At 46.3% G+C, this 227,853-nt stretch overlaps 1 protein-coding gene and 1 long non-coding RNA gene across 3 annotated transcripts; one reads left to right on the top strand and one right to left on the bottom strand.

Moving 5' to 3' along the window:
* Positions 1-17,644: 17,644 nt before the first annotated feature.
* Positions 17,645-41,062, bottom strand: LOC127483694 (uncharacterized). Its single transcript, XR_007910193.2, has 3 exons — positions 40,265-41,062; positions 22,205-22,401; positions 17,645-19,379 (listed from the first exon to the last, which is right to left on the bottom strand). It is a non-coding gene; the product is annotated as an uncharacterized lncRNA (long non-coding RNA).
* CYP19A1 (cytochrome P450 family 19 subfamily A member 1) lies at positions 40,116-136,885 on the top strand. Of its 2 annotated transcripts, XM_051821734.2 has the most exons (10): positions 40,116-100,517; positions 101,591-101,773; positions 107,398-107,548; positions 119,466-119,620; positions 123,160-123,336; positions 124,412-124,526; positions 128,438-128,552; positions 129,338-129,500; positions 134,085-134,326; positions 135,702-136,885. In XM_051821734.2, the coding sequence occupies exons 2-10, from the start codon at positions 101,629-101,631 to the stop codon at positions 135,948-135,950; spliced, it is 1,512 nt and encodes a 503-aa protein (XP_051677694.1). In that variant the 5' UTR covers positions 40,116-100,517; positions 101,591-101,628; the 3' UTR covers positions 135,951-136,885.
* Positions 136,886-227,853: the final 90,968 nt, after the last annotated feature.

Raw genomic sequence — 227,853 nt, 5'->3', positions numbered from 1 at the left:
CCAGTGCTGTTGGGTATGGACCGTATGAACTTGCAGACAGGACGGTGCACCTTGTGCTGCCGAACAACTTAGCTCTTTCTCGTTTCTGTTCTGCAGGTCAGGTTGTAGTATGCTTATGGCTGGGACTGGACCCACCTTCACTGCGTCCTTCACAACAGGGACTTGTACTATGAAAGAATATTTGATTAACTGATTAATTAATCACATTCCTTAATGCTTTTTAAGGGACAGGACTTTTAAATGCATGGTCAGCTGGGATTCTTGTCTGAACAGAATGGCTTTGATATGGGTTATGCGGGGCCCTGCAATCTGTGGATTCCTAAGCCTCTCGAAACTTCTTGAGAGACAAACGTCTGCATAGTCTGTCCTGCCTGGTACTTCTCAGGATGGGTGGTACTTTCTACTTGTTATTAAAGAAAAAAGTTAGCAATCAGTCTGGGCTGTTTTGTTGACATAGGGGGCTTCAAATAAAGTAGGGACACAGGGAGATATCTGAATTCTCTTTTCTGAAGACCAAAGCAGCAGGAACATTGTGTGCCATCTTTACAATGAGAAATAGGTTTTTTCCATTAAAAGACAGATGCTTCATTTCCAAAGGTTCAATAGGATGGCCCTTAAGAAATGGTTCCAGCTAGGTAACTTCAGGGCTCTGGAGAATCAAATCCAATTCAAGAATATACTCCAACTCCAGCTCACAGCATTCCCTCCTGATTGTCAAGTGAGTAATTCTCATTTACTCTAAGGCCTGGCACTTGGGCCTTTGGCACTCCTTGATGAGGGTGGCAGCTATGCTGTGACTTCTGATGGGGCTTTGCTGCCTGCCCACCTCACCCTTCCCCCCTGCTGCTGATTACAGAGAAAGTCTGTCTCAGAGTGGCCACCTTGTTTATTTCCCACTCAAGCTGTTTTTGGCTTTAACTCCCCATTCTCATACCTTAACCCCAAGAAATGCCAAGCCACTTAACCACAGCCAGCAATTCTTTTTCTTTCATTTGCTTATTCATTGATCCATTTAGTCAATAAATGCTAACTGGGCACCTACTATCTGCCAGGGACTGTGCAGGATACAGGAATAGAATGGAGAAGAAAGAACAGCATTCCTGCCTCCCTGGAGCCCACCATCGAAGTAGAGACACAGAGAATGACCGCGTCATCACAGACATGCAGGTATAATTCTGAACCAGACTGTGAGATGAATGCTGTAAAAGAAGTGAACATAATTCTCTGAGATCTTGTCACTGAGGAGCCTGTCCTGCACTCGGTGCAGGGGGCGGGGGTTGGCAAAGGCTGCCTGAGCTGGAATCTGAAGAGGAGGAGCTGTTAACTAGGTAGAGGGGGTGTGGAGAGGGTTGCAGGCCTGGGGAACAGCATGTTCGTGGTCCAAGGCAGGAGGTGCCGTGGCTTATTTGAGTATCCATGTGAAGGGGGGCAATGTGGCTGCAGTTCGGAGACACTGGGAGCGAGAAGGGAGTGAACACAGGCTGATGCCAGGGGCCAGGCTTGGAAAGCCTGGAGTTATTAGTGTAAAAGCAATAGAAAGCTACTGAGTTTTAAGTGTGTGTGTGTTGGGTGGGGGTGGTAAGAGGGAGGATTGGGTAGAGGGATGAGGATTGGGTAAAGGGATGACAGATCTTCATTTTAGCAGATTATCTTTTATTGCCAGAATTAGAGGTGTCTTCAGTCAATCTCTGACCTCCGTTAGGATCCATCTCCTTTCCAAATGAAATAAGAAGGCGTTGAGTTCTAGAAAGACGCTTCTCTTTATTTCATCTGCACATATAAAGACAGCTGAAGACCAGAACTTTGAGCAAACATTTAGATTATTAGCTAACCTTGATGCCAGCGGGGGGAGGAGGGATTGTCTGACACCCAGCATGATTTTGCATTTTCTTACAAGTCAGCCTTTAGTATTTCAATGTGACAGCACCAATCAGGTTATCTCTAGGGCTGGGAGTAAGAACAGATGCTATTGCTTTCCCTGTGAGATTATGGCCCTACTTGGGCAGGTAACGACAGAGTCCCACCTGCCAGAGTTCCAGGCCCGTCGATCCATTAGGTGTGGAGCTGTCCATATTGGTAGTAGAGGGGCTGTGTCAGGTCCCCCGTACCAGCTCTGACTCCTTTCTTCACAGCAGACAGTGTTTCCACGCCAGCCCACTCTTCTAGTGCATTGGAGCCTTATCGCAGTGTGGGTTGTGTGCAAGCAGATGATGAGATGGATCTTGTGGTGTGAGATGTTTATTAGGGATCAGCAACCATGAAGTTGAAAGGGTGAAAGGCAGCAGGACTGGGCAGGGAGAAATCCAACTCAATGCAGTGCTGAAAAGCCTTGGCCAGCTCACGTGGGAGCTCCGACTTAGAGTTGCCCATCAGAGTGTCCCAGGTCAGGCCACAGTGGCTGGGCCTTTACCCTTAGCTCACTTGGTGACAGGAAAGATGTGAGCTGCTCCCAGGAGGCTGTGACCATAGGCCAGATAAGACATACACAAACCTCCATCCCTGCCACCAATCCCTCCACGAAGGGTGAACCAGGCCACATCTTCCTGTGCATAGCAACCATCTGATTAGCCTGTCAGTTCCCACATCAGCAGACTTTCAGCTGTAGCCATGTCCGACTGTGGAAGTCGTTTTCTTCTTTATCAGGAATGATGGCCTTTCCATGAATAAAAAAAAATATTGTCTTCAGAAACAATAAGAATACCAAGGGAAGCTCTAAGAGTGGGTCCTGTGAGATCACGCGACTCACTCCTGAATTTGAAACTGCTAAGCCCACGGAAGTAAGCTAATACCGCAAAGCCCCACTTATGAAACGTGAGCTGTTGTTTTTGAACAGATAAAACAAAACCTTCCGTGTGCAGACCACTTCGGTTTTCAAAGTACTTTCTCGTGTCATTGGAGTCCCATAATAAGCCTGTGAAGTGGGCGGGGCAGCTGCAGAACCATTCCCCAGATGAGGAAGCCAGGCCTCGGGAGGCTCAGGTGACTTGCCCAAGGTCAGACTGGAAGCTCCGTCAGCGTTCAGCCATGCCCTACCGACCCAAAGTGGGAGACTTCTTGGCCCCAGTCTTAGGCCAGCTGGGAATGCTCAAGCTGATGGGTGGGAAGCAGGCAAAGGAGTTGAACCACGGAAGTGGACGAGGCTCAGAGCAGCTCCTGGCGCCAAGGCTCAGAACAAAGGCACGGCAAGCACTGGCTGCTACTGTGCGTAAGCCAGGCCCCCTCGCCCTGGCACTCTGTGGAGGCGTTGAGGGAGCAATGGTATGAGCGCAGGGTTTCTTTGAGAGCAGGCAGGGGAACCGTCATCTCAGCCGAAGACCTTTACTTCCCTGCATTCAGAAACCGGAGTGGAAAGCCGGGTTGCACAGATGAGACGGGTCTCGCCTCTCCAGGGCAGGGTGGGAGGGACCAAGAGTCCCACCAATATCAAACCTGTACCCATCTGTGGAGCCAGACTCAGGCCAGGAACTGGAGGAGTGGCCCCGGCTGGGGGAAGCCCAGGAAGGCTGAGGGCCTGGAACTGAGATGACTTCTTCTTAATATTTATTTTAAAGGCAGAATTATAAGGAGGGATGGTGGGGTGGGGAAGGGGGTGGAGAGAGATCCTCCATCTGCTGGTTCAACTCCCCAAATGGCCACAACAGAGCCAGGAACCCAGAACTCCATCTGGGTTTCCCACATGAGTGGCAGAAGTCCGAGTACCTGTGCCATCTTCCTCTGCTTTGCCAGGTAGATTAACAAGGAGCTAGATTGGAAGTGGAGCAGCAGGGACTCGAACCAGTGCCCCCATATGGGATGCTAGAGTGGCAGGCAGCAGCTTAAGCCCCTGAGCCACAACACCTGCCCTTGAGGTGATTTCTTGAATGGGACCCATGCTACCTTCATTTTCTTCTTGCTCTTTTTGAAACTGGCCTTGTGATTTTAGAATTGAGTAGCATTCCAGGCCAAAATTGTTCAGAATGAAGTTCTTCCCTGATGCCGACTACTTTTTAAAGCTGTGTAAATACATATCTGGTCTCCAAACTGCCCCCAATTCTGCCATCATTAGAGGATACCAGTGTCTGGGCACCAGCAGGTACCTTGGCAGAGACCCAGCTGGATGAGAGGGAGGGAGCTGTACAGATGTGCTGTATCTAGCTCTACTCCTTAAGCTGGAAGAGGGAAGAGAACAGGGAAATGAGTCTTCCCCCTGCTGACATGATAGAACCATTGGTGGGTCTGTGTCCTCTTAAGGTAGCCCAACCACTGGCACTGAGTCCAGAAGGGAAACCAACCAAACAAACAAAAAACCAAAACCGTGACCATCATACCAAGAGAACCCAGCAATGTTTCTTAGCACAGAGCTAAGCCCCTGGACAACAGTGACAAGTTAACAATGAAAACTTCAGGACACAACGATTCTGGTAGATCACCACCAGATTCTCTGGATCCAAAAGACAAAACCTTCAGTCAGAGTTGGAAAGTGTTAGAAAAAGGGATGATAGCAAACCTGAAGCAAATGTCCTAAGCTAAAGAAAGGGCTTGACTCTGTAGATTGGGAGGCTTCATCAAGTTGTGAGCGGGACGAATGATCTGTAAGGTGGGCAGTTCCTGAAGTCTAAGGATCCACACCTTACAATCTTGCAGCAAAGAAGACCAAGTTCCTTATAGAGGAAGAAAGAGCATGAGAGGATCAACTTTTTCTTCTGTAACCACCCGACACAGAGAAGACTGAGGCGAGTTCAGTGGTGATTACCGAGAGGAAAACATTACACACCAAGAATCCTACAGCAAGACCTCAGCCCTGGCAGGGTAAAGCAAACAAGTCTGAGGTTATCCAAGGATTTCAAGGACATGTCACCCACATCTCCCATCAGACAAAAAAGATGTTTAGACCAAATCTACCCGAACAATCAATGAATCAGCTTACAGGCCTCAGGAGAGAGGATAGGAAGGGGAAATGAAAGAGTGATGTGCGCAGATCCTTACAATACAGCATGAGCTAAGTTCAGTCAGATGATAACTGTAATATAAGGGCTGAAAATAGAAGAGACTTATTTCAAGAGAAAGGAATCGCAAGTACCAAAGGAGAAAGAGGGGAAGCAGAAGTTTTCCACGGGCCTCCTGTTGGTGTGTGAGTGGGAAGTGAAAGCATTCTAAAGGGTTCATTCTGCCAGAGAGGAGTGGAGGAACAGCAGGGGAATGGAAATTTGGGGAAACAGTCGGACTCTTCAAATAATACAAGAATAGAATGAATCTGATTGGGCCGGCACTGTGGCTTAGCAGGTAAAGCCGCCGCCTGCAGTGCCGGCATCCCATATGGGCGCCGGTTCGAGTCCCAGCTGCTCCTCTTCCTGTCTAGCTCTCTGCTGTGGCCTGGGCCTGGGAGACCTGGAAGAAGCTCCTGGCTCCTGGCTTCAGATCGGTGCAGCTCCGGCTGTTGCAGACATCTGGGGAGTGAATCAGCAGATGGAAAACCTTTCTTTCTCTCTCTCTCTCTCTCTCTCTCTGCCTTTGCCTCTGCCTCTCTGTAACTCTGCCTTTCAAATACATAAGTAAATCTTTAGAATGAGTCTGACTACATGTGACAAAAAGAAGACACAGCTGGCAGAATGGAAAAACCGAGTAGAGCTTCCAAATTAGCAAGAGAAACACAAGAATGCGAATATGAGCTAATTAATACCAAGGATCTAGGATGGCAATTGAGTAGTAAACATAAGTAAATTACAAGAAATCAAGCCAACTGCATTATTTGCTATATTAAATGTGGACAGAATTATTCCTTTTTTAAAAAACCAGCAAAATTAGATATAAGAAAAAACACATTTAACAAAAATGATTGTAAAAAGTTGAAAAGGGGGCAAGTGTTTGCATAACAGGCAAGATGCTGCTTGGGAAACCCACGTCCGTATAGGAATGCCTGGGTTAAAGTCCTGCCTCTGCTCTAGATTCCAGCTTCCTGCTAATGTGCCCCTTGGGAAGCAGCAGGTAATAGCTCAAGTACTTGGGTCCCTGCCACTCATTCTGTGGGAGACTCAGATGGAGTTCTTGGCACCAAGCTTCAGCCTAGCCCCAACTACTGCAGGCATTTGGGGAGCGAACCAGTAGATGGACAATTTCTCTCTACCTCTCCCCTACCTTCCACACCCCTCCTCCCCTGCCAAATAAATAAATAAATAAATAAAATGTTTAAAATGTTGAGATAGGCATGGGAATGGTGGCACAGCAGGTTAAGCCACCACTTGGGATGCCTGCATCTCATGTAAGAGTGGTTGGTTGGATTCCTGGCTACTCTGCTTCCAATCCAGCTTCCTGCTAATGTACCTGAGAGGCAACAGTTGATGATCCAAGTATTTGGGTTCCTGCCACCACATGGGAGACTCAGATTTCCTGGCTCCTGGTTTTGGCCTGGCCTAGTCCTGGCTGTTTTGGGCATTTGGGGAATGAACCAGTGAATGGAAGATACTCTGTCTCTTTTTCTTTTCTTCTTCTTCTTCTTTTTTAAAGATTTATTTATTTATTTGAAAGTCAGAGTTCAGAGTTACACAGAGAGAGAAGGAGGTCCTCCATCTGCCGGTTCACTCCCCAGATGGCTGCATCAGGTGGAGCTTCGCCGATCCGAAGCCAGGAGCCAGGAGCCTCTTCCAGGTCTCCCATGTGGGTGCAGGGGCCCAAGGACTTGGGCCATCTTCTACTGTTTTCCCAGGACATAGCAGAGAGCTGGATCAGAAGTGGATCAGGTATGTCTCGAACCGGCAACTGTATGATGCTGGCACTGCAGGTGAGGGCTTAACCTGCTATGCTACAACGCCAGCCCCTCTCTCTGTTTCTACCTGTCTCTCTGCCTTTTAAATAAATAAATCTTTAAAAAAAACAGTTTAAATAAAAATAAAATAGCACCAGGTCATGCAATATAAGTAACAAAACAGGAAACAGTTCTATATTATTACTCAGCAAAATGAAATCTCAAGTTGAAAGCACTAATAAGAGAGAATTGCAATGTAATGATAAGGTAATCATTTACAAAGAAATCCTAAACTAGTATGTGCTAAAAATCAAATGTGAAAAAAAATCACACAATCCAACACCACCTATTCTCAGTGTCAGCCAGCCCTCTTGGTGTTGCTGTACTTTTCTTGTCTCCACTTCCTCGCCCCTCATCATTCCTTAGATCATAACCATGTAGCCTCTCTTCCCACCTAGTGTTCAACCTATCCTGCCAAGTGTACTGTTGACTGTTCTGCCAAGTATGGTGAACACTTTTCAGTCTGAAAGTCAGTTGCATGTGAACTTTCTGCAACCTTTGACTCAGCAACACTTCCTCCCCGGCTTCTCCAAGATGACTTTTCCTTGGTCTTCCTCCCCCTTTCTGCCAGTTCCTCCTCAGCCTCCATGGTCTGTCCAGCCGCTGTCCCCTTCAACTGCTAGTGTTCGCCAGGGTTCTCCCTTTCCTCCTTTCTCTGTCGATGCCTCTCCTCTTGGTGATTCCCAAAGTTTCTGACCACCACCTAAAACCCCAAACCCTCTCTCTGCTGCCCAGGCCTCTCTTCTGAGCTCTGGGCTCACTCACAAGGACAACTACCAAATGGCATAGCTCTACTTAGAGGCCCAAAGGGACCTCAAAGTCAACGTGTCCAAATCTTCCTGAAGTCTCCTGTTCCTATATTTCACCACACCCACACCAAACAAACCTCATCCAGATGATGGGAGAAAGTACAACCATTTTCTTTTTCATTGTTCCTTGCCCTGTAGGACATATGTTGCTCCCTCTTTTTCTATCCCAGGTGGAGTTGAAGGGGTTCTCTACACCTGCACACCTAAATTATTGACCTTGACCTTGCGGATGTGCCTGTTGCATTTCTTGGAGGGGCACTACTGGACTCCTTCCTCTGAAGGCCCCTGTTCCACAAGAGGCCTCAAGCCTGCATGTGCAGACACTGAAAACAGGTAGAAGTCTGAGGCTCAGTCAACTCACAGATGGTGCCTTGTTGGTGCTCCCCCTCCCTTCCTGTTTGCCATTGCCTGGTTCCTGCTGAGTTTGGGATGGAATCCTGGGTGACAAAGCTGAAGCCTTCTGATTGAGAGGTCCAGGTTAGGGTGAACTAAAACTGTAACAGCTGAGAGCCCAGAACCCCAGAGTCAGGGAACAGAAGGCAAGAAGCAGGCCAGGGCCAGGACAGGATCCAGACTTGTGTGGGAGTATCTTAGCTGGGGGTTTTTCAGAGAAGCAGAACCAATAGGATATATAGAGAAAGAGATTTATTATAAGGCATTGGCTGACACGATTATGTAAGCTGAAAATAAGTACTAAGACCTGCAGTCTGAGTCAGCAAGCTGGAAGACCCAGGAGAAGCAATGGTGTGGGTCTAGTCTGAAGCCCAGTGGACTCAAGATGCAGGAAAAGCCATTCTACAGGATTTCAAAAGCTTTTTTGCACCAAAATGACCTTACCCTTTAATTCTATTTTCCAAGAACTTTTTGAAGTCCTCCAATAGGACTTCATTAAATCTTCTAGTGTGGTTGTGCACCAGGTATTTCAGGTCTCCAACTACTTTTATATTAACTTGCTCTTCTTCATTTCTTGATTATAACACAGTGAATACATGATATATTTTCAGTATTACGGATTGGGGTGGAAATTTTGTGTGTGGGTAGATTATGTTATCCATAGGTTTCATTCCAGTATGACAGAGGGAGAGCTACAGGTTATTTGCTACAAGAAGGAGCTCTGGATTGGATGTGGCCGAGAGCCACTATGGTGGTGAAACCAGCCCTCTGAGGAAAGGCTGGTCTGTCTTCCAGACTAAAGCCTTGTCCCAGGGCATCTGTGTGCAGTGAGGACACCCGGTCCCCTGTGACCTTCTCCTGCACTGTGGGGAGCCATTAGGAACTAACACGTGCCCAAGCAACGGGGGCTAATTTTTCCTGCTCCTCTGCGTCACTGGGATAGTTGTCTATTCAACCCCGGGATGGAAGGCGCTCGAGGCTCCACGCCAGGTCTTCCCGGGATCTGGCAGGCTCTGTCTGCCCTCCTTGAAGTCCTCCTGATCAGATAAGCTCTGTCTGGAGGAAGCACTGACCCTCATCTTCTGTCCTGTCTGCCTGCAGTCACTCCATCTTAACTTGTTTTCCTGAATTCTTTTCTCCTTAAATGGACTATACATGCCTCACTGTGTTCTCTGCACCACGGTATTCACTAAGAATGTCAAATGAATGGGTGAACGAATGCATGACTGAGGATGGATGAGTGAACATGTTCGTGCTCTAGGAAAATATTTGCTGGCTCCATTAAGTTACTCTCTGGGCCAGTAGAAATCAAATAGCAGGGACTACTTTGTGCTTTCTCCCCAGCCAGCTTACAAGCTGAGCTCCCAGTGGTGCCGTGGGCATTAATCAGGGTTTAATTAGCCCTGGCACTTGATTCTGAAGAAAGTGGGGAACAGCAATGAGCACAGGCAGGAGAGATCTGGGCTGTCACCAGCCTGACATATGGTGCCATGTGTCACCCACTGGCTGCCGTTTGGGGCTGGACTGAGTCCCTAGGAAGCTTCTAAATGTTAGAAGTGTTGATTCTTTTGGGATGTTAGGTCATTAAGACTTTTTATTGACTTCCTAAGGCCAAAGTCAATAAATAGCTAATAAAGGGCCACTTTTAGATGATTTGAGGTGTATGAAAAGTAGGTGGGGATGTCGTACACATGGGGAAAACAGTTCTGGATTTGGATTCAAAAGGCTGGTTTTGACCCCCTGACTTTTCCACCAACTAGCTATACGGCCACGGACAAGTCAGTTCACATTTTCCAGTTTAAAGATCTTTAATTCAAGAAAAAGCAGTAAGCAGCTATTTAAAGGAATTATATGGCTGGGTTCTTGGTAGACAGGCCAGGAAGCTAACACACTTAAGCTTTCAGGCTCCTTAAGCACCAGCCCCTCCCAAGGCTCCGTGCCTCGTTCTGTCAGGTGGTATCACTAGCCTAATGCTGGGTCTTGTATTAAGGTGTTTTTCAGGTTCAAAATCCTGCTTCTTGCCGACAGGCTTCAGGAAGGGCATTTTCTATTACACCAGTCTGTCGTATGAGAGCACTTCAAAAAGCTCACAAAAGAACAGAATTAAAAGGTAAGTTTATTTTGGTGCAAAAAATTCTGAATCCTACATATATAAGGGATCTTCAAAAAGGTGATGGAAAATGAATATTATGAAAGAATTATACATAGATTACTAATTATTTTTTGCACCAAAGTAAGCTTACCTTTTAATTTCATTTTCTATGAATCTTTCAAGGTACTCTCATGTTTCCTAATGTGATTTTTGACTTTTCAGGACACCACTGGGTCATGTGTACACTGTTCCTTTCTTTAGGTACTTCACATGATTTGAAAAATTCTGATTAAAAAAGAAAACCCGGAGTAAAAGTCCAGACATCCAGGATTTTTCAGTATAATAGTTGAACTGGAGCTGCATTCTCCCTTTTACTGCACTTGAAAATTCTACCAACAAGAATCCTTGTACTGTATGGTCCATGTTGTGTTATTAGTTTTACTCCAGTTTCATTTCTTGCCCCAGATTTTCAGACATTTGACTATAATGGTGCAGATGTGTTTCTCTGCCTTCATTTTCCTAGAAGAGCTTTGCCTCTCACCACTTGGAATGGAAGTCAGGCCTTGGGAGGTGCAGAGGTAAACTAGGCATTGAGCTACAGTGATTGGTAGAAGACCTAACTCAGTAGCAATCTACCCAACAGGTATGAGGCACAGTCCCTACTGTCGTCCTCTGCTAGCCCAAAAGGACAGAGTAGAGAAAGCAGAGGTTGGAAGAGGCAAATATTTTTAGAGGGCAATTCCAATGGAATCTTTCTTCCCAGCTTTCTCAGTCCTTTGCATGTTGCACAGGACCTCTGGCCTCAGCTTGCATTTCAAAATCACTTAAAAGGGCCATGCCTTGGAGCAACTTGGTTTGGATACCTAGGCTAATCAAAGTGGGAAATGTTATCTGTGCTGGGGGTTCAGTTAATTGCTTTGTTTTCCTATAACTGGCATTTTCTTCACTTTTGTGGGGAAGGAGAAAAAGTGTTTCTCTATTCTCCTTTGTCATTTTCACCAAAAACGAGCTCTTCATCCCTACTTCTGTGTCAAACACAAACCTGAGAGTTTTCTTGTTCTGTCTCTGACTTTTGTTTTCCCAATACATAACATTCCCACCTCAGAATTATAACCCACATGGCCACCCAGGTCTGACAGTAAAAATTTGGGATCAGTGGACAGCTTAAAAAGGATTTCCTTGCATTTAACATTTACTCTACTTTTCTGAAATTTGCATTTTTAATTTATGCTTTTATTCACTTAAATTTTTTTTGACAGGCAGAGTTAGGCAGTGAGAGAAGACAGAAAGGTCTCCCTTCCATTGGTTCACCCCCCAAATGGCCGCTATGGCCGGCATGCCGAGCCAATCTGAAGCCAGGAGCCAGGTGCCTCCCCCTGGTCTCCCACGCGGGTGCAGGGCCCAAGGACCTGGGCCATCCTCCACTGCCTTCCCGGGCCACAGCAGAGAGCTGGACTGGAAGAGGAGCAACCGGGACAGAATCCGGCGCCCCGACCGGGACTAGAACCCGGGATGTCGGCGCTGCAGGTGGAGGATTAGCTGAGTGAGCCGTGTTGCCGGCCTGTTCACTTAATTTTCATAATTGAACTTAAATAGAGGCTTGGTTTTAAACCAGTTACCAAGTTGCCTTTTATATTTTGGCTCATAAATTTGTTTTAGCTCATATTATTATTATTATTATTTTTTTTTTTTTGACAGGCAGAGTGGACAGTGAGAGAGAGAGACAGAGAGAGAAAGGTCTTCCTTTGCCGTTGGTTCACCCTTCAATGGCCGCCGCTGCAGCCGGCGCACCGCGCTGATCCGATGGCAGGAGCCAGGCTCCAGGTGCTTTTCCTGGTCTCCCATGGGGTGCAGGGCCCAAGCACCTGGGCCATCCTCCACTGCACTCCCTGGCCATAGCAGAGAGCTGGCCTGGAAGAGGGGCAACCGGGACAGAATCCGGCACCCCAACCGGGACTAGAACCCGGTGTGCCGGCGCCGCAAGGTGGAGGATTAGCCTATTGATTAGCTCATATTATTTTATCATTATTTCATTCTCAACCATCCAAGAGCTAGATTAAAAGAACTGGATCAGAGCGCAACTTTGTCACACAGGCTCATCAAACCGGAGCCTGAGAAACGTATTGGTCCCTCTTCTAATAGCCCATGAATTGGCTTTGTTTTCTCTGCTTTCCATGTTAGCATCTTTAGAAAAATTCCCAAACTAATTTAGGAACAAAATGTTACCTATGAGCCAAGTGCTAACCAGGTATCTTGAATAATTCACAGGAAGTTATGGCTATATAACTGACTAATCTTTGTCTACACTTAAAGAAACAAGCAGGTCCACTCTGGGGATTGGATGGCTGTCTACTGACTGGCCTTCAGTGTGTGGGAGTAACCCCCTGCCATGTGCTTTTTGCGTTTAAAGCAGGACCATGTCTGTCCTTACACTTCCCAGTCTCCTGGGATGTTCAGCGATGCTATGTCTTGTCAGAGGGACACATTTCTGTGTAGGTTCAAAAGGTGGTGGAGCACGGCAGTGCAGTGGTTAAGCTGCCTTTAGGAGGTCTGCATTCCGTATCACAGTGCCAGTTCTGCTTCTGATCCAGCTTCCTGTTAATGCACCCTGCAGACCAGCAGATGGCTGAGGTTCATGGGCCCCTGCCATCCATGTGGAAAATGTGGATGGAGTTCTAGGCTCCCAGCTTCAGCCTGGCCCAACTCTGGCTGTTGTGGGCGTTCAGGGAGTGAATCAGCGGATGGAACATACTTATATGTGTGTGTTTCTCTGTTGCTTTGCCTCTCAGGTATATGAAGTTAAATATTTCAAAAAGAGGGATGGGGCGGGCATTTGGCAAGGTGGTTAACGTGCTGCTCGGGATGCCCGCATCCAATATTGGAGTGCCTGGGCGTGTGTCACGACTCTGCTCCTGATTCCAGCTTCCTGCTAATTCCTGATTCCAGCCTTCCTGGGAGGCTCACGTAATTGGGTCCCTGGCACCCACTTGGGAGACACAGACTAAATTCCAGGCTCCTGGCTGCAGCCTGGCCCTGCCCAGCCCCAGCTGTTGTGGGCATTTAGGGAGTAAGCCAGCAGACGGGCAATCTCTAATTTCTAAGAGGCAGATCCCAATGTCTCCTGGTTTTTGTCCATGACACAGAAAAGCTCCCTCCTTCCTTCTGTCCTGGCAATTTATTGTCGTCGTGTCAGAAGATCTGCAGCAAAGTCCAGCCTGTAGCTTTTGGAAACTTGGAGTGTTTTTTGGGAGAAAAATCCACACATATCAAACCACATTTGGAATCCCTGTGGTGAGTTTGTGGTGGGGAGGGAGGAAGCGGGGGAGGGCTGGAAGGGAAAGCGCTGCAGCCTGTTTCTTTGGAAACCTCTCTCCTCCTTGGAGCAGAGTTTGTCCAAGTTGGATTGGAGATGGGGATGAAATGGGTGCGATGTATACAGACACCCTGGAGGAGGAGGCAGACGCTGGGATGGGGATTTGGGTGGTGAAATCTGCGCTGAACTTTAGAGTTTGCAAGTGCTTTCTTGTTTTTTTTTTTTTTTTTTATCTTTTATTTAATGAATATAGATTTCCAAAGTACGACTCATGTGTTACAATGGCTTCCCCCCCCATACCGTCCCTCCCACCCACAACCCTCCCCTTTCCCACTCCCTCTCCCCTTCCATTCACGTCAAGATTCATTTTCGATTATCTTAATATACAGAAGATCAGCTTAGTATACCTTAAGTAAGTATTTCAACAGTTTGCTCCCACACAGAAACATAAAGTGAAAAATAATAGATGATTTTTTTTAAATGATGATGAAATCAGATCAGACCTATTGTCATGTTTAATCCCAGTGAGAGTCAAGTTGGGAATTGATAATTTCTTTTTCTTTTTTTTTTTTTCTTTTTTTTTTTTTTACAGAAGATCAGTTTAGTGTACATTAAGTAAAGATTTCAATCGTTTGCACCCCCATAGAAACACAAAGTGAAATATACTGTTTGAGTACTCGTTATAGCATTAAGCCTCAGTGTACAGCACGTTAAGGACAGAGATCCTACATGAGGAGTAAGTGCACAGTGACTCCTCTTGTTGACTTTACAAATTGACACTCCTGTTTATGGCATCAGTAATCTCCCTATGCACCAGTTATGAGTTTCCAAGGCTATGGAAGCCCCTTGAGTTCTCCGACTCTTATCTTGTTTAGACACGGTCATAGTCAAAGTGGAGGTTCTCTCCTCCCTTCAGAGAAAGGCACCTCCCTCTTTGAAGACCTGTTCTTTCCACTGGGATCTCACTCACAGAGATCTTTTTGCCAGAGTGTCTTGGCTTTCCATGCCTGAAATACTCTCATTGGCTTTTCAGCCAGATCCGAGTGCCTTTAGGGCTGATTCTGAGGCCAGAGTGCTATTTAGGACATCCGCCATTCTATGAGTCTGCTGAGTATCTCACTTCCCATGTTGGATCACTCTCCCCTTTATTTATTCTATTGGTTGGTGTTAGCAGATACTAGACTTGTTTATGTGCTCCCTTTGACTCTTAGTCCTTTCATTATGATCAATTGTGAACTGAAATTGATCACTTGGAATAGTGAGATGGCATGGGCACATGCCACCTTGATGGGATTGAATTGGAATCCCCTGGTATGTTTCCAACTCTACCAATTGGGGCAAGTCAGCCCGAGCATGCCCCAAATTATACATCTCTTCCCTCTCTTATTCCCACTCTTATGTTTAACAGGGATCACATTTCAGTTAATTTTCAACACTTAAGAATAACTGTGTGATAATTACAGAATTAAACCAGTCATATTAAGTAGAACAGACAAAAAAAAAATACTATGAGGGATAATGTATTAAGTTGTCCATTAGCAGTCAGGGCTATGCTGATCAAGTCACCATTTCTCATAGTGTCCATTTCACTTCAGGAGGTTTCCTTTTTGGTGTTCAGTCAGTTGTCACCAATCAGGGAGAACATATGGTATTTGTCCCTTTGGGACTGGCTTACTTCACTCAGCATGATGTGTTCCAGATTCCTCCATTTTGTTGCAAGTGCTTTCTTGTTATCTTGACTACAAATGGCCATTTGTAGTCAGAGAAATGGATTTCCCCCTAGGAGCCTGCATTGTGGCACAAAAGGTTAAGCCTTTGCCTGCCAAACTGGTACCTCATATGAGCACTGGTTGGAGTCCTTGCTGTTCCACTTCCAACCCAGTTCCCTGCTAACGGACCTGGGAAGGCAGGGGAAGATGGCCTAAGTGCTTGGGCCCCTGCTACCCATGTGGGTGACTCAGATGGAGTTCTGGGCGCCTGACTTCAGCCTGGCCCACCCTCTGCTATTGTGTCCATTTGAGGAGTGAACCAGCAGACGGAAGATATCTCTATCTCTGTCTCTCTCTCTTTAAAGATTTATTTTTGTTTATTTGAAAGACAGAGTTATAGAGAGAGGTAGAGATAGAGAGAGAGAGGTCTTCCATCCGCTGGTTCACTCCCCAGATGGTGGCAAAGGCCAGAACTGTGCTGATCTGAAGCCAGGAGCCAGGAGCTTCTTCTGGATCTCCCACACAGGTGCAGGGACCCAAGGACTTGGGCCGACTTCTGCTGCTCTCCCAGGCCATAGCAGAGAGCTGGGTCGGAAGTGGAACAGCCAGGACTTGAACTGGCTCCCATATGGGATGCTGCCGCTGTAGACAGTGACTGCAGACAGTGGCTTTACCCACTACATTACAGCACCAGCCCCAATAAATCAATTAAAAAAAAAAAAGAAAAAGAGATGGATTTCCCAAGACCACACAATTGAATAAAGAAAAAACTAGAACCACACCCAAACTAAAAACTTGCGGATTGGAAAGCTCCTGTGCCACAAAACATATTTCCCTCAGTTCATCTGGGAGGACTCAGGTTCTACTATTCAAAATTCATTTCTTTGGAAACTTGGATTTTTTCCCTCCTATGGGACATCTGATTTGAATTCTTTGGGAAGCTTTATGTCGGAGCGTGGCTGCCCTTCCACCTGGGTGGAGCCTCCTCCACAGTAGCTTCTCAACAGGTGGAGAATGAGGGGACTGAGGGAGGGCCGTGGGCAACTGCTTGCCACCCCAGGGATGGTGATGACATTTTATAGGGGCTTAGGAGGCCATTTAGGCATAGTGGTCCTGGAAGCCACTGGAAGGGACATCAGGAATAGGGTGGAAGTTCAATTTCCTTCTTGCTAGTGGGCCAACGAAGGCCTGTCCAGGGCCCTTACAGCTCCAGCATTCATTTGGTTCAAGGAGAAAACACTAAATTCCTTGGAGTCGTTACTTAGGCTTGAAAGTTTGGAACGTCTGTGTGAGCAGCAGTTCAGGAACAATTTAGTCAGAAGTGGTGTTTCCTGTACACCTACCTCTAAGTTTAGGGGCTGCACTGTTTCCTAGTGGGATGGATCGCTGGTCCTGGACTCACAGCACTAGAAGGAACTCCACAGCAAGAGAGACACTTAGAGGGCCTGCATTCAGGGGGTGAGACCCAGAGGTAAGGGACTTGCCCATGGCCACAGTGGAGTTAGTTTGGCCCAAGGTGCTGCGGTCAAATGCCCTTGTAAAACTCTAATGGAGGAGATTGGAGAGGGAGGGTTGGAAACCATTTTAAGCATTGGATTATGCCAAGTATTTTTCCAGAATTAAAAAAATGTGACAACTAAAGGGGGCCTGGGATGTATTTTTAAGCCATTTGGGGGTGTACTGACATTTGAGTATTTCCAGTTTGCTCTTATTGTTTGGATGATTAACAGTACAACAGGAGCAGCAGCAGCAAACTCTTACATAAAATTTATCTCTAAATGCCAAATCAGTTCCTTTCTCTAAATATAGTATTCAAAGGGAGGCATTTGCATAAAGTAGTTCTCTATTAACTGTCCCTTTGTGCTTGCAAATCAGGTAAGGGCTGCAGGGTTAGAGAAAAGCCTTGCTCTCTGCCTGTTCTCTGCTTGGGCTCTCTCAGTTGGAGACCTGGGAAGAGTAGCAGCCCCACTCAGTGATCAGGGTCCTTCCTGTGAAGAGGATGGGGGTCTCCAAACTCACGACGCCTCCTTTCCCTCCTCCCCCTAACCAAAGAGGGCAGGAAGGGACAAACAGGTTGCTACTCAGCCTACTTCAAGTCCAGGAAACACCCTGCTGTCTGCAGAGCCCAGCTCTGGCCCGTGGCTCAGGTGGGGAAAGGCACACCAGACAGACACGTGGGGAAGGAACTGTGGCTCTGTTTTCCTTTTATCTTGCAGAAGAGGAAGAGTACTCCCTGACTTAAGCTGTTGCTATCAGGAGTTTTATTCATTGTGTTCCTACTCTATATAGTTTCTCTCAATTTAGTTCATAGGACTTTGATGGGTTTCTCTTCCTCCCAAGGAGTTCTGCTGATTCCTCCTCTTTCCATGAGGGCCTAGGCCATCCCTCAACCCAGGACATAGTACCACCTGCCTGGATGTCCTCTCGTGGCGCTACTCGTCACGGGGCAGCAGGTCTGATAGAGCTCCTCAGGGCCAGCCTGGGGAGCTCGGGGGCCGAGCGGGATGATGAGTGTTGGCGGCAAAGGAACCACACCAGAGCCGGGAGATCAGTCACCGCCAAGGGCGCAGCCGGGTCCTCGACTTTATTGGGAGGGGGAAAAGCTTTTATAGACACAGAAAGGGGGCTGTCCAGGGCACAAGGGAACTGAGCCAACCAGCAGAAAGGTAAGGCAGGACACGAGCCGGGCACGCCCTCAAGGGCCTATCACAGCCGAGGACAGATACTGTTCACGAATACGGAAGTCTCCTGTCAGGCTAGGTACCTCCCCGGGAGGCCATCTTGGATTGTTGGGAACGCTGAGTCACTGGGATGCGGAAGTGCGGCTAACTCCAGCAAAGGCTTCGTGGCCTTGTTGAGCGAAGGCTTAGCAACTTTGTTTCCTTTTTGATTGGAGCCCCCACCCCCCACCCCGCCCCGCATCGTGGGCCTTTGGGGCAGTGACCAGGTCCCCAGTGCTGTCATTCTGCTGTGTTCACATCTGCCCAACTCAGTGGATACTCACTGAAGAGCAGGCCTGGTCTGTGCCTGGAGAAGGCAACAGTGGAAAAGTCGGGCATCTGATCTTGTGGAGCTGGTAGGCCAGCATGGGAGATGGATGGGATCATTAAAAAGAATCACCCACAAGACAGGGAGAGATGTCATTGTGTTAGGTCTTTTCTGATAGACCCAAGAAATCATCTACTGGCTTGCTAAGATTTGAATATTTATCCCCCTGACCTCAGGAGTTTAGTCCTCAGAGTCTTATGTTAATGGTACTAAGGGTGAAAACTCAATTCAATGATGTTGACTAGAGGTGGGCATATAGGAAGTGATGAGATCTGATTAGGTCATGAGTGGAGACTCCAGGTTTGAATCCTGTGGCTTTATAAGGATAAATATCGGCAAACCTGTGCTCCCAGTCTCTTGCCATGTGTTGCTCTGTGCCCCCTGGGGACCCTGCCAGTGGGAAGGCCATCATCCAAAGTCAAACCAATGGGGACCTTGATCTTTGACTGTGAGTCTCCAGAATGGTGAGACAAAATAAACCTCTTTTCTTTATAAAGTTTGGATGTCTTGGGTATTTTGTTGTAGCAAAGAAAAGCTAATACACTGCTTGATGCACAGAACAAATGATGTTCAAAGAGGGCTGATGAAATGCTTGGAAACGTTGAGGGGGACCAACTGGTTTCAAAAAAGAAGATGAGGAAGGAGTTCCTGCACAAGATGGCAGCTGGGTAGGGGATTGTGGAGCGAATAAGAGCCTGACAAATCAAGATAGGGCATTCCAGGCAGAGAGAGACAGGGGCACACAGGCTGGGAAGAGAAAGGCACAGGTGAGCTCTTGGAACAGTCGGCAGTCATGGGGGTGACGGTGGGGGACATGGGATAAAGGATGGAGACGTCAGTGGCCTACACAGGACATCTGAGAAACTCCCTCGGGCCTTGGCACTCACTTGGCACCTGACCACGTGCTGTCTTGTGCTTGACTGTTGCTTTCCTGTGTCTGTGAGTTCTTGCCTCCGTAAGCTGAAGCACCTCTCAGGGCAGTGCTACTGACCCTTATCTGCTCTCCTCAGTACTTGCTCAACCTAGAGCTGTGTAGCCAGTGCTCCCTAGGTGCTTGGAAAACATACTAGGGGGAGCTGGGCTGCTGGGTGAAGAGGTGGGACTCACAGCTCATGGAGGTTGGGCTGGCTGTCCTCGGTCTCCCTCTGCCCAGCATGTGGCTCTTGACAACTGGTCTGCTCCAGACTTCAGGTCGAGGACTCCATATGATGCCTGCAGTGTGCAGATGATGTACCTGTGACCAGGGAAGGAAGTCACATATTGTACCTTAGCACAGAGGGAAAAGGGCATCAAGTGGGACCCTGGGGTTATAGAAATATAAACAAGCAGTATTATACACTAATACAAATTCTAACATAATTATTCCATCAGCCATGGCTCATAAACTTCCAAAGTCCTCATTATTTCCTAAGTAACTAGAAAAATGCTGAGCACTTCAGGCTTCAGAAAGCAGAGTTACCCTCTCTCTGACTTCTCCCTGCCCGTCTTTCACCTGTTCCCTTTTCTCCCCAAGGCAGGTCAGGGAAACTGGAGTCTTCTTCCCTAATGTGGGTCCTAGAAACTAAAAACATATTCTAATATTTCTTTCCCTTCCTTTTTTGGAGCTAGATGTAAAAGAATCCTCTACCCCACTTTGATAGTAGATCTTAAGACCCTCATATCCTAAAGGGTCCTGCCCCATACCCTGGGGGCGGGAATGTTTTGCAGAGGGACCAAGAAGAATCTGAACAGACAGGCCTTGCTGGGATTTCTTACTCCATCTATTATCATTAACTGCATTCTTTTTGTCCAATCATATTGCTGCATGGTTGTCCCTACTTCAGCCATGCCTTCATAAAAGCCCAAAAGGACAGGGGCTGGAGACCTTCTGGACAACTGAGCACACACAGGCTTACAGGAAGGTGAACAAGAACCAGTGCGGTGCAGCCCAAATCCACGGGGTAGACGCTCCTGCACTCAGGATCCTTCCAGGCCTTGCTCTAGGTATCTTTTTATCTGCCTGTGTATTTGTTGCCTTTCAAATATCCTTTATAATAAGCTAGTAAACGTGACTATATTGCTTGTCTGAGTTCTGTGGGCCACTCTAGCAGATTAATTGAATCTGAGGAGGGAACGCCAGTTTGCAGCTGGTCAACCAGAAGTGACAGAGGTCAGGGCTTGCAACCTGTGGCATATGATGCTACCTACAGATAGACAGTGGCACTCAGCTGGTACCTGCTACAGCTGAGTTCACTGCTTGCTTGCTGGTGAGGAGACATCCTGAGACATTCTGAGGTCCCACAAGTGAGCTGTGCTGTGTATGGAGGAGGAGAAACTGAACCTGACTTTGTTTTTCCTACTCAGGACCTCAGGCGCCCAAGTACTTACTCAGGTGCATGTCTGCATCTCTAGTAGGGGAGATCTGCTCCTTCCTAGAGCTGTGAACGCTGGGAGTTTATGCATGTGAAAAGATAGCGGCTAACGTTTGACTGTTGCTTCCTGGCCTGCATCCTTTCACCTCATATGAACCTCAAAGTAGGGCAGATGCTGTTCTAATTTCAATTTTGCAGATGGAGAAAAAACCTGAGGTTCATAGAGTACAAATGACCTAATGGAGATCCCATGGTTATTCCGAGGTGGAACTGGGTGCGGAGCCCCTCCTGACTTCTGCCACTGTCCTTTGCTATCTATGTAAAAGAGGAACTTGCTGATGGACAGTGAAATACCGAGTTCCAAAGGCCTTTCATATCCACCAACTGCTGCTTCTGCTGACAGGGATGATAAACACAAAGTGCTGCTATTTACGAAACATGTACGTCACGGTTTTCTTGAGATTGCTGTAGCTAACGAAGAGGCAGGTCTTTGTAGTCATGTGGCTCCAACTACTGCACGGACTGTTACTATGGGTTCTGAAGATTGTATCAGAATTGTTTTGAGCAATGTCTACGAGGCGCGATGACAAGCGCTGGCCAGGTACTCTGATGATATCACAGTGCCTGACCGTGTTTGTGAGAGTTGCGTGTGCCTCTGTGTCTGACAAAATCTGCCTATATCTTCACAGCTATGTCATGAATGAATTTAAATCACTCTTTCATGTCTGATCGTCAAGTGGTGCAGGTGAGGATGGGAAGGTTGATCACAGTGTTTATGAGGAAACGGACGGGTGGTTGTCACTTGATGCCTACTAAAATGTGCTGGAGCTTAGGCTAAGCCTGATGCATTGAATGATAGTACACTGAGACGAGTGCATTCCAGAGTCTTCCTGATTAGAGGAGAGAGTGAAGGGGTGAGAGGAAAGGAATGGTAAAATGTGGCCAATGGTAAGGCAGGCTGTGCAAGACAGAAATGGCATGGATTGGTGACAACCCAGGGCAAAGCCTGGCAAAGTGCTTAGCCTCCCATAACTGGGGACAATGAAAGTAAGAGGGCCAGGGGCCACCTGTCACCCTTTCCTCTGCAGGTTACATCTCAGGGTGTTCCCTGTGGACGTTCCAGAAGAAAGGGGTATGGTCATCTTGGGGGAATGTGTGGTTTATGTTAGACTACTGGAAATACCACATTACTGGAAAGATGCACATTGGGTGGCTGACAAAATAAAATTAAACTTTTCAAATGTTGGCAATGATAGAATATTCAGTTCCAATGACCATGTTTTCTGAAAGATTGTGGCTTTGAATCATAACAAATGCATTCGAACCATGATAGCCACAGACAGGACACAAAGAACAACGTGTCCCTGATCCCATGGAATAGCCCTCTGCAATCTGTGAACTCTAGAACTCGACTGGGAGGACGCTGACAACCCTGTCCATGGCTGGCCAAGAGTAGGAGCCACTGAGGCTGTGGAGATTGGGTGTCCAAGGGCCTGCCCCCACTCCAGGAGATGTCTGAGCCATCTGGGGTCATGGGCAGGGTGTGAGCATTGCGACTCAGAGATGGGACTCTGACTCCTGGCTGCAGGGGGCATGTGCAGATCTGGAACCTGGCTCTCATCAGCCCATCAAACCAGGTAAGTTTTTGGAAGCTGGAGTTTATAAAAATAGTGGGAAGTAAGGCATTGTAATTGTTGAGCTCAAATACCTTCTTGGTTAGTGGCCACTTGAGCAGGAACAGGAGACTGCTCTGTCTTTCCGGGGTTAGGGAGACATCGGAATGTGGTTCCAGGGCCTTGTCTTTGGAGTTGAACAAATGTGGCTTTGTACCTCCACTCTGCCATTAACTGGGTGACTTTGGGCAGACAGTTTCATTTTGTGGAGCCTCCGTGTCTTCATCTTCGCCTGCAAAAACAGAGGCAGCATCACTTTCTTTCAGGCTGTGGAGGACAGTAAATCAGACGAGGCGAACAAAGCACCCGGCACTGTGTCTGATGCGTGGTGAAAGGTGGTTTTTAAATGCATTAATTGGCATTTCTAATACAATGACCAGGAAGAGGGGGAGAATGGATACTGGCATCCCCATATGTGGTAATGTGGCTAGTAACAACGTTTCCGTCAATGATGGACAGCAGCTAGGATGATGGGCTCATAGCATCACATCAACTAGGGGCCAGTGTTGAGGCACGGCGGGTTATTCTGCCTCTTGTGGTGCTGGCATCCCATACGGGAGTGCTGGTTCAAGTCCTGGATACCCTGTTTCTGACTCAGCTTCCTGCTAATGCACCTGAGAAGGCCAAGCACTTGGGCCCCTGCCACCCATGTAGGCGACCACGATAGAGTTCCTGGCTCCTTGCATCAGCTGGCCCAGACCTGGCTGTTGCAGCCATTTGGGAAGTGAACCAGTAGATAGAGAAGATTCTCTCTCTCTCTCTCTCTCTCTCTCTCTCTCTCCCTCTCTCTCTCTCTCTCTCCCTTTCTCACTCCCTATCTCTATCTCTTTCCCTGTCTCTCTCTATCTCTGCCTTTTAAACAGATAAATATTTTTAAAAGATTATATTGTCTAGTCATATCATAGCCAGCCATCATTAAAACATTTATTTATTCATTTGAGAGACAGAGAGCAACACACACACACAAACACATACACACACACACAGGGAGGGATAGAAAGAGAGACAGACAGACAGACAGAATGTGCTCCCATCCCACCAGAAGGTTGACACTGGGGACCAGGAACTAAAGGCAGGTCTCTCACGTGGGTGGCAGGAAGCTGGAGATGGGAGCCAGAGGTGGGCACTGAACCCAAGCACCCTGATCCGGAACAGGGACATCCTAAGCATGGCTTGACCTCTAGGCCAACGTCCTCCTCCACAGCCCTCATGGTCTGTGTAAATACCCCCATAAAGTCACAAAAAGAAATTGCCCTGGGCTGGCGCCGCGGCTCACTAGGCTAATCTTCCGCCTAGCGGCTCCGGCACACCGGGTTCTAGTCCTGGTTGGGGCGCCGGATTCTGTCCCGGTTGCCCCTCTTCCAGGCCAGCTCTCTGCTGTGGCCAGGGAGTGCAGTGGAGGATGGCCCAGGTGCTTGGGCCCTGCACCCCATGGGAGACCAGGAAAAAGCACCTGGCTCCTGGCTCCTGCCATTGGATCAGCGCGGTGTTCCGGCCGCAGCGTGCCGGCCGTGGCGGCCATTGGAGGGTGAACCAACGGCAAAGGAAGACCTTTCTCTCTGTCTCTCTCTCTCACTGGCCACTCTGCCTGTCTAAAAAAAAAAAAAAAAAAATTGCCCCCTGAAACTTTTCTCAGAACATGACCATACTTGTCTCTGCCACACTGTTATGGAAAGAATGAAGATGATGAAAACTCACTACAGAGCTTGAAGCTATGTATGACACACAAGACTATTACTACAAAGCACTTAACTCATGAAATGATATGTGTGTCTTGATTTGGGGGCTGGAAAGAGCCTAATCCTGCTTCCCCTCTGGATGGGAACATGGTGATATATTTTGTCATAGGACAGTAACTCAGGCTTGTAAGTGAAAATGAGTTACTGGTCCTTCCGTTTTCCACACTTTGAAAATGAGGAAAGATCAGAGAGCGACTAAATGATTTGTCTGGGGCCATGCAGCTAAATAGTGAAGGAGCCGTGAGGAACCAGCGCAGGAACTTGGGTTTCTAGGCTCCCCCAAGGATCTTCCCAGCTATTCCATGAAGAGTGGCTCATTCAGGCTCTGCCAGGAATCACCTAACCCTGGCTGAAGACCCTACAAAACCAACACCCCATAGGTAGCTCTAGATCACCACGTTGCCAGCTGCATTCCCAGCACACAGGTCAAAAACTTTCACTCGGAACAGATGGAAAACATCAAGAAACAGAGGAGCATGCTATTAACATAATAAATAATAATGAGGTCTTTTTGCTAAGAGCAAATAATCACTTCCTTTAACCCTACAATGCACAGGGCCCTGTGGATTAGGAACTGAAAGGAGGTACAAGAAGCATTAGAAATGGTTACTACACAGGAGGATTCCGATGGACAGATTCATTGCTTTTTGTTTATTCTTGAACATCCTCTGAAGGTAGACACTGGGCCTAACCCTGAAGATATAATAGTAAATTGTCCAAATAAGGTTCTCAAATTTCTTGTGATTTGCTGAAAGACAGAGGCAAGGGCACAGGCAGCTACAAAGCAGAATAAAAACTGCAGTGATGGGGAGGAGACAGGGCACTCTAGGTTTGGCACCCAGACTGGGGTAGGGGGGTATCAAATCAAGGCTTAGCAGGATAACACTGGAGATTTGCAGACTGAGTGTGTGGGGCCAAGCACACACTGCATGAATGGCATGGTGGGTGGGAAGGAAGGAAAAGTATTCCGGCTGGAGTCTGTGCTTGTGGCATGTGTGAGGAGCCCGAGACCGAGATGTTTCAGGCCTTGGTGATGGGGGTGGACAAGAGGATGAGGAATGTTGAGAAATGGGACCAGGAGACAGAGGACTCTGAAAGGCCCGCTGGACAGTTCATGTTTTACCTGAAGATCAATGGGATAAAGGGCTCGAAGCAATTTTTGTGTTAGAGTCTTAGAAAGGGTTCTCTGGTTAGAGTAGAAAATGGATTCAGAGCAGGTAGAACCAGATGCAGGGAGGCCAGTTAGAAGGAGGCTCGGGCAGTGATGGGGGCTTGAACCAGGAAATAGCCCTGGAAGGTGGAGCAAAGTTGGTGGATTTGATGGATCTTTGAGAAGTACAAGCAACAGGATCCAGGGACTGGCTGGAAATAAGAAATGAGAAAGAGGGAGGAAACCAACACTCAAGAAGAAAAAAAAATTAAAAGTAGCAGAGGTAGATGTTAACAAAGCAGTAGCAGGCGTTTTGCAGGACAAAGTTGGCAGTATGACCACGTGTTTTAAGGAAGGGAAAACAGCTGTGAGATTTTAAAGGGCTTCCAAAAAGAACTTCCTAATTAGAGCTGGGCACTATGTGGGGGTAGGATTTTGATGGATGGAAGGGACATTCGAGGCTGACCAATGAGGCAAGTTAGAACAAATGGGATTTGCTAAGCAGAGTGTTTGGTCATGGCTTTTTTGGGAAAACTCCAAATAACTGGTACTCTGTTGGGTACTAGCTCCCTTGTTGAAAGGAGAGCCCAGGAAGATGGTGCACCCAGAAGGGCATAGAGATCTTTTTGTATACCAAGGCCACCTGTGTAGGAAGCTCCAGGGGTTTTTGTATGACTTAGACAGCCTAGCATGACTGAAGCCCCACAGACACGGCTTCTACCATGAAAAAGACAAAATGTCCTTGCCCAGGAGTAATGAGTTCATGCTCACAGGTCTCCTGCTGTAAATGGTCCCCCTCCCCCACCCCCGCCCCTACCCAGTGCTGCATGCTTCTGTCCCGTGGTATGGCTTCACTATTCCTCACTCCCCGCAGAGCATGAAGGGAGGGTGTATGAATCCAAGGCTCTGGAAGACATGGCTGTGTAACTGGGTATGTGAAGCAGCGGCTCTGGCCCTGAGGGGCGAGTCTCTTGCCAGACGCCATGTCCTGCCTGGACACCCTGTCCTATACCTCTGGATACTGGTCCTCGTCTAGCGAGATCCACACCCAGCCTCCTCCGGCCCAGGCTCTAGGCTCTGATCTAGAGTTCTGCCACCTTCCCAGGTACTCCTTGCTAGGGATCTGCTGATGACCTCTAAGGTGAGTGTAATTATATAGGTGTACCCCTGGTACCCAGGGCCATGCTGGACTCTGTGGCATTATTGCCAGTTCTCATAACCCTCTTGCAAAAGCCCATGGTATTATCTTCATTTTACTGATGAAGAAACTAAAATATGAAATGACTTTGTCCAAGAATGCTTGGCCTATCTGTGCACTCTTCTATCCATCCTGTATGTGAGTAAAAACTAATATTGACCAAGGCAGGTGTTGTTAGGCATTTCACATTTGTTATATTTCACCCTTGTGTGGCTCTACCAGGATGAGTATTGCAGTTCCCTTTTTATAAAAGAGAAAATCAAGATTTGGAGAGGCTAAGTAATTATTCCAAGTTCACAGAGTCAGGCAATGGCAGAGGTGGTATCCAAACCCACATCTGCCTGACGCCAAAGCCTGCTCTCTCCATCTCTCCGGGTTCCTAACCGGGGTGAGAACTGAACTACTTTCCTCTGAAGCAAAGTTCCAAGTACCAAGTAAGAAAGCACAGTGATTCCAGGCTATAGCCACAGTGAGGCCACGCGTCCCAGTCTTTCCCAAGCCTACTCCTGTATGATCATGTTACGGTCTTTATAGCTGGGGAAACTGTAGTTCACATATGAACAAGGGTTCCGCATGCCACCATGCTCTCTCTCTCTTATTTTCTCAGTCTCCTCTGTATACTGTATGCCACATGAACATGGTTCTTGGGGTCTGGGCCAGTGACCCCACTTGCAGTGGTGCCTACATGCTGCTCCCCCACTCCCAGCCTCCTATTTGAAGGCCAGGACTACTCAGCTTTAGCTCAGGTTGAGTCATGCTGGGTGAAACAAAGAAGGGAAGGTCTGTTCCCTAGTGAATGAGAAGAACCCACCCACCTTTTGACTTTTCCTGTTCTGAAATGATGACAGTATCAAGTGACTCAAGAGTTCTCATACTCAGACTCGACTTTGCATTTGTCTTGAAAATAGGAAGACACCATGTGACCAAACGAGGTGAAAGTGGCTCAGGGAGGGGTGTAGAGTGACCTCGGGTGCATCAGGGCAGAGTGTGCGCGGATGGGCGGGAACAACAGCTCCTTGGTAGAGTCCTCTCTGCCAAGTGGAAGAAGACATTGGGGCCAATCAGTGGCAAACCTAAAGAAGCACCACTAATTCCCAAGCCCACCTGACTTAAAGCTGCAGTTGATTCTCATGTAGCTGGAGAGCTGCAGTAGATTCTCATAGGGGTTTTCAACAGAGCCATCAAATATGGTGGTGGTGGTCTTGGTGGAGGTAGTGGGGTGTTGCGAATGAGAACATCAAGTGGCTGCTCCAGGCCAAGCAGTCTGGCTGGGGGACAGATCAGGGAATGAGAGAAGGAGTCTCAACACTGTGTTCCTCTCTAGAGGAATGAGAGGATCTGAATCCACTACAGTCTGTTCTTCAAACATGACATAATTGGCCCCTTGCCCAGGGCTGCAGCTCAGCTTGGCTCCTGCACTGATTCTGGATCTGGGTGGTGACAACGGAGAACAAAGTTGGAAGCTAGAAGAGTTGACGCTAAAAGAGTCTGGAGTAAAACCCTTAACCTTGGATTATGTCCTCTGAGGAAACAGACGATTGCTACCACCAGCCTCAGGGGATGGTGATTAGGAGGATGAAATAACGTGCAGAACTGAAGATGCTATACAGATGGTAGTGACCAATGTGCTCACAGACATGGGTGACTTAACACAGTCTCACAGACCTGATGTCCAACTCAGAATCCAAGGCAATGGGACCATTATATTCCATTCTCTAGCATATAAAATACACGACATTGGCTATGTATTTATTGCCACTGGAAAGTTGGCTACAGAGCTTTCTGTCCTTTCCAATGAGTTTCAGCCTTCCCGTAGTGCCTGTGGGGCTCTGTGGGAGCCCACTGGAAAAAGCTGACTTCCATCCTGGTTGCTATGAAACTCCACTTTTGGTTCTGTTCTGTGACCATTCTCACATTATGAAAATTAGAAAGACATTTGGCAGAAACGTGCTAAGTGCCTCATTTTGTCGAATGAGGTTTTGATATTATTTTTGAGCAAAAAATGTCCAGATAGTTGCTGATAAAGGGTGGATATGTTAGAGCTGAAGGGGAGTTAGAGGATTCCTAGTTCAACCCCGAGAATTTTCAGATGAGGAACTGAGGCCCAGGAAGGGGAATGAGTTTTCTCTAGATCTCACACTTGGGTCATTCAGCCAGGATTAATCCCCAAGAGTCTGACTGCTCTTCATGTGCTCCTGCCCTTACCCCAAGGTCAAAAACATGGGTGCTTTGAGGGTCCAGGCAGGTAAGCAGGGCACTGGTGAGAGAGGGCTCCGGCATTGACTCTGGATCTTGGTGGTGGCAAAGGAGAACAAAATTGGAAGCTAGAGGAGTTGGTGCTTTCTCCAGTTGGCACTGGTGACTAAGAAGGTAGGAAGTGGTAGGATGTTACTTCCTATTTAAGTTTATCTTTCATGGGACTCCCTAGTGACTTGAATCTGTAAATTTATGTCTCTCATTAAATTGGGGAAGTTTTCAGCCATTGTGTTTTCCTATATCAATTTCTTTCAAGGATTCCAATGACATGTTAGACCATTTGATCCCCAAAGCCCTATAATTATTTTTAAACTTTACTTTCTGTTCTTCAGGTTGAACAATTTCAGTTCATCTACCTTCCAGTACACTGACTCTTTCTCATGCATTGTTATTGAGTTCAACCAATGAGTCTTTAAATTTCAGATATTGTCTTTCTCAGTTCTAAAATTGCCATTTTTTTTTTGGGGGGAGTTGGTTTCTTTACTGGGAACATCTCCTTTCCATTTACTTCAACAGTATTCACTTCTGTCATGAAGGACACTTATAATAATTGCCTTAGGGTATTTTTCCTCAATATTCCCACATTGTTTTGTCTACTCCCTCAGGAATTAGCATGTTTTCCTGATTCTTATAATGTTGGGTGATTTTAGATTGTATTCTAGACATTGTGTATAAATGAAACTCTGGGCTCTGTTAAGATACTTGCTTTGTTGTAGCATACATTCAAACAAATTAAGTCCAGACTTCAAGCTGTGTCTCACCTTCTACAGACAGTGGTTCCAATGCAATTTCAGTTTTCAAAGCCATTTCTATGCTGTTTGGATATGTTGCATATGGGTGCAGCTTGGAAGTATGCACACCACTTGCATGTTAGTTCACACACAGAATCCCACTCTTTCCTCTATGAGATTTTCCTCACATTCTTCAGCTTCCCAGAGTCACTTTCCCTGGTCCTCAGTCCAGAAAAAAATGGGTCTTTCACAGAGTTAGAGCCACTGATGATATCATAAAATCTCATGTCACTTGGCCTGCCCTCAGGGAAAAGTGGCAGGACTCCCCCATACTCTTTACGTAACAGGGGCCCCTTTCCCAGATTCTTTAACCAGAGGGACAGGTTTTCTCCCAGGGATTTTTTTAGTGCCCAAAATGCTGCTGTGGTGGTGGCAATATAGTTTTAGGCTGTATCTGGCCTTGGAGCTTGAGCTGAGAAAACAATGAGGAAAGAAGTCAAAGATTTTTCCCACATTATCTGGCTTGCAGGGACCCTTTTTCTAGGTCATCTGGCCACAAAGATGGGCTGTTTCTGGGGGTTGTTGCTGTCCATGACTGCCACACAGTTTCATGATTCAGCTACTATGGGGTCAAAGCCAGGAGAAAAACAGTTCCAGGAAATTCACTACTGCCCTATTGGTCATTCTTCTAATTTTGATTTCTCTCTTCAATCTAGCTGTTAGGTTAATTGCATTTTCTATTTTTTTCAGAGTGCTACTTGTAATCAGTAAGAGAGACAGAAGCAATGCATACCCTGTATTTGAATGGAAAGGGCTGGCTACACACTTGAAATCCATCTCTTGTGGTTTGTACTCCCCACCACTAGCACTTCTGCTCGATGAGGCCGACTGAGAGGATCTGTGTTTGGGAATCCTATGCCCTGGCCTGGTGGTGTCAGGTCCCAGGAATCTATGTTTCCAAGTTTTCTACATTATTCGGATACATATTTGAAAGAAATGATTAAATATCTTCAGTGTTACCTCAACAAAAATGTAATGGGTGCCTGCCATGTGCTATGTACTATAGATAGAAAAAAATGGTTAAAATGTGCTCCCCACATGGCTTAGTCCATTTTCTGTTTTTATAACTGAATGCTACAGAGTGGGTAATTTAAATACTAGAAGTTTATTTATCTTAATGTTGTGGAGGGTAGGGAGTTCAAGAGCATACTGTTAAGTATCTGGTGAGAGCCTTCCTGTTACATAATATGGCAAAAGGTATCACATGGCTAGCTTGACATAGCAAATGAGCCCCAGAGAGCTCACATTTCTAATGAAGCCAATCCTGCAATGACCCAGTTGTCCACGAATGGATTAACCCATTGATGATAGAGCAGAGACTTCATAACCCAATCACCTCCCAAAGGTGCTACCTCTCAAATACCATTAGAATTTGACTTTGTGGATTTTTTTAACTTTTGGAGAACTTTTAGGAGACATACATGAATGACTGTACCTTCTTCTAAGAGCTCATGACAGGAATTTGGATCAAAAATTCAGGATCCAAGCTAGAGAGTTTTCCCCCATGCTGTCCTGTGGCCCCAGAACCACAACTCATGGTCAGAGAACATTTCTAAGCCTGATTCTGGAGCTTTGCCTGTTAGAAGCATCTTTGATTGCCTCTCTCCTTTGAGGTGCACCAACATCAAAGTATTTCCGCACAACAGTAAATAAAATGCTACTTTTAGTTTTTATGAAATCTACAGAAAGTCTAGATGGCAACTTCTAACCATCTTCTGGCCTAGTAAACATAGTCTTAGAAAACACAGGCTGGTATGAGCCTCTAGAACTCAATAGGGAATTGAAGACATTGGGCAGTGTCCAGATTAGACCTTGAAGTGGGAAACAGGTTGAATCTAATATTAAAAAAAAAAAAAGAGTGGGGGAGGCTGAGGCTATCTGCCAAGAAGATAATCTTTCATAAAGCAGAGGAACTATCTCCCTGACTCAGTAGTTCAGGTTGCCATAATAAACTGTCATAGATGGGATAGGTTAATCAACAAACTTCTATTGTCATAGTTCTGGAGGTTGAAAGTCCAAGATTAGGGTGTCAGGAGGGACAGGTTCTGGTGAGGGCCCTCTTTCAGGTTGCACTTCTTATTGTTGACTTTTTTAAGCCGGTGCCGCGGCTCACTAGGCTAATCCTCCACCTTGCGGTGCCAGCACACCGGGTTCTAGTCCCGGTCGGGGTGCTGGATTCTGTCCTGGTTGCCCCTTTTCCAGGCCAGCTCTCTGCTGTGGCCAGGGAGTGCAGTAGAGGATGGCCCAAGTGCTTGGGCCCTGCACCCCATGGGAGACCAGGAGAAGCACCTGGCTCCTGCCTTTGGATAAGCACAGTGCGCCGGCTGCGGCGGCCATTGGAGGGTGAACCAACGGCAAAAGGAAAACCTTTCTCTCTGTCTCTCTTTCTCACTGTCCACTCTGCCTGTCAAAAAAAAATTTTTTTTCTTTTTTTAATTTATTTGAGGGGTAGAGTTATAGACAGTGTGAGAGAGAGAGAGAGAGAGAGAGAGAAAGGTCTTCCTTCTGTTGATTCACTCCCCAAATGGCAGCCAAGGCCGGCGCTGCGCCGATCCGAAGCCAGGAGCCAGGTGCTTCCTCCTGGTCTCCCATGTGGGTGCAGGGGCCCAAGCACTTGGACCTTCCTCCACTGCCCTCCTGGACCACAGCAGAGAGCTGGACTGGAAGAGGAGCAACTGGGACTAGAACCCGGTGCCCATATGGGATGCCAGGGCCACACACAGAGGATTAACCAAGTGAGCCATGGCGCTGGCCCCTGTTGTTGACTTCTTACTATTATCCTCACATGGCAGAAAGAGAACTGAAGTGCTCTCTGGAGTCACTTCTTCTAAGGGTACTAATCTCAGTTATGAGGACTCTACCCTCATGGCCTAATTACCTTCCAAAGATCCCAACTCCTAAAACCACCACATTGAGGGTTAGAGTTCAACATAGGAATTTGGGTGCGAGGGACGCAACATTCCCCAGCCCATCTCTGCTGCCTTTTCTCTCTGAAAGCACTTGCCCTCCCTTTCTGTACTGAAGTAATACCTAGAACATTGAATCTGCATGGAGGGAGAAGGCAGGAGGAAAGAACAGGGTTCCAGTTGTTTAGCTGGCACAGGTTGGCGTCATGTGTCCACGAGGGTGCTCTGTGCATCATCGATGATCATGCTCATGAAGATCTAGCAAGCCTGTGCAGTAAGTGTTAGGTTTCCTAGAGGGCAAACCAGGATACCAAGACTCAGAGGTGATGTGATCTTTCTCTCAGGGTAAAAACTACAAAATTTAGACTGCATTCCAAGGGGGGAATGAGTGCGCATTGTTTTCTCCCCCTGCATCAGCCTCTAAGACTTTGGGGTTTGAATGTGTTCCCTTCTCATATCACTAGAGTCACAACAGTCTCCAATATGTGAGTTAAAATGGGGAGAAGTTTGGGAGGAAAAAAAGACCCTACCACTGACAGTGGGGTCCAGAGGTTCACAAGATAGGAAGAAGTCCACTCACTAAGAAGCCAGGTCCCAGCTTCTCTGGTTCTACATCTCCTTGGAGTATAATTCAAGCAAGTGCTTAACCCCTCCTCTTTAATAAATAGAAAATAAACTGATCATGGGACCTAGGAGAGAAAAAGTGAGGGAAGGCAGGGATCTTTCCTCTGGTCAGCAGGGGGATTTGGGGATGCAGACTGATTGCTTTGTGGGGACCAGAGGCAGCCTTAGGGTAGCAAGGTCATCTCCCCTAGTTCCCTGCCTGTCCTCACAGGAGAGCTGGGGTGTTGATGTGGAAGCCTCCTCTCCTTCCTGAGTGGTCAGTGAGGGGCAGCTTCTCCCCCCCACCCCCGGAAGGACTGGGAGAATCTGTTTGTTGCATTCCCAAGCAGCCAAAGCTTCTCTGCCAGTCTCCCAACTGCCTTTTAAGCGCTTTTCCTCCTACCTTCCACCTCCCCTCTTTCTAAATTAATAGCAGGGAGAAAGGAAATGAACCTTGACTGAGCCTTGACCATGCCAACACTTGAAATATTCACGAGTGTCTAGCAGAGGTCCTGGTCCACTCCAGGGGCTCAGTGAGAGCTACCCTTACCATTTCCATCTCCTTCATACCCCTCATTGCCAGGTACCAAGCAGTGGGCAATCACTCAGCTGCCTAATTGCTGTGGAGAGGAGACAATAATGCTTTCAAAACGATGGGGTGAAAATGTGTTAGCATGAAATTATTCACACACATTCCTCAGGGTTCTGCTCTTTTGAGGTACCATTTCCATAAGGAGGAATATAAGACATTGACAACTTGCCTGGGCCCCAAGCAAGAAGGTATGTGGAAGTCTGTGGAGACTCAGAACTCAAGCAGCATCTTTGGTCACCAATTTGCATCCAAAGAGTGTCTTTAAAAGTTGGTCCACACTTGCCCCACAGCAGTTTTTTCACACTACTCCAATGTTCTGTTCCAGATGTGACTCATTTCTTAATCTCTGAAATTCTCAACTAGTCATGAACCAGTTATGGTTAGAACTTCAGAGTAAACTCACTGCCAGGAAGAAGAGGACAGATGCCTGAGACCACTTGTCCCCCATCCAGTAGGCAGGGCCCAGCCAAAACCTTTGAATCACTGTGATGCCAGTGGGTTTCCTGGGACAGACCACCTCCTTTTTATTTATTTATTTATTTAGACAGGCAGAGTAAGACAGTGAGTGAGAGAGAGAGAGAGAGAGAGACAGAGAGAAAGGTCTTCCTTTTCCTTTGGTTCACCCCGCAAGTGGCCGCTGTGGCCGGCATGTCGTGGCTGGCGCGCTGTGCTGCTCCAAAGCCAGGAGCCAGGTGCTTCCGCCTGGTCTCCCATGCGGGTGCAGGAGCCCAAGCACTTGAGCCATCCTCCAGTGCCTTCCTGGGCCACAGCAGAGAGCTGGACTGGAAGAGCAACCGGGACAGAACCGGCATCCCAGCCGGGACTAGAACCCGGAGTACTGGCGCCACAGGTGGAGGATTAGCCTAGTGAGCCATGGCGTTGGCCCAGCACCACCTCCTTTGGATATTCTGTGATTGCATTTTGAATGCCAGCTTATCCTCTCCTTTTCTACTGCTACTGCCTTGGCTGGGTCCTCTTCACTTCTGCTATAAACTCTCATCTGGCTCCCTGTCACCAACTCAAACCAAATACTACCTGATCTTTGTGAAGTGTTGACCTTGGTTGGATCCAAAGCCTTTAGAGTCTTTCCATTTTGTACAGGAAAGTCCCAGAGTCCACAATCAAAACCTTTCACCGTTGGTGGCTTTGTCCAAACATCTCCTTGACTTCCTGTTCTCAATCTTGCCTCTGACCCAAGCAGTTTATTTACTGCTACAAATGTGCTGACACCTCTCCAACCCCTGTAACTTAACCCTTTGCCCTTTTAGCCCTCTCCTTCCCATTCCTCATCACTAACAGAAGATAACCTTTCCTCAAAAACGGGCTCAAATCTATCACCCAGGTTCTAGGAATTTCCACTCGTGATTGTCTGGACTCCTTGTGCCACATGCAATCATCTTGGATTCTTAATTTTCCTTATATGCCCGTGATATGTGTCTACACACAGACATGACAGCCACAACAGGCCATATTTTCCTCACAGAATAGGTGTTTAGTATCCTACTGTTCAGTCTACTAAAGCTTTGCAATTTCATAATTTTGCAACCATAAATGTTTTAGTATTTCCAGTGGCAAAAGACCAAGACAAAGATTAAGCCACTGCTTGTGATGCACGTGTTCCCATATTGGAGTGCCAGTCTGAGGCCTGACTGTTTCACTTTCAATCCAGCTCCCTGCTAATGCACCTGGGAAGGCTGTGGCTGATGCCCTGCCACCCATGTAGGAGACTTGGATGTAGTTTTAAGCTCCCGGCTCAGGCTTGGCCCAGTTCTGGCCATTGTAGTCATTTGGGGGAGTGAACCAGTAGATGGAAGATTCTCTCTCTCTCTCTCTCTCTCTCTCTTTCTCTCTCTCTCCCTCTGTTACTCTGCCTTTCAAATAAATAAATTTTTTTAAAAGGAGAAAAGCCACCTTAGGAGATCATGTTTTTAAAAGAGCACATTTTTAAATGAAAGCTATTTGTCCCTCCAGTGCATATTATATAACCCTTAACTTTTTCAGTGTTTAAAAAACTAGTCCCTCTGAACCCCTTTTAAATGATTCAACCATTGACATGATTCATCAGTGACTGCTGAGACCTTTCCATGGCTGGTGCCATGGCTCACTTGGCTAATCCTCCGCCTGCGGTGCCGGCACACCGGGTTCTAGTCCCGGTCGGGGCGCCGGATTCTGTCCCAGTTGCTCCTCTTCCAGTCCAGCTCTCTGCTGTGGCCCAGGAAGGCAGTGGAGGATGGCCCAAGTGCTTGGGTCCCTGCACCCACATGGGAGACCAGGAGGAAGCACCTGGCTCCTGGCTTTGGATCGGCGCAGCATGCTGGCCATAGCGGCCATTTTGGGGGTAAACCAACGGAAAAGGAAGACCTTTCTCTCTCTCTCTCTCTCACTGTCTATAATTCTACCTGTCAAATAAAAAAAAAACTGCTGAGACCTTTCCAAAAATATAAAAATGAATATATAAACAAAGAAGAAAAGAAGGAGGGTAGCAGGGCAGAGAGACAGATGGACAGACAGATCAAATACTGGCTCTTTTTTTTTGGGGGGGGGGATAAGCTAACATCTTTTATATGTTTAACATTTTGAAAGAAATGGCAACGCATGGGGAGCTGTTTCTGTGCCTTTGGGAGCAAGCACCAAGGTGAAAGTTAAGTTCTAGCAAACAACAAAGTTCTGAAATTCCGAGTTTCACGGGAAGAAATGAAGCACCTGCCTTTGGGCACGCTGTGGGCCTCTGAGAGTGCGAATTTCCTCCCCGTACACGTGCCACTCTGCACCAGCCTCCTGATGGGCGGAAGTCATGGAGCTGCAGCCAGACCCACTCAGCTGGGCATTCTTGGGAAGGGAAGACTTTGGGTCTAGTTCCTATGGACTCAAGTAGTCCTCCTGAGGGGGCACTCTGGCTTTTTATTCCAACACTTCTCATGGGATGACCTCAGCTCACCAGGATGCTTTCTTGCTTCCTAGATTCTCCTAGGGCTCTAGATCTTATGTCCTCCTCAGTCTTCAACATCTATTTATCTCTTTACCTGCTGTATTAGTTTTCTACTCTATATAACTAGCACAGAGTTAATAAACTTAAAACAACAAAAAATGATTCCTCACATGGACCAGGAGTACAGGAAGAGGTTAGCTGGATTCTTTGATCAGGGTCTCACAAGGCTGAAACCAAGGTGCTGGTGGGGGCTGTGAGGCTTGGGGTTCTCTTTCAAGTTCATTGCTTATTGGCAGAATTCAGGCTCTGTCCTGGAGCTGACCAGCTGTCTGACCCGTGGCTTTCTCTACATCACAGCAGGTTTGCTTTGTTGAGGCCATCTGTGACATGTTTCAAATCACACCGATTTCCAGGAAGGTCTGGGCCTTCTTAAGAGGGTCACCTGCTTGGGTTGGACTCACCCAAGAAAACCTCCCTTTTGATGAACTCAAAAGTCAGCTGATTAGGGGCCTTGGCTACAGTTCCAAAATCCCTTTTACCATGTGAGGTGACATCACTGTGGGAATGAAATTGCATCACCTTCCTAAGTCCTGCCCACTGCTGAGGGCGAATGTGTCAAGGACAGGCATCCTAGGGGCCACCTTAGGATCCCGCCTGTCACATCTACCTGACTCCTGTCTGAGGTCAACTGGACTCAGCCTTCTGTTCACATCTGGGCAGAATGAATCCCATCTCTGAGCCCTTCTTTCCAGGTAGATCCCCTTGCTTTCCCTTCTGGCCTCCTACCCGATCCTCTCTAACTACCTCATTCCCACCCCAGCCTCAGAGTAGCTGAAAAATCAACACAGTGTCCCCTCCTCTGTGACCCTCTTCCTTCCGTATTCCCTAGCCCTTCTCCCAAGCAGAATTCACAGCTCTCTGTGCTCCCCAGTCTCCAGCCATGCCTCGCGTTCCAGCAGTGATCTGCTGACCAGGGTGTTCGTGTGGCTGCCTCTCCCCGTAGCTCCTAAGATTTCTTCAAGGCCAGGCCTCTGTCACAACCATTTTGGTCATTTCAGAGCCAAACCACAGTAAAGGGCATGTCCTGGTTGGATCAATGAATGGAGGCCTGGCAGCAGTCCAGCAGGGAGAGCGTGGGGATGCCAGAGAGTCATTGGCTGCCCTGGGTATGCAGGGGTGAGGGTGAGTAAGGGAGCTGAGTGAGCAGCACTTTGCGCTTTGTGAGTTGAGCTGATACCTTCTGCATTTGGCTTTGAGATGACCATGACCTTCTGACAATGTTCTCCACTCTTGCCTGGTGAGTTTCTCCCAGGCGTAGGACACAGGCCATGTCCTCACAACTCTGTGCGCAGGCATTGTCCACATTTCTCTGTAATGCACTGGGCAGGCAATGTCCCTTGAGTGATACCCTATGTCCCGAGGAGGAGAGGCAGTCACTTGGGGCAACAGACAATCCACTGTGGGGTACAGTGCCAAAGCTTCCCTTTGTTGAGTTTCTGCTCACATGGCTTTCCAAAAAAATGGCTAATATTTGAGCAGAAAGAAATGCTAATTGTGCTGCTTAGGTCATGGCATGTTGTGTACAGGTGTCACATTATTATACTGTATCCCTTAAATAAATACAAACATTATGTTGGACTAAAAAATTTTAAGCATCAGAAAACAAAAATTGAAAACTTTGAGTATTATGCTGAGGGTCTTCTCTTGAGAGACATCAAGGTGAAGTCACTGCATATTTCCTGGCCTAGGAGGATTCCTAGAACACAACTTAGGCTGATAAATCCAAGAACCTCCAGTTCACTTTTCTTCCATTAAAACAAAGAAAAAAACTTAACTGTGGAAGCAATATTTGGAAAATGTATAAAACATAAAGGAAATCAACATTCCCCCATAATCTCACTACCTCCCGAAAAACTACTCTTTTTATTTTTTTATTTTTTTTGACAGGCAGAGTGGACAGTGAGAGAGAGAGACAGAGAGAAAGGTCTTCCTTTGCCGTTGGTTCACCCTCCAATGGTTGCCGCGGCCAGCGCGCTGCGGCCGGCGCCCCGCGCTGATCTGAAGCCAGGAGCCAGGTGCTTCTCCTGGTCTCCCACGCAGGTGCAGGGCCCAAGCACTTGGGCCATCCTTCACTGCACTCCCTGGCCATAGCAGAGAGCTGGACTGGAAGAGGGGCAACCGGGACAGAATCCGGCGCCCCGACCGGGACTAGAACCTGGTGTGCCGGCGCCGCAAGGCAGAGGATTAGCCTAGTGAGCTGTGGCGCCAGCCAAAAAACTACTCTTAACATGACTTGGGAGTGGGCTTTGGTTGGAAAAAAAAATGAGGACAGAGTTTTACTCCTCCTCAGCAAACGTTAGCTTAGTGCTACTGGGTGGAGGAGAAGCTCAAGTCATGCAAAGGTGATTTTCTTCGGTAAGATGTACTGCCTGGCTGTTGATGGGAGCTGAATGGGCCAAGAGTGATGTCTGAACCATGGCCCCCAAAGGGTACACGCCAAGTGGGAAGTGCAACATTTAAGCACTCCTTAGGATACCTCCCAACTCAGAAAACAAGGAAAAAAATGTTAACTTTTGAACCAGGAACTGGATAAACACAAGGTCGATACTGACGTTAACAACGTTGCCCTTAGAGCACATGAAGGTTTCTAGTGACATTCCCCTTCTTCATCCTAGGTTTTGCTTCCTGGGATTTTCTTTCAGGATTTCTTGCTGTACATGGGTAACAAGAAAGGGCTGCAGGACAGTGCCGTGGCTCACTAGGCTAATCCTCCGCCTGTGGCGCCGACATCCCATATGGGTGCCAGGTTCTAGTCCCGGTTGCTCCTCTTTCAGTCCAGCTCTCTGCTGTGGCCCGGGAGTGCAGTGGAGGATGGCCCAGGTCCTTGGGCCCTGCACCCGCATGGGAGACCAGGAGGAAGCACCTGGCTTCTGGCTTTGGATTGGCGTAGCTGTAGCCATAGCAGTCATTTGGGGGGGTGAACCAATGGAAGGAAGACCTTTCTCTCTGTCTCTCTCTCTCACTGTCTAACTCTGCCTGGCAAAAAACAAACAAACAAACAACAAAACCACAAAAAACAAGAAAGGGCTGCAGCCACCACTGCCACTACCATCATGACCCCTGCCTCTCCCACTCAAACAGCCCACTGCATCGCACAAACTTGGCTTTTCCATTGCTCTTGCTACTTTGGATAATCCATTCCCTCCCTGTGGCCCCTTCTCATCCTCAGCCCGGGGTCTTCAGGTTCCTAGAAGACACTTCCTCTTACCTATGAACTCCTGTAGCTGAAGCTCAAAGTTGAATTCAAAGATCATATCTCCCTTCAGCTTTTAAAAATATTACTTTATTTGAAAGACAAAGTTACAGAGAGAGAAAGGAAGAGACAGACACGAGCAAGAGTCAGAGATATACACACACACACACACACACACACACAGAGGATAGAGAGAGAGAGAGAAACAGAGACAGAGAGAGTCCGTCCTTTGGTTCACTACCCAAATGACTGCAATGTCTAGAGCTGGGTAGGTCTGAAGCTGGGTGCTTCTTCCCAGTCTCCCATGGGCCATCTTCTGATGCTTTCCCAGGCACATCAGCAGGGAGCTGAATGGGAAGTGGAGAAGCTGAGACTTGAACTGGCACCCATATGGGACGCCGCGCTGCAGGTGGAAGCTTTACTGGCTATGCCAGAGCTCCGCCCCTCCCTTCAGCCTGGCTCCTCTCTCCCCTCCCACCACCTTGAGCCTTCTAATGAGCTTCGTTATGGGTCTCTTCTACAAGGATCGTGTCTGCAGCACTAGCCACTGCCTGTACCCATACAACCTTGTCATTTTCACTTCCCTGTCTTTGTTCAGACTGTTTTCACCACCAGGAAAGCAGAGGTCAAAACCCAGATTAACACTGCCTTTCCCAAGCTCTACCTAACCAAACTCACCTACACCTCTGACTTGGCATCACCAAGCACTCATGTGTTGAGGGTGGGCTATGGATGTTTCCACATGTTTATGTGGATTATGTTCTTGGCTTTCTAGTAATGGCAATAAGAATAATAATTAATACTTGTGTAAGGGCTACTCTGTGCCAGCCAAAGGGCCAAAGGGGAAGAAAGTTAGCTCAGATACTAAGGGGCACTGCAAGGGTGTCAAGAATCCACACTTTCACCCTCCAGATTCCCCTTTGCCCACCCTGTCCTAACAACAGGAGTGCCTGCCACCCTCTTCTTCTTCCAACATTCCCCCAGGCCCACCTCCTGCCCATCTCTACCATTCAATGCAGAGACCCCTGGGAACAGCAACATTCTAAGCTGTTAACAGTTGACTCCTTCCCAGAGGACTCGGTCCCTGGGTGACAGTTGGCTGAAGACAGGGCAAGAGAGAGGCACTTCAAGAGTGGGTTGGGGGTGAGAGGAGAGGGAAGGGGAATGACCAGCCTTAATGGGAGCTTGACACTTGATGCGAGCTCCTTTCAGCCTACTGGCAGGGTACCTTGGGGCAGAGCTAGAGCCTTCTGTTCCCCAGCTATTTCTGCACGTCTCCCGGAGGGTCTACCAGGCCCAGCCCTGCAGGGGACCCAGAGATGAATCAGACATGGATCCTGCCCTCGAGGAGCCTACTGCCTTGTGGTACAAAGTGCCAAATCCATAGCAAAGGCAATTCCAAGGGTCACAGGACTTCAGAAGAGAAAATGATGTAGGCTGGACATCAAAGAAGGCTAGCCACAGGGGGTTGCATTTGAGCTGGACCTTGGAAGATGATGTGAACTTTCCACAGGCAGAGATCTAATATAGTGCTGGTTATGGTGGCATGTGCCTTCAGTCTGAAGCTGTGACTGTGGGGGCTGGAGTGGATGGGAGGTGGGAGGTGGACAGAGCTGGCCAAGGAGACACTAGGCACCTTCTCTAGTGAGAGGACACTAAGTATTGTCGTTTTTGGTCACTGTTTATAGGATAAATTTGAGAACTCACAGTAGATTTGAAAAGAGCCCTCTGAGTCTATGAATTGAAGGAGGTCACGTCTTTGGGTCTAGGAAAGATCTCTTCATCAGTGAATCCCCTCAAGAGAATAATGCCCCTGCATGGTATAATGGGAGAAAGGACCCCAAAGAAAGATATGCTTAGAGCCACTGACTTGAATTTGCAGCAGTCTCAATGTTTAGTTCAAGTCTGCCAGGAAAATCAGTATGGACATACATTCTCAGGAGTATGAGGGCCGATAGATGTGAGAAAGAGGACTGATGGCAACACTGGAGGAGGAGAACCCAGAAAATGGTCAAGAGGGGGAAGCTACTTAATAAACAGGGAAGTGTAAGAAATCTACATGTCTTCTACCATTTTGTGGATATCATTAAAATTTTTTCTCTAGCAGGGAAATAATTACTGAAGCTTTAACTTCTAAAAAAAAAGTCTGTGCAACTTTCCAGAATATTTTTTGTCTAATCTTTGGCCATCACACCCCTTGGACTTTTGTTTTAAAATCTCAGCATAACCAGGGTTTTGCCAGGATTCTAGTCATTCCCAGTGAGCTGAATTTGACCAGCAAGAACCCTGGCCTTGTAAAGATGAAGCAACACAATGATACTTCGTGGAAAGGAGGCTGACAGATAAACCAGGCACAGTCAAAAGATAAAAGAGTGGAAGACTCAGTCCCTCATGGATGGTCAAAGGGAAAGGAAGACCAGGTGTTGGCTCAATAGGCAGGGCTGTGGCCCCCGATCTGAGGCTCCCAGACGGAAGGAGCATTCTTTCTCTGCTTGATAGTTTCGACCACCTGGTTTGGTGGAAGGAGCTGGGACCTTGAAGGTGTAGAGTCCCTACATCCAAGAGAAGGCCAAGTCTGTCTCTGGTCAATATAAGATCAGAAAAGCTCAATTTGACTTCATGAGGAAAGGAAACTTTGTGCCACTCCAGGTTCATGTTCACTGCCTGCCCTTGAGTGAGGCAGGAAGAATACTAGATGAGTGTGAATAATCTCAGGGCATCAGAGAGAGGAGGCAAAGTGTAAGTGGCAACCTCGCCAAAGTTGTCTGAGAAACTGCCTCTTTGGGGTCTCCCCCCAGAGGAACTCCTTCAACCTCTACACAGTCTTTGCAGCTCCGTCAGCCTGCAGCAGGTTGCCTCGGAAAGCCTGACTTTATTTTGCCCATTCCAAGCCCAAGCCAAGTACCTCTCGGCCGCCGATGTGGCAGCTCCCTTTGGTTCTGACTTTTCTTCTGACAGCGCCGTGACACTGAACCGGTTGCACTGTCTTCCCAGGGGAGGCGCTTTCCCCTCCTAGCTTTCTGTTCACTTCTCGTCACCTCTTCCTCTTCCTGCTGTTTCTCTGATTGCACTTTGCTGGCCTTCAATCATTGGTATCCAGTTCACACCCTACTGTTACTTTGTCTTGGAGGGTGATTATTTTCTTAGGGAAACGTCCTTGTTACTATATTTTTTTTAAACAAAAACATTGCAGGAACAGAAAGGACTAGAAGATGAATATAATTTGGGGGAAGAGTTGTGGCTCATCAGAGAGAGAAAGGTAGGGACCTGGGAGTGGGGAACTGAATTGGTAGTGGCATTGCTTGGACTCTAAAAGCTTGTGGAACAGGTTACAGGGTTCTGGGCCAGGCAGGTGTAATGGCAACAGGCCCTTGGGGTCTTGCTGAAACTCTCTGCCCTGACAATTGCCAGGGGAGCAAAGGGTCAGTTTCACTCCACGCTCCCACAGGGGACTCTCGCCACCGTCTATCATACCCCACCATCTGCCTCAGAGATGATCTTTGAAAACAACGGAACGGCACCAGGGTGATTTCCAGGATGTCCAAACTCTCGATGAGAAGTTTAACAGGCTGCTTATAGCTCCCTGGTTAGCTGTAGTTGTGAGGTGTAAGTATAGAGCACCCAGGAACTTAAATAGAAAAATTCTGGAAGGCTCCAAAGCCCAGATGAGCAGTGCGCTGAACTGAGATCATGGAGTTGCTTTCTCTTTTAAGGGGTTACTTCCCCCTCCATAAAATAAACTTGTATTTAGAATACGGTCCAAAGAGGAGCTTTAGTCCATCTGGTCTCAATACTTCCTTGCTTGGGACTTGTAGGTATACCGGCAGACAATCCGAAGCAGCGTATTTGTGCTGCCTTGGTTCTGACTTATTGGTTGCTGTTCTGTTCTCTCTGTTGCTCAGATTAGCTCTGCATCCCCCTGCCTTCACACAGATGCAACGTCCTAAGTGAAAATGCCCCCATCTTTATCCCTGCCCAGTGAAATGCCACTTCTCCCCTGGGCCCAGCTCAAATGTCACCTCCTCTGTCGAACCTTCCATGATTATCCTGTGGTAGTCAACATTTCCTCCTCTGGGCTCAACAGCCATTCTCCTGGGTGCACCCCTACACTCCAAAAGCAAGACAGCATGTTAGTGAAGGTCTGATCCCCTCCCACCTCACCCCTGACCCCCCGCTGCTGGGCTGTGAACTACAAGCGAATGGAAGATCAGCCACCATTGAGGCAAGAGGCCAGAAAGGTGGCACTTGTTGGTTCAGCCATTACATTTCCTAGAAAGCGACTTTTTGTCGAGATTGCTCTTTGTGTGTGGGGAAACACACAAAAGGGCTCCTCATGGCCTTGGCCTTGCCAAGGCACAAGGAGGCAGACGTAGAATTTCAGCAGCTGGCAAAGCAGCCCTGACCACACGGTCCATCTTTTCCATCCTCCAGCTGACCTGGTCAAAGGCCATTTTGGAAATGGCTCTGTCCTAAGAGCTGTGGAGGCAGGAGTAGGAGAGGAAATACAAATGTCAAAATTCTTGGATGATCCTGGGTAGCAACTGGCCAGCTGGGGCATGAGAATGGGTGACACAGCCTTTCACCTTTGGGGTCAGTGACTTGCCTGGCTGCTGGGCAAAGAAGGCCAAAACATCTGTCAGCTGGGCCGTGGTTCTTATGAATGAGTTGCCTTTATCTTGTTGGGGGTGGGGACAAGTGTGTGTGCTTATTTGCTCAACAGAAAATCATGCACATCAGGGACCAGAAGGAAACCCTGGTGGTAGCAAGCCCAGCTGCTCTTAAAACAGAAGACACTATCAGCAATGTACGTGTGGCCTTAGAGGGAGGGATTCCCACCCGGGCTGGAGGGTCCCCCACCTCTGAAGTCCTTCTGAGGCAGAAGATTGAAAGAGCAAGAAAATGCCCTGGCTGGCTCTGCAAATCTGCATGGAAAGGCAGATGGGGGGATCTGGCACCAGCTAGCTCCTTTTGCAACTTGCCACTAGCCACGTGGACAAAAGCACCTAGCGGCCAGCTCAGACCTCGTTTCCTAACTTGTGCAAGATCAGTGATCCCACTCCACCAGGGGTGGTTCTCTGCCCCAGACCCAGCTCCTCTTTTCTCACTCCCCCTCCCCACTCCGCTGGCTCCTTCTCAGCAACAGCCATAAACTGGGACAGGCAATCCTTAGTGGTTGACCATTTTTTGAGTCAACCAGCCATCAATGTGAGGAGCTCCTGAGGAAGTCAGGGATTCAGAGTTTAAGAAGTACAGGATATACACGGGTTGGTAGGAATGGTGTGACACAAAGGAATGTGCTGGGCCACTGTGGATTAAAGGAATCCCTTAAATTGAGTCGTAGACATGGCAGAGCTTGAAGAATCCTTTGAAACCATCTTTTCCCCTCCCTACCCAACTGTTTCTTTTTTACAAGTGAGAAAGCAAAGTGCGTGCTGGTTTAGGGATGAGTCGGTGTTGGGAGCTAGGCCAGGGCTAGAAGCCAAGTCAGTTTTCCTGATGCTTATGTGAACGCTCTTTCTACGAAGATCAATAGAATATATTTCTGGATTCTTGTTAGTGTCAATAAACTTTTAAAAACAAGAGGCTTACAACATACCTCAGACAATAAATATCTTATCTGGATAAGCATACATCATCACTACCCTGCCCCCCGCCGCCTATTGTCTGTAGCTTTATTGCAGCACTCATCCAAACTATGTTTTCTATTTGTGACCCAGGAAATCCCTGGTATCTTCCCAAAAAACACAATGGGACACACGTTATACTTCTAAGTATAGAAGCCCTGGATAGTCTGTGTGCAAACCGCTATTTTCATAGTTGTTTTAATAGGACTCTCTGATCCAAAGGCTTGCAATTTTATAGAAGCTATGGTTTTTCAATTCCTGTAAAGCCAGGGTGGCCCTGTGATCCACAAAATCCAAAGGTAATGGCTCTCAAGTCTAGGCCTGTTTCTTGGTTTCTAGGCCACATCAAGACGGTGGGGCTGGTCTATGCAGGAGAGACTTGGAAGTGTCGTCCACCATCTCAGCCTCAAAGGCCTGGGCCCTGAGCACCGTGGCATGGCATTGACACTCAGTTAGGAGTCGTCCCCGCCTCTGAGGAAAGCCGTCCCAGGTGTGGGAGACGTAAATCTGCAGCTACGTTTCGCAGGAGCCCCGCCCCTCCCACCTGCTGTGGGCCAAACCCTGAGGGGGCTGAGCGCCTTCGCAGGAGACTTCAGTCCTCAAGAGAGGACTTCTGCACCTGCCCTAGCCTTGCTTTTAACCTTCATCACCAAAGGCATAGGTGGTGGGTGAGATGTTAATGTAACTCACCAAACTAGTCAATATAAAAGTTAAAAACTTTAACTTATTAAATTTCATTTTTTGGTAGCGTGGACATCATAAAACTATTCTACAAACTCTAAAAACAAGGTAACAAGCCAAAAATATGGTCACTTACATGACATCTGGGCTTTAGAGCTCAGTTTATAGTCAGTGGAGAGACAGCTGTAATAATACCAGCTGGGGTACAAGTCCCAACAAAGAAGGGTCATTTGGTTCTCACCCAACCCCGAACAGTGGCTGCCTCCCACCCCCTGGAGCCTCCCTGCCTCAGAGTGCAGTTCTCCCTTTCACCTCCTGCTTTGTGTTGGAATCCGATTCTTACTTTAGGTTGATAAGGTTCTCTCCCCGCCTCTGATTCATGCTGCAAGGTCCAGCTCAAATGTCTACTTTGCGAAGTTTTCCTGGGTCCTTGACTATTCAAACAAGTGGCCCAAATCCTTCCCTCTTCTAACACCCTGTGGCACTGTCTGTATGGCCTCTCCATCACTATCCCAAGCCCACCACGAGCCCTAGAGGTGTTTTGACATTTCCTGAGCTTTTCAGCCTCAAAAAGTACTATGAGAAGTTGGGTCAAATCAGAGAGCTGGAACTCACACCAGGGGAGTTGGCATAGAGATAAGGCGCCACTTGTGGGGGTAGGGATTGAGCAGGGAGGTGAGGGAAGGGGTAGAGCCGTGGGGGCAGGAAAGCCCTGTGGAAATTGCAGAGGCTGAGGTATCCTGTGAGAGCCGGGGGGGGGGGGCTTGTGACCCCCTGGTGATCAGAAGAGACGCCCCACGTGGACGAGCAGCAGCTCTGAGTCGCACAATCAGGAAGGCATTGAATATTTGAGGCAAACAGCCACCGTAACAGAGGAGACAATGTTCTCAACCCTATGGGGCTCTGGGCCCCTCTAGGAGACCCAGCATGCTGGGCCCAGACCCACATAATTTGACTTGAGGCTTACCTCTTAAGGAAGAGGAACTGGACATAATCCTGAGCTAAAGACATGTTGAGATCTGGGAAAGAGGGCTGGTTGGGGTGTTGGAAGACAGATTTCTCTCTGTTGGTTCTGCAGCCAGTTGGTTGCCTGGCCAAGGGCAAACCTGCTCCCTTTGAAAGGGCCTCAGGTGAGATAATGTAGATTGGATGGATTCTCAAGTTCCTTCCAGGTCTAAAGGTCTTGTTTCCCAGGGCTGCATGAACTCAGTTCCCACCACAAGCCTGTTCCTTGGTGTGTCGGGAGAGAAGTGTGCATAAAAGTCATCTCCGGGTCCTTTTGGAAATAGTTGATTCAAAACTACTGGCTTCCCACTCATACCCAAGCTGTGCTTCCCAGAAAACGATCCACAGTCCAGCTGATACACTGGCATGAGGTTGTAAATCCTGAACAGGGGACCACACGAGAAATGTCTTGTGTTGAGTGTTCAAAAAGACCTCACTGTAAAGCAATGCTTTTTAAAGCTGTATTTGGGGGGGGGGGTATAAACCCGAGTTTCAGAACAGTAGTTCCCCAACAATTTGCTACAAACAGGAATATGAAAAATAAATGGTGGTGGTGGTGGTGGAGGTCAGAGAGGGCACCCATCAGGAACACTTTTTTTTTTTAATGTCACTAAAGACATTGAGAGAAAAACCCAAACTCTGATCTATCATCACCATTTTATGTTCAGTAAAGAACATTTTAATACCAAAAAAGGGAGGAGAGTATAGCTACACTAAGCTCAATGACTGTGCTTGATACTGGCTTTAGCTCCATGAAGAAGGCATTTCTTGGTCCCTATTTTAGGGACAAGTTTTATCACAGACACTGGTCTGTGGATTGACACTGGGATCACCAGTTTAGGGGTGACACCGTCATCTGGTCAAGGCCCGTGGACCTGTATACCTGCCCGTCTGTTGTTTTTAGAGACTTGTTCACCCTGTAAAGAGCTGGTTGCAAAGGCCCCCATCTCCGTCACACCCTCATGTGCCATCTGGACTTGAGAGAGGGACATTCACGCTGGACCGTGAGATCTATAGCCCTCCTTATCTATGTCTTGCCAGCCTCGGGGAGGAATATGCTTTTCCTCTGCTCCTCGGATTCTTTCTTTCAAGGCCTCTTCTACCATAACCCCTTCCCAGAAGCTTGCTGCCAAAATAAACCCTGAGCATCCACTCCTCATCCGCAGGTGCAGTCTGGCCCAGACACCTACCTACTCTCTCCTTCTGCAGCTGACTCTAGTAGAAGTGTGTGGGCTTAGCCACAGGCCCCAAGCCCCTCTTGCTGCCTTGCTTCACAACTCTCTGGGGACAAACTGAAAAATCAGCCAGAAACTTCCTGAAATCCAGGAGCCTTTCTTTGGTCATCATCATCCTCCTCCTTAACCTGTCTGTGGTCTTTAAAACAACTACACTCCCTCCTTGAAACATTCTTTCACCTGCCTTCCTTGGTCTGGCCACTTTTGACTGTGTCACTCCTCTCTTTTCTGACTCTTATCTCCACTCCCCAAACTCCTCTGCTGCCAGAGCTTTGCAATGGAGAGTGTGGGCAGCTCTCCCAAAGCTAGCTAGACCTGGACAAGATAGAGCTGGCCTGACGTGAACTTGGCTTTATCTTCCCAGGAGATGGGAAGATGTTGAGACTGTGCATCATCGATGTCTGGCGGGGTGAAGGAAGCATCAGTCTTTCTGAGTTTGCATTTGGTTTTCCCATTATTGTTTTTTTCGATTCCGAAGTCTCTAACCTATTTTATACACCCAACACCAGTGCCTCCAGAGAGCATCTTAGGTGTCAAGTACTCCGCTGCATGCTTTTGATGACTGGGATATTAATAAAGCCTGGTCTCTGCCTTCACAGGATCTACAAGCTATGGGTGGAACAGCTGTTTCTCTGCCTTTGACGTGAGACAGGAACTCCATAGAGGGGGTTGATGGGCCCAGGGGGTGTAATGGATCCCAAGGAAACAGAACAAACAACTGGAGTGAGATTGGAGGCACTTCTCTGTGGGATTTCTTTGTTGATTTTTTTTTTTTGCCTTTTTTTTTTTTTTTTTTTTTTTTTTTTTTTTGCTAATCTACTTGTCCTTCTGAATCAGCCTGGCATTATCAACAAAGAATAGTGTGTGATCCGTCTCAGAGTGAAAAGCATTCAGCCGTGCCTCACAAAAAATTCTATTGTAAAATGTGTGTCCTACCTCAAAATTAAATTTTTTTTTTTAAAAAAGAGTGGTTGTTCATTCACTCCAAGCCCACTCGGCCGCTGAGGAATTTTGAGTATTCAGCTACAGATCTTTGTGATGAACAAGCAGTCCAATTATTCTAGTTTCATTACACAATGTATCAGACATTCTTTGGCATCAAGGAATTAAAGCACATTTTCTCTGGCAAATGGCAACAAGATTTGATTTGAAGACATATCCTACACAAGTGATTCTTGACTAAATGGAGTTCTATTTTAAAAATGAGAGTTTTTACATGATTTAACTCTTGTTGTCTGGTCTCAGCTGGCTCATTCCAGTGGGTCGGTGGCTCGGACTTGCTAGTCGAGTGTTTATAGCCATTTATGCGAGTCCCGGAGTTGATGATGATATTCTGTACTAGGCATTGAACTCCAAAGACTTGTTCCCTTAACTCAGCAGACTGCCTTGGTCTCTTCCCAGTTTTATCCATTGCTCCCTCTGGAGACTGACCTCTGTTGCCCAGGACTATTATGGCCAAGGAAGTACTCAGTCTGAGCTCTGCAGGGCATGCCCTTGGGTGTCAAGTGGAAAACCAGAGTTGCTGGTGTTCGGGGACCAGGCGGGCGTGTGTCCTTTAAAGGGCCTCTGGCAGAGAAAATGGCTCCTCTTGAGAAGCCTGCTTTTGGCCTGTACAGAAAGACCCTGTCCTTTCTCTCCCTGCGAAGGTATAGGCAGGCAGGGCCCAGGTGCTCAACGCTCCTTGGTGCGGCTTAGGAAAAGGTGTCCCACTTGGACAGGCACAAAGCATGGCATGAAGTCAGGAGCAGGACTTCAGCTCCTTTTGCCTGCATGCAAAAGTGAAGGATCTTTCTTTCCCAATTCAGAAGAAATGGGCAGAAGCCAAGTGACAGGCTGAATCTGGGAAAGATAGGACTTGCCACTTGATGAAAATGTTCACAGCGGCTGTCAGTTCTTTGCACCTACAAAGTGTGAGGTGGAAGGCTAGAGCAGATAATCCCCAAGAGTCCAGCACTACCTTGGAGATGGCCAATGATGGTAGCAAAGTTGCTACCAGCGAGCAGTTGGGGTTGAAACAAAGGCATTACAAAACTGTTGCCAGTAAAGTGTGGTCTGTCCTGGAACAGATATTTTATTTAGGATGATTTCTCCCTTGGAACCCCACAGGGATCAAGGGCTGAGTGACTCTATCTGCCCAGTTCATTTGTTAGACTTGGTCCAAAGGGGAGTTCCTCCACTCCTTGCCCATATTCTCTTCAGTCTCTCCCCTCTTTTATTGTCAATTTTCTTGAAAGAAGAGTCTCAATAGCTTCTCTGCCCACCATCTGAATAAACAGGACTGATGAGAGACCCCAGTGTGTTTCTAATTGCTGAAACTGCTGGCCTCACTTCATTTTTTCCCACCTATTTGTCAGCGTGAAGTGTTCTAAGCTCCTGCCCTCCTGGAATCCAGCTAAATGACCCTTCTCCTGGCTTTCCTTGTACTCGGTGGCTTCTTTTCTGTTTGCTTGTTATCTCCTAAGAGGGCAGCATCCCTGTGGCTCAAGTTGGAACTTTCCCCTGTCTCCATCTTTCACGTTGGAGACTGTGCTCACTCCCTGGGATTCCATAGTTAAAGGCTCTACAGGAGGGGCCGGCACCATGACTCACTTGGTTAATCCTCTGCCTGCGGTGCCGGCATCCCACATGGGTGCCGAGTTCTTGTCCCAGTTGCTCCTCTTCCAGTCTGGCTCTCTGCTGTGGCCCGGGAGGGCAGTGGAGGGTGGCCCAGGTGCTTGGGCCCCTACACCTGCATGGGAGATCAGGAGGAAGTACCTGGCTCCTGGATTTGGATCGGCACAGTGCCGGCCGTGGCAGCCATTTGGGGAGTGAACCAAGGGAGGGAAGACCTTTCTCTCTGTCTCTCTCAATCTGTAACTCTACCTCTCAAAAAAAAAAAAAAAAAAAAAAAAAAAAGGCTCTGCAGGTGACTCCCAGATTCCCACCCCAGACCTCTGCTCACGGTTCTAACTGCTGGCTCACAGGACCAGCTGCCTATCCTGCCCAGCCCCTCAACCTGTTCAAACTGCCACCCCCTTCCACCCTTCTGTTTCCTTCTCCTTCTGGCTTCTTTAGAGAACCACTTTAAAAGACTGTGGGCTCACACACCTAGGTTGGAATCCTGGTTCTACACTTTTCTGTGTTGCCTTAGAGGCCAAGCCCTTTAGTCTTATGTTCATCAGTGCTCATGACACAGGAGGCAGAGAGGGTGTAGGCCTCTGTCTTCCTCACTTCCTATTAGCATGAACATTTCTCTTCTAAAACAGGCTTGGAATCGCCTAGTTGTTTAATCATATACTTCCCTTCCTTTCTGCATCTCCAAATCTTTGTCAGTTGTTCAGAAATATCTCTCACATTGGTCTCTCCATCTTGAGAGTGATCTATTTGTGTTCATGCAACCAGTCTCTCCGCCCATGGTCTCTGTCAGCCACCATGACCTGAAGCGCAGGTATGATCATATTAATTCCCTGCTCTAAAACCCTCAGGGCTCCCACCCTCAATCCCAACCTCTGACTTTCAAGGCTTTTAAACATCTGCCTCAAACCTGGTTTTCTGACAAGCAAACTGGCTCAATCACAGTGATGCAGAACTGGGGAGGGGGCTGGTTGGGGCAGCCAGGGCAGTCAGCACCCACCCACAGGCACCCACTCTGGCGTTTGGAGGTAGTGCTATTGGGTCTCAGGGATGCTCAAAGTGAAGAGAGGGCTTCTCCTACACTTAGGCACCGGGCAAGGGGCATGGCAAGTCCTGGGCAGTGGGTCAAAGCCTGTGCCCCAGGTCAGCAACTTGGAAATCAAGGCAGCACTAAAGGACAAGTTTGAAATCCTGAAAGTTTCTGGAAAATGGAGGCAAACGTCCAACCCTCTGTGTAGAGCAACATGAGGGGCGGCGGGAGGAAAGAAGACAACACAGCCATCCTGGGCTTATGGAGGAGGCCTAATTCTGGATTCTGAGGGCAGACTCTCAGCTGCTGCTCTCCCTGTTCCCTGGCTTCCAGCAGGGATCTTGAAAACAGTGCTTGCTAATATGGGTTGACACACCTCACTAGACTCACCTCTTTCCATTTCCAGTTTGCCAGATCTTATGAAAGCTCTATCATTTGGCCAACTGGAACTTTCACAGCCAAGACAGAAGACGGTGCAATGATGTTCTGGTTGTAAATTTCCATCTTAGGCATCAGGCACAATGCTTAGCCAGTGTGCAGAAAACCCTGCTCACTCTTCCGGAAATTTAGGGACTCTTAACCATTGTCATTGGGCCAGGAGGTATCCTTTTCCCACTCTAAATAGAACTGAAACTCCCTCCACTTGAGAAACACGTTGTGAACGGCACACTGTGTCCTGAGAATTTAACTTCCTTTTACCTCCCAGTCCCCTGTCTGCTCCTGGAAGCTTCTATGCAAGCATTCATGTATCCCATTTTGAATTTATTCTTTTTACTAATAACTAACATTTACTGAGTGCTTACTATGTGCCAGGCACTATGCCAAGGCAAACATTTCCTCATTCCTTAGTGGCTCCTGTGAAAGTGTCTAGGAACTCAGAGTAAAGAGAAACTTTGAGAAATTAGAAGAGCGTGGGCTTATGGAGGCAGGGATTGGCCAGGGAGGACCTCATTCAAATGACGGCTTTGCCACTCAACTCCCATTGCAGGCCTTCTGTCTATCGTCCATTCACTCAACAGTGGGTCTGCAGCTCCGCGGTAGGCAGGGGGATCTCACCAGCCTCAGCTGAGTCTTGTATCTTGAGTGTTGTGTGGGACTCAGGGGAGCTGGGAGACAGCCTTTCCCCAAGCTCCTCTCTATCCTTAGCCCCCTCCCGTGCTTGTGCCCTTTAGGGTTAACTGCTAAAAATGCCTTCCATGGTGGGGGGAGGGGGCTCTCCTTCCTTGATTCACTCCAAAAAGGCAGAAAATGCAGATAATTCGAGTGTTGTGCAGGTTAAGAGGATTGCCTCCCATTTACAAGAAGAGATGAATGACTCAGGAAAACTTTTCAGCAAGAAGTGGGGCAAGGATATTCAGGAAACCTGGCTGGCGAAAGGAGTAAAGGAAGGGATGAGCCCTGTCGACACATCCCTGTCATCGAGCATGGCAGAAGGTCCCAAGGGGACCTGTCCCCCCAAGTCTGAGACAGGACAATGGTTTGCAGCCTCATGTGGGAAGGAACCAGGAATGAGGGCAAGCAGAGCCAAGTTCATGTCCCTAGTTGAAGACATTTGACTCTTGGGATGTGACGCCTTGGGGCAAGAGGCAGGTTCACTGGCCCAGGCAGAGCTGCTTCATGCCCAGAACTGTCCCAGGAACCTGTATAAAGTAGCCTGGCCAGGTACTCATCCAGGGGTTCTTTTTTCTCAAATTTATGATTTGAAAAGGAATTATTTTTGAAATGTTGGAATTTTGGGTGAAGTCTAAGGAGACATTTGAGTTGTAAATTGACTTCAGGGAAAAGAATGGAAGAAGCACAGCAAAGACTGCCCCAAACAATCAGAACATCTGTTTGTTGGGGAACCTGTACCATCTCTCCTGCTGCAGAGAAAGTAACTGACCACAACTTCCAGTTCTATACCAGTAACTCCATTTAGAATCATCCTCTACCCACCTCCTAGTCCAAACACACACATATACACTTATTCACCTTCCTTTTGCTTAGTGCAAGAAGGAAGTTGAAATGCAGGTGTGTGGGGGTAAGGTTGGTGGCAGAGGGCATCACCATATTGCAGATTTCCTTTGCCTCGTTAAAGGCTGTCAAGGAAGGTTGGGGGATGATAAGCCTTCTCACCCGCAATGGGCCAGATGCTAAGTGCAGCGCCTACCCGTCCTCTCGGAAAATAGAGGACCAGCTGAGAGGACAAAGGCTTCAGAAGTTCTCCACCACTGATTGAAACAAATGGTCAATACCAGGAAATCAGGAGAAGGGAGTGGGAGGGAGAGGGGTATGGGGGCTTGGCCTGATGAGAGGAGCAAAGCAGAGCCCAGAGCCAGGGCAAAAAGGCAGCTGTACTGACTGAGGTGTGTGTGCAAGTGACAGGCCAGCGGTTCAGACCAGGGCTTCTGCTTCGAGAAGAAGAGTGGGGAGGGAGGGTGAATGGAGACGAAGAGCAAAGGAGGGAGCTAAGAGGACAGGAGAACGCTTTTCTCTGTAGTGGCCACAGGAGCTCTGCCAACGGGTATGGAGGGCAGAGACGGAGAGCTTATCTTTCTAGATTGCTCTTCTGGAACAAGGAGAAACTGGATTAGATGAAGCTGGGTGCCTGAGGGAAGCCTTAGGAGCAGGTCTCCAGGTTTCCAGCTCTGGGACATCAAGCACTGCGTTAAGACTGCTGGGAGTGGGCAGTGAGTCAGGGCCATTCTTTGCACAAGGGCAGAGCTGAGGCTGCTTGAATCCCAGTTTCCATCTGAAGTCAGAATGGGTCTAGGGGCGTAGCAGGATGGTATGTGCAGATAACTCTGCTGTCAGGACCTCAGCGGGCCAGGGAGGGGAGTGGCTGGGGACAGGATGCAAAGGGTAAACAGTTTCACTCATTCAGAAATGCCTGAACAACCGCTGAGCACCACGGGCATGGGCAGCCAAGGAGAGGAAGATGGGTAAGACATGGTCCTTACTCTTGAGAGGCTCATGATTTTTTAGGGGAGATAGACTGGGGAAAATACACATTTCTCTGAAGCATAGTCATCTTCATGGAGCTTTTATCTCAGCCTAAGGAAGCTGCTTTCTGTTACTTACATTTCACTACAGTAATCCTCTTTAGCTCATACACCAAGTTCAGTCATCAGGGGCATTGAACTTTTTAACATTCCACCTTCAATTCACCTCCATGATGCACACAGGGTTGAGGCTCCAAGGCGGCCTGGAGCTGCTCTGGGCGGCACGGCAAGGAGGGGATGTTCATGCTTCATTTCATAGACTTAAGCCCTGAATCTTTGAAGAAAATCGGAAGTCAGCTGAACAGTCACTTCGGGGGGTTTTAACTGAGCAACTGGAGTTGTGGGGGAGGAGGGCAAGGTGGACGAGATTTAAGAGTAGGGTAGAGGCTGGCCAGGGCGGGGTTAGGGGAAAGGTCTGTGGGCCCAGGAGCTGGGGAGAAGCTGGACAGCCTAGATGAGGACAAGTCATCTTCTGCAGAGCAGAAGTACTAATGTCTGAGCTGCAGCTCCCTGAGGATTCCAGAGAGGCCTGTGGCAGCCTAGAGGAAGCCACACTTGGAGAACCCAAGACAGTGGGTATGGAGAAGCCCCAGATTGGAGCGGGCCTGGTTTCCTGGCCCCTTCCAAACAGCCCTGCCCTAATCTGCCAGAGGAGCACATGCCTGCACCCAGGTGCAGGTTGCCTTAGCAGTGCCTCTTGGAAACCATCATGCGGACCCTGTGCAGAAGCCAAGAGGCCTTCTGCTCTCTTGACTATAGCACCTCAGAGCCTTCTGTCCTCAGAAGGAGCCTTCTGTCCTCAGAAGATGCCTTTTCCATTATTTTGATCAGGGTCGGAAGGACAGGACAGGTAAGGAAGGAAAGACTGACATTTTCTAGCTCACTTCCACAGGTACATTTTTGGTTTGGAGTCCATCCCTCTGCACGGTGGGGGGCACTAGCCTAAGTTATGGATGGCTGGGACATATGGAGACAAGTTCCACTCCTGCTGATCCTGTCCTCTACTGATGCCCCCCCCCCCAAGGATGGAAATGTTATGTTATAGGATGAATCTAAGCTCTTTCTGCCAAAATCAGCCTTAGCCGGAAGGGAGCGAGCTGCACCTTCTGTCCCAAGAGGCCTTCTCTAGGTGTACTCTGAATCAGCCATGGCTTACCTCTCGCAAGGTGTCCTGGGTACGGAGACCAATGCAATGTTTCTCTCACGTGTGGATCCCTCCCTGCCCCTTCTTCCTTTCTCTCTCAGGGGTCTTTGTGCATCTTCTACCGGTTGCCTGCTGCGTGCTTACAAGTCAGCAAGTCTGCAGGATGGAAACAGTCGGGAAACCCTAAATGGGGTTGGAGTGGATTGGAATGAAGTAGAGTGGAGGAGGGAGGTGGGTGGAGTAGCTTCTAGGAAGCTTAGAGTAGCTTCTTCGTCCCTCCTCATGGTGGGAGGGTCTTTACTCTTCTTGGGAAGGATTCTCTTTTTACCAGCCAAGAAGAATGTCTGAGCTTGTGGACATGCCTGGTAGTCTGGGCACTCTTGGCTTTGAAATGCTAAGTGGAATAAAAAGCACTTGGTACCCTGCTGGCTGAAGATTGTGGTTCAGAGAAGAATCAACCTTCAAAGGGAAAAAGATAAAACAAAATCCCAAATCCCCAAACACAAGTAACTGGACAGAGCAGTTCAGGGCTTATTGGCTTTTATTTTTGTCCAGATCATTTACAGATGTGATCTATGGAGGCAGGAGTGTGGGGTGGGGGAAGCATGTGGGTGAAGGGTGAGGTGGGAGTGTTTATCTGCAGATGACAAATGGCTGGGTGGGATGTACAGGTAGAAGAGGGAGACAGGAGGAGATGGATTGCAGAAAGTCAGGCCAGAGGGAAGAACGGAAGCTAGTTTGATTTACAAGTGAGCACTGTTGGCCCACGCTGCAGCTCACTAGGCTAATCTTCCACCTGTGGCGCCGGCACCCTGGGTTCTAGTCCCGGTCGGGGTGCTGGATTCTGTCCCAGTCGCTCCTCATCCTGTCCAGCTCTCTGCTGTGGCCCGGGAGTGCAGTGGAGGATGGCCCAGGTCCTTGGGCCCTGCACCCCATGGGTGACCAGGAGAAGCACTTGGCTCCTGGCTTCAGATCAGTGCCGTGCGCTGGCCACAGTGGCCATTGGGGGAGTGAACCAACGGAAAAGGAAGACCTCTATCTCTGTCTGTCTCTCTCTCTCACTGTCCACTCTGCCTGTCAAAGAAAACAGGTGAGCACTGTGCCCATCTTAATTGTTGCACATTGCTTGTGGAATTGACTTGGTGGGGATATTAAGCATGCATCCTGCGCGGGACACGTTATCTTGTAAATTCAAGAGAGGACAACTGGCTTCTAGTTTTTTCCACACGCCCCCACCACATCATATTCTTTCCAGTTTCCCACCTTCTCCCCTAGCCTGTCTTACTGTCACTACTCAGGTGTAATTCACACCTGAGAATTGTCAGGCAGTAACTACAGATAAATGACCACCGTGAAGAGGGGCAACACAGCCAAGTAACCTAGGAGAAGAACACCATGGTTCTTTCTCTGAGACAAGTGATGAAACTGGACTGTCCCAGGCTGCTTATTAGGCTCTCGTACACGGGCTGCAGCCCCAACGCTTCCTGCCTGTATGTTTGGGAAGTAGGGGCACGCGTGCTCGTTCTGGAGCCCAGGAGTGGCCTGCGTGCACTTTGCTGGAGGCCTTCCTGGAAGAGGGTGCTGCTGCTCCTCCAGCGACAGGCTGGCTGGGTGTGATCAGAGCTTTGGGGATATGGTGGGAGTGGAAGGCATATTTCCTGTGGCAAGGGAGGAGAGGGAGAGGGAAGGTAGAGGAAGAGTGGGGCTGTTATAGGCAAATTCTCCTGGAGAGCGAGGCAAGGCCCATTATTGGGTGAGAAGGCAGATCCCCCAAAAACAGCCCTTCCCCCAAAGGTGCTACAGTCTTGCCCTGCTCTTGAGGTAATAATCCCTGTGGCTGTGTGTGTGGAGCTATGTTTGCCCAACACAGCTGAGAGGCAATCTGGATTCAGGGAGCAAGGTGGACAGAGGGCTGTGGTAACTGATGCCAAAAAGTGACTGTGAAATACGGCGTCCTGAGGGTTCCATCTACTACAAGGATGAGGTGAGGCTGGGAGAAGGTGAGATCTGATAATGCAACCGGAGCCACGTGTCTTGAGATGTGGTCCTCAGGGACCCTGGGCCATGGCCTCAGGTCTTGGCATGCCAGAGAGCCCAGAGAGGCAACCAGCACAGGGCGGAGCTTGGTTGCAGCACCTCTGGCCAGCACAAGTGCCTGTCCCCTGGGAGAGCAGACTCCCTTGCCCTGTCCCGCACCCATCCCAGAGTTGCCTTGGAGTTCAACGTGCGGCAGCCATGCTTTGCTAGGCGTGTCCTGCTCCTTTCAGCCCAGATCCTACCCCTACAGTGGCTGCTGGCCTGGACCGGTAACTGCCTGTCACTTCTCCGGCCAGGCCTTCCTCTTCTGCCTCCTGAGGTGGGTGCTTCAGCCTCTCAAAGTAGTTTCTGCCTGGCACAAGGCACCTGGCAAGAAGAAATGGCCTAGGGGTGAGCAGCTTGTGTGGGAGCCCCTGAGCTTCTCTCAGCTTCTCTGGAAACCCCCCCCCCCCCAACAAAGGGCGCCAAACCCTTGCAACAGCTTTTGTTTTTGCATACTGATAGGGGCTGGTTTCTCTACAGGCCACTCTGTAGGCCTCTTCTGGGGAAACAGGAAGGGTGTGGTCCCTACGCTGGAAAATTTCAGGACAGGACTGGAGCCTGTCTACCTTCTAGCTAATGAAAGGGCTCTGTGCGCCTTCCCAGAAATGGTGTTTGCTGGGTTTTCAGCCAGGAAGAGCCTAAGCTTTGGGAGAATTATGGGAAGGTGGGCAGCAGGCAAGAGATGGCAGGCACCAGGATCTCTAGATACTCAGCTGGGAATGGCATCAGGAGACACTGGTTTCCCACTAATAGGAACCTGTCTGTGGCAGCCGCTTTCACCAAGGGGGTTTGGGGGCTCGATCTCTCGCCATGGCACCCATTATTCTGGCTTCCCACAGAACACAGAGCAGCTCCCCTATTCCCAAAATGGAAATGGAGCTCATGTGAGCTGGGCAACTTCCAACAGGGAGGGACTGGCTCTGTAGTCCAGGCACCTGTGCACAGGTGTCTGCTGCACTGGGGGCCCAGAGCGACACCGGATTATACTCTTTGAACAAGCAGTTCCACCTGTGCCCAGATTTTCTTTCAAGCCTTCCAGTTGGGACATTTGCAAGAAGAGCTCTCATGGAGCCAAGCCTACTTCTTTCAGCCACACTGAGCGCTGACAGTGCAGGATGGGTCTTTCACTGTCCAGTGCGTCTCCCCCACCTCCACCCAGGCTGATGAGAGTGTGCTCCTGGGTCTAGCGCCCTGTCTCATGCCTTCAGCTAGTGTTTCCTAGGCACTGACTGTGTGGCCAGGAGTGTTCTTTCTCTTGCCTTTTGCTACCCCTAACACCTGCGAGCTCTGATGCCTTCCCTTTCTGCTTCTATCTCTCTCCCCAAATATAAGCCATTGAAAAGAACTTTGGGGGATTAGAAGGAAGACGGAGACTGGAGGGTGACTGTCTGTTTAGCTGGCGTACCTGATTCCGCAATCCGCAAATTATCCGATTCTATCTGCAGTTTTGTGGGAGGTGAGGGGAAACCAGGGTTTCATGTCCTCACAATGAATCTCTCCTGAGCATCTGCCCCATGGCCTTGGAGGAGAATTTTTTCCCTCTTTTGTTTTACTGATATATACTTAGATCACCAGATAAATCCAAACCTGCAGTTTTTCACCCACTGTGGACAGAGTACTGGGGAGCTGCTCCACTAGCAGAGGCCAGAGCCATAGCATGAACTGAGAACTGACTCTCGATGTCCCCTCCCCAGCCCTCAGCCTCACCTCCTCCCTCACAGCAGGTCCATTACAAGGTGCTTTTGCCAGCCACGTCTGAAGCACGAAGGCTTCTATCATGCCCAGCCCTTGGGAGGCTAGAAAAGGAGAAAAAAATCTCGAAGACCCTCTGTACTGTGTTACCTCCTGATTCCAGTGCTGAGTCTCTGATTTGCTTGCTTGCTTCTCACCTAACATAGGGTCAAGGAGACCTTGAGGAAAGGAGGCAGAAAAAGCAGAGCTGCAGTTAAAACAGCCAAGGGCTGGCTCTGGCTTTCTTTTGCCCCCTGCATGCCTCCCATCCTGCCTGTTTGGAAGCTTGGAATGAAACCATCCCTTTGAATATTAAAGAACTTGGACCCTTTTCCTAAAATGGAAGCATCCCCAGGAAGGGGTGTATGTAGGGTTATTTTGAGGAGAGGGTCTCAATGGGCACTGTCACACAACAAAGGGGTGGGGGTGGGGAGAGAAACACCCCAAAAGCTGAACCCCCTCCCAACTTAACGAACTGTATTTATTCCTGTCTTCTGGCTACTGCTGTATCTGAATACAGCAGAGAAGACAAAAGACAGTCACCCAAGTAACTGCCCGGTCCCCGTGCTCTCCCGGTCACAGCATGGACACACCTGCACCTGGAGCACTGACAAACACCTTCCCACGCACAGACATCTGGCAATGATCACTTCACACTTGCAACTTACATTTTCCTAAGTGTAGCCTTTTCCTTTGGCAAAGTAGCTCCACACTTCTCCAAAGCACACTCAAGTTTGCCTGGGACAGGTACCCGGGTGTGTCAATCTGCATTTGCAGCCTACGTCTGGGACCAAAGTTTCCGAGAGCTTTGCACAATGTGACTCCACCGAAGGGAGCCTGTGCCTTACTCTCTGTCCACGGGAGCGTACGCACAGATCTTTTCTCCTCCCCATGGTCCGTTTTCTCTTTTGTGACTAGTAATTGGCTTCTCTTGGTACGCTCCGATCTATTACAAAAACCAAAGATGCACAGGGCTAGCTGAAATGACAAAACTGGGTTATAATTTATGTTGGCCCCTGACATATATATTTTTTTTAATGATGTGGTCTCTAAGCAACTGATCTCTTAGCAACAAGAAGCACCTTTATAAAAGATGGCACACAAAGAGTGATTGCCAGAAAAGCCACCGGTTCTTAAACAGCCGCGCGCATCATTAGCAAAACTCACCATCTATCTTCAAGAGTCCAAAAACTAGAAGTGACCAGCAGACTCAGGTAACCTTGATATTTGCACATTTTCCTGGAAAATAAAATTTAAAAATAAAACTCATGCAACTATTGAAAAAAACAAAATTCTTTGAAACATGTTTCAATTTTTCATTTTTCTTGCTAAGCTGTCTTGGCTAACTTTTAATAATAGGATGTATTCTTGTAAATAACTGCCTCTCGACTTTAAGAATCAAGTTGGACATGAACTTTGTTATCAGAAGACAGTTCACTCAAAATATTTCATAGACGTGAGAATGAAAGTGGCGGTGGGCAGGTTGGAGGGGGGAATCCTTTGCAGAGTTGATTTCTGTAGATTTGCATTTAAAGGGGGAAAAAAGCCACAAATAGCAGTACGCAGGATGTCACTCCAAGTTAGGGAGATAAGTTTATTTTTTTCCTAGTGTATTTTTAAACTGCTAAAATTTAAGAGAGTAGCAAAATTAATTTTACTGCCAAACTTCAGCTCTTTAATCCAGTGTCAATTCCAGGAGCAAGTGTGGGTCTTGTGTGGCAAATATTCAAGGACTAGTTTTTCTTTCATAGCACAAAAGCAAGCATTTTCCTCTTTGTTTCGAGTGTCTTATGAAAAGACTGTGACAACAGGAGATTTTGTAACCATCTGCACCTTGCTTGGTTTTCTCAGGGATCTAGAAATCATACTTAAATGCCTTTCTAGAAAATTGGAATTGGAGATGAGAAATGATTATTTCACCTGTACTCATTCAATTAACATTATGTAATTATAAACCCACTTGGGGTGCTCGAAAGTGCGTAAAAAAGGAGATCAGGATTTTATAAGGGTGAAGCAAAACTCTTCCTAATTAAGCTTGCAAACAATGTTGTAGAGAGAGACCACAGATTTAAGAGCGCTGACTTTAGAAAGTTGGGATCATGCCTTTTTTTTTTTTTTTTTTTTTTTTTTTTTTTTTTTGTAAACACTGCTAGTGCTACTTTTCTTTAAATTGAACCCTAATGGACGTTTTCTCAGGAACAGTAACTTTATCTTAACACAAAGCTTGGCAATGGATCGGGGCACCGAAATAAGGACCGCCCCAGAAAATTTGGGATTTAGAATTGCTCTGCGAATACATATACCCAATTACCCAATATATACTAAAACAGCACAACGTTGCTACATTTGATTGGAAAAGCTGCACATGACTTGTATTTCTGTTTACTATTACCAAGTTCAGGCAGGAAAAATAGTTACCTTCTTGGGATGGCTTTGCTTGGAAGTTAGAAACTTGGATATTTTATGTTGAATTGCAGGGAGTTTTCTTAAAAAGCAATGTACTGTGAAAGCACGGAGAAGCAAACAGTTTTATCCTGCAGAACTAAAGATTGTATGCGCTTATCCTGGAGTGTGGTGATGATTGTGGCAACATGTTTGTGGCTTCAAAGTTAGCTGTAAAATTCGTATTGGCTGTGTCTGGATGTATTTCCAGTTTTAACTACAACATAGTATCCTAAATATAAAAGAGAATCAAGATGAAAGCAAAGATATTTCTAGTACAGTGGCAGCTAAGTTTTACAATGGTTAAGATTTTTCAAACCCATGTTTTCTGAGTTCGTATGTAAGGAAACAGAGGGACGCTGTAGAGTTTGTCATTTTGGCTGTCTTACCCAGCTATTTGATCAAGAAAAACAATTGCAGGGCTTGGGACATGCTAGGAAATACTCTGAAATAACAGACTGACCATGTGGACTAAGCCAACTCATTTGGCAGTGTTGGAGTAATTACTTCTGAGATATGCACATTCTCTCTCTCTCTCTCTCTCTCTCTCTCTCTCTCTCTCACACACACACACACACACACACAAGAATGGGCTCAACATAAATCAGGAAATCAAAATGAGACTCTCCAGCAACGAGATCGTCCTAGGAAAAATGACAGTTTCAATTTCACAAGGACTTCCACACTACTCTTCATTTAGTGCCTAAAAACCCTAGACAAACTTGATGGTTCATTTCTGGCAGACCTGAGGCTGGGTTCCAGCGATGGATGGAACAGAGGGCAAAGCCCCTGTCAGACAGTCCTGCAATGGGAGAGACTTATCCTGTAAAAGGTGTCTCTTTACTCTGGACACCTTAATACCTGAATTGAGACGATCAGGCAGGAACTGGTCAATTACCACAGGAATGGACTTTTCATGTGAAAAATTGAACCCTCCTAAATGAGCCCTATTTGAAACAATTTAGTCTTTCTCTGGTGAGAGGGAAGTAGGAGAAAAAGCTGGAGCACCCATTCAGGGCAAGGCACTTTACAGTACAGGGCAATTTACAGTACGGGGCAATTTATAACATGCCACTTTGGTCAATGCTCATGACAACTGTGCAAATGGACCAGGCTCTCCTTTTTACACACGTGCAGCCGAGGTTCAGCCATTTGCCGAGATGGTACCTAAACGCTGAGTACTGGAGTTGGTTTTTGAACCCAGGACACCAACTCCCATGCCTGTGCCTTTTCCTTCCCATGATGGCACAAGCAGCTATTTTGAATGGATGATACAAAATTTGAGTCTTTGGGCATCGTTTCACAGAAGAGACTCCTTAATGCCTGGTTCCATCGGTTGAGTGAAGTGACTTGGATCCCACCTTTTCAATGGCTGCAATAGGCTATGAACTGGAGGTGGGCACTCAGGTTGGTTGTGACAACAGCAACCACAGAGTGCGTGGCCGTTCTTTGCCATGATGCACATCTCAAGTGAGGTAGGGGAGCACTCTTCAAGGGACCCCTCCTGCGCAGAGTCTGAGCCAGGACTCCCTGGAGGGCATCCCTAGACTGCACAGGCAGAGAGGAAGCTAAGCCAAGATCTTGCATAAGCCAAGTAAAAGGCCATCCAGTAAAGATGTGGAGAAGAGGATCCAGTTGTGTCTGGAGCAGGGGTGGGAGTGGGGGTTGGGGGTACAGGTGTGAAATGACAGAGAAAGCTCTTGGCTTCATAGTTGCAGGGTTTTGATGTTTTGTCCTCTTCGGTGCATGAGGTTGTCCCTTCTTCAAATATTCCTGGCTAATGGTTCAGTCTTAGTTCATTGAGTAAAATTTCGCTGAAACAGTATTTGGAAGGAGATTTGTAGAAGAGTGAGGGCCAGTGTGGCTCTGACCAGTATGCATCCCTATTTCTTTTGACCCTTACATCAGCTCAGAGACCTGAGGGTCTTGCTTCAAGCCAGACAGTTCATGTATGTGTGGGACCTGGACTCAAGTCTTAGGACTGGAACCCTGTGGCTCTTTCCTGCAACCAGGAAATACCGATGGTATTTGTATGCAGGTACAGAGTCTGAGGTGGGATGTGCTCTAGAAAGCTTTGGGGCTGGAGGTGGCCCGACTTGAACAGAGGCAGCTCTTTGCCTTCCACCTTTGAGCCCATCCCCAGAGGAGGGACCAACACACCCAAAAGGTGTAAGAGGCAACCTCCTGTTTCGTTTTCCAATTCTTGCTGAGATTTGCTTGTGGGTAATTCCTGCAATAGTCTGAAAAGAATATCTACTAATAGGTTTACTAATAGGTTTCACTTTTATACAAGTATTAAAAATAATTCTTATGCAAAAGTATCCAAGTAGTATGTTGCTCCTACTTCCCTGGGGTTCTTGTCACCAATCTGGCATGCTCACCCTCTGACTTCCTGCCTGCTGGGTGGTGCTCGAATATAAGTGGTCAGCACATGGACAACCATACACCTACCATGCACAGCACATGCCAAATCTCCCTCTCTACACAGGGCATATCAAGTCTCCTTTCCTATAGCAACTCTGGGCAGAAAAAGAGGACCTCATAACTCATCTCATTAAAAAGTCCCTTTTAACCTGAGAACTGACTTGGAGGTTGCTGGATGTGGACATCTCATTTTGGAGGTGAGAGGACTGACTTTAAGTGATTTTCCCCAGGTCTGACAGTAACTAAAGCTGAGGACAGAGCTTAATTCTATTCAGTCCAGTGCTCTTGCCTCTGTATTATAACAGTTGCTATTCCTAAGAAGAAGGGGAAGGTCCAGACTTTTACTCCCCATTTGACAGATAGAAAAGCTGGGTACATAGTTCATTTGAGGGACAATTGCCACTCCAAACATGTGGAAATTACGAAGCCTACAAAAGTGATTCAACAGCTCCCTGGGGTGGCTAATTTTCATTCTCTCTGAACACAAATATTTGGAGTTCAGTGTTCAAGTGAACATAGAGTATCCAAAGGCTGTTCAGCCTGTAGATCCACAGTGTCTCTCCCATATATGAAAAGTAAGGAAAGGAAGAGGAAAATGGTCCCTACCATCATAATGCCATTTACAAAATATCTTTATGAAATAACTGAAAAAGACAAGTCCGTGTATACTGGCATTTCTTAACTGTCACAGCCAAACACCACACCAAGAATAACAGAGAGCATTGTAAGCAGATGTCCTTGTGGATTTTCCTCCTGTTGAATCAAGTTTTTATTTCCCCTACCAATTATTACAACTCCCATACTTGAGTTTGGGACTACCCCAGAAGAGGTACTAGCAAAAATACCCTGGTGAGGAGGAACCATTCTGGGGACACCACCATTCTGATGGCAATTCTAAAAATTTAACAAGAAGCTGTGAAATGCGTGTGTATTAAATTCTTCATGCCAGGTCCTGTGCTAGGAACTTTACATAGGTGTTTCTCATTTAATGCTCATAACTCTTGATGTCTGTATCCTGAACACCATTTTCCAGATGGGAAAGCTCACAGTCTTTCACACCTAAAGAGCTTGTTGAAGAAGGCAACACCATAAAGTGGTATGTGTTTATTGAGAACATACTATTGCACTCAAGTGATGTACCTGGACTGGAGGCTGGTGATATAAAGTTAAATAAGACATGGTCCTTGTCTTGAAGAAGCTCACAGCCTAATGATATTTGTTCCCAGTGAATTTGGGGACCTTCTGAGCTTCAGCGCTTCATTCCAATAGCAAATAAGATATTTACTAAGTAAATCCCAAGATATTTACTTTAGCACATATATCTTGAAAAAGAAATATTACCATAGAAAAATATAGATCCAGGGTTTAAAATGAGGGGAAGAGATAGATTGACAGAAAGTTGGAAATCATAGGAGGTAGAGTAAAATTGGCTAAAGCATGCAGGAAATACGAGTCAGATCACACAAAAGGGGTATCAAGGGATTCTTCTCTTGGCTAAAGGAGTTCCTTTTGGGGAATAATATTAACATTGAAGTTGGTGAAGCTACAGATACTGTTAAAAAAAAAAAAACTAAAGATCAGACAGAGGAATCTGGGGTTGGCAAAGGCAGAATAGGGAGCCCAACACAAAATCCTCTGCTGTAACAGGCTCCTGGTTTCTTAATATCGTCTATAACCCAGAGTGCTAGAGCAACAGACTTCTGCCCATGTAACATTGGCCCTGACGGGGTGGAGAACACAGTCTTTTGAAATCCTTGAACTAATGCAGAGAGAAGCCAGAGAAAACAGGACCCAACTCAAGATTAGCTCAGAGAAAACAAGGGACTAGGCTTGGTGACTAGATGTGATAAGAGAAGGAGGGAAGAAGACAAGAAGGATGGTGGCATCTTTGGAAATAAAGAGAAAATTGGGGATTCACTATCTGACTGAATAGGAATATGGTGAGTTTGTCAAGAGGGTTTAGATTTTGAGAATGTGCCCATGCAAGTGGCTACATTCCTTGGACATGTGAAATGTGCCCCCTCCCCCCCAAACTATAAATCAAGACTTGCCTGTGCTCTTCTGAGGTTGGAGGAAGGAGTGAGCACTCGGGAAAACACCACTTAGACACTTACCTACCAGATTTCCCCAGACATTGTCATGACTCTATTAGCGACAGCAAGCCTATCCTGGAAAGCCCAGGGAGCCTAGTGAGCAGACATTTAGGCTACTGGCACGTTTGGTGGGACGGGTCTGGCTCCTATAGCATCTCTAACAATACGTGCAGAATAGAATGAACTGGCTTCCTATTTCAGACAGGGGGAACCTGAGGCATTGAGTGGCAGATACACACACACACACACAAATCAGGCCAGAGGATGGTTTACAAAATGAACAGAGACTTTAGGAGAGATCTGGATCAAACTGGGTCACACAGTTTCAGCAGATATTCTCTGCAAAAGCACCAGAGAAGTAAAAAACAAAAAAAACAAACAACAACAACAAAAAACCTTAGATTTTAAAATGGTTCATCAGACAAAGTGAGAGAGAGCTCACTGACACCACCAAGAAAGCAGTTTGGGTGCAGAGAAGGCAGGGAAACCAGCGTGGGCAGCAGGCACTGTTGGGGTGGAATAGCAGAGCCTTGTCAGGCTTCAAGGAACTGCAGGACCATGTGTTAGATGAATGTGAGAGGATGCGGGCCCCAGCAGAGACCTGCCTTAGACTCAGTCTGCCTTTGTGACCTGGGATTGTTACCTGAGGTGGAAGGAAAGAGCATGAACTCTGGAGTCAGAGAGATGGATTTCAGTCCTTCCTCAGAAAGACACCAACTATGAGGCCACATCACGGAGGTGCAATCCCTATTTCTTCATCTTTAAAGTGGAGTTATTTCTGTTTATCCCACAAGGATTTTTTTTGTTGTTGTTCTTTTAAGGACTATGATGAGATGAAATGTCTATAAAATACGTGGGCGGGGGCAGGTGCTCAGTCAATACCAGCTTCCCTAGAAGAGTGGTTGGTTAATCTGTGTTACTTGGAGTCTTGGGAGCTCTTCAGAAGCTTCTAGAGGCTCTTACTGAAGATGAGAGAGTTCCAGGAGGGAAGATGGTCCCTGACAGGAGGAGCTTCAGCTCCCCACACCCCATGCTTACCCCAGCACTAGGATCTCATGAAAATTTTTTGTTTAGTAGGGATGGGAAAAGGAGCTACTAAAACTACTGAGGGTAGTAATGAATTTAGCAAGGCTTCAGGATATAAGGTCAATATATAAAACTCAATTGCAGCCTTGTACAGCAGCAGTAATCATTTGGAAATTAAAACTTTTTAAGGAATTCCAATATAGTAGTACCAGAATGCAAAACACTTAGGGATAAATCCAACAAAAAAACGTGTAAGATCTACACATGGAAAATTACAAAACATTGCTGAGAGAAATTGAAGATCTAAACAAATAGTGAAATACATTGATGTGGTTAATGTAGCGATTCTGCCTAAAGTGATCTGTGAGCCAGTGAACTCCACTTAAGAGTCCAGCAGGCTTTCTTGGGGCAGCTCTCATAAGTTGGTTCTCTCAAAGTTTACAAGGAAATGCAAAAGGCCTGGAATAAGTCTAGTAGGGACTTCTCAGGATTATGTGGCAAGGCTGGAGTGGATATACAAGAGATTTGTAGGGGAATGACTGGGAAGGATAAAAATTGAGGGAATAGAAGTAGGCAAGGAACTTTCAGACCCCACTGCTGATCAGAAACCTGTAAAAGAAGGGGAAGAAAGATTCACATGGAAAGGGATTTACACGACAGTGCAGTGCTACAAAAGTTTCACCCAGCAATGGGGAATCCTCCAGCAGAGTGCCTGTTGGAATTGTCCTGGCCTGGCTGGAATAGGCTACCACCAGTACCCTCCCCATACTTAGTCACTGGTTAGGAGCTACCTAGAGAATTGTGGCCTTTCTGTAAACCTTGGGGGGAAATCCACAGGGCGGGGGATTCACATATGCTCCAAACAATAATTTCTTCTGAAGCAGATTTGAGTACCACATCTCCATGGTCACCACACAAAGTAGTTTTTAAACAGAACAAAGTTAGAGAATTCCTTTTCCAATTTATCAACCTTAACCTTCATAGTTCCACTTAGCCTACAGCTGTAAAAATCATAACAGATTGGTGCTGGTAAACATAGATGGGTGGAAGAGAACTGACAGCCCAGAAATAGTCCCACACACATAGCACCAGTTTTTAACAAAGGTGTAGTGGCAATTCAGTGGAGAAAGTCTTGTCAACAAGCAGCACTGGATCAACTGGACATTTATAGAGAAGGAAAATGAAAATCCTATCTCACAACTTATACAAAAACAAACTCAAAATGGATCAAAGATCTAGATAGAAAACCTAAAACTATTAAATTTCTGGAAGAAACAGGAGAAAAATATTTGAGCAGAGACTTGGAGTTGACAAAGGTTTCTATCCTAGAACGCAAGGCATATGAACCAGGGTTAGGGATTTTGCCGAGTGCTTAAGATGCCGCTTGGGACACCTGCATCCCATATTGAAGGGCCTGGGTTTGAGTACTGGTTCTGCTCCCAGTTCTAGTTTCCTGCTAATGTGCAGCAGGTGATGGCTCAAGTGGTTGGATCCCTGCAACCCACAAGGGAAACACATTGAGTTGCCAGCTCCTGGATTCAGCCTAGCCCAGGCTCAGCTGTTACAGGTGTTTGGGAAGTGAACCAGCAGATAAGAGATTTCTCTCTCTCCCTGTCCTTGTCCTTCTCCCCATCTCTGTTTACCTCTCAAATAATCAAATAAATACGAACCATAATAGAAATAGCTGATAATTGGACTTTATCAAAAATTTAAAACTTCTGGGGTCAGCGTTGTAGTGCAGGGGGATGAAATGCCACCTGTAATGCCAGTATCCCATATGGGAAACAGTTCAAGTCCTGGCTGGTCCACTTACAATCCAGCTCCCTGCTATTGTGCCTGGGAAAGCTTGGGTCCTTGCCACCCACATGGGAGAGCTGGATGGAGTTCTGGACCTGGCTTTGGCCTGGCCCAGTCCCAGCCCTTGCAGGCATTTGGGGAATGGGCCAGTGGATGAAAGATTCATTCTCTCTCTCTCTGTCTCCCCAACCTCGACCCCACCTTTCCAATAAAGAAATAAATCTTTTTAAGACATTTAAATTTCTAATCCTCAATAGACAAAGAAAATAAAGCAAAGCAGAGACTAGGAAGAAATAACAAAAACATGTGTATCAGTCAAAGAACGTGAGTCCAGAATATATTGAAAAAAATTCTTAAAAGTCAATAAAATGGGCCAGCGCTGTGGTGTAGTGGGTAAAGCTGCCGCTTGCAGTGCCGGCAATCCATAGGGGCACTGGTTCGAATCCTGGATGCTCCACTTCCTAACCTGCTCTCTGCTGTGGCCTGGGAAAGCAGCAGAAGATGACCCAAGTCCTTGGGCCCCAGTATCTATGTAGGAGTCCTGGAAGAAGCTCCTGGCTCCTGGCTTCAGATCAGCCCAGCTCTACCTGTTGTGGCCATTTGGGGAGAAAACCAGGGGATGGGAGATCTCTCTCTCTCTCTCTCTCTCTCTGCCTCTGCCTCTCTGCAACTCTGCCTTTCAAATAAATAAATCTTTTTTAAAAAGTCAATAAGAAAAATATAGGTTTTTAAGTGGGCAAGAGATTTGACTAGGTACCTCACAAAAGAAGAAATATGAATGACAAATAGCCTCTTTAGAAATGCTCAAAATCACTAGTAATCAGAAAAATGCAAATTAAGGCCATAATCATTTCCCTTTAGAATGGCTGAAGTTGGAAGACTGACTCCTACCAAGTACTGATGAGGATGTGGAACAACTGGAACTCCCCGATACTTCTGGGGGGAAATTCAGTGGAACGTGAGGAGATAATATTGCAGTTTCTTAAAATGGTAAACATAGAACTGCTAAACAGCACAGCCGTTCCATTCTTAGCATTTCTTTACCCAAGAGAAATGAAACATATGCACATGTCCACACAAAGACTTGTACTCTAACGCTCACAGTGGCTTTATATGACATAGTCAGACAACTGGGAACTGAAACGTTAAGAAGTTGGCAGGTGGGGTGGATGTTGGATACAGCAGTTAAGACGCGCCTGCGATGCCTGCGTCCTGTACTGGAGTTCCTGAGCTCCGGTTCCAGCTCCACTCCTGGTTCTGGCAGTCTGCTCATGTGCGCCCTGGGAGGCAGCAGATGATGACTTAAGTTACTTGGGTCTCATCTTGGGTTCCCACTTGGGGGACACAGGTTGAGTTCCTGGCCCCTGCCTTCAGCCTGGAGCTATTGTGGGCATTTGCGGAGTGAACCAACACATGAAAGATCTGTCTTTGCTTCTTTCTGTCTCACTGCCTTTCAAAAAAAAAAAAATGATAATCTATGGCACAATGGAATACTTCTCAGCTGTATTAAGGAACAACCTGTTGATATGTGAATGTCAACACTAATATCCTGGAATAGAAGAACCCAGACAAAAAAGGAGAGTACAGACTGTAAGATTATACTGGCATAGAATTCCAGAAAGTGCAAATGAACAGACAGTGACAGGAAGCAGGATCAGTGGTTGTCTCCGGATAGGAGTGGAGGAGGGATGGATTGCAACAGCATGATGGAGATTAAATGTTATATTGATCTTGGTGACGGTTTCATGCTATATGTTCATGTATGTTTCACCGTGTATGGTAAAACTCTTAACATCATGCACTTTAAATGTCTGAGGTCAATTATTCCTCAGTAAAGTAGTTTAGAAGGGTTGCAGGGAGATGGGTCTAATGTAGGGAATGCAACCCTGCAGTAAAGAAAGAAGATATGAAAGTGCCCATGAAGAAACCCCAGAGAGAACTGAGGCTGGCGTTCACTTTCATTTTTTAACTTATTTAGTATCTTCCTTCCCCTCAGTCTGGGGAAGGCTTGAGGGCAGGAGCACTAGCCTCCCTCGAGTGCTCCTGCCTGCTCGGCTGGGACCAACACCAGGAGGACCCTTTCCCAGGACAAGGAATCAGGGCTGGCTGGAGGCAATGAGCCAATGCAGTCACCTGTGTTCAACTCTCAGAAGGGGTTGCATTTGGAGTTTAATGTTCTGCAGTCACCATATTGAAATTCTTAATCATTTTATCTTTGAATCCCATTTCATAAGTGAAATACAATAGGACAGTAGATGCACCAGGAACTTGGACTCCTGGCTCAAACCAGGTTGTGTCTTCCACTTCTTCCCAGGATGGGTTCTGGCTGCCAGCTCCTCTGGCCAGGTGGGGATCAGGGTGGGGTGCTCCATCAGGGGACTGAGTCTCAGGGGGAGTTGCCTAGGAGGCTCTGCCTTTGTCCCATGACCATCTCTGAGTCCAAGAGGGAGAAACATTAAACAGCAAATAAAACCCACTGTGCCAGGTGCCAAGAAGAAAGACTTCAAAGGAAAGCAAAAGGCTTTGACTCCTGTTTTTTGAAGAGGGGCTCTGCATTTTCAATATGCATTAGGCTGCTCAAAATCGGAAGGTATCCCTGCACGCATTCTCTACCAGAATGCCTGGGAGATCCCAGCTACAAGCAGAGTAGTTGGTTTTTCTCCTCAATGCTTTGGACACCAACCCAGGGCAAAGACTTGACTCAATTCACTCTGTCCAGGAATAACAGAGACTGAAGACAAGTTCAGAATGTAGGGCAGCCTTGCTGTCTACGGCTGGAAATATATATTGGGGTAAAAGCAAGGAAATCCTGCCCTCATGAGCTTTTCTTCTGTATGCAGGCCTGCCTGTTTTTTGATTTCCCCTCTAGTGTGGAATAAGGGAGAAGGTACCAATTTGTTGCTTTGAAAAAAGTAACCATGACAACAGCCAAGTCCATAGAAAGAGCAGTAAAATGCACGAAGCTCACTTTCAATGCCTTCCCTTCCTGAAGGGAAGCTCCTAGTCAGACAATGATCCAGCAGGAACAAAAGCCCAAAAGGGAAGACCAGACCCAGGAAGCTGGCAGGTGCCCACAGCCCTGCACAGATTAGTGATACCTCCTTGCTTTGTCAGTTTTTGCTTCTAGCTTTCTCCACGCGGTATACAGGTCAGCTTTAGAAACCTATCCTAACAGGGTAAGAACAGATGTGAACTCTTTGTAGGAAACTCACTCTATACAACCTATTAAACTCACAGGCTTTAGAAGTCAAAGTAAACTTAGAAAGGTCCATCAAAGGTGCCAAGTCCTGATAGAAATCTGGGGCTCATCCTTAACTGCAAGAGTTGAAGAATGTCCGGCAGGAGCTTGCCCACCTCCATCCAGGTGAGGGGGGGAAATGCTGCTCTCTCTGCCATGTTGGGTGCTTCCAACCCAGTCCTCCTAGGCAGGATGAAGCAATCTAACTTGCAAGGGGCACTGACTGGGAAGGGTCTAGCGATCTGGGTTCTAAGCTCTGCCACTAATTAGTTATGAGAGGCTGCTGCATGGTTTTATAAGACCCCTGAGGACATGCCAGCATGGGTGTATATGTGGAAGTGCCTTTTAAGGACAGCAGTGTGCTGTACCCATAGTGGGACACGTGGGAGGTACATCACACACTTCTGCTCGCTCTTCTCCTAGCATGGAAGAGAAGGGTTGATTCTGGCAGCTTTTTGAGGGCAAGAGCTAAATCTTGCCTCCCCTGGATCTGGGCTACACATCTGAGAAGACTTTGGGAGAGACCACAGGCTGATTTCAAACCTTTTCATGGAGAATACCAATCATTACCCTCAATGTTGGGGAAAACTAGGTCTGCTGTGTCTCGGGCTAGCACCAGCTTGATCAGAACCAGTTGTATTCTCCAGCCCATGGCCTGGCACTGGGCTCAGTGGGCGTCAGGATTGGAAAGAAACAGAAAGAGATAAAAATAAAAAGTTCAGGTAGGTAATGGTCACAGTACAATAAACAGCTGGAGAGGGCCAGCATGGAGGCAGGTGCATGGGGAGCACCTGCCCTGTGGGAAGAGGTGGGCAGCTGCTGCTCAGGCCCAGCAGTGGCCAGATTTTCTGATGTTTTCTCAAGGGAGGCCTGAAATCTGGATGGTAAAAATACCCCCCGATTTTAAACAAATTTAAACCATGAGTCAAGACAAAGTAAGATTAGCAGGCTGAATGGGTTAATGCTACAACTCCAGTTAGGAATATGAAGTCAAAGAGTGATGCAGCCCTTTGCCCAGGTTGGCACAGAGAACCCTGAGCAGAAGCAAGACCCCAGAAGGTCCTTGCTCAGCAACCCACCTACCACCTCAGCCTTGGTTTCTCACTTCAGGCTCAAGAGACTGACAACTACCACTCATCCCTTTCCCCCAAGCTGTTATCATGGCCAACCCCTGCCTACTTCTATAGGGTCTGGGCTTTGAAACTCAAAAGCCAGAAATATCCCTGACCCGCTTCCCCCATGCCCCCCTACACACCTCTGCGTTCTGCTTCCCCGAGGCCATGAAAAACGCTCAGTGAGCTTTCCAAGCCAATGGTGCCCCAGCACCCCTTATTCTATGTCCTGATACCTCCTCCTGTCTTCATTTCCTTCTGGATCTACCTCATAGGTCACAGTTCTTCCTACAGTGTTCTAAAACTGTGGACTAAATCCTTTGTTCCCCTCTCAATTGTCCTTCTCTGGTGAAGGCTCCTAGACTTTAGTCTGTGCAACTCAGAATTACCGGGGAATGTTGACAAAGCTGGTTGTTTATACGTGGCTTTAACTTCATGTTTTCTAAACAACTCTGTGCAGTAAGCAAAGTCCAGAAGCTTTATCATACTTTTCTAGACGCTCCTTCCACTTTCACAATCACAGTTTTACTTGGTATTCTCAGAGCTTTAATGCTTCCAACCCTTTAATTCCAAGAGAAGAAGCTTGATAGAGAAAACTGCCCAGCTGCACCTGCACTTGTCCTCTCCTCCAGTTATACTACAATGGGGCACATGTCCTTCCCGCAACCAAGGCCAGTCCTTCCACAGGTGCCCTGGGTGCCATCCCTTCCTATCTAGTCAAGGGTTCTGCTCCATTAGCTACATCACCTCCCTCTCTTTTGAAAGCTTCAACTTCTTCCTCATTATTAGACTCGTCTTTTCATCACCAAATATATGCTAGAATTTGCCATTACAAAACCAAGTAAGCAAAAAAGTTCTCTTAAGTCTACATCTCCCTCAAGCCATCATGCATTCTACTTACTCCCCCCATTCACAGCGACACTTTGGGTCAGTCACACATAAGAACTGGCTCTGTTTATCTCCTCTTCTTTCCATTATGGTTTCCTACTGGACCACGTTGCTCTTGCTGTGGCTGCCATGAGCGTCCTGCTTTGTCCAGTATTGATGTTCTGCCTTCACCTCACTGCTGTCCCAGCAGCATTCCCAGAGCTTCCTTCTTGAAACACTCTCTCTTCTTGGCTTCAGGGACCAAAAAATACATTTAATACCTTCTGACTGTTCTTTCGGAGGGTTTTTGGCCTCTTCCTCCTTCCAAATTCTAAATTCCTGAGTTGCTTGCAAGTTCCTCCCATACCACATGTTCCTGTGGCAATTTCACCTTCTCCCGAGACCTTCCATATTATCTCTACAATGATCACAGTTAGGACACTGCTCTAACATTTCCTGAAATCTTAACCTTTTCAGCATAGAACTGAAATTAAAGCTGATTTGAGTGATTTTCTGTTTGTTTCCCTTACTAGACCATAAGCTCCATGGGAGTAGGCAGCGTCTTCCTCATTCACCACTTCCATAATCCATCAGGTCAGCCCACCACAAAAGGGAGTGAGCTTCAGGAGCGTCTACTCATGAGAAAGTGAATATCTGCCTTCACAGCACTGTCTCACAGCCAGGACCTGTGAATACAGTTTTTCTCCAGATTTGAGTGTGCAACTATCTTTACTATAGAACAGGAAATCCAACTATTTTTGTAAGAAATGAGGGAACCTGTATAAATAACAATATTAAAAACCCTAGCATCGAGGCATAAGGGGGTCTCCAGGTTTGTAAGCGGGGGGTGGCATGGGGAGCCGTCAGCGGTAAGGAGGAAGAAGTGAGGAAAGGAGAGAACAAGGATGGGGGATTGTTGTCATTGTGTTCCAAGAGACGGCTGATGAAACACTTAACTCACAGCTGGAAAAGAGGTGAGACCCTGCGAGATAAAACAACCACTAAATATGAGGGTGAGGTGGTGGGTAATGAGAGATTGCCCAGAGTCCTAGGGCAGTCTGTCCAAGGGTGATGCGTCCTCTGCAGTGGGCCCTCCCATACTTGCTGCTCTCTCTTTGCAGAAGGATCTGCCTGCCCCACACTTCTCTCATTGGAATCCTCCTCCTCTGTCATGATCTCTGCAAAGCTCTTTTTGAATACCCCAAGGAAAATAATTTTTTCCTTCCTTTTTACCCCACAGCACATTGTTCAAATGGTTAGTATTGTTGCACACCGTATACAACGAGTGTCTGTGTAGTTGACTATATCAAGGCATTGTGTCACCTGTGATGAAATTACTATTGCAAACTAGAGTTGCTGGGGAGAAGGGGTGGAGAGAACACTCTGTAAATTGAAAGAAGCATATTTCCTGTCTTAATTTCCTTGATCTGTGATTGACCAAAATTAGTTCCTGATTCCTACTGACCTCTTCTGATTGAGCCAATCTCTTCATGGTTCCTGAGGGCTTTGAAATAGAAGACCTTGCTGTTTTTATTTGTATTTCATGTCTTTCTCCCCAGTTGAATCATAAGCTCCCTAAAGACAGAGACAATACTAGAATCCTTTCTACCAGTCCGCCCGCTCAATACTGGAATGCTGACACCATGGCTTGTGCTTCTTTGGAGTTTGGGGTTCTAGAAAAGTTAATGAATCAAGAGCATAATTTGGGCCATTTTTTTTCCCATAAAATGCATCACTCATCTTTGCCCACTCTGAAAGTCCTCTGCCTCCTTTCTGCCCAGTCATCCTGACTTCCTATAGTTCCTCCCCGTCTGTCTGGTACTTCTCTCTGCCTCTAAAATCTTTGCAGTCTGCTGCAACCCTGCACCATCACGCCCTCTACTGACTCATTTTTGAAGATGTTGAACAAGGCTGATTCCAGGGTCTAGTACTTTCCATGTGGGGAACTGCCCTATCATTCCTAGTTTCTCCAATTCTAATAGCCCAGCCCCTACCCACCCATGGCAGTTCCACAAGGAAACCTTACAGAGTTACCCTCAGCAAAGGACCAGGCTGACTTGGAGCTAAAGAAAGCCATGTGCAATGTCCATTTCATCCTGAATCTCCCTTGAGACTGAGGAAGTGAACACAGTGTGGTCTCTCTCTGGGTTCTTTTATGACGTCATATTTTCTTGTGCACAGCCAGAATGATGAAGCTATCTCCAATTATTCCTAAGCATGATGTATGCCAAACACTGATCATTGTGTAATGGACTCATCATTGTATTTCAAGTTAAAAAGTGTCTTTGGCTTTTGTGATGACTTGACAAATGTTCTTACAATCATTATGAAAAAGTCCCAGCTCTGCTCAGTACTTCTTGTTTCCTCTAATGATCACACTCCCTTGAACGGGACAGGGGCAGGGATCTTTAGCCCCATTTTACAGATGCACACCTGGGGCTGGGAGAGAGCTCGTGAGCAGTGATGCAGCCTGGGAGGTGGTACTTAAACCACCACTTCCCAAAACTTTCCCACTTTCTCAAGCTTTTGTCAAATTTGTCGTCAGCAGAATGTGCTATGGTCAACTTTGGTACTTTGGATATTTAGTCATGCACTTAAACTGGTTCCCTTACTTTTTTCAATTCAAGTGCTTCAATTCAGGTTGGTACACTACAAAAGAAAACCATTCTTACAGTACTCTTTGTGAAGCATTGTAACAATTTTAACAGGTCTTGCCTTAGGATTACAGGCAACACCTATGTGTCAGCTCTTCTGATAGACATGGAGGGATAGAAGAAGGGGTGGGAGATGGTAGGGAACAGGGTGGGAGAAGGAGTGTGGGAGTCTGAGCTCCAGCTCAAGATCTACCAAGGGGGAATGACTTTTACAAAGCTTATATTCCGAGGGGGAGGCCTTTCCTTTATTACACAGATGTGCTGCACTTGTTAGGAGGGTGGAGGAGAGACACAAGAACATTTAAGGCAAAGTCAAGTCACATGCATAAAGGTTAAACAAGTACTTGGGCTACACTGGAATAAAGGCATGCCACACCACATGCTGAATGTAACTGTGGACAGTGAAGGAAGACGATGGTCGGAGATAAAACGGTGAGCTGAGGAGCACTGCAGGCTTTGTAGAGAAGGGAGTATGATTTGGAAAGCATGCAACTCTCCCTAAAAGAAGTGAAACACAGCCCCATCTACTAGCAGGGTTCTGCAGTCCTGCTTAGTGCCTGCTCCAAGAGCCTCTCGCCCTTTGGACATAGATAGGGTATTAACATTGTGGCCACCAGGACAAGGGAAGGGAGAGAGGAGAAAGCAAGATGCAGTAGAGAAGATCAGAGCGTGATTCTGAGCCAGACTCCCTGGATCTGAGTCCCATTCTACCATTTAGTAGCTGGATAACCTTGGATAAGCTGCTTCTACTTTCTGGACTCCAGTAGTAGCACCTGCCTCTTAAAGTTGGTATGAGAACACTACCTACAAACTACTTAAAACAGTGACTGGCACAGGGTAAATGCTCACTAAATGTTAGCTCTTATTTATGATCATGCATACAATATGTATACATCTGTGTACGTTTAGCAATGTACACACAAAATGCCTGTTGTGATCTGCATGTCGTATCAGGATCCATTGATTGAAAGTTATTCTGCAAGATACCATGAAAGGTCAGAAAAAGAAGACTTGGCCTTCATCTGCTGGTGCTGTTTTGGCATGATTTAGCACTGTAGGATAACACTGGAGGCAAACATTGCAATGGAAGTGGTGCTGGGTGGGACTGACCTTGGAGCCCTGGAGCAGAGTGTCCACGAAACGAAGGCCTGTTTGGATTCCTCACACAGTGGCAGCAAGGCAAAGCTCCTGTTGGCTACCGACCCAAGAGACCTTCACCACCCCAGATGTATCCATGGTCCAGGCCCTATGGATCATGGGAGATTAGTTTCATGGCTGAGGGTGTCTATTCTCCTAACAAAATCACTACCCATCTCCCTGCTCTGCCCTGTCCCAGACTGGAGGACTTGCAGAGCCATGCTCTTACTACTTCTAGACCTGAAGTACAGTGCATTGGGGCCATTACCACGTCCCTACACTTGGTGAGATATGAACTCTTGGGGCAAGCTACTTGACCCTGTCAAGAACCATAACTGTAAAATGGGTATGAAAATAAAATCTACTTCATGGGACTAATTGGGAGGTTCAGATGTAATAAGTAAATCTGGGTACCCATTAAAATGTAGTCATTATTGCTATTCATAGTTGCAACCACTGTATTATTATTGATGTTTCAGGCAAAGAGAAAGGGGGTAGATGTTGCGGAGTGCCCATCTGAGACTCACATGTAATTGACCATGAAATGTATCATCCAAACTGGGGCATGGCACTGTTGAGATTTAAGGGGGTGCTATTAATAATGGCACTTGGTCAGCACCCTTTAATTGGGGCTGTCTTGGGGAGACCAGTCGATGCTTCTCTAGCCTCTGCCCACCTCTTGCTGAAGTGTACCCGTTTCTTTGAAACATAGTCCTTGGTGGAATATTTTGGTTCTTGACATCTTTGTTGCCTAAGAGGTATTATTTTATCACTGACATTAGCTACTGCTTATTCGGGAGTGAGTATGTGTTTGACATTGAGCTTGGGGGAGTGAATATGTGTGAGCCATTGTGCCAGGGGTTTTATGGAAATGACCTTGCAAGTTTGGGAGGTGAGTGCCACTGCTATTGCCCAGTGATGGACTCTGAGGCTCAGGGAGGTTAAGTAACTTGCCCAACCAAGGTTCGGGTCAATTCAGTGACGTATTTTGGAATCTGCTGTGCACTGTTTTTAACACTAAACACTTTACTGACTGAGCTTTCTTGGGTCAGAATGTTTAGAGGGGGACCCAGAATGGTTAATGTGGGGCCCTCACTCACCCTTCCTCTGTCATTGTTGTGGGATGGGTGCTAAGGCGTATATTTGCATAACTCACTTGTCTACACCAATGCCTAACTCTCAAGCCAGAGAAATGGCCTGAATAACCGTTGGCTGCTCTCTGATACCCACAGAAATGGAAGCTTCAGAAATGTAGGTTGTTAAACCAGCTTCTGGTTTAAATGAAAGCTTGTGTAGTTTTCTTAAGACCCAGCCCTGCTTCGAGCAGATTTTATTGTTTTCTTCTATTTCAGATGTTTCTGGATGGGGTAGAGAGCAAAAGCCCCAGAGCCACTGCTCTTGGTTGAAAAGTCGTACAGAAACACTGGTCACAGGAACTTTGCCATGGTGATAGGTACACCCACCTTGCTCATCCCATGTTTCTTGGTGGAAAATATTAACTTCAAATGCCTGGTCCCACAGAAGCAAACCTAGGGTTCCCATAAAATTGGGCAATGATGCCTCTAATTCAGGAACTATGTGGGCAACTCCATCATTCTGCAGCCGTAATCTTCAGAAGCAGGATCCCCATAGAGGGAGGGAAATGACTGTGTCCAGCACTGACGTGAGTGTGAAGAGCCCCCCACCACCCCCGGCACTCGTCCATTCTTAGAGCGCTTGTCACTCTCAGGGTACTTGTCCAGAAGTAATCTCTTCCCTTAAGTCACGTCCTGGCAAGACGAGCTCTCCTTTGCATCCGCAACCCCCACTGATTTCTTAGGACCACTGATAACAGCATCCATGTCAACCTTGGGATCAATAGCAGATGAGTCGCAACTTTGGTCTCAAGTCAGCTTGGGCATCAGGGGCAGTTTCCACTCCACGGGGGTCAAGGGCTTCCTGACTTTTCAACATAGTGTTGTGTTGACCCCAGTTCTGAGGGGCAGAAGACAGGAAAATCTTTCGTCCTCCTGCCACCTACCCTGCCCCACCACTTGTAAGCATAACAAACTGAAAATTAAATCTGTTCTCTAATGTTCTGTCGAGCAGATTCTTTTGTGTTACTTTGAGAGACAGCTCTGTTTTATACACTGTGACTCTAATGAGGAACAGTGCAAAGGTCAATCCAGCTGAGCCCCTCTACCCATGAGGCTCCCCGCTCCCTCATCTCCTCGCACCCACCAGGTCAGGAAACCCTGTGGGAATTTGTGGCCCCACTGACCCAGGGACCCTCAAGACAAACAGTATGTGCCCTCCACTACTGGAATAACGCCTGCTGAATTTGGAAGGAGGGAGTTTTCCTACTTCTGGTAAGAGCTCCTCTTCCTCGCCGTCGGGCCTTGGTGCACACTGTACCTCTTCCTGAGATAAGCTATCCCTTCGCCATCCCTCCTCCTGGCAAACTCCTACTCCTTCGAGCTTCTGCAGAAGGGGGCACCTAATCTTGCCTGGGGCTCTGGAAAAGGTTTTCTGTTACATACTCACAGGAATCCCACAGCTCCCATTGATAAACCTCGGCTCACTCTTACAATTCCTAGTTCAAGGTCAGCCTGCACTAAAGACAGGGCTTGGTCTGCCACGTTCCTCAGGTCCTCTCTCTCCCACCACCAGCACAGAAAGTGCTGGGTGAAGGGATGGATTTCTTGGAGGATGGGTCTGGTCCCCTGGCTGTGGCAGTTCAGGGTCTTGCAGGGACTTCTGGGACGTTTGCTTGGGGTTATAGGTTCTCTCCCTCCCAATCCTCCCCTCCTCTAAGAAACACTAGATTGTAAACTCTTTTCTCCTAAACACCAGGAAACTTAGAATAAGCCTCAGGCAAAAAATCACATCTGCCACATATATCACTTTGCAGTTCATAATATTTCCTCGTAAGTTACTTCAGGCAAGGAAGGTGCTGTTAGCTCCATTTTACTGGCAAGGGAACTGATAGCTCAGACTGATACAGTAACTTGCCCCAAGTCACACAGTATGGGGCAGAGCTGGAGAGTGAACGATTTCCCACATGATACAACTTTAACAATATAATGTCACAAAAACTAACAATGCTGATTGTGTCTTACTTCCAAGTTCTAATTGATCACATATTTTTGAAGGCCATTGTCAAATTGCTACTCTTGCTTTGTAAGGATTTGCCCGATGCCTCTCTGCAGATTTATCCTGCCTTGTGGTAACCTTGGTTGTTTTATTGGGATTCTCATGAGTGGCCAAAATCTCTCGTACTCTCCGTTCTACTTTTTTCTGGAAAGCCACTGCTGGGCACTTGCCTTGCTGCTTGCTTCTCCTTCTTGGAGCTGGCCTCCTTGGCTGGCCTGTGTTACTCCCTGATCTCCTGGTGTGTCTCCCTCCAGTATTCACCCGCTGCCTCCAGGCTTTCTCACCTCCAGCTCTTGATCTCTCACCTTCCACATTAACGATGGTGATCTGTTGTCACAGGTTCTGGCCTCAGGACCACTCAGTTGATGAAAAACTGATAGATCAGACATTATTACATGGCCAAACAGATGATTATCCTGGCCAGCCTAACTGCTCATTTAGTGATGTCACCAAAATATCACCAGGGCTCTTCATTTGGAATTGCTGTCAGAAACTTGTGGCTATATATATATATATTTAAAGATTTATTTATTTATTTGAAAGTCAGAGTTACACAGAGAGAAGAGAGGCAGAGAGAGAGAGAGAGAGAGAGATCTTCCATCCAATGGTTCACTCCCCAATTGGCTGCACAGCCAGAGTGCGCTGATCCAAAGTCAGGATCCAGGAGTTTCTTCAAGGTCTCTCACATGGGTACAGGGGCCATCTTCTACTGCTTTCCCAGGCCATAGCCGAGAGCTGGGTCGGAAGTGGAGCAGCTGGGTCTCGAACTGGTGCCCACATGGGATGCTGGTGCTTCAGGCCAGGGCATTAACCTGCTGCGCCACAGTGCCAACCCCGACACCATATATTTTTAAGCCGGCAGACTAAAGACATGGCCAAACCTCACTCTCTGTCCAAATCTCCAGAATAATTTTAAGTATTTCATTTGAAAGGAACAGACCCTTAGAGAGAAACAGAGATGTCCCATCTACTGGTTCACTCCCCAAATGACCACAACAGCCTGGCCTGGGGCAGGCTGAAGCCAGGAGCCTGAAACTCCACCCAAGTCTCCCCCGTGGGTGGTAGGGACTCAAGGACTTGAATCATCATCCGCTGCCCCCAGCTGTGTGTAAGCAGGAAGCTGGATTGGAAGTAGAGCTGGACTCAAACCCAGGGACGTCAAAGCAGATGCAAGAGTCCCAAGTGGTAGGCCGGCGCTGCGGCTCACTAGGCTAATCCTCCGCCTAGCGGCGCCGGCACACTGGGTTCTAGTCCCGGTCGGGGTGCCGGATTCTGTCCCGGTTGCCCCTCTTCCAGGCCAGCCCTCTGCTGTGGCCCGGGAGTGCAGTGGAGGATGGCCCAGGTGCTTGGGCCCTGCACCCCATGGGAGACCAGGAAAAGCACCTGGCTCCTGGCTCCTGCCATCGGATCAGCGCGGTGCACCGGCCGCAGCGTGCCGGCCGCAGCGGCCATTGGAGGGTGAACCAACGGCAAAGGAAGACCTTTCTCTCTGTCTCTCTCTCTCACTGTCCACTCTGCCTGTCAAAAAAAAAAAAAAAAAAAAAAGAGTCCCAAGTGGTGCATTAGCCGCTGAGCCAAATACCTGCTCCAAACAAGGTATTTTCAAAATACATGACTGAACTATAAAATAACTGGATCCCAAAGTTCTGGAAACATAAAAACTGGTGGGATCGATATGACAAAAGCAGCAGATGAAAACACACCCAGAAGAAAAGAGCATTTCTGCAAAAGTGGGAAAAAATCCACCTGGGCGTCACACTGGAACTAGCGGGTCCTAAGAGCAGGAGGAAACCAGAGGCAATCAGCAGGTTGGGGACCTGGCCTAGGGCTCCCGTCCATGTTCCTTCCTTGGCCAAGCAGCCACTGCAGTGAGGCATCAGCCCCCAAAAAGCTGTGGGAAAGAGGGTTGGAGTTGGAAATGTAGGGCACACCCAAGCCTATCTGTCTAAATCCTGCAGAGATTGTGGATTCAAAAGGTCTCCATAGCCTAGGCAGCTCGTGTCAAGAGCCTTAGGTGATCACTGACATCATACATAAGAGTGCTAATTGTTAAATTAACAACAGGAGTCACTGTGCACTTACTTCTCATGCAGGACTTCTGTCCTCAATGAATTGCGTTATGAGAATTAACTGTAAAAACAGTTTGAGGTGTGTGTGTGTGTATACAAATTGTTGAAATTTTTACTTAGTATAGAGTTGGTTTTCTGTGTATAAAGTGAATTGAAAATGATTCTTAATGGGGAACGGGACAGGGAATGGGAGAGAGAGTAGGAGGTGGGGTAGGAGTGGGCATGGGAGGGCGAGTATGGTGGGAAGAATCACTATATTCCTAAAGTTGTACTTATGGAAGTTGTACTCATTAAATAAAAGGTTTCTTTGGGGAAAAAAAAGAATGTGCTGAATGACTGACATCAAAAATACCTGTAGACATTGCATCTACAAAAATGATATCAAGGGGGCGGCACTATGGCACAGCAGGTTAAAGCCCCAGCAAAAAAAAAAAAAAAGTCGCTGGTTTCAGTCCCACTCTGGGCTGGGAAAGCAGTGGAAGATGGCCCAAGTGCTTGGACCCCTGTATCCACAAAGGAGACCTAGAAGAAGCTCCTGGCTCCTGGCTTCGGATCAGCTCAGCTCTGGCTTCGGATCAGCCCAGCTCTGGCCACTGTGGTCATCTGGGGAGTGAACCAGCAGATGGAAGACCTCTCTCTCTCTGTGGCTCTACTTCTCTCCGTAACTCTTTCAAATAAATACATCTTTAAAAAGAAGTTGCCAGATAGTAGATAAGAATATTTTGATTTTTGAAATTAAAGCTCGAATGGATGGGCTGAAAAGCCAAGTAGACAATAGCTGATGAGCTGGGAGAGCGAGTCAAGGAATTATCCTACAGTGTGGGACAAGGAGAAAGGACCGATTCTTTGAGATAGACTAGATTTGGAGAACAGAAATCAAGAATGGTGGAAAAGACAGGTGGACAATGAGGTGTAAAATTCTTTAAACATGTAAGAAATTTTGCAAGGCTCATAAACCAATTCTCAATTTGCCTGCCAGCCCATGCTACTAGCACTCAAAGGCAGGTTAGAAGAGTTTGCTGTTTTCTCAGCACTTCTCTAGTTACTTAGTGTGGCAGACAAGTACAGAAACAAATTAGAAGCCAGGGGTAAACGCACAAGCAACAGTGCCTCTCCTGTTTCTTCCTTTATCATCAGCGATGCCACTCCTTCCAGGTCCATCATGGGTATTAACCCTTCCCAATGTGAATCCAGCTTCTTGGGCTTCGTGATCCCAAACTGCTTTGCTCCTTCCTACCTACTGGTTTCACAAGGCCCTCTCTATTTACCATTGAGTCTCAACCACATTTCAAGGCCCCCGTCAATCAAGCCCCACCTTTCACGCGCAGCCTCTGCAGGCCACATCTCTAGGCTCCTCCCTCTTCATACTCATCAGCAGTACTGGGCTCATTCACGTTTCTTTCCTCCTAAGACTGCAGGCTGCCCTGAGGCTGCACGCATGCCAAACATTGCCTTTGTGTCCTCCCGTGAACTGCTCTGGACACCTGTTAAAGTGGAAATATCCCCCAGAGGAAGAAAATTTGAACGATTAGCCCCTGGATACTAATTACTTTGGTGAGACAACTTCCTCTAACTGGGGAGAGGAAAGTGGGTGGACAGAAAATGTGAGGAAATGACACAGAAGAGCAAGTGTGGTCAGGAGGGGCCCTGGAGGCAAATGTCAATTATTACACAATTCTGTTCAGGCCGCCTTACTGTCTCTACTAGTGATACCAGGGTCCCAGAGTCACAGAACCCTAGAACCAAGGGAGTTTAGACACGATGGCACTCCCCAAGTCCTTCTGGGAGCCCAAGAGAGACCTGGTGACTCACCCAAAAGCACACAGGTTTTTTTTAATGAGCCCCCGGGGGCATGAGTCCAGCCCAGAGACCTCCACCTGCCAGTTGTCCCTAGGACGGACCATCATTACATGTGTTCTTGTTGGAGCCTGAAGGCTAACAGTAACATCTTCCACTGAACTCTCACTACGTGCTGGACATGCTAACAAGGTCTGAACATGTCTTTTATTTATTTATTTATTTGAAAGACAGAGTTACAGAGAGAGGTAGAGACAGAGAGAGAGGTCTTCCATCCACTGGTTCACTCCCCAGATGGCCACAGCGGCTGGAGCTGTGCCGATCTGAAGCCAGGAGCCAGGAGCTTCCTCCAGGTCTCCCAAGTGGGTGCAGGGGCCCAAGGGTGGGCCATCTTCTACTGTTTTCCCACGACATAGCAGAGAGCTGGATGGGAAGAAGAGCAGCCGGGACTAGAACCGGCGCCCATATGGGATGCTGGCTTCAGGCCAGGGGGTTAACCCACTGCGCCACAGCACTGGCCCCCTGAACATGGTTTTATCTCATTTCCACCTGATAGTAATCAAGTCAAGAAACCCACCTGTGCCCCCTATTTTTCTGCTGAAGAAACCAAGGCAGAGCTATCACCGTGGATGCAGTGAAAGGGGTGCCACCTGAACCCAGGAAAGGAAAGGGCACAGGGAATGATGAGGGAGCAGCTTTTAGCTTCCCTCTCAATTCTTATTCTTTCAACCTGCAAGGCCCTTCCCCCAGTTTGATACCTTGTAAATAGTGCTCTTCCTTTAAGGCAATGAGCATCTAGCCATAATCTATCTTAAGCTTCTGGTTGAACCCTTTTGCAAACTGATTTAAAGTAATAGGGGGGTGACTGTGTGGTGCCCTAATGAATTCCTTAAATGAAGTTCTGTGATATTCCTGGCGCTCACAATAGTAGGACATTATCAATTAATTAGCTTTTTGGAGTGAAAGCAACAGCCCACGATGCTCATGCGCACTCATGAGATGGGGCCCTCCTCGGCAGAAGCCTGGAGTCCTGAGAGAGGTCAGTGCCTGCTGAAGAGCCAGTTGACAGTCTGCATGAGGCCAGGGCTGGAAATTCAGGGTATCGGATACGCCCCTTCCACTCCCCTAATATCTTTTTCACTCGCTCCATGGGCTGAAGAACCTGCTGTCTTAGCATCAGACCTGCATTTGGAGATTGGGAGATTTTCCAGTTAACATTTTCCAGTTAACAAGAGAAATCTTGTTCACTTACGAGCTGAAAACAATACCGTACTGGTCAGGGAAGGTGGCTTTGATATGAGAGGAGCCTCTGGGGACATTGGGCACCTGAGGCAGAAGGTGGAGAAAGGAACCGGACCTGGGAGCTGGCCGCTGGACGCCTGCAGAAGGGCCTCAGGGGCCCAAGGATCCAGCACCGAGTTTGGAGCATAGCGTGTGGATTTGTTAGCAGGTTTCTCCAGAGCGAGGTTCCACAGCTTTCATTAGATCCTCAGGTTGGGTCTGGGCTCTATAAAGAGTGCAAATAGCTAGGGAAGGTGATCCAAGCTGGCCCTTTGTCCCTTGGCCTCCCTGACCTCCCAGGGTGTGTCTGGGCACCTGGGCTCATAGGCACCCCTGGCTGGCCTAAGGCAGAGGTGCTGAAGAAAAACACTCGGGAAGATGAGGAGGACAAAGGCTCGGGGGCAGGGTTGGGGGAGGGCATCTTAGCCCCCAGACTCAGAGCTAAAAGCAGTCATGTGGCCCAAACCCCTTTTCTTCTAGATAAGGACATGGAGGTTCAGAGGTTAGGTAACCCCAACACTTTAGGGTCAGCCAGTGGCTCCCTTGCCAGAGAGTGGCCCTGCTCTAGGACCTATCTCTGGCCTCACAGTTTGTTCATTAAACAATAGATAAGCTCACAAGTACAGGGCAGTAGTGTTCTGTTATCATGGCTGTTTGGGTGGTGGCTGTGGGCCCTTGCATTGCTGGGACTTGGCATTTACAATCTCAGATAGGCTAAGGAAAACATTCCTCTGGGACACGTGAACGTATCACTCTTTGCTGACCCCAAGCTTAAAAGAGCTCATGATGCTCACCACTCAGGGCTCACTTCATTGACGTTTACTGGGCGCCTACTAGGTAGAAGGCCCTCACGGTGGCCTCCAAGGGGACTGGAAGGAAGTACGAGACTGACCTCTTGACTGCAGAGGGAGCTGGCTATTTAGAGTAGGAGTAAGGGGTGTGTTTTTCCCCTTACAGTAGCCACTTGGACCTCAGGGTAGTTTAAATCTTTTTTTTTTTTTTTGTCTTTTTTTTTTTTTTTTGACAGGCAGAGTGGACAGTGAGAGAGAGAGAGAAAGACAGAGAGAAAGGTCTTCCTTTGAGGGTAGTTTAAATCTTGGGGACCAAAGCTTGGGTGTGGCTCTGGGTCTTCCCTCAGAAAGGGGGTCAGTAGTGTCTCTGTGGCATCTGGGCTGTCCTGAGGATTGGGTGTCCGCTTGGGGACCTTCCCTTGTTGCTTCCACGGTCATAGAATCACACAACCCCATGTGTCAGAGACCTGAAAGCCTAGAGGATGACAATGAATGGCTCTGAGGGAGAAGTCACCTCCTCAGCCAGGACTCAGCAGGCCTGGGCAGCGAGCAAGACTCCAGGGCTGGTTGTCACAGAGCTTAGGCTCGAACTCAGGTCCTCTGGCCCCAGTCCTGCTCTCGGGGTGCTGTCTCTCGTGCCTTTTCCCTCTTCAGGTTAAAAAACCAAGATCTGACCAAAAAATTCTGCTACCTTCTGCCTTCTGGGGCTCAGAAACATGTTAGTGAGTCTGTAAAATTGAACTGAAAAGTGAAGTGCCGGAAAACGCTTTGGAGAAATGCTGTTCCTGGAGCAGTTTCTGGCTGGCCCCTTTCTGCCTCTTAGACAGGCCTAGAAAGGAGGAGAAGCATGGTGTGCATGTTGGGCGACCCCAGCCCAACAGGATCAGTGGGCAGGAAGTGAGCCTCTGGCCCCAACATACTTCCCCACACCTTGTCTCGTGGCGTGCTATGGCTCTCATGATCAAGATCTATAAGGCTTTTAAGGCAGTCACTGCTGTGTTTTAAATCAAACTCTCCTAGGAGACTCATGCTATTAGATACAGCCCATTGGGAAATAATGGATTATGTATCTGGGAGACAACAGGCACCATCTGAGAAGCAAAGATGAAAGCTAAGGCCAAAGGACAACAGGGATAACTTGCCCAAGCCCCAAACTGTTGGTGGTTGGCCAGTAAGCTATAGTGAAAAAATGAATGTTTCTTTGAATATGCTTTGTATGCCTACTGTGCCAGGTGTTGTGTTAGAAATCATGGGGGCCGGTGCCGTGGCTCACTAGGCTAATCCTCTGCCTGCGCCGGCACACAGGTTCTAGTCCCAGTCGGGGTGCTGGAGTCTGTCCTGGTTGCCCCTCTTCCAGTCCAGCTCTCTGCTGTAGCCCGGGAGTGCAGTGGAGGATGGCCCAAGTGCTCGAACCCTGCATCCGCATGGGAGACCAGGAGGAAGCACTTGGCTCCTGGCTTCGGATCAGCACAGTGCGCCGGCTACAGCGGCCATTGGAGGGGTGAACCAAAGGAAAAGGAAGACCTTTCTCTCTTTCTCTCTCTCTCTCATTGTCCATTCTGCCTGTCCAAAAAAAAAAAAAAAAATCATGGGACCTCAAGATGAGTAAGAAAGCCCTGGGCCCTGGTCTTGCCTGATGGGTGCCCAAGAACTCTGGGTCTCCATGTATGTCTGAAACCTGAATTTTGCAGCATGTGTCTTTCAGCTACTGTCAATGGTCTTCCCTGCATTGTTGGACCCCCAGAGGCTGCATTCTCCCAGTGGTGCCTCCTGTGTTTTTCACATCTTCCAACCCATAGGTTAGTCAGGGACAGCAATGGGAAAGATAGGGTGGACAAGACACTTGCCTGAAGGTGATCCCATGTTTATCTGTCTGGTTTCCCTTGTTTCCTACTGTCTATCTGCTCCACCACAGCAAGGATTCCCAGGGACTCAGTCAGAAAGTTACTCGGAAGAACAGCTAGAACCCCTAGTGTCATGACCCTAGCACTGGGGTGTGGAGAGCACACTGCAGAATGTGCACCCAGGTAGATCTTCCTCGCTTTCAAGTGACCTTGACAAGTGGTCCTCCTTCCTTGGATCTCATGTAGATGGCTCATTTTTAAAGGGAGACAACTGTACCACTGGTAGATCTTGTGACATTTCTTTTCAGCCCTGATACCTTGTGTTTCCTTGATGTAGAAGTTTATGGGCAGCTCTGCCTGTCATTCCACAGAACTTTGATTCTCATAGATGTCCTAGGTTACACCATGTTTAGTTCCCTTGCCTTACTGCTGCTCATGTCTAGAAACAGAAGTTAATATAGTACTTTGTTCAGGAAAGTGTTTGATAAATATTTGCTTAAGGAAAGGCTCCAAGACTCTGATTTATCTAGTGCTTTGGCAGTCAAAAGCAAGAGGACCCGTGTCTACGTCAAATAGAAGAGGAGGAAGGGTATTTATACCAGGTAGGAAATGGCTCAAGGAAGGACAGGGTGAAGCAGACTTCTCTGGGGGCCGGTGGATCATACCTGGATGGGCAGGGCAGGACATGGAGGAAGAGGAACTCAGCAGGTAGGATGTATGTGGGTCAATGAAGAGTCAGACTTTGAGTGAAAAGAGCCAAGAGGCAGTGTTGGGTGAGGATGAGTTTGAACACCTTGCAAGCAACTATAAGCAAAGAGGATTTTTAATAGGATACTGATGTGAAGAAAATGGAGTTCTAACAGCAGTGTACAGGGCTAGAGTGAAAAGAAAGGGCGGAAAGGCCCTCAGAAGGTTACAATGGGAAATGCAAGCTGATCAAAGGTGGAAACAGTGCCAACTCGGGCAACAGGCTTGTGGTGAGCATGGATGATGGGCCTGGATGCTGTTTGAGAAGTGAGATGCAGGGATGGGTATTGTGGCACAGTGGGGTAAGTTGCCTCTAAGATGCCCAGATCCCATATCAGAGCGCTGGTTCAAGTTCCAGCTACTCCACTTCCAGTTCAGCCTGTGCTAATGCACCTGGGAAGGCAATAGATGTTGGCCCGAATATTTGGGTTCCTGCCACTCAGGTGGAAAACCTGGATGGAGTCCCTGGTTTCTGGTTTTGGTCTGGTCCAGCTTAGGCTGTTTTGGAAGTGACCCAGTGGATGGAAGATCTCTCTCCTTTCTCTCTCCTCTCTCTCTCTCTCTCTCTCTCTCTCTCTCTCTGTGTGTGTGTGTGTGTATTTCTTCCTCTCTCTCCTTCCTTCCCTCCCTCTCTCTTCTTCTCTTTGAAATAAATCTTTAAAAAATTGAGATTTACTTGTGGAGAAGAGACACAGAGTTCCCCCATCCTTGGGGAACTCATCTTCTAGAAGGAAAGGAAGCAGAAGAAGGAACATGACTTTTAATGAATCGCATTCAACTCAAAAGAGTTAACATGAATAATCTCATCTATTGTCTTCAAGAGCATTGCTTCTTTAGATAAAAAGGTGAGTTCCATGTGACTGCTCTCACAAAGTCAGCTTATGGCCTGGAACAGAAGCATGGCTAAACAGAAGCAGTTGCAAAAAGAACATGGATAGGTCTCAAGGTGCAGTTCCTTGAAGTTCATGGAATTTGATTCCGATACTGAGTAAAGACTGCAAATTGGCTGGAGGCTAGCCTGGGCCTGCGGGGAGATGCTTTGTTTGGCATCCATGCCTAAACTTGAAGAGGAAGGTTCTCTCTAACGCGCCACAGTCTGCCCACCACCTTCCACACTGATGTCATCTGCACAGTCCTTGAATGCACAGGAGCTTGGGATGGCCAAGAGAGCATTAAGGACCCACCAAGAAGCCCCAATACATTTTTTAAAACAGAAGCTTTTGAAAACGCTTGAGTATCAGAGAGGTTGCCTGTAAAAGGAAGGTTAGAATCAAACTTATTACAAAAAGCTGCTGTGATGAATGAACCGTAAAGCATGTATAGTGCTTGGTAGGACATTCCAGGAGAGAGTGAGACTAACACCGCGGCTGACAGATCTCGTCTACTCTCTTCAAAGGACCAATGATACTATATCCACACGTTTGTCTGTCTTCTACAACAGCAGTAACAACTGCTGTAGTCTTTAAAAATAAACAGCTAGTGGCCAGCACTGTGGCTCATTTGGCTAATCCTCTGCCTGCGGCACCAGCATACTGGGTTCTAGTCCCGGTTGGGATGCAGGATTCTGTCCCGGTTGCCCCTCTTTCAGTCCAGCTCTCTGCTGTGGCCCAGGAAGGCAGTGGAGGATGGCCCAAGTGCTTGGGCCCTGCACCTGCATGGGAGACCAGGAGAAGCACCTGGCTCCTGGCTTTGCATCAGCGTAGCTCCAGCCATAGCAGTCATTTGGGGGGTGAACCAATGGAAGGAAGACCTTTCTCTCTGTCTCTCTCTCTCTCACTGTCTAACTCTGCCTGTCAAAAAAACAAAAACAAACAAACAAACAAACAAACAAAACAGCTGGGGCAAGTGCTGTGGCACAGTGGGTTAAGCTGCCCCAGGGCTGCCTGCATCCCGTCCTCACTACTCCACTTCCTTTACAGCTTCCTGCTCATGTGCCTGTGGGGGCCTCAGACGATGGCTCAAATACTTGGGTCCCTATCACCCATGTGGGAGGCCCAGATGGAATGCTGGGCTCCTGGCTTTAGTCTGGCCCAGCTCTAGCTGTTGCAAGCATTTGGGGTGTGACAAGCCAATGATATCTGCCTCTTCCTCTCTGTTTCTTTGACTCTGCCTTTAAAAAGAGTTAGCTTTTTGGAGGTTCATGATTTTTGGACCCCAACTTCCACCTTCCTCTGTCTTCTACTTATTACCATCCCAGTCAGGCTTGTTTATCAAAGATGCACTTAGCCACCACCTGTGTCTTCTGCTACCCCTTGGGCCACTCTTCTCTTGCCTTTGTTGTAAACTCATCTTCTCTAGACAGGTTTGTCTTCTTCAACTTTGTCATCAAATTGTGGTGGCCCTCAAGACGCCCTGCCCAGGCTACACAGTCTCCTCGAGTGATGTTTCCCATAGCCAGGACTTGATTTCCTCCCATAAGTCAATGATGCTCCTTAGCTCAGACTCCCTGATGAATTACTGGCTGTATGCCCCATGGCCTACCAGGCACAAACACCTGGATGTTCACCAATTCTTTAAACTTAAGATTTCAAAAGCCTCAACGAGCCTCCTACACCTCAGAATTTGTCCTAGCTCAGAGAATGGCACCGATTCCCCTCCAGGTGTAAAGTCTGGATACTTGGGAGTCATATGTAACACTTGCTCTCCATCTACATCATTGGGTTTAAACTATGATCTGGTCATGTCAATTGAAGCTCCCTGACCTGTCCACTTGCATCCACATCCACCAACTGAGACCATAGCAACCTCCTCTCCTGCCTAAAAAACTATGGAGGCCCCCCAAGCTGGTCTCTCTTCACCCACTCTAACACCTACCACCTCCATCATATTCTGATTCCCCCAGAGTGGACTTTTCTAAATGCAAATATGGGCCGTTGCAGTGGCTCAATAGGCTAATCCTCCACCTGCGGCGCCAGCACAATGGGTTCTAATCCCGGTTGGGATGCCGAATTCTGCCCCTGTTGGTCCTCTTCCAGTCCAGCTCTCTGCTGTGGCCCGGGAAGGCAGTGGAGATGGCCCAAAAAAGTGCTTGGGCCCTGTGCCCCATGGGAGACCAGGAGAAGCACCTGGCTCCTGGCTTCAGATCAGTGTGGTGCGCCGGCTGCAGCACACCAGCCGCAGCGGCCAGTGGAGGGTGAACCAACAGTAAAGGAAAACCTTTCTCTCTCTGTCCCTCTATCTTACTGTCCACTCTACCTGTCAAAAAAATGAAAATATGTTTTTGACCCCCTTCAATGGCTTCTCATGCCTCTTAAGACAAATGCTCATATCTTTACAGCATCCTACAAGGCTCTACACGGGTGTCCCCCACACTCCACTGTCCTCTCTGAGCCCCTCGTCACTAGTCTTCTCCTTGTTTCCGGCAGGCTCCTTTCTGCTTATTAACATCATACTCATCCCTATTCCAGACCTACTCCCCTGACCCTCCTTATACCACTTGGCAGCTCCCCATCCCACTTACCCTCTTTTATTTAAAAAAAATGATTTATTTATTTATTTGAAAGTCAGAGACACACAGAAAGAAGAGGCAGAGAGAGAGAGAGAGGTCTTCCATCCTCTGGTTCACTCCCCAGTTGGCCACAACAGCTGGAGCTGTGCCAGTCTGAAGCCAGGAGCCAGGAGCTTTCTCCAGGTCTCCCACGTGGGTGCAGGGACCCCCAGGACTTGGGCCATCTTCTACTGTTATCCCAGGCCATAGCAGAGAGCTGGATTGGAAGAGGAGCAGCTGGGAATAGAACTGGTGCCCGTATGCGATGCAGGCACCTCAGGCCAGGGTGTTAACCTGCTGTGTCACAGCGCCAGCCCCCGAGAACACTCTCAATAGCCACAAGCCTTCCCGTCCCCAGCTGGACCTTCTCACCTGCTTGGGGGAACAAATAAGGGTCTACAGCTTCCTCTCTAAGACCCTGCCAGCACCTAGGAGTCAAAGTCACATTAGGTTTTGTTTTTTAGTGCAGCACTGTCACAATCCTGAGCAACACGATCCCAACCACCATAGTCCAGAGTGTTGAAATCCTGAAAGACCAAAAGCTCTGAAGTCTGAAATCCTCAAAATCACCATCTCAAAGGCTTAAATGCCGAATATTGAAACCCTGAATCCTAAAATCCCCCAAACTACAATTCCCAGGGAAACATAAAAGGCTTATAGACAGGGAGAGTAGAAAGTAGAATTTGCATCATTTGTCTACATTGGCATCAAGTCCAGCTGAGGAAATTCCTGGGAGCTTTTAACAAATAGAAGTCATTTTTGCCTGAAGTTATTCATTGGCTTGAAAATAATTACGTGCATGGTAGAAGAAGCAGACACACAATTGGCAATGCTGTTCCATCACCAGTGTTGTTCCCACCAAGTCTGAGCTCTGTCTGTGCCTGAGGGGTAGATTTCCACATACTCAAAACACAGGAGCACAGCACAGCAGATGGGGGAATCTAATAGGGAATGCTCATGTTGGTGCGTATGGAATCACAGAATTTCAAAAAGAGCAGCTCCACATAGAAAAGGAATGTGAACCTATTTTTTGAGCAGACATGCCCTACCAAAAAAAATTACTATCACAATGCAAGACTTCAGAACATAGATAAGGATGGTAAAAGCTGGACAGCTCCTATACACTACCTTTATGTAACTGGCCATGACTACTCCACTACTCCGTATTACACTTTTTCCTATGTTGAATTTTCCTTTTAGGCATTCTAGTTTTCAGGGTATTCTCCTATGTCTGGTTTTCCCCCACTATTTTAAACTTTTTTAAAAAAACAATTTGATATGCTATGCATTTCATGTTTGCAACATTTCCAGTACTGGGGATACACACACACACACACACACACACACACACACACAAGACTTTTAGAGTGCTCTAACTTGTTTTATGTATTTTTTGCAAATTTGACTCTGTGGAAGTTCATTGTAACACTGACTTTGTAGGCACTGGACATGTATGCAAAAGCATGGAAACTTCTTCAATAAATGAAGAGATGTCCTTTGTGTACATCTGCATTTGTGAAAGATAAAATTTCTTAAAACCCAGCTGTTTGCGTATCTGCATATGCAACAGTAACCAACTGCATTTTTTAAACGATCTCACCCAAAGACTTGGGTTGTCCATCACGGTATTTCAAATGACCACAGGTAATATGCGTTTATGCATATTGCTTTTTGACCTACTTGCGAATATGGTTCCTCTGCTCGTAACTGTTACCCTTTTGTGCCTGATGTTAGTAGATCTGGGTGCTTAGGCTTGCAAAACAAAACAAAACAAAACAAAAACAAAAACAAAAAACAAAAAACAAAAAAAAAAAACAAAAACAACACAAAAAAAAGACCTGCTATCATTATCTGTTTTATCATGTAAACTGACCAAGAAGTGTTCTGTCATGTTTTTATGTTTCTCATAAACAAGACTCTCTTTTAAAATGTAAATAAATGTCTTTTAAAGAGTTTAAAATTGCTTTCCAGAGTTGTATTTTCAGAATTATATTTTGATCTTTTGGGATTTTGACAATTGGAATTATAGTGGTCAAGACTGTCTATTTCTGGATTACGGCCCTATACTTTTTCTAGTGGTAGCTCTAGGAGTCAGCCCCTCCGTGGGGAACCAAAGGCAAAAGTGCAGCAAGGAGAACCAAGGTGGCTGGTGGAGACACAGGAGAGAGGGATGGACCAGGTAAGCCAGAGAGCAGGAGAGGAGGGCGAGCTGGGCGCCCTGCCCTCACACCCGAGGCTGCTGCATCCATCTGCCTGCTGCACAGACTGCTCCCACGTGGAAAGACAGGATTGAGGAGGGTCTGGCCAGACTGAGCAACACTTCCGCAAGGCAAGGCCCTGCCTCACTCCCTGCAGGATATCAGGGCTGTACCGGGGAGTCTAAGGGTCCCTCATGGCACTGTGGGGCCCAGGATGTGTTCTGACACCAAGGTCACCAAGATAACTAGACACTACTGGATCCCCACAGGGCTCTGGCTGTAGGGTTGACATTTCTTTACTGGGAGCTTGATGGGACATTAAGTGACAGAGTTACAGTCGGGGGCATCTGTGACTCCCACAGCATGGAAGCACAGGTCTCGTACATTAGGTAGCTAGGACCCTGCTTGGGGGCAGAGCCGGCACAGGTGCCTGAGTGCACAGAGACCTTCCTGCAAATTACAACGGCAGGACCTGAGGGGGTGACTTCGTGGGGCTGTGGAGACATTTAAGATGGTCCTTGAAGATGCATCGCACTTGAAGGCTCTATGTGCATGTGTGTGTGTTTGGGGTGAAAGGAGGGTATTTCTGGCACAGCAGACATATATGCAACCTCTGTAGTGTTCTAGGACCTTCCTACATTCCTATACCACTATTCAAAGGTTTCTGTTTAACCTGTCCACGTGGGCCATCCAAATGTTCTACCAAGGGACAGGGATCTGACATAGCAGGCAAGATGCCACTTGGGATGCCTGGGTTTGAGTCCCATCCCTTCTCCTAATTCCGGCTTCCTGCTAACACATTCGTTGCGAGGCAGTAGGTGATGGTTCAAGTACTTGGGTCCCTGGCCCTAACCTGAGAGTCCCATACTGAGTTCCAGGTTCCTGGCTTCAGCTTGCCTCAGCCTTGTTTGTTGGAGGCATTTAGGGAGTGAACTAGTAGACTGAAATTCTCTCTATTTCTGTTTCTCTCTGACTATCTGCCTTTCAAATTAAAAAATAGACAACTGTGTTGCAGCATAGCAAGTTAATCTGCTGCCTGTAACACTAGCATCCCGTATGGGTAGCTGTTAGCGTCAAAGCTGCTCCACTTCCTAGCCAGCTCCCTGCTGCACCTGGGAAAGCAGCAAAAGATGGCCAAAGTACTTGGGCCCCTGTCATTCATATGGGAGACCCAGATAAAGCTCCTGACTCCTTGCTCCAGCCTTCAGTTTGGCCCATCCCTGGCCATGACAACCAATTGGGGAGTGAACCAGCAAATAAAGGATCTCTCACTGTTTCTCCCTCTCCCTTTCTAACTATGTGAAAGGCAGAGTTACAGAGAGAGAGAGGGAGAGACAGAGAGAAGGAGATCTTCATTCTCCTTAAATGACTGCAAAGGCTGTGTCTGGACCAGACTGAAGCCAGGAACCAGTTCTCTCACGTAGGTGCAGGGGCCCAATTACTTAGGCCATCTTCCACTGCTTTCCCAGGTGCACTAGCAGGGAGTACTGGCGCCCATGTGGGATACTGGCATTGCAGGCGGTGGCCTAACCCACTATGCCACAACGCTGGCCTCAAGTAAATCTTTAAAAAAAATAGAAAACTGAAAAGTAGAATGTTCTACTGAACTGGAAAATCAATGTGCAAAGAGAATAGACTCTCAGCCTCTCCAGCTGTGTCATTCAGAGGCCTATAAGCTTAATCCTTTAAAGTGAGTCATTCTAAACAGCTTAGGAATGAACATAAATAAATGAAAAGTTCTTGAACATACAGACCAAATTAATTCAATAATAGGCAACAAAATGGCCTGCTTAACAGCCTGGGCTCTGAAGGCAGACCACCTGGCCTCCAATCTCAGCTCTGTCACACACAACCTTCTCATACCACAGTTTTCCGATCTGTAAAATGGGGGCAAAGCTGTAAGGATGACTGATTTAATATTCACAAACTACTTAGAACAATGTCTGACATACAGCAAGTACTTTTTAAATGCTAGAATTCTTACCTTCTGGAATCTTTAACTAGCGTTCTTTTGTGTGTGTGTGTGTGTCAGGGGTAGGGATGGTCTTTATGATATACTTTCAAGAAAGATAAGGAAACAAGCTACTTAGCCCCTTTAAACATTAGACATATAGTCTCACATTGCACGGTAGTGCAGGACTGAGAAAATGACTATGCAAGCTGAAACTGTGCAAAGCAATCTTAAAGATCAAGAAAAAATATGATTATGACTTTTTACATTTTTTGTCAAAACATTCAAAGCCCCTCTTGCCATAATTTGTAAGAATAGGAAAATGGTAAAATCCCATATGGGCGCCGGTTCTAGTCCCGGCTGCTCCTTGGGCCCCTGCACCCATGTTGGAGACCCAGAAGAAGCTCCTGGCTCCTGGCTTTGTATCGGCACAGCTCCGGCTGTTGATGCCAGTTAGGGAGTGAACCAGTGAATGGAAGACCTTTCTCCCTTACTCTCTCTTTCACTGTCTATAACTCTACCTCTCAAATAAATAAAATCTTTAAAAAAAAAAAGTGAAGTTATCTAGACTATTTGAAAAGAAGTTGTCTTTGCTTTCTTCTCTTTGTGTCTGTATCCCAGGACGCTGAGGGAGCATCCTCTGTGTGTCTCGGTGAGTTGTCACACTTCTTTGTAAATCTGCATCAGTTTCCAGCATCCTTTCACTTTGCAGTTTCAATCCTGTAAAATATCTGAGTTCATTTAATGTGACTTCTCTGCCAGCATCACCTCCTTTGGGCATCTTCATCCTTTTTGCCATAATCACTTTTCTCATCTGTGTGGTTTTTTAAAAAACTTATTTATTGGGGCCAGCAACATGGCTCACTTGGTTAATCCACCGCCTGTGGCACCGACATCCCATGTGGGTGCCAGGTTCTGGTCCTGGCTGCTCCTCTTCCGTTCCAGTTCTCTGCTGTGGCCCAGGAAGGCAGTGGAGGATGGCCCAAGTGCTTGGGCCCCTAAGCCCACATGGGAGATCAGTAAGAAGCATTTGGCTCCTGGCTTCAGATCAGTGTAGCCCCAGCTGTGGCAGCCATTTTGGGGGTGAACCAATGGAAGGAAGATCTTTCTCTCTGTCTCTCTCTCTCTCATTGTCTGTCAAATAAATAAATAAATAAATAAATAAATTGAAAGAGTTACAAAGAGAGAGGAGAGGCAGAAACAGAGAGAGAAGTCTTCCATCTGCTGGTTCACTCCCCAGCTGGCCACAATGACCAGAGCTAGACCGATCCAAAGCCAGGAACCAGGAGCTTCTAACAGGTCTCCCACACGGGTGCAAAGGCCCAAGGACATGGACCATCTTCTACTGCTTTCCCAGGCCATAGCCGAGAGCTGGATTGGAAGTGGAACAGCCAGGACTCTAACAGGCACCCATATGGGATGCTGGCACTGCAGGTGGTGGCTTTTATCCACTATGCCACAGCGCCGGCCCCTCATCTGTGTTTTTAACACTGGTGTCAGCTTTTATCAGTACAAACAGAAACTGCAAGGATTGCAGCTGTCAGAACGTCACACAGAGCTTACTCAGAATGATGTAAAATGCAACTCTGGAAATTAGACACATAACAGAACAACTCAGCTTGTTGAAAGTAGCTGCACATTGATAAGGCAACCAGAATGTAACAGACACAATGCTGACTTTCAGTTTCAACTTACATACAAGGGCACTTCAAAAAGTTTGCAGAAAGTGGAATTAAAAGATGAGTTTATTTTAGTACCAAAAATCTCTGCATAGTCTTTTCATAAAAGTGCATTTTCCATGTATTTTTGAAGACCCCTCCTGTAGTAGAAAAAAAATCAAAATTGCCCAACATGGGTGTGGGCATTCTCAGAACCTAGCACTTATGTGTTAATGATTATGTGCATGGTGAAATGGGTCAACAAAACACTGAAGTAATTTAATGAATTCAACTGTACAGGGAAATTTCTGTAGTAGTGAGACACTGGTATATGTTTAGATGTGTAAGGTCTCATACAGATGAGGGAGAAACAGAATTACACACTCCTTAGGCATCTAGGGAAAGTTATGGTCTCTCTCCCTTCAAAGTGTACCTGAGCAGGTACCTTTCATGAAACATCGTAGGGGAGTCACAGAGCCTCTGAAATCCAAGTAGAAGCCCTGGCTACTGAATCTAGAATTTTTATTTCGGGAGAAAACCCACCCAAGGTCTGCTTCAGAGCCATCACAGGTCCTCAAAACTGTGGTCACTTTCCTAGAAAAGGCAAACTTCGGAGCCTGTGACGTGCCACCAGAAAACACAGAATGCTGCCTTCTTACCTCACTGTACAGTTTGTTCAACCCAGGCCTCGTCAATGGCAAACTACCATTCCCGAAATACTCTTCCGAGAGCAAAGGTATTACAAAATCTGGCTGGAAAGCCGGTTGAAAAACACAGCAGAGCCAGCAAATCAAACTGAAAACTGGTTGTCTTACACAGGACGTTGGCTGCCCTTGGGATGAGGTTCCTCTGGAGCACTGGGCTTACTGCTGGCCGCATCCTACTCTGCCTGTTCTCTCTCTCTTTCTCATTCCCCATTCTGTTTCTTTCTCTTCTCCCTTTATTCTTCCTCCCTCATTCTTTTTCTGCCCACTCCCTCCAGTGTTGGCCTCCATGGACACTCCAGCCTCTGGCGCAAGAGATTTCAGACCCTCATCCAAGCGACAGAGAAAGATTGAACTAAGTGAGTCCATTTGAATTCAACAGACAGCCTAATGGGAGGCCATGAGAATACAACAACAACGCTCAAGAAATGTGTTCCTGCTGTAGAAACTTACTACTTGGGGGTGGGGAGAGGATCAATTTTGCTGATTTTGTACAAGCCAGGGAGTTAGGGAATTGTCTGTTTGTTTGTTTGTTTGAATTGATTTGGTTTCAAGGGAAGAAGATTGTCTAAACAAAACCTACTTGTGGGGAGCAATCCGGACTAGACTAAGTTACTCGAATTAAGACTTATTCTATGCATCTGCTCTCCCACAATATGGCGCTGGGAGAGAAGTAAACAGCTTCCGCACAGCTGCCTCCAGTTCAACCAATTAACTGTAGGACTTGCTCCTGATTGGAGAGCAGCGTACTCGGCGTGTGGGCAGCCGAGTTGGGATTGGCGGAGGAGGACTATAAAGGAGGAGAGAAACGGCATGCACCGGGAACATCTATGGGGAACATCTAAGGGAACCCGTGCAGCCCCCGAGAGACCCGGCCGGCGGTGTGCCACTCCCCTGCGGAAGTGGGGAATGCGGCTAGGGGGAACTGCCCTTCCACGGAGGTGGAAGGGATAGTAGCCAACCCGGGAAGAACCAGCAGCAAACCCGGGGAGGGCCGAGCAGACGAAAGAACAGCGCAGGGTCCTGTGTCGTTCCTCCACGAAGAGGGGGAGCGACACTACTGATAAAGTCACAAAATGATTCCACCTCTGAAATGAGCTTCAGTTTCTTATATTTTGGTAAGAAGTTTGGCTCTCAATTGGGAATGCACGTCACTCTACTCACTCAAGGGCAAGATAAGGTTCTATCAGAACAAGTGTCTAAATGAACCTGAGATTCTACCAAGGCCAGAAATGCTGCACTTTCAGCCAAAAGATCTCTCTTGGGCTTGTTTGTTTTGACTTGTAACCACAAATTTGTCTTGTCTGAGTGTCCAACCGCACTATAAAACAAAGCGCCAATCCTTTCAGTACAGTATCCCCTGAGACGACAGGAGTCATAGATGCACCTTAGAGGAGATTCTTCAATTTTTCTGCCCCTTTAATTTCCACAGGACTTTAAGTTGCTTCATCTGAAGCCAAAGAGCACACGATGGTTTTGGAAATGCTGAACCCAATGCACTTTAACATCACCACCATGGTGCCTGCCGCCATGCCTGCTGCTACCATGCCCATCCTGTTGCTCACCTGCTTTCTCCTCCTGATATGGAATTACGAGGGCACGTCCTCAATACCAGGTAAGACAGTCTATGTCTGTGTCTGAAAAGACTATTTACTGGGGCTTTTGGTCTACGATGGCAAAGAAAATTTTGCAAAAGGACAAAGAGCAAACCCAGGAAGATCTCAAAGACCACCACTGTGTTAGCAAATGAGGACTTCAAGTGAACATTTCTACCCCAATTATCTGCATATTTAAATGAAAATATTTTTAAATTGCTTAAACAATCCCTTCCACTCTGCAGTCTGCTTTGCTAAAATAGTCTTGGCATGAGTGCCCTTTAAAACAAGCTTGAGATGGGGTGGAACAAGGTAAAATTCTAGGGATTTTGGCTAATTTTTTAAGAAACAGATTAAAATTCTTTCCAATTTTTGCTCTGAAGGCAAAAATATCTCTGGAATGCCTCCTATACTCACTTCCCTCTCCCTCCCACTTTGCTGCATCCACACCCTCTCCCTTTCTTGTATTTGTCTCTTCTCTTCATCCCACTCTGCATTTTTCTCTCCTAAGGAGTGAGGTGGTCATGCCAGAGCCACCGTAAGGGTTGCAGGAGACCTGCGCAGTGAGAGAAGAATGGGGACCACTGTGGTTCCCTTGGAATATCGGCCTCTGTTAGAATTTTCAACGAGGCCTATAGCCCAATCAAGAGGAAGGAATAAAATCATTACCCAGATAATTCTAACAACAACAATAACAACAAAACACCCTCCCATTCTACCACTAATGGGTGATATTTGACAAATGTCAGACAACTCAGTGTCAGACATTTCAGACTGTCACTTTAGTTTTCAGTGAAATTTCCTCCCCATTCTGTGAGATATACAGTAATTATGCATTTCAAGGGCACAGGACTTGCCTACTTCCACGTGTGCTGAGCCTCATTGCAGGTGTTTGCGAATGGAAAAATGGGGCGGGCACAGAATTCTGTGTATCTGGATCCCTTTAAAATTTTCCAGATAATTGCCTGCCTCTCTGGCCAATTCAGCCTGATATTTTAGACTACTTTAATATCCAATTCAATGGAACATTTAGTTAATTTTGTTCTCTGCTCCCTGATGGGGTCAGCTCCAGGAGAGGGGTGCTCAGAGCTGAGGGAAGACTCTTCCATGGTCTTGAAGTTGAACTCCGTTCCCCAGGGCTGCCCCTTCCTCACTAGATCTCTCTTCTTCTTTGTGGGCTCCTCGGTCAGGGTCAGTGACTGGTAGGGGTGTGGTGGGTATTCAGAAGGGGGAGTGGAATGCCTTCCCTCCTCTTCCTTGTCATAGGCTCAGATGTTATAGTCCAATTGACCTGTGTTATCAGAGTCTTGAAAGGAGAGGGAACTCAGCTTTGCCCATCCAGTAGGCCACAGGTTCTCAATTTTCTGTATATATAAAGAACCACACAGGAGGTGGGAACTTGTTAAAATCCCAGATCCATGGACCCTGCCCCAGGCTTTCTATATCATGCTGCAGGCCTAGAAATGTCCTTTCTTTAATAAGCACCCTCTCCCCTCCTCCAGCCTGGATGCTTATGCTACAAGCAATTGTGGAAATCTCTTAAGCCCTTGAGTGAGGAGGCTGGCAAGCATGGGAACTGGGCACTGGGGCAGGAGCCTGGATAGCACTCAACTCTGTGCACTGCTTCCGGATCAGAGACTCAGTCCTGCCATACACCAGGAATTAGGTCACATGAGCATGTGTTCCCAGTCCTGTCTTGGGGAGGCCTCCAGGGCTGATACGTATATTTTTAAAGCTCCTCAAATGATTTTCTAAGAGCAGCCATGGTCGAGAGCCATAGAGAGCAGCCAACCTTTCCATTTAACAGGAAAGGAAGCTGAGGCCCAGAGAGGTGATCTGCCTTGCCCAGGTGAAGTGTTACAGCAAGTCTGAGAGGTATGGAGCTCAAGCTCCTCATTTATGGGTGGGGATTCTGTCCTGGGAGGGAAGCGGCTTGTCGGCTCCCTTGCAGGAAGGCAAGCTGGAAGGAGTAGAAGGGGACAACTTAGAAGCTGTCAATTTTGCTAACTGGGGAGTTCCTAATGACATGCTGTCCCCTTGAAAACCTGAGCTCTGCCAGCCTTCTCTAGTGGCTCAGGCTGTGAGCTCTTGTAGTTCCTGATGATGGTGGGAAGAGGAGAGAGTTGGCCTTGATCCAGCGGTTCTTGCTGACCAGTACTCCTGAGCTCCTCTGCTCACTCCCTGGAGTCATTGGCTCTCTGGGGGTCCTTGATTCTGCAGGTTTGGCAGAAGCTCAGGGTCAGCAAAAGCCAAAGGGTGTTAAGAAGGTAGAATGACCAAAGCCCTTCAGTAAGTTACCATTTGCAAGACAACTTCTTGCCCGTTTTCTCTGGTGAGGTTGGTGTGTTTATACCTATTTTGTAGAAGAAATTGCGACTCAGAGTAGATGTCCCTCAGCTAGCAAATGATGCAATGGGGACTCAACACGAAGCTTCTTCCCCTCTGCTTCCTGGGAAGTCCCACTGCATCAGATGCTGGGGGTGAGAGGTATGCAAAGAGGAATGAGACGCCGTTTCTGCCCTGGTGGGAATAATATGGATGAGGCAAAGCAGCAGAGGCAGACGTGGGCAGATGACTGAGCCCCAGGGAGGGGGCCGTGAGAGTCTGGGGGAGGAAAGAGTGGTTTGGCGGGGGAAACGGTTCCAACGCGACTGATCTCTGTCCAGGACTCACAGTTACCTGACACCTGGCGGCTCTCCCTTCCCCAAGGACGCACAGCTATCCCAACCTTGAACACGGGTCCTCTCCCTCCAGAGCAGAGCGCTGGGAAAAAGGGAAACACATTCCTCTTCTTCCCATTAAGAACATATCTCACAGGAAAGTGCACCGTGTGATGATAAATCTCCCACCGCGGTGCAGCACAGAATCAGGGCGTCAGCAGCAGCCCAGAAGCTCCATGTCTGCCTTTTCAACCACGCGCTCTCCCTCACTCCTGGAGGTCAAATTTCCTGGCTTCCGCACCAGTCACGCCCTTGCTTTTTTATAGATTCGCCACCTACTTTCACACCCACAGACAATATTTAATTCTGCGTGGTTTTGAACATCTCAGCAAACAACCATCCATTATTTATTCTTCTTCATTGCTTCTTTTGCTAGCTGGCATATCTAACAAATTTATAAGAATCATCTATGCAGTTCTGCAGGTGATGGGTGTTTGGGGTATCTCCAGTTAGGTGCAGCTGTGAACAACAGCTGTCTGTGGGTTTCTCTAGGGTGTATACCTCCGTGGGGAATGCAACAATTTGAAAAGTCCCAGCTGTCGGCTTCAAGGAGGCTGTCTCTGAAGAAAAATGCAGTGAAGTATTTACTGCCCCTCAGAGGGTGTGAAAGAGGCTCCCATAATCACTGCATGCCTAGATAATAAGCATTCCCAAACCTGAGAGGCAAGCACAGCTTAATGAGGATGCAACCAGAATACTTCTCTAGTATCTTACCAAGTTTCTCCTTTCCTGGAGCATTCTTTTCTCCATCCAGATGGTCTAGGATGTGCATGTAAGTGTGTTGTAATTATTTGGTTGTGTAATTATTTTTCACATCCTCTCCTCTCTGGTCTTGAGACTGTAATGGGGACCCTTATTCTTAAAATATCGCCATCCCTAACTTGGCAATAGAATCTCAGTAAGCATCTGTTATATAAATTAAGCTGACATTCAGTTGCTCTCTAAGGACCTACAGCTCTGGTTCTCTTCTGGTCAGAACACTTAGCTTGTCAACCTAAGCACAGGGTTCATTTCATTCTTTCTGTTTCAGTTAGATACAGGTCTCTACGGTCATACCATAAGTTTGAAGCTGCCTCTCAAATATTAAGATCTCTACATGGCATCAAACTTTTATATACAAGATGAAAAGTGCATCCTTTTGTTTGTCTTTGTTCCCCACAGGCCTGGCCTATGAAATATGTGATTGTTCATTGAATAAACCTATTCTCAAATATAACCAGATGTTTGACCTCACGTGGACTGTTTTGTATTAAATGTAAATATAGCCTAAAATACCCCAAATAAGGATGGCATTTTAAAATTCATCCTTTATATTATATGTATATAAACTTAAATAATCATTCAAGAAACATTACTTGAGCATTTACAATGTGCCAAGCTACAAATACCCTGTGTGGCATTTTGCTATTATGCATATTTTAGTTGATTAAAAGTTGGAGTATCTGGTACCATTTTAAGGAAATACATACGCAATCAAATCTGCTTGTTTAAATCTTTTCAAGAACTCCATGGAATTATTTTAAAGTAAAGTCAGTCATCTGCAGTATAAAATAGTTATTAAAACAATCAAAAGATCACAACTCTTTGACAATATTTTGGTTTTATGGCTATTAACAAAGGTCTTCCCCCAATGGAAAAAAATCAGAGCCAACAGTCTTTGTCTTATCAGCTTTGCAAAGTAAAAGACAACATTGTTCAATTTGGGATTAAACAGCCCATTCAGAGGTTCTAGTTAAAGCTTGCACTTCCCAGATTATGACACAGCTCTTGTCCAGGGGGCATGTGCTGGCTCATACAGTTTGATGTGTTCAGGTTTTGTAACCATCTCCCTGACGGAATGGAATTAAAGGGAAAGACTTAGAAAAACTACAACTTTACATCAAATTCCCCCCCCCCCTGTTTCCTGGATTTGTTTGTTACAGTTCTGCCCTTGTCTTCGTAAGCACAGATATGCATGGCCACACCCTTGACTAAAATAGACGGCAGGACTCACATCCCAGTCTAGACACTGAGCAGACTCATTGCCCAACTGCTCAGTTCGGCTTTACTTTGCCTGGTGAAATTTAGTTCAAGACTCTTTTCTGCTGAGTCCTTTTGAGGGGAAAAGAAGAAATGGCTGTTCTTAGATTGGACATTATCTTTGCAGACCTTATTTCTCTCAGTTAAACCGATTACTCCAAAACTATGACCCAGTTCTAACCCGCTCATTCTGTCCACTGGGGCATTCAACCAAAAGTTGTCAGAGGAAACCAGGCAGCCAAACAGTTTCCACACTTGATGCCAGATCAACCAACTGACTTGTATTTGAAACTCATTAACACGGGTGCCACGGCTCACTAGGCTAATCCTCCACCTGTGGCGCCGGTACCCTGGGTTCTAGTCCCAGTTGGGGCACCGGTTCTGTCCTGGTTGTTCCTCTTCCAGTCCAGCTCTCTGCTGTGGCCCGGGAAGGCAGTGGAGGATGGCCCCAGTCCTTGGGTCCTGCACCCGCATGGGAGACCAGGAGGAAGCACCTGGCTCCTGGCTTCGGATCGGCTGTAGTGGCCATTTGGGGGGGTGAACCAACGGAAGGAAGACCTTTCTCTCTGTCTCTCTCTCTCTCACTGTCTAACTCTGCCTGTCAAAAAAGGAACACAAAAAACACACAGGAGGAGGTTAACATGTATCCAAGTTTATTCAGACTGAGACCAAGCCGAATGAGGATCAGGTGCACACTGAACTACTTTACCTTCATGGAGGGGTGAAGAACCTCATGTTAAGCTTGTTTTATTTTGAGGTAAATCACTATATTCGTGATCCACAGGCATACATCAGAAGATGCAGAGAGCAGTTAGATCGAAAAGACCAAAATCAGTGGTCCGTTAGAGCAGTTGTTACATCTGATGTGGCTGAGATGTTGACTGCGATGTGATGACTTTTCCTAGGTCCTGGCTACTGTATGGGAATCGGTCCCCTCATTTCCTACGCCAGATTCCTGTGGATGGGGATCGGCAGCGCCTGCAACTATTACAACAAGATGTATGGAGAATTCATGAGGGTCTGGATATGTGGAGAGGAAACACTCATTATCAGCAAGTAAGTCTGTAATAATCAGAGACATGCTTTCAAAACCAAGGCGGGGTCCTGTTTTTTTAAAATTTGTCCTAGCAGTTTCTAAGGAAATGTTCTTACTGTTGAAATGAAGGTAAATTGTTCTCAGGTAAAAATCAAACACAAACACAACAAACAAACAGAATAATTAGGCTTCACTTGAATTGAAGTCAGAGGTACATAGATCAAGAACTCTAGCAAGCCGAGAAATCATTTAACATTTCTCTAAGCAGTGAATGTGGAAACTGAGAATCCAGATGATTTGATTTTGGCAAAACAGACTTTAAGGGCAGGGTGGTATCTTTCCTGCTTTCCTAAGATTTTGGTCTTAACTCTACAAGTAAGCATTAAACGTGTGCCACACACACACACACACACACACACACACACATTCAAAACCCAAAACTGTGACAAAGTTTTGTGACCCCCAACTAGATAAAAGTTTCTAATGTCAGCCCCTGAGTACCTCCAAAAGAGAAGCCATCCAATGCTGCCATTCTGTTTGTTACTGCAAACCAGTGTCCTGGCTGAGCAATCTTAAATAAATAAATCAGCAACAGCATTGCTCGCTGGGGAAAACAAGTGGTATCCTCCCTCTCTGAGTGGTCATATTTGCTGGATAACTTTAGCAGACTGAATTTACTCTAGGGAATATGTAATATACCATGAAGAAGCAGCTTTATGAAATACTAGCTTCCTTATTTATTGATTACTGATTGCAGAAGCTGGAGCACTTCAAAGAAGGCATATTTCACGCGATTTTCAGGTGTCTTTACTAGACTTTTAGTAAAGTGTCTGCCAACACTCTCTCATTAATAGGATTTTTATATTTCTAGTCCCAGACAGAGCTTTACCCACAAACAAAAGCAAACCAGGAAGCGTTACTGATTTGTAAAGATTTCTCCACTGAGATACATATGTAGACTATTGCTCAAAAGTTAAGTGAAGCATTTCTGGAATTGACATGATTTTTTTCCAGGCCAAGATTACATGCATCATTTCACAAAATACCCTGGTGACATCAAAGCCTAATTCTTTAAAGCTAATATGGAAAGAAGGGAGCAGGGGGAAAAAAATCCAACATGTAATGCTTCCAAGTATTTCAAACTATCCAGCAATGTTATTCTGGTTCTATCCAATACCTCACTTTCTGCCTAGATCTTCGTTTTGTTCAGTTTAGTGCTGTGACAGTTTTAAGAACAGCTAGGGCAGAACCTGTTTATACAGCTAAGCATAAAATGCACAGACAGAAACGTCTTTCCACTAAGGTCACGTGAAATTCTCTTAATGTTGTGGTGCTCCTAGTGTGCTCCCTTGATCAGCGGCAGCAATGAACATGGGCACTGAGAAATGCATGTTCCTGGGCTCTGCCCTGACCTAAGAAAGACTGGGGGCAGGCCCCACAGCCTGCGCTTGAGCATGCCTGCAGGTGATGCTGAGCTCTCTGGAGGCTCAGAACCACTGCTCCGATGATTAGATCATAACTACTGTTTGATTTGACTTTTCCTGGTCTAGTGAGCTCTGCACAGCCAAGTTTAAGCAGATTTTTATCTATTCTTAATATGTTCTCATCTTAAAAATCAGAATTTCAGTCATTTTTACAACTACCTATGGCCTCAAAAATGTCCTGGAGCAGATGGTGTTTGGGTTTGGGACATTCTCTCCTGCTTTTTCACCTCCCAGCATAGCAGGGCTGCCTTCCTGACCTCAGCTCAGCATTCAGCTTTCTTATCAGTGTCCCGGCTGTTTTCCACAGCAGACAGGTGATATAAGCCTCAGGATAGTTATCCAGAAGGAACCAACCTGCATCCCAGATCTACAGCTGTGGTTCTCACTATGGCTAGGTAGTTGTCATCTGGCTAGATAGCAGTCACCCCAGGGAGTTTTTTTAAAAAAAAATTTTTTTTTGAAAGGCAGAGGTGGGAGGGAGGAGAAAGATATATTCTATCTGCTGGCTCACTCCCCCAAATGTCTGCAACAATGATCAGAACTGGGCCAGGCTGATGCCAGGAGCCTGGAACTCCATTTGGGTCTCCTATGTGGGTGGCAGGGACCCAAGCACCTGAGCACTTGTACCATTTGCTGCCTTCCTGAGTGGGCATTAGCAGGAAGCTGGATTGGAAATGGAGACGTTGGGACTACAACCAGCACCCTGATACGGGATGCAAGTGTCCCAAGAGGTGGCTTACCCTGTTGTACCATGACACCTCCCCCTGCCTTTTAGATCGGGGCCTCTGAGAGTGGAGCCCAAGCATCAGTAGCGTTTGAAGCTTCCAGGTAATTTCAGCGCACTGCGGAGCTGGAGAAGTTTCCATCTAGAGAGAGTGGAGTGTCTTTCCGTGGAGTTAACAGGAAACAGCTAGGCAGGGTTGGAGAGGTTTTGTCTTATTGTACTGCCCTTGATTCTAGCTCAGGTGGTGGTGGTACAGACTACAACTGGAGTGAAGAACGATGGATTTGAGAAAGGACCAGAGCACCAGGGGAGAACGCCCTCTTAGGTACTACACACTTTGGTATTAGATACTGAGGTCACCAGATAAATTCCCTGGATGCTAACGACAGTTCCTGAGGTAGGATATTCATTAGAGTCAGGATGGCATCGGACCGTTTTGCTTGTCTTAATTGGGAAAGTGCCCTTAGCAACCCTGACCAGGTCAGGCACTGATGCACACACAGACGTGGACACAACCTCCTGCCCTTCACCCAGCTCTCCCAGTTCTTTTCTTGTCCTGTCCTCTCAGGCTTTTCACTTGTTGGGGTCTTTGTGTTCTCTTTAATTGCTTCAGAGCTGCTCAATTTTGTTGTTAAAAGCTGGGCTCCCTGCAGGATAGGACATGTTTGTCCCCATCTCCTTTCCTTGTCTGCTCTTCAAGTCCCTTCCAGGACTACCCGTACCTCTTGAAAAGACCCTGTTGAACCTCAGAAAGCTTTTTTACTTTATTTGAAGAGTTTGCCAGATTTCTTTCTCTTTCTTTTTGAAAAGTTTGAGGTCTCTAGTCTTTGTAACTGTGTAGATATCACGGCCCAACTTTCCCAACCAGCTTAGACCCGGAGTGGTAGGCACTGCTGAACTTCAGGGGTGCAAGTCAGGCACAAGTGCCTTCAGGATGCTGCCCGAATAACCTGGGGACTTGCAGGGAAGGCTCTGGCTATCTGCTGATAAAATGCACACAGTTCCCCCAGGCAGCCACACTCTAAATTAACGAGGGTCTTCAGATGCCATGTAAGATACTACATGCCCACTCCATACATGTATGTTAGTTTTGTCATAAATAGGAAACAAATCAAGTAGCATCCGCAAAAAAGGAGAATCACCAATTAATTAACATGCACATCTTAAATTATGTGTATATAAATTTATAGAGGATTCAGTTATGGTTTCAGCATACATTTATTGAGAATTTATTATGGATTAAGCCTCAGATGACCCTAAGTTTTTTTTTTATCTTTTATTTAATGAATATAAATTTCCAAAGTACGACTCATGGGTTACAATGGCTTTCCCCCCCATACCGTCCCTCCCACCCACAACCCTCCCCTTTCCCACTCCCTCTCCCCTTCCATTCACATCAAGATTCATTTTCGATTATCTTAATATACAGAAGATCAGCTTAGTATACCTTAAGTAAGGATTTCAACAGTTTGTTCCCACACAGAAACATAAAGTGAAAAATAATAGATGATTTTTTTTAAATGATGATGAAATCAGATCAGACCTATTGAGATGACCCTAAGTTATACGAGTCATTACCGGCTCTCCATTCACTCATTAAATAGATATTTATTGGGAACTTCCATGTATACAAGTACAGTTCTAGGCTCTAGGAATACAGTATTGTTATTTTGGGAAACAAGTTAGTCAAAAATCCCCATCCTCATGGAGTGATATGCTGTTGAGATGCTAACAATGAACCAGTAAAATACATAGTAGCGCAGCAGGATAACCAAATGTCTGAGTTTGCTCTCTCAGATTTGCAGCTTCCTAGGATGTAGGACTTTCAGTGCTAAAACTAGGACAGTCTCAGGCAAACCAGGATGGCTGGTCATGCTGTTTGCAGGAGGTTTATGCCAAACAGGTAAAAAGAGAAGGAAGGGGTACGGGAAGACCAGTTGTAAGAATGGGGATGCAATCATAAACAGGTGATCAAGGCAGGCCTCATTGACAAGAGAGCCTTTGAATAAGGACCCAAAGGAAATGGGGATGGGGAGGGAGGATGCCTGTGCCATGGCACAGTGGATTAATCCTCCGCCTGCGATGGCGGCATCCTATATGGACTCTGGTTCTAGTCCTGGCTGCTCCTCTTCCAATCCAGCTCTCTGCTGTGGCCTGGGAAAGCCACAAGTGCTCGGGCCCCAGGAAGAAGACCTGGCTTTGGATTGGCACAGCTCTGGCCGTTGCGGCCATTTGGGGAGAGAACTAGCGGAAGGAAGACCTCTCTCTCTCTCTCTCTCTCTCACACACACACACAGTCTGTAACTCTTTCTCTCAAATAAATAAATAAAATCTTAAAAGACAAAAAGAGGAAATGGGGAAGTGAGAGATGCAGAGATCTAGAGAGAAAGCATTCCAGGTTGAAGGAATAGTTGTGCAAAAGCCCTGAGGCAGGAACCTGTCTGAAATGTTCAAGAAACAACAAGGATACCTTGTTGTGGAACAACAGTGGCAATGAGATCTGAGGGGCACCAAGGTACCAGATCTCACACTGTGACAAGTCTGTGTTTTACCCTGCATGAGATGGGAAACCACTGAAGAGTCTGAGCGACATAGATGACTCATCCACAAGTCAGCAGAATAATTCTGGCTGCTCTGTTGAGGAGAGATGGTTAAGGGGACAAGGGAGGGGAACAGAAAGAGCGCTTAGGCAAGAGATGGTGGTAGCTGGTCCAGGTGACATTCTCAGTGTATTCTGAAAGCAACGTCAACATGACTTTTGACAGGTTGGGTGTTGGGTATGAGAGAGAGTCAAGATCATGTCCAGTTTTTGCCTTAACTATCTGGAAGGAGGAGGACACAGTGACCTGAGATAGGAGGAATGGAGTTTGGGGTGGGGAGCAGTCAGGACTAAGATCACGGGGGACTTGACATGTCCACCAGACATCTTAGTGGGGTGTCCAGTGGGGAGGAATGATCCTTGAGACCCTCCAGTGCAAAGTGGTCAGAAAACAGCAAAGGAGAACGTGAAGGAACAAGCAGAGAAGGAAAAATCCCAGGAGCAGAGTGGTCCGGTAGCCAGGCAAAGATTATGTCTCGGAAAGGAGGAAATTGTCTAGCACATCAAACAGTGCTGATGAGCCAGGGAAGGGATGGAGAAGTGAGCACTGCATTGAGCAACAGAGAGGTCGGTCCTATGTGACCTCAACAAGAACAGTGGGAGTGAGACTCTGACTGGGGGGAATTGTAGGGGGAGGATCAGAAGGACTGAGGGTGGGCAACTCTTTGAGGGAGTCTGCCCTAAAGCAGGCAGGAGCAGGAGAGGGAGGTGCAGTCAAAGGAGTTTGGATTTTTCAGAAAGAAGTTACAGTATGTGAGTCATCTTAATTTTGTTTTTAAATTTCAAATCCTAGCTCTTACCCATACATGGAACAACAATTAAATTGTACATGTAATTCGCCACTTTGCTACACTAACATTGTTCCAGGGGTACTTATGATGTACTTTTGAATTTTCTATACATGCAATAATGACATTTGCTAGCAGTTTTATGTCTTCCTTCCCAATATGTATGCATTTTGTATCCTTTCTTTGTGTTACTGCACTGTCTAGTAATTCCACCATAATATTGAAAAGTAGTGGTGAGAAAAAGACACTTCCGCCTTTCCCCAACTTAAGGGAAAACTGTCCAATTTCACTATTAAAGTTGGTTTTGGTAGATATTCTTTATCTAGATGAGGAATTTCTCTTCTGTTTCTTGTTTGCTCAGTTTTTTTATGCCAAATATCTTTTACAAAAGTTGATGTAACCATTTAACATTTTTGCAGTTTGTGTAGTATGTCCAATTTATTGATTTTTTAAAATGCTGACAGCCTTGCTTACGTGGGATAAATACCACTTGCTTGTACTACATAAAATTGTTGGATTTTACCTATTATTTTAAAAAAAAAAGAGATTTCTAAAGGCAACCCAGAGGAATCCTTAATCCAGTTCTTCATTAGAAGAGATGTGCAATTCGGGACATGCTCAAGCTGACTTACCTCAAACGGTAGAGTTAGAAACATACCAGGGGATTCCAATTCAATCCCATCAAGGTGGCATGTACCAATGCCATCTCACTAGTCCCAGTGATCAATTTCTGTGCACAATTGATCATAATGATAGGACTAAGAACCAAAGGGATCACATAAACAAGAATAGTGTCTGCAAATACTAGCTGATAGAATCAAAAAGGGAGAGAATGATCCAACATGGGAAGTGAGATACACAGCAGACCCATAGAATGGCAGATGTCCTAAACAGCACTCTGGCCTCAGAATCAGCCCTTAAGGCATGCGGATCCAGCTGAAAAGCCCATGAGAGTATTTCAGGCATGGAAAGCCAAGGCACTCTGGGGAAAAAAAAAATGAAAGATCTCCACGAGTGAGATCCCAGTGGAAAGAACGGGTCATCAAAGAAGGAGGTACCTTTCTCTGAAGGGAGGAGAGAACTTCCACTTTGACCATGGCCTTGTCTAAATATTATCAGAGTCAGTGAACTCAGGGGGCTTCCATAGCCTTGGAAACTCATGACAAGAGCCTAGGGTGATTACTGATGCCATAAACAAGAGTGTCAATTTGTTAAGTCAACAACAGGAGTCACTGTGTACTTACTCCTCATGTAGGATCTTTGTCCTTAGTGGGCTGTACATTGAGATTTAATGCTATAACTAGTACTCAAATAGTATTTTTCACTTTATGTTTCTGTGTGGGAGCAAACTGTTGAAATCTTTACTTAATGTATGCTAAACTGATCTTCTGTATATAAAGAGAATCGAAAATGAATCTTGATGTGAATGGAAGGGGAAAGGGAGTGGGAAAGGGGAGGGTTGCGGGTGGGAGGGATGTTATGGGGGGCAAGCCATTGTAATCCATAAGCTGTACTTTGGAAATTTATATTCATTAAATAAAAGTTAAAAAAAAAAAAAGAAAAAAAAAAAAAAAAAAAGAATGATCAGTGACAGAAGCGCATCGTGGCTGAAGGAGAAAGAAGGGGTATGCTGGTGGGAGGTGAAGGGGCCCCGGGGGCAAGCGAGGGGTTATCCTTGAGTAGGAACATGGGATTTCATCCATAGTTACAGGAGGGAGGGCTGGCTATCTGGGCACAGGTCCTGGTAGTTGGAGCTTAGGGATGTTTTCTTCTAGTCACTTCTGTTCTCTAGGGAAACAGGAGATAAAGTCTTTAGCTGAAACAACAGGCAAGGAAATAATAGTCAATTGTAAGTGAGAGAGTGGACAGACAAGGGAAATGTAGTAGAAATGCCATTTATAGTAAGGGCTCACTTTAACTGAGACCTGTAGGCAGGTGGAGATACACACACACACACACACACACACATTTCTCCCAGTCCAGTTCAGCTGTCAAGTACAAGCACAGGATAAGCTGAGTTGGATTTAGCCAGAGTTAAGTTTCACTATGCAAGGAGAGGGTCAAAGGACTTGAGGATACACTGAAGATTATTTTAGTCTTAATAATTCACAATCATTTTTTCCAACTTTGTTTTTAAAAGGCTTATTTATTTGAAAGTCAGAGTTATTTATTTGAAAGTCAGAGTTACAGAGAGAAAGAGTAGAGACAGGGAGAGAAATCTTGCATCTGCTGGTTCACTCCCGAGATGGCTGCATTGGCCAGGACTGGGCCAGGCTGAAATCAGGGGCCAGGAGCTTCTTCCCAGTCTCCCAGGTAAGCAGCAGGGGCCAAGCATCTGGACCATCTTCTGCTGATTTTCCCAGACCATTAGCAGGAGCTGGGTTGGAAGTGGAGCAGCCAGGACACGAACCAGCACCCATGGGGGATGCCTGAATTGCACGTGGTGGCTTTACCTGCTATGCCACAATGATGGCCCCTTTTCCAACTTTCTATTGAGGAAATTTTCAAATGAACTGGAGAAATGAAAGAGCCTCTTTCACAACATGGAACTTTGGAAGGGACCATGTCAGTTGTCTTGTAGGATATCCCACATTCTGAATTTATCTTGTTGTTTCATCACATGTCATTTCATATATTCCTCTTCTCCCCGTATTTTTTGTAACCTGAAAACTAAGTCTCAATGCTCATTTAGATTCAGGCTACACATGTTTGTTAGAATGCTCCATTAGTAGTAGTAGATACTTCATATTGAATCACATCAGTTGAAAGACAGATTGTCTCATGAGTAGTGTTGCAAGATTCCATCTCTTGGTTGGAATGGCTACAGCTAGATCTGTTAAAACAAAGGTTCTTTTTCTTCTGCAACAACCCTAGCACATCAGCTGTATAAGTGAGGCCATCAGAGGGGCAAAGGGCAGTAGAGAGGCGATGGGGTTGATGGAACCTAAGTCTTGGGCTCAGAATAGATCTATGCAAGTGTTTTTAAATGTTTGATGCCAATCATTCCAGTTATGGCTTCCGCTATATTTCTAGCACAGGTGTGTGATTTGTGGCAACTCAGAACTTAAGTGGCTTCCTCCTTACCACCTAAGAGCTCACTGCCTGCCTACTTTTCATTGTGAACAATGGGTTTGCTGTCTTTAGAGTTGTCATTTGACTTCAGTCAGGTTTAAAGAAGCAGAACTCAGCTGGCGCTGCGGCTCAATAGGCTGATCCTCTGCCTGCGGCGCTGGCACCCCGGGTTCTAGTCCTGGTTGGGGCGCCGGATTCTGTCCCGGTTGCTCCTCTTCCAGTCCAGCTCTCTGCTGTGGCCCGAGAAGGCAGTGGAGGATGGCCCAAGTGCTTGGGCCCTGCACCTGCATGGGAGACCAGGAGAAGCACCTGGCTCCTGCCATCGGATCGGCGTGGTGCACCGGCCGCAGCGGCCATTGGGGGGTGAACCAACGGTAAAGGAAGACCTTTCTCTCTGTCTCTCTCACTGTCCACTCTGCCTGTTTTTAAAAAAAAAAAATGGCAGAACTCCAACAACCAGACTCCTTGCATTGCTCACTGTCCCTTCTGAGCTTGGAGACTCCGTTGGTCTCTTGTCAGTGTGGAGAAATCCTCGTTCTCCCTAACAGCACCACATCTCCCTCAATCAGCCACAGAGGAGGCCCCGCTGGTGCCTAGGTCTTCACCCTTCCCCAGTGTGTTCCAGCTAGTTAACCTCAAAAAATCTCATTTTGAGAAACAACTTTGTCTTATATTGCTGTTCTGTGACGGTAACACTTTCACTGGCTCTGTCACTTGTGCCTGATGGGCTTGGGCCCTTGTGAAACCGAGCATCCGACTCAGAATAGCTGAGATGTTGGTGCCCCCTAAAGGATGCGTGCATTTTAAAAGTTTGCTCTTCAAAACATGCACTTGGTTTTGCTGTCTTTTAAAAACTGATTTGCAATCCTTTAAAAGAAAGGGACATGCTAATCTGATTAACTCAGTGCACAAATGCTCTAGGGGTCAGAGCAGAAACATGGTATTCGGCTTGTCTGCTCAGTATGTAAGGTTTTTAGACACAGTTTGAGAACAAAGAATATCTACTGTCCTAACTTCCTGCTTTTAACTACAGAGTGGAGCATGGGGAGGTCAGAAAAGCCAGAGTTTTCAGCTATTTTAATTAATAAGAATTTCGGCCTTTTTTCATAGCATGATTTTTCTACATAGGATAAAATTTGAGCTGTCAGTTAAAATAACTCCCTGGAAAATAAACTGAAGTGTCTTGATTTTTTGTTTTTATTTTTGTTGCTAGGAAGAGGAAAACTTGCCCCAAACTTGAGATCATTTGATGAACATTATCAGAAGTCAAACCAAGAGAATATCTGACTTATGATTTGAAAATAGGAGAGTATTTTTCCTGAAATAAATACCAAGTAAATAGGTTTTTCACATAATGATAACTGCTTTCATTTGTTAGCACAACTATTATTTCAGGGGCTTGCTTTTAAATTTTCAGTGGGACACATCACAAAGTGAGCATATGACTCATCCTTAGCCCACAGCCTAATCCACTGAGCCAGAAGAGAGCCCTCTTGGCCTAACGTCTTCTCAGGGAATGTATTTCAGCAGGGATTAACAGAACAACCTCACTAAAGCAAAGTCATCCTTTTAAGAGCCAAATATTGGACTTGAGAGGAAGGAGCAAGTGAGTTTGAGAACCAGTTGCAGACCCCATAGCAGCCACTCTTATCCATGAGTTAGGAGTTCTGAAAACAACCATAGTAGGAGAAACAAAATTTCAGTGGAGAAGTAGGGAGGGAGGGCCGAAGTTGCAAGGAATACATGGAAACTTGTGTAACTACTAGGTTCACCAAAATAACATTACAACAGGTGAGACAAAGAAGGTTTGCACAGCTTTATCTGAAAGTCTGAAACTTTGAGCACCGGCATGACACCACCAGTGGAAAATTCCACACCATAAAACTTTTGTTTCATACATAAACCTATTGAAAATATGGTATAAAATGTGCACTATCATGTATAAGGTACATATGAAACAAATCAATTTCACATTAAGACTTGCATCTCACCCCCAAGATATCTCATAACATATATGTGACTATTTCAAAATCCAAAAAAATCTGAAATCTGGAACACTTCTGGCCCCAAGCATTTCAGATAAAGGATCCACAACGTATAATGTTGATGACATTTAACGCATCTTGAATTTGCACTATTTGGTACCATGCAAATTGCACTCTCTGATGGTTTACCACATTCTATATGATGGGAGATGAGATATAGAATGTGAGACCCTGGAGAGCTTGATGACTCATGATGGAATGCAGAGAGAGCCCTGAGACAGCTTGTTTTATCACCACATGAGCCTTCCAGGTCAGCCCAGAAGAAATACTCAAAGAGATATCCTTCAATCTCAGAATGACAGAATGACTGTCCACTTAGAAGGGCTGATGAGAGACTCTGGGGGAATGAATGGTACTAAGAATTGCTGGTCAGTGCCGCAGTTCACTTGGCTAATCCTCCGCCTGTGGCGCCGGCACCCCGGGTTCTAGTCCCGGTTGGGGCGCCAGTTCTGTCCCAGTTGCTCCTCTTCCAGGCCAGCTCTCTGCTGTGGCCCGGGAGGGCAGTGGAGGATGGCCCAAGTGCTTGGGCCCTGCACCCGCATGGGAGACCAGGAGAAGCACCTGGCTCCTGGCTTTGGATTGGCGTGGTGCACCAGCCACAGCAGCCATTGGGGGGTGAACCAATGGAAGGAAGACCTTTCTTTCTGTCTCTCTCTCTTTCTCTCACTATCTAACTCTGCCTGTCAAAAAGAAAAAGAAAAAAAAAAGAAAGAAAAAGAAAAAGAAAAAGAAGAAGAAGAAGAAGAAGAAGAAGAAGAAGAAGAAGAAGAAGAAGAAGAAGAAGAATTGCTTATTCCAAACTAACAAAGCAAGGCTCTGGTGATGCCAGTAAGTCTCAGTTCTGTGGCTCACTCTGACAGGCAGTGGCACTGTCTGGAGTGAGGCTAGATGGTACCTGGGAGGCTGGAGGCTCTCAGGACTGTAGTGCTATGGAGGGTCCAGCTTCTAAACACTCTTGCAGCCCTGACACCAATAGTTGGTTGTATTTTGATAACTTGGGATTAGCGAAGAAAGATAAGAAATGATGTGTGTGTGTTTTAGCTTTTGTGATGCTCAAACAAGGAGTCAGTAGGTAGAAGTGAATCAGTGAGAGGATGTTCTTATGCTAATAGAAGTGCTTATTCAATGTGAAGGACACACATGTGTTAAGAGGGTACCTCACGGTCCACGTGCATCACCAGGAGTCCTCGTGGGGAATTAAGACCCAGGTTTGCTCTCTGGTCAGGTCCTCGAGCATGTTCCACGTGATGAAGCACAGCCACTACGTCTCCCGATTCGGCAGCAAACCTGGGCTGCAGTGCATCGGCATGCACGAGAACGGCATCATCTTTAACAATAACCCAGCTCTCTGGAAAGTAGTTCGACCCTTCTTTATGAAAGGTAAGCGGGTACCTGGCTACATGTCCTTTTGTAAAGCATCATATTGTTAAGTTCTGCCGCTTCACAGTTTTGAAATAATGGGAAGAAGAGCCAACATTTATTATACCTTTACAACATCATAACCACTGTTTTAAACATTTGATATTTTAGTTCCACAGCAACCTTATGTGATACATACTCTCATACCTACAGTTTACAGATGAGAAAAGTCAAGGCATAAAAAGCCCAAAGAATCTGCCCAAGGTTCCAACATTAGTAAAAAGTGGCCCAGGAAACAACATCAAAGCCTACATTTTTAAACACCATGAATCCTTTTCTTCCTGTTGGTATATGAAGCAATTACATGTACACAAAGACGAGATGAAGCTGCATAGTTAGGGTCAATTCAATCAAACATTTAAGTCAGCCATATATCTGATTTAAACGTAGTCAGCAAGTGTATTTGTTGAGTCATTAGCGAATAGCCCAGATGCTTTAGCAGAAAGCAAATGGTGGGTGAATTAAGAGAATTTTAGGACTGTATATTTTGTCTCATCCGGGCTCTGAGTTTCACAATCTCTGAGAGAGATTGTGGTTTTAACTCAGGCAACATAGCTGGTTATGAATGAGCAGACTTGATTCCAAGCCTCCTTGTGCAGTGACTCCCCCTCACCCCCATAATAAACCATGCCAGAAGTAAAGCAGTGGGAAAGTACAAATCATGTGCTGATCACGTCTTACACTAACTTCAAACATCAAGGAAGATCAAGGAAGGCAACCATGACCCGGAAAGCCTCCTACTGACGGGACCTAGCTTAGGTCTGACCCTATAGCACTGATAGTCTTCCCTCCAGCCAGCCTCCATCGTGAACCCAAATGCTTCCTGCATGGCTGCTAAGACAGGAAAAAGCTAAGCCTCTGGTCCTGCTAGCTGAGTGTGGATCCCACCCTGTAGAGTGGCCCTTTGCCAAGACTCAGCACAACTGTTGTGGGCCACAGTGTATCCGTTTCCTACTGCTGCTGTGACAAACTGCCACAAAGACTCTTAAAACAGCACATTTATTGCCTGACAGTTCTTAAGTTCACAAGTGTGACATGGGTCCTAATGGACTAAAAGGAAGGTGTTGGCAAGGCTCTAGGGCTCTAGGGGAGAATCTTCTTGGGTGCCTTTTCCCAGCTTTGAGAAGCCACCCCATTCTATGGCTCACGGCCCCTTCTTCCAGCTTAAAAACCAGAAACAGTGAGTCAACTCCTTTTCACAGCACCTCTCTCGCTTTGACCTCAGCCAGGAAACGTTCCTTGCTTTTAAGGACTCATGGGGTTAGGTGGGGCCTGTCCCAGACAATCCGCAGCAATTTCCCCATCTCAGGGTTCTTGAATCACAGCTGCCAAATCTCTTTTTCCATGTAGCATATTAATCAGTTCTGGGGATTAGCATCTGGACAACTTTTGGGGAGCTATTATTCTGCATATCATTCACGTTGGGATAGATCAATCTCCTTGTGCCTTACAAAACTGTAGAATGGGTTAATAAAAAATGAACAGGACTCAGCATTATAGCTTATGGGTTCAAATCCCAGCACTGACACTAACTGTATGCCCTCATGCAAGTCACTAAGCCTCTCTGACCTTCATTCGCTCATCCACACACGATGATGCATATTACAGAACTGTCTTCTAGGGCTACTATGAGGAATATGTAAAATAATGATGTAAAAACCCCATAGAAATGTAAGTTTTATTTTACTTTGTCATTTAACCCAAAAGTTTTAGGAATATATGAACCAGTACTTAGGAGTAGTTAACTTTCACACAACAGTATCCTGTACACTGATTTGCACTAGTCAATAGAATCCTGAAAGTCATCCACTTGACAAACTACTGTTCTTGTCATTGAACTAGGTGTCAAGAATACAGCAAACAAGACATGGTTCTTGCTCTTGAGAAGCTTATAAGGGGGTGGCAGCAGGGTGGTGAAGCAGAGAGAATCAGGAGGGTCAGAGGAGTACATCACCAAATACCGCGCTAGATGATGGTAATGCTAGCAGTGCACACAGCACTACAGAGCACAGACAAGATGAGCATCCAAAACCCCCAAGCCATCAGGAGAGGCTTGGAGGAGTGGATGATCATAATGACTTCCAAAAGATGCTAGAAGCTACCTAATTAAGAAAGTGTGGTAAGCAAAGATAGGCCAGGAGTACAGAACAGGATAGGTGAAGGCATGGAAGCACAGATCGACGTATCCATGTCCAGGGATCTGTCAGTAGGCCCTGTGCCTGACACAGATACATAGAGGAATGAGGCCAATGGGAGGGCAGGGCCGGATTGCCGAAGACGCCTCTCTTAAGCCAAGGAGATGAGTTATCTCACCAGCCATGAGGAATCCTAAAGATTTTAAGCACAATGATATGCACGTATTTGTGTCTTGGGAAGAAAAATCCCTCTGGAAGCAGAGTGAAGGGCATTAGTTCCAATCATGGAACCAGGCAAGAATGTGAGCAGGGAGAAAGGTGAGGGGACACTGTAGTGATGTTGGCTGGGTGGAGGGGAGGCCGCTGGTATGAGGCATTCAAAGAACATAGAATCTACAGTACTTGGAGATTCAACCAACCCTAACATCTTTGTGACTTTTTTTTATTAGCCCTGAATAAGAAAAGACATTTAAAAAAAAAAAAAGATTACTCCTGAAAGAAGTTTAAAGAAAACTTAGAACAAGGAGGAAAAGGGGAACTTTAAGAGTAAAACTCTCGTAATAAACCACCTCCCATCTAGACCCACTAGCCACAGTTCAGACAGTTAGGAGCAAAGCAAGGCGAGATCAGAGTCAGTTCACTCTACCAGTTTCTATTCATTCCTCTGTTTGGCAAATGCATATCAAGGGCCCTTATGCACTACTGACTTGTACAATGCTTTTAAGTGGTTGTCACTCCTTAAAGCATTCCTGGCTCAGTGGGGAATTCTGCTAAACAAAGATTTGCTTAGCTGTGAGGCCATTGATTGAATAAAATAAGATTTTGAAGTGGTAGAAAGAGAAACTGAAATTGAGAGAAGAACACTTTTTTGTGATTTATAACACTGTACTTTATACCTACAACCAAACAGGAAGCACATTAGGTCAAAGATTTACGATCCAAATTTGACTAGTTGTGTAGTAATATCCTACCACTTGAAGCATAAGGTAAGAATGACTGACCAAATCAAATGCATCATTAGCAGGAAATATATACAACACATATGAAAAATACTGCTATGTGACTTACGACCGCAAGTGCTACATGTTTCATTCACAGTCTCACCAATGATTTGGAGATCATGAATAAGAGTTGAATTTTACATAGTAGATTTGAAAAAATACTCATCCATTTTTAACCATAACGTTAGCACATGCTTGTAGAACATTAGCAACACACAGGAAAGTGTGGAATATGAAAATTTCCACTCCACTAGTGAATACAACTAACAATTAAGCTTAAAAAAATGGGCAAAGTGGCCTGATGGATTGCGTTGCGAGTGGCCTGCAGTGAGTGGCAGCCCATTCTCTGGCTCGTCCCCTTCAGCTTTGACAGGCCCTGGGCTCGTTCAGATGGTGGCGATCTGCGTTGGATCCATCGGGCGGCACCTGGACAAGCTGGAGGAGGTGACCACCCGGTCGGGCTGCGTGGACGTGCTGACCCTCATGCGGCGCATCATGCTGGACACCTCCAACACGCTCTTCCTGGGCATCCCCATGGACGGTACCGAGCTTCCCATTCTCACGACCGCATCTCCTGCCTTGTGCTGAGCAGGGGGGTGAGAGGGACAGCAGACTAGAGTACACTCAGGCTGTCTTGCACATTGCTCTTCGTAAAATATAGCGAAGTCCTCATAACGTTTTTCCCCCTTGTGTTTTTGCCATCTTATACAACACAAATTTCTCTAAAGTAGGGCCAGCTTTTCTTGGTTTTTCTCTCTCTCCTTATTGCTCTAGGAAATATGATTCTACCCACCCCCCATCCAAACCTAACAAATGTGATCAGTTCATTTGGTCATTAACATATCCTACTGCAACTCAAACTGGTATAACTGATCATTTCCAATCAAAAAGTTCATGGAAAATGGAATGCAATGTAAGTTTATTTGGGCGAACAATAATTTTGAAATTCATGCAGTTTTTCATAATAGACATCTTTCATGAACTTTTTGAAGATCCTTCAAGCTTATGCATACACACACATCTGTCCCTCAAAGCCACCAAGGTGAAAACTTCAACCTTGGCTGCATGATGGGAAAAAAAATGGTGCTGCTGCAAGTGGGAATGATGGCGACACCTGTGATTTGTTTGGTATCCACCATGTGCCCAGCAGTGCAAGAGCTTCTTCACATATACGTTTGCCATTTAACATTCGTAACACCCCGATACCGATGAAGTTAGAATGCGGCTGTTAGCTGCCTAACGTGCTCTGCTTCTTGCGCTCTTGGGTGCTAGAGTCAAGGGCGTGAGAGTCATAATTATTAGTTACTGTTATAAAAAATACATAGGAGAGAGTTGGCAGGTCCACAAAAAGGGGCATATGTGAGATTCTAGGCTTAAACACAAACTTCAAAACTGGCAAATCTCTGGTTAACTTAGCCAATTTAGCCACCAAGCAAAATAAATCAGAGCTCAATCTGTCTGGCGGCACCCAAGAGGCTAACATGCCCACCAAAGACAAGACTTTGCTCAGTTAGAACCCCAGACTGGCAGCAGAATCTACAGAGAATGTCTAGTGCTCAGAGCACCCTTTTTAGGTGCGCACTTCTCTCAACCGCTCTTTCTTTTCCTTCCCCTAGAAAGTGCCATCGTCGTTAAAATCCAGGGTTATTTTGATGCCTGGCAAGCTCTCCTCCTCAAACCAAACATCTTCTTCAAGATTTCCTGGTTATACAAAAAGTATGAGAAGTCTGTGTAAGTAACATAAGTTTGAAAGATTTATGAACACCATCAGGTTTTTTCCATTGTGTCTTTTCTGTTGTTGGCCTTTTTACTAAGTTTTCTGCTCTCCAGGGCTCAAACAGAGCTGTTGATTAAGCTGCTGATGAAACATTTCCTATAACAATTTGACTGCGTTTCACCAGACCAAGGACTACAATAAGACCTTGGCTTGGCAGCACCTCAGCTAGGGGGCCGAGTGTGCATTCTGAGAGCTTCCTTTCTGGAACTAGGCACTGTAGAACGCTCTGATTTGAAGAAAAGAGATGACTCGTCCTATCATTAATATCTGTTAAAGCTGTTTCACATTATCTTGAAAACCAGAAACAGAATCAATTTTTAGTTGTCTTATTTCTAAGTTAATATAACTCTACTTGTAACAGCTAACAGTAGTCCTCATAGAATTTTTTTTTTTATCATGAATAGAATGAACTTCAATGAAATGTGTTTGGGGGGATTTTGTTACATAGCTCACATTTTGAGAGTCTTGAAACTGTCATTCGATCACTCTGTTCTGGTCTTAGACTAGTCCAGTAGAAAAGTGGGCAAATGTCCAGTACTCTGTCAACTAATCAGTGGGTTTTTAGAGTGCAAGTAGCCAGGCACTAAACCCTGTTTCCTCTAACACCAGTGGAAAGCCCAGGACATACAGAGGCAGAAAAACCTGGCTTGTGTCTTATCTGTAATACTTAGCACCTAAATGATCTTGCGAAGTTATTGAAGGTAAACTATAACTTCTCCAGAGTGAGGGCATAGGTTAATGAGATGATTTCCACGGAGCACTGAGCATAGAGCCTGGGACATTGTGGCACTAAGAATGTCAGTTTCCCCTTCCCCTACATTCATATCTTCTTCAGATGTCCCCAACCATATTAAATTCTCCATGTATAAAAATCCCTGAACTCGTTTGAAGATCCACCTATCTCCTATTTGTGGATTTTGAAATTCAATAATACAAGTTTCCAGGCCAACTTGATGTTGCTTTGCATAATCTCATGTGATTAATGAATATTAGGTGAATGATTTGGACACTTGGTTCTTTATATGTTTCATTTCATTTCCATCAGAGCTTACTGACTTGAATCAGTTTGATAAAGATTGATCTCTTGTTGTGGTCAGATTTGGTGGTGGTTGTGATGATGGACTGAAGAGTCTCATTGTATGCTTTTTGGTCATTAGATTAGCTTTGGTCTTGGCTATCAAGCCATTGAAGCTTTCTGCATGAGACTCACTCCCTCTATGTAATATTTGCAAATGGTTAGTGCACTGGTTTAAATCTCCTATGTCTTGGGGTAATAAAGAGCTATTGAAATCTTTCAGTCTCTTCTCCCATGCTCTTAAAATGATGCCCACATTTTTAAATAATACATGTATGGGAAGGATATGAACACATCTATCCCATCTCTATTAAATTACATATTTTGCCTTTTTTATTTTTTAAAAATTTCCCAGGCCATAGCAGAAGTGATGCAGCAGGGACTTGAACCAGCACCCACATGGGATGTTGGCACTGCAAGTGGCAGCTTTCTCCACTATGCCACAGTTCAGGCCCTTTTGCCTCTTTTAATTCCAAATATTACTTTTTGCCTTTTACTCTTTATTTTGGCGAACGTAGGGCTTTTTAGTTCTACACTACCTTAAATAAGCGTTAACAGATAAGGCAGGCTGATAGTCTTGACACCACTGTGGGTGCAAAATGTATTCAGAATTCCAAGGACAGTTTTCCAGATGCACTCTTGCACTACATGTCTGTCAGTCAGAAACTTCCTATTCTCTGAAAACCGTCACTGAACACAGTTCTTGCAGTTTTGAAAGGCGTGTACGTTCAGATGCATGCATTTATGTAGGGGCAACTTTTACCTTGAAAAGAAGGATGCCGCTGGCGCCACGGCTCACTAGGCTAATCCTCCGCCTTGCGGCGCTGGCACACTGGGTTCTAGTCCTGGTTGGGGCGCCGGATTCTGTCCCGGTTGCCCCTCTTCCAGGAAGGCCAGCTCTCTGCTGTGGCCAGGGAGTGCAGTGGAGGATGGCCCAAGTACTTGGGCCCTGCACCCCATGGGAGACCAGGAGAAGCACCTGGCTCCTGCCTTCGGATCAGCGCAGTGCGCCGGCCGCAGCAGCCATTGGAGGGTGAACCAACAGCAAAGGAAGACCTTTCTCTCTGTCTCTCTCTCTCTCATTGTCCACTCTGCCTGTCAAAAAAAAAAAAAAAAAAAAAAAAAAAAAAGTAAAACCTTGGATTCCAGGTCAGGGAGGAAGTCCATACTCAGTAGCAGCTACAGTTCTGCCAAAGAATTCTTTATGAATTCAGAGTCCAGGGAATTACAGCAGTTCCCAGAACATTTTGGGGCTAGTGCTCAGGTGCAAAGACTATAAGCATTCTAAGCCTACTAGGAAGAGGGCACCATAGCCCATCAATGGAATATCTGTGCTCTGTATGTAGGAGAAGCTCAACAATATTTTCTAAAAGAATGGATGGGTGGGTGAACAAATGAACATGATTGCGATGTCTGTGGTGTGTACCTGGGTGTGTGTGTGTGTGTGTGTGCGCATGCGTGTGTATACTCAGAGACACATGGAGTGCTGCTTAAAGAATTTTCTCTGACTTTTCCTGCTGAGCTGGAGTAAACATAGAGGCTTTTTATTCCAACAACATCAACAAGGCTTTTAAGTGTAAAGGTGACCATGTCAACAAGAATTTGAAACATTTATTATACATTTAATGTAATACAGAAAACTATTCCCTGGTATCAGAAAACAATACTCTTACTCACAAACATGTACAGTTAAAAACAGAGGCAAGAATAACAGAACTTAGATCCTATGGTGATCTTACTTTTCATTTAGTTTAATTCCTTTACTTTAAGAGACAGAAAGTTGGAGACTTCAAGTAGCTACACAGAAAGTAGTTACATAGAATCACTAACTAAAACCTCACCCTCTGTCCAGGGTGCTTTTTCTTCTACCACATAGTCAAACTGGGTAGACATATTTATGCAGCTAGTGGCTCAACCAACAGATATTTACCTAGTGTTTACAATGTGACAGTAACTACACAGGCTTAAGAATAAGTTACTTGAGGGCCGGCGCCGCGGCTCACTAGGCTAATCCTCCGCCTAGCGGCGCCGGCACACCGGGTTCTAGTCCCGGTCGGGGCGCCGGATTCTGTCCCAGTTGCCCCTCTTCCAGGCCAGCCCTCTGCTGTGGCCAGGGAGTGCAGTGGAGGATGGCCCAGGTGCTTGGGCCCTGCACCCCATGGGAGACCAGGAAAAGCACCTGGCTCCTGGCTCCTGCCATCGGATCAGCGCGGTGCGCTGGCCGCAGCGCGCCGGCCGCGGCGGCCATTGGAGGGTGAACCAACGGCAAAGGAAGACCTTTCTCTCTGTCTCTCTTTCTCACTGTCCACTCTGCCTGTCAAAAAATAAAAAAAAAAAATTAAAAAAAAAAAAAAGAATAAGTTACTTGAGTTAATGTCTAGAACAGAAATCTCAATATTATCTTCACGACTAGGCAAGTAAAAGTGGGCTATAGTGGATAGGGAGCAAGAAACGGAGGTGCTTGCGGCTAACGGAAGAGTGAATGCCTCCCCTAGTAGCATTCACAGATGTTTTCTGTGTTGGTTTTTTTAAATCTGAACTTGCCAAATCAGAAGTTGAAAAACATGATTGATTTAGCCTTATGTCATCAGATTTTTAACCTAGAAATCTCAGCTAACTCTGGTACCTTAAAGTATAGGTTAAGTATATTTGTAGAAAAAATATTAATTATTTATGAGCACCAATGGCTTCAGTTAAAGGAGATTTTATTTCAACAAATAGCAAATGAATCAATTTTGCTAGATGTCTAAACTGAGTACAAACAGATTATACTTTGACTGTTTTTTCTAGCAAGGATTTGAAAGATGCCATAGATATTCTGGTAGAGGAAAAAAGACGCAGGATTTCCACAGCAGAGAAACTGGAAGACCATATGGATTTTGCTACTAACTTGATTTTTGCTGAGGTACTTGACCTGAACTAACCATAATTCCCTCATAATACATGTTATGACTGTTTGTGTGTAGATGTGTAAAGATTTCCGTTAAAAATTTTGCGTATTTCTGCATTTAAGTATTTTCTTTAGCCATTCTAGAATACCCAACCCAAATAGCCCCCACATTAAACTTTCTAGCAAGACTGACCACGTAAATGGAAACTTATTTTGTGTCACAATACAAATTATGAAGAGAGGAAGGAGGAACACCAAAGACACTAAGTACATTAGACCCTTGTATCTGCAGAGGTCTGTTTCCAGAGCCTCCACCCTCTCCCACAGATAACAAAATCCACATATACTCAAATTCCTTACATAAAATGGCATAGCACTTGTATAACTCATGCACATACTTTGTTATACTTTAAATCATTTCTAGATTATTTATGATACTTGATACACTATAAATACTATGGAAATAGTCGTTATATTGTTTAGAGGATAATGACAAGAAAAAAATCTGTACATGCTCAGTACAGATGCAATTTTTTTGCAAATATTTTTGATCTGCAGTTGGTTGAATTCACAGATGCAAAAGCTGAGGATATGGAGGGCTGACAGTACAGGGATAATTAGCTAAATTTCTTTATGTTTCAGCTAAAGATTGTCATGTAAAACATTCACAGTCAATTACAGAAATAAGTAATTTCTATTACTTCGTTAGGCTGAGGTTGTCGATTCTTGAGTGTCACCTCCTCTCATTTTAAAAAACTTTGGTTCATTTTTCCGATTTCCCTGCTCTTCCTATCGCTTAGAAACGTGGCGACCTGACAAGAGAGAACGTGAACCAGTGTGTGCTGGAGATGCTGATTGCGGCCCCCGACACGATGTCCGTCAGCGTGTTCTTCATGCTGTTTCTCATTGCAAAGCACCCTAGTGTTGAGGAGGCAATAATGGAGGAAATCCAGACTGTTGTTGGTAAGCATTTATCAGCTATTGGCCGGTGCCGTGGCTCACTAGGCTAATCCTCCGCCTTGCGGCGCCAGCACACCGGGTTCTAGTCCCGGTCAGGGCGACGGATTCTGTCCTGGTTGCCCCTCTTCCAGGCCAGCTCTCTGCTGTGGCCAGGGAGTGCAGTGGAGGATGGCCCAAGTGCTTGGGCCCTGCACCCCATGGGAGACCAGGATAAGTACCTGGCTCCTGCCATCGGATCAGCGCGGTGCGCTGGTTGCAGCGCACTGGCTGCGGCGGCCATTGGAGGGTGAACCAACGGCAAAGGAAGACCTTTCTCTCTGTCTCTCTCTCTCACTGTCCACTCTGCCTGTCAAAAAAAAAAATTTTTAAAAAGAATTTATCAGATAAGTAACAGGGCATAAAACACAGCTCATGCTGAATGCCGGCTTCTTATGTCCTAAGAATTTGATGTCAAACACAGTATCTTTTATAATCCACCCAGAGAATAATAAAGCAAGTCATTCTGTCACACTGTGATTATGCCTTTAGGTTGAAAAGACGGTTCTTTCTGTCTTTTAAAATAATAAACATACATCCAATGAAGACATGCAGTAAGAGAGAGCTGTATAAAACATAAAGTGACATTCCCAATCCCTTCCATTTCTTTCCCACTTTCATCCCCGCATCCCAGGGCTAACCACTGTTAGTAGTTTTACAGTGCATTCTTCAAGGTCTTTTTCTGTGTACACACACACACAGGAAGCTTTCTAAAAGTTCATGGAAAATATGCATTATTTTTTAATCCCGTTTTTCCATGATCTTTTTGAGGCCCCTTCCTATGGTTGGCTTTGTCTGTTTTACAAAAACATGGGATAACATACAATGCTCTGCCCACTTTATCAGTTACAAAAGGTATCTGTGTCCCCACTGGGAAGATGGCTGTCATTTACAGCAGTGTTTGTCGGTTTTAAGAAACCCAATCACAACTTAACTTCCATTTGGCCAATGAATTGGGGGGGGGGGATCACAACAAAGGTCGGGGAGTGATGAGCTCTCCTCTCCACCCCCACCTGGGGATGCCAGCCCCTTCTGCCCCAGACCTACCCGCCCTCTCCTCCGCTGCAGGGGGGCCTCCAGGTCCCCACTGAGCTCTTCCCCATCTATCCCTGCTCTGTCTTCGGCACATTACACCCCAAATCCTCCACAGAAACACTGCCACATCTGTAAGAAATCAGAGTTGCTTTCTAGGAGAAAATGGAATTCCTTAGAGTTTACCTCTTCACATGGGTAATGTCTTACAGAAATGAAGAGATGGCACACAATATAAAGGTTTTTTTTTCCTTGACTTCACACAAACCCTGTGAAGCAAGTTCCCTGTGAAGCAAGTTATTTGGTTGTGGAAGGGCACCATCTTTTAAAAACCATTTGGGGCTGGCGCCGCAGCTCAATAGGCTAATCCTCCACCTGCGGCACCAGCACACCGGGTTCTAGTCCCGGTTGGGGCACCGGATTCTGTCCCAGTTGCTGCTCTTCCAGGCCAGCTCTCTGCTGTGGCCTGGGAGTGCAGTGGAGGATGGCCCAAGTGCTTGGGCCCTGCACCCGCATGGGAGACCAGGAGAAGCACCTGGCTCCTGGCTTCGGATCTGTGCATCGTGCCAGTCACAGCGGCCATTGAGGGATGAACCAACGGAAAAAGGAAGACCATTCTGTCTGTCTCTTTCTCACTGTCCACTCTGCCTATCCAAAAAAAAAATTATATATATATTTGGACATTGCTTGAAATGGTTGAAACTAAGGGGAACATCAAGGTGGCATGTACCAATGCCATCACACTAGTCAAAGTGATCAGTTTCAGGTCACAATTGATCATAATGATAGGATTAAGAGTCAAAGGGATCACATAAACAAGACTAGTGTCTGCTAATGCTAACTGATAGAACAATCCAACTTGGGAAGCGGGCATCACAGCAGACTCATAGAATGGCAGATGTCCTAAACAGCACTCTGGCCTCAGAATTAGCCTTTAAGGCATTCAGATCTGGCTGAAGAGCCCATGAGAGTATTTTAGGTATGGAAATCCAAGCAAAAACAAACAAACAAACAAAAAAACACCTAAATGAAAGATCTCTGTGAGTGAGATCCCAGTGGAAAGAACAGGCCATCAAAGAAGGAGGTACCTTTCTCTGAAGGGAGGAGAGAACTTCCACTTTGACTATGACCTTGTCTAAATAAGATTGGAGTCGGCGAACTCAAAAGGCCTCCATAGCCTTGACAGCTCATGACTAGAGCCTAGGGTGATTACTGACGCCATAAACAAGAGTGTCAAATGTTAAGTCAACAACAGGAGTCACTGTGCACTTACTCCTCATGTAGGATCTCTGTCCTTAATGTGTTGTACAATGTGAATTAATGCTATAACTAGTACTCAAACAGTACTTTACACTTTGTGTACCTGTGTGGGTGCAAACTTTTGAAATCTTTACTTAATATATACTAAATTGATCTTCTATATATAAAGAGAATTGAAAATGAATCTTGAAGTGAATGGATTGGGAGAGGGAGAGGGAGATGGGAGGGTTGCGTGTGGGAGAGAAGTTATGGGGAGGGGAAAAAGCCACTGTAATCCAAAAGCTATACTTTGGAAATTTATATTTATTAAATAAAAGTTAAAAAAAAAGATACTAAGGGGAAATGTTAAAGAAGGGTTATGAATGTGAGAGAAGGAATCTGTAGATGCATCACATATCTAGGAAACACCCTGGCAATGTAGCTAGCAAGGAGCAGAATAACACCTGGGCTCAATGTTATCTCAAATGCCTTCCTTCATTGGGTTACCAGGCTCCATGCCAGGGGCCAGGGGTACAGCAGTGAACAAGTCAGTACCATCCCTGCACTTAGGGGGCTCCTGGGCTGTTAGAAGAACAAGAACTGAGCAAGCTCATGGAGTGACTGAAGATGGTATCACAGAAGAATGGCATTCAGGGAACAGGGGGAAACTTCAGCCTCTAATACTATCTAAACACAACTTCCTTGAGAAATGACAAGTCTCTGTGCTTCTCAATGTCCCCGAAACTTCAGCAGACCACTGCAAAGGTGGAAAGCCAGCAGAGCCACATGCACCTGTGTCCTGCTCCTGCCTGTGCTCCAAACATAGACAGGGTCATTACGTCCTAGGGAGCATTGTTAGTCACCTTCTCCATTGTCTTCCCTTCTACGTCCCTCCCCCACATATACATACCCTGTTCGACCCTCACTTGTGCAAAGAGCCGTGTATGAGTGGAAGATCTGGTAGAGTGCTCTGATCAAACCAGACCCTTCCTAAATGGCTTAGTTGTGCAGGAAACAGGACTATTTCAGAACCCTGGGCTGTTTGTTTGTAGATTTAATTATTTTAAAGGCAGAGTTACATAGAAGTAGAGGAAAGAGAGAGAGAGAGAGAGAGAGAGAGAGAGAGAGAGAGAGAGAATCTTCTAGCCATTAGTTCATTCCTCAGATAGGCAGATTTGGGCCAGGCCAAAGCCAGGAGCATGTAGAGAAACTCCATGCAGTTCCCCTACATGAGTGGCAAGAGCCCAGGTTCTTGGGCCATCATCTGCTGCTTTCCCAGGCACATTAGCAGGGACCTGGATCAGAAATGAAGCAGCTGGGACTCCACCCAGGGCCTATGTTGGATGCCAGCATCCCAGACAGTGGCTTGACCTGCTGCACCATGTTAGCCCCCTCTGCCCCCTCCCTCCCTCTCCCTCCCAGGGCTGCCTGTGATTCTGTGGAAGCCTGTTTGAGGATGCTGTGAAGCTTTGCCAGTCTGGAAGTCATCTGAGCCTCTTTAACCAGTTCCGGCCAATCTGAGACAGTGGAGGTGTCTGCCAATTCCCAGCCACCCAGGGCTGACCTGGGGGCCTATTTTGCCTGGTAGAGAAAGAGGCGTTCTTACCACTCGAGGCAGCAGGTTGTTCTTGATGAGATGCTAAGGGACTATCAGTGACATCTGTAGGGACATGACTGCACAGCTAACCAGAGGAGGAAATGTCACTGAAAGGCAAGTCCACAGTCTCACTTTGAGCATGAAGCAGCCTGAGCATCCATCTCTGGGCTAGCTGATGTGTTAGTTTGCTCCCAAGCTAAGAGAGGGAATGAATGTCCCCTACAATTTAGAATAGGCGACAAGAAAACCAAAAATTTCAGAGGCTACTCAGACGAAACTGATGTTTGAAATAGACTGGAAGTGGCCACATGGAACCACAGGCTGTGATCAGCCATTCAACTTCAGCCCACCATTGCCACAGGGAAATGTGGGTCCAGCCTTACCAAGTTTTCTGATTTTATTGGAAATCCAGGCTTCTTTATGAAATCTCCAAGGTTTTTAAGATAATTGGCCTAACACCTGAATTTTTATAAAAGATTCTGTGTATCAAATATATTTGGTCCCAGTTGCTGAGGTAAATTAGAATTAGATGTAGTTCTGTTTTGTTTTGTTTTTTTTTTTTTGTTTTGTTTTTGTTTTCTTTCAGCCAAGGCGAAATGTTCTGTTGGACAACAGGAGCTTTATTGCCTGTCACCTAGTGAAACTAACATTCTCTCTCTTGTCCTTTTCATCTGTCCCCACAGGTGAAAGAGATATAAGGATTGATGATATACAAAAATTAAAAGTGGTGGAAAACTTCATTTATGAGAGCATGCGGTACCAGCCTGTCGTGGACTTGGTCATGCGCAAAGCCTTAGAAGATGACGTCATCGATGGCTACCCAGTGAAAAAGGGAACTAACATTATCCTGAATATTGGAAGAATGCATCGACTTGAGTTTTTTCCCAAGCCCAATGAATTTACTCTTGAAAACTTCGCAAAGAATGTAAGAGCCCTTCCTTAAAACTGAACGTGTCACTCTTGACAACGTCATCTATTAAATCCGGTTTTCTGTGCTTGCCCCATGTATATTTTATTATTTCTAACTCATTCCCCTCCACTATGCCCCCTCGCTTGAAATATGATATCGTATTTATCCTCAAGCCAAGGATGCTGGGTATCCATCTCCAGGAAATAGCTCCATGATGATCATATAATAGATCAAGACGTGAAAAATACAGACTCTTTCGATTTGGCCAAACAGAGGCAAATCTTGTTTAACTCAATCAACTCACTTTTGCATTTAGACTGATAACTTTGTGACCATGTAGATCCAGTTGTACCTTGATCTAAGCAAAGGGAAGTCTACTTTTGCTTCAGATGGAAAACAAACCAGGCTTCCAATGGAAAACAATGCAGGCTGCCTTTGGTGCATCAAATGGCCCCATGAGCAACAGTTCCTATTCTAAATAAGATTCAATAATTAGAAGTTTAGCCTTTTATTTTTCTGTAATTGGTGTATACTGTAGATTCTGACTCCATGATATCAAATTTCAGGCAACAATGTTTTTAAACCTAAATTATCCAGACAGTTCCCTCCCTGTGTCCTTTTTCCATTTTGTATGATGTAGAAACCCAGTATTAATCCAGTACTACACTTATCCTGCCAGGCAATCCAGATAAAGTTATATAAATCACTCATTTGGTCAACAAAAATTTATTGAACATTTACTACATGCTGTAAGTCTAGATGCAGACAAGACAGAAGGATGTGTCCTCATTAATTTTCTACATAACTATAAAAAGTTATATATGTGGCATTGATGAGCCAGGAATCCATATCGTTGCCTGCATTTGTTCCTTTTCATCAGATATATAGCATCACATAGAAACAAACTTTGTGTTGGTACTTGCAAAAGTAGTAAAGCTATGACTCCTCAACAAAGCTAGTTGAGTTTATGAGGGGACTTCAAAAAGTTTATGGTAAAAAAATTTAATGAAAAGAAATTTATTTTGGTGATCCCATGCACCATACATAGTTTGAAATCCATGCATAGTTTATGCAAAATACACATCTTCCACAAGCTCTGCGAAGATCCCTTAGATGACGACTTCCTTTAATAAGATGATTTGCATTGATTTAATCCAGAAAATTTATTCAAAAAGCAAAATGGGATTGTCTAGGTTGGGTCTGTGTCACAAGAGGTGAATCAAACTGGGTAGAGAGCCAGGAGAGTCGGCGCTGTCCCTCTCGGGGAAGAAGCAGTATAGCTAAGACCCTAACACAGGTTCTGACTCCTCTGTGTTTTCAGAGCTGATCGAAAACAGCTGCATGAGGCCAGCCTTGAACACTCTGGCTAACTATCTGCTCATTTTCATAGGTTCCTTACAGGTATTTTCAACCATTTGGTTTTGGGCCCCGTGGATGTGCAGGGAAGTACATAGCTATGGTGATGATGAAAGTCATCCTGGTCACACTGCTGAGACGATTCCAGGTGAAAGCGTTGCAAGGAAGGAGTGTTGAGAACATACAGAAAAAAAATGACCTGTCCTTGCACCCAGATGAGACCAGTGACTTGCTGGAAATGATTTTTACTCCAAGAAACTCGGACACGTGCCTGGGACAGTAAAGAAGCTTGGTCAGTACCTAGTGGAGCACTTCCTGTCAGTAGTTCACCTGGAGCCCATCCATCCTGGTTGGGTAGTATCAACCTCACAGTGGACATTCAGCGGCCCGCGGTGTTGTATTTTAGGCTTACTTCCTGTGGATCATCAGCACGATGGGAGCTATCAGTCATGTGCTCTTGTCCCAACCAAAGAGAACCAGGCTGTAAGAGAAAGAGGACAGAGGCTAAGAGTCTGTAGGGGTCAGTGAGAAAACTGCAGCTCTGAAGTCCCAACTCCAGCTGACATTCTTGGGAAAGGATCAGTCACCAGCCAAACTTATGCCTGCTTTCCTGCTGGACCTCCACTGTCCTGTCCCAAGGGCATTTAATGTCTGGGGAAGAAGGATTCAAGTTGACTGGACGTGCCAGGCCAGTATCAGAGTACCTGGCACCAAGCACACCCGCTGTTCTACATAGAGGAGCTTTAATTTGGTTTTGCAGGAGGATGATACAGCAGCATTCATACTCATTGGAGAAATATTTACAAATTCGGTATCTGATTTTCCCATGAATTATGCCCAGTTAACTACTACATATCCGTGTGTAAACTGTCTCTGGCAAAAGTTGAATAAGAGGATGCCCTTTCCCATTTTCTCCAATTCATGCCTCAGCTACTTACCTCTGCTACAACAGGTATAGTTTGAGTTAATACAAGTCAGCTTAGCAGTAGCCTGGGTAAAATATAATTAGGATCCTACATCTTCTGTAGGGAAAAAAATCATACAATCCATTCAGATACAAATACAAATGCATTTCATGTCTTTGCATTATTCCTTGGCTCCATTAGTGTGGCTAACCAAGAGATAACTTGAAACCATTATTTAACTTTTACCATAGCTTCCAAGATTTGGTGGAGGGGAAGTCCTGTAAGTCATTTCTAATTCTCTAATATAGGGGATCCAACTTCTAAAGAGTGTTCTTTTCATCCCACTATCTTCCCTTAACATTTTTTCCCTCCCTTTCTTTCTACGACCCAAAAGCTAAGGGTAACAGAGGAGCAAAAAATGTAGGTAGAAACTCTTCAAATCATTTCTCTTTCCTACCTCAAGTTTGTTACCTTAGAGATTTTAACAGTTACCTAGTGCACTGAATCAATCATTGATTGTAGCCATGGATAAAATGTATGTACTTCATCTAGTTCATTGAATTATAGTATGTAGTACATCTTGGAATTAGCTCTGTAGGTAGAATCAAATAAATGGGTTGATTTTCCAAATATTATTTTCCTTGTGTTTTATGGCTAATAATGAGTGTATCTAATGACTATCACCTAAAGACTGAAAAATTAAACTCACAAATATGGAAATGTTTTCCATTGATTCAACAGCCACTCCCATCCCATTTGAATATTATGTTTAGGAATAACAAGGCCAGTGTGTGTGAGAGTAGAAGCTCCATGAGAGGAGAAACTCTTCTCTTTTGTAATCTGCCCTATCCTCTTTCTCACTCCACATATTTACTATCAAGATAATCTGAGTCAACATTCTTGCTTACAGAGACCCTGAACTGGCCCCGAAGTCAAATAAGGAAAATGCCAGTATTCTAAGAATTTAAGCAAAGGCATTAGGAAAGGAGGAAATATTTAAACTTTGAATTTTGGATCATTTAGCCTAAAGATACATGGAATTTGCTCACGTACCTGACTGTGTTGTGGTCAATCATCCAAATAATTTAGACCCTTGAGAGCCAGGCCAGGTTTTGAGATTTAGTAGATGCACACTAATTCACTTGATGATTACTAACACACTTTTTACATGGTCCCTGGCTGGAACTGATTCCAGAGGAAAATGGACATTGGATGAATATGTATCACCTATCCAACACTCTTGGACTGTCTGTGTGTACTTTAAATGTATACCTATAGCCAAAGCCTATGTCTATACAGACAAAGGGGAATGGGAGGTTGGTATGGTTGTATACAGATAATGCAGATAAAAAATAACTCTCCAGACAAACAACTCATGCAGACAGGGCAATCTGTTCAAATCCAGGCCATGAAGAGTTCTCTGCTCCTTTCTTTTCTATCAAGACAGCATTTCAATGTGTGGAACAAATGAGAAGCCTGAGAATACAAATATAATCATTATAATCACTAGAATCTAATTTATAACAAAAGAAACTATTTCACAGTACTGTTTTTAATTTACTAGTAAAATATTTCCTGCAATGAAAGTCTTATTTATGTTCCAAAACACGGAAGTTGAGACCTAAAGTCTGGGTGAATCTCCCTTCATCTCTACCAGTAGGGATCCAGCGAAGGCCTGAATCTGGGCTCAGCCTCTCTAAAGTGTATGCTTGGGATCAGCAGCTTCATCTGTCCATCCTGCAACTTTCTCATCAATCCAGTCAGGGAAATGCACACTTCAAGAGGTTGCTGTGAGGAATACAGAAGATGATTTATGCAAAGTTCTTTAGCAGAGTGTCTGGTACACGGCAACCCCAAGCCCTGATCTTGACAATGATAATGCTTAGTAATTAGTCTGATTCATGACACCATGCAGTAAAGGGGCAGAAGACAAGCCAGATGCTCTCCTGTTCTCATTTTATACTTCACGACAACTCTCACATTAGTATCACTGCACCAGTCATCCCACACTGTATTGCTCAGAAGACAGAGGCCCAGAGAGTCTCGGGGACTTGCCCCCAAGCACTCAGCTAGTAAAGGAGGAACATGAATTCAAGACCATCTCTTATTCCAACGCAGCTGTCTTTCCACATGCCACTTATTTGCAACAGGACAAATTGCTGAAAGGCTGGAGCTTTGACTTCTAGCTTCTCAGCTCTGGGGTGCGATGTCAGGTAAACCTCTTTAATCAGCTGCTCATCCCCCATCTTGTTGCCCAAGCAATATCTCAGTTTCTTTTTCCACAAAATACTGATGGTCCCACATGCTTTGCCTCTTCTGGAGGGTCTTTCTCCAGAAATATAGTATGGGAAACTGCCATAGAGGTTCATGTAGTTTATTAACGTCTGTATTCCAACAATTGTCTCAATGGGAAATTACCAGATTCTATTTTTTTTTTTTTGACAGGCAGAGTGGACAGTGAGAGAGAGAGACAGAGAGAAAGGTCTTGCTTTGCCGTTGGTTCACCCTCCAATGGCCGCCGCGGCTGGCGCGCTGCGGCCAGCGCACCGCGGCCGGCGCACCGCACTGATCCGATGGCAGGAGCCAGGAGCCAGGTGCTTTTCCTGGTCTCCCATGGGGTGCAGGGCCCAAGCACCTGGGCCATCCTCCACTGCACTCCCTGGCCACAGCAGAGGGCTGGCCTGGAAGAGGGGCAACCGGGACAGAATCCGGCGCCCCGACCGGGACTAGAACCCGGTGTGCTGGCGCCGCTAGGCGGAGGATTAGCCTAGTGAGCCGCAGCGCCGGCCCACCAGATTCTATTTGGATATTACCTAACCACAAGGGACATTTCTAGCTTTGTACGATTTCAGTTCATTTCAGATGTGGTACTACATTAAACTAACTTACTATAAGCACACACGGTGAGCACACCAGACCTCAGGATGGCCACAATACTGCCTCCGTTTGGCCACACTGTTAAGTGCTAGAAAACCCATTATGATCAACAGCTGTTGTGCGATATTTTCATCAGGCAAAGATTTCAGATATAAATGAAATATTCAGTGCCTCATGTAGTTATTTATCAAATAGCCAAATGTTTGGTGTGGAGGAGACCACACATAGGTGAGAAATAGAGAAGGCAAGACACCTAGGCACAGGTGAGGAACCGAGCACACATCACAGTCTGCCTCTTCCCTATGCATTTGGTTGGGAGAAGTGTGTTCATTCTTTCAGGACAGGAAAACAACAATAACTACTTTCTTCCTGTCTGTCTTAAGCCCTTTTACACAGTGATTTCATTTAACTCTCCCAAGAATATACGATATATATTCCCATTTTACAGATAATGATGTCTCCCATCCATGCATATTTATTCCCTTGCTACTTGCTGGATAGCGTTTCCCTCTCCCACTCATACATTCCTCAACACACATGGCCAGTGTCTGAGGTTCTGTTATCCAAAATTGCTCTGAAAAAAATTTTTTTTTAATTTGCTAAACTCATCTATCTCAGTTACACCATTGCTAAGGCTCAAAATGTCATCCTCCCTACTAACGGATTTTATTTTTTCTAAGAAATTGCATAGAAGAGTTACAGACATCAACAAGCTGAGCTTGAGAAGAGAGAAAGGAAGCAGTGTCATCCGGGTACCCCTAGGAAAGATTTCACCTGCGTGAGAAGCTGGTCCCACATATACAGCGGTGTTTGGGTTATAAGGGTTCCCAAGATGGAGTGTCTGCAGCAGCCAGGCAGGCAACATAAACTTGATGATCAGACCAGCTGCAGGTCGGGCCTGTGGGAGAAAGGGAGAATGCCCTGTCTAAAGGCATTCAAGCTCAGTGTTTTTAAAACATAGTGCTAGCCAAACCACCCTGGTCCTTGAGCTGGATTGGGCCAGCTCAAGTTTAAGTGTGTTTAAGGTGTCCAGCAACAAACTCATTCACACCCCTATTTATTGGCACCTTTCACCCAACCAACCAATCCAGTGAGGAAGACAGAGAGGTCTCTGTTTCACTGATGCTGAAATAGAGGCAGAGGCTTCTGGGAGGCTGAGTGGTTTGTCCAAAGCCACACAGTAAGTACCAGATCCAAGACGCCCTCCAGGGATTCTGGCTGCAAATCCAGGAGGCATTTGACTTCACCCGCCTGACTTCCCTTCATAGCTGTATATGCTGATGACTACTTGGGTGCCCTTTCACCAATTTAAACCTCAATGAAGCCATCTTTAAAAGCATATTACACCAGAGAAGCACTGTAGCCATTTCCGAAGCTTTTGTTAGTACTTTGCTTCATAAACACAAAACCATTTTCCTCTTTGTATCTAAGCCCTAACAGCAAAATGAATGTATAAGGCATTCTCACTTTCAGATCAAACAAGCAATTTAGTGACTGTAAGGATGACTTGGACACTCACTGTGCATGGACTGACAGACTGCAAGTCCTCAGATGCTGATGTGTCTACATGTAGCCATTACTGCTTCAGGGGAATGAGGGTCTTCATTTCACTCAGAAATAATTAGTATTCCTATTTGAACTTTCAGATAAACCAATGGATCTGCTAAAGCAAATTTTTTTTTCTTTCCTGAGTAGCTTTGGTTCATTCCATACTCAAACCAACTGCATCACTAAGAGCTAAACAGTGCCTCCCTTCCTGTTGAAACTAGCACTTTCTCTGGGCAACAACTGTTCTGGTATGCTTATCACCTTCCCAAAAGGCAGCCACTACTTTTACTACTCATGAGGCTTCTAGAAACAACTGCCAACAGAGAAATGAGCTCTCACTTTGGAGAAAGCTCTGCCTATGATAAAGCAGGAGTGACTAACACGATTTTGCAGGTGGTCTTTGAGAGAGGTGTGGTGAGAATGAACTAGCATAAATCATTAAGACCACAGACCAGCTTATCTGATTTAAACTCATGGTAATCACACAAAACATAGCTTACCCCCCTCTTCTATGGTAGTAAAACTGATCCTCAAAGAGTACTTGGCTCACAAAGAGTAATTGGAACTCTCTGGCTTATCCCAAAATCTTTCCTAAATGCTACCCTTAATGTGAAATTTGGTTCTCTGTAAAAATTAAATACAATAACAAATGTTTGTAGGTTCTAATTGGTCAACAGATTAGGTATTAATTTTGGAAGGCAGAATGGCAGAAAATTAGATATTAAAATTGGAGGATAGGGGCCAGGTATTGAGGATACTGGTGTATTCTGGCTTCTGTCTTAGTTTAACCCAGTCATTCCACCTTAGATTCAACCAGTCATCCACATTCAAAAACAGTGATTAGAGACCTTGGCCTCTCTCACTAACCACCATAGATCAAACCAGGTATATTGATTTGGATCTAGTGAGCAGCCAAAGTAAATTGATCAATATGCTTTCTCTAGGTATCTATGTTTTATCCATCTTGGTCTCTGGCACATAGCACACTCCCAATATGTTTCTGGTGAATGAATGAGAGAATGAACATTTGAGCCAATAAGAGCAGCTGGTTCTCTTAGATTCACAAGAATAACAGGTGCCAACATACAAATTCTATAATGTGGCCTTTGCAGTCACTAAGTGAGTGATGGTGAGTGGTCTGTTCACTGAACACAAGAAAAGCATGGCCAAGCAAGAGAAGCTGGACACATGCAGGTCAGGACTCCTGGGGAGGACACTCCTGCCCACTAGAGTGCTGGAGGGGATAAACTTTAGGATTTTTTTCTACTTAAGACTCCAAAAGTCTATAGGTTGGTGCCCTCCTCTAGAACCAACTGATAAGGTTTAAACATTTTCTAATGGAAGCTAAAGAGCTGGCATTAAGAAACAGATAGCCTCAAAGATGCCATCTTTTAGAAGAATTTCTCTTAGCTTTCAAATAAGCAGCCCTTATTGATAAAGACCACAAATATATGGCATTCTGTGCTCAATGATCACATAGGATGCTCACTGATTACCAGAATAGGAGATACTACGCCTATTTACAAATCTCACTCGTGTCCAAATAAACTTTTAAAAGCCACATTCCCTTATATTTTGGTGCAATCACTCCTGCTTCTCCCTCTTGGATCTCATTCGAGTCTCTCCACAGCCTGCACTCCTGATTCTCACACATCTGGGCGGACCCTTTCATGGTGAGTCCTTCTGCAGTTCTCCTCAGCCTGTCTCCGGATGGCCCTGAGGACTGTGCTCTGGGGAAGCCCCGCCCTCATCTCCCAGCCCCAGGCTCGCTGTCCTCTCCCAGCAAATCCCATCTGTGTTTCCTTTTTGTCCTTTTCTTTCTCCCACCTCTGCTTCTCCACCTTCCATAGTTCCCTCATGCCTTCCTAAGCCTCCTGTTGCCTACTTCCCTCTTCCTTAAAATCCTCAGGCATCTCCCTGAATTGCTTTGGGCAGAGGTCACCCTTTTAGGGGTTTCATGAGACCCTTTATCCTGAGCTGGTGACTGCTTAGGCAACTCACCTTTCTTTCATGACAACAGGCTCCTGCCTGGGTGAGCTGCAACCCTTCCTCCCCGGAATACTTTCCTAGAATGGTAGCAACACATTTCCATAGGCCGGTGGCTTTAAACAGAAATATATTCTCCATAGAAACCACAGTGCTAGCATGGCCATGCCCCCTTGGAGATTCTGTAAGAGAATCCTTCCTTGCCTATTCCAGCTTCCAGGGTTGATGGGAACCCGTGGCTTCTGTAACTCATGGTCACATCACCCTAATCCCTGCCTCTGTGGTCCCATGGCTTCCTCTCCTTCTGTCCTTTCCCATGGCTTTTTTTTTTTTTTTTTTTTTGGACAGGCAGAGTGGACAGTGAGAGAGAGAGACAGAAAGAAAGGTCTTCCTTTTGCCGTTGGTTCACCCTCCAATGGCTGCCGCGGCCGGTGCACTGCGGCCAGTGCACCGCGCTGATCCGATGGCAGGAGCCAGGTACTTATCCTGGTCTCCCATGGGGTGCAGGGCCCAAGCACTTGGGCCATCCTCCACTGCACTCCCTGGCCACAGCAGAGAGCTGGCCTGGAAGGGGGGCAACCGGGACAGAATCCGGCGCCCTGACCGGGACTAGAACCCGGTGTGCCGGCGCCACAAGGCAGAGGATTAGCCTAGTGAGCCACGGCGCCGGCCTCCCATGGCTTTTCCTCCTAAGGACTTCATTTGATAACTGACTCACCCAGGTAATCCAGAGTGATCTCACATTCATTAAGGTATTTCGTTTAGGGGCCTGTGTTGTGGTGTAGCAGGTGAAGCCCCCAGCTGTGATGCTGGCATCCTATATGGGCAATTTATGTCCTGGCTGCTCCACTTCTGATCCAGCTCACTGCTAATGGCCTTGGGAAAGCAGTGAGAGATGGTCCAGGGGTTTGGGCCCCGGCTACCCGCGTGGGAAACCCAGATGAAGCTCTTGGCTCCTGGCTTTGGCCTGGCTCCACACTGGCCACTGCAGTTCTCTGGGAGAGTAAACCAGCGGATGGAAGATCTCTTTCTCCCTCTGATTTTCAAAATAAATAAATAAATCTTTTTTAAAAAAAAAATGATCTTTAATTTACATCTGAAAAGACCTTTTTCCAGATAAGGGCACACTACTAAGTTACAGGCATGGGGTGTAGCTGTATGTCTTGGGGGCCATCATTTAACCCACTGTACCTCCAGGAAAGACTGCTGGTTTTCACTCTCCAAAGTCTGTCTGAGTTTCCTGCGGATTTTGGCACGTTGCAGATTCCAACCCAGTGGGGCTGAGAGTCCGCAATTCTGATAAGCTCCCAGGTCATGCCGATGCTGAGGTAAGTGGTCCCCATTTGACTAACAAGGCGAGCAAAATGTGGAGCAGTGTGTTCCCCAGAGCGGCAGCACCACCTGGGAGATTGCTGGGATGGAAACTCACAGGGCCCACCTAGACCTGTTGAGCCCAAATCCATATTATAAAAGGAGCTCCGAGCACTGTGGTTGCATGCTCAAGTTTGAGGGCGTGGAGACAGTCTAGAAGGTTTTGTTGCCTCATGCTTTGCACACTCTGCATCCTGTGGTTGTAGCACCTTCAGGCACACCGGGGCAGGTCTTCACAAGTACCCTGCACAGGCTGTAACGCCTCTGTCCCCCCTCAGTGAGAGTTCCTGGAGTGAAAATACTCCACTTCTCTTACACTCTCTTCTGCAGCACAAATATCCTCACTCTAAGCCCCGAATGGGGCAGCCACTTGTCCTAAGACTTAATACTGCACATTATGATTCCAATTATGTACAGAAATCTCTTCTTCATAGAAACCATGGTGTCAGTAGGAACACACTCCCTTGGAGGTTCTGTAGGAGACTCCTTCCTTGTCCCTTCCGGCTTCTAGGGACTGTTGGGTGAATTAGCTATCCTAAGGATAGACCTAGTTACACATCTGAAGTGAAGTCTATATGGACAAAGACGGGACATTAGTAAGAGAGCTGGTGGACTCAGGCATCCAGGAACAGGAAGTCTAATGCTGCCTCAGCTCATAAACTCCATTCTTCACAATCTAGCAGAGTATTTTCAATTTTCCAAATTGCTACTCATGTTTTCAGATGGCACAAATCCTGCCTGGCATCCTCTGTGGCCTTTATGAGCATTTCTTGATGAACAAGCCATAGTCCCTATGAACTTTATGAGAATGACCCACTTGGCTTAGAAGCATTTGGTAACAGATCAAGAAACAGTTCTTACGAACCAATCTACTTTATACTCCACCCTGGGAAGATGTCCATTTAATGCTGGTACTTTTTTATTTTAAAAGATTTTATTTATTATTTGAGAGGTAGAGTTACAGACAGTGAGAGGGAGAGACAAAGAGAAAGGTCTTCCATCTACTAGTTCACTCCCCAAATGGCCCCAAGGGCTGGAGCTGAGGCAATCTGAAGCCAGGAGCCAGGAGCTTCTTCCGGGTCTCCCACACGGGTGCAGGAGCCCAAGGACTTGAGCCATCTTCTACTGCTTTCCCAGGCCACAGTAGAAAGCTGGATCAGAAGAGCAGCCATTACTAGAACTGGCGCCCATATGGGATGCCGACCCTGCAGGTGGAGGGTTAACCTACTGCACCACAGCGCCGGCCCCAGAGCTGGTACTTTAAAGCTCATGGGTATTTATTGCATGAATGCAGAGAATTTAAAAACAGCCACTGAGGCAATCAAATAAGCTTCCCTTTGTTAATTTTCATTTTATTTTAAAGGCAGAGAGACAGACAAATAACGGTTACCCATCTGCTGATTTATTCTCCAATTGGCTGGAACAATTTGGGGCTGAGCCAGGCCAAAGTCAGGAGCCCAGAACTCAGTCTAGGCCTTCCACACAGGTGGCAGGGCCCCAAGGATTTGACAATAATCTGCTGCCAGCATGTTTTTTTTTTTTTTTAAAGTTAAGAAAAGAAAAAGATTTATTTAAAAGGCAGAGTGACGAGAGAGAGATCTTCCATCCGCTGGTTCACTTCCGAAATGGTCAACTCCTGGCTGGGCCAGGCTGAAGCCAGGAACTGGCAACTCCATCTGGGTCTCCCATGTGGGTGGCAGGGTCCCAAAAAATACCCAAGCCATCTTCCACTGCCTTCCCAGGCACACTAGCATGAAGCTGGATTGGGAATGGAGCAGCCAGGACCCAAGCTGGCACTCTGATATGGGATGTCCATGTCGCAAGCAACAGCTTAATTCACTGTGCTACAACAGTGGTCCCTCAAAGGAAATTCTCCATATGACTTTTACTGTTAAATGTTTTTACATAGTTATTTAAATAGAGAGTGACAAAGAGATCCTCCATCCTCTGGTTCTCTTCCCAAATGGCTGCAACAGCCAGGGCTGGGCCAGGTCAAGCCAGGAGCCCAGAACTCCATCTGGGTCTCCCACATGGGTGGCAGGAACCCTAGCACTTGAGTCATCTTCCATTGCTTTCCCAGGCACAACAGCAGGGGGCTGGCTGAGAAGCAGAGCAGCTGAGACTCACACTAGTGCTCCAATTTGGGATGTTGACATTGTGAGCATCATCTTAATCCACCGTATTACAGCACTGGCCCTGACTTTTACTGTTTTCATAGATTTTGAAGATAGAGTGGACACAATACACCATCCTCACCCCGAACACTTGGAGGTTAGGGACATTGTGCCTAGGGCCACACAGCTCTTGAGCTGCAATGTAATGACAGTCTCCTGATTCTCAGTCTAGTGTTTGCCTACTAACCTCCCATTTCCCTTCCAGGAAGCTCAGGCTATGTTCTGCCAGCATGTGAAGCTGTTTGCTCCCTCTGCAGTGGTGCTGCACTCCAGGGATGGGATCTATACTTCAGGTCAGGCCTGGATGCTGTTTTCCAGCACCAGGGTCTGGTGCCCTTTGCGGCCCTCTCCTCCTGAACCATAAAACCAAACTGCAACTCAGCCTGTCTGTGCAAGGGGAGGCAGATACAGCAAAAACACATTTTGCCCAAGGATGAATGCAGCTGATTGCTTCAGTACTTCCTTCCACCGAGGCCTGGATGCGGGCCAGCCCTGGTCTACTTGGCCGACATTCAAGTTACTTTTCTTCTCCTAATGAACTATGGTTCAATTCATTACAGGGGAAATCAGAGGAAATGAATTGGTACATAGTTTTCAAGTCATCCTTGCCTTCCAAGCTCTGCAGAAAAAACAGTAGTGAGATACACAGATGGGGAGATGTCGAAACTCCATTTTTTTCCCTCTCTTAAAAAATGTTGAATTGGCGTTAGATACACATAAAACTTTTCATCTTACTCATTTTTTAGTGTGCAGCTCAGGAGTATGCAGACTCACACTGTATAAAACCCTCACCACCAGAACTCTTTCATCTTGCAAAACTGAAACTTTGTACCCATTGACAACTAGGCTTCCACTTTTTGTCTCCATCAATCTGACTATTCTAGAAACTTCATAGAAGTGGAATCAGAACATATTTGTCCTTATTGGCTTATTTCACTTGGCATAAAAACCTCAAGATTCGTCCAGGTTATAGTATGTGAAGATATTTCCTTCCTTTTTAAGGATTGATAATATTTCATTGTATGGATAGATCGCAGTTTGTTTATTTATTAATTTGTCCGTGGGTACCAGATTGCTTTCACCTCTTGGCTGTTGTGAAGAACACCGTTACAAACTTGGGCATACAAATGTCTGTTCAAGTTTCTGCCTTCAGTTCTGCTGACAAGAAGTGGAATTGCTCAATCACAGGGTAATTCTAGTTTTAGTTTTCTTAGGAAATTCCACTCCGCTTTCTGTAACGACTATACCAATTTACATTCTTTCCCCTAATAATGCACAGGGCTCCAGTTTCTTCACATCCTCTCCAGCACTTAGGATTGTCTAGGTTGTTTTGTTTTTTTTTAAATAGTTGTCACCCTGAAGAGTGTGCAGTGGTCAAAAATCTACTTTTAATCTGTATTCTCCACTTGGATTCATACCCTCCACTCTGCTTAGAGACTTGCTCTTCCCTGAAAAGGAATCAGTCAGGGAGAATTCTCTAGAAGCGTGTATCTGCTCTGTGAGTTCAAGTGAGACCATCAGAAACGGCAGCCTTTTCCTCAGAAGCCTGAGGCTGATTAGAGTTGATCGGACTTGAACAATTGCCACAGCCTGCATGGGCATTAAGCCTCTGAGCACTCGGGAAGCCACAGCTCGCATAGGTGCCGCTTTGGCCTTCCCATACTGCAGCCCCTCTCTTTGGATTCTCACTCGCCTTCGACTTTCAGGCTTGGAGGGTTCACGCCTCTCAGGAGCACCCAGACGCCAGTGGGGTGCCAGCGAGGAGAACAGGAACTCCCAGAAAGTTCTCCAAAGGTAGCACCTTTCAATGGCTGCTGAGAAGACAGGACAAAAAGCAGAGAATGGAACACCCAACGGCAAGGAGCAGAGGGAAGCCAGAGGCTACAGTCTTGCTTGAGGGGCTGCTTCCTTACCTCTCACCCCCAGCTCGTACCCAGGATGCACTGCCTGCTTCTCTTGGTCCTTCTTCCTTAGTCCCATGCAATGGGGACTCAGGCTACAAGGTGAGTTCTGAGTCTGTGACTCCCTCACTCCCTGTTCACTTTATACACAGTTTACAGTCATCTGACACAGCCACATCATGCAGGCACATATTTTAAAAGATCATTTGAAAATAATCAGAGACCCCTAAACAGCACTAAATCACTAAAGACAGTGAGTTACAATGAAATTAAAATGCAGTTACAATGTAATTACAGCTACATCCTGAAGTCGTCTTGCAGAGTTCATGAAGGCACACACAGTGGGGCTGTATTCACTTATAGTCACCTGGGCTACAATTTGAAAAGAATCTTTGCATTCTGACCAGGCTTACTTTTCAAAGACGAGGTTCCTCCAGGTCCCCTTGGTGTCCTTGGCATGGGTACCTTCCTACCTCTTCCTTGTAGGAACTGCAATCCCTCATGGACCACAGCATCAGTAGTCAGCATCATACCTCCCACTTAGCTCAACATTTGGTCTGGCAAACTCACTAGCACCATACATAACAAAGTACATTCTACACTTTGGTCACACATGGTTCAAATGTGACCACCCCAGGGGGAGAGATTTGTAGGACAGTGGCTGCCTGACAGATACTGAGCTGCACTGGCTCCAGGTCTTTGTAGATGGCATTTGGGAACCTTCCTTAGCACAGCTAGCAGGGGTACACATTCCTTCAAGGGAAAGCACCCAATTCATAGACACCAGCAAAGTACTTAAAGAAGAACCACAATCTAGGTACGGCATGCAGGGTCCTTGGAAGGAAGTGATCAGCTCTCCTAAAGACATGCAGATGGGGCACAGCAAGATGGCAGCTGAGCAAGGTGCTCTGGGGTCATCCCCCACGGACACCAATCTGAGCAGCTATCCACAGACCAAGGCACCTTCACAAGAGCTAAGGAGACCAGCGAGGCCACCATACCTGATTTTATTCTAACAGTAAGAAAAGGCACATTGAAGAACGCAAGCAAGCAAGAGCTGCTCGTCACCTCCAGCTCCAAATAGTACAGCATGGACAAAGAAGCCTCATCTCTGGCTTGGCAAAGGAAAGGAGAGTTAAGTCAAGATCTTAGACCTGAAACCCAGTACCAGACCTGCCACGGTAAAAATCACTGTCAGCTCTTCTCTGAAGGGAGAGGAGAGCATCCTCTTTGCTTATGGCCGTGTCCAAATACCGATGGAGTCTATGGTCACAAAAGGCCTCCATAGCCCTGGCAGCCCACGACGAAAGCCTCAGATGATCACTGACGTCATAAAAAAGAATGTCAATTGTTAAAGGAACAACAGTTGTCACTGTGCACTTGCTCCCCAGGTAGGACCTCTGTCCCTACTGAATTGCAATATGAGAATCAACTGCAAATTCTCTCCCCAAACTGTACTCTGTATGTTGTGTGTGGGCGTGGGGGCAAATTATTGAAGTCTGTGATTAGCATAGAGTTGGTCCTCTGTATATAAAGTCATACTAAAAATGATCCATAATGAAGAAGGAGATGGGAGAGGGAATGGGAAGTGGGATGGGAGTGGGGCGGGGTTGGGGGGGGGCATGGGGGAAAGAACCACTGTATTCCTAAAGTTGTATCTATGTAAAAATGCATTCATTAAATTAAAAATAATTTTAAAAAAAAAACAGTGTCAGACAGGGACCCAAGTTCCCTGCTCCCAGGCCAGTACCTTCAGATTGAGCCTTTGGGTACTCCTTAGCCAGGTGGCTCAGGAACTACTTCTGCCACACATCTCCTAACCTTTAGCAGATGGCAGAATTAGAATACAGCTTCTGGGGACTGAGGTAGGAAAGGGAACTTAAGACTTTGCCTTGAAGCTCAGAACCAAGTCTGCCGTGGCAAGACCCACACCTGCTCGAGGGTAAGGGCTTCTATCTCTAAGGCAGCAATTGAAGACAGACCCTCTAGACTTGCCCTTGGATTGGGCAGAGACCTGTACCCTGGTGGGACAGATTGTTTGGCTGCATACCACCACCAGCTTCCCAAGGGCTTGATGTGCACCCCTGAGACTGTGCAGGGGCAGATGACTGTGAGATCAGCCTAGATCCAGCCTGGGCAGCTGAGAGGCTACCGTTATTCCACAGCCCCCTGCCCCAGCCCTCCTCAAGACCGGGCAGATGGCAAGGAACCACAGGACTGTGTCTTGGGACTCGGCATCAGACTGGTAAAACCCAACATTGGCAGACCCTAACAGTCCCTTTACCCAGGCCAGCACCTGAGGGCAGAGCCTCCAAACCCAACCTAATGCCAAGTAGAGTTCCATGGCTCCTGCTGGTTGGACTTATATCCTAGGCAGTACTGCTTATAGCTGGTTGCCATAATAACCCCAGGCTACATGGTGGGTATTATTAGCTTCATCTCATAAATAAAGAAACAAAGGTTTTAGGAAGATGAGATTTGTCCAAAGCTTGATTCCAAATAAACCACACACAGATATAGGCCAGGTCAAGGCAGAGGAGGCCAGGACCAGCTTAGATCAGGATCTGCACGAAGAGAACAGATTAAGGGTCATCCAGGCATCCTAATAAACTCAGCTTTGGACTTGTTATGGAAGGAGAAAGGATAATAGCGAAGTGTTCCCATCAGGAGGAAGAGGCAAGTCCATCCTCACTGAGACTGTCTTCCTTTGGACCAAACTGCCAGTGTTTGCAAGTCTTCACACTCCACACATCTCTGATGGAGCAAGCCCAGGGCCTTGAGCGGTTATCTGACCTGGGGTCTCAGCCCAGTGACATGTTAGTACTTTGTAACTCTTGAGCCCCAGTTCCCTGATGCGAATATAAGTGACAGAAATGTTTCCCTCCAAGAGTGGTTCTAAGACTCGCAGGATGCTTTGTAAATTCTCACGTTATGCAAAGTGTAGTTATTACACCGGGCTTCATCTTCAGTGCCCAACAGAACTCCATTTAAGCTGTCGGTGTCCACTTCTCTTTCTCCACTCCAGGTTTGGTGTTGCCAGCGTGTGGGAGGCAAGCTGACCGTAGCCAAGAAGTGCAGCCCATATTAGTTTCTGAACCACAAGATTCCTACTCTTTTCTGATGGGAGTCTGGGGACCTCATATCCAGGTGGCCTAGCTCTGGAAGAAATGGGTAGCACGTTATGTGAGCAAGTTGTTTGGCTATCGGGGGTGCAGGTCAGCAGAGCCAGAGACAGGAATGAGGTTTGGGAGGAGATTTGGGGTGAAGTGAGATCTAAAGAGGAGACCTGATTGTGGAAAACCTTAAAAGGATTTACAGGTGAGCATTTAGGACTTTTGCACCATTAATTGCCATAGAATCTAAAACCTCTTTTTGCAAATGAGGAATCAGGTGCAGAAAGGCTACTAGCCACTTAGGTAGGAGACCCAGCTGGGACTAGAACTCAAGACTCCCGCATCTTGCTCCAATTCTTTAAACATGAACTATAGATCCCCGCATCAAGACAGACCAGATTTGCCAGGACAGCAACCAATTTTAAATAACCCATCCTAGGACGTTCCTCTTTGTCAGAGCACAGGTCCCAGTCTGCAGTTTGGGCAATAGATCACTGCCCTGAAATGACACAGCTCCCTCTCCTGGATGGTGCTCTTGGAACAATCAAGAAACCTTATTCCCTTACATCTGCCAGCAGGGGGCAGCCACAGAAAGGATTTGTCAGCTTTCAAGTCTGGAGCTCCTGTCATAGGAGAACACAGCCCGCCTTGGTTCCCAGAAGGAACTCTAACCAAACTGGGCTGCCAGCCAGGGGCCGGCAGTAAAAGTGAGTCTGGCTGGCATTCCTGTCTAAGAAAATGCCCCTAAATGCCCATTTTCTTCATCATTTAAGGTTCTTTAGTGACTGACTCCAATCAGGGCATTTGGGTTTAAAACATAATTTGATTGTTGATGAGCTGGGACCAGGGGCAAATTGCTCTCTATGCTTTGGTTTCCACATTTGAAAATGGGGGAGGAGGAACCATAGTGCCTACCTATTAGGGTTACTGAGTGAAACAAATTGGAGATTGCTATTCTATAGCAAACACCAATTAGAATGATTATAGTAAGTACCAGTAATAATGATTTTGCTTTTTAAAATGTTTATTTGTTCTTCTATGAGAGAGAGAGAGAGAGAGAGAGAGAGAGAGAGAGAGATGTAAGCTATCATAATCTTTCATCCATTGGTTCACTCCCCAAATGTGTGCTACAGCCAGGGCTGGGCCAAGTTGAAGCCAGGAGCCTGGAACTCCAACCAGGTCTCCCACATGGTTAGCAGGGGCCCAGACACTTGGGCCACCATGTGTTGCCTCCCAAGATGTATCAGCAGGAAGCTGGATCAGAAGTGGAGGAGCGGAGACTGGAACTGGCACTCCAATATGGGATGCAGGCATCTCAAGCAGTGCTTTAACCCGCTGTGATACACATCTGCCCCAGTGATTCTGCTTATTAATTTAGCCTCCAAACAGCTACTTATTGAGTATACTTAAGGCCCTAATCCAGGTGTTCAGGAGATAGAGGAATGAATAAGCCACTCCTTCAAAAATACTGCATTTTAAAATCTTTTCTCTAATTTCTTAATAATAGTTGTAGGCTCTCCTCCATTTTTTTGGTTGTCCTGGTTATGAGGAAACTCAGCCCCAAACCTGAAGGCCAATCTTGGCTGCTGCTCCAGTCCTCCTGGCCAGAGCAGACTTGCCTTCCTCTTTTCTGCTGTTTTCCGTATTCTATCTACGCTCTTACTAAGTCACTGCATGGGTCTTTGACCAGACCTGCTCCATCCGGGGTCTGGCTTACTGCCTTCCTGACAGGAAGCCGGAGTGGAGCACTTTAGAGAGAACAGGGTGGCAACCCCAACCCTCCCAAAAAAATACAGGTAAGTAAGTGACTAATGGGCTGAGGGGAAGGGAGATGAAGCAGAAACCGCAACAATCAAAACAACTCTGAAAAAATGGGGTTGGGGCTCTGGGGGAAGTGCAAAGTGGTGAAAATGAAGTCCCTGTCAAGAGCCAACCTCTGGGTTGGCAAAGAAGGAAAGGGAGGGGGCGTGATGGAGGCATGAGCTGAAAAGTACCAGGCAGGAGAGAAGTGGATTCTTATCTGTCTGTAGGGATTCAGCTTGACAAGACTGCAGACGTTTGGGGTATAATCAACATCTTGCTCCTTAGGCAACCCTGACCAGTCATCCCAATCCTATGACCAGTCAACAAAGTCATGAAGATAACCTGCAGGCTGGGCCAGACACGGAAACGTCCCTGGAATGGAATGTTGCTTAAGAAAGTGCAGCTGCACTTAGGTTAGCCCACCGCTGTCCAGGTTAACACATCAAGTCCTTGTCACCGCCTGGAGGCATGGAATCCATGGTTTCATGGCACTGAGGACCAAGCTTCCATCCATAAATTCCACAGTGCACCTTTGAATATGTCTTTTTTTTTTGGTCTCATGGCATCTTGCCTTCAGTGGCCAGTTCTCATCCACCAGGTTTTTCTGCCACCATTTCAGGAGCAGAGCAAGGAGAAGGGAAGCCAGCTGCCAATAGGTTTCCCACCACGAGACACGGAAAAGCAGGGAATAGAAATCACTACCTCCAGGGAAGAAACTGTCCCAGTGTCTATCAATTGTAGAATGGATAAATAAGCTATATTCTTATATGGCAATGAGAATGAACATACAGCCACATACAAAGAAGGAAGATGAACCTACAAATGAATATTGAATAGAAGAAGCCAGACACTGGCTGCCTTTACATCAAAGTCAAAAACAGGTTCATTACTCTTGTTGTTATAGGTCAGGGCTGTAGTGACCCTTGGGGAGTGGTGACTGGAAGAGGGCTCCAGGTGATTTCTGGAGTGCTGGTCATGTTCTGTTTCTTAAGCTGAGTGTGTTGTGAGAATTCATTGAGCTCTACATTTTTCTATAAATAGGTTTTAATAAAAAGTAAAGACAAACAGAAAATAACACACAAAAAAATAATCAAGCCATGGGGGTTTTGACGTAGTGGGTCCCAGTGAGGGCAGAGGGTCACATTCCCACTGCCCACCCCAGTGCCAATTGGGTAGAACGTGACCAAAGAGTGCAGAGTAACCACCAACACAGTAGCTGGCTCCTTAGAGTAGTCTGCCAACTCATTCATAGCCCAAGACTTGATTGGACCTGAGAAAGTAAGCAGTACAGCAGCTGCTGTTCAGTGAGTGTTGGCCGAGTGTGGCGGCAGGGCCAGAACGCCCAGGTTTGAGTCTCAGTTCCAGGAGCATGACGCTGGCTCAGACCCTGTAACACCATACGTCTTTGTTTCCAGGATTGCCAAGTAGGGGTGGTAATAAGTTTGAATACCATGTGCTGGGAACTTGAACCCTTTCAACCATGGTAAAACGTAGACTCGGGGATCAAGTGGTTTCTATGAGGCCACATAATAGCATATGCAGAAGGGAGATTTGAACTCAAGGAACCTCTGATTCCAAAGACCACAATCTAAGACTTCCCAGCAAAGAGAAGTTCATAGAAACTGGGCAGTAGCACAGAGATGACAGCCCAAGGAAAATTACTCCTAAACAAGGAAAAAAGATTTTGGAATAAGCAAAGGAAATTACTAGGTGGTCTCTTCCTGGGACACTGAAACTGTACCTGATTCCATGGGGAGTTCTGTCATTTCATTGCCTTTGAGTATAGATTTTATAACTCTATACATTGTCAATAACTGATGGCAATGCAAATGCACAACCCCCCCCCCACACACACACACACAACAAAGCAAGTTTCAAGTTCATCTATAAAGTTGTCTCAAAATTCAGCCAACTCCATGTAAATGTCTTCTGGCTTTTGCTTTGAGTCAGTTATAACATCTCAGTAGTTCCCTCACTCAATTAGTGAGTTAACTAAAATTTATGATATGTGTTCATCTTATATCTATATGAGAAACATTATCTTTCTTTTTTTATTTTTTAAATTTATTTGAGAGGTAGAGTTATAGACAGTGAGAGAGAAAGAGAGAAAGGTCTTCCTTCTGTTGGTTCACCCCCCAAATGGCCGCTACAGCCGGCGCACTGTGCCGATCCAAAGCCAGGAGCCAGGTGCTTCTCCTGGTCTCCCATGCAGGTACAGGGGCCCCAGCATTTGGGCCATCCTCCACTGCCCTCCCAGGCCACAGCAGAGAGCTGAGCAACCGGGACTAGAACCCGGCGCCCATATGGGATGCCAGCGCCACAGGCGGAGGATTAACCAAGTGAGCCATGGCGCCAGCCCTATCTTATTACCTTCTCAAAAAGATTATATTCACACACATGTGGCCCTTGGCTTCTTGAAGAAGGCCCCTCTTTCCTCTACCAAAATTTTCTGACAGGAGGCCAGGTGGACCTGACATGGCAGCTTGACATCAGGGCTCCAGGTTTGGCCTTGCACTCTGCTTCCTGTCAGGGTTGGACAGGGCAATGGAAGGTTGGCTGGACATTGGAAAGAACTCTGCTTGGCCTAAGGCAATTAACAGTGAGCAGCAGGGATTCTGGCATCACCTCAGGCTGCTTAGTGGCTCGGGGACTAGAATGGGTCATCAGAAAAAATAGGTCTAACTTAAGACGCCTAACACCAGATCCTGAAGGACTGAGATTCAAGTCCTCTGCTCATTTCCTGGTTCTGTGGTCTTGGCAAATTATGCAAATTCCAAAGTTTCATTTAAAGTGTCAGTGATACCACATTGATCTCACTTTGTTTAGGGTGAGAGGTGTTGTGGCAATTAGGTAAGGTGAATAGTCACAGCTTTCAGCCCTTAGCTGATGATAAATGGCAACTATTCTCATTGTTACTGTCAGAGAAGACTGAATCTTCTGCTGGAAGACACAGGAAGTGAATGCTTGTGGTTCTCAGGTATGGTGGTCAATGGAGCACTATTCATTACTATTATTTTCCTTTGACACAAAACATTGTGGGGCACAACAGTTAGGATCCCATCTGGGGCACCCACACCCCACATCAGAGTGCCTGGGTTCAAGTCCTGGCTCTGTCACACCCTGGAAGGTAGCAGATGATGACTCAAGTACTTGAGTCCTTACCACTCATGTAGAAGTCCTGGCTTTGGCCTGGCCCAGCCTGGCCTAGCTGATGGCAGCATTTGGGAAGTAAACCATTGAATGGGAGATACCTTCCTCCCAGCTCCTTCTCCATCTCTCTCTTTCAACTGAACAAACTTTTAAAAGAGGCAGTGTAATCCTCTTCAGGTGAAATAATCTAAAAAAACTATTTTTAATAATCTAAAAAGAAGTCAAGTTCCCACTAATTGATCAAAACAAGAAGTTAATACAATTCTTTACCACATGAACAAAGGATTTCTTTTGAAAGGAAAGATGATAGCTACTGATGGCAGTAATAATGGCTATCATTTAGTGAGCATTGGCTTTCTGCCAGGCACAGTTCATAGGGCTCAGCATGCCCCGTCATTTTCATTTCTCATTTGTCACGAGTTCAACTCCAACTTGGGGTGTAGGGAATGTGATCACCCCTTCTGGTTGGGATTTAAACTCAGGCCAAACCAATCAAACCCCTTTGTGTGGAAGACCCCAAGCCTGATCCTAGATCCCAGGACATGAGGGAGCCTTTCTAGAATGGGGTCTGAGGTGCCTCTAGGTGGTCCTCTCCAGCCAGGAGTCTAAATATAGGACTGATGCTAAGCAGGGCACAGATATTTTATTCATTCAATATTATAATGCTCTGAAAAAAGCAGGAAAAAAATTCCTCCTCTCATAGAGCTGAATCCTAAATAGTAATAACAGAAAATTACACAGGATGTCAGGGAGGGTAAGGTTCCATAGAGAAAACCACAGGGAGACAAGATGCAGAGAGCTGGGGTGGGCTGAGAGTGTAAAGGTGCTTAGGCAGGTTAGGGGAAGCTTCCGGGGGGCATCTGTGTAGAACCTGAAGGAGGCGAGCCAGTAAGCCATGCGGCTCTCTGTAGGAAGAACAATCTGGACAACAGGAACGGAGATGCAAAGGCCCTTTGGTGAGAGGGCATCTGGCAAACTGGAGGAACAACAGGGGGTCACTAGGACTGGCCTTGAGTGGACAGGGGTAAGCATGTCAGAGACAAGGCTGGAGAGTGGCAGGCCTGCAGGCCCAGGAGAGAAGGCTGGAGAGTGGCAGGCCTGCAGGCCCAGGAGAGCTTTTTATGCCAACTGAGACAGGGAGGGTTCTGAGCAGAACAAAAACATGATCTGATTCATGTAAAAGAACTGCTCTGGCTGATGGAATGCAATGGGGGTGAGGCAGAGGCAGGGAGATCACGGAGTAGCCAGCTGAGGTAATGCAAGAAAGACAGGACAGAAGGCTGGAATGGGGTGACACCGGGACACGGTGAAGAGTGATCAGATTTTGGACATATTCCCCTAATTCTTCTGGGAAACTCTGGGAGGCAGGAACCTGGGGTGGGTGTGAAGCACCACCCGGGGGCTGAGGCTCCTGGGTTTTCAGGGCCCACCAGTTGTCCAGAAGAGCCCTCTCATTGAGGCCTTCAGTAGGGAGAGGAGTCAGGACTCCCATTAAGGTGATTCTGCTTGGATCCCAATCCTGACAGCACCCTGCCTCAGCACCCCTCCCTGCAGCTGAGAAAACCTGTCCACAGTGCTCAGCACCAAGAAAGGGCCCCCTTTTGTTCTTCTCCATTCAGCGTGTTTATTTTCAAGATTGCATTTGTGGAAAGCATTTAAACAGCACCATTTAGAAGAAAACAAAAGTCACCAGCTGGAAAAACAGAATAAGAAACACACACACAAAGACTCCCCAAGCAATGCCCGTCCAGGCAGGGTGGCGGGAGTTATTGTTGTCCTGCTGTTGGGGGGCACCGCAGCTGGGTTGGAAAAGCTGCCTCCTTTTGACAGCCTAGAATTTTCAAGAGAGAACTGAATCCAGGTCAGCAGAATGCTGTGCTGTAATTCAGTAATTGAGAAAGTTTGAAAAACCTTCCTTCTTCCCCCCCAGTAAGGACAGAACCATGGACACTGGCATTATTATATATATATACACACACACACACACTTTAAAACATATGCAACTGTGTCTTTGACAGGCCGTGTTCTCTAGTGGCTACGCTACATCCCCAGCAGTTGACTGGTGGCCAGGTGGATACAAATACAAGAAAGATGGAGTCTGCTTCTGCAGTGAGACCAACACCATCTACCATCCCATAAGGAAATCAAGAACACCAGAGTGCTTCCCCCCCTCCCCTGCCCTGCCCACCAAACACAACATGATCTTGCCCACATAAGGAGACGGAAATCTTCAGAGATATATACCAAAGGTGGCAGGAAGGCCAGCTTTCATTCACAGCTTCCCTGTCATGCATTCTCCCGAGGGCCAAAGGCAGGGAGAAAAGATGGTAACATGAAAAGACGCACAGGGGCCAGTGTTGTGGCATAGCAGGTAACGTTGCTGCCCGCAGTGCCAGCATCCTATACGGTCACCAGTTCATGTCCCAGCTGCTCCTCTTCTGATCCAGCTCTCTGCTATGGCCTGGGAAAGCAGTAGAAGATGGCCCAAGTCCTTGGGCTCCTGCACCCATATGGGCGACCCGGAAGAAGCTCCTGGCTCCTGGCTTCAGACCGGCCTGGCTCCAGCTGTCGTGGCCATTTGGGGAGTGAACCAGCAGATGGAAGACCTTTCTCTCTGCCTCTCCCTCTGTCTGTAGCTCTAAGTCTCAAATAAATAAATAAATCTTAATAAAAAGAATTTAAAAAAAGGTGTTCAAGTCAGGCTGCTGGCCGGGGTCCCCTGAAAAGGACCCTCAACACTACCTTTCCCTGGGCTGATCCTCATGGGAGCCCTGGCATCCGTGTGCTTCCACAGTGGGTGCAGTGTGCCAGGAGGAGGAAAGCAGGCCAGAGGAGCAGCTGCACACTGCAGCAAAGCAGCCGTGGCAGTGGTCGGTAACACTGAGCCCCGCAGTCAATCACTTACCAACTGTTTGCCACTCGGTACTGTATTTAATCTCTCTGACCGCCAGTCTCTCCATCTGTAAACAGTAGTTCCTGCCTCCTAGGGTTTTCATGAGGAGTAAAAGAATATGAAAACACTACTGCCTAATGCATCACAGGCTCCTTATAAATGACAGCTCCTATGCCACGGAGGGAACGTGGTTGCGGTTTGCAACACTGAGCAAGCAAGGGCTAATGACAGCTCTTTCCAGCACTGTCAGTTTTAGGAGTTGTTAACTGTGGTTGTCACTTAGGACAATGATGACAATCAGAGAACCCAACTGGGATTTCCCATTAAGGAACTAATCACATTAAGGGGAAGAGTGGTGTGGTGGCTCCGGATGGATGACTGTGACAGCAGGAGAGTGTGGAAAGTTACCAGAAGGTGTCCCAGGGGAACGGCCGGTTCAGCCTCATGAGGATGTGGGAGCCAGAGGACAAGGCAGGCTCTGACAGAGAGAGCCCTGTGAGCGCTGGAGCAGCTGGTGCATTCGAACCACAGTCAGAAGCAGAGGCGACACACAGGCCAGGGCTAACTGAGGAGAAAGGAAGTGGGCAACTACTGCAAAGCTGTCTCTGATCCCAGCTGTCCCTGTCGGGCCTGGGCTCCTTGTGAGGAGGAGCAGGAGTGGGGCCTCGTGCTGGACACACACCCATATGAATCCCCATCCACGACCCAGATGTAGAGGTAAGTACGAGGTAGGTAAGTGCTCCTGGGGCCCGGGCCTAGGCCATCCCCCATCAGAACCCACGTTTCTAAGCGCTGATCTGGGTCTTACTCAGTAACACCAAGAATTCAAGGATTTCTCTCCACCTTTCAGACAATGGGACAGCCATGTTGGGAAATGTCAGATTAGTGAGAAGTCTCTAGAATCAGGTGTTTCTTTGAGGAAAGACAAATGTAGACAGAATTGAAGGTGGGAGAGTCTGTACTGGAAGAGCTTCTCTCCTTCTCTCCCCACAAGTACTCTGATGTACACATCCTGGAGCTGTGAAGCACCCAGCGAGGGGCCTGGGCCACCCGTGAGAACTCCAGAAGCAGCAAAGAAGCCACTGTGAACTCCTCTAGGCCAGGAACCACTTCCAACTCATGTAGTAAATGTTATCTATGTATGTATTTGTATTGGTTTTTAAACATTTTGTTTTGTAGATAAAAATGCATAAAACATCGTGCATTTGTTTACTCCAGAAATACAAATTCACTTCTCAGCCACCCCAAGCCTCCTCCTGTCTAGCTCGATAGGGAATGCCAAGATGGTTGCTGCTAGGAAGCCCTCGTCCTGGTAAGACCAAGGCTGCCCTGGAATCCATTAGCCAAAGCAGTTCCAACCACGCCCTTACAGTCAGTGTTCAGGCCAGCTCATGTGTGTCTCTGTCTTAGGAGCCTGGCACAACCAGGTCCAAGCAGCAAATTTCTCTTGAAGAAAGTGCAAGAGAACAGCCCAGGATAAACCTATTATATCCTAGCAAAAGACTATCGTAAAAGCCCACTGAACATATTTACCCCGTGCCAACCAAGCAAACCACACTATGGACAGCTTGGGATTGCTCCCTAGACACTGCCATGTATCCCACCTGAAAGAACCCTCCTCGTCCAGGGATGCTCTTGTGGAAAGAACACCTGCTCTGGAGCCAGAAAGGACCAGGTTCGAGCCCCGGCTCACACTTACTCCGCTGAGGGTCTCCTTCCTCATTTCGAAGCACTCTCTGGGCGGGAATGTTGGGAGGACTACATGAAGACACTTCTTTGTTCTACCGTTTAGCAGCCAATTCAGAAGATTCCAGAAGGCAACCCTCTTGCCAGGTCACAAATAAACGATAGCTGAATGGACTTGGGAGTCGAATAGGCAGCACTGGGCTTTGAGTTTGTAGCAAGGACCCTAAGAATAAGCAGTGACAGCAGGAAGGGACCTGTGATGTCCATGACCTAAACGGGGTGCCAGTATTAGGGCAGCAGAGTTAGGACCTTCCTTTTCTTCTTCCCCAACAAAACCTTGATTTTGTGGGTGTCAATATGCCCAGATGAAAAGCCCTATTTCCCAGCCTACCCTGCAGGTAGGGATGGCCACAAAACTAAATCCTGGCCAATGGTATATAGGCATAGTTATTGAATGAGACAGTTGGAAAAGCTACTCAAAGGAGCAGCTGATTCAATAAGGAGGGGCTGGCACTGTGGTGTAGCGGGTAAAGCCACTGCTTGCAGTGCCAGTATCCCATATGGATGCCGGTTCAAGTCCTGGCTGTTCCACTTCCAATCCAGCTCTCTGCTATCGCCTGGGAAAGCAATAGGCGATAGCCCAAGTCCTGGAGCCCCTGCACCCACTTGGAAGACCTGGAAGAAGCTCCTGGCTCCTGGCTTTGGGACGGCACAGCTCCGACTGTTGCAGCCAGCTGGTGAGTGAACCAGTGGATGGAAGACCTCTCTCTCTGCCTCTGCCTCTCTGTAACTCTGTCTTTCAAATAAATAAATAAATCTTTAAAAAACAATAGATAAACCCTTTTGCATTTCCTTCTTCCTTCGTATTAATTAGAACTCAGATGTGATGACAGAGGCTACAGAGGCCATCCTGGAACTCTGAGGAAAACCTAAGGATAAGTGTGCACAATGATAAATGGTGCCTGGGATGATAGTGTCCACCTCCAAACTTATTTTATGTAGAAGAAAAATAAAGGCCTGTCACTTTTTTCAGGCCTATTACCAGGAGTGTATGACAGCCAGACTCCATGGGGCTCTGGGGATCCTGACCTTCCAGCATTCATGCTCTTATATAACCCATTCATATGCTGGGTGTAACTGACCCATGTAACCAACAGGAAGTTGAGAAAATGATAGTATATGACCTTTGAGGCTAGATCACAAATATGCAGTGGGTCCTGCCTTGCTTTCTTTTATATCACTCATTCTGGGGGAAGCCAACTGCCGTGCCTTGAGGACACCTAAGGAGTCCTGTGGTTAAGGACTGAGTGAGGCCTTGGGGCTGGCACTATGTTGTAGTGGGCTAAGCCTCCACCTGCGGTGCTGGCATCCCATGGTTCATGTCCTGGCTGCTCATCTTCTGACCCAGCTCTCTGCTATGGCCTGGGAAAGCAGTGGAAGTGGAAGATGGCCCAAGTGCTTGGGCCCCTGCACTTGCGAGGGAGACCTGGAATAAGTTCCTGGTTCCTGGCTTTGGATCAGCCATTTGGGTTGTGAACCAGCAGATGGAAGACCTTTCTCTCTAGCTCTACCTATCAAATACATACAAATAAAATATTTTAAATAAATGAATTGAGGCCTCTTGCCAATAACCAGAATCAAATGGCAAGTATTGCGGCCCAGCAGGTTAAGCCACTGCCTGCCAACACAGGCACCCCATTTCAGAGTGAAGGTTCAAGTCCCAGCTGTTCTGTTTCTGATCCAGCTGTGGAAGATGGCCCAAATACTTGGGGTCCTGCCATCCATGTAGGAAACTAGGGTGGAGTTCCTGGCTCCCGGCCTCAGCCTGGCTGAGTTCTGGCCATTGTGGCAATTTGTGTGCTCCTGTGTGCTCCCGTACATACTTCTGTATTCCTCATCCCATCACCTAAATCCAACAACAGCACCTAGAAAAAAGCAGATGCTCAATACATTTATGCTAGTTGAACAAAGGATTTATTGAATAAATGACTGAATGTGTAATATGTATTTTTTAAAAGACTTATTTGATTTATTTGAAAGAGAGTTACAGAGAGAGGTCTTCCCTCCACTAGTTCACTCTCCAGATGGCCGCAACTGCCGGGGCTGAGCCGATTCAAAGCCAGGAGCCAGGAGCTTCCTCCGGGTCTCCCATGCGGGTGCAGGGGCCCAAGGACTTGGGTCATCTTCCCCAGCTTTCCCAGGCAACAGCAGAGAGCTGGATCAGAAGAGGAGCAGCAGGGACTAGAACCGGCTCCCATAATGATGCTGGCGCTTCAGGACGGGGTGTTAACCCCCTGTGCCATAGCACCGACCCCTGTAACATGTATTATTATGTCTACTATGTTTTTCTTAAACTATAAACATTGCCCTCAAGTGCTATATGGGGCTGCTCCCTGGCCTTATGATTTCTGGTTCTTAAAGCTTGTCCTTAAACCACCACTCAGGAGCAAGAACTCCTAGCACATTTTTATCACTCAAACAAATCTAGCTTTGACAGCCGCCTCAAGTACTGAGAAATCCAATCTCAGCCACATTCGGGGTGTCAAAGTATAATTTTCAAAATGCTAAAAATATAATTTTCATATAAATATATAAGGAGCATGCATCAAAAAATTTGCATAATTCATTAATGAGGGAAGGCGGGATGAAAAAGCAGGCTCAGAGATGACACAGGAAAATTCCATACAGAGAGACCATGATAAAGGGAGAGCAGGGGAATGAGATTGCTAAATTATGTACACAGCTGTTCAAATCCCTCCAAAGCAACAAAACCATCAGTCTCGATGTTACCTTCTCTAGCAAACAGCAACAGTTGTACTTCGGCCAGGCAAAATAATTCACCTCCTCTCAGTTTTCTATAAGCTAATTTCTACAAATCCTGTGCCTTAATGACCATAAATAGTAAGCTCAACAGAGTTACCTAACCCTATTCAAGGCAAGTAAACTACTCTAGGAACAATTTTACCAATAGAGAGGTTAAAATGAGAAAGAGTTAAGAGAGCTGGGAGATTTACACATGTAAGACAAACGTGAAAATGAGACCAAATTAGACTTTGGCACAATGTGCATATGCGTCAGAGAACAAGCCCAGGGCAACGCGACCCGGTGAGAAAAGGACAATAAAGGCAGATGGAACAGCGACGCGAGAACTCCTGCGCAGGCACAAATTAGGAGAAGCAAGAGAGCTGGTGCTTTCAGACAGTGAGCTCATGAAAAAGCTAACGAGCTACAATGGGCAGATACCCACTACAACATTAACTAAGAGGTCTGCTCGGAGTTCAGGGTAGGTGTCCAGCTTCGCCCCTCTGGGGTTCTCTACTAAAAGAACCATCCACACCAGAGAAAACCCTGAACGTGAAATAAAAGCCCCCTTCCCCATGGTTCCCCCAAACCTGCCAGGCCCGGTCTACAGAGAAGTCTCTCAGTCTCCTGACTCGTGGCTCACAGCGGAGAAGCCAACGGGGAGGTGGTAGCTATGGAGGCCTTGACTGGGTGTGATTTTCACACAGACTGGGAGATGCAAGAACTCTGAAGACTGAGAAATGGGCCGGCGCCGCGGCTCACTAGGCTAATCCTCCGCCTGCGGCGCCGGCACCCCAGGTTCTAGTCCCAGTCAGGGCGCCAGATTCTAGTTCTGGTTGCTCCTCTTCCAGTCCAGCTCTCTGCTGTGGCTCGGGAGTGCAGTGGAGGATGGTCCAGGTCCTTGGGCCCTGCACCCACATGGGAGACCAGGAGGAAGCACCTGGCTTCAGATCAGTGTAGCGCGCCGGCCATGGCGACCATTTGGGGAGTGAACCAATGGAAGGAAGACCTTTCTCTCTGTCTGTCTGTCTGTCTGTCTCTCTCTCTCACTGTCTAACTCTGCCTGTCAAAAAAAAAAAAAAAAAAAAAAAAAAAACCTGAGAAATGGCGACAGAATTGAACCCATGCTGACGCGCTTGTCACTTCTATTTACTCCATGTTGTGTTTTGAGTGTGTTCCCCAAGAGTATATGTATTGGGAACTTAATCCCAAAGCAACCACGTGGAGAGGTAGGGTGTTTAAGAGAAGCACAACATGGACAAAGACACCCCGCTTAATGTGATTACCGCCCATTTCACCGCAGAAACAACAAGATGCTTGACAACGGGGCACTTCTCCCTGGTCCCACCAGCCAACGTTACCTTTCTGACCTCCAAAAAATTCTGAATTCTAAAACCATCAGCCTCGATAGGTTCTAAACTAGAGGCTGTGTTTCTGTACCACACCTGGAGATGAACGTTAACATTTTGATATCTAATCAGATTTTTTAATTTCCCTGTTGGATATTCAGGATGTTGTTTTAAATTTTCCCTGTTTAAAAAATTCTGCAATGATTAGTTCATGATAAATTCCTAGCAGTAGAACCAGTCAGAAGGGAAATGCATGCTCAAGACTTTTGAAACACGTAGCTAGATTACTTTCCAGCATTGCTGGCCAATAGTTAAGATCTGTCTCAGGTCAGCGCCGTGGCTCACTAGGCTAATCCTCCGCCTGCGGCGCTGGTACCCCAGGTTCTAGTCCCAGTTGGGGTGCCAGATTCTGTCCCAGTTGCTCCTCTTCCAGTCCAGCTCTCTGCTGTGGCCCGGGAAGGCAGTGGAGGATGGCCCAAGTCCTTGGGCTCTGCACCCGCATGGGAGACCAGGAGAAGCACCTGGCTTTGGATCGGCACAGTGCACCAGCTGTAGCGGCCATTTGGGGGGTGAACCAACAGAAGGAAGATCTTTCTCTCTGTCTCTCTCTCTCTGACTATCTAACTCTACCTGTCAAAAAAAAAAAAAAAAAAAGTCTGTCTCAGCCCTACCCACTCATACTTAGTATTACCATTAGAGCATTATTTGTTACTTATAGAAAACCAGCCCCTTACTCATGCATGATAAAGAATTCAAGGAGTACAAAACTGTTTACACTTGGGGCTGTGGTGTAGTAGGTAAAGCTGCCGCCTGCAGAGCCAGCATCCCATATGGGCACCAGTTCGAGTCCCAGCTGCTCCTCTTCTGATCCAGCTCTCTGCTATGGCCTGGGAAAGCAGTCAAAGATGGCCCAAGTCCTTGGGCCCCTGCACTTGCATGGGAGACCTGGAGGAAGCTCCTGGCTCCTGGCTTCAGACTGGCACAGCTCTGGCCATTGTGGCCAATTGGGGAGTGAACCAGCAGATGGAAGACCTCTCTCTCTCTCTCTCTCTCTCTCTGTGCCTCACCTTCTCTCTGTGTGTAACTGACTTTCAAATAAATAAATAAAAATATTTTTAAAAAAATGTTTACACCTTTGCTGCCAATGTTCAATCCCTTTCCCCAAAGGGACAGAGAAAGGGAGGGGAAATTAACCACATTCCACACATTTGCCTTAACTTTCTCTCAGCTGTTAGTGCACCTCCACTACCATTCTCCAGTCTGAGACGTCAGAGGCCAGGTGAGGATACAGGCTTAAAAAAAAAGAAAAAGAAAAAAGTATATTTATTTCTTTGGAAGGCAGAATGAGAAGGAGAGAGAGACAGAGAGAGAGGAAGGGAGGAAGAGACCTTCCACCTGCTGGTTCACTCCCCAAAGGGCCACAACAGCCAGGGCTGGGCCAGGCCAAAGCCAGGAGCCAGGATCTTCCTCCAGATCTCCCTCGTGGGTGCAGGGGCCCAAGTGCTTGGGCATCCTCCACTGCTTTCTCAGGCACATTAGCAGGGAGCTGGGTCGGAAGTGGAGCAGCTGGAACGCAAACCAGCACTCATATGGGATATTGGTGGGGGCCAGCATTGTGGCGTAGCTGGTAAAGCAACAGGCATCCCACTTAGATGGCAGTTCAATCTCAGCTGCTCCACTCTTGATCCGGCTCACTGTTAATGCACCTGGGAAAGCAGTGGAAGATGGTCCAAATGCCTGGGCCCCTGCACCCATGTGAATGAAGCTCCTGGCTCCTGGCTTTGAGCCCCAACTATTGCAGCCATTTGGGGAGTGAACAGCAGATGGAAAACCTCTCTCTCTCCCCCTCCCTTCCTCCCTCCCTCCTGTTACTCTTCCTTTCAAACAAATAAAATCTAAAAAGGGAGGGAGGGCTGGTGGTGCAGGTGGCCCAGCCCACTGTGTCACAGTGGCAGTCCCAGGATACTGACTTTTGCTATGCATCAGCTCCCATATCCATGGTCTCTGCAGTTTCAATTACCCACAGTGAACTGTGGCCCACAAATGTGAAGTGGGAAATTTCAGATATAAACAATTTATAAGTTTCAAATAACTTTTATCCCAGTATATTGTTATAATTGTTCTATATTATTATCATTAATATTGTTCTGTGCCTAATTTATAAATTAAACTTTATCATAGCTATTATGTATAGGAAAAATAGTATTCCTAGGGTTTGGTACATCTGCATCCACTGGCGGGGAGGGTCTTGGAATGTATTCCCCACAGATAAGGGACGAAACTACTAACATTCTACTTCTCCAAACTTGACCTTCCCTTAGCTGTTTAATTCCTGGCCCTTGCTAAATTCCACCATTATATCATATCAAAAACTCCCTTTTTCCCACCTATTTTCTACTCTGGCAGGATTCTAAAATCTCTGGGCATTGGTCCCTTAGCCCTGACTGAAAATTGAAAGGAAAGATGAGAATCTGTGAACCCCATTAGCTCTCTGACTACTGACGTGGCCTGCTAGCTCTCACCAAACCCAACAGCCGGGGTGTGTTTGAGATGACACCTGCTCAGGGTCAGCTTCCTCTAGCTCTGCCCTTTAAAATCCTGACCCCTGGCCGGCGCCATGGCTCACTAGGCTAATCCTCCGCCTTGCAGCACCGGCACACTGGGTTCTAGTCCTGGTCGGGGCGCTGGATTCTGTCCCGGTTGCCCCTCTTCCAGGCCGGCTCTCTGCTGTGGCCAGGGAGTGCAGTGGAGGATGGCCCAAGTCCTTGGGCCCTGCACCCCATGGGAGACCAGGAGAAGTACCTGGCTCCTGCCATGAGATCAGCACGGTGCGCCAGCCACAGCGTGCCAGCCACGGCGGCCATTGGAGGGTGAACCAACGGCAAAGGAAGACCTTTCTCTCTGTCTCTCTCTCTCACTGTCCACTCTGCCTGTCAAAAAAAAAATGTCCTGACCCCAAGACAGATGCTCACTCTGTATGTGACGCTGGATCCCTGGGGACCAGAGAACAGGGGAGAAGGAGGCTCTATGCTGTTGACTCCATGACTGGGGCACGTCCACTGCGATCCTCAGTGGACACCATGGAGGGGATGGGGGTTCTGGATAAGCTGGGGCAGGTTCTGTCCATCACCATGGCAACTGGCTCCTCCACCAGAGTCCTCATTGCCTGGCACATTCACCCTCCTGAATGCTGAGAGGGTTATCGTAGAGAGCAAAGGAAAGCAAACAGCCCGTGCACATTCACTGTAATTCTACTCGGTAAAGAAAACCCACTCATTTGGGAGGACAGGGTTCACAACACCCACTCTAGGGCCACAGAGATGGAGGGCACTGGCCAAAAGAGAACATACCCTGTCCTAGAGGTTCCTTTCCAAGTTCCTCCCCTGTCAATCATAGTTGCCAGTTTGCAAAGGCCCATTGTATTTATAGGATATAGGTACCACATCTTACAGCAGTTTTCATCTGAGCTAGGATTGTAGGCCTAGAGAACCCCACCAGGCTGTGTGAACTTCCCTGTGATAGTTAAACAACCTGCTCCAAAGGAGTGGACAGGAACGGGTTTGACCTGGGGCACCCCCTTGCTCCCTGTCCTAGCTGCTGCCTGCTGGCTTCCTTCTCTTGTGCCCAAGCCCCAGGAGCCCTGTGACGGGCTACGGACCCAGACCTGTCTGCTCAGAGCGCTGCCATCCACAGTAGCTCCTTTCCTTCTCTCTCCCCATCCCACCCCCAGGCCCCAGATTCTGCCCCACTCTGCCCGACTAGACGTCTCATATGCAAAACTTATTCCCGGATCTTGTCTCTATCAGGTTTCCAGGACCAGTAACTCCCAGTGCCCGAGACTCCCTTTCTTCTTTATCAAAGGACGTGTTAATGAGCCTGTCAGCTCTGCTACTCTATTCAGACTTCTAAAGCGCGAAACAAAGTCCCCAAATCATACTTCCACTTTCTAATTTTCTACCAACTTTGTGTGTCCGGCAATGTTTTTTCTAGTATTATGTTTTTCAGGAATATATTTGTCACATAACTGGGATTTGATTGTACAAAGTAGGATTTTATTGCTCACATATTTTCAAGAGCTTTTATTTTTATTTCCAATTTGTAGTCAACTTCTCATCTGATAAAGATTTCTTAAGTGCCTCGTCATAATTTTCCTTAGGCATCGTGCTCTAAGTCCAGACTACTTTGCGTCATCAAAAGACACAGTATTTTAAAAGACACCCAGGAAAGCTATCCTTAGACTTATTCACAGCTATTTCTACCTTATGAAATTCTGTAATAAAAAGTGATGTGAGATTTGGCATATAGCCTTATCTCTTTGCAATACTTTTTACATGTTTTCCTTACAAATAGTTTTATATCCTTGTGCTACAATTCCAGCTGATTATTCCATAATCTGAAAACATCTACACTGAACAAGTACATTATTAGACATTTCAGTATTTGGTTTGCTGCAAGTCTGCTATTGGTGGGTTGTAGCTCTTTCAGCCCTAGAAGATGCCCCAAGATCAAATGTATCCCAAATCTATAATTGGTGTGTCATTAAGAATGGACTACAGAAATGTCCAAAAGTGAACAGTCCATCCCTACTAGCCTCTTCCTGGGCCTGGTATAGATGCCTAGTCCTGTGGCAACAACACCACAATGCTAGACCATACCCCAAGAGTAATGTGACACAAGTGTAGGGCCAAAGTCCACACTGCTACAGGCTGCCATTTGCTGAGGTGGACTCACAGTCCAAGTGCACCACAACAAGCCACAGTGATGCTAGCTGGGACATAAGCCCAATCAGGGGGGCTCATGGGCCTCTACTTGGCATTTGGTTAGGTCCAGAGATTCCATTTGCAGGCACTGGGCTGGGGATAAGGACTGTTAAAATCTGACCAATGTTGTGTTTTACAGCCTGGCACTGAGTCCCAAGACACAGTTCTACAGCTCCTTACTGTCTGCCCAAGCTTGGGGGAGGGGCGACAAAGGCAGCCCCTTGGCCACCCAGGCTGACATTAAGCTGAGTCACACCTGGGTCTCATATTCACCAGGCCCTGAGCAATCTCTGGGGTACATGTCCGGCCTACAGGCTAGTGGTGAAACAAGTCCATCCCAAGGCATTGGCCAAGGTCTTGCCTGATGCTGGAGCCAGTCTAGAAGCTCCATTCCCAGGCATTAGCCAAGGGACAGGGAACATTAGGATCTACCAGTATTAGATTTTACCAGTCTGACCTAACTCCTAAGGAACGCTGTGGTTCCTTGCTGTCTTCCCAAGACTGAGGGAAGGATGATAAAGGCAGCCTCTCAGCCATCCAGAATGGCACCAAACAGGATCACACCTGGGTCTCACAGTCACCAGGCCTTGGGCAATCTCAGGGGGCACGTCAGGCCCACTTGAGGCCAGAGGTGATATGCACCTGAAACAAGCCCATCTCAGTGGAAGGCAAGTCTCTGCCTGATTCTAGGACAACTCTACAGGCTCCATCTGTGGGCACAGGATTGGGGGTACAGACCTTCAGGCAGTGTCGGGTGTTGGGCCTCACAGTAGCAGCCAGCTCTAAGCTCCAAGTTAAGGTCCAAAACTCCTTCTCTTTTCTACTCTGCAACATCTGTTTTGTTTTTTTTTTAAAGTTTTATTTATTTACTTGAAAGTCAGAGTTACACACACACACACACACACAGAGAGAGAGAGAGAGAGAGAGAGAGAGAGAGAGGTTTTCCATCTGCTGGTTCACTCCCCAATTGGCCACAACAGTTGGAGCTATGCCGATATGAATCCAGAAGCCGGGAGCTTCTTCCAGGTCTCCCAGGCAGATGCAGAGGCCCAAGGACCTGGGCCATCTTCTACTGCTTTCCCAGGCCATAGCAGAGAGCTGGATAGGAAGTGGAGCAGCCTGGACTCGAACCGGCACCCATATGGGATGCCGGCACTGCAGGTGGTGGCCTAACCTGCTGCGCCACAGCACTGGTCCTGCAACTAGATTCTTGACCTATTGTATGCAGCAGGTTGGGAAATGGGTGGTAGAGGAAGTCCCTTAGCCACCTAGTTAAGGAGATTCCAAAGGCTCTGCAGGCTTGGGGGTGGGGCTAAGGGTCCCTGTCTAGCTCTGATTTTTACTGTGACAGATCTGGTACCATGTTTCAGGTCTATGACATACACTTAATTCCCTCTCCCAAGCAAGAGGTGAGGCATCTCTCTCCATGTTATGCTACTTGGAGCTGGAGGAGAAGTGACCCAGGCAACTCTTTCCTTCCTGCTTTCTTCAATGTGTCTTTTTAATTATTATTATTATTATTATCCTAAAACCAAGCACTGGCTTCCTTAGCTCTTATGAAGGTGACATGGCAAATGAATAGCTGTTCCAGTTGGTATCTGAAGGGGGATGATTGCCCAAACATTGTACTCAGCTGCCTTCCTGTTCTACCTCAACTCATCAGTATTTGGGTTAGGGTTTGCCTTTAAGCAAACAAATTTGCAGATGGCAGCGGGAGAGTATTTCCTGAGCTGCCAGGCCCCTCTTAATTAGGATCAAGGAATAAAAAAGCTGGATAAAGGTGTCAGCACCAGGATGTGGACCCAGGTAAAGGGCCTAGAAATGTGAATTGAGGCTGGCTTGGAAAGAACCGACATTTTCTGACCAGAGAACCAGGTAGGAGAAGATAAAACGCTGACACTGCGTCCTGGAGGCAAGGATGGGCCCAGCAGCCCTGCACATTCCATTCTGACACGACTTCTGAGAGATGAGAGTCAGGAGAACCTCACCAGCTTCCAAGCCGGCACCTGTTTCTGCAAGGAGGGCCTGGAGGCCCAGTGCCCAGTGCTGCTCCCAGGATGCTCCATGGAAGTGTCTCTCTCTAAGGGAAGCCAGCAGAGGCATCTCCTCCTTCCTAAAAGTTCTGGAGTACACCACCCTCACCCCCCAACTGAAGGTAGATATTCCCTGTGCCTGGATGCATCTCCAAGCTGCCTCATGGTGCTATTTAAATGAAACAAAACAACTGGCTGCTTCCACTGGGCCGGAAGACATTAGGCTCTCGGGGAGGCCCAGACAACACCTAATAAAATCAGCATGGACCACAACACAGACCCATTCATTTTAATTCCTGGTCTGCTACCAACTGTGAGACCTAAGACAAATTTTTTAACCTCCCTGAAAATCCCATTTCCCCATCTGTAAAATGTAGATAATACCAAAAGGGAATGTGGTAGGCATACTAAATGAAGGCACAGAAGTAAAGTATTATGAAAACACCAAGTACAATTATCAGTCTGGCAATATGTTGATGCTAGCCTTGAACAGTTTGTATTACTTTCTAAAAATAAAAAAGACGGCTAGGAAGGTTTTATGAAAATCCATTTTTCTACTTGTGTAATTTTCATAAAAACTCTGGAAGTGTTAGCATGTAAACAACGCCAGATACTCAATTCTTTATAAATATCTATAATTGAAATCAGCTTTACAAAACAGAACAAATCCAACTAAATTACATGCACGTGATTAATTACAAAATTTTTGTCTCATTAACAAAAGCTTATGTAAATCTGAATTAGGCATGTAAAAAGCATTCTTGAACTTTTTGGCCTATTTCTTCAAGCTTAATTCCAGAAATCTTAAGAACTACACAGCTACTCTCCCTCCCTGAACTAAATCCAACAGAACAGAGAGCAGAGCAGGAGCCAAAATCCAAACCTTGGGGATGCCCATGCTTCAACAAGTAAGGGAAGGGTGCTCAAAACAATTGGCTCTCAAAGAAATACAAATTAAAACTACTAGAATGGCTACAATTAAAAAAGCCAAAACACCTGTACTATATGAATTAACAGTAAAACTACTAAAACAGTACTCTATACTTTGTGTGTTCTGTGTGGGTACAAACTGTTGAAATCTTGACTTAGTATATACTAAGTAGATCTTCTGTATATAAAGGTAACTGAAAGTGAATCTTGATGGACAATGGGAAGGGAAAGGGAGTGGGAGATGGGATGGTTGCAGGTGGGAGGGAGGTTATGAGGGGAAAAAGCCACTATAATCCAAAAGTTGTGCTTTGGGAATTTATATTTATTAAATTTAATTTATTAAATTAATAAATAAATAAATAAATTAAATTAAATTAAATAAATTAAATTAAATTTAAATTTAAATTTAAATTAAATTAAATTAAATTAAATAAATTAAATTAAATTAATGAATTTAATTTAATTTATTAAATTAAATTTAAAAAAAAAAAGCCAAAACACCAAATGATAGTGAGGATGTGAGGCACCCAGAACTCTCAAATATTGTGGATGGGAGTATAAAATTATTTCAACAATTTTGGAAATGTTAGTTTGTTATACAATTGAACCTGCACTATCCTACAACTCAGCACTTATAGCCAAGAGAAATGAGAATGGACATGCACTGCTATGGTTTAGAGACTGTGCATCCCTGAAACTTTCATGTGTTTGGAGCTTGGCCCTCAGTGGGATAATGTTGGGATGGGAGACCTTTAAGAGAAGGGGTCTTAGGTCATCTGGGGGCAGGTTCTGGGAAGAGATTGGGGGCCTCAGTCTCTCTTTGTGACAATGATGTGAGCTCTCCTGTTTGCATGCACTCCCAGCCATTGCCATCCATCATGAACTGACACAGCCAAGAGGGCCCTCATCAGCACTGGGACAAGGGTTGTGCCAGGCCCTCAAACTGCCAGAACTGTGAGCTAAATTTACCTCTTTTCTTCATAAATAGCCTGTCTTGAGTATTTCATTATAGTAACACAAAACAGACTAACAAATCCACAAAAAAAGACTAGTTCAGGAATATTCATAGAAGCTTTATTCATAATACAAATCCTAGAAACAAATAAAATCATGGAAATGGATAAACTGTGAATTCTCATCATTAATAATTAGAAAAAATATGCTGATAAATAATGGGTGAATCTCATAGACATTATGCTGGGGGGGAAAGCCAATATAGGGGCTAGTGTTATGGCACAGTGTGTTAAGCCACCGCTTACAACACCAGCATCCCACATCAAAGTGCTGGTTGGAGTCCTGGCTTCTCTGCTTTCAATTCAGCTACCTGCTTATGTTCCTGAGAAGGCAGTGAAAGAGTTCAAGTGCTTGGGCCTGTGCCATCATGAGGGAGACCAAGATGGAGCTCCTGGCTCCTGGCTTTGGCCTGAATCAGCTCTAGCACTCACAGACACTTGGGGAATGAATGGTTGGAAGAATGAACACTTTCTCTCCCCTCCTCCCCAACTTTGTCACTCTGCCTTTCAAACAAATAAATGTTTTTTAAAAGTCAATTATAATAGCACACATATTATATGACTCTGTATGAAGCTCTACTAAAGACAAGTTGTTTACAGTAAAACAAATCACAAACATGGAAATGTTTTCAGCCTTAAAAGGAAACCATGTGTGTGTGTGTGTGTGTGTGTGTACTCATTTGTCAAAATGTATCAAATTGTACACTTATTATTTATGTATTTCACCATATTAAAGTATACATTTAAAAATGGCAGGGAAAAACACTGAACTCTAGTTAATAGATAGGTTTGCTTTTTTTTGATAGCATGAGATAATAATTCTGGAACTAAATGCTATACATCTTAGGCTTGAGCAAATGAGTAAATATACTGAGGGAAATAAGAGTCAGGCTGTTTTTTCCCAAAGAAAGCTTTCATTTAAGGAGTAGACATTTCCTAAGTACAACTTTATGAATATAGTGATTCTTCCCACCATACCCGCCCTCCTACCCTTACTCCTACCCCACCTGTTCCTCCTTCTCCCATTCCCAGTCCCATTGTCCATGAAGATTCATTTTCAATTAACACAGAAGAAGGCCTCGGCTCACTTGGTTAATCCTCCACCTGTAGCGCCTACACCCTGGGTTCTAGTCCCGGTTGGGGTGCCAGATTCTGTCCCGGTTGCTCCTCTTCCAGTCCAGCTCTCTGCTGTGGCCCAGGAAGGCAGTGGACGATGGCCCAAGTGCTTGGGCCCTGCACCCGCATGGGAGACCAGGAGGAAGCACCTGGCTCCTGGCTTCGGATTGGCACAGCACCAGCCACAGCGCATCAGCTGTGGCAGCCACTTGGTGGGGGGGGGTGAACCAATGGAAGGAAGACCTTTCTCTCTGTCTCTCTCTCTCACTAACTCTGCCTATCAAAAAAAATTTTTTTAAAAACAAAATCAATTAACACAGAAGACCAATTCTGTATTAAGTGAAGATTTCAACAATTTGCACACACATACACGAAACTATTTGAGAACAAGTTTTCCAATTAATTCTCATAATACAATTCATTGAGAACAGAAGTCCTGCATGGAGAGTTACTCTGATGTATGATGTCAGTGATCACCTAAGGCTCTTGTCATGAGCTGTCAAGGCTATTGAAGCCTTTCGAATCCCCAATCTCCATTAGTATTTAGATAAGGCCATAAGTAAAGTGGCCTTCTTTGATGGCCACTTCTTTCACTGGGGTCTCACTCCCTGAGATCCTTCATGTAGGACATTTTTGCCACAATGTCTTGGCTTTTCATGCCTGAAATGAAGAGCCAGGCTTCTGTCAGAAAAAAAGGGTTGCAAATAGTGGAAGGGGGAGGACTATAATGTTCTCTAAGTTATGAATTGGTACTGGAGTTATCTATATGAGTTCATCTTTTTTAAAAAAGATTTATTTATAGTTATTTATTTGAAAGGCAAGAGCATCAGAGAGAGCGAGGGAGCCACAGAGAGAGGTCTTCCACTCTTGATTCACTCTCGCAATAGCCAGGGCTAGGCTAGGCTGAAGCCAGGAGCCAGGAACACCATTCTTATCCTCCACATTGGTAGCAGGAGCCCCAGCTCTTGGACCATTTTCTGCTGCCTTCCCAGTGCATTAGCAGAGAACTGGGTTGGAAGTAGAACAGCAGGGACTCAAACTGGCACCCTGATATGGGATGTTGGCATCACATGTGGAAGCTTAACCTGCTGCACCACAACACTGGCCCTGAGTTCATGCTTTTTTAATGTGTAGATAAATACATGCCTAGTTCTTCCCGTTCAGAGTTCCTAGAAACAATGACACCCCTATAAAGCTGAGCACAGCTTGTGTTTAGATCTTGGTTTCTAAATACCACTCTAAACTAAAACGAATCAAGACTCTGGAGAAAGGTTTTGAATTTCAGGGCCTGGGACATGGAAAGCATAGATGAGCCCTCAACATCTTGTTGCACCACAAACTAAGTTTATACTCAACAAGAAGTGCTCAGGGTCAACTTGAAGGTACTTCCATTTCCCAAACCTGGGACAATTCGAGCATCACTGATAATAATGCATTGCATTTCACTAAATAAAAATCCCTAAGATCACACTGTTACACACACACACACACACACACACACGCTCCCAAGTAGGGGTAAAAGAAAGTTCTTCCTAATTAAATGCAAACTAACCAATGCAGAAGGAATGATGGAATTAAGGAATCAGCAGTGAATACTAAAAGTAGTTTGATGAAAGTGAAGACTCAATGAGATAAAAAAGAATTTTACATAGTCTCAAAGCTCTTCCTCACCAATTACTCACTACTTACAAACAGGGAAATGGTAACTATGGTGGAAAAACCTGGCAGGCACCACTTGTTCCAGTCACTCTGTCTACATAATAAATGACTCCCATCCTCAGTGATATCAAATAACCATTAATTATGCTCATGAATCTCGAGGTCAGGAATTTGGACAAAGGACATTAGAATGACTTGTCTGCTCTCTGACGTCAGGGCTGCTGCTGGAAAACTCAGAGGCTCGAAGCTGGAAAGGTCTGCGGGCCCTCTTACTCACGCACTGTACCTGCAGTTAATGTTATGGCCAAGGCGAGGCCTCCGTTCTGCTCTGTTCTGCAGCGAGGCTGCACCCCCTGACAGGACAGTGGCTGCCTGGATTCACCACCACGAAGTTTGTATTTCTCATTTTGTAATTAATTAACTCACAGGGAGACAGCTTGAGACTCTGGGAATATCCTATCCCTTGAGCATGCTTTTGTCCACTAATTTAAGCATCCATTGATGATTTTTTTGGCTGATAATTATTACTGTGGTATTATTGCAAACTCTTAGAAGGCCAATTTACTCCAAAGACATTTATATTTTTTCAAAGAGTCCCAACTCCAAACAGAGTAATTCTTGGAAGCACAGAATCCATCAGTTTGGCTCAAAAGGTTTATTCTTTGAAAAAACCCCTTTGCTTTTCCAGCTTCAGTCTGAATATGTGATAATTAGATTATTTTTTTAAGAAAAATAAGATCCATTTTACTTTTAATTACAAGTCTAATATAGACTGAGTTTGTGCATCTTTTCATGTCTGAATCACATGTGTTAACTTTTTTCATTGCCATTTGTTAACATATATCCATTTCATATTTATTTGCATGTCTTTTTTTTTTACTATGCTAAGGAAACTAAATGGGGAATAAAAAATACAACAAAGAAGGTAGTCCATTAGCAGTTATACAAGCTGCAAACTTCTTTCATAGTTTTTTTTTTTTTTTTTTTGACAGGCAGAGTTAGACAGTGAGAGAGAGAGAGAGAGAGAGAAAGGTCTTCCTTCCGTTGGTTCACCCCCCAAATGGCCACTACGGCCGGCGCATAGCACCGACCTGAAGCCAAGAGCCAGGTACTTCCTCCTGGTCTCCCATGCAGGTGCAGGCCATCCTCCACTGCTTTCCCGGGCCACAGCAGAGAGCTGGACTGGAAGAGGAGCTACTGGGACAGAATCCGGCGCCCCAATCGGGACTAGAACCCGGGGTGCCAGCGCTGCAGGCAGAGGATTAGCCTAGTGAGCTGCGGTGCCAGCCCTTTCATAGTTTTTTACGCAGTTTTTTCTCGGTTCTGTGTAATAGAATTTATCACTGTGTGTGTCCACTGTTACCAGGTAACTCTCATTCTTATGTAGTTCATTTATCATTTCAAATTTGTGTGCTTATATATTTAATTAGTATGAAACTCACTTTGGTGTAAGGCATTAGAGACCGGACTTTTTTCATCTGATCCTGTTGTCTCAACACCATCAAATGAACAGTCTACCTTTCTCTAGAGACACAGATTTTGTGAAATGCTAAATTCCTATATGTATTTTATTTGATTTTATGGTCTGTATTACTGCTGTCATCATGTATTTGGACCATGTTGCTTTAGTTATTATAGGTTTATAATATTTCAATATCTGGTGGTGTCCTTTTTTCCCACACTTCTTCTCCCCCAGGATAAAGCTTGTCTGTTCTTCCCTGTGAACTTCTGTTCTGCTTTACCTGCATGAAAACTGCCACATTGCTTAGGGAAACGTGACGTCTTTGTGCTAGTCTTCTCAGAAGGGACGCTCAAGTGTAGTGATCTTTCCATTGTGTACGGCTCCATTTTAGCATCTTATTTAGACAAGGTCATAGTCAAAGTGGAAGTTCTCTCCTCCCTTCAGAGAAAGGTACCTCCTTCTTTGATGGCCTGTTCTTTCCACTGGGATCTCACTCACACAGATCTTTCATTTAGGTGTTTTTTTTGTTTGTTTGTTTGTTTGTTTTTGCTTGGATTTCCATACCTAAAATACTCTCATGGGCTCTTCAGCCAGATCTGAATGCCTTAAAGGCTAATTCTGAGGCCAGAGTGCTGTTTAGGACATCTGCCATTCTATGAGTCTGCTGTGATTCCCGCTTCCCAAGTTGGATTGTTCCACTTTGACTATGACCTTGTCTAAATAAGATTGGAGTCGGCAAACTCAAAAGGCTTCCATAGCCTTGGTAACTCATGACAAGAGCCTAGGGTGATTACTGATGCCATAAACAAGAGTGTCAATTTGTTAAGAAGTCAACAACAGGAGTCACTGTGCACTTACTCCTCATGTAGGATCTCTGTCCTTAATGTTTTGTTCAGTGTGAATTAATGCTATAACTAGTACTCAAACAGTATTTTACACTTTATGTTTCTGTGTGGGTGCAAACTTGAACTTTTTACTTAATATATACTAAGTTGATCTTCTGTATATAAAGATAATTGAAAATGAATCTTGAAGCAAATGGATTGGGAGAGGGAGTGGGAGTTGGGAGGGTTGCAGGTGGGAGGGAAGTTATGGAGGGGGCATTGTAATCCATAGCTGTACTTTGGAAATTTATATTTATTAAATAAAAGTTTAAAAAAAGGACAAATGACAGAAAAATCAGCTTAGTTCACGGGAACATATGAAGAGTTTTGACCATCATTTGGAAGCGCCAGTGCACAGACACACAGGGAAGTCCCAAAGGCGTTGGCTTTCTTGGGATTTCTTGTATCTGTCTCCTCTGAGTTAAAGCTACATAAACTCAGCAAGGATCTGCCTTGAACTGCAGTAATGACTTGAAAACCAGAATTCTGGGTAGTGTTGGAGAAAGACATGCCATGTTCCAGTGAGACATGACAGAAATGGGAGGCATAAGCTGGAAAACTAAACTGGGGAAGCATAGCAGCCTGCTTCATAATTCACTTCTTGAGATGCTTATATGAATCTCTTCAGAACTAAAGGTTGTTTTCTTCCGTTTCGCATGAGTGATGTAGGCTTAAAGTCACCTGTGATTTATATTAGAGAATGGGTTTAGTTTAGATAGTGATGGGAATTTTTAAGAACTTGAGTTAGGTTTCATTCTGAATTGTGGCAATGTAACCTCCTTAAATAAAAATAAATAGTTACGGCAATGTTTATATAAATATAAAATTTCAGTAGAGACAATAGTTAAAATTTTATATTTCTAATGTTTTATTATAACTGTAATAGACTGCCCTTTAATTGGCTACCTTAGAGCTTTGTGGGAAGAATTTTAAAGGAGGCAATAATGAAATAAAATCTGTAAAACTGTGAATATTCATCACTGGTTACAAAATTAAAGAATAAATGCCTATCAAAAAAAGGAAGAGTATTTTATCTGTTTCATCACTATTGCATTCTCTCAACATATCTTCTTACTGATTGTTATTCATACACTATTAAACGGATTCACAGCTTCTCTAAACTTACATTACTAAATAGGAGGGAGAGAATTTTGTTTCTTTTTTTATTTTTATTTATTTATTTTTTTGACAGGCAGAGTTAGACAGTGAGAGAGAGACAGAGAGAAAGGTCTTCTTTCCATTGGTTCAGTTCCCAAATGGCCATGCGCTGATCCGAAGCCAGGAGCCAGGTGCTTATCCTGATCTCCCATGCGGGTGCAGGGCCCAAGCACTTGGGCCATCCTCCACTGCCTTCCTGGGCCACAGCAGAGAGCTGGACTGGAAGAGGAGCAACCGGGACAGAATCCGGCGCCCCAACTGGGACTAGAACCCGGTGTGCCAGCGCCGCGGTGCCAGCTGAGAATTTTGTTTCTTATATCACCAACTCACAGCATAAGAAATGAGTCTAGGGCTATACACCAAATGCAATTTCAGGCCGTTCTTTTTCTCCATAATAGAATGAAACAAAGCATTCGGCAAAATGGCTTTTGTACTGTACATATAACTATCCAATTAGTAAATCCTTAAAAAAAAAAAAAAAAAACACTAGTTAATCTTATATTAACTCTATCTTCCCCAGTCATACAAGAGAGGAGAAACTATGGAATAAAATACAGACTATTTGCAGTGTTTGTCCAAGTTCATAACCTCATGTCCACAAGGATCCACAGTTATCACAAAAGCCTTTTTTAAAAAAAAAAAAAGTGACAACGCTGCTGTGGCCTGGGAAAGCAGTAGAAGATGGCCCAAGTCTTTGAGCCCCTGCACCCACGTGGGAGACCCGGAAGAAGCACCTGGCTCCTGGCTTCAGATTAGCGCAGCTCTGGCCGTTGCAGCCATTTGGGGAGTGAACCAACGGACGGAAGACCTCTCTCTCTGTCTCTCCTTCTCACTGTCTGTAACTCTACCTCTCAAATAAATAAAATCTTTTTTTAAAAAAAGTGACAATGCATAATTTCCACAACTTTTCATTCTAATTCAGAGGTTACAAATTCTGGGGCCAAGCAGGTGACATAAATAATTGAAGCTAACGTGGGTGTAATAAAATAGGGAAATGTGGGAACTGAGGAAAACTGGATACTTCATGGCTCTCACCACCGGTCGGTCACCTACTTCCATGTGGCAACTTAAATGCATGCTGCTGGGGTGGGCATTTGGTGCAGCAGTTAAGCTGCCACTTGGGATGCCCTCATCCCATAGCAGAGGGCCTGGGTTCAAGTCCCAGCTCTGCTTTCAATTCCAGCGTCCTGCTAATGTGCACCCTGGCAGGCACAGGTGATGGCTCGGTTCTTGGGTTCTTGACACCCACATGGGATTTGAAGGATCCTGGCTTTGGATTGGCCCAGCTATAGGTGGTGCAGACATTTGGGGAGTGAACCAGTGGATGCAAAGATCTGTCCTTGTCTCTCTGCCTTTTAAATAAGTAAATAGAATACATGTTGCTATCTCTTTCAACATTTTAAGAGAAGCCAGAAATCCAGATTTAATATATGAAAGTTCCTAGTTTTCAAATCCTGACTCAAATTTTTGAAAACGAGAAACAGTGTGCAGGACAGACAGAACCCAGGCCCTCAGGTCAACAGCCCGAGTTTCTGCCTGCTCTAACCTTGCTCCCAGACACCTCCATGCTGAGTGGCAGACCCCAGCAGCCTGCACAACTGACAAGCGTCCTCCTCTGTGCTGTAGTAGCACTTGGCGTGGGCCACGCTAGTCTAGCCTGAGCCAGCGCTAGACTCTAGACTGGGCTTTATCACCTGTAGATGTCAGCTTTTCACTACGCCAACCAAATTCTTAAGACAAGCTATTTACAAAGGAGGGACGTTTATTCTGGCTAACAGTTTTGGAGGGTCACAATCCAATGTGGCAGGCCCCATCCGTCCAGCCATCGAGTAAGGCAGAAGATGGCCAAGGCAGAGCCTGACTCAGGCTTACAGATGGACTCTCATGGGAACTGCCTTCCCAGGGCTCACCCCCACCCCTCAGTGACCTAAGGGCCTCCCACTAGGCCACCATAACTGGATCAATCCTCTAGCCTCCCTGTGCCAATCACTTATGCACAAGGCAAAGGCTTTGAGAGCCAAAGGCTGCTCAGATCCCAGGAGCATCCCAATGATTAATAGCCCATTCTATGTAGACACAGAAGTGGAAAATTGCCTACAGAATTTTTAACATTCTTTAATTATGAACATGAGTGGCTCCGGGAGACCACTCATGCCATAACGACCTCCTCCCCATGAAGCAGTCGTGGGGCACATGATGCTGGGCGGACGCAGGCTTCCTAACAGAACGGCAGCTGAGCCGCCTCCCACGCTCCACGGGAGGGGGTGGAGGGGCCCCGCACGATCAGTAGGCAGGGACAGGTCCTTCCACAACTGCGGTGTTTATTGAAAGACTCCTCCACAGCGAGCGTGCTTTCAAAAATTAGCTAATCCTCTCTTCCAAAGTGGCATCTCTGTGCTCGCCCCAGCAGCACATAGACAAAAGAGGCATCTTTGAAAAGGAGATCTATTGATCTGCAATCCTTGTACAGTGATTTGCAATTTTTCAGAGTCCTCTTTTAATGCATCTTAAAATAACCGCAGGGGGGTGTCACGCTGATCCGTATTTTACAGAGCCCACAGCGGGAAAGCAGAACAGGCTAGGATCCCCAATCCCCGGGAGGGAGCACTCCAGCTAAAGTGGGTGTGGCCCCCGGGGGTGGCCATTGACCAAGGTGAAGGCTGCTCTCTGGAGAGCACCGGAGAAGAAATAAAGCAAGACTGCCTGCTTCTTTCCCCGCACCTGGAAAGCCTCCTCTGTCCTTCTCCAAATGGTTGATAATAAGGTAACCTGCAGAGCAAGGCTGTGTGAAAATCTACGTAGGAGGAAACAGACAAATGGCGCCATTCCCTTCAAACCCCCAGAAAAGGCAGGAATAAACTCCACAAATCACAGGAGAGAAGCTGAAACAGACAGACAGACAGACAGAACTCTTGCTTGCTAGAAGCCCTTGAGTCATGAGTCTTAAAGGAAAAAGTCAGGCTGGGGAGACATCCCCCGCCAGGGGAGGGGAAAAGATAATTAGATGGCTTGTTTGTGTATTTATTCTGAATGGTTTCTCCACTCTTCAGAGATATCTTTGGTTAAGATTTCCACTGTTTCAGATAATGAAGTTTTCTGGGTTTTTCTGTGTTGTTGTTTTACAAAGCAGAATCTATTTCTATAGAGCAGAATACTTTTGCCAGGCTAGTTTCCTATCTCAAAAAGCTGTTTCTGCAGGGGAGGCAAGTGAGTCTCTGTTGCCACCTAGTGGACATTACTAAATAGACGGTGCAGAGCAGGCTCGTGTGGGTGCCTCAGGGTTGGACCCCAAGGATGGGTGGTCAGCTCCCCTGGGCCAGACACTGGATATGAATGTTGAAGTCTGCAAAGCAGCACTGTGGCTAGGAAATAATGTGAGGATAATGCTGGAGAGCAGAAGAGCCCGACACATGGATCAGGTGAACAACACATATTCAGTTTGTGATGTTCTTGATTCCAGATAAAAATACTGAAAGTAACTTTTTTAAAGACATATTTATTTCAAAGAGTTACAGAGAGAGGTAGAGACAGAGAGTCTTCCATCTGCTGGTTCACTCCCCAAATGGCTGCAATGGCCAGAGTTGGGCCAATCCAAAGCCTGGAGTTTCTTCCGGGTCTCCTACATGGGTGCAGAGCCCGAGGACTTGGGCCCTCCTCCATTGCTTTCCTAGGCCATAGCAGAGAGCTGACTCAGAAGTGCAGCAACTGAGACTTGAACCAGCATCTATATGGGATGTCGGTGCTGCAGGCTAGGGATTTAACCCACCAGTGCACCACAGCACTGGCCCCCAGAAAGTAATTTTTGAAGATCTTTAAAAAGATGTTGTTCTAATCAGAAATGACAAGCAGGTGTGGGCTGGACTGCCAGGCTGTTTTGGCCTCTCAGTGGCTGCCACACATCTGCCACTGGTGTGATGTGATTGGTGCTTGAAGCACAGAGCCCTTGCATTGGGCAAGCACAGAGCTAGATGAGGCTTAGCATCACATCAGACACCCCCAGGAATCCTTGAGAGAGGAGGGAAACTTGATAAAGATCCTCAGACCACCCTGTAGTCAAGCAGGAGGAGCTAATAACATGGTAGAACCCAGGTGTTGCCACCAGTGGGATCCCATGGATCCCCAGCCATGAAGAAGCCCAAAGAGGTCCCTGAGAGTGGGGGACTCAAAGACATGATGGTGCAGAGGACAGGCAATCGGCTGCCACTATCATGGCAGCTGCTTCCCTGCTGGCTTCGGACACCTGGTCACAGTGCCCTTCACAATGAGGTGCACCTGCCTATGGATCCCACCACCACACAGGTGCCCCCTGCTCAGTCAGCCAGGAGTCTGCACAGAGCAGCTTCTGACGGACTGCTTCCCTGGAACACACACCCTCCAGCCGCTCACCCAGCCATTCCCACGCCTGCCTCAGCCACCCATTTTCTCCCAGGCACATGGTGGCATCTTCTTGCGATGCTGACAGAGGGTGCTGTGACTGGAGGGGATGTATGCCCCACACAGATTCCTAATGGCCAACATTTGTGGCTGGTGACCCTTTAGGGGACCAGGGTATGTTTCTTCCTGAGACAGCTGGGATCTTAAAGGTCTGAATTCAGCACAGATCAGAGAGGAGTGAAGCCAGACAGACCTGTCTTCCAGTCCCGGCTCCGACACTTATCTGCTTGGTCCCCTACACAGGTAACTGTGCCTCTCAAAACCTTAGGGTCCTCATCTGTAAAATAGCTAAACAGCAATCCCTTCTGCAGGAGGGGGAACAAGAGGGTTTGAGTAAAGAACTCACCACTTGGGGTGGGCGCTGGCACAGTGGTTAAGTCACACCCACATCCCGTACTGGGATGCCTGGAAGTCCCAGCTCCGCTCCTGATTCCACCTTCCTGCTAATGTACACCCTAGGAGGCAGCAGGAGATGGCCCGACTAGTTGTGACCTGATCCCCATGTGGGAGACTCAAATGGAGTTCTGGCTTCAGCCCAGCCCAGACCTGGCTGTTACAGGCAACTGGGAAGTGAGACAGGATGCAAGATCTCCTATGTCTCTGCTCTCTCTGCCTTTCGAATAAAAAGTAATGAATTGATTAATTTAAAATGATAACTTAACTCATTTGGTAAGCACGCGAAGCAGGGCTGCTGCTCGGGATGACGCCCCGTGTTCACCTTGTCTAGTTTCCCATTGCAGCTAACAGGCAAAATACACCAAGTTCTGGGTCCCTGCAAACTTGTTTGTCTTCTAGGTCAGCTCAGGCTGCCACAACCAAACAGCGAGTGGCTCAGCAGCAAAAACTGATTCTGACAGATCTGGAGGCTGGAAATCAGGGGTCCGGGTGCCAGCAAGGTCGGGCTCTGGAGGGGGCTCTCTGTGTCACTTGCAGATGGCTACCTTCTCCCTGGGGACAGAGGCCAAGCTCTCCACAGTCTTCCTTTAGAAAGCTATTAAACCTGTCATGAGGCACCACCCTCAAAACCTCCTCTAGGCCTGGTCACCTCCCCAAGGAACCATTACCAAACCTTGAAGGTTAGGACTCTACCCTATGGATTCGGGGAAGGGGCGCTTGATTGGATCACATTATTCTGAAATCCCTATTGCCCACAGGGAACATCCGCTTCCTAGCACAGCAGGGCTGGGGGGTGCAGTGTAGTGCCCTTCCCTCACCAGCTCTCCTGTTCCCTTCCCCCTCCTGCCCTCGCTGACCCTGATTCTCAGCTTAAGAGCTCCTTTGTGCCCAGATGGCCTCTCCTTTCTCAGTGCCTCTCCTTGGGCAGCTGCCCCTGCCCCACCTGTGGAACTCTGTCTCACCTCTGTGCCCCTCCCCGCTGACTGGACCTCCCTCCCACAGCATACCAGGGCATAGGCCTGTCTCCCTGGAGACCACAAGCCTCCTGGGCATCTCCACACACTCCCTAGTGCCTGTCAAGCCCTGGGTGAGTGTGACTGGATCAGTGAAGTGGAATCATTAGGTCATCTTCCAATTATTCCACACATATGCGAGCCTCCACCCTCTACTTCGCAGACCCAGTGATGCCGACAAACAGAAAAGAAAGGAGAGCGCCATGAGGCACACATTCCCGAACGGATGCCAGCTCCTTAGGAGTGGCCAGCAGCCTCCAGTGCCCCTCCCCACCCTTGCACGCCCCGCACCAACCAGCAACATGCAACACAAAGCCAGCCTGCACTGTGCTCCAGGCGAGATCAAGCCCGCCAAGTACTTGACTCTCTCTGCACTTTGTCTGGTGGCTATGGAGTCACAGGGAGGGGCTGCACCTGCGGAGCACACAATTTCCTGGGCCCGGGCCCCTGCGGACACCGCCTGCAGCCCTTCCCCAGCCCTCACACTTTTGCTTCCTTCTCTTTGCAGGCTGCACTGCTCCCAGCAGCCCCTCCTTCCCAGAGGCACCTGCCTCTGAACCTGTGCACCCAAACCATGGCTCTGGGCAGCACTCCAGTGAGTGACGGGCACACCACCATAGAGATCCCAGCAGAGGAGGCAGAGAACATTTCAAACCATGCACCACAAGGACGAGTACTGGGTTCTGACAGGGGCTTTTCTGGGGAGAGAGGGGGAAGGGGCGGTAGTGGGGCTTTGACCACACTGATTCATTCATTTAAAGTGAAAGGCAGACAAGAGGTTCTAAAACCAACATGGCAAATGGGAATGGGGCATGTAGTTCATAACTGAACAACATTTAAAAATAAGAAACACTTGGGGACGTAAGCACAGCACTCCGCAGGGTCCTGCTGAACTCAGCCTGTTCCTCCAGCTCTCACTCTGGGGGTCCTCCACCCTGCTCTTCCCTGGGCCCCCTTGGGCCTGCACTCCTACTCCCATCCAGGCCCAAATCGTTCTCCTTCCAAGACCAGCCTGGCCCACGCAGCCCGTGGCTTCTTCCTCCATCCTGCACAGCCCTGCCTTCTTCACAGGGGCCCTCAGGCTTCTGAGTGCTGCCAAGCCACAGGGTCCATAGTAAAAACAACAAAGAGAATGCCTCTGGCAGCCACAAACATTCTTCCACATCTCATAGGAACAATCCCCCCGACACTGCCTGGAGTCCAACATGGGCCAGCTTAGCTTCATTTAACCTTCCAGTTTCTGGATTCTCTTTGGCCCATCTTTCAAACTCCTGGATGGTGGGACAAGAGGAACAAGGAAGGTGATGAGAGCACGGTGGACGCCAGCTCCACAAAGGCCAGTTGGGCTAACATCTTACAGTGCTCCTGCCAGGCCATGTGGGAAGCCCCTCCTGAGAGCAGGTCCCAAACCAGGGCGCCCTCAGCTCTCTTGTCCAGGACTGGCTCCTCACAGACCCCCTTCTCCTGACTTATCTTCCTCTTTTTATTAAAGATTTATTTATTTATTTATTTATTTGAAAGGCAGAGTGACAATCAGAGAGATCTTCCATCTGTTGGTTCACTCCCCAAATGGCTACAATAACCAGGGCTCACCTATGCTACAGCCAGGAGCCAGGAACTCCATCCTGCTCTCTCGTGTAGGTGGCAGGGGCCCAGGTACTTTAGCCATCATCAGCTGCCTTTCCAGGTGCAATAGCAGGAAGCTAGTTTGGAAGCAGAGCAGCCAGGATTCAAATTGGCACTACTATATGGGATGCCGACATGGCAAGCAATGGCTTAACCTGCCGTACCACCTACTAGCCCCTTCCTCTTTTTTTATTAAATTTTTTAAAGATGTATTGATTTATTTGAAAGGCAGAGTTACAGAGAGGCAAAGGCAAAGAGAGGGAGAGAAGTCTCTCAGCCCTGGTTCACTCCCCAAATATCTGCAATGGCCGGAGCAGGGCTGATCCAAAGCCAGGAGCCAGGAGCTTCCTCCAGGTCTCCCATGAAGGTGCAGGGGCCAAAGGACTTGAGCTACTTTCAACTGCTTTCCGAGGCCATAGCAGAGAGCTAGATTGGAAGTAGAGTAGCTGAGACCCAAATTGGTACCCATATGGGATGCTGGCACTGCAGACCGGGACTTTATCCACTATGCCACAGCACCGGCCACTCTTTTTTTTTTTTTTTTTTTTTTTTTTTATGGGTTGAGATGATGATCCTTTCCCATTTTGCTGGCATCCAAAGGAGATTGGCCACATAACAGTTGGAAGGTCTTTTCTATATAATATTTCTTAGAATGTTTAAACAAAGAATAACCAACCTTAAGTTGGTATACAGTGTATACTGTACATGTGTTCAGCTCAAAGAACTGTCACAAAGTGAACACACATGGGAAACAAGCTCACAGGTGGAGAACAGAACATGAATTAGCTCCCAGAAGTCCTGCCACTGCCTCTTCTGAGACAGAACCAAAGCAGGAGTCACAGAAATCAAGCCCCTCCCGACCTGACACACATCCATCTCCTGCTACAAACCAGTCAGGAGCAAGGGGTGCCTGGGCCCTAACCACCAAGGACCCCCGGCTGCCTTGCTAGAGACTTCCCCATCATGCCCAGAATAACCCAATGCCACTGATAAGTGATCTTCCAGAGGTAGTGGCAGAGAGCAATACTGCCATTCTGGCAAATGGTATGCAAACAAACCAACAGTGCCTGTGCAGAACAAATCACCACAGGCTGAGGAGAGATCGCCACGCTGCCCCAACCCCACAACCTATTCAGCTCCCACCCACGATCCAGTCAGCAGTACCTCTTGTTGCTCTGCTGTCTCCCTTGTGCTTGAGCGTAAGTCCCCAGAACACCTTGCCTGGGTTGCATGGTGGCCTCCAGAGCCAAAGAACTGGGACAAGGAATGCTCTCAGGTATTATGGCCTCACCCAGGGTGAAAGCTATCCAGACTCCTAACAGCACAGGGGAGTCCGGCCCGTTGCTGTGCTGGACTTCAGCAGGCTCCAGTATCGGTTCTTCTTCCGCTGGCTCCTTTTGCTCCACCCCGTGCTGTGAGTTGCCCTTCACCCTCCTTGCTGTATGGTTTCCACTGGGAAGTGTGGGCAGCTTTTACTCACGCACCTCCTGCTGATGGACCTCTGAGCAGTCTCCATTCTGGCTGTTGTACACGGTGTTCTCATGTAGGGAGGGCTCATTCAGGAGCTCACCTGTGTCCCTGCAAAGCTGTCTTCCTCCCTCACAGCAGGGCAATGACAGAGGGGGCTCTGGGGGCTGGCGAAGGACTCTGGGAAGGGCTGGACTATTTGGTGTCATTTGTGGGAGAACGCAGGGTCATGTTGCCACAATCCATTTCTTTCTTCCACTATGTGGCCCCAAATTCCTAGGAAGCCAACCTTACACTTTTGGGTTCACTGACTTGCCGATGGTCACAGCTAGTATTTGATCGTGGCAGGCACTGGACTGAGATCTATCCGAGTACAGAACTCACAGGCTCTTTCCACTTTCTCCCCAAGGTCATTATTAAAATGAGTGTCTTATCATGACAGGGAATAGGCAGCACCCATTAATATCCCAACATAGAATGGGAAGGCTGAGTCAGCATGGATGTGAGGAGAGGGGCAGGAGTGAAGTAGCATTGGGGCCAGGAAGCAATGAGGCCTCCGGGGAGCAAGGAAAAGGCAGTGGAGGCCCCTAGGTGAGGGCGGGTCAAGGAGAGTACAGCTGACGGGAGGCTGTGTGGATCTGGGCTGAGATGATCTGTTTCTCAAACCCCATCCATGGAATATCACCAGCACAGGTTTTGTTATATTCTAGTGCATCTGCACTACTACTGACTCTGATTTTCTAAAAATAAGTATATTATTTATATTAAATAAATTATATATAACATAACTGATATTCACAGAATGACTAGTACATATTCTAAGAATAAATGTATTTTAAAAAGAAACTTTACCTGTACTCTCCCTATCAGAGCCATTTGCTAGAAATAGAATGTGACTATAGAACACAAATACAATGAAAACAATAGTATGCTGTTAAATTCTTAGTAAATAGTTGTGTGCCAAAGCACCCAAGCCTGAGAGCCATTTTCTCCCAGTTGAAGAGAGATTAGCATGGGTTAGGTAGGTGTGGAGAACATTACTGCCATGGCAAACTCCTGGATTCAATGAGAAAGATTAGGGAACAATGAACAAGGGAGTAACTTCCACACCCGTGAGTCAGTCAGTCTGTGCTGGCTGGATAGACCTCCTAAGGTGCCCCTCACACCAGCAGTATCAAGTCCTCAGGGCAAGAAATTCTCCTAGAGGGCTTTAGGTTTTGTCTTGGTTTTGTGAAAGTCGGGCCATGAAGAATGGCGGTTGTACCTGAGGAGCTGGGACATTTCTATGGAAATAACAGCTGGGAGGGCCAGCAGGGACGGCAATAAATGGTGCCCTAGAAATCGCATACTTTTCCCATCCCACCAAGTAGCTTTCCTACACCTGTGGGAAAGGCAACGGCCATTTAAAGTCCGAGACAGAAAAGGGGACTCCAGCAAGTTCTGCTAAGACTTTTTACTTTAGTTCCCTCTTCACCTTCTCTTTTTTTTTCTTTCTTTCTTTCTTACTTTTTTTTTTTTTTTTTTTTTTTTTTGACAGGCAGAGTTAGACAGTGAGACAGAGAGACAAAGAGAAAGGTCTTCCTTCCATTGGTTCACCCCCCATTGGGCCACCATGGCCGGCATGCTGTGGGTGCAGGGCCCAAGCACTTGGGCCATCCTCCACTGCCTTCCCCCGGCCACAGCAACCGGGACTAGAACCCAGCGCCCATATGGGATGCCGGTGCCACAGGCAGAGGATTAACCAAGTGAGCCACGGTGCTGGCCCCTCTTTCTTTTCTTCTGCCTTCTCTTCTTTCTCTCTTGTCTTCTACCTCTCCTTCCCCACTTCATCCTTCCCATCTCTCGTTGTAGGCTACCTGTAACAGGAAGCACTTGGAGTCCCTGCAGTCAAAGAAGGAGCTTTATCTTTGGAAAAGCAACCAAGAAGGCAAAAATCAACAGACTTAATGTTTGCCTGCCTGAAATTAAAACACTTCTTTCTGTATAGTAAAAAGCACAGTTAAACAGCATTTGAAAATAAAAAGCAATGCAAAATATTTATAATAAATATAACAATCCAGAGGTTAGTAACCTGACCATATGAGAACTCTTACAAATCTATATAAGAACTAAAAAACAACTCAAGAGAAAAATGTACAGAAGTTACGGATATGAAATTTTCTAGGAATAAGTGCAAATGGTTAACACATGTATGAAAAAGATGACCAGCCTCTCTAATGATCAGAGAGATTTAAATGAAAACAAGGTGCTATGTCAGACTCACCATATTGGGCAAATGTAGAGGTGGGAAAACACGCAATGGTGGAAGAAACTGAGGAAAGAGTACCTTTAAAATTTTTACTTATTTATTTGGAAGGCAGAGCATCAGACAGAGGGAGGGAGGGAATGGGAAGTAGAGAGGGATCCAGAAACAGAGACAGAGACAAAGATCGATTGATCTTCCATTTGCTGGTTTATTTCCCAAATGGCTACAAGGGCCCTGGACTGGGCCAAGCTGAAGCCAGGGCCAAGAACTCCACCTGGTTCTCCCACATGGGTGGCAGGGGCCCGAGGACTTGGGTCATCATCAGATGCCTTCCCAGGCACATCAGCAGGAATCCCGGCACCCCAGGTTCTAGTCCCAGTTGGGGCGCCGGATTCTGTCCTGGTTGCTCCTCTTCCAGTCCAGCTCTCTGCTGTGGCCCAGGAAGGCAGTGGAGGATGGCCCAAGTGCTTGGGCCCTGGACCCGCATGGGAGACCAGGAGGAAGCACCTGGCTCCTGGGTTTGGATCGGCGCAGTGCGCCGCCATAGCGGCTATTTGGGGGGTGAACCAATGGAAGGAAGACCTTTTTCTCTGTCTCTGTCTCTCTCTCTCTCTCTCACTGTCTAACTCTGCCTGTCAAAAAAAAAAAAAATCCAGAAAGTTGCAGAACATTATGTCCATACATACCAAAAATGATATGAAAGCATTTAGAGAATGTTAAACTAAATGCATTCTACGGCATAACCAGTAATTACATGGTTAATATTCTTCAGTGTATTTACCTTTGCCTGTTTGCACTGTTCCCAGCGTTTGTAGTGCCTGCTGAAACATTATTTGAACATCCACTTTGAGCCTGCCTTCAGTAGCCTGTCATGTCAGATTTGATGACTTTGATCATGTCAGATCCTCTTCTTCACGGCTTGTTTCCATTTGGAAAACAGCCAGAAGTCCCACAGTGACAAGATGGTCATACATACTTGTTATGTTTTTGTCTCCAAAAATTGCCAAGGAGTAAGTGATATGCTAAGCTGTATTCAGCTCAAAAGGCAAACTTCTCAAAGAACATTTAACAGCGTGGGCCAACTCCAAAAAGCTCGCTCTGCCCTGGGGTGTGGTAACCAGGAAGACTCTGGATGCTCATGACAGCAGGTTTTATAAAAAGCCCAGCCGTGGACACCCTCCTTCCAAAACACCTGTCGGGTGGCTTCACTGGACACTCTATCCTAGCTTCCACACACATTAGGGAAAGATGGAGGACAGTACACCCAGATGCCATCCTCATTACAGAGTGAAAGGCAGAGGCTGGACAGGGACTTTGTTTCATGTAGAAACTTGTATAGTGTTTCTATTTCTCAGTGACTGTGTACAAACTCAATTAAAATGGAACCACCATCAAAAAAAGAGATTCAGGCCAGCGCCGCGGCTCACTAGGCTAATCCTCCGCCTAGCGGCGCTGGCACACCAGGTTCTAGTCCCGGTCGGGGCGCCAGATTCTGTCCCGGTTGCCCCTCTTCCAGGCCAGCTCTCTGCTGTGGCCCGGGAGTGCAGTGGAGGATGGCCCAAGTGCTTGGGCCCTGCACCCCATGGGAGACCAGGAAAAGTACCTGGCTCCTGCCATCGGATCAGCGCGGTGCGCCGGCCGCAGCGCGCTGGCCGCGGCGGCCATTGGAGGGTGAACCAACGGCAAAGGAAGACCTTTCTCTCTGTCTCTCTCTCTCACTGTCCACTCTGCCTGTCAAAAAAAAGAGAGAGAGATTCAACAAGTATTATGGTAACCGTGTTTCCGCCTGATGGGAGATGTGCTTGCTGCTTGAACTCAATATGGAAGTTACTGCTTTCACCAAAGAAACTGGGCACAAAGGCACCACCACCAATACCACCAATCAGAAGTATAGCAGAGTGTCCAAAATAAAGAAGTACAGAAGCAAAACTACAGTGTCCCCATTAAAGGAAAGCCACTGGGGAGCAAGAAGTACCTGGGAGCAAACAGTTTGCACAAAGCATATTGGAAGATGCTATCTTGTTTTAAAATACCAGTGACAGGCCGGCACCGCGGCTCATTAGGCTAATCCTCTGCCTTGCGGTGCCGGCACACTGGGTTCTAGTCCCAGTCGGGGCACCGGATTCTGTCCCGGTTGCCCCTCTTCCAGGCCAGCTCTCTGCTGTGGCCAGGGAGTGCAGTGGAGGATGGCCCAAGTGTTTGGGCCCTGCACCCCATGGGAGACCAGGATAAGTACCTGGCTCCTGCCATCAGATCAGTGTGGTGCACTGGCCGCAGCACGCCGGCCATGGCGGCCATTGGAGGGTGAACCAACGGCAAAGGAAGACCTTTCTCTCTGTCTCTCTCTCTCACTGTCCACTCCAGTGACAAAGGCTGATTTGAAAAGAAGTAAAAGTAAGTCATTTCTAAATACATTTGACAGTGCTTTCCAGGGCTGGCATTGTGGCACTGGGTGGATTGGGCCGCCACTTGCAAAGATGCCAGCATCCCATAAGAGTGCCAGCATGAATCCCAGCTGCTCTATTTTTGATCCAGCTCCCTGCTGATATGCCTTGGAAAGCAGCAATGGATGGCCCAAGTCCTTGGGCCCCTGCACCACATGGGAGACCCAGATGGAATTCCGGGCTTCTGGCTTTGGCCTGGCCCAGACCTGGCTGTCTCGGACAATTCCAGAGTGAACCAGCAGATAGAAGATCTCTTTCTCTCTGTCTCTTTCAAATAAATAAATAAATCCTAAAAATATATACATATATAAATTACTATACAATAAAATATTTTTTAAAATATTTTAAAAAACAAAGTTTCCACCATTATTCTTTATTTCATTCCTTGTTTGTTTTCACATGGCTGTTTATCACAATTGCAAAGTGTTCTATCTGTCTACTTATGCTTTGCCTATCTGTCAAACTTAAGTGTACACAAGTAGGGACCATATTTGTCAATCACAATCTCTGACCACATAATATATGCTCAGTTAACTTGTGGGGTGAATGTGTGGATGAATGAAAATAATAATAAAATAATTTACAGAAGGAAATAATAATCTTATAACAATCTGTTGCAGGACAAAAATAGAACAGAAACGCACCAGAGCCCAAGAAGCCCTGCAGCTCATAACAAGAGAAATTTGTAGCAGAGAGTAGAAAGAATATGTTGATGCTATTTACCAGTTCCTAGTGAAGAAAAATTACAAATTAAAACCTTAATGTCACTGCCCAAATCAATAGCTTAAATGTAGAAATTGTAACATATACATATGCTCAAGTTAGCTGTAGTATAAAGTATGTACATGTTTCAATCCGTTGTGTGGGTCTTGGGTAGAAACTGCAGACCCACCTGCAGGGAAAAGCCTGTGTGGTCTTGATTCAAACAAACTGGGGAATTACAGAGGTAATGAGGATACCGAAACACCAACAGAAAACAGATGATGTCCGGGAGCTATTCCTTTGGATGGGTGGTGATAGCTGCATTCTGGTTACATTCCAACAGAGTGCTCATCTGCACAGATGTTGTAAATGTCTGGAATTTGCTTTAGAATAATGGGGGGAGGGAGGATGGCATGCTGATCCAGCTCTCTGCTATGGCCTGGGAAAGCAGTGGAAGATTGCCCAAGAGCTTAGGCCCCTGCAGCTGCGTGGGAGACCTGGAGGAAGCTCCTGGCTCCTGGCTTTGGATAGGCGTAGCTCCAGCCATTGTAGCCATCTGGGGAGTGAACCAGCAAATGGAAGACCTCTCTCTCCCTCTCTGCCTCTGCCTCTCCTTAACTCTGCCTCTCAAATAAATAAATAAAATCTTAAAAAAGAAAGAAAGAAAGAAAGAAAACCTTAGAATAGTGACTAGCATGGGTGGGTGCTGTGGCACAGTGTGGTAAGCCGCCATTTGGGACACCTGCATCTCCTATGTGGAATGGCAGTTCTAGTCCCATTTACTCCAAGTCTGATCTAGCTCCCTGCGAGTGTACCTGAGAAGTACTTGGGCCCCTGCCACCCACATGGGAGACTTGAATGGAGTTTCTGACTCCTGGCTTCTGCCACACCCCAGCCTGGGCTACTGAGGCCACCTGGGGATAGACTCCCCAAATTTGCCAGTAGTTGTGCCCAAGTGACCGAATCCCATTCCAAATGGGATGTGAAAAAAGTATACAACTTCCAGAGAGGAACTATTTGTTGTTGATTTTAAAGATTTTACTTTTCGTTTGTTTGTTTGTTTGAAAGGCAGAGCCACAGAGAGAGAGAGGAGATACAGAGGGCGATCTTCCATCTGCTGGTTAACCCCCTAAACTGCTGCAACAGCTGAGGCTGGGCCAGGCCGAAGCCAGGAGCCTGGAACTCTGTCTGAATCTCCCAAGTGGCAGCAGGGGCCCAAGTACTTGTGCCATCTTCTACTGCTTTCCCCGGCACATTAGCAGGGAGCTGGATCAGAAGTGGAGCAGCCAGGACAAGAACCAGTCCCATATGCGCTGCCAGTGTTGCAGGTGGAGGCTCAACCCACTAGGCCACAACACCAGCCTCACCAGCTGGAACTTTGAATAGAGAAGTTACGCACTTCTGCTTTCTCCATGCTTCTGAACGGAGCAGAGAGGCAGCAGCAAGCCAAGGGCGTTCAAGCAGGTGAGGGCGACACCCAGCGGGAAGAGCTGCCGTACCACACACAGATGCCAGGCTCTGGCTTGTGAAGCTAAAGAGCAACGTGCGTTCTGGGAGCCACTGTTCCTCTGCATCTCTGATATGTGGCTAACCCTATTCTAAAATAAAATACTTGCCTACCTCTGATTCCAACTCCAGGGTTGCATGCTTCTTGAAGGTATCACATACACATAATCAGAGTCTCCAAAGAACAGGACGTAGAACATGAGGAAGAAGAAACAGTTGAAGACAAAATGGCAGAAAAATTTTCAAAACTAATCATAAAACCTTAAACCATAGATTCAAGACGTTGTATGAACTAAAGTAGGGCACATACAAAGAAAACCACAATAAATCTGGGCAAAGACGGACATTTGCCCAGTACCCAGCACAGAGCAAGTCCTCAAGAAATACCTTCTGAAGGGAGCAACGATGGTTTGGATGAGTGTCTGATGGACTAAGGTCACCTGGCTGCCCAGCCTGCCTTGGCGGACAGCACTGAATGGGCATCGGGAGACCCGAGCCCCAGTTCCAGCCCCACCTTAATTAGCAGCGTGAAATTAAACAAGCCACTTCTCTCGAGACCTCTGTTCTTGCTGCAAGATGAGGGAGGCAGATTTCTGCTCTTGAAAATGGCAGAGAAGCTTGTTGGGAAACCAACCCTCCTACAAAGAGCATCTACAAAAGCTGTACAGAAGTAAAAGGCCACCCAAAAAAATGTTTTAAGTATTGGAGAGCTGCCTTAGCAACCAGAGTTGAAGAGATGGGATCCCACAGCCCACCTGCACTTCCCCCCACAATGCATTTGCTGATTCATAAGCAGTTTGGGGTGAGGGGCTAAGAGGTCACGCATTAAATGGTGCCTGTAAGTTTAGAGAGTTAACCTCAGCTTTTGGCAGCTGCACAGGATCGAGAGGACAAAAAAAAATGGAGTCTGTTTTTCAAATATGTTCCTTGCCCTGGAAATAATAAAAATATGAATTTATAGTTAAATCTATGAAGTCACGGATGTGTGTTGCAATTGCTGAGGCAACCACTAAAGGATGGGTAAAATGTGGAACTAACTAGCTCATGGAGGAGGAAATGATAAAAGTACTTCACTTATGCCCAAACCATTGAGACAGGATGCAGACACGCAGTTACTAAGGGCACGGGAAAGGCGGAAATGAGAAGCAACTGCTTAATGGGTCTGGGATTTCCTTGTGGAGTGACAAAAATGTCTGAAATCAGACAGAAGTGTTGGTTGTGAAACATTGTGAAGGTGCTAAATGCCATTGGGTTGGTCACTTCAAAAATATAAAAATGTTTAAAATAGTTGATTTATTCAAAAGAAGGCAACAGACAAGAGGAAAATTTTTTAAAAGATGGGATAAAATAAAACAGTAAAAGTAAGATGGCAGAATTAACTCAATATATTGGTAATTATATTCAATGTAAATAGTACTAAAAAAATCAATGAAAAGAAACTGTCATAAAGCCCTACTATATACTGCTTTTAAAAGACACATTTAATTCTCAGAATACAGGAAGGTCAAGTAAAGGAAGGAAAAAGATCCAGTTTGAATAGCCCTTATCTGAAATGCATGAGATCATAAGGGTTTTCGATTTCAGAGCGTTTTCAGAGCTCAGAATACTTGCTTAGAGTTTACCAGTCGTACATCCATAATCCCACAATCCAAAATACTGCAAAATCAGAAACTTTTGGAGTGTCACATCGGTGCTAAAAAGTGTCAGATTTTCAAATTTTGGATTAGGGATGCTTAACCTATAGGACATAAAAACAGATCTAAGGACAACTTTGGGGCTGACACCCCAACAAAGTAGATGTTTTGACAAAGCATTATTAGAGATAAAGAGGAATATGCATAATCAGAAAAATTAAATCTTCCAGGAAGCTATAATAATTTTAATTTGGTTGCATTTAATAATACAATTTCAAACATGAAACAAAATCGGACAAAATTAAAGACAAATAGACAAGCCAGTCATGGTGGTAGATTTAACATCTCTCTTTAGTAAGTGATAGAAACAGCAGGGGGAAAAAATCCCCAAGATATCCAAGATGTAAACAGCACAACATGAAAAATTGACCTAATTAACTTACAAAGAATTTTGCACCTAATAACTGTAGGATACACATTCTTCCCCAAGTTTTTCCAAACTTCTGCATTTATATGGGGCTATAAAGCAAATCTTAGCACAATTCAAAGGATTATAGTCATTTAGCCTATGTGCCCTGACCACAGCAGAATAAGATTTAAGATAGAATCAGTAATAAAAAGACAGCAAGATAAACTCAGTAGATCTGTGGTACAATGTGGTAACTATGGTTAATAATGCAACATATTCTTTGGGGCCGGTGCGGTGGCACAGTAGGTTAATCCTCCACCTGCGGCACTGGCAACCTATATGGGCACCAGTTCTAGTCCCGGCAGCTCCTCTTCCAATCCAGCTCTCTGCTATGGCCTGGGAAAGCAGTAGAAGATGGCCCAAGTCCCTGAGCCGCTTTGGACCCGCACAGCTCAGGCAGTTGCGCCCATTTGGGGAGTGAACCAATGGACAGAGGACCTTTCTCTCTATTTCTTCTTCTCACTGTCTGTAACTCTACCTCTCAAATAAATAAAATCTTAAAAAAAAGAAGAAATAAAAAGAAAAAAATGCAGCATATTCTTGAAAATTACAGATTTCGTGTTTTTATCACAAAAAATGTACGATATATGAGGTAATACATGTTAACTAACTTAATTTACCCATTGTACATCTTCAAAACATCATGTTGTATATAATAAAACAGAATTTTTGTTAAGTAGAAAAAAAAATTGAAATTTTTAATGAGCAAAGAGCCCAAACAGACATTTCTCCAAATACGACATACAAATGGAAGATGGATATTTGGTGCAGCTGTTAAGTTGCGGCTTGGGACACCCACATCCAGTGTCAGAGTGCGTAGGTTCAAGTCCCAGCTCCTCTGCTTCTGATCCAGTTTCCTGGTAATGCTCGTCTTGGGAGGCAGAAGATGATGACTCAAGCACTTAGGTCTCTTCCACCCACGTTAGAGACCCAAACTGAGTTCAGTGATCCTGGCTTTGGCCTGGTCCAGATCTGGATATTGCAGTCATTTGGGGAATAACCCAAATAAAATGAAAATAAATACTTAAAAATAAAAAATACTTAAAAGGAGAAAAATAAACTTCCAATAAATTCATAAAAAGATGCTCAATATCTTTCATCATTAGGGAAATATAGGCCAAAATCAAAATAAGATATCACTACCTAACTACTAGAATGGCTATAATCAACAACATGGAAAAGAGTGTTAGTAAGGATGTGCAAAAATTGGAGCTCTTGTGCATTGTTAATGAGAATAAATGAGAATAAAAATGGCACTGCTCCAGTGGAAGACAGCTCGGCGGCTCCTTACACAGCTAAACATAGAATTAGCATAGTACCCGCAATTTCACTCCTCCACATTTACTCAAAGGAACTGTGTGCAGAGACTCAGACACTTGTGTGTACCAGTGTTCACTGCAGCATTACTCACAACAGACAAAAGGTGGAACAATTGATTTTTCCATCAACAGATCAATGGATAAACCAAGTGTGGCATGTGTGTGTTCAGACATCCAGAGTATGGAATATTATTTGGTCATAGAAAGAAATGAAATTCTGATATATATTACAACATGGATGAACTCTGAAACACTGCTGAGTGAAATAAGGCAGACACAAAAAATAAATAATTGTAGGCAATTTCATAGACAGAAGACAGAATAGAGACCATCGGAGGTTGAAAGGAGAGGGAAATTCTTATTTAATGTTTATTAGACTTTCTGTTTGGGGTGATGAAAAGGTTTTGAAAATAGTGGTAGGACCTGCACTGTGGCACAGGTTAATCCTCCACCTGCGGCGCCAGCAACCCATATGGGCACCGGTTCTAGTCCCGGTTGCTCCTCTTCCAATCCAGCTCTCTGTTATGGCCTGGGAAAGCAGTGGAGGATAGCTCAAGTCCTTGGTCCCCTGCACCCATGTGGGAGACTGGAAGAAGCTCCTGGCTCCTGGCTACGGATTGGCACAACTCCGGCCATTGTGGACATTTGGGGAGTGAAGAAGTAGATGGAAGACCTTTCTCTCTGTCTCTCCCTCTCACTGTCTGTAACTCCTTCTCTCAAATAAATAAATTTTAAAAATCTTAAGAAAAAAAAAAAGAAAATAGTGGTGATGTTCATATCACAGTGTGAATGCAATTAATGCTACTGTATATATAGTTTTAAAACGGTTAAAATGGGGTATTTTATTATCATTTTGAAAAAAAATATATATATATATACACCAAGCCATTGAAATGCATGCTTTAAATTGGTGTATTGTATGGAATGTGAATTACATCTTCATAAATCTTTTTTTTTTTTCCATAAGAAAATCCTCAGCTGTTTGGAAATTAAGCAGCACACTTGTCAAGTGAGAGGCCAGAGCAGACTCTCTCCAGGGACAGGTCTAAGGGCCTGTGAGATGAGTGCCCATCCGCCAAGTTTCCACTTCACGCTGAGTGGTGGGGCCTTCGCAGCAATCTTCCTGCTGAGCCTAATGCGATTGACAGCCTTTGCCGCTTTCTTCCGGGAAAGAGAAAGAAATTCCACGGGCAGAGTGGGACACGCTCCTTCTTGCCCTCCTTCCTCTCTGCCTCCTGGAGGTCAGCAGGGGACACTCCTGTTCCCTGATTACCATTTTTCCCAACTTGGGAGCTATGGCACATCACCAGGGACATATCCACAGTCCTTCCAGATTCCCGTGAGGCTCTGCGAGCCCTGGGACAGCAGCCGCTCCATTGCCGAGGCTGCACACGGGAAAGGCAGCTTCAGTGAGCTGGACGTATGTACAGACCCAGAGACACTGAGACCCGTGGGTGGGAGACAGCATTCTTCCCTGAACTTCCAAGTTGAGCCACATGTGGCTGCCTTTTTGGGCTCCTGAAAGTGCTTAAACTAAGTCATACACAACTGGCATCCCAACTGAAGGGCTAAGTAGGGTCTGACAAAGACCAACTCCCGAGCTGACAGAAGCTCTCTTGCATCGGCCTGGCCAGCACCCCGCACCCCCCTCCCCAACCCCGCTTACTTCCTGGGAAGGATGGACCGGTCCTTCACACTATGGAAGGCACAGCCAGCAGCATTCCCCAAATCTCTTTTGCTCAACTGATAGCTATTAAACCCCTACTACTCCGGCCACATACTCTGCTAGACCCTGGGGTTACAAACAAGGATCATAAGGATCTACAGCTAAGAGAACTAAGCTTTCGGGTGTTGGGGAAATTGATTTCAGGGGTATCCTCTGGAGTTCTCCTATCTTCTGAAATCAGAGCTGGAGCTATGGTCAATCGCAGAGCCTAGAAGTGTTCAGACCTTATCGTTCCGCAGTGAAAACCAAGGAGCAGCCTTCCCTCAACACTGTCTCCAGCACCCTGAATTATAGGGTGTAGAGATTTCCGGAGACCCACCAAGCAGACATATGGATATGGGGACATGTGCACTTAGCAGCAATAGGCAAAGCCACTATTAGCCACAGACTCGATGCGATTTGTATTGTGACAGAGCCTCCTGGTCCCTGGGCTGAGGAGGTACTATTAAGTATAGTTTCACAGGTGGACAAAACGGGCAGAAGAGTGGTTCCTGTGGGAGAATGAGAAAAGCTGGTGCTTAGAGCAATGGTTACAAGGACAGGTGTGGGAAGAGAGTACAGGCAAATCTAGGTGGCTTGGCTGGATAGGCAGGAGGGACTCCCAGCCTTCCCTGGGCAGGCTCTAGGCTTCCCCATAGGCAGCGTTGATGTCTGATGGCACTCGGGCTACCAACCCCACACAGCTGCCCTGTGCTAGTTCTCTACTTTAAGTTCTCCCCTCAGCCCCTCTGAACCTGTGGTTCTGAGATCAGAGACTGGCGGTTACACAGACCAGGGTCAAAGTGACTTTCATGGCTCCGGAGCCTGGCTGACCCCCACCCCCAAGCCACACAAAGCTGCCCTGTTGCCCACATCAGACACCTGACAACCAGCTGGGAGTGAGTCCCATGGGTGCCACAGATTCAAAGTAGAAATTGCTCGGCGCCATCGCCCTCGCCCTGAGGCCTTCTGCTCCCCGGCTGGAATTAAGTCTTCCTCTTCTATGTCCCTGCCTTCGGCCGCCAGGTCTTCTGAGGAGCTGTGAGGAAGTGCCTGCACAGACACACACATACACATACTTAGATGCACACGCTGACGCAGAGCTGGGCCCTGCCTGCTGGCAGGTGGCTCTAGGTGGCCCACATGACAGTGCTCACTTCCTGTTTGGCTTCCCTGCAGACCAAGAAAGAGAGTACATTACCTTGGGGTCCAGGGAGGGGCCACAAACGTCCCCTTCTCAAGATTGGGCTTGGGGCTCCCCCAGAGACCAGCAGCCACTCCACACAGAGGCAGGAGGAGATGCCGGCTCCTCCTTAGGCCCTTCAGGTTCCTGCAGAGCCCCCACTCAGACAAAATGAACCAAACCTGGCTTCTCAGAGCCCACCTCCATCTCCAGCACAAGGGGTAAGGACAGTGATCACAAGCAGAACAAAAGGAGGAGGGATGCATCTCTCCGTGAGAACGGCACAGAGGGCAGGAAACTGACATGTACTAAACAGTCGCTGTGCACAGTCACATGCGAGCCAGGCGAACAAGCGTGGAGGCTAACAGCTTCAAGCTGTACCAAAGGGAAACTGAGGCAAAGTCACAGCATTGCCGAGGGATGGGGCTGAAACTCCAACTTAGCTTTCCCTGCTGGGCCAAAAACAAAGTCTTGAAAGGCAAGCTAGCGATGTGCAAGAAAGACAATACGTCTCTGTCCTTTTGGCCAACACGAGCGGATGAAAAACACAAGGCATTTTAGCTTATTGTAAAAGCTCAAATTAAGGGATGTGTATATAGGATATGTGATATTTCTGGCAATTTATCAGAAAAAGAAAAACAGGTCCCTCCCATTTTGAGTGAATCCATCTTGAGTCCAAAGTCCTGAGCCTACACTGGGAATTGCCACGTAACCTTGGACGAGCTGCTTAATCTTTGGAAAGCGTCAGACTGGAGCTGGCCCAAAAGCAAGTTGGCAGAGCGAGGAAACTGGAGGCTGCTGCTGTGAATGACAAACGCTAGGAACATGGATGTGGAAGGGCAGAGGGAAAGAGGCAGACAGCTGGGAAGGTGAGCGAGGGCTGGTGGGGGGCAGGCAGTGAGCACAGCTGGGCATGGCCACCAGGGTGGCCTAGGGACAGCTGAGGGCGCCCCGTTATGACCACCATGTGCAGAGACCTCCTTGATCGCTCCACCACCCCTGACAGGGACTGGAGAATAGCAGTTGCTCAGGGGTGTGCTGGAAAAGAACAGAGAAGAAACGGACTCTGTGCTCTGATGGAGAAGGTAGGGTTCTACAGGGTTCACGGAAGGTGAGTTACCATAGAGTCTGGAGCCTGGCCCAGTGCTGGCACCACACAGATGCTCAATATCAATTTACTGGATCCATTACTAAGTCAAGATATCCAGTTTCTGACCTCACTGTTTTTCAATGAATCCAAGCAAATAAATTTGGCCCCCCATAGACTTCATTTTCACCTGCAGATTGATGAGCTCTGATTGGACAACACCTCCAGCTCAGGTGCTGTTCTACCCTACTGCTGAGGGGGCTCCTGGACAGAGCACACCCTGCACAGTGCTGGCCTCCTCACACACAGGAGAGTGGCGTCATCTCCAATAGACCACTGAGTCTGTGAACCTGAAGTCAGCTCAGGGGGCAAGAAAATGTATCCTCCGGTTCTCCCTCTCCACTCTCCCAACACACACACACACACACACCATTTCCTCTTCCATCTTCCAGAGCCTCATCAAGGTTTTGCCCAACATACCAGCTCAGTGAAGTGAGATCCCCAGCCCCTCTCACTCCTCCAAGACTGTGTGCGTGACCCTGGGTGAACTCAAATGTGAGATGCCTTTCCCTCCTTTACCCCTGCATTCCACCCTTCATCCTCCACGGAGCTGGGTGTGCTCCCTGCTCCTCATGCAGCCTTCGGATGACTGCTCCAACCTGTCACTCATCAAGCTCGCCAGCACCAGGAGGGAAGACATGAACACCAGTCTCCAACCCCAGCTCCAGCACCTACCAGCCAGTGGGCTTCGGGCAGTCATGTAACTGTTCTGACTCCAGGCCCTCATCTGTGAAATTGGGTAACCATGCCTAACCACAGACTTGTACAAAAGTGAAATGAGAGAGTGCATGTAAAGACTGGACACTTCCTGAGCTCAACACCATCAACTCCCTTTCTTGCATCAGCTCTCCACTGCCCCCATCTCTAGATTCACTTTAGGGAGCAAAGATCACCTTCCCACCCCCACACCATACGTGCTCATTTGCACACAGTTTTCAGATTTTCCCCTTGTCCTTCCTAGCAAGGAATACCTCAGTAGCTTCTCCTCGACTCAGATGCCCCCAACATCCAAATCCCCAGCTTAGCTGCCTCTAAATTGAGGCTATGAACCCTTCGAGAGGGAAACCCCAGAACCACAAGATAAGGGAGGAAAGTGCTAAGAATGAAGATCCATGCAGTAGATTCCAAATGGACCACATCAGCTGACCACTGAACAATCCACAGCTCGGAGATGGCACACAGATGACTCCCTGGAGGAGACTGTCCTTACCCACTTACGTGAAGTTGGCATGCCATCACACCAAAGAGCATGTATGGTTGTACCTTTCAGACCCATTCCAGAGGTTCCGTCACAGCATGGAACACCTGTAGGATCGGCGGTCTGTATGTTAGGTTGAAGCAGCTCCTGAAGTAAGGACTCACCTGCAAGTAGTGTATTCAAGAGGTGGCCCCAGGCAATATGGACGGGGCGGGGAAACAAGGCGGGGAGGGAAGAAAGGAACAAGGGTGTGTTACATTGGACAACTGATGCTTACTCTGCTGTGGATCTCTATGAGACGATGCAGAACATACCCCAGGGTTTTCCCAGAGTAGGAGCCAGTCAATTGAGGGCTGCCTCTAGCAGCAGTAACTCTCAGGTTCTTTCCTATTAATCTGTGTGTGGCCCAAGAATGTTCACACAGCCAGAAAGAAGAAGGGAGCCGCAGGCATTTACAGCGGGCAAGCTTCAGGTGTGTACAATGAAATTAGGGGGCTTGGGCAGGGCACCAGAAGCTGTGTCACCCCTGCTGCGTGCACTTCCTGCTCATCATGCAGCCTTCAGATGACTGATCCAGTGTCCCAGGCAATGTGATGAGGAAAGCAAGATTCCTGGAGTGTGGCTGTGAGTCTTCTGGTACCTGGAAGTGTTGCACTCCCTGTGAATTAGCTAATTCACATCCTCATTTCTAGATCTGGCCTTTGTGAGCATTGATGCTTAGATTCAGTTGTCCACACTTAGTGCGCAGAGACTATTTATTGGCTGCTTAGCTATTCCAGACTTTCAGCATATTTTATCTAAGATCATCAGAACACCTGAAAGAAAGGCTTTCTTATCCCTAACTGATGAACAGAAGAACTGAGAGCTGAGGATTAAATGACTTGATTGGGGCTAACAACGAGGAAGAAAAACAGCAACACAGGCATCTATGCAACAGAGGTTTCTATGAGATTTGAACTTCACACCCTTGCAGCTGCTTGACTCCTGCTTGCTTTGACAAATTCAAACTTCTAAATCTGCAAAGCCAGGGTGAGACTCTGGGCCTCAGTGACTGCACTGTGTTGCAGATACCCTGCGAGGGTGCTTGGGCAGCCAGCTTCAATCTCTCACACCTGCCTTCTGCCACCTTTTCATCTCCCTGAAAACAAAACCCTACCAGGGAATCCTCTCAAATGCACTGAGTCTTCAGTCTCCACAACATCCTCCTCTCCTGTGTTAAGGAAAAAATTGTTGTGATATTTGTTAAATGGGTAAGGAAAACTTTATTCCTGATTACTGTGAAAGGGGTATTGCAATAGGAGAAAGCATTCAAGCTCAACTCCAAATATAAGGACAAGTGGGAATTTGTAACTCAGGAGCAGGGCAGGAGGTGTCAGTGGATATAGAAAATTACTAAGAGAGATTCTTGCTGAACTAACTGAACAAAATTATTGCTGAAGGACAACCAGGGGGATCAGTTATCATGGATGGGGGATTCTCTCTAAACTGATTTAACAGAATTCTTACTAACGCTGGACTTGGCAAGAACAGACAGACTTGGAACCTCAAGGTCAAACCCAAGTTGAGAAGCAGCTCAGAGGAGCCTAATTCAAGTTTGGCCAAGACAAGAGTTTGCGTCACCTGCCACAAAGGTCCACTAGCAGTTTTGAAGCCAGACCCTAAGACTTAGTTATTCTGAGTCCTTAAAATAACCCTGGAAAGCAGGGACCAGTGTCATCAACCAACAATGTCTTGCCAAAAGGCAAACTTGCTAGCTGTTGACAGAGCTGGGATTTGAACCCAGCAGGTCTGGCGACATGCTTTCTCATCTTGTTCATCTTCTAATGGATTTCATGCTCAATTACTCTTCCCACCACCAATTTGGGGGTACAGCAATCCAAAGAGATGTGGCTCTTACATGATCCTGCTTTATGACCATCCCTTCACATGCTTAATAGTTACTTTGGGGCCTCCATAGATAAGCCGTTGTAACAGACACTCTATAATGTGATTCAACCAACAAAAACATTGGTACACAAAAGAAGAAACCAGAGCAGATTTCTGCATTCATTTCTATTTTTGTTGTGTTCTGCTTCTGTTTAATAATTAGGGGGCGGAGACTGAACTTGAGCTCTCATCTGCAGCAAGAATTTTTTATTATCAGGGGCTGGAAAACAAAATGAGTTTTAATCTCTTCCAATTTTATTTCAGCTTGCCAGTGGCCATCTGTGCTGTGGGCTTGGAAGCCATAATTCATGGCTAATGCTTTCCAGTGATTTTCTTTTGATGATTCCACTGACAGTGTGAAGAAAGGGGCTTGAATGTGTGTTAACATCACATGACAGTGATTTCCCAAATCTATATCACAAACTGCTACTTTTCTTTTTCTAGCAAGATAATAGTACTAATAATAACAATAACAATAGCTCAATTTATCAGGGAGGCAAAGTAAGCATAAGGCAACTCTAGCTCTCCTCCTGGCTCTGACTTCCAGCTATGGGACCTGGGTTTCTATTTCCTCACTGGAAATGGGAATTCCAAATCCCTGCCAGCTCTGAAATTCCCTGAGTCTCTGACACAAAATGGTGTCAAGCGACCTTCACATCCTGGCTTTGGACATAGTCCGAGTTAACCCGACTCACTGGCTAGCACGGGGTGTCAGAGAGGTCCATGATAGTGCACATCTACAAACATAAAAAAGGAAGTTCAGGGGCCTGCGTTGTAGAGCAGTGGGTTAAGCTACTGTCCTGGACACCATTATCCCATATGAGCACTGGTTCGAGTCCCATCTGATCCATTTCCAATCCAGCTCCCTGCTAACATGCCTGGGAAGGCAGCAAATGATGGCTCAAGTATCTGGGTCCCTGCCACCCATGTAGGAGATCTGGATAGAGTGTCAGGCTTCTGGCTTTGGCCTGGCAGCCCTGGCCATTACAACGATTTAGGGAGTGTCTCTCCCTATGTCTCTGTAACTCTGCATGTCAAATAAATTAGTAAGAGGCCAGCACTGTGGCGCAGCAGGTTAAAGCTCTGGCCTGAAGCACCGGCATCCCATATGGGTGCTGGTTCTAGTCCTGGCTGCTCCTCTTCCAGTCCAGCTCTCTGCTATGGCCTGGGAAAGCAGTAGAGGATGTCCCAAGTGCTTGGGCCCCTGCACCCATGTGGGAGACCCAGAAGAAGCTCCTGGCTCCTGGCTTCGGATCAGCGCAGCTCCAGTCGTTGCGGCCAATTGGAGAGTGAACCAGCGGATGGAAGACCTCTCTCTCTCTCTCTGTCTCTACCTCTCTCTGTAACTCTGTCTTTCAAATAAATAAAATAAATCTTTAAAAATAAATAAATAAATTTGGGTGTGCTTTTTTAAGGAAGCTTATGTCTGGAATATCAAAAAACAGAGGACCTGAGTGAGGGCATCAGGCTGAGAAGCAGATGATAGGGAGAAGTGAGCTGAGAGCTCCAGGATCTCTGGAGGTGGCAGCTGTTCTGCAGCGCTGTCCAGTGGCTTCCACGTGGAAATGCAGGCTCAGGGTGACCCTGAACTTTCAAGAGAAGATAGAAAGCTAAATCTTTCAAAACACTGCAAAGTCCAAAGTAAACATAAGCGGGTCCTAGTAGCAAATCTTGAGTCACTTGGTAGTCAGTGGGATGGAGGAATCTCATTTCCAACTACAGCCTCACCCTATTAGTCCGCTCAGCCTGTCACTCCAATGGGTTAAACAACAGGAATGCATTTCCCACCATTCTGGAGGCTGGAGACTCCAAGATCAAGGTCCGACATCTTTCAGTTCCTGGGGAGGGCGGGCTCTCTCCCTGACTTGCAGAGCGCTGCCTTCCTGCAGCCTCTTCGGATGGCCTCTCCTTGGTGCTCGCACACGGAAAGAGAGCTCGCTGGTGTCTCTAGATTTGGAGATTTAAGAGAGCTCGCTGGTGTCTCTAGATTTGGAGATTTAAGAGAGCTCGCTGGTGTCTCTAGATTTGGAGATATAAGCCACAGTAGGGCTCGGAGCTTCACCATATGAACTTGGGAAGGCACATCTGGTCCTTAGCACCCACCTTATTCAAACCCACAAGAATTTACCGAAGGAGCAGGAGAGAGAAGAGGGTCAAGTAGGCAAGGGAGGAACAGGTGACCTCGAGCCTCTCGGATTAGGCTTGCCCCAGCGTCTCCCCTCAAAAGTCCTGGCTCACCTTGCAATGCTTCTGGCTCCTCCATTCCATACCAAGCTGTGCAAGGAGCTCCCACCCAGTCTGTGACCTAAGCTTCCCTTCAAACTCAGACACACACAGAACTGGCGGGGCCACCTCCTGCACCCACAAGCACCTGCTGCCTTCCTCGCAGCAGCCCCAGGCAGGTGGAGTGCCGGACCTGAAGTCGCACAGGTAGTGAGTGGCACTGCCTCCATCCAAACTGCTTGGCTCCAAGGCTCCCGCTCCACCTCGGAGCATCCCTGCCTTTCTGTCAGCAACCTCTCCATCAGGTACCATGTTCCTAACCTAGAGTCTCCAGATGCTAGTTACCTGCAATTAAACTCCAACGGATGCCTACTGGGACTCGATCCTCACATTCCCCGGGCTCTGCCCCAACAGAGAAAGACCCTCCCCACCCCAGCTGATCATCATCCCCCTCAAAGCCAGTCTTCATACCTCCAAGGAGAAGGGATCCTTGGCAGGGGTCTCTGGGTCCCAGCAAGCTTCCTCACCCAGGAATGGTTCCCAACATTCTGCTTTCTGATGCTTGAAATTCCGTTTTTCAGCTTCCTGTGAGGAAGTCTGGTTTATTACCATCATGATCCAGGCAGCTTGTTTTTTCTCCATGGGTTTTCCACCATTTATCTAAGTTTTGTGTATTCTAAAATTTAAAATATTTCAAGATAAAAGGAAAAAAATCTCACCCGAAATTCCACACTGAGATAACAATTACTGCTGCATTAATGACCATAAATTCATGCATTTCCATATGGATATAATAAATGTGCGTATAACTTTCATGAAGATATCACACACGCTGTTTTTGTTTACTGTTACCTCTCTAAATGGCAAGAAGGGGAGGTTACCTGCTTGTTCCTCCTTCATTGCCCCGCCCCCCCTTTTTTTAAAAGATTTTTATTTTTACTTATTTGAAAGGCACAATTATAGGGGTAGGGGGAGAGACAGAGAGAAGGAGAAAGAGATCTTCCATCTGCTGGTTCATTCCCCAAATGGCTGCAATGTCTAGGGCTGGACCAGGCCAAAGCCAGGAGCCAGGAGCTTCTTCCATGTCTCCCACATGGGTGCAGGGGCCCAAGGACTTGGGCCATCTTCTGCTGCCCTCCCCCAGGCACATCAACAGGGAGATGGATTGGGTGCCCACATGGGATGCCAGCATTGCAAGCAGCGGCTTAACCTATGCCACAACGCCAGGCCCGCTCCATCCCCTTTCATTCACACTCTTTATTCCAAGTCACCAATGTTAATAACCTTGCTCCGTGTTCACTAATCACACAGAAATATAGACAGGCAGAAATCTATGATGACGATGATGACAATGAAGATGAAGACGACAAGGACAGAGGAGAAGTTTAAAAGGGATATAGAAAGTACTGTTTGATTTCTGCGTTTTATTATTATTCAAGATGCCCACAGATAGACATAGACACAGAGAGAAAGACAGAAACAGACAGAAAGGGAGAGTTCCCATCTGTTGGTTTACTCCCCAGCTACCCACACTGGCCAGCTTGGGCCCAGGGCTGGAACCAGGAACACAACCCAGGTTTCCAATGTAGGTGGCAGGGACCCAGCTACTTGAGTCATTGCCTGCTGCCTCCCAGGGTCAGTGAGGTGAAATTGGGAGCCAGAACCAGGAATCGAACCTCGGCACTCTGATCTGAGATGCAGGTATCTCAACCAGCATCTTAATTGCTAGGTCAAATGCCAACCCCTGGTTTACCTGTTTTTAAAAAGGGATCACATACATTTCTCTTACTTTTGATTTTCTCCTTTGATAATACCACTTGGAAATACCTCCTAGTCACCTTTCTTAAAACTGCAAAATATTCCTTAATAGTGACAATTACAATTTGTGAAACTATTCCCCTTTGATGGGAACTATTTGTCCTAATTTTGACAATGTGAATAAGGTTGCAATAACTACCCAAAGACATATATCCAGACATTGCTCTTGTTCTATGACAGAGATTCCCTGGAATGGAATTTCTAGGTTGAAACAATTTTTTTTAATTTTAATTACTAATGCCAGGGGGCCAGCTGCAGTGCTGGTATCCCATATGGGTCCTGGCTGTTCCATTTCCAAACCAGCTCCCTGATGATGCACCTGGAAAAGCAGCAGAGGATGGGCCCAAGTTCAAGGTGCCTGCACCCATGTGGGAGACCCGGATGAACCTCCAGGCTTCAGTCTGGCCCAGCTCCAACTGTTACAGCTATTTGAGGAGTGAACCAAAGGATGCAAGATCTCTCTCTTTCCCTCTAACTCTGCCTTTCGAATAAAATAAATAAATCTTTAAATAATTACTAACGCCAGATGGTTTTCCAAAATGTGGCACCAATCTCCATTTCCACCAACACTGCACGAGTGTATTCTCTCCTACTTCCTACCAGTAAGTAGTAGGTGTTAACACCCCTTAACTTCTGTCAATCTGATGAGTGGAAAGTAATAGTGCATTGTTCCTTTTCTTTGCATCGCCCTGTGTTCCAGAGAGCTCCAGCATCTTTTAATGCTCATTAGTCATTTGGATTTGTGTTTCTGCAAACGGTCTGTCCTTATCCTTTGCGCATTTTTAATTGCACTGTTCGCCTTTTTGCTATCTGTTTGTAGATTATAAATCCTTTGGGGTAGTGGCAGGCTAGCAGTTTTCTTCATCCTCCTAGAAGCAGCCAGATGACATGCTCCAGCTCCCCTGTGCTTAGGTGTATGTAAGAATGTCAGGGAAGCGGGCTGGGCCTGTAAAACTGTCCCACTGTGAGCCTCTGTACTCCTCCCTTCTCCAACAGCCTGGGCAGTCAGGTTTCAGGTTGGGAAGACTGCATTCCTGAATTTCTGCCTAGAGAAGAGCTGCTTGCCAGTTTCACCCATCATGGACTCAAGATAACTGAGCAATTCATTTCTATTGCGGGAAGCCATAGCATGTGATGAGTTTATCTATAAAGCAGTCAGAGCTGCCCTAAGCAACACATCCACTACCTGCCATTGGAGTCGCATCTGTGTCTCCCAATCCATCATCTGTGTATTGACTTTTCTTACAGTGAAATTCAAATTTTAAAATGTTTGCCTCTATATATTCCATCTAACATGGTTTCTTGGGAGCTTTTTAGAAAAAAAAAAGATTCTAGGATCCACTCAAAAATTCTGCCTAGTAGAGGCAGGAAGTCCAGATTTTTTTAAAAGGTTCCTAGGTCATTTTGGGGCTCTCTCAGGACTGGAGAGCATCTCTCAGGCCATTAATCTGGCGGCCCCTGTCATAGTGGAAAGAACTCAGGTAATGACTAATCTCCTCATCCTTGACGCGTCTGATAACAAGTGTACCTGTTTCCCAAAAGTAGACCCCCAGGGGCATCTGGAGAGAGACTAACATAAAGTTGTGTTAGCCCATTACTATGGGGAGTTCAAATCTCTACTCTGTGCCCGTGGGCAAGCACCTTAATTTTTCTGGGCCTCCCTTCCCGTCTTCTACAAAATGCAGATGACTAATTCCCACGCTGTGACATGAATACATACTTAACTTTCAGGACCAAGACAAAGATAAAGATACATATACACATATTTAATCCCAAACCTGGTGCATGGGAGCCACCCAAGAAATTATTGTTAACTCTGAGTTAAATAATGCAAGATGACACTATTAACAAAATGGAACTTAAATACATATTAACCTCAATGACCCTGACTAAGTTTTGTCTGTGGATAGCTCTGCTGGTCTTCTTCAGGCACTAAACCTTTTATGTTAAGGAATGCAAATCAGAGACATCTATTATGCTAAAGACAGATATAGATAGATTTAAAGAGAAGTTAGCTGTACAAGCACAGAAAAATTCCAGAATTTCTCTGAATCTCCTGAAGCTTACTGAGGGGCAGGTGTTTGGTGTAGTGGCTAAGTTACTGCCTGGGATGCCTACATTCCATATCAGAGTGCCTGGTTCAGATCCTGACTACTCTGCTTCCAATTCAGCTTCTTGTTAATGAACACCTTGGGAGGCAGCAGATGATGGCTCAATAACTTGGGTCCCTGCTACCCATGTGGAAGACCAGGATGGAGTTTCTGGTTCGTGGCTTCAGCCTGGCCCAGATCTTGTTTTGTGATCCTTTCGTGAGTGAACCAGCAGATAGAAGATCTCTCCCTCTCTTTCTATCTCTCTGCTTTTAAAGCAAATTGAAAATTAATAGTTTTAAGGCTTGCTTAGTTTTGTCTTTGTTGTGTTAGTGTGTGTGAGGTGTGGTATTTTGGCATATTTGTGTGAGTATGATGACTTGGAGCACTTGTGTGTGGGAAGCTGGGGATAGAAAAGGCTTTAGGTCAAATATAATACTATGAGGTCATCAGAGAAGGTCTGGATGCTGTGACAGTGGCTCATGACTAACTGCTCAGAGTGGTTCCTCATTAATTCAGAGGAAAACAATCACCGACAATAATATATGGGACTCAAAATTTGTTGAAAGCCTACCATGTGCCAAGGGGATCATTTGCTATCTCATTCCATCCTTAAACAAACCTATGAACTTGTATGCTCGTGTTCTGACCTACAAGATGAAGAGGCTGAGACTCTTAAGTTGCCCACAGTTTCAGAGCCATGAAAGGGAGGAGTCAGAAGATGCATCCAAGTAAATGTTGCTTATGAGGATGATGAAAGTGATCTACAATTAGATAATGGTGATGCTTGTGTAACTCTTTGAACACACCAAAAGAACTGCTGAATGATACACTTTAAACAGGTAAATTTTATGGCATGTAAATAATATCAACAAAGCTATTTTTTTTATCTTTTATTTAATGAATATAAATTTCCAAAGTACGACTCATGGGTTACAATGGCTTCCCCCCCATACCGTCCCTCCCACCCACAACCCTCCCCTTTCCCACTCCCTCTCCCCTTCCATTCACATCAAGATTCATTTTCGATTATCTTAATATACAGAAGATCAGCTTAGTATACCTTAAGTAAGGATTTCAACAGTTTGCTCCCACACAGAAACATAAAGTGAAAAATAATAGATGATTTTTTTTAAATGATGATGAAATCAGATCAGACCTATTGTCATGTTTAATCCCAGTGAGAGTCAAGTTGGGAATTGATAATTTCTTTTTTTTTTTTTTTTTTTTTTACAGAAGATCAGTTTAGTGTACATTAAGTAAAGATTTCAATCGTTTGCACCCCCATAGAAACACAAAGTGAAATATACTGTTTGAGTACTCGTTATAGCATTAAGCCTCAGTGTACAGCACATTAAGGACAGAGATCCTACATGAGGAGTAAGTGCACAGTGACTCCTGTTGTTGACTTTACAAATTGACACTCCTGTTTATGGCATCAGTAATCTCCCTATGCACCAGTCATGAGTTTCCAAGGCTATGGAAGCCCCTTGAGTTCTCCAACTCTTATCTTGTTTAGACACGGTCATAGTCAAAGTGGAGGTTCTCTCCTCCCTTCAGAGAAAGGCACCTCCCTCTTTCAACAAAGCTATTTTTAACAACATGCACTCAAGTGCTCGTAGATTTGTGTGGAATGCCTCTGGTTCAAAAAGTGCTTTCACAGAGCCAGCACTGTGGCTCAGTGGGTTAAGCTGCTGCCTGCAACATCAGCATAACATATGAGCAACAGTTCAAGTGTAAGCTGCTCCATTTCTGATCCAACTTCCTGCTAATGTTCCTGGGAAAGCAGTGGATAATGATCTAAGTGCTTGGGCCTCTTCTACCCACATGGGAGACCCAGATGGAGTTCCAGGCTCCTGGTTTCAGCCTGGCCCACCCCCCGCTATTGTGGCCATCTGGGGAGTAAACCAACAAATGGAAGATCTCTCTCTCTCTCCTCACTCTCCAACTCTGCCTTTCAAAGAAATAAACAAATATTTAAAAGAAAAGTACATAAAAAAATAAGTGCTTTCACACACCATGTTGTTGCTGCTTCTCCCTCCTACAAACAACCATGACTATGGAAATGTCATGGGCCTAAAGGAGAAGAGAGATGGGTAAACAAAGACAAAAACTCTCTGGTCAATGATGAGCAAAATCACAGGGGCCAGCGATCGATTTCAGAGTCAGGAATAAGAGTGGAACAGGTGGAAGCTGTGCCCTTTCCTACTCATGAAAGCTTCCAAAAGTGGGTTTACTAGTTTTTGTTTAAAACTCAAATCTGGGCCAGTGCCACAGCATACTAGGCTAATCCTCCTCTTGCAGTGCCAACACCCTGGGGTTCTAGTCCTGGTTGGGCCGCCGGATTCTGTCCCGGTTGACCCTCTTCCAGTCCAGCTCTCTGCTGTGGCCCGGGAGTGCAGTGGAGGATGGCCCAAGTCCTTGGGCCCTGCACCCGCATGGGAGAGCAAGAAGAAGCACCTGATTCCTGGCTTCAGATTGGCACAGCGCGCCAGCTGTAGCAGCCACTTGGGGGGTGAACCAATGGAAAAAGGAAGACCTTTCTCTCTGTCTCTCTCTCTCTCACTGTCTAACTCTGCCTGTCTAAAAAAAAAAAAAAAAAAAAAAACCCCTCAAATCTGATCTTGTGGATCCCACTAAAATCACCCAGCAGCTCATCTTGGCCTTTTGGACTACAGGCAAAGCCTTTAACTCAAACCCACCAAAACCCAGGGGACCTCACGGGCACATCCACGACTGCACAGTCCCCTGACCGCAGCTGACACGCCTGTCTCCATGCTTCTTTCTGCATTGCTCCTTCCCTCCTTGAAGGATCCTACTCATCTTCTCTGGAGACACCTTGTTCCCTGTCTCCCCTACAACCTCCTAATTCCTTCATTCCCGGTTTTAGCGTCTCCCACCACACGGCCACCTTCTCTTCTTCCCTCCACAGCTCGTCATTCTTTTTTCTAAGATTTATTATTTTGAAAGTCACAGTTACATAGAGGGAGAGACAGTCAGAGGGAGCAATCCTCCATCCACTGGGTCACTCCCCAGATGGCCGCAACAGCAGGGACTGGGCCAGGCTAAAACCAGGAGCAAGGAGCTTTAGCTAGGTCTCCCATTTGGGACATCTTTTGCTGCTTTTCCCAGGCCATTATCAGGAAGCTCATCAGAAGTGGAGCAGCTGGCATGCAAACCAGCACCCACACGGGTTGCTGGTGTCACAGATGGCAGCTTCACATGCTACAACACAGCACCGGCCCTAGCACTGTCATTTTGATCCACTCAGCTGTCACCCACTTAGCCACGCCACTTACAAAATGCAAAGTTACTGTTGTGGGTAGAACTATGTTTGCTAAAAAGACATTGAAGTCCTACCCCCAAGACCTTAGTGAGAAATAGAATCTTTGTAGAATCAGTTAAGATGAAATCATGGGGCCGGAGCCCGTGGCTCACTAGGTTAAATCCTCCACCTGTGGCGCCGGCATCCCATATGGACACCGGGTTCTAGTCTCGGTTGCTCCTCTTCCGGTCCAGCTCTCTGCTGTGGCCCAGGAAAGCAGTGGAGGATGGCCCAAGTGCTTGGGCCCCTGCACCCACATGGAAGACCAGGAAGAGGCACCTGGCTCCTGGCTTCGGATCAGCGTAGCTCCAGCCATTGCAGCCACTGGGGGGTGAACCATCGGATGGAAGACCCTTCTCTCTGTCTCTCTCTCACACTGTCTGTAACTCTGTCAAATAAATAAAAAATTTTTAAAAAAAGATGAAATCATATTTTGGAGCTGGTGCTGTGGCCTATTGAGTAAAGCCGCCACCTGCAGTGCCGGCAACCCATTGGGCACCAGTTTGAGTCCCAGCTGCTCCACTTCTGATCCAGCTCTCTGCTATGGCCTGAGATAGCAGTAGAAGATGACCCAGGCCCTTGGTCCCCTGCACCCATGTGGGAAACCCAGAAGAATCTCCTGGATCCTGGATTCAGATCAGCACAGCTCCAGCTGTTGCAGCCAATTGGGGAGTAAACCAGCAGATGGAAGATCTCTTTATCTGTCTCTCCTTCCTCTCCTTCCTTCTCTATGTAACTCTTTCAAATAGATAAATAAATGAATCTCTTTTTTTAAAAAAGATCATGTTGCTAGCCGGCGCCGCGGCTTACTAGGCTAATCCTCCGCCTTGCGGCACCGGCACACCGGGTTCTAGTCCCGGTTGGGGTGCCGGATTCTGTCCCGGTTGCCCCTCTTCCAGGCCAGCCCTCTGCTGTGGCCAGGGAGTGCAGTGGAGGATGGCCCAAGTACTTGGGCCCTGCACCCCATGGGAGACCAGGGTAAGTACCTGGCTCCTGCCATCAGATCAGCGCGGTGTGCCGGCCACAGTGCGCCGGCCGCGGCGGCCATTGGAGGGTGAACCAACGGCAAAGGAAGACCTTTCTCTCTGTCTCTCTCTCTCTCACTGTCCACTCTGCCTGTCAAAAAAAAAAAAAAAAAAGATCATGTTGCAAAAGACAGAAGACAAAAATATGAAAGATAACTAAAAAAACACAAAAAAATGAAAATATAAGGAAAAAATTGAAAGAAATATTTTGAGGGAAGTTTTAAGATGGTGGAATGGAGAGGAAGCTTATTGCTCTAGTCTAGGGGAAGGTAAATTTTTTTTTTGACAGGCAGAGTGGACAGTGAGAGAGAGAGAGACAGAGAGAAAGGTCTTCCTTTGCCGTTGGTTCACCCCCCAGTGGCTGCTGCGGCCGGCGCGTTGCAACTGGTGCACTGCGCTGATCCAAAGCCAGGAGCCAGGTGCTTCCTCCTGGTCTCCCATGCAGGTGCAGGGCCCAAGCACTTGGGCCATCCTGCACTGCACTCCCTGGCCACAGCAGAGAGCTGGACTGGAAAAGGAGCAACCTGGACAGAATCCGGAGCCCTGACCGGGACTAGAACCTGGTGTGCCGGCGCCGCAGGCGGAGGATTAGCCTATTGAGCCACGGCGCCGGCTGGAAGGTAATTTTTTAAAAAGTGGAGAGAGTGTAATTTCAGGGAAGAATTAGGGAGAAAACTCCAGAGGAAACTCCACATAAGCTAGAGACACTGTGGACCTACGTGGAGGATGTGGACCCACACAACTCAGGACCCTACCAGTTGAGAGCCTCAGCACCAGCCTTAGAGGGTGAGGTGAGACCAGACTGCAGAAGCCCAAGCCACTGGTGATAAAGCTGCAAGAACTTGGTGTGAGTCCGGCTTGAAGCCCTGTGGGGGACAGTGAACCAGCCAACCTAGAGGGAAAAAAGGTGTGGGGGGGGGGGGCACGTTTCTCTCTCCCTGACCACCTGGCACCAGCATCCTGTAACTAGCCAAGAGAGGGTGGTGTCATTTTGGACATATGTAACAGCTGCAGCAGCTCATGTTCACGCACCCGGCAACCATCCGAGAGGAGACACCTGAGTTTGGCTGGGAGCCTTGATGGGGCTGTGTACTCATGACCATGGGAACCTTGTGTGCAGGACTGTGAAAACACCATGGCTGCATGGGAGGGCACAGGGTGTGGCTGGGACTGTGGGCATTCACTGTGGGCAGCTCCACATGCTTGGGACTCCCTGATAAGGGTCATTGCTTGGGATCCATGCTCATACTGAGGACTGCAAGGATCCTTTGTGTGCTTCCTGTGGCAGCATGGACAAATATTGCATACACTGGAGTTAGTGCTAGCTGCACCTCCATGTTTATTGCAGCTCAATTCACAATAGCTAAGATATGGAATCAACCTAAAAGCCCATCAACCAAAGACTGGATAAATAAATTATGGGATATGTACACTATGGAATACTACACAGCAGTAAAAAAAAAAAAAGAAATCCGGTCATTTGCAACAAATGGATGAATCTGGAAAACATCATACTTAGTGAAATAAGCCAGTCCCAAAGGGACAAATACTATATGTTCTCCCTGATCTGTGAGAACTAATAGAGCACCTAAAATGAAATCTGTAGAACTGAAACTGATACTTCAAGGAGAGATGACTTGAGTTGCTCTTGTCTTCACTGTTGAGGAACAGTTTCGGTCTTTTTCTTTGTTTTGTTCGTCATACTACTTGTTGAACTCTTTACTTAACATAGAGATAATCATATGTGTATAAAGTCAGTTGAAAAGAGATCTCAGTAAAAAATAAGGGTAGGAATAAGAGAGGGAGGAGGAAGTTTGTAACTGTAAAACTGTGTAGTTCTGCATACATTCCTATGGACTTACTTCTAAGGGTACACTTTAAAAACTTGTCATGGGACTGCAAATATCATTAAGCTGGGTAGTAAAAATGCCATCTTAATTGTTAAGTTAAAGTGATCTTATAGATAGGATTAAGTGTTAAAATGATCATATAAATAGGATCAAGTGCCTGGTAATAATAATAGATAGAATTAAAAAGGAGAGAATGTTCCAAAATGGGAAGCAGTCCACACAGCAGACTCATAGAATGACAATTGCTTTAAGTAACACTCTTACCTCAGAATCAGCCCTTAAGGCTTCCTGGGAAAGCCAGTGAGAGTATTTCAGGCATGGAAAGCCAAGACACTGTTGCAAAAAAAAAAAAAAAATTCTATATGAAGGCTCTCTGTGAATGAGACTCCAGGGGAAAGAAGTGGCCATCAAAGAAGAATGTACTTTTCTCTAAAGGGAGGAGAGAATTTCATGTTGCTTATGGCCTTGTCCAAATACTGATGGAGTCTATGGACTCAAAAGGCTTCCATAGCCTAGGCATCTCATGTCAAGAGCCTTGGGTGGTCACTGACTTCATACATTTGAGAGTTAATTGTTATATTAACAACAGAAGTCACAGTGCACTAAAAACTTCCTACGCAGGACCTCTGTTCTCAATGAGTTGCACTATGAGAGTTAACTGTAAAACTAGTTCTCAAACAGTTTGTGTATGTGTGCAAATTGTTGAAATCTACTTAGTATAGAGTTGATCTTCTGTGTAAAAAGTTAATTGAAAATTGGCCGGTGCTGCAGCTCAGAAAATTAATCTTCATGGAGAATAGGACTGGCAAGGGGAGAGGGAGGAGGAGGGGTGGGAGTGTTGGTTGGAAGACAGGTATGGTGGGAATAACTATACTCCTAAAGTTGTATTTATGAAATTTGTATTCCTTAAAAACAAATTAAAAATATATAAAAATAAATCTTTGGTTTCAAGAAAAAAATACTATGAAAATAAATTTTAAAAATTTTAAAACTACCTGAAAGCAAAGTTAGGAAAGCTATGTGAACCAAGTTACTTCTCAAAATCCAGACAAAAATGAGCAAAAGGCAAGTATCAGAGTCAAACCCAATCCAACTACTATGAGAAAAAAGAATGGGTGGAATAAAATAATTCAGCCCTTGGGGCCGGCGCCGTGGTGTATCTGGTAAAGCCACCACCTGCAGTGCCGGCATCCCATATAGGCACTGGTTCCAGCTCCAGCTGCTCCACTTCCAATCCAGCTCTGCTATGGCTTGGGAAAGCATTGCACCTGTGTGGGAGACCCAGAAGAAACTCCTGGCTCCTGGCTTCAGATTGGCACAGCTCCAGCCATTGTGGCCATCTGGAGAGTAAACCAGTGGATGGAAGACCTCTCTCTGACTCTCCTTCTCTGTGTAGCTCTTTCAAATAAATAAATAAAAATCTTTTAAAAAATAAAATCAAATACAATACAATAAAATAAAATAATTCAGCCCCGTCTGAAATCAGAACTGTGAGACAGGAATGACCCAGACAAATGTAAATGTGCTTCAGCCTGCTTTAGGGAGAACAACCTGGGAGGTGCTGAAACGCTGTGAGTCAGGTATGGGTGTGCCTTGGGAGGGGAGGAAAGCCAGCCTGGTGAGAAGGCACTTGTGACAGCAGCAGGAAGGGAAAGAGGCAAGTGCTTGTCCCCAGAGCTTTGGAAAAAGAGCTGATAGTGGTCAGGATAGTCCTGTGGCGTAGCAGATAAAGCTACCACCTCCAGTGCTGGCATCCCATGTGGGTGCCGGTTGGAGTCCCGGCTGCTCCACTTCCAGTCCAGCTCTCTGCTATCGCCTGAGAAAGCAGTAGAAGATGGCCCAAGTCCTTTGGCCCCTGCACCCATGTGGGAGACCTGGAGGAAGCTCCTGGCTCCTGGCTTCAGATCAGTGCAGCTCTGGCCATTGCAGCCAACTGTGGACTGAAGCAGCGGATAGAAGATTTCTCTCTCTCTCTCTCTCTCTCTCTCTCTCTCTCTGCCTCTCTAACTCTTTCAAACAAATAAATCTTAAAAAAAAAAAAAAGAAAATTAAAGCACCACTAAAATTAAATACAGCCATTTAGGGAGTGAAACAGCTAAAGGAAGATCTCCCTCCCTCTGTCTCTCCCTCTCTCTCTCTGTAATTCTGCATTTCAAATAAAATTTTATATTTAATAAAAAAATCAAAGTGTTTTAAACTATTTCTAAACAAGTTAGAGATATTAAGAAAACAAGACTATCATGGTAAGAATTTTAAAATTCAGAAATAAAATGGCAGAGCTAAAACATTTCATAAATAATAAAATTTAATATTTATGTTTTTAATCTAAAATATTTTATCTAAATATATTTTACAACTAAAATATACATGTTCAAGGGAGACAAAAGCAAATAGACACAACAAATAATGCCTCAAGAGAAGGAATAAAGAAGAAAATTTTTTAAACATAAAGGAGACAAAAAACAATGAGAGGCAGGCATTCTGGCATAACAGGTTAAGCCACTACCTGTGTACACCAGTTTGAGTCCCGGCTGCTCCACTTCCAATCTAGCTCCCTGATAATGCACCTGGGAAAGCAGCAAAAGATATCCCAAGTCCCTGGGCCCCTACACCCACGTGGGAGACCCAGATGACACTCCTGGCTCCTGGTTTCAGCCTGGCCCAGTCCTGGCTGATGAAGCCACTTGGGGGAATGAACCAGCAGAAAGAAGATCAATCTCTCTCTCTAATTCTGCATTTCAAATGAAATAAATAAATCTTTAAAAAACAAAAACTTGAAAGAAAAGTATATGTATTTAAGATATCAAAGGTGATCCAATAAATTGATAGAAGTCTCTGAAGATGAAAGCTAAAGCAATGAAACAGAACAAATGTTAAAAACTATAATTTAAAAGAAAATTTTCCTGAAATTAAAATAAAGATTGGAAGTGCATATACTTTCTCAGAAAGAGCCATGTACCTAAGAATACAGACCAAGAATGGCTAACACTGAGACATACCATAGTAAAATGGCTGGACTCCTGAGGGAAAATAAAGGAAAAAATTCTCTCATATCTAGGCAAAAAGAATGACAAGAGAAAGAAAATTCAATTATTTTCTATCTTTCCAACACATCATTCCAGAAGAAGATGGAGTACATTTGTAACTTCTCTGCAATTCTGAAACTATTCTAGAATTAAAGCCTAAAATTTTAAAAAACTTGTTTTGAATTTGAACTATGAATGTCGAATGAAATTCCAAGATGTTTTATTTTTAAATGAGTGTGTATGTGTTTTCAGGTCTGCCTATGCGAAAAGACCCAATACCCAATGGTGAATTCAGCATCACTAGCCCCATGACTGTGCTCTTGAAATATCAATTCCAATTAAAAGAAATGAGGTCTTCTTTAAGAAATGACTTTTAGTCTGGAGGCCAGAAATACGTCCAATGAGCCTGCAACATCTTGGCACTACAGGCATCAAGGAAGCTATCAAAAAACTGCTAAGTTAACATCAAAGGCCTCAGGACCCAACCTGGAGATATGTCTTTTGACCAAATATGTAACATTTGAGCTTCAATAAGATTAAAGGTTGCATGGATTGAAATGGATCAAACATGCTTCAGAAAAATATTTTTAAAAAATATTATCTTCAAAGGATAACGGAGATTCTACTGGTTATTTTGAAAACTGAGTACAGCTGGCGCCGTGGCTCACTAGGCTAATCCTCCGAATTGCAGCACCGGCACACCGGGTTCTAGTCCCGGTCGGGGCGCCAGATTCTGTCCCGGTTGCCCCTCTTCCAGGCCAGCTCTCTGCTGTGGCCAGGGAGTGCAGTGGAGGATGGCCCAGGTGCTTGGGCCCTGCACCCCATAGGAGACCAGGAGAAGCACCTGGCTCCTGCCATCGGATCAGCACGGTGTGCTGGCCGCAGTGCGCCAGCCGTGGCGGCCATTGGAGGGTGAACCAACGGTAAAGGAAGACCTTTCTCTCTGTCTCTCTCTCTCACTGTCCACTCTGCCTGTCGAAAGAAAGAAAGAAAGAAAGAAAGAAAGAAAGAAAGAAAGAAAGAAAGAAAGAAAGAAAGAAAGAAAGAAAGAAAGAAAGAAAGAAAGAAAAGAAAACTGAGTACATACAGAAAGCATTTGTCTTGACTTTCTTGCATGAACTGTACTATTAAGGGATATTGTCTTACAAAATTATTCCAGTAAGCAAATGAAAATGAATTGACAGAATATTACCACCTTGCAACCCCCCAAATAATTAATGAACCTAGGCATGGAACATCAACGGCTGCTAATAAGAGCAAAAAGTAGACACTGTGCATCAAAATGAAAGAACACATGGCCACTAACAATTCAAGTGTACAAATTTGAGCTAAACTCTAAATCCAGCTGTCAATTTGTAAGAAATATACAGGGCAGAGAAACATATTCAACTGCATCACGAGAATGCAATACAGAAAACCAAGACTGTAAAAAACTCCATAAATCCAATGGATCCAGTTCTGCAAAAAGACAAACTATAAGAAAAAAAGAGGTGGAGGGGAATTTTCTGTTTAAGACACATTGGATATTTTCTTAAAGAGCAAAATTAAACTTCAGTATCTAAGGATGCACAATTGTGGTGAGGATAAGTAAAAATATGCAAGGAAGTGATGGTCATAAAAGTCAAGATCATGGTTATTTTGCCGGAATGGAGGAGACTGTCTCTGGCATGGGGCCTAGGGATGGGCTTCCAGGATAGCTGGCAGAATTCTATCTTTTCACCCAGGTTGTGATTAGAATGATGTTCCCCTTTCAACAATTCTCCAAGCTGAATTTTTCTTTTGTGTGCAGCTTTTATTTGTGCTCTGATTTATAATGAAAGAGTTAAAAATGAGCAAAGGTTTTTCCTTCAAAAAGATCTCAACCATTAATTAGGAAGAACGCCAGCAGAAAAATTGGAAGGGCAGCAAAGTATCCACCATAATCAGAGACATGATTGCAGGAGTGCTTCCTAATCTGAAGACACTCTCCACGAGGCTATGAAAAGGATGCGCTGGCTGTGCACAGGAGGAACCCTTTCAGAAAACAGTTGCTAGAAGGCCTTTCCACCAAGAAGGCTGAGAGCTGAAGTCACTGCCAAGGAGCTGCTCAGGGCAACCTCCAGCCTAGCCAGGAAACCTGCTGTGTCTGCTGGCGCAGCATCATGTGAGGCAGGGAAACTGAGTTCCCATTTTGGCCTAGCCAGTGCCTCCCTGTGTGACCTTGGGTGAGTCACTTGAGCTCAGACTCTCTATCAGGAAAATGGGGAGTAGATGTCGAATGAGGTCTAGGAGTTCTCTTCTGCTCTCTCTACTTTGCATGATTTTATGATTCTAAAACAAGGTCTCTCCAAGTGTGATCTGCCAGTCACCTGTATTAGAATCTCTGCCTGATTAACACAGCAGATTCCTTAACCCCACCCAGACCTACTGAGTCAGACTCTGCATGTGGGGCCCTGGAATCTCGATTTTTCCAAGGACCTCACAAGTTTTTTATACACAGTAGTTTGAGGGTCACTGTTCAAAGGTATTGTTTAGGTGGGAGGAGAGGAAAAGATCTCATATTTCCTAAACTCCTCCTAGACGCCAAACCCCAGGCCAGGTACTTGATCATTTTTATCTCATTGCATATTCAGAGATACTTGCTATCGCTATCTTAAAGACGAGGAAAAGGAGGCTCTAAGAGATCCAAAGAGCTTGTACGTGATGGGCCTGTCTGAAACGAAAAGTTTCTCTCATTAAGTCAGGAACCAGGGTGGTGGGAGGGGCTAAATCTGATAGAGAGCTAGGCAGGGAGTCAGTCAGGGAATGAAAGAGCTGGAAGATATTCCAGTTTCTGTCTCTAGCCCTGTACCCTAATTCCACCCCCTCACACGCCAATCCAGCTCACCCACTTTCCCATGATGCACCTGAGTCTCTTCCAACACCAAGATGCCATAAACATGCACACTGAGCTCCACGCCGAGTCACCATATAATCTTTCCCAGAGGACACCATGCACACTGAAGCCTGCCCAAACTCCACCCCATCTGCATATTCAATTAGGGCATCACCTCCTACCCCAGAAAGGGGCTCCCTCGACTGGGATGGGCAGCCCGCACCCTTGCGGATACACTCACCGACCTCGTGCAGAGCTCTGTGCCTCTCCTGGCAAGTGTCTCCTTGTGGGATTGCCTGCACTCATGTCTGAATATGTACTCACGCTCTCTTGAAATAAATCCTGCTCCCACTTTTGCACTTTGCTTGTGTCCCTGTTCTGAATTCTTATCTCACACAAGGGTGAGATCCTGGAGTAAAACAACCGGGAAACATATTCCCACAACAAATCCACTGAGAAAGTGTCCCTGGATTGGGAAGAGCCTGGTTGGGTGGCCCCTCTACACTTTCAGCACAGACACATTCTCCACAAAACTTTCCATTTCTCCCTTCATGAAGAGAAGGGTGGGTGGGGAGTAACAAAAAGGGATAAAGCAGAGAGGAGCCAAGTAAGATCTTTAATGTGGAAACCATCAGAAGATACTTAAACACTGGCAGCTTCTCGAGCAGGCAAATAAGTAGCCCAGGAAAGTCTTCAAGTTAAGTAGGCTAAGTGTGGAAGGAAAAAAACAGCCAGGAATAACTTTTGAATCCTGGATTGAAAGAGGGATGTATAGAAAAGCAACATACTGGCATAACAATTTATTTTAAAGTTGCTGTAAAATGGGACTTTAAGTATAGGGATCACTTAATATAACTGAAATGTCAATAAAGAATTTTTTTTTTTTTTTTACAAATAACGACCAACAGCATCATGACCGGAGCAGATCTCAAGCCCACTTTGCCTTTCAGTACAGACCAGGTGTTTGAGGCCCTAGTGTCTGTGGTCAGCATTCCCAATATATGGGGGAGAGAAGATTACCACCTTTTTAAAGGCAGAACCTGCAAGTCTTAACAGAGCAAAGTCCTAGCCAATGGCACAACCATGGGCAAGGGGATTGGAAACTGCTTCACAATATCTCACAATTATTTGAAAATGGACCAAAAGATTGGAAGGGAGAGCAGGGCAGATAATGCCCAGTCACCCAGCAGGGGTAACTGGAGCTCCTGTAGCTCCTGGTCGCCAGGCAGGATGTGGGAAATGATCTATGCTCAGGAGCAGCCACTAAAATCACAGGCGGATCTGCAGCCGCCTAGAGTCAGACACTGCAGGAGGCACCCCGGCCCTCGGGGAGCTTGTCAAGTGGGGAAGGCCAGCCAGAGGCCTCAAAGAGTAACTAACAAGAAGAGATGGTAGGAGAACCATAGAACAAGATGTGAGAAGTGCTAGAGGGCTTCCAGAGAGGGGAGTTTTCAAAAAGAGGGACTTGTGTAAGTCAGCAAAAGCAGGCAGTGAGCACTCCACAAGGCGTCGTTGGAGAACAGTACATCGAGAGCAAACTTCCTACAGGGGATGAAAAATTGCAAAGAGCCGGACCAGTGGTGAGTACGGGTCAAATGACACGATTGAATATTTTACATGTTATCTTACAGACAATAGGGAGCTACTGAAAGATGATGAATGACACAACCATTATAAACCTCCAGTCCATGTATCCAGTCTCTAGATGGAGTTAAAATTAAAAAAAAAAAAAAAACCCACAGTCTAAATAGTCCAAATTAACATACAAAAAAGAATTGCAAAGTTTTAATTCCATCTCTCCAATTCACAACTCCCAACAATCCCTCTTTCCCAAGTCCCTTTGTCGTCCAACTGTTCAGGGCTGGGGAAACTTTTTTCTGCCAAGGGCCATTTGGACATTTATAACATCATTTACAGGTCATATAAAATTACCTACTTAAAAATTAGCCTGCTTATTGAATTTTGAGTCCCATCTGCAGCTGCCTTGGAAGGGCCAAACCAAATGATTTCACAGGCATTGTATGGCCCACAGACCGGCCATTCTCCACCCTTGCTTTGGACACACCACTCCATAATCTCTCATTTACTTTATGCCTAACTGCTTCATTTTTTCCTCCTGTCTCTCTACACTTCATTATAAACATCAGCTTCCCTTTTCTGGCTAAGTTGCTCTACTCCCACTCCAATCTCTGTGTTCCAATTGCAAAAGTCCTAGAATCCTTCAAATAAAGCCTTTCCTAATTCTAGGGGCAGAGAGGGGGGAGCAGAATGGAACAATAATTGAGGTGCAAAGACATTCTCCTATTCAAAGGGTGACAAAGAAATACTTGTAAATATATTTGATCCCACTCCTGTAAAATAGGATAATGAAGGAAAAAATAGTTTCAGGAAAATGTCTACAACTACTGATCTGACCCAGAGATTTGAGTATCCCCGAAGACCATGATGTTATGATCCACAGAGAGAACCCCACCACAGCCCCACACAAAGCCATGGTCATGGACATGACACAGTGCTTTGATGTTGGGAGTCAGAAGATAGATGGACAAGTTCAGTGTTAGGAGGGCGAGTGTGGGGGAAGAGATGAGCTGACAGATGGTATGTCATCGGGCTAGCATGATGGATGGTGAGTGATCAGCAACATTGACAAAGCCAAGTTTTGTGACTTGTTTCAAGGTTAATGAATCAACCATTTCCAAGTCAACAATTTCTGTTTCTGTTTTAAGATTTTATTTATTTGAAAGGCAGAGTTACAGAGAGAGAGAGAGAAATAGAGATGAAAGAGAGAGAGATGATAGATAGAGATGAGAAAGGGAGAGACAGAGAGAGAGAGAAAGAGATCTTCCATTCATTGGTTCACTCCCTAAATGGCCACAATGACTGGGGCTGGGCCAGGTCGAAGCCAGGAGCTTCTCCCTGGTCCCCTACAAGGACACAGGGGCCCAAGCACATGGGCCATCTTCCACTGCTTTCCCAGGCACGTTAGCA

The sequence above is a fragment of the Oryctolagus cuniculus genome, chromosome 12, assembly GCF_964237555.1.
Source record: "Oryctolagus cuniculus chromosome 12, mOryCun1.1, whole genome shotgun sequence".
In the NCBI taxonomy this organism is placed as follows: domain Eukaryota; kingdom Metazoa; phylum Chordata; class Mammalia; order Lagomorpha; family Leporidae; genus Oryctolagus; species Oryctolagus cuniculus.
This window is presented reverse-complemented; position numbering and strand designations above follow the sequence as displayed.

What these genes read in the sequence shown, in the direction of transcription:
- CYP19A1 (XM_051821734.2), top strand. Translation starts at nt 101,629, where the DNA reads ATGGTTTTGGAAATGCTGAACCCAATGCACTTTAACATCACCACCATG. An exon ending in TCGACCCTTCTTTATGAAAG is followed by an intron (nt 119,621 to 123,159) that starts GTAAGCGGGTAC and finishes CGTCCCCTTCAG; the next exon opens with CTTTGACAGGCCCTGGGCTC. An exon ending in AAAAAGTATGAGAAGTCTGT is followed by an intron (nt 124,527 to 128,437) that starts GTAAGTAACATA and finishes TGTTTTTTCTAG; the next exon opens with CAAGGATTTGAAAGATGCCA.